Here is a 214,914-nt window from a genome sequence, read left to right on the forward strand (position 1 = left end):
TTCTCTGGTCCTCAGACAGTTGTGCCTGCCTAAGACTCTTCTATGTCATCCAAAGTCCCAGCTCATTGGATGAAACCTTGGCTAAAAGACAAGAGTACCCTAAAATCCCCTGCCAACTTGTCATTTCTTGTGTTTCTAGAAGCTAGAGTAGGATTCTTGTATAAAATATGTTAAAGTAGAAATTAGCCTTCCAAAAGTAATTAAACTTCTCTGAACTTCAACTCTTTTATCTGTAAAATGAGATACTAGGAATACCTTCATCATAAGCTTGTTGTGAAGATAAATAGATAAGATACAATGGAATACGGCCAGTGGCAACAAACATTAAGGAAGTATTTTGTGAGATTTGCTATTTTTGTTGTTGCTGTTCGGAGACAGGGTCTTACTATGTAGTTTAGGCTCGTCTTGAATTCATGGTGTAGTCCAGGCTGGCCTCAAACTCTCAGTGATCTTCTTGCCTTGTCTCCTGTGTGCTAAGATTATAGGTATGCACCACCATGGCTGGCTAATAAGCTAATTTTTAAAAAAGCAATGGAGCTTGGTGTGGTGGTGCATGCCTGTAATCTCAGCACTTGGCAGTCTGAGGCAGGAGGATTGCAAGTTCAATGCTAGCCTGTGAAATTTAGCAGGATCTTGTCTCAGAGTAAAATTTAAACGGCCTACAGATATAACTCAGTGTTAGAACACTTCCCTAGCTTGTGTGAGGACCTATAGGTCTAGTTCCCAGCACCACACACATACACACTAAGCAATGGAAGATGAAGGTCACTGTCTGGTTATCTAGAAAAAGTGCTCAAAATGGTAGCTATTACTATTTTCCAGATGCCAAGCTATGATATTTTATTATTAATTTCATTGATTCGCCACAAAAATCTGAGATAAGTACTCCATAGTCAGAATTTTAGAGAAGTTAAGGGAATTTCTAAAATCATACAATGTATAAATAGCAAAAACAGGATTCAAAGCCCTTCATCTTTATCAAACCATATACAGGGATGTCTTGGTTACTTGACTCATCCAACCTTTCAGGCTTACAGAGGTGGTGCCTAATTTGTGGCGAGACAGAATCTCTCCCTTTAAATAACTCTTAAGTATGGTAGAGAACGCATGATGTGTCAAAAGGATGTCTTTTGGTTTTTGTAAACAAGGACCAGTTAGAGATTCATTCGTTCAAACAACACATGCTGAGAATCTGCTATGTGTTGGGCCCCATGCCAAGCACTGGGAATAATTGGAATATGGTGAAGTCTAGTTCCAACCTAATGGTGAAACATGTAGGTACATAGATTATGACACGTATAAGGAATTAAGTTACAATAAAAATATGAAAAAAGTACACAGGATGAGAGATACTAAATATGTTGGAGATTGGGGTAGGGGTGGCAAATGTATCAACCTTGAGCTTCCAGAGTGGAAAAGAGCACAGAAAATGTGCGAGGGCAGTTTGGGAGGGGCGTGCCTTTTCTGGGGGATAAGGAAATGGAGGAGATGGCACGTGAGCCGCCACTTGGGGGCAAGTGGCAGGTAATTGGAGGTCGGAAGAGAGGGATGCTGGAGGCCTAGAAGCCATTTACAAGGGAGTGTGGGTCCAGTGAGGGGGCATAGGGGCAGTGCCGGAATAGGATGGAGTGGAGTGGGCAATGGCAGAGAGGACTGGAGGGTCAAAAGGGAAGCCAGGTGTGGTGAACCTGGCGGTTAGTAATAAGTTTAGCCGTTCTTCAAGTACCCTCCAAAGAGAACAGGGTGGTATACAGGTCATTTGAGTCTTGGTATTTGTGTGTGTGTGGTTTTGTGTTTTGGTTTTTCATCTTATTTTGTTTGTTTCTTTTTTAGAGACAGGGTCTTAAGTTGCTCAGGTTAGCTTTTTTTTTTTTTTTTGAATGAAAAAGTAAAAACGATGATATAGAATTTCAAAACAAAATAATAAGAGATTAACAATGGTTACTATATTGTGTATTATCATCAAAGTAGTTGCTTAGATTACAAGATATAGGCATGAGAAAACGATCAGTTAAGGCACAAACTATTTTTTTGATGAGCTAACAGAGATTAATAGTATAATTTTGTATAATATATATATAAAATCTTTTCCCCTTTTTTCTTTTCTCCCATCCCAGCTGTTTTTTTCTTTTGAGCAATTTCTTTCCCTTTCACAATATTTACTGTACATACATTTTGGATTTTATTTACTCTTTCAGTTTTTTTTACACTGGGGAAACAATACAATGTTTACACCTGTGGGTCTGATTTATTCCACTTGTAAGTATGGTCTCAAGTTGCATCCATTTACCTGTAAAAGCCTTGAGTTTATCCTTCTTTGTAGCTGAGTAGTATTCCCTTGTATACAAAATAGCACATCTTTTTTTTAATCTATTCTGCAGTTGATGGGCATTTGGGTTGTTTACAAGGTTTAGCTTTTATAAATTTTGCTGCTATAAACATGGATACACATGTACTGCTATGGTGTGATATTTTCAGTTCTTCTGGGAAAATACCCAAAAGGGGAATAGCTGGACCCTGGAGGTCAAATGAGACCTCCAATCCTAGTTTTTTGAGGAATCTCAAAAACATGCTCAGGCTAGCTTTGACTTTGTGTTCCTCTTGCCTCAGTCTCCCAAGTAGCTAGAATCACAGAAATGCATGATCATGCGCAAGCACATTGGTCCTTTGACATGGAGTGGTGGAGCTCTACTGTCTTTTCTGACCTAGAACACCTATGAAACTTGGAGTGGCCAAGTCATGTTGCTGGGCTTAAAATTCAGTGACCCTAGAATTGTCATTAAGAAATAAATGGTAGGGTACTTGGACCCCCAGCACCGAGACTTTTTGTTTCATTGGGTTGTTTGTTGTGATGTTAGAGCTCAAACCTTGACCTTTGCGCACATGCTAAGCAACTGCTCTTCTGCTTAGCTGCGTCCCCATCCCCAGAGCTGAATTTCTTGATATTCTTGGGAGGTTTTTTTGTTTTGTTTTGTTTTGTTTTGGTACCGGGGAGGTGCTTGTGCCGCTGAGCTAACCCAGCCCCAAAAAGGGGCACAGAGTTTCCAGGCACTTTCCAGGCATCTCACTCTTTAGGAGTCTTGACATTCTCATTCTTTTTAAAAATTTTCCCCACACCTTGAATTTCATATTCATTTGTCAGACACCCGCTGACATGTACTCTGCCTACTATGTCAAGAAACCAACCTTAGCATATGAACAGGATCTATTAGTTTGGCTCACAGGATCTCAGATTAGCAAGGAAAGCTGGGAACGTAGCTCAGTGGTGGTGAGTTTGCCTAGTATTTGTGAGGCCCTGGGGGCATGGAGATGGAGATTCACAAAGAAACTGTATCTGACTACTGTTTTTCCACTTTTTCCACTATCATTCTTCTTACAATGTGGCAAGTGTTGTAAGCAAATGTTTGAGAAGTCATTGGTGCCAACTGGGAATCGAGGAAGGCTTCCTGGAGGTGGTGGCTTTCCAGCTGAAAGTCTCAGGATGAGAATTTGCTCTCTCCTGAGCAGTGACAGGAGGCTAATTTTGTATGTGAGGGGGAAGCTTCTCCCATCATTTTGTAGTAAGTTGCCCGGAGGGGAATGAGGTGAAGGGTCCCAAAAGAAAAGAGACTTCAGTGCTTCAACAAGGTACTTGAAGAAACCTTTGAGTCCGGCTGGAGTTCAAACCTCTGAACTACCAAAGCATTGTGTGGGAAATCGCTTTTCCAGCCTCCTGCAGGGGCCGCTGCTGCCCCAGGCTGGGACTACTTACTGCATTTGGACTCAGCCAATCTGAGAAAATTGAGGACGTCTTTGATGGGTTAGTGGCAGCACACTCTAGGGTAGCAGTGCCCCAAAGCCTGAAGGAATCATCTGAGCTCAGCCAATGGCATTTGGGGCTGGGGGGAGTGGGCACTGATAGTCTTTCTGTCTCTGGGTCACCACAAGTTTATTAAAATAAAAGAAACTATGGGTAAATGCTGCCATCTGTGCCGCCTCTCCAACACACACACACACACACACACACACACACACACACACACCACCACCAACAACAAATCAGGTTTCAGACTAGACGCAGGGACTAAAACTGCTTTAGAGACACTCCAAGGACTTCACTGAAAACCCACACTCCCTGCACTTCTGCGGCTTCGGATCTCCGAGCTCAGTCCTCGGCATTGCTCTGCAGGATGGTGGGGTGGGCCGCTCTGCGAGGTGGAGGTGAAGACCCTTCAGTCTACTCCGGGGATTGGGAGGCCCCCTAAGCCTCGAGTCCCATTGCTCAGTGCCAAGAGCCCCCGTGAGCCGTGGCCTCCAAAGGGCAGCGGTGATTTTTTTCACATAAATATAACGTACTTAAATGAATTTAGACAGCATGACATCAGAGAGTAATTAAATTGGTTTGGGTTGGAATTCCGTTTCCAATTCCTGAGTTCAGGTTTGTAAAAGATTTTTCTGAGCACCTGCAGGCCGTGTGTGTGTGTGTGTGTGTGTGTGTGTGTGTGAAGTATTTTCACTGGAAAGGATTCAAAACTAGAGGGAAAAAAAACTGGAGCACACAGGCAGCATTACGCCATTCTTCCTTCTTGGAAAAATCTCTCAGCCTTATACAAGCCTCCTTCAAGCTCTCAGTCAGTTGTGCGGGAGAAAGGGGGCGGTCGGCTTTCTCCTTTCAAGAACGAGTTATTTTCAGCTGCTGACTGGAGACGGTGCACGTCTGGATACAGGAGCATTTCCACTATGGGACTGGATACAGACACACGCCCGGCGGACTTCAAGAGTCTCAGACTGAGGAGAAAGCCCTGCCTGCTGCTGCCACTGCTTCTGAAGATCCACTCCTTTCATGGTTTTTCCTGCCAAGCCAGAGGCACCTTCGCTGCTGCCACTGTTCTCTCTGGTGTCATTCAGCGGCTGGCCAGAGGATGAGACTCCCCAAACTCTTCACTTTCTTGCTGTGGCACCTGGCTTGGCTGGATCTGCAACTCATCTGCACTGTGTTGGGTGCCCCTGACTTGGGCCAGAGACCCCCGGGGACCAGGCCAGGACTGGCCAAAGCAGAGGCCAAGGAGAGGCCCTCTCTGGCCCGGAACATCTTTAGGCCAGGTGGTCACAGCTACGGTGGGGGGGCTGCCAATGCCAGGGCAAAGGGAGGCGCTGGGCAGACACAGGCCAAGAAAGATGAACCCAAAAAGCCGCCCCCCAGATCTGGTGGCCCTGAACCCAAGCCAGGATCCCCTCCTCAGATCAGGCAGACTGCATCACGGACTGTAACCCCAAAAGGACAGCTTCCTGGGGGCAAGGCACCTCCAAAAGCTGGATCTGTCCCCAGCTCTTTTCTGCTGAAGAAGTCCAGGGAGCCTGGGCCCCCTCAAGAGCCAAAGGAGCCGTTCCGCCCGCCCCCCATCACACCCCATGAGTACATGCTTTCGCTGTACAGGACGCTGTCCGATGCTGACAGAAAGGGAAGCAACAGCAGCGTGAAGTTGGAGGCTGGCCTGGCCAACACCATCACCAGCTTTATTGACAAAGGGCAAGGTGAGGGGGCAGGGTGGACGGGAGGGACATGTGCATGCACTGAGGGGCTTTCAGAGCTCCGAGGCTGCCACACAGGCCAGGGACGGTGCGTGCATCTGGCCTGGGGTGGGTGACTGGAACTTATGTCACACAGACAGGTCCAGGCTGCTGCTGTGCCAGTCCTAGAGGGCATCTAGGGTTCACCAAGTCCAGTTCCTGCAAGGTACAGAGGAGGGCACCAAAGCCTAGAAAGGAGATAAGACCTTCCATTTGGTGGCAGAATTGAAAACCCTTTAGTAGTAGGCCATGCTCTGTACCTATGTGGGGTCAAACTTTCCAAGCTGCAGGGTTTTCTCAGTGAAGAGGGAGATGATTTTTAGGTTGCCTTGGTTTTGTAACTTTGCCCCCAAGTTAGGGGACAGGTAAGGTATGATAGGTGAAAATAGTAAAGGGGGCATCTGGAGCTGTGAAAGGAGGCATCAGGCTTAGAATCTAACCGTGTGGAAGCCCCTTCCCACCTTGGAGTCTCAGTTTTCACCATCTGTGTACATATACAGGGGCTGGTCTGGGGGTTTTCAAGAGCCTCTCAAATGCGAAAACTTTGCGTCCTATCTTAAATGCAGATCATTCGCATCACCAGCCCAGGAGAACACCTGCTTTCCTCACTTCTCCCTTTCCCACCTTGTGTTGCTGCCTCAGTTTTTCTTCTGGATTTGCTGTGTGACCTCAATTTCTTCATAGTGTCAAGAGGGAGCTAGACCGCTGGCAGCTCAGGTCGCTTGAGGCTCCTGTGCTCTGGTTCTGATCTCGGGACTTTGGCTGGCAGGGTGGGGGCGGGGCAGAGTGGAAGAGGCTCCTCATTAGAGCTGGTCTGACACAGGGTGGAGGGGGAGGCACCGAGGCCACAGGTCTGCGAAGGTGGGGGAGGTGGCCTGGCTGCCTGCCCAGCCAGGGAAAGCTGTGACCCCTTGGGGGCTCATAAAGTAAGTCTTTGTGCCCCCCAGAACTAAGGGAGCTTGGGGAGGGGGTGATGGAGAGTTTAAAGGCCTAATTAGTTACCTTCTAAAGCAACATATGAATGTTCCCCCATGGCAATTTGGTATTTAGAAATGAGGGTTTACTGATTCGAGATACTACTGTCTCTCTCTCTCTCACCTCTTTTTACCTCTTCTCCTACATACACATGGAATCATATACATATATAATGCACACTCTTAAGATACTCATACAAGACCAAATATACACACATGTAGTGTGTCACCCACATTCATCTTACTTGCATATTCACAAATGAACTCAGTCACACATGCAGACATACATACACAAACTGTCATACATTCACACCTAGCAGGAAAAGATATATATATAGATATATATACATATATTAAAATTATTAGACTAGCTTTGTCATTAACTTGCTGTGTGGCATATGTTAAGTCACTCCTCATCTTTGTGTCTCATCTGAAAACAAGAACATCATCTCTTTTAAGGTATTATTGAAGCAGCTCAGGATGAGACATAAAAATTCTAAGCTAGAACTAATTTTTTCCTAGCTAGATGTCCTTGAACAATTCATCTAGCTTCTTTGAACTTTAGGTTCCTCCTTTGGTCAGAGGGTAATTTTTTTTTTTTTTGTCTTTTTCCTTTTTATCAGTACTGGGGATTGAACTCACGACTGCCTGCTTGCAAGGCAGGTGCTTATGCTGCTGAGATAAATCCCCAGCCCCTAGAGAGTAATTTTAATACATGTTCCATCTATCTCGCAAATGAGCTATCACATGTTAGAGAATGCGTGAGAGAGAGCTTCCTCATTTCGAAAAAGGCACTTAGTGGCTTGGGGTTTTGGCCTCTGCAACAGTAGGGAAGAGGTCAAAGAAAGCTCTCTTGAGGGGGAGAGAGCAGGAGCCCTCCCCTGAGGCCTGGAGGTGACTGGCTTTGCTGGTGAGGTTGCAGAAATTGACTTCTGACTTGACTTCTAACTGTTCTCTCTAGATGATCGAGGCCCTGTGGTTAGGAAGCAGAGATACATGTTTGACATTAGTGCCTTGGAGAAGGATGGGCTGCTGGGGGCCGAGCTGCGAATTTTGAGGAAGAAGCCCTCAGACACAGCCAAGCCAGTGGCCCCTGGTGGTGGGCGGGCTGCCCAGCTGAAGCTGTCCAGCTGCCCCAGCGGCCGGCAGCCGGCAGCCTTGCTAGATGTACGCTCTGTGCCAGGCCTGGACGGATCTAGCTGGGAGGTGTTTGACATCTGGAAGCTCTTCCGAAACTTTAAGAATTCAGCCCAGCTGTGCCTGGAGCTGGAGGCCTGGGAACGTGGCCGAGCTGTGGACCTCCGAGGCCTGGGCTTTGACCGGGCTGCCCGGCAGATCCACGAGAAGGCCCTGTTCCTGGTGTTTGGCCGCACCAAGAAACGGGACCTGTTCTTTAACGAAATTAAAGCCCGCTCTGGCCAGGACGATAAGACTGTGTATGAGTATCTGTTTAGCCAGCGGCGGAAACGACGGGCTCCACTAGCCACTCGCCAAGGCAAGCGACCCAGCAAGAACCTCAAGGCTCGCTGTAGTCGGAAGGCACTGCATGTCAACTTCAAGGACATGGGCTGGGATGACTGGATCATCGCGCCTCTTGAGTACGAGGCCTTCCATTGTGAAGGGCTGTGTGAATTCCCTTTGCGTTCCCATCTTGAGCCCACAAACCATGCGGTCATTCAGACCCTGATGAACTCTATGGATCCTGAGTCCACACCACCCACCTGCTGTGTGCCCACTCGGCTGAGTCCCATCAGCATCCTCTTCATTGACTCTGCCAACAATGTGGTGTATAAGCAGTACGAGGACATGGTCGTGGAGTCTTGTGGCTGTAGGTAGCAGCGCTGGCTCTCTGTCTTCTGTGGTAGCACCTTCTGAGAGTTCCTCTTCATACTCTTGGGATCCCAGCAAGGTTGGGAAGCGGCTGAAAGTATCTACACAGCCTGTACAAAAGGGGATTCCACCAGCCTTGCTCACTGGAGTGAACTTGGGCGAAAGCTCCCCTTTATTCCACAAGTCTTCCTGAGGATTTCTGCTCTTCTGCTGCTCTGACTGGCATGGACAGCCTCAGGGGATGGACGCTGAATGGGACTGAAACCCAGAAGACAAGTATTTTCCAATGAGATTCAGCCTGCCATCTTCCCTCACCTCTCCAAGGGATCAGGTGCTATTCTAAGCATCTCCAGGGAGAGCCACTGGTCCCACTTTTTTGAGTCACCTTTGTGCCTGGCAACTTTCTGCCCTTGGGGCAGATGAGATGCTGTTTAAGCTGGAGTGGGAGAGATGGGGAGAGGGGTTGGGCAGAGGTGAGATGCGTGAGGCCTTTAAACTGTTAGATTAAAATGTACATTGATGACATAAAAAGCAAAACTGTTCTGAAAACTGTGGTAGACTTCTTTTTTCTGGGGGGCCCATGACCTCTCTGAGAATTCCTAACCCACAGAGGGAAGGTGAGTTGCCTCATGGCAACAGTCAGGCCCCACCCCCACTCCTGGGAACTGGCGCAGAATGGAGCTCAGCGTACAGCTGGGCAGGGCCTGCGCTCACCTCTAACCTCATTCCGGTTCCTTCCAAAATCCCATGGTCCCAAACTATTTTTCTGCTCTTTTGGGGCCGGAAACAGAGTTAGATTTTTATATTCTTTAGTCAAGTTTGTTGTCTCCAAAATGGATCCTCAAATGAGAGGGATAATGTGGGTTTCGTTTCCTTTAAAACCATCCCCACTTCACTCACCAGCATCTATTCTGATCCCCTTGCCCTCCATACTCACAGAATTAAAGGATACATTTAAAGGGCCTTCTACTTCTCCACTGCAAAATATGGGCTGCCCGGGATGGGCTGCCAGTCTTCGCCTCCTTCCTATGGAAACATCTACGTTTTGCCTGACCTCCATTCCTCACAGGAGCTTGTCTGTGACCTGGCTGTCCTCCAGCTCCACACCCTCACTGCTCACCCTTCACCTCCCACAGCTCCAGAGTCAGAAATGGAGCCCTTTCCTTTCACATTTTACATCCTCCAAGCGGAAACTTACACATTAGATAATACGCTCCCCGCTGGCCTCTGACAGACAAATGCCAGGCACCTGCTGATAATGTTTCCTCTTGGGGCTTTCCCAGAGTAAATGTTCACTTCCTTTTATTGGCTAGACTCTAGGGAGAGGTGTGGGACTCAAATTTCTGGGGGAGGAACACATACTCCTAGTGGGGAAATTTAGAGATTTTGGTCTACAGGCTGAGTGAAGGCTGAGGGCCAGGCTCTACCCGGCTGAGGAGAGACCCGAGGAGGACCAGAAGTCCAAGCCTCTGGCTCCCATCCTTGGGGGCCTCAAAAATTTTCCCTACCTTTCTGCAGCTGGACCTTTGATACTCAAGGCTCCCAGCCAGAGCTGTCTCAATAGTAGGGGCTCCTGCCCAGCTTTGGGCAGATCTTGTGTCCTTTCCTTCCACTCCTAAAACTTGGATTGTCAGGACCTGAAGCCCAATTCATGGGACAGCCTGCCTTTGAGCTGCTTCCTTGGTTTGCAGACTTGTTCCAGAGGGGCCAATTTGAGCCTGGAGCTGAGCTCTCCCTGGCTGAGCTCTGTTGTGTTTGGCTAATGGTGACTCTGGGAACTTGCGATAAACACAGGAACTGCCATGGTAGAGAGATTCCTGGTGTATTTGACAGGAGAATAAGCCTGCAGAGAGAAATTAGGAAGCCAAGGGGAAGGCTATGGGTACAAGGAGAACAGTAGAGAAATCAGGTGCAGGAAACTCGAGAGCAGAGAGACTGAGAATAAATGGGTCACAGGTGGTACCAGATGCCACATGTTCTTATGTCCTGGATTTTGTGTCCCTGGTTTCTTGGCAATATCTGACAGAACTAGAGCTTCTCAACGCTGCAACCTCAGTGGAGCAACATCTTAGCTCTCATCAGTACACTTCTTGTTTGAAGGCCTCAGCTTTGAATGGACAGTAGTCAGTCTAGAGGGACAGCCTAGGCCATTGCTCTCTCACCTCAACCTGCCCTGGAACTGTCTTCCACAAATGAGCAATTAGACTGTTCATCCCCAACCCACTTTTCACTCTAGAGATCAGTATGAAAATGGGAATAGCCCTTTCACCTAACTTTGAGATCTGTGCAACCATCTTCTTGGAAAGGCTCTTTCTGAGCACCAACCTCCAGTCCCAATTACAAGAACCCCTGTGCAGTACATTGTGCGGTACATTCTTGCTGAAAGAGGTAAGGCTTATTTCATGCTTTATCATTCCTGTCCCTGGACTCTCAGCTTTAAAGGGCTCACAAGGCCACAGAGTTTCAAACTTCATATTGGTCAGTTGGAGTTAGAGGCCTTCAACAAGCAAAAATTCCTTGAGCATTGGTTTCCTTATTTATAAAAGAGGAAAATGTAGGGGTAAACATCATACTTATTTCATAGAGATAACTACAGGTATATGAAAGGCACTCAGGATAGTAGCTGGCACAAAGATAATTTTGAGTAAACGCTATCTATTGTCACTGTTGTCCTCATGCTAAACTAAGAAGTAGGCAGGATGATTATTGCCTCCGTGCCACTTTTACAGATAGGAAGCTGATACTCAGAGAGGCAGAGTGGCAACCACAGGTCTCCTCATTCTTTGTATCTGCTCTTCTGGGCCCCTGACTATACTGACCCTGGCCTTGGCAAGTGGTTGAATCACTTCCCTGAGTCTTGGCTTCTTGGCCTCCATAGCATCTCCTTGGGGACACTCAGCTGTTAGTTCCTTGAGAGAAATAGTGGAGCAGAGTTTAGGACAGGGAACATGAGAGGCCCAGGGAAGAGGAGAGTGGGGGCTTCGAGTTGTCTGCAACAAGTGCTTCCCATATCACAGTCTCCTCCGTATCTCTATGTCCCAGGGTCACAATGGGAAAATCACCTTCTCTGGGTTTGGGACACAAAACATTCTGAAGCCACTCAGACTTTATTTGGACTTCTCTACTAGTTCTGCTGATCTAAATGCAGATGTAAAGAAGCATAGTAGAGAAGGATTCTTTGAAATCAGGCAGCCCTGAGTTCCACTACTGATTCCTTTCCTTGTTCTCAGTCCTGATCCAGCTGAGTAAACTTTGGCAAATTATTTAGCCTCTCTGAGACTCAGTTTTCCTATCTGAGGAATATATAAAATTTACTGGGCCTGAGATTTTGAAGAGACAGTATTCATTCATTTTACCTATCCCTGATCCAACCATTCACTCATTAACCAGTGAATATTTATTGAGGATCTACAAAGGGCTAGGTCCTGTGCTGAGCACTGGGAAAATAACTACCACAATCGCTCATGTTCATCTCAGAATTATCATGTGCCCGCCATTTGTGCTTCACACTTTACAGGAATTAGCTTACATCATAGTGATTCTGTCCTCAAGACCCATGCATAAACAGAAGAGAAAATTCATATCCCAAAGGATGTCAGGATAATATAGTTTGAATCAGAGGAAATGAAATAAAACATGAAAAAAGTCAAATTATTATCTAAACTCATGAAATCAACTGTACACAGAGAATGGGAAAAAATTTCAAGAAACAGTTTTGAAGGTGGCTGTGAACTCAGTGGATTTAACTGAAGATAACGTGAACACTAATACAAGTGTATGCTTTAGGGTTGGGAGTACAGTTCAGCATCACTAATGCTAGGCAAGTACATGAGTGAAGCAGTGGGTTGGGTCCCAAGCACAGCAGGAAAAATGAAACAAAACCAAAGCTGTGGCTTCATTAATCAGTGTGTAGTGTACAAACCCAAGGAGACTATCATTCTTCTCTGTTCAGGGGTTTTCCAACTTCTTGGCCTATGACGTAGTGGGCAAGATGGAGGAAGATGTGATAGGATTATAGTGAGCTGTCTAGAAATGTCTTGTGAGATACAGCTGAAGAAACTAGAGGAAGAGGAAGAGGAATGGAGGGAGGAGGAGGAGAAAGAAAGCAGCAACAGCAGTTTAGAGGAAGCATGAGTATAGGCTTTAGGGATCGAAGGACTCCCGTGGGTGAAGGGGACAGGATCAATTTGTATGGTTACAGGGGAGAGACTTACGCACAAAGAGGCATATCACCATATGAGGTCATGCATTTAAATGTTTTTATGCTTATTTCATTAATTCCTGTACACATCCTAGGAGACAGCTGCTGTAAGTCCCATTATATAGATAAGCTATTAATACTATATTGTTCCTTAGGTACATTTCAGAAGAATTTAAAGCAGAGTTTTTAAAGTCTGAACATGGAATAGGCAAAATACTATGATCTTATTGTCAAAAAGAGCTTGGATGATTACTTGGGAAATTGGAGAAGGGATTAAGCATGTTTTAGGGGAAGAGAAAGTGGCAGGACAGTAGAGGGATGTTGACTAGAAAAATACCAGAGTTCCTGGCAATCATGCACACTGAATATAGGTCAGAGCTCTGGTGTCACACTGCCTGATATCAAATTTCAACCATACCCATGTGACCTTGAGCAAAGTCACCATATCTTTCTTTTCTTAAGTTTCCTCATATGTCAAGTAGGGATAAAACTAGTCCTTATGTTGTATAGCTGTTATGTACATGTTGGGAGAATTATATGTAATGTGTATACAAATCTTTTGAATAATGTCTGATTTTTAATAAGCACTCAATAAACCTTAACATAATTATTACTGTTATTTATGGTATTAGAGATTGAAACTAGAGCCTTGTTAGGGCTTTCCCCGCAAAGCCTCATGTGTTCATAGGTGGGGCTTTCCAGAGGTGTGTGATGGTGAGATTAAGTGTGTGATGCTGGGATTAATGGTGTGTGATTACTAAATTAGTCCACTGGTTGGTTTGGCATAGTTCTGGATGTGAATAATGGGAAGGCCCATCCTGCTTGTGGGTGGCACAATCCAAAGGGCAGGTAGTCTGGAAGGAACAAGAAGGAGAAGCAGGATGCTGCTGCTGCTTCTTCACTACTTGGCTGCTTTGGTGCCTTCTGCCTTGCTATTTCTCCCAAGATCCCCCTTGGCCATGTCATCCTATCAGAACCAGCCAACCATTAACTGAAACCTTTACAAACTGCAGGCTCCAATAAATGTTTCCCCTTTGAACTTTAGGTGTTGGGTATTTTGTCTTAGCAACAAGAAAAGTAACTACAATAGGGCTCACAGATGATAGGCAAGCACTCTACCACAGAGTTACACCTCAATTCCACACCACAATTGCTGGTAATGGGAGAGTCAAGGCCTACAAACATGAAATTTAATGATTAATGATATAAGAAGTAAAGAATGGCCTTTCCTTCGTGCACCCAGCACGGGAAGAGTGAACCAGAAGGCCTGCATCTACCTACTAGATGCCACTGCCAGAGCAGGCCGAAGAAGAGAGACAGATCCACCTCTGCCCACTGTGCACTGCCACCAAAAGGCCACGTCCCATAGGCGGCCAGTGTGGGCAGAGAGAACCAGAAGATTCACCTTCACCAGAAGGCTTCTTCCTGCAGGCAGCCAGCCGGATCAGGGACACACAGCCAAGTAAGCCCTGTGCATCCGTAGACCACCATTTGAGGTCCTTGGTTCCCTCAGACAGCCACCATCCACTAGCAGAATCAGACAAAACACATCCCTGTGTGTTTGGCACCATTGTGGGAGTGCCAGTGTAGACACACAGGTGGAGAGAACTAACCCCAACTACATGCACCCGATAGCAAAGCCCCAGTGTAGCTGCATAGCTCTGGAGAAGCCCGCTCCATACCCTACCACCTCTCTCTAAATCTGGAATTAGAGGAACCCAGGTACCTGTCCCATCCCCCTACACTGCTTAGGGGCAGCCAATGTGGGAAGTGCCTGGGACCCCACAACCAGCTTGTTGGGAGGAACTCAGGAGAATGTCAAGATGAAGGAGCAAAAAGGCAAACTCAGACTTCTAGCCAACACACAGTAAGTCTGGGAGATATGGTCATGGAAGAAAACAGAAGTCACACACCTGAAATCTCTGAGAGGATAGCAACTGAAATAAGGAAACAACTTCATGAGATTGTAAAAGCAGTCAAATCAGAAATAATGTCTCAGGTAAAAGAAGAAATCACAACGGGGCTGGGGGTTTAGCTCAGCAGCATAAGCGCCTGCCTTGCAAGCAGGTGGTTGTGAGTTCGATCCCTGGTACCGATAAAAACCGAAAAAGACAAAAACAAAAACAAAAAAATCACAAACATACTGAAAGAATTATTCAGCAGTTCTAAAGACATAGACAATAAACAGGAGCATAGGAAAATGATGGAAACCTTGAATGGATGTAGAAAGGAATTACAATGTACGAAACACATTCAAAAAGAGATGCAGGAAATTAAAAATTCAATCGAAAGCTAGCAAAACTGCTTGAAAGAGACTGAAGGTAGACTTTCAAATCTTGAAGACAGGATTGCAGCTAGTGATCATGAAAGGAAAGATCTCTTAAAAATAACATGGAATCAGGAAATAACAACTCAATGGTTTCAAGATGGTTCAAAGAAGCATAATTTAAGAGTGAAAGTATCAATGAAGCAGCAGGGATCAACAAAAATGAAATTAAAAGGGTATTCACAGAAATAATAGAAGAAAACTTCCCAAACATGGGAAATGGATCTGGCAGGCAGATATGTTACGCACATAGGACTGCAACTAGCCATAACCAAAGTAAATCTACATCAGACATATAATAATCAAGATCCCAGAAATTCAGCACAAGAACATAATATTAAAAGCTGTTAGAGAAAAGAGACCGATCACCTATAAAGGAAAACCAATCAGAATCACAGCACACTTGTCAACACAAACCATTCAGTCAAGAAGAGTTTGGAGTGAAGTGTTTTAAACCCTGAAAGAAAACAACTTTCAACCCAGATTATCTACTCAGTAAAACTATTTTTCAAAATTGATGGAAAAATAAGATACTTCCATGATAAAAAAACAACTGAAGAATTCATGACCACCAAACCAACCCTACAGAGAGTGCTAAAGAATATTCTAGAGGGGCTGGGGATTTAGCTCAGCAGCACAAGCATCTGCCTTGCAAGCAGGCAGTCGTGAGTTCAATCCCCGGTACTGATAAAAATGAAAAAGACAAAAAAAAAAAAAATTCTAGAGAGAGATAAAGATGACCATGGTTCAGAGGAACAACAGCAGAGGAGGATCACCAAACAAGACAGGCAACTGAATAAAGGGGAAAAGTGGAGGGCCAACACAGGAGGATAGCGGGGCAGAGACAAACCAATGCTGGTTTTAACCATTAATGTAGATGGCCTCAGGTCAGCAGTAAAAAGAAACACAGAGAGAATGGATCAAGAAACAAGATCGATCAGTATACTGTATACAAGAAACACTAACTGGAAAGGAAATTCATGGACTGAAAATCAAATGAGAGAAAACAGCTGTTCCATGTGACAGGAGACCAAAAAACAAAACAAGAATAACTTGCCTATCAACTGCAGAATGGATAAGAAAGACATGGTAGGGGGCTGGGGATTTAGCTCAGTGGCATGAGTGTCTGCCTGGCAAACGTGAGGTCATCAGTTCGATCCCTGGTGCCAAAAAAAAAAAAAAAAAAAAAAAGAAAGAAAGAAAGAAAGATATGGTATTTTCATGCAGTGGAAAGCTACCCAGCTATAAAGTAGAATAATCTCCAGGCTCCTACAGGTAAATAGACGTAACTGGAGACCATGTTCATGGCTGAAACAGTTTGACCTTATATGCATGTACCCTAGCAAAAGAAACAGAGGGAATTAACGGAACCCAAAAGCAAAATAGTTAATATAAAAGCAAAGGAGAGGAAACACTTAGGAGGGAACAGTGGAAACTTCTGTCAGTTTCTTATTGTCTTATCTTAAAACTTCTGCAACATTTACATAATTTTTTAAAAAATTTTATTTAAAAGGAAAAAGAGAAAAAACAAAACAAAGCGGTGTAAGGGTACAAGTAATACAAGACTACAAAAAAAAAAAACAGTAAGAAATCACCAGTTGATAGATTACACATTATCATCTTAGAGATAGTTGCTCAAGTCACAGTATCAAAGCATACAAAGTGAACATTCAAACAGAGAGACTGCAAACAGTTGTGTTCAATGATCCAACCAAAAACATTAATATGGTCAGCTATTTAACACCCCTAACCACACTTGCAGTTGTATCCTTTAGCACACTTTTTTTCCCTCTCTTTTTTACAACAAAATTTACACATTTTGGGTTTATTACTCCTTAGTTCTTATTACTTTTTTTTTTGGAAGAGAATAGAGTCAAATATGGCAAAACAAAGCTGTCAGTCAAAACCAAGGATAGACATAGTACATGATGTAAAAACAGAGTACAAGGTTATCAACAATGGTTACCATAATGTCTCTTGTATCCTTAAAAAGAATTGTCTATCTCATTAGGTATTATAAAGTTGAACTAAACAGTAGAGAACAAGACCAATGAAACTTAAACATTATAAACATTACAGGACTTCCAAAGGAGATAATAGTCAAACCAGAATGGGCATCTTAGTGAATCTTATTGCCTTCAAAGTAGTTGCCTCTACCCCCAAACTTGATACTATCATACAGAATGGAACAGTCTAATCAGTCAAAACAAGATAGTGGGAGTATCACAAGACTTCAAAATAAGTTAATAGGAAATCAAAAAAAGTTACTATAATATATCCTGCTAATTTTTTAAAATTTTTCCCCTTAATAAAAAAAACCATAACAGATAACTAAATAATTTTTTTTTAGTGAATAAGGGAGAGATTGAGATAAAAGAGGACATAACAACATAACAATACAGGTCAAAGCATGACTGTTTCAGCAACCTAGTGGTTCACCACCAAATAACCCGATTTAATAGTAGTTACCATAGTGTCTGTCTTTTTCCTTGAAATATTTGAATATAACTTCATATACTGTAACTTCAAATATTTACATATCAAGAAGCCCAGAATAAAGCCTTTCCAATTAATAAGTGAAAACTTTATAAGGCTTCAAGGCCACATAATGGGAAATCATGGTTACCACACACTTTTATATATTTGAATCATTACTTACATTAGGGAAACTATTTGGTATTCACACATGCGAGATTGATTTATTTCACTTATGAGTATGGTCTCAAGCTGCGCCCATTTATTGATAAATATCTCAATGTGATCCTTCTTTATAGCTGAGTGGTACTCCCTTGTATAGAAATACCACAGCTTTTTTATCAATTCCTCAGTTGATGGACACTTGGGTTGTTTCCAAGATCTGGCGATTACAAATTGTGCTGCTATAAACATAGGTGCACATATATCACTGTGGTATGATGCTTTCAGTTCTGGGAATATGCCTAGAAGAAGTGGAATAGCTGGAATAAGTGGGACTTCCAATCCCAGCTTTTTGAGAAATCTCCAGACTGACCTCCACAAAGGCTGCACCAGTCTACACTCCCACCAACAGTGTAGGAGAGTTCCTTTTTCCCCACAGCCTCTCTAGCATTTGTTGTTGTTGGTTTTCTTGATCCTGGCCATTCTTTCAGGAGTGAGGTGGAATCTCAGTGTGGTTTTAATTTGCATTTCTCTAATGACCAATGATGATGAACATTTTTTCATGTATTTATTTGCCATTTGTATTTCTTCATCTGAGAATTGCGTATTCATCTCAGATGCCCATTTTTGGATTGGATCTTTGAATTTTGGGGGTCTGAGTTTTTTTTAATTCTTTATATGTTTTAGACAAGAGTCCCTTGTCTGAGAGAGAGTTCACTAAAATCTTTTCCCAGTTTGTAGGTTTTCTTTTCACTGTGCTGGAGATTTCTTTTGACATGAGAAACTTTTTAATAAGAAGTGGTCCCAGTTATTGATTCTGGGAAGTATTTTCCGTGCGATTTGAGTTCTGTTCATGAATTCTCCACCTACTCCTATGTCCCCAAGGCTTCTACCCAATTTGTCTTCCAATAGATTTAGGGTTTCTGTTTTAATATTCAGATCTTTGACCCATTTAGATTTTAATTTAGTACATGGTGATAGACATGGGTCTAGCTTTAGTTTTCGGCAAATGGAGAGCCAGTTTTTCCAGGACCATTTATTAAAGAGACTGTCATTGTTCCAGTGAACCTACTTGGCTCCTTTATTGAAGATAAGGTGGTTGAGTGTGTTTGTAGTTGTGGTTGTATCTTCTAATCTATTCCATTGATCCTCTGCTCTGTTTTGATTCCAGTACCATGTTGATTTTACTACTGTTGCTTTGTAGTATAACTTCAAGTCAGGGATTGTGATGCCTCCTGCCTTGCCTTTGCTGCTTAGAATTGCCTTTACTATTCTAGGTCTCTTCTGGTTCCAGATGAATTTTAGGAGTGATTTCTCTAGATCTACAAGGTATGTTGATGGTATTTTTATTGGGATTGCTTTGAATCTGTATAACAGTTTTGGGAGAATGGCCATTTTCACAATGTTTGTTCTTCCTATCCATGAACAAGGTATGTCTTTCCATTTTCTGAGATCATCTTCAATTTCTTTTTCAGTGTATTGTAATTTTCCCTGTATAGGCCTTTCACTTCTTTCATAAGAGTAATTCCTAAATATTTCATTTTTTTTGCCTGCTAATGTGAAGTGTGTGGTTTCTCTTATTTACCTCTCTGTGATTTTGTTGTTAGTGTATAGGAATGCTATTGATTTCTGAGTACTGATTTTGTATCCAGCTACATTACAGAATTTATTTATTATATCTAAGAGTCTTTCAATGGAGTTTAGGGGGTCTTCTATGTAGAGTATCATGTCATCTGCAAACAATGATAATTTAACTTCTTTCCTATCTTTACCCCTTTTGTTTCTCTCTCTTACCTAATTACTCTGGCTAGTACTTCCAGTACTATATTAAATAGGAGTGGTGATAAAGGACATCCTTGTCTTGTGCCTGATTTTAAAGTAAAGGCTTTCAATTTTTGGCCATTTAGTATGATGCTGGCTGTTGATTTGTCATAAATGGCCTTTATCATATTGAGGTAAAGACCATTTATTCCAATTTTCTGTAAAGTTCTTATCATGAATAAGTGTTGGACCTTATCGAAGGCTTTTTCTGCATCTATAGAAATGATCATGTGATTCTTACTTTTGGCTTTATTGATATGGTGGATTACATTTATTGATTTACATATGTTGAACCATCCTTGCATTCCTGGGATGAATCCCACTTGGTCATGGTGTATAATCTTCTTGATGATTTGCTGCATCCTATTTGCCAATATTTTATTGAGGATTTTTGCATCTGTGTTCATTAGGGAGATCGGTCTATAGTTCTCTTTTTTAGTTGGGTCTTTCTCAGGTTTTGGTACTAGAGTAATATTTGCTTCCAGGAATGACTTAGGAAGAATTGCTTCCCTTTGAATTTCATTGAATAGTTTGAGGAGTGTCGGCATTAGGTCTTCTTTGTATTTCTTGTAGAATTCTGCAGTGAATCCATCTGGGCCTGGGCTCTTTTTGTAGGTAAGGACTTAATTACATTTTCAATTTCATTAACAGAGATTGGGTTATTCAACAGTTTTACATCCTCTTGATCTAACTTTGGTACTTCATATGTTTCTAAGAATCTGTCTATTTCTTCTGTGTTATCAAACCTTTGAGAGTAGAAGTTTTCGAAATAGGTCTTGATGATCTTCTGTATTTCTATTGGGTCTGTAGTGATTTCACCTTTTTCATTTCTTATTGCATGAATTTGAGCTTTTTCTTCCCTTTTTTTAATAAGGTTGGCTAGGGGCTTATCGATTTTATTTATTCTTTCAAAGAACCAACTCTTTGATTTGTTGATTCTTTGGATTGTTTTCTTAGTCTCTATTGCATTGATTTCTGCTCTGATTTTTATAATTTCCTCTCTTCTTTTTGGCTTTGGGCTTGACTTGCTCTTTTTCTAGCTGTTTGAAGTGTAGCATCAAGTTATTTATTTGTATTCGTTCTGTTTTCCTGATGTGGGAACTCAGTGCCATAAATGTTCCTCTGAGGATGGCTTTCATTGCATGCCACAAATTTCAGTAAGTTGTATCTGCATTTTCATTTTCTTTTAGGTATTGTTTAATTTCTTCTGTGACCCACTGATTACTCAAGAGTGTGTTATTCAGCTTCCAGGTATTTGTGGGATTTTTGCAGTATCTTTTATCATTAATTTCTAATTTCAGAGTGCTATGATCCGATAACATGCAAGGGATGATTTCAACTCTTTTGCATTTGTTTAAATATGTTCTGTGAGCTAATGTATGGTCTATTTTAGAGAATGATCCATGTACTGCTGAGAAGAATGTGTATTCTGATGTTGTTGGGTGGAACATTCTGTACATGTCTATCAAATCCATTTGTTCACAGGTGTGATTCAGTTCTGTTATTTCTTTGCTCATTTTCTGTCTGGTTGATTTGTCCCTTGGTGTCAATGGCATATTAGGGTCTGTTACAAGTGTGTTACTGATAATTTGAGTTTCCACTTCTGTTAATAGTTGTTTTATATAACTGGGTGCTCTGGAGTTTGGTGCATATATATTTAAGATAGTTATCTCTTCCTCTTGGAGTTTTCCCCTAATGAGTATGTAGTGACCTTCTTTGTCCTTTATGGTCATTGTTGGTTTAAAGTTCACGTTGTCTGCAAACAGAATGGCTACTCCTACTTTTTTTTGGATTCCTGCTGCATGAAGTATTGTTTTCCATCCTTTGACTTTCAGTCTGTGAGTATCCTTCTGGGTTAGATGGGTTTCCTGTAAACAGCATATGGTTGGATTTTGTTTCTTGATCCATTCTGCTAGTCTGTTTCTTTTGATTGGTGCATTGAGACCATTTACATTAATGGTTATTACTGTTAAATGCTGGTTTATTGTTGACATGTTATCTCTCTGCTGTTGCATCTTTATCTTTCTGTTCTGTTTAATTATCTGCTTTGCTTAGTGGTTTTTTCCTTTGTGTATCTAAACTGTCTTTCAATATTTTTTGCAGGGTTGGTTTGGTGTTCATGAAGTTCTTCAGTTGTTCTTTGTCATGGAAGAATCATATTTCACCATCAATTTTGAATGATAGTTTCTCAGGATACATCAGTCTAGGTTGGAAATCATTTTGCTTTAGGATCTGGAATACTTCACTCCATGCTCTTCTTGACTTTATTGTTTGAGCTGAGAAGTCTGCTGTGATTCTGATAGGTTTTCCTTTATAAGTGATCTGTCTTTTTTCTCTTACAGCTTTTAATAATCTATTCTTGTGTTGGATTTCTGGGATGGTGATTATTATATGTCTGGGTGTAGTTTTATTTTGGTTATGACTATTTGGAGTTCTATATGCTTCACTGATCCTGATGTCGGTTTCTGATCTCATGCTTGGGAAATTTTCAGCTATTACTTCTCTAAATATCCTCTTGACATCCTTTATGTTGTCTCCTTCTTTTTCATTAATCCCTATCATTCTTATGTTGTTTTTCTTTGCATCGTCTTGCAGTTGTTGAATTGTTGTTTCCTGATTCCTTGTTATTTTTAAAAGATCTTTCCTTTCCTGTTCACTAGCTGCAATCCTGTCTTCAAGGTCTGAAATTCTATCTTCACTTTCATTGAGGTGGTTTTTACAACTTTCAGTAGAGTTTTTTATTTCCTGTATATCTCTGTGCATCTGCATTATGTATTCTGTTTGTTTCTTATATTGATCATCTAGGGATTCTATCTTTTTGTTTAGTCCCTCCAATTTTTTAAGTGTGTTTTATTTAGATATATTCAGAAGCTCTTTCATTTCTTTTATCATTTCTTCTTTTACCTGGGAGATTATTTCAAGTTTGAATTGCTTTAAAGCTTCCTGGAGTTGTTAATTTCAGTTGCTATTATGTCCGATATTTGAGGTGAATGGCATATATTTTCTTCTATATACATCGCTCCTAGGATTTCTTGAGATGGGCTGGAGGTTTGAGGTTGTAATTTGGTCTTTCGTTTTGTCATTTTCCTATATTTCTGTTTTTCAAGTGTTATTTGAAAGCTTCCTCAGGGTCTGTTGGAAACCCCCTTCTATATTCACAGCTCCTGAGACTCAGGCACCCAGTTACCCCAAGCCACTGTGCCTGTAGAACCAATGGCCCTCTTCTGCCTGTTTAGAACTCCGTAGTTCCAGATAAGCTGGGCTTCAGGGACACTGTGCGCCCACCTGCTTGTTGGAAGCTCCTCAGTTCTCCAAGTGGATGTAGATGCCTCAAACCCACTTATCCACTTCACTGCACCCAGAAGTCTGGAGGGTCCCGACCAGTCTGGGCTTTGGGCAGAGTGCACTGAGCACTTACCGCAGGCCACGGGGCCTCTGGAACCTGCGATGCTCCCCTGCTTGCTGAGATATCCACAGTCCTCCAGACACGCGGGGAGGTGGATGCAGGCACCCCAGATCTGTCCCAGCCCTTCCTCTGCACCCATTTACATAATTTTAAGGTTTGGCTTTGTTCTTTTGTTAGATTTTATGCTGTCAGATGGTAGGAGCAGCTATTTTGAATATAATGGGATATTTTATGATATTCATGGTTTCCTATTATATTGCTTTGAAGTCTTGTGCTTTCATTCATTGGTTTGATGGGTTTTAATCTGTTTTGTTTGATTTTATTATGTGTGATGGTATCAATAGCTATTTTGAAGAAAATAAGACAATGTGGCAGCCATTGATGATTTATTATCATCTTGTTTTGAAATCCCACCATGCTTTTGTTCTTCTGTTTTAATTGGTTCTGTTGTGTTTGATTTGATTTTATTATGAGAGATGGTACAACACAAATATTTTGAGGAAAATGAGATGTTACAATAGCCATTGTTCATTTCCTGTTATTTGGTTTTGAAGTCCTGTAATGCTTTCATTCTTTTGAATGATTTTATAGTATTTTGTTATGTTTGATATTATTGTGTGTGAAGGTATGCTCAACTGTGTCGAAGAAAAGAGACATTATGGTAGCTACTGTTGATGACCAGTTGTCTTGTTGTGAAGTGCCGTGTTGCTTGCATTGTTCAGATTTGCTTTGTTCTGTTCTCTTTTGTTTTATTCTCTTTAAAAAAAAACAGAGAAAAATTGGTCAAGTTAGAAGTGAATCCAGACTAGTAGGAAAATTTCATGAGGGATAAGAGACTCGACTGAGTCCTGAATGTGGAAAGAAATTCAGATGGAGTTGAAGGTAGATATTTTCAACAGAGGGACCATATAGGCAAATGCATAACCATGAGCTTACAAAGTGGGGAGGGCACATCCTCACAATCCTAAAATCACACATTGGGGATTGGTTCCACTGACTGTGAGGGATGGCTCCAGCTGAGAACTGCCAAGTCCCTTAGGTACGGGCACTTGATGATTTCCACATAACTTCTGAGAGGTGTGGAGTTGGAAAAGAGAGAAAACTATCAAGAGCCTCAAAGGGCAAATATACCATAGAAGAGACAGTAAGAAAAGAGAACAGTAAAAATTGGTTCCCTGGATCTCCATGATAGACATTAAATATTTGGATATTTAGGTTACATTCACAGATGGTCTAGTTACTTTTCTCATCCTGAGACAAAATACCCACCACCCACGGGTAAAGGAGGAAAGGTTTATTTCAGCATACAGTTTGAGCAGTTTCAGTCCATAGTCAGCTGGGACACGGCAGAGAGGCCTGCAGAGGAGAACTTGTCCGTGGTAAGCAGGCATGAGACAGCAAAGCAGAAAACAGCAAAGTAGCAGAGCAGCTTTTTTTGTCTCTTTGTATTCCATCCAAACTACTCACCTTCGAGAGGTGCCACCCACAAACCCAGGACGGGGCCCTCTTACTCCCAGCATCACCCTTCCTAATCCAGCCTTCTTTGAAACTCTTCACCTATGACCACATGAGGCTTTGAAGGGACATCTAGATACAAACCATAACATAGACTAAAAAATATTTTTTTTGTAGGGGTACCATGGATCAAACTCAGCAGCTTGTGCTTGCCAGACAGGCACTTGTGCCCTGAGCTATACCCCCAGTCTCTTCTTTCTTTTTTTGACAAATTCAATATGACCCCTTTTTCCTTTCAATATCAGAATAGTTTCTTTGATTTGAGTTCACACAAGTATTTGGCTTGGATGTAAGATCCATGTCTTAAGAAAAAAAAATTTTTTTTATTGGTATCAGGGATTGAACTCGCGACCCTGGGCTTGCAAGGCAGCCACTTATTCAGCTGAGCTAACTCCCTGGCCCCCTAAGAAAACTATTTATCTTTAAACTGTAGAATCATATTCAACCTGGGAGACAGATGCACACAGTATAATAGTGGAAGGAACAAAGACCAGATGTAGGAACAGCAAATTTATGCTTCCATCTCAAGGATATATAATAAAATCTACCATTTTAAGCCTTTGAAAGTGTACAGTTCACACTGTTGACTAAATTCACATTGTTGTGCAATGCATTTCTAGAACTTTTTCTTCTGACAAAAGTGAATATGTATTCCCTTGAACAATAACTCTCCATTTTCCCTCACTTACCACCTTGCAATTGATTTCCTGTCTCTGTTTGGTGACTCTAGTTACCTCCCATAACTGAAGCATACTCTATTTCTTTTTCTTCTTCTTTTCATGGTTTCCTTAAGAAGTCAGTTAAATAGGTGCATAATACAATTTCATTGTATTTGTTGATAGAACAATACTGTCTTTAAAAGATTACGGTCTAGTTGTACATAATGCAAATAAATACTTTCCATTTTGAGTGCTACCATCTGGGCACTATGGCATGGGCATGTAGTACTGGATACTCAAAAGACTGAGACAGAAGGACCACTCAAGCCCATGAGTTCAAGGTCAGCCTGGGAAAAACAGTGAGATTCTGTTAGTCAGGTAGAGTGGTACATGCTTGCTATCCCTGCTACTCAGGAACCTGAGCCAGGAAGACTGTAAATTTAAGGTCAGCTTTGGGAAGCTAATGAGAGCCTGTCTCAAGATAAAAAGGGCTAAGGATGTAGCTCAGTGCTGGAGAGACTGACTAGCACATTTGAGGACCTGGGTTTAGTCTCCTATACCCTCCACCCACACAATGCATGAGAGGGGTTAGTGTGTAGCTTGGTGGTAGAGCACTTGCCCAGCATACAGAGACTTGAGTTTCATCTGCAGCATTGCAAACAATAAGAACAAAACTGCTACACCAACAAAATGGTATCTTGTTTAACAGAAACAAACATGTACGTGTAAATAATGAATTTAAAAAAGACCTGGAAGAAAATTCAATTTTAAAGAGGCTGGAATGCACTGAGATTCAAAGTGGTGGTAAAACACAACAGTACCAGTTTTTAAAAAAGAGCATGTAACCACATAACACCTACTAATTTAAAATAAATTAACCTGTAATTCCAGCACACTAGGAGTCTGAGGCAAGAAGATCAAGCCCAGCCTGGGCAACTTAGCAAGACCCTGTCTTGAAATTTAAAAAAGGGCTAGAGATCCAGTTTAGTGTAAAAGCTCTGGGTTCAATCTCCAATATAGAAAAAATAAAACTGAAAAGCACAGGGGAAGTAAAAAGGATTAAGATGCAACATGTATATGTACCAGCCTCCCAAAATGAATGAATTCAACATGTATCACCAATGTGCCAACAAAAATTTTAAAGGGAAGAGTATCCAACTTTAGCTAGGTTATCTTTATTTCCCTGGGCTCTTTTCTTTCACTGTTAAACTGTAAACTTTTTCCTCTCTTCTAATGTACATCACATAACACTAGCATTCCTCTGAGTAGATTCTTCACAAATAGGTCATTCTCGAGTAAATGGCATATCAATTTTCTCCTGAAATATTTTCTCGTCACTAGCATTTTAATACATCATCTTGTATTTCTTAATTGCATATGCTCTTTTTGGGTGTGCCACAAAATTTCATGTGCTGGAAGCTTGGTCCCCAGGGCAACATTATTGGCAGATGATATACAATCTTTTAAGATGTGAGGTTCAGGTTAGCTCAGTGGCATAAGTGATGTGTCTATCTGGCAAGCATGAGGTGGTGAGTTCGATCCCCAGTACCAAAAAAAAAAAAAAAAAAAGTGAGGTGGGGTTTAGTGGAAGGTCCTTGGGTCAGTCAAGGGTGGCATCGTTAGAGATTAAGGTAGTTCTCACAAGAGTGTTATTAAAAAGCTTGAGCCTGGCTTCACTTCCTTCTCTGGTTTCTTTCTGGCAATATGATTGCTGGCACCCACACACGCTCCTTGCATATGCTCCCATTACTTCCATCTGCTATGATGTGACGAAACCAAGTGGGCCCTCACTAGAAGAGTAGATTCCAGTGCCGTGCCCTTCAGCTCCAAAATGACGAGATAAATAAACTTACTTTGCAAAGTTAAGACTGCCTTCAGGTATTTCATTACAGCAATGAAAATCTAAGATTATAGTTCTGTGTTACATTTGCTTTTTAAATTTAACCAGAACATTTCTTTATTCCCATTTTAATATATGATAAAATTCATCCTAATTTACATGCAGAAGCACTTCACCACTGGTTTCCAATATGCAGATATAAGCTACCCAATTGTGTGTACAATGTCTTCACTTAGGCTTGTGAAAGCTTTCAAATGGAAGCTGAATGAGGGAACATCTTTACATTCTGTATACAAACAAGAAGCCAGTCAATAAGCGATGATGGAGCAACTGATATCTACATGTGTTGTAGATTAAAAACTGGTGGTCAACTTAACGCCAGATGAATTAAATCACGATGGTACTGAGCATAGATGTTCCACCTGAGGAAAGTTGTTAGCATAAACAGATATGGAGAAGAGAGGCATTGAGGTATTTGTTGTGGGCTCCTATGTGTTGTTTGAGCCATTGGTTCTCCTGGAGGAGCTCACCATGACTAGCTTTCCCAGTATGAGTTCGACCATTGTGATCAGAGAAGCTCAGGGCCTTGTTGGTGAGAGTGGCTGTGGTTCACTTTGGGGGTTACTTCAAGCATCACCTCCTGGCTCCAGAGGGGAGGACGTGTGCCATTAATCTCCAGGACAAACTCTTCACACTGGCTTCCTGGCATGTATTAAGACTGTTCTTATCGTAGGAGGAGCTTGGGGCCTCCATGTTGCTGAGGATGGCTGTGGTGTTTTTTAGGATCGCCCTGGTCTTTGTTTTGAGCACGGCTTCTTGGCTCCAGCGTAAAACCGTCAACCTGCCAGCACAGCTCCTTCACTCCGACAGAATAGACTTTCTAGCTTCCACTGCTGATCTTTAGGTCTTCCTAGCACAGATCCGTAAAAGAAACTGGCATGAGTCCCTCTTGTGGGGTCTATACCTCCAGTTGAACTGGTGGGAGGCAATGTCATGGGCTCTAGGTTTTCATCTGGACTCATGTAGAACATTGTTCTGAGATCCAGGCCCTTGGCTAAATATTTTATGTCTAAATATTTAAGTGCTATAGATAGATTCCCTGAACTTTCTTGTGTTAACTCTGGGTGACCATCATAAATAATATAAATTCCATGTCCTGATTCTAATTGTTCTCCTCATAACCCCAGATTAAAAACATGCATATATACAACACCATGCATATATAAATGTCAATTTCACATTAAAATGCCAATCTTGGGCAGGGGGTTTAGCTCAGTGGCATAAGCACCTGCCTTGCAAGCAGGTGGTTGTGAGTTTGATCTCCAGTACCGATAAAAAGAAAATGCCAATCTCATATATAGAAGTCAATTCAAAATATATTAAATGATGGCATTGTGGTATATGTTGTAATCCCACCACTCGAGAGGCTAAGGCAGAAGGATCACTGTGAGTTTGAGGCCACCTTGGTCTACATAATGAGTTTAAGGTCAGCCTGTAACCTGGTGAGAGCCTGTCTCAAAAAAAAATAAAATGTAAGTAACTTAAATATCACATCAGAAACTTTAAAACTACTAGGTTAAAAATTAGGGGGAGAGATCCATGACATCAGTCTGGGCAAAAATTTTTCTAGATATGACTCTAAAAGCATAGAGAACTAAAGCAAAAACAGACACACAGGATTACATCACACTAAAAAAGCTTCTGCACCGCAAAGGAAACAGTCAACAGAGTGAAGAGACCAGCTGTGGGATAGGAGAAAATATCTGTAAATCATACATCTGATAAATGGTTAATATACTAATTACATTAGGATCTGAAATAACTCAATAACAAGAAAATTAATGTGATTTAATAATGGTCAAAAAGCTATGTATGGTGGTGCATGGCTATAATTCTAACACTTTGGGAGACTGAGGCAGGAGGACTGCAAGTTTTAATGCAGCCTGGACAATTTAGCAATGCCCTGTTCCAATGTAAAAAATAAGAAAAAGGGACTAGGGATGTATATGAGTGTGAAAGCCCTAGGTTCATTCCTCAGTACCACCACCACCATCTAAAAATAAAAAGGCCAAGGTGGCTGGGGATGTAGCTCAGCAGCAGTGTTTGCCTACCATGTGTGAGGCCCTGTATCCAAGCCCCAATATCACAAAACAAAACAGAAGCAAACATAAATGGAAACAACATCTTCAAAAATAGACATTTCTCCAGAGAAGACATACAAATGGCCAATAGGCATATAGAAATACTTATCATTAATCATAAAGGAAATGCAAATTAAAACCATAATGAACAGTACAACTGTTAGAACAGTTATTACAAGTGTTGATCGGGATGGAAAAAACGAGATCATTTGCATTCTGTGGGTAAGAATGTAAATTGGTAGAGCCATTATGGAAAGCTATATGGAAGTTTCTCAAAAAGAGAATTATCACATAATGTAGCTATCCCACTACTGGATATGTATCTACAAGAGATAAAATCAGTATATTGAAAAGACAGCTGTTTTCCCGTATCTGTTGCATCATTTCACAATAGCCAAGAAATAAAAATTAAAGAAAATGTGGGTTACACATACACTAAAATACTACTCAGCCTGAAAAAGAGGAAATTGTGTCATTTGTGACAACATGGATGAACCTGGAGGATGTTATGCCAAGTGAAATAAGCTGGCATAAGAGAGAGATACTGTACCACTTCACCTGTATGTGAAATCCAGAAAAGTTAAACTTTCAGAAGTTGAGAGTGGAGGGTTTAGCTCAGTAGCATAAGTGCTTGCCTAGCAAGCACGAGGTTGTGAGTTCAATCCCTGGCACCAAAATAAATAAATAATTGGGAAGTGAAATAGTGATTACCAGGAGATTGAAAGGAGTCTAGTGAGACGTTAAAGGATACAAAATTTCAATTAGGTGACTAGAGGTAATACCTGTAGACTGAACACTTGAAAATCAGCAAGTAGATTTTAAGTGTTTCATCACAAAAAAAAGTAATGTATACATTAGCTGGATTTAGCTATTCTGCAATGTATGCACATTTCTTCTTTCCTTTCTAGAGACAAGGGTTTGCTGTGTAGTTCAGGCTAGCCTTGAACTCACTATGTAGCCCAGCCCAGTCTCAAATTTGCAACAATTCTGCCTTAGCCTCCTGAGTGCGGGGATTACAAGTGTGAGCCACAGCCCGATTTGCTTTTCAACCTTTAGATCTCATCGTACATGTCACCTCACACAGTCTTGACTTGGCTACACAGTCCAAAAAAGTCCTACACTTTATTCTCTACATTAGCTGTTTCTTTCGTAACACTTAACAGAGTTTTTAGTTTTTCACTGGTTGAGTTTCCTCTACCAGTCCATGAAGCCAGTATTTACATCTGTCTTGTATTTAGTACCTATGGAATACTGGATGGATCTTTGTTGACGCAATTGAAACAGCCTGGGCTTCAGCTCCCCATCAATCCGCGAGACATTCATATCCTCTGTCTTCTACTTCTAGGATACAAAGAAGGGTTCTCTAGCCAAGGCCATTCTCAGAAAATGCCGCTTCCTTGGGAAACTCCTGGCATCTTTCTATTAGCCTCAATTTTGCTGAATGCTTTCCCAACAATATTCAAAGAAGTTTCCATTAACCAAACAATTTCCCAACCACAAACCCCGAGTTCCTTCTTCTTTCAAGCTTTAAATCAGCACGTGCTTGCTTTCTTCCCTTAACTCTCAGCAATCTGCTTACATTTTTATCTCAAATTCCTTCTTAGGCTCTTTTTAAATATTGGGATTCGCCTGGAAAGGACTGACCCCAGCAAAAGGTTGCTGAGAAGTCAGGACAGGTAGGGAAACGATAAAGACAGGATACGAGACTCTCGGGGAAGAGCCGCAGTCAGTGGACGTTTTAAGCTACTGTGACGCGCAGCGGGGAAAACAGCAGGTAGAACGGCTGTGCGGCTTGACCTGCGCACGCGCACAGACGCAGAGACGCGCGAGCGCAGGCGTACAGGGGTGTCTGTGCGCCTGCGCCGGGGTTGCTAGGCTCCACACGATTAAAGCACTGTATAGTGAAGGAGTAGTGGACGCGGGGATTCCGGAAGCTCACTCTTCACCCGGAAATGGTTGTTGAGAAACATGGCGTTGCTGATACGAGTCCTTGTGAGTGTAGGAGTAATTTTCTATGGTCTCCTGCCTAGTGACGGGGTTGGAATTGTAGAAGGCAGGGCGGGAGAAGCTGGAAGAAGATGCAAAAGGGTCGCCTGTGGGGTCGCTTGGCTGCGTGGCCGCCTTTCCGCGGGGAAACTAAGGCAGCTTCCCTCTTCTTGCTCCTGGTTTGGCTTGGCTTCTCCCTCTTTATAGGAGAGAGGGATATTGGACCCTTATTGGAAGACGCTTGCCATTTCTCTATCGCCATCTGTAACCCCTTCTTCTCAGGGAGAAGAAGCATGTGGGACACTGACGGAGTTGCGGGATATGCGGGTTACAGTCTCTGTCACTATTGCATGGTGTGACCTTGAGTAAGACACTTTGGGGCTTTCTTGTCCCCATGTGAAAAATGAGGATGTTTATCTTCTTGCAGTCCCTTTGGTTTCTGAGCCTGAGTTGTTGTAGAGACCGCACATCAAATCTTTACGGTTATGTGGAACGTAGACAGCAGTATTAGATTGAAAGAAAAGTGCACACTGATTGGGGTTATATGGATGGTTTTGATTTTGCTCGGCACGATGTCCGGCGCATTCTAGTCAATACTTATTGAATGAATGAATGAACTAAAGAGTGCTAGATTCTTAGCAAACATATGTGAAAGTCACTGTACCGTTTGAATTTTGGGTCCAATCGTGTGAGACTCCACTAACTTACTCAGACGTCAACGAATTAAGAAAGAAAGTAGCAGTAGGAAAAAAAAAAAAAGTAGCAGTAGGAAAAAAAAAAAAAAAAAAGGTTAGAGGCCGAAGATTTAGCTCAGCCACACAGCCTGGCACACGCAAGGTACTGAGTTCTATTCTAGGTACCAAAAAAAAAAAAAAAAAAAAAAAAAAAATTTAAGTGGACAAGGATCTTAGTTTCTAATTATGGAGGAATTGGGCATTTTAAAATTTTGCAGGTCTTTAACAAACTGATTGAAGAACAGTTTTTCATAGCAGATAGTGTATATCCCTGCCAGACTGTCTGAGTTGTTTTACTACTCGTGATTTTAGCCTCTTTCTATATGACTTACAAACACTACAATTTTAGTTCTTGTATTCCTTGCCAGCTCAGCAAAATGCAGTATGCTGCTCAGTAAAGATTTGAGAAATAGTTTCTAAAACCTACAAGATTCACTTGAAGTAACTGTTGACACCAAATCAGAAACTAAGACCTTTTTTAAAAAACTAATTGAGATTTGAGGGCATCTGGGGAAATGACAGCTCCTATGTTCTAAATTTGTTTTGTTTCATGCTGGAGATGGATGGAACCCAAGATCTCTGGCATGGTCTTAGGCAGGTGCTCTCCCACTGAGCCCTAAATTACTTTGCCTTTAGGATAGAATAGATGTGAGTGACTGTGTGTATGGGTGTGTGAAAAATTTATTGGGATTGGGCTGGAGAATTGAAATGAACACTTTGATTTGTCTTGGAAGTTAATAGCTGCTCCAACTATCTGATTCTTGAGCCCGAGTATGTGGACTGTTGCTGATTCATTTCTTCTTAGGTGGTAACATTCATAAAAGAAACTTCTTCTGCCCTCTATTCTTTCTTCTGTTCATTTCTGTTTCTTTTTTTGGAGACTTAATGGAGATTGAAATAAGGAAAATCCTTCACTATATTTTGCTTTACTGAAGTCTTTTTAGAATATGTTAAAATATAGTGTGTGATAAAGCAGTGAAAACTTCTTAAGGACTCTTTGAAGTGGCAGTAAACCGGAATGGAGCAGATATTTATTTATTTATTTATTTATGTTAGTACTAGGAGTTGAAGTCAGGACCTTGCACTTGCCAGGCAAGTGCTTGTGCTGCTGAGCTATATCCCCTCCCCCTGGAGCAGGTGTGTATTCACCACCACTCTGCAAAGGGGTTTAGACTAGGTATTGTGATATGTATAAAGATGTGTGTAAAGATTTCCTTCTTTTTAATTCAGTAACTGTTGAGTGTTTGCCACATTCTAAGAAATATGCAAGGCACTGCATGAAAAACATAAAACTTTACTTAAGTTTATAACCTAATAGAAATTTTAAAAAACTGCGAAAACTTGGAAAGCTATGATAGAAGTCTGTAAAGGGTACAGATAAAGGTATGAAGATAAAGCAGAGTAAAGAAAAACTTGAAGACAAAGAAATTGTACAAGGTGAGAATATTAGAGGATGAAGAAAGAATATAGAAGAGGCTATTTGTGGGAAATGGCATGATTCCTTGGTGTCACGGTTAGGAGTTTGAGGTTTATCTTGGAGGCAGAGAGGGAGCCTTTGAAGTATTTTAAGCAAGAGTAGATTTATTTCTAGTTTTCCACTTACTGTTCTGTAATTTAATTTTTTTCATTAAATTGAGGAATAACTGATATATAATAAATTGTAACATTTAATTATATAATTAGATAAGGCTTGCTATACAACTGGAAAGTGTTTTCTTTTTACACCTACCACTTGATCAGAGGAAGACTTGTGTTTCTTCATTTTGTAATTAAAAATTTCAAAGAACATTTTGAAAGTAAAATTCATGTAGTAAATACTTGTATTTTCACTGCTAGATTTTTGTTTTTAATTGATCTCTGTTTTAGTTACTTTTCTCGTTGCTGGGACAAAGTCCAACACCCAGTTACAGAAGCAAAGGCTTACTTAGCTACTAGTTTGTAGAGGTTAAGTCAATAATTGGATGTCTTCAAGGCAGGGTGACATGACAGAGGAGAAATAGTCCATGGCAGACAGAAGGTAGCAAAGCAAGCAAGGGAAGATCACAACATATTCTATCCCTTATATCTTACCTAGGATAGTTAGAATGGATAGTGCTTGTACCTTTAATCCGCGTGCTTTTGATCCTAGCATTGCACCATGAATCAATCCCAGAGTCACACACTCTAGATCCAGGTACCTCTGAAAAAGCCCCACTTATGACTGCATGAGACTTTGGTGGGACATCTAGACAAGCCATATACTCTTCATATCAGTTGTGAGTAGATCAGACAGAGGGGACAGAGATTAGAGTTCTCAAGGTCAGGAGCTACGTAGGGAATCCTAGAGAAAGTGATAAAGATCTGGACTAAGGTAAGGGTGATACAAGCAGAAGGGATATTTAAGCCGATCACACAATGCTAAGGCTCTGAGGAGCCAACTGTTCCTCAAAGAAGGCTAGTTGCTTCTAGTGGATATTGCTATTTAAAAAACAAATCTGGGAGCTACATATGCTTGTTGCTACTGAGGTGTCATTGTTTCCAGTTCCTACTAGAACCTGCATAGGAAATGTGTTATATGTGTATGACGGTACATGTATGTCTTTCTGTATCTGTATATATCAAACCAATTACTCTAATCCAATCTAATATCATAAGGTTTATCTTCTCCCTTGCCATGTTTGTAAACTCCTTTTTCTGATAGAAACTGGACATCTCACCCTTAATTTATTTACAAATTTGCTCAAATCCTTCTGTCTATAGTCAGTCTTTTGAAAGCTCAGATTAGATACCTTCAATACTTCAATAAAGGAAGAATATTCAATAATTTAAAAATTTCCAGTTTTTGTGCTAGGGATCAAGGGCCCTGTATATGCTAAGCATGCGCTCTACCACTGAGTTATACCTGCAGCCTTAATATTTTTTGAAAGAATAGTTGAATATTTTCTGCTTCCCCTGACTGGAAGTATTCTTTTGGAGTTCACTCAGAGGACACCATAGAGACAGAGGACAAACCTCTGGGCCTCAACCTGTTATTTATTAAGAGAATGATTTGTGTTTTTGTCTGAGGCAGGTAGGGACTTAAAAGCAGTTTTTGGAGCTGGGCAAGGTAGTGCTCGCTTGTAATACTGGCACTCTGGAAATCTGAGGCAGGAGGATCGCAAGTTCAAGCTCAGCCTGAGCACTTAGCAATTTAGTGAGACTTTGTCTAAAAAATAAAAAATGGAGCGAAAATAAAGGACACATCAGCAAGCAAGCAAACCCAGTCAGGGAAGCAGTGCTACAAAGGCACCCCTGCTGGACTGGTACAGCCAGACCCCAGCCCCTTCTGATGAGTAGGCTGGCCAACAAGAAGTAGCATAACCCTCCCCCTGCCCCAGAGACCATCTTATCAGGAGAAGCACAGGCTGTGATGATAGCTGTGGAGGTGAAATGCAGTTGGATGCCTGGGGTGCTTTGGTGTTTCAATGACATTGGAGGGGTCTGATCATAGGTTCAAAGGATAGTGGTAGGCAGAGTGGCATCTAGTGGGGATCTCCTTCGAGGGTTGCAGCCATTGTTGGTTCCCTATCTTGTTTTGGAAGTCCTGTGTCTTTTCCATTGTTTTGTTTGGTTGGGTCTTATGCTTTTGTTTTGTTTGATTAGTACGTTAAATCTAATTGCAGGAGCAACTATTTCAAAGATAACAAGATACATTATGGTAGCAATTTTGGAGTTACTGTAGGCTTGTTTTGAAGTCCTTTATTGCATTCATTGCTTTGTTTCTATTCTGTTTGTTTGATTTTTTTTTTTTTTTTTTTTTGTCTTTTTGAGACAGGGTCTCACTGTGCAGTGCAGGCTGGCCTTGAGCTCACTTTGTAGCCCAGTCTGGCCTCAAACTCACAACGATCCTCCTGCCTCAGCTGGGATTACAGGCCTGAGCCACCAGGCCCGGCTTGTTTGTTTGACTTTTACTATGTCCGAAGTTATCTGTAGCTATTTTGAAGACTTTAAAAGACATTATGGTAACTATTGTCGATTTTTATAATGTTTTTAACTGTGTACCTCTTTTACTGGTTTGCTTTGATTGGTTTTATTCTGTTTCATCCTCTTTTAAATAAAAAAAATTTTTTTAAATGGCTGGGGATGTTGCTCCATGGGTACAATCCCCAGAAGCACAAAACAAAAACTAGTTTTGCTAAGACATAGGCCTGTAGATGCCCAATAGTTTACTAAATTAGAACAAAGCTTTCTTCTTCATTTATTACCTTATGACCTTGGGTCAGTTCCTTGCTTAGCTCTGCATATAGGCATGCTGATAATTTATGGAGTATTTGTCTAAAAGTTGGCAAAACAAAGTTGATTGCCCCTAAAATTTACAAAACTATCTTATTCTCCTTCAAGAACCATAGATAGAGGGTTTACTGGGACATTCACTTACCAATGATGCACAGTATTCTCTGGTCATTGCTCTACACCATAGGTGGGGAACCTATGGCGTGTGTGCCCCAGTGGGCTGTTTCTTATCATTGAAAGCTCTAAACCTGTGATCATCTTAGGAGGTTGACTTCTACAAAACTGAGGCAGCCCCCAACAGGAATAATCATCTTCTGGAGACAAAATTGTACCCTCAAGACTCAGCCCACTCCAGTAAATTCATACATCTAGGTCTTGTTCTTTTGTTAATAGGCCAGTCTGATCTTCATCAGAGCTGTGCCCCCTCTAGCTTGTCAGGCTGAAGTTCCTTCTCTGTTTTCATTTTGTTTCTTTGTTTACTTTTGTTTTTTTTGTGACAGGGACTACTCTGTAGTTCAGACTGGGCTGGCCTTGAACTTACTGTCTAGCCCAGGCTGTCCTCAAACTTGTGGTAATCCTCCTGCCTTAGCCTCCTGAGTGCTGGCCTTACAGGCGTCAGCCACCATGGCTGGCTGTTTTTTATCTCTGCCCAGTAAGTCAGCCTATGTCACTGACACATCCTGAAATATGATGATATTTCTATGATGAGAGTCAAATCAACTTCAAAGGTTGAGTTGAGGTCTCTGTCCCCTCTTTAAGGGACCTTCTGAGACCCATCTGGTGACACTGCACATCGCAGTATAACTTGTGGGAGACTTGTTACAATAGTATCTGTCTCTGTCTCTGGACTGGAATTGAATTAGACACCGTGGGATTCAGAATATAGGTACCACAGAGGAATTACAGATTTGGTGACTGTAGTTAGTGCCAGGTAGGCACTTCATGTATTCTGTATTTGTGAATTTACCTAGTTGCTGGAATTTATTTGTAACCCCAACTCAGTAGCTCACAGTACTTTCAGTCATTTGTAGACTTGTATAGATGACTGAGAAATCTGACTCACCAATTTACGCGTGCCCAGTGGAGGCCAAATGAGGCACCTCTGACTTCTTATTTCAGATTTCATGTTGTAAATATCTTTTTTATGATCTATTTAGTGCCATACTTTTCATATTTTTGTGCTTGCTTTGGTCACTTCTTTGTGTAAAGTGGCCCCCAAAAGTAATGCTCAAGTTTTGGCCAGTGTTAAGTGCAAGAAGCAGTGATGTGCTTTATGAACGTTAAGTTAGTTTTTTTTTTTTTTCGGTCTTTTTCCTTTTTTTATCGGTACCGGGGATCGAACTCGTGACCGCCTGCTTGCAAGGCAGGTGCTTATGCGGCTGAGCTAAATCCCCAGCCCACGTTCAGTTAGTTTTGTTGAGGAATGAATTTCTATGCTATTGGCTGTGAGTTCAGTGTAAATAACTATAAATAAACACACACAAAACAAGATTAGCTATTGATTGGTTGACAAAAATGTTGCACCAGTGACTTTCAGAAATCTAATACTGTCTTTCCCCCAACACCAGTGGTTCAATGTGCCAGGTTAAAAATAATTTTTTTAAAAAAAACTGGGAATTGAACGTATGACCTTCACATGGAACTATATTCCCAGTCCTTTTTGAGACAGAGTTTCTCTGATTCATTAAATTAGCACCGAGTAGGCTCAAACTTGCAATCTTCCTGCTTCAGCCTGCTAGAATGGTGGAATTTCAGGCATGGGCCACCATACTGGGTTAAAAAAAACAAATTATTGCTAGGTGTGGTGAGTTCATGGCTACAGAGGACTATTACGTGAGACCTTATCTCAAAAGACAAAACAAAACAAAAAGCAAAAACAAAAACACAAAAAACAACGAATTAAGAAGATGGTTTTTTTTTTTTTTTTTTTTGGTACCAGAGGTTGAACTCACGACCTCCTACTTGCCAGGTAGGCACTTACACTGTTGAGCTAAATCCCCAGCCCAAGAAGATGGTTTTGCTGCTTTGACAGTTTGCTGGGGAAAGAGGAGTGTATATAATTTAGTAAAAATTATTCATAGTGATAATGATGTCATTATATGTATTTTCTATTATCAGGGTGCCTTTACACATGTTCCTTGGAAAGTTCCTGTGAGGTAGTTTTGTTATTCCCATTTGTCATAAGGGAAAGCAGAGGCCCAGATTGTTGAGTGTTTTGAGGTCACACAGCAGTTTAATGGGAGGCTTGGGATTCATCCATCTTTTCTCTGTACCTTAGCACTTTGAATTAAGGATTTGTACAAGAATTGCAGGAATGAAGAAGGAAAGGACAGAGCTAATTTCTCCTCCTAAGAACTGATTTAAAGTATTGACCTAAGACCAAGTAGAATCCAAATTACAAGGAAAAGTTTTGTTGATATTGGAAATAACATGATGAAATTGTTTAGAAAATTTTCTTTTTAACTTTTTTCAGAGAATTTTCTAAAGTTTGCATCATTTCTAGTTGTAATATCCTCTTGAGTCTTCCTCCTTTCGTTGGCCCTGACTGTAGTTTTATTTAACCTATGTTTACATTTTTCGAAGAGAGCACCTGACATCATTCTGGTAAATCTGTCAGTATTAACAAAACAATACAGCAGGGACTGTCATTTGGAAACCATTCCAATAGTTCAAACTTTATCTGAAATAAAATATATTTAACCACGTTTGATTTATATTAATATAAGGTGCTGTGAGTAGCCTATTAGAAACAGTTGTACAGTATTAGGACATGAAACTGTGTTTTAAATATCTGTAAGTTTAAAATTCTAATGCCTTTCCCTATTCCACCCTTATTCTTCTTTCCTACTCATAAGGAAGTAGAGAGTAGATTACTCTTAATACTAAGCTAGACATATTGCAAGGTATGTTTGTTTATTGTCTTCATTTATAAGAAGTAGGTATTTATGTAAGAGGTGACAAAGCCCCATTGAGATTTTACCTGACATGTAGGTTATAAACACAGGAACCAGGAGCTAATTCCAAGTACTTGTTTCTGCAGTATGTTGTTTTATTTTATTTATAGATATAGTGGCATTGGAGAGTAAATGCATGGTGTTGCACTGAACTACCTCCCCAGTCATTTAAAAAAATTTTATTTTAGGGCATAATCTTGCTAAATTACTCTTTGGCTGAACCTCATCTTCCCAAATAGCTGGGCTTATAGGGTTGCTAGCTAATATACTGTTTTAATTGGTTCAGGACTCTACCATTGGTTATACTTCTAGTATTAGAGCTAGAAGGGATCTTGGAGATAATCCCTCAGCCTTTCATCCCATTAATGAACATGGATTCTGGAGTTGGGCTTCCGGGGGCCCAATCCTAAACCTGCTGTTTATTAACTGTGGTTTTGGAAAGTTGTTTATACTAAGCATAGCTCAGTTTCTTATCTGTGTAAGTAAGGTAATAATAATATATGTATACACTGGTGATTGTAAGCTTTAAGTATTGAAGTGAAAGCTCCGAACCGGTACTTATTTGTTTAGTTCCTCTGGAAACCAGTCCACTCCCTCCTCTAGTCAGAGGTACCTCATAAGCATAAACTGTAGTAAGGTTGAGAGGGGCTTATTATGAATAATGAAATACTCCAGTCACTCAGAAATTCTAAGGATTCTTGGAGCTAGGAAAAAAGACCAAATACATACTTCTTATATCACAGTGTCACAGATACACTGTACTGCCCTCTACATAATGGAGTCTGATAGAGATTCCTGACATGGTTTTTTAAAAATTTTCTTTCTAGGGGAGGCAGACTAGCACCTCTCAGTGGATTCCAGTATGCAGCAGATTGGTACCATTGTCTCCTACAAAAGTACCATGGGGCAGGACTCTGTGTGGCACTTCCCAGGTAAGATTTGTTCTTCATTGGCTTAGTTTGAAAATGTTAATGTTTATGTGCAAATATATATTCATAGGTTAGTCAACCAAATTGTGCGGTGGAAAACCTCATGAGACCACTGTAGGTCTCTGTGGTGTCAGCTCAGGACTGATTCCTACAATATGGTGTCCAGGGTGTTGCTTCTAAATACCCTAGCAGTGGAACTTAGCCCAGGATACCATGTTACAGTCTGATGATTTTTACTGTTAGGGAATTTTTCCAGACATTCATTTCAGAATTAACTTCTTTGTTTTCTTTTTGAAACTACTTTGTGCAGCTTTTATTTGGGGTGAAAAATGTTTCTTTTTCTTTTTATGAATATAAAATCCAAGAAACAATTATTTGAATCTTAGGTTGCCTAATGTTGGATTCATTGTAGTGTAATTAACCTTGGAATTCCTTTGTGAGGGGTTTTTATTTTTCCTGATTTTTGTTATATCTTTAATACTTTAATAAAGGAAATAAAAAGGATCTTTGACTTCAAATCTGAAATAATATTTTCATCTCTGCTGGTTCTTTTGTAGCTCTGTGCATGTATGTATACTAATTATTTTTCCTTAAGTAACTTTAATACACTTACATTTTTATGTTGGTGCTTTTTCACTTTTATTTTTTTTTTCTTTTCTTTTTTTTGTCTTTTTCCTTTTTATCGGTACCAGGGATCGAACTCACGACTGCCTGCTTGCAAGGCAGGTGCTTACGCCGCTGAGCTAAACCCCCAGCCCCCTTTTTCACTTTTATTAAAGGAGATATATTTGTGTTGTAGATAGCTTTTGTTATTTATATTATCCCTTTCCTGTCACTATAGGCTTTTTCTTAGTATAAATTTTTGTATTTTTAGTTTTAGTTTTTGAGACAGTTTAGGCTGGCTTTGAACTCACCACGGAGCCCAGGCTGACCTCCAACTCACAGTGATCCTCCTGCCTCGGGCTCCTGAGTGCTGGAATAATAGGCATGTACCACCATACCTGGCTTCTTATTTCTAGTAGAGTACTTGATTACTATGGATACCTCATCTAAGTGGAATCAAAGAGTATTTGACTTCTTGTGACCCACTTATTTCTCCATTATGTTTTCAAGGTTCATCTATGTTATAAGACAATTTTCTTTTTAAAGTCTGTATAATATTCATATATGTAATATATAAAAATATATTGATATAGAAATACATATCACATTTTCTTTATCCATTTGGATCAGTGGACTTTGGATTCCTTCTACTTCTTGGCTATTATGTATAATTGTGCAGTGAACATGAGTGTGCAAATGCTAGTTTGAGAAACTACTTTGAACTCTTGTGTGTATACTCAGCATTGGATTGCTGGATTATATGATGATTCTATTGTTCTTGGCTGCAACTGTGGTGTTTGCTTAGTAGTGATTTTCTGTTTTCACTATTCCTCGTATTTACTAATTGGAGTTCTTCTGAAAGGAGGAGCTGTCATTTTTTTTCCCCTTTGTTTTCCCAGTTATTTATCAATATGAGTTCATGAATGTTTATTTTCTTCCATGAGTAATAATCCATTTTCAAATTAGTTGTTTTCTTCATCAAATAAATTGTCCCAGTTTTGGCTCTTAGAAACTTCTTTAAGTTCCTTTTTACATGTCCTCATCATTTTTAAATACTCTCTTATTTCCTGGCACCGCAAGATGTTTCAGTTTCACGTTGTATTTTCTTTGCTCTTGTCCTAGATTCAATCATTTCTCCAAGGAGCTCTGGTTCCTTTTACTGGAAAATGGTATTTAGAAATAAAGATGTCTGAAAAAGAAAAAAAAAAGAAAGGAAGAAAGAATTAAAGATGTCTTGAGCCTATGTTGTTGAACTAGGTTTTTGAAGGCCACTTAGTAAACCATAGTTTTGAATGTTTTACTTTTTGAATTTTCTTTGAGCCTTAGCAGTCTAATTTCTAGAGTGGGAAAGAAACAGTATCTGCTTTACAAGGTTGTTGTGAGATAATATAAGTAAAACATAAAAAATATACCAGGAATATAGAGAATGCTGAGTGAGTTGTAACTGCTATTTTGTTGTTATTTGTGTTCATGCTAGTTGGCTGAATTTACCCCTCACTGTATAAAGTGAAACTTAAAAGAAAAAGAAAAGAAAAAAGTCCTAACCATGTTGCAACCTCTTCCTTAATTTTAGTTTCCTCATCTGTGAAGTGAAAATTTTGGACTAGAAGACCTCTGAGCTCTCTTCCAACTCAAGTGTTGTTATTCTAAGCTTAATTCTTAAGTTGCCTTTTCTCCAAACTAAACACTTCAATTCATTTTAACCTTTCCACTAGGACCTTTTATTCATCCCTTTGATCATTCCTGTGGTTCTTTTTTTGGACCTTCTCCAAATTGTCTTACTCTTTGAAATCAGTTAAAAAAAAATATCTACCTAGTTTTTACTGAAGTACCAACACCATGCCCAGAATGGTGTTGAGCACTGGGAAGCAAATTAAAAAAAACCAAGATGGTCTGGGCCCTGGTGGAACTTACAGTTTTGGGAGACTCTAACACTCACCCCTTCACACACACCATGACATTTGAGAATTACTTGATTCTCTGACTTCTGTCACCTTCTCTTTTTCTCTTTCAGAATCTTTAAGAAACAAAAAATAAAGATAAAATCTTACATATTCCTGTTAATGAGAGGCTATCTGAAAGAATTTCTCACTGCAGTTATCTGGAACGGTCTTTATATCTATATTATACATTGTAGTTTACATTTATTACTTTATTTGGTCCTCAAAACATTTATAAGACAGCAGACTAGAGCTTCAACCCAAATCTCTCAATTTTGTGTTTGTATTTTTTTCCCTACATCATGCTTCCTCACCTGCTTCTTATTTTACCTTTTCTATCTTCTCTTTCTTTTTTGTTGAGACAGGGTCTCTATGTAGGCCATGCTGGCTTTGTTCAGCATGTAGCCAGGGCTGGCCTTAAACTCATGGCGATCTTCCTGCCTTGGCCTCCCATGGGCTGGGGTTACAGGTATGTGCAAACACACCCAGCTATCCTGCCCTTTTCTACAAGTATTTTCTAATGACTCTAGGTTGTTCTTTTCCAGTTCCACATTTCTTTTGTTTATACTGCCTACTCCACATCTTTGAGCATTTTTGTACATTTTATTGAGGTACAATAAAAGTGCCAAAAAGGCATTGTAAGTGTACAACTAAATGAATTATTATAATATATATTATTATAATTACTATTATCCTATCTAGTGTCCATATCAAGAAGTAGAAAGCAGGACTGCAGAAGCTTCACAGATACCCTGCTAGTCATTATCCTGAACCAAGGTTGATTGTGAATGCCACAGATTAGTTTGCCTTTGAAACACAGAATATGAAGAGTTTGGGGATGTAGTGCAGTGGTGGAGGACTTGCCCAGTGTGTGCAAGGCCCTGGGTTCCACCTCCTTCATAAATAAATACATAAATAAGCATATATGTATGTATGTATGTATGTGTAAGGCCTAGGGCCAGCAGTGTGAGCATCTCTCTGGAGGATGACAACATGTGATATATAGCAAATATGGAGGATTTCCTTCTGTCGTGTCTTTGGAGTCCAATACTGTTTTGTTTTGTTCTGATTGTTTTGCTTTATTCAATATTCTGTTTTGACTGGTTTTATTGTGTTTTGTTTTTGGTTTGATTTTGCTCTACCTGATGAAATGCACAACTATTGTGAAGATAACAAGATAAACTATGGTAGCTACTATTGTTTTCCCAGTGTCCTGCTCTGAAGTTCTGTACCAGTTTTGCTGCATTGTCTTGACTGGCTTTGTTCTGTCTTGCTTTGTCGTATTTTACTATTTTTAAAATTAAAAAAAAAAAAAAAGGTTACACAGGTGGTAGCATTTGTTCATTCATTAAATATTTGAGTTTCATATGTGTAGCTGTACTTGATTCTGGTAGTATACCTAGTTCTTATCCTGTGTGTTTTAGGACTGATGATAGAAAATGACTATTGTAGTCAGGGGTTGCTAGGAGAACAATTACATACAGGACACAGAATTTGTAATATTATATAATGATGGTCACCCAGAGTTAAATACAAGAAAGTACAGGACATCTGTCCACAACACTTAAAGACCTAGAAAATCCAGCCACGAGCCTAGATCCCACAGCAGTGTCCTGCATAAGTCCAGCTGAAGAGCTAGAGTCCATGACCATGCCTCCCAGAAGTCCAACTGGAGGCGTAGAGCCCACAACAATGACTTATGCAAGTCTGTTTTATGTATCTGCACTGGGAAGGCCCAAAGGTCAGTGGTAGAAGCTAGAAAGTCTGTGCCAGCGAGGTGAGTGCTAGCAGGCTGAGGGCTCTATACTAGAACCAATAAGTGATGCTCAAAATAAGACTAGAGTTCCCCCCAAAAGTACCACAGCCATCCTCAGTGACAATGAAGTCCTGAGCTCCTCCGACAATGAGAACAGTTGAGTACATATCAGGAAGCCAGTGTGACAACTTTGCCTGGAGATTAAACAGCATACATCTTCCCCTCTGGAGCCAGGAAGAGTGCTCAAAGTAAGGACTAAAGCTGCTCCAAAGTGAACCATAGCCACCCTGAGTGAGAAGGTCTCGAACTTCTCCGGTGATAATGGCTGAGTTCATATTAGGGAAGCCAGCCATGACAAGCTCCTCCAGGAGAACCAGTGGGTCCAAACCGCAACATTTAGGAGAAGCCACAGTGCTCTTCCTCTCCACGTCTCTTTTCTGTGCTGGCAGCTTTCCTCATGTGGGCCATTTACACTCGGCACCATGCTGATTTAATTCAGTTGGTGTTAAGTTGACCACCAGTTTTTAATCTATAACAATGAATAAATATATAAATAAAGCATATAATTTTATATGTTATACAAAACACTTTAAAAGATATAAACAGGCTACGACTATGGTAGAGAATAAGGGGGTGAAAAACTATTTAGATAAGGTGGTCAGAAAAGCTGTTTTGAAACAGTGACTTGAGTATTTCAGGGTATTTTTTCTCTTTGTGAAGAATTATTTATTGATGTCTTTTCAATTTAAGTAGATAAAAATTTAAGTCTTTAAGGGTTCATTCTTTTGGGTGGGGAATGACAAGAGTATGTGTTATGGGTAAACATAAAAGTATGGGAAAACTTGATGGTGTCTTTGGTACTAGATACATAGGTACTTTAGTAGTTCCATATAATATGAAATGTGAATGTCATGAATAATGACTGGACAGAAATACAGCAGGTGATGGAGCATTCACAGAAGGAATACATTGATTTCTCCTGGAGCTGTGGGAAACGAGAAAGGTCATATATTCTCAGGGAAGAGAACTCAAGCTTAAAAGCACAGCCTACTCAATCTGCAGTTGGTTGTGTTCTTTGAACCAGTTTCAGTGTTCAATGTCCTACATGGACCATTGCATTGACATACATGTTGGCATGAGAGGTGTTTTCTGTTTAGTTTGTGTTTTATAAAGCATGCTTGTTACTTTTAAATTAAAGTGTAAATGTCCCTGGGGTTGACCAGAAGAACCTGCTAATCTTTCAGTACTCTTGTTAAGGAAAGAAATATACATAGTTATGTTCTACAGTAGGAATTGTGTTTTTTCATTTTCATTCTTTGTGTCCCTTCTCTTTTGAAATAAACCAGAATTGGAAGATTAACCTTCTTCCTCTTTCCTCCCTTGTCTTTTATTGTCAAGGTAATAGAACTTCACCGGGAGTTGAGAAACTAGATTCCTAAACTTACCCATAGTTCCATTCCTTTCCTCTCCTCTCCTCTCATTGTACCAGAGATTGAGTCTAGGGCCTCACATATAGCGCAAGTGTTATGCTGAGCTATAAGCATCCCCAGCCACGTATGTGCAGACAGACAGACAGACAGACAGACAGACAGATATAATGGAGATTGAACTAAGGGGCTTTGTATTGAGCTACATCCCTAGCCCTTTGTAAAATTTCTAAAATTTTGCAATAGGGTCTTACTAAGTCATTAAGTTCCCCACCCAGGGTTTGGATTACTGATCTGCCTGCCCCAGCCTGTTTCCTGGAGTGCTGGGATTATAAGTGTGCACTATCATGTCTGCCTGTTATGTGTAATTATGATGTAACAAAGTAACTCTTCATTTCAGTGTGAGACTTTCTTGGCTTACCCATGTACATTCATGTTTTTAGTTATAATTTTACCCATGTTTTAGATATGTTTCATATGAAAATAATTTGTAATGTGAACAGTGGACTAGAATGTTGACAGTTGGGAGGTTGTGCGTTGTGTGTGGGAGAGGATATATTGAAATTCTGTATTTTCTGCTCTGTTTTGCTGCAACCCTGAAACGGCTTTTGAAAAGTCTAGTAAAAATCTATTTAAAAAGCTATCAATGATTATTTGATTCTCCATTAGGTGATTCTCCTTATTGAACTTTTCCTTTGGTTTCATTCTTGTGATTAATGCCACAGTGAAGATCTCTTGCATGTAGGTTTCTCTTTAGGAATTTATTTTCAAAACTGTGTGTTTTGTTCTTGATTATGAAGAAAAATACCAATCTAGCCAGGCATGGTGGCATATGTCTATAATCCCAGGATGCTGGAGACTGAGGCAGGAAAATGACCACAAGTTCGAGGCCAGCCTGGACTACATAGTGAAAACCTGTCTCCAAATTAAGTAAATATACAAATAAATAAGGAAAATCAATCTAATGTGATATGATGAAGATTAAAGAAGAAAATAATGTAGCCACACGTGGTGCTGCACGGCACCAAATGATAGGATTATTTCCAAAAGATGAAAGTATTTCCAAAAGATGAGAAGTATAAAACAAAAAGAGGCATTTATTCTGAGAGCATGGAGAGAGATGACTGGCACCCCACACTGCTGGAGTCCAGCGATCTCTCCAGCGGACATGTGGTGTTGGGGGTATGTAAGTAGCCTCGGTTTGGGGTGGAAACTAAGGGGGCATCAGGGATGCACGGGTAGCCCATTGGTCCTAGGTTTTGCGCCATAGGTAAATTCCTAGGGGCGGGGGAGATAGGAGCTTCCTGGTTCCAGTTGAGGTTTTCCTGGCTACAGTGTCCTGTCTGGGCCAAAACCCTTTCAGGTGCACTGCTGTAATCCCAGCACTCTGGGAGGCTAAGGCAGGGAAATAGCAAGTTTAAGCCCAGCCCAGGCAATTTAGTGACCTAGCAAGACCCTGTCATAAATTAAAAGTTATGAAAAGGGCCGGGATATACCTCAGTGCAGAGGCCCTGGGTTCAGTCTCTAGTATTGCCAGAGAGAGAGAGGGAAAGAGAGAGAGAGAGAGAGAGAGAGAGAGAGAGAGAGAGAGAGAGATGAGAAAAGACAAAAGAGGAAATACATAAAGAACTTAGCATAGTACCCAGCACATTAGAATTATAAATAGGGGCTTCTGTATTGCCAGGATAATTTTTTGTTTGTTTGTTTTTGTTTTTGTTTCTTTAGACACAGGGTCTTACAGTGCATTTCAGGCTGGCCTTCAACTCATTATGTAGCCCAGGCTGGCCTTTAACTCATGAAAATCCTCCTGCCTTGGCCTCCTGAGTGCTGGGATTACAGGTGTGAGCTACCATGCCTGGCACCAAGTTTTTTTTAAATGCAGTGTGAACATAGAATGGCAGTTATACTCTAAGCAATGATGTTGATGATGGTAGTAGTGATGGTGGAAACTTACACAGTTGTACCTATTTTGAGTACCTGTTTTGTGAGAGGCCCTTTACGTGGTTGTCTCCTTTAATCCTCACTATAACTGAGGCTCAATAAGTTGCTCATCACTCCAAGTTGTAGGTGACAGAAGCAGGTTTTAAACTTAAAAATTGGCATCTTTTTTCTGCCTTTGTATTGCAGTCCTGCCAGTATTCAATGAGTGAATGTTCATTGTTGCTAACATTTTTTTTTTTTTTTTTAATTCTCTAGTGGCTCCAGATTAGCCAGTCCCTAAGCTGTGGAAGGTCAGAACAGATTCCTGGAGTAGACATGCAGCAGAGAAGAAAATATCACATCACAAATAAGGTGAGAATTAACAAAGCTTTCTGTTATAAAGTGCTTTCTGATAGATGTTCTTATTTGAATTCCAACAGAAGTGTTAGCTAGATGAGGCATGGATTTTAAGCAGATGTGGAAGGTCAGAGTCTCAAAGTGACTTGTCCAAGGTCACAGAGGGTCATAAGTAAGTCTTCCGAGCTTATATCATCTGTTTCTTTCAGTGTATTTTTTTGGAAAACATTATAAAGGAAAAATGTTGATGATTTCTTTTTCTTTTGGTACTGGAAATCAAACTCACAACCTTGTACTTGCCAGGTAGGTACTGTGCCACTAAGTCATATCCCTGGCCCAAAAGTCTATGAATTTTGTACAAGTTAAAAATAAAGATGAGGAACCCAAAATGTAAGTAAAGAGCAAAATAAAAGATAGGTAATAGAGGAAAAAAGAGAGGAGGGAGTGGAGGGAAAATACAGCTGGAGGGGGGGAATGGAAGCAGATATAAATAGAATTAAAATGTGTTAGGTACATACACCAACTCCTTGAGACAAATGTAATTGTTATGTCTGCAAAATGTACTAAAAAAGTTGAAAAAGTGAAAAAAAGTAACTTTTTGAGAAGTTTTTATTGGTTATTCTTTTAGAGAGACTTAACATTGAGACAGGTTTCCTTAGTTTGTTTTCAAACTGCAAGAACTATATGTTCTATATTCATTAATAAAATTTGCTATACTAAAGAATATGAGTTTTAAAATGTTTATTGCATGCTTGTTTTGGTTGATTGTGACTTTAGATGACCTTTGTCTGCTTTCAGATAGTGTTTTTCTCTTCCTTTTCTACCCATAGAAAACATTCCTCTTCTTAGAATTGTGTGTATTCTTCTTTGGGAAATAGGGATCAAGATATCCTTTTATTTTGTGATTTGTTTTGTTTTGCGTTTTTGCAATACTAGAAATCAAACCCAAGTTGTTTGTTTGTTTTTTTGAGACAGGGTCTCTCTGTAGTCCAGGCTGACCTTGAACTTGCAGGGAGCCTCATGCCTCAGCCTCTGAAGTGCTGGAATTACAAGTGTGTGCTACCATGCCTAGCCCTAACCTTTAAAAAATTTTTTTGTTTGTGGAACTGGGACTCCTCGAATTTGTAATACTTTTATCTGAGGCTTTCAAGTAACTGGGATTACAGGCATGTAGCACCATGCCCAGCAAAACTTCCTTTTAAGAGTACTTACTTTTTCTTTCTTTCTTTTTCCCCCTTTTTGAGACAGGGTTCCACTATGCAGTTCAGGATGGCCTTGAATTGACTTTGTAGCCTAGGCTGGCATTGAACCCTCAGCCATCCTCCTGTTTCAGCCTCTTAATTGCTGGGATAACAGGCGTGGCCCATCATGCCCAGCAAGAGTACTCTTTCTAGTAGAACCTTTATTCTGATACTTGAAGTATACAATTTTATAGACATTGGTTCAGAAGCTCATGGTCACTGAAATAGGTATATCTTATTCTGTAATTTGGGGAATATGTATTAGATACCATTCCAAATGTGTTTGCATTTAGTGATATGATGCCTAAAAACTTGAAAATTAAAAATTCTAGAGGAATAAAAAACTAAACATTATAAATACTCTCACACAAGGATGAAAGGATTCCTACTAAAATTTTTTTTTGTAATTAATTTTGATTGCCTTCTTTTTGGTTAAATAGCTTCCAACCACCAAAGATTCCCCACAGCCAGTTGAGGAGAAGGTTGGTCCCTTCACGAAGATAATAGAAGCCATGGGATTCACAGGACCTTTGAAATACAGTAAATGGGTAAAGTCTTTCTTATTTTTCCTTTTTTTTTTTTTTTATTTCTCACAGACTTTTTCTTTTCTTACTAGTAGAGATCAAACTCGGGACTTTGCACTGAGCTGTATCCCTAACCCTTTATATGTTTTGAGACGGGTTTTGCTAATTTGCTAATTTCAGATGAATGAATGAATTCACTTTTAGTAATGACTTTTTATTTTTTGAGGCAGTGTAGTTCAGGCTGGCTTTGAACTCACTATGTAATTAGGCTGCCTTTGCACTCACAGCAATCCTCCTGTCTCAGCTTTCTGAGTGCTGGGACTGCAGGCATATGCCACCATGCCAAGCTCATTACTGATTTTCACTAGGTCATTGTTGTGACTTTAAACCTTTACAGGTAACTAACTTTATTAAAATTGATCCTGTGACTTACTCTAACTTTATTATACAGAGATATTTGCTACTTGTACCACTCCTAGTTAACTCTTCACCTAGCACATACATGTTAACATAGTAGTAACATGTTAACAATGAATATCCCCTCTACATCAGGTGCATATTATTGTTAGACTTATTAAGTAATACCTGTAATGAATTGAAGTAATAAAGCAGTAGTGGTTCGGTTCTTTGCAGCCTATTTATTACCTGTTACTACTATTTCTGTCTTATTATTATAGCTCAGCATCCTTTATACTATTTCAAGTTGCTAGCATATTGGATAAACTTAAGTTTATTTGTAAGTTATACCTCAAAGCAACCCAACACGAAGCAGTAGGGAAGACTTTCCTGGAAAATATCATAATTTTTCTCAAAACAACCAAGTTATGCCAGTTGACTATTTTATTTATTTTTTTTCCGGTTGTACTATTTTAATAAGTGGATTCAAATTAGAATTTCAGGTTATTGTGGACTGTACTTTTGGTTTCTTCTTTGTCATCGTCGTCTTCTTCCTTTTCTTCTTCTTCCTCCTCCTCCCCACTTCCTCTTCCTCCTCGTCTTCGTCTTCATTTTATCTTTATCTTTGTCTTTGTCTTTGTCTTCTTTTTCTTTTTCGTTAGTACTGGGAATTTAACTTGCTAGGCAGGTGTTGTGTCGCAGAGCTACATCCCTGGCCCTCAGTTTCTTCTTACAGTGGTTTCTCTTGCTAACCAGTCTCACTGCAGCAAATACAGTAGAGACTACTGTCTGTAATCTCTCGTTGACCTGAATTGTGAAAAGGCAACAGAGGTTCCACTCGCATTTATTTGTGAGGAGCTTTGAAATGTATAAAGAAAACACAAATCCTAAGAAATAATGATATTCTTTTTCTTTTTTATCGGTACCGGGGATCGAACTCACGACTGCCTGCTTGCAAGGCAGGCACTTATGCCGCTGAGCTAAATCCCCAGCCCCTAATAATGATATTCTTGAGACCCTAATGTTGTGAAGTGCCTTCTAAATCATTAAGGAAACATTAGTTATGTTCATTAAATTTTTATTTTTTAAAATTCTTTGATAATTAAGAAGTTGTTGATGTATGTGGTAATATGATTAATGACAGTCTTTTCCTCTATAATAAAAAAAGGTGATTAAGACATTTGGATTTAAAAATTTAAAATGTGTTTTGTTTAAAAAATAGAAATTAAAAGAAGTGAAAGCAGAAAGAAAAAAGAAATATTTATTGTTTTATTAATGTCTTGGTGATTGGGCTTTAGTTGGTTGCTACCATATGATTTGTTTGTTGTTTTTGTATAATTTCAAAGAGAAAATTGGCTGCCGCTTGGAAGATTACTAAATTATCCAGAAAAGTTTTCACTCTTTTAGCTTAGGTTAGCTGATTTTTCTTGGTTCTCTTTGTGACCTAATATTTGCATTTAAAAAAATCTTTTGTATGTGGCAGAATCTTCTACTTTCTATAATTTCATTTTTAATTATCAAAGTATATCATTCTAATATGCTTTTGGTATAAAATATATAACTTTCTATTTAAAAATAGAAAACCCTTTGCAGCAATGTTGATATCTGTGGCTTGACACTTCTCTTGGACTGCATTGGCAGAATTCTTTATCTTGTGTTTTCAACATGTATTTGATTAGGGAATAAAATGCCTGTTTGTGTGTCCATGTCAGTAATATCAACTGTATTTTCTCTATATTTATCCTTAATGTTTTCCTTTTTTTCTTTTTCTTTAATGTTTTCATATATATTTCTCTCTCTCTCTCTTTTTTTTTTTATCAGCACCAGGGATTGAACTCACGACTGCCTACTTACAAGGCGGGCGCTTATGCCGCTGAGCTAAATCCCCAGCCCCCCTTTTTTATTCTTTTATTTCTCATTTTTTTAAAAGCAGGATCTTACTTAGAATTTTTTTTAATTCTAAAGAAAAAATTTCAAAACAAGATAATAGGTGGGTCGTTGAAATAAAATGGATTTGGAAAAGAAAATAAAATGTAAAAAAGAAAATAAAAAGATAGTAGAAGGTAACAATGAAAAATAGGAGGATAGCAATGGTTAACCCATTATATATTGTTATCTCTAAATTCATTACCCAGAGTACAAGATACTGGCATTTAATAACAGTATTAGCACAAACTTTTTTTTTTCAATGAACTAACAGAAATTAGTAGTATAACTTACCTTAACTGTGTTTTATATATATCTATATTTTTGTTTTTGTTTTTTGCTTTTCTCTTCCTTCTTTTTTTCATTCCCTCATCCCAGTTTCTCTTTCCTTTTTACTTAAGATTTTCAGTGTAACTTTTCCTTACCTGTTTGGGTGTCTTAAATAATTCTTTTTCATCGTATTTGTTTTTGTTTGCTGTTTTTTTGAGAGGTGTTCCTTTATCGTTCAGTCTGGCCTTGAAATCACAATGGAGCGGGTTAGCTCCTGAGGGTTAGCTGTGTACAGTACATTCCTGGCTCTGTTTTTCATCATATTTGTATGGCAGTATCATGTAAGAAAAGGACAGGGCTAGGGATTTAGCTCAGTGGCGTAAGCACCTGCCTGGCAAGCTCAAGGCCATGAATTCAATACTCAATACCAAAGAAAAGAAAACAAAAGGAAAGGACAGCACTTATCAGACTTAGCCACATACCGTAAACAGTTTTTGTTTTATTATTAAGGTAAAATTTTATTCCTGTTCTGAAGGACACTGTCAACCTGGAATATATTCAGAGGTAGGCACTACACCTTGTAAAAGCTTCAGAAACTGTTTTGAATGAATAATGGTTGCAGGAAATAAGGATGGTTGGCCTGTAAAATAGAAGATAGGATGACTCTTCTCAGTATTTCAGGGGCAAATATAAAAGATAAAAAGAGAGCAAAATACTTAATTTAAGGTACTCCAGTGGTCATGATAATGTCTAGTGAATGTTACAAAAAAACACTAAAGTTCAGTAAAACAAAGATCTCACCAGAATTGACTTCCAGTAGGATAGCCTTACAAGGTCATTTATCTTATTTGAGCCAGGAACCCAGATCATTGACCATGAGTCAGAAATACCACAGAAGGAATTCCAGTACAGAATAGAAGCTTCAAGCGACTAAAAGGCCCCTTCCAACTCTCACACAACTTTAGTGCCAGCCTTTTACTACATTCATTTTTCATCTTGTAGGAAGACACAGAATGTACCAGTTAGTAGGAGAGCAGATTTTCATTCCTAGTTATTCTAGGTACTTCTGTTTTAGTCAAGTAGCCTGATAAAGGCTTCCAAAGTTAGAATGAAATAAACATAAAGTGATCTAAGGACCAGAACAACTTGTGTTGCTGGGTAGAAAGTTAGTCCACCTACCTCCTTAACTTACATTAATGCATTATTCTTCAAGAGGCTCTTTCCAGTTGCTATTTCCAGTCCCTGTGTGATGGTCCTCAGGGACTTGCTTTAGAGATTTGTCCAGGAAAATGGCTTACCTACGTATAAAGGCTTGGCTTTGCTGCTGGAAAAGTGAACTATAAAATGCTTCTAATTCTACAGTATGAGCACTGTATAAATATATCAGCCAGTCTGGTGAGGTCAGTATTATTTGTAATGAATGATTTTTCATAAACATGTTGTGAAGGGAAAGCTTCTTCTTTAAGCAAAAACTTCATTCAGCCTTTCCAAAGGCATGGTAATCAATTGTGAGCCTAGAGGTCTTTATATAAAGGAACCTGAAGGCAACTACAGGATTTAAGGAAAAAAATCAAGAAATGAGCAATTAGGAATTTCAGTTAAAATTGTCTGTCTGTAGTTGGACTGGGCCTTTAGCTTTGTGAGGGAAGGAATTTTTGTTCACTTGGTTTAACCTCTGTATTGTTAGCAGCCAGACCAGTGCCATAATCTGAGTTTGGTACTCAGTAAGTTATTTCCCTAAGAGAGTGAAGAGGTAAGGGGTATCCTAAGTTTTTTGTCTCAAGAATAGAAATAAAGGTCCAGGCATTGTTGGTACGTACCCATAATCCCAGCACTCAGGAAGCTGAGGCAGGAGAATTTGTGTGAGTTCAGAGCCAGCCTTAATAACAAGACCCTGCCTTAGAAAGACAAAAAAAAAGAATGAAAATAAGATTGGGTGTGGAGGCACACACCTGTAACCCTAGCAGTTGAGAAGCTGAGACAGAAGTGCCCTGAGCTGGAGGCTACCCTGGGTTACATAAGCAAATTGAAGGTCAGCCTGCATTGCGTAGTGAGACACTTTTTCCAAAAAAATAAATAAGGTTAAAAAAAAAAGAATAGAAATAAGGCTGACTGTGGGCCAGGAATATAGCTCAATGCATAGCACCTGTCTGGCAAAGCAGAAGCTCCTGAGTTCAATTTCTGGTACCAAAAAAAAGAAACGGGACCTACAAGGCCAAAGTGCTAAGCCAATAATATTAGAATATTATTAGATTGATAATGTATGGATCTGTGCTTTCTGAACTGCATATGTTAACAAAGTTAAACTGGTGGTGGTGCCTGCTGCTGCTGCTTTTTTTATATTGATATGGTAAATTATACTGATTGATTTGCCAGTGTTGAATCAGCTTTACATTTCTGGGTACCTTCTACCTGATCATGATACATTGTCCTTTTTACACATTGTTGATTTGTTTATTTACACCCCCCACACACACACACACTTTTTTTTTTTTTTTTTTTTTTCTTTTTGAGACAGGGTCCTGCTATGTAGTCCAGGATGATGGCCTTGAACTGACTGCGTAGCCCACACTGGCCTCAAACTTGTGGGGGATCCTCCTGCTTCAGCCTCCTGAGTGCTGGGATTACAGGCATGTGCCACTATGCCCAGCTGATTACATGTTTTTAAGAAATTTTGTGTCTGTTTTAATGTAGGCTAAAGTTTTGAAGTTTTACTTCTATTGACTTTGGTTTTGGTATCCAGAGGACACTGGCCTCATACAATGAATGAGGTGTGAAGTGTTCTTTATTCTTGTTTGTGGAAGTGTTGTATAGATTTGGTGTCAGTACAGGACTTTAAATGTTTGAGAGAGTTCTCTAGTGATGCCAGTTAGACCTCTAGTTTTCTTTGTGGGAAAGTTTTTAACCACAAATGCAGTTTCTTTGATACAGGATTATTTGTGTTGTTTATTTACCTTAGTGTGTAGTTTGTGTCTTTTGAATCTGCCTCATTGGCCAAAGTTGTATTTTTTCTTTTTTCTTTTTTGATATTGGGGATCGAATTCGAGATCTTGTGCTTGCCAGCCAGGCACTTATGCTGCTGAGCTAAATCCCTGGCCCTGGCCAAAGTTGTTGATAATAATATTTTACTGTCCTATTTGTATCTTTTGAATATATAACAATCTCCTCGCTTGGATTTTTTTTTTTTTTTTTTTTTTTTTTTTTGGTACCAGGGAGTGAACTCAGGACCTTATGCTTATCAAGCAGGCACTTGTGCCGCTGAGCTAATCCCCCTGCCCTTCTCTTTCTGATTGATTCATTACTTTTTGATACAGGGTCTCACTATGCAATTTAAACTGGCCTTCATCTCATTTTGGAACCCAGGTTGGTTTTGAATTTGCAGTTGATTCTCCTGCCCCAGTTTCTCTGGGATTATACACAGCTATCCCCACACCCAACATCTCTGTCTAGTTCTCTCTCTTTTTCTTTCTTTCTTCCTTTTTTTTTTTTTGGTACCTGGGATCAATTCATAACCCCACGATTGCCAGGCAGGCACTGTGCCACTGAGCTATACCCCTGGTCCCTCAGATTTTTTTTTTTTTTTTTTTTTGTCTTTTTGAGAAAGGATATTGCTATGCCATTCAGGCTAGTCTTGAGCTCACTTTGTATTCCAGGCTGGTCTCCAACTTGCAGCAATTCCCCGTGCTTCAGCCTCCCAGAGTGCTGACATTATAGGTATGCTCTACCATGGCTCGCTAATTCTTTTCTTTTGTTTTTGTGATACTGAGAATTGAATGTAGGTCCTTGTGCTAGGCAAGCACTCTACTACTGAGGTCTTTATTTATTTTTTAAAACTGGGCCTTGAACTTCTTTTGTTGTTGTTTGAGACAGGGTCTGATATATCGAGTAGGCTGGCCTTGATCTCACTTATGTAGCCCAGGCTGGTATCAAACTCATGGTAATCCTCCTGCCTCAGCCTCCCAGTGCTAGGATTACAGAGGTGTGCTACCATGGCTGACTGGGCCTTGAATTTCTGATCCTCCTACCCCAGTCACCTGAGTAGTTGGGGCTATGAGTTTGGGCCAATGGGTTTGACTGTATTGATTTTTTTCCCTTGTGTTTTGAGACAGGTTATGTAACAGGCTGGTTTCAAACTCACTATGTGCACCACCATGCGTGGCAATTTATATTTCAAAGAACTAGCTTCTTTGATTTTCTATATTTTTCTTTCAGGTTTTTCTGGGGTGTCCTGGGGATCGAACTCATGATCTGGCACTTGCCAGGCAAGCGCTTGTGCCACTGAGCTAAATCCCCGGCTTCTCTTTCAGGTTTATTGATTTATGGTATTTCTGTTTGCTTTTAAGGTTGATTTGTTCTTCTTTTCTAATGTTTACTTTGGATTTTGTTTAAAAATGGGCTTCTAAATGCTAGCTTACTTCCCAAATAGATATATCTGAATTCAATTTGTTACATATATCTATTCATTTTTTCCTGATTTTTATTTTTATTTATTATTATTACTATTTTCCTCTTTTTGAGACAGGGTCTCATTATGCAGTTCAGGCTGGCCTTAAACTCAATTTGTTGGCCAGGCAGGCCTTGAATTTGCAGTGATCCTCCTACATCAGCCTCCTGCATGCTGGAATTACAGGTGTGTACCACCATGCCTGACTCCTATCTGATTTTTAGATCAAAAGCTTTAATGATATGATAGCAGAGCAAATCTTAATTATGACCAGAGTTATATGTCTTTCTTAATTTATTATGGATATTTCTGTTCATCAGAGACACAGTTAATTGAACACTAGAAAATATGAATGTTATATGGTATTAGGTATAGTTTTTTATTTTTTATTTTTGTATCTGGGATCGAACTCATGACCTCACACTTGCCAGGAGGGCACTGTGCCATTGAGCTGTATCCCTGTTCCTAGGTGTAATTTTTTATTGGTGAATCTTTGTAACAGCTCTGTTAATTTCTACCTTGCTTTTCTTTAATTGCTGTGCCATTCTTAATTTGTGCATCTTTGTTTTTAGTATACATACTTGAGTTTATAATTTTCCTTGTCATGTTAAGAGAATAAACAAGCTAACTTCTAAAAGCCTTTTGTTGATGTGCTAATGTGTTTTACTGCATCCTTAATGATCTTGTTTGTTGGTTGGTTTGTTTTTGTGGTACTGGGAGTCAAACTCCTTTGCACAGAGTTAGATCTTTTAATTTTTTATCCTGAGATGATCCCGCTGTTTCTAAGTTCCCAGGCTGGACTCCAACTTGTGGTTCTTCTGCTTAGCTTCCCAGAGTGCTGGGATTACAGGTGTGCACTGTGACATGCAGCTTCTTACTGAAACATGGGGAAAGTCCTTGAAATACCTGCTTCCTGTAGCTCTGAGCTGTTTTTCAATTTAATTATTACTTAATTTTTATTTTTAGATTTATTTTTATTAAGGCGTAATTTATATACAGTAAAATAGACAAGTATACTGTTAAGTGAATAAAGTAAAATGGCTACTCAATCAAAAATCTGAGACAATTCTTAGTACTTTGGGAAATACACTATCTAATCTGGTGAAGAAGGAGGTTGCTCCTCTTACTGTATTTTATATTCATTAGCAACCTTTGTTTGAATATGCAGTATTATATATTTAAAACACAAACTATCAACACTAAAGACTAGAAAAAGATGCCACCCTTAAAAAGCAACAACATTTTAAAACTAATTAGTGCCTCTGAAGAAAGATTAAAGGCTTGAAGGTTTTTATTTGGTTTTGGACAGACGTATGGGCAGTTATTTAATAAAAGGGACTTCAGAATACACACAGTTAACATGGATAATGCTGGGCAAATGTGGTGAAGTGATTTGTAATTAAAGACAGATTTTATTTAAATATTGGAAAAACTTCAACATTTTCATATAAAGCCCTAAGTTGCGAACATTGCATGAAGTCCATAATGAATGACGAGCTTTAAGAAAAGAAAAAATTCCTATATAAGTTTAAATTGCCTAGAGACAAAAACACATTTGGATCCTCCTAGTTGGAGAAATGTAAGATTCTATAACTCATATCTAATGACACTAGAATATCCAGTTGGTCATTTCTTGAGTTTGTTTTTATTTTCTTTGTCTAGAAGATTAAGATTGCAGCCTTGCGCATGTACACTAACTGTGTGGAGAAAACTGACTTCGAGGAATTCTTTCTAAGTAAGTTACTATTTGATAGTTTTGAAAAAGACAACTATCTACTTTTCATCTTTATGGTAATATTTTAATAAGATAAATTACTTTTGCTTTGTTTTTGGGGTGTTTTTTTTTTTTTTTTTTTTTGTCTTTTTTTCCTTTTTATCGGTACCGGAGATCGAACTCACGACTGCCTGCTTACAAGGCAGGTGCTTATGCCGCTGAGCTAAATCCCCAGCCCCTTGCTTTGTTTTTGAAGCAAGGTCTCCTGTGTAGTCTAGACTGGCCTTGAACTCAAGATTTTCCTCCCTCAGTCTTCTGAAGGCACGAAGTGTAGGCATGCACCACTCACCTCGCTTTAAACATTTTTTTTTAAGTCACGAGTCACAGTTTTTCCTGTACAAAGTATATAAAGTATGTTTTTCTTCTTTAATACAAAAACAAAAGGAATCTAGAAATAAAACATTTTAGCCTGGTGTGGTGGCACACACCTGTAATCATAGCACTCAAGAGGCGGAGGCAAGGGGATCACCATGAATTTGAGGCCAGTCTGAGCTACATAGCAAGTCCCTCCCTAAAAAAAAAAAGAAAACCAACAATTTTAACAAGTTTGAAAACATTTGTGTAGTACTTTGACATTTTCTTTGGCCTTATGCACATCTATCTTTTATGTGAAAGAACTTGGATATGTATCTGTTTTACTTAGCATTTTTACCTAGTCTTTTTGCCAATCAGTCCTCCTTTGTTTTTGGTTCTTAATTGCTTAGTTAATCTTGAAATAAGCTTCATGATTTTTCTTCTTTCTATTAGGGTCAATGATTAAAGGCTTGTGTAATTTTACTATTTGTAGCCCATTGATAAATTGCCTTTCAGAAGGTTTTGTTGGGTTAGATCATCACTAGCAGTAAACTATCAATATAATATTCATTTTGATGTAATTATTAACAAAGTGAATTAAAGCAAGTACATGTAAAACTATTGAGAAAATTTAAACCATTTTCAGTGACACAGTTTATTAGGTATGATTGAAAAAATACAGTGAATGTTTAAATTTTAAAAAATTTTTATAATGACAAAAGACATATTGCCATTAATCACCCTCAAAATACTTCCCTCATTTTGAGTGCACATATCCCATCATTCTTTCCCTTTCTAAGGCAGTTCTGAAAGTCTTCTTTCCTGAATGTCTTTAGGTGCATTGTTGTGGGTACCTTGATGACTAAATCTATTCAAAACAATAACCTTTCATGGCCACTTTGCCTTTGGGGAAGAGTCAGAAGTCTTACAGTATCAGATCCAGTTAGTAAGTTGAATGAGGATATGCTGTAATGTTTTATAAGCCTAACTTTTAGTTGCATGGCTCTTAACAGCAGTATTGACCATATTTTTTTTATCACTCATGAAAGAGGACTTCCAGAATTGCTTCACAGAGAGGCAAGAATGATGGGATCAGTGTGTTCAAAGTAAGGCAAAGTATTTTGGTACCAGGGATCGAACTCATGATTTGGTGCTTGCCAGGCAGGTGCGTATGCTGCTGAGCTATATTCCTGGCTAGAGGAAGTATTTTGAAGATTAGTGGTAATATGTCTTCTACTATAATAAATTTTAAGTATTTACCATAAATTATGATAACACTTTGTAGTAGGAAATAGATGCTGTATACTTCTGTGGTATCAGTCGTATCCTCAAAGCAACAAACATAGAACGAGTATATGCACCTGAATTTTTTCTCCAACAACAAATATTTACACATAATTATGTTAATAGTGAAGAAAGAAATTCAGTTTACTTAATAACTTTTTGTTTTTAAGAATAAAATACAGAGCCAGGGGTTTAGCTCAGTGGCTTAGGTGCCTGCCTGGCAAGTACAGGGTTGTGAGTTCAACCCTCAGTATCAAAAGACAAAAGAAAGAATAAAATACAAGTGTTTTTGCTCATTTCACTGTTTTGGAAAGTTGATATTAGAAATTTTAACTTATTGCTCATTTTCTATTGTTTATAAGCAGGAAAGAAAATTTTTCTGTTTTTGTAAACTCTAGCAATTACTTATTTTAGGAGAAACTAATCTACAGGAAGAAAATATACTTCTGTACATGATTCAGAAATTATTAATATTAAAAGCTATATTTAAGTGACTTTTTGGACTCGTGTATTTATACGATTTTTTTTTAATCAGTACTGGGGATCAAAGGTGCTTGTGTTCACTCTCAGATATCCTTTTAGTATTTGATTCAACAAATAATTCAGAAATGTATTATAATTACTTTTAAATTTTTTATTTGTACATAATAAAATGTTTACCCTACTTACATTTATTATAATTATTTTGAAAGAATTTTTAGTAGCTATCCTTGTCTTAGCCAGCTCCTGATTATTGAAAGTTTTTGGGTTAATATTATAGTGTCAAATTGTAAGACTGTTATTACATATTTAATATGTCATGTTTTAATTCATAGCCTCTTGCAAACTACAAAGTTAAAAGTTTATGAAAGTTGTACTCATTATATACTAATGACTCACATTTATATGCAGTAGTATGCTTTTACATTTATTTCATTTAGGAATTTAAAATCTTGGGGTATGCCTGAAAGAGCTTGTATTGTTTATTCTTGTTTTGTTTTCAGAAACAGTTGAGACTTAAAGAAGCTAAGTCACTTGCCTAAGATTGCTTAGCCAAGCCTTGCACCTGTGTTGTCTGGCTTAAAATTCGGGGGTTTTCCCATTTAAACATACTGCTTGTGTGAATGAAAATAACTGTGAAGTAAACATTTTAATTTATCTTAGTATTTTTGTGCTTTATTATGTTTAAATGAAAACTACCTCTGTGAGATGTCATATTAGTATCATAAACTGATGTTTGTACGTAGTGTGTGTCTCAGTAAACTTTGTCCTAGTTTTGTCTTTCAATATATATATACCTTAAGGTAGAAGTAGATTTTTTAGTGTTATCATGCTTTAGATATTCTAAGAAATAGACAATTGCCTAATAAATTGACCTGTCCCATATTCAGTTACATTATGTTCCCTTATGGTTCATCTTTGTCATTTGTGGGTGGAATAAATTTTAAAATCAAACCAGAGTCGTTCCAAAGTGTGCCTTGTGAATAAAAAGGGATAAAATTTGGAAAGTACTGTGTGGAGGCAAAATATTTTAAAAACCTATTAAAATAGTGAAACTAATTTTCTTCTGGCTTAGAATCTAATTGAATAGGTCAGATAGGTTTGGAATAAGAGAAGCAAATGTATATTCCTTCCCAAGACCACACCTTTAAAAGTGGCCATTGCTCACTTGGGTATTCGATATTGTAGGGCTTTTAGAGTCCTGAGGATAGAGAGCCTTTGAGGCTGTCCAGTGTCATCCTTCCCCAGCAAAACTGAAGCTGGTGCCATTTCTTGAAGATTGAATGTGAGTTGTTTATGCATAGTGTATTGGGCCTACTAAGCTTTTCAACAGTCTCCCATAAAATGCCATAATTATAGACTCTGTCATCTCAGAGCCAAAGTGTTTCAAGATTTAGATCTAGAGGGCTACATATCGGGGGTTTGGAGTGGTAAGAAACGTCAATTGCTACTGCTGTTTCTACTATATGCTGACGATGTCCCTCATCTGTGGTAACAAGTGTGCTGCTGAGTGTGATACGGATTCTTGACAGCTCTTTTGGAGATCAGTTCTATGAAGAGTGCTTAGAGCAGAGGTGGCCAGTCAGTAGAGCTTGCATTTAATTCCAGACTATTTGGTAGCCTATTTTGTTTTTGGCCTCTAAGGAACTAATTACTTACCTTGGAGAAGAAGATCCTTAATAAGTAAATTCTGCATCAAGTGGGTTGAAGTTCACCTCAGTTGCTTTACTGATACAGTCTTAAATAGAAAAGTTTTGTTTGTTTGTTTTTTGTTTCGAGATAGGGTTTTGCTTTGTAGTTTAAGCTGCCCTGGAATTCATTATGTGGCCTAGGCTAGTCTTGAACTTGTGGCAATTCTCTTGCCTCAGTTTCCTGAGGATTGGATTATAGGTGTGCACTGCTACATCTGGCCAATTAGTGAGTTTTTAAAAAATCCTTTAAACCCTAATATTTAAATAATTCACTGAAAGACAATTATGAGTACTTGTTCAGTACCTATTAAATACTAGCCATTTTGCTAAACATTTTCTAGGCCTTATCTTGTTGAATCTTCACAGAAATTATGTAAGGCAGATTATCTTGTTCTCCCCATTTATACAGAGAAGAATACCAAGGCACTGAGAGAGGCTTAGTGACTGTGCTCAGTCACATAGCAAGTAAGGGTAGAGTAAGGGCTTTGAATCAGGCAACCAAGCCCTGTGTTAAAATATGCTCATCAGCCATGATCAAGGCAAAGACTGTTACAGGTTTTAACTCTCAAGGATGTAAACACATTTCATTGAGTTAAAGATGCTATATTTTTATGTTGCTTATAGTCAACATTCATGGCTTTTATTTTTTAGAGCTTTACTCTGTGGGTTTCTGTTTTAACCCCAATGGTACAGAGACTCAGGCATATGCCAGCTTTTTTCTCGTTCTCAGCCCTGAGCTGACCCCTCGAAGGGAAAATTGTGACCCAGGGCCAACTACTGGCCTGTCTGTCTGTCTGTGCTCTCCAGCCCAAGAACTGATTCCCACTCTGAGAAAACTGGACAGGCTTCTGGAGGCTGCTGAGAAGCTTTGATGTAGAGGTAGCAGTTGAACAGATTGTCCTTTAGAAGTAGCCAAATTTCATTTTCCAGATTGAAAGACAGACTTCCAAGAAAACTTTTCTTTTTAATGTTTTGTTCTAGCATCCAATAAAAGACCCAACTTCAGATCCAGGTTTTGGAGTTTCTCAAGGCTATTCTTGTTCTAGGTGGAGGGCAGTTGGCCCTCTGTCAGATGGCGTGTGTCTTAATAGCTCTATGGCTGTCCTGGCCAACCTTCACTCCCTCCTGCTGGATTTGGAGCAGAAGTCCACTTGACAGCTGCTGGGCACCTCCCAGTAGGCTCACTAGAGTACTTTACTGTCACTTTGTAACAGATCTGGATTCAGCCCAAGCTTTGCCACTAGCTTATTAATATTGTGACTGCTCACAGGTTACTTAGCCCTTTCCCCTACTCTCTGCTCAGTATTGAGGGGTGCAGCCTTCCTCATGCATGCTAGGAAGTGCTCTAGTGCTAAGCTATGTCCCCAGCCCTCTTTTTTATTTTACTTTAAGACAGAATCTTGTTAAATTACCCAGGTTGGTTTCAAACTTGCCATCATCTTGTCTCTACTTCTCAGTTACTTGGGATTGTAGGCATACACCACAACACTTGGCTAGAATTTGTGAGTGCATTTCCTTATTTCTAAAATGAGGCTTATAACCAGGTTTGAGTGGTGCACGTCTGTAATCCTAGGACTCGGGAGGCTGAGGTAAGAGAAGGTTGGAGAATCACTTCAAGTTTGAGGCCAGCCTAGGCTGCATAGTTCAGGACAGCCTGAATTACATAGTGAGACCCTGTCTCAAAAAACCAACAGCAAAAAAATTAAAATGAAGGTTTTGTTTCCCTCAGGGTTAAAATGAAGGTTAAATGAAAAGATGTATTAACATTGTACTGTGAGTCCTTCTGAGTGTTGGTTTCCAGTCTCAGTATTAATGAAGTAGTTAGGGTAGTGATTAAGAAGATAGTGTTTGGAATCAAACAGATCAGAATGTGATACTAAGTATCTTGTTTCATGGCTATATGATCTTCAGCAAAAGTCTTGATCTTTGTAAGAGTCAATTTTCTCACCTGTCAAATGGAGATAATATCAATACTGTATCAGTTTGTTATAAGGATTGATTGAAATAATGCATGTGAAACTCCTATTGTAAAGTCTAGGTAAATAACCCACAATGAATTACAGCTCCCTGTTAGTATTGGTGATTGTTAGTATGCCTCACAATGTCCTGCCTTACATTTCATCTCCTAGTGACCCCTCTTTGTTATTACCTACTAACTGTGTAACTCACCAACTGCTGAAAGGCAGAAGATGTCACCTCTTCCTAGAGTCGTTGCCCCACAGGACAAATTTTACCATAAAAGCCCAACTTTCCCATGGATTTGGTTTTGTCATCATCCTTTTGCTCTAACTTTCTCCTTGTCCATATGTGTTCAGTGGGGGTTCCCTTATCCAAGCAGAGGCATTTCTTAAGAGTTCTGAAAATTAAGAGGCACAGACCTGATTTGTGGAATCTGAAACCAAGGAGAAAGAAGCCCTGCAAAATTTCATCACCGTGAGCAGTCTTCATTAATATAATCTGCTTTCTTACTCAGTGGCAGCTTACAGGAGCCCCATTTATTTCTCCAGCTCATTTGAACAAATTGTTCAACATATCTCTGACCATACCACATTGAATTATCTCAAAGGAAGAAGTAGGAAAAGAAGACTAGAAAAACTAGAACTAGAACCCTGCAAATCGTCTAGGCTGCATTATGCATAATGAGGAAACTGAGATTCAGAGGGAAAAGCGATTGGCCGCACAGCAAGGTGCTGACAGGATAGAAACCAGAAGGCTGATTGTTTGACTGTGTTCAGTTTTGTTTCATTCCATGGGCTTCTATATGTTTCCATTGTTCTTCTCTGTGAAAGCATAATAAATGTGATATTGCCATGTTTTTTAGTTGGACACATTCTTATCAGTATTTAAAATATAGTCAGTAGGCTTCCTCTAAATTTCACTTATTTATATTTTATTGTTATTTTTTAGGGTGTCAAATGCCAGATACATTCAATTCATGGTTTCTTATAACCCTACTTCACGTCTGGTAAGTAATTTAAGTGAAATCACTACTGTTTTTGTTTTATTTTGTTTTGTTTAGTCCTGTTGACTTTTATGGTATAGCCTTCTGCAGAGCTGATCATATGAAATGGCAGTTGTTCAGGTATAAAAAACTGCTCCTTTCATGTTAGTAACTGGTGTCTTGAAGCACATTTTTATTAAAGGTCAAAACACAGGCCCAGAAAGAAACTAATATTTGTAGGGGGTTTTTCAAAGGACATCTGACCCTGTGAACAATGCTATCAGTATCTCTCAGAGACTCTGAGCTTGGATGGAAAGTTCTGTCCCTTGGCTGTTTTAGGAAAGTTCACATTTACGTAAAAGTGGTTTGAATTGTGAGAATCTGTGGTCATTTTCATTGCTGGTCATCAGAAACCTATAACAAATTATAGCACTGACATTTACGTCCTTACCTCTAAAATGTGTGTGCAGGTTAGATTGATGCCAGTTTCCTGCATGTAAAAATATTTAACACCTTAAACAGTATATTTTTCTTCAGCTGTGAAATAAGTAGCCAAAAAAAATCAATTTTTCATCTACTGTTATGCAGCATTAAAGGTCAGAGGGATATAGGAGTCGTTGAAGTAGGGGCTGGGGAACGTATTTTTTTGAGTTGACAGATCTGGAAAGTAAATTCTGGAGAATTGAGTTTACTACTTTGACCATAGTGACTATCTGAGGAACGTAGGGAATGACCATTCTATCAAAAGGACTCTTGTTTGAGAGCTTTCAGCTGAGCCTTGCATCACAGGACTACTATATAAAGACCTTATGGTTTTGACCACCCTGAAGTGTTTCTTCTAAACTTACATCGTCACCGAGTTTGGTGAAGGAGCCTAAGGTGGCAGTTTATTTTATGTTTTTTGTTTTTTTTTTTTCCCTAAGCTGGTAGTTTTTTGAGTGTACACTTGGCTGTGAGCTAGGAATAGTTCTCTGTGTAGTGGGGGAGATAAGACTCATAAAATAATCAGTTATAAAGAGGGATGGCTAAGTTCTATACTAAATGTAAGGGATGCTTAATATGATCACAGAGCAAGGCAACAGACTTCTTAGTTCCACCTCTTAGCTCTTTGAAACATGCCATGGCTGTTAGGCAGTTGAGAAGGCAGGCAGTGTGCTTTTGGTCTTTGTGGTGAGAGCTAAGGAGAGGGTGAGGGGAGAGAAGCTGGGTCTAATGAAGGGAAAACTACTTTTTCAAAAGCTGAGTACTGCAGAGGTGGCACTGGAGAATTACTTACTGGAAAGGTGGGAGGGTGAGAGAAGGCTAAGCTGTTCCCAGAGGAGCTCAAAGATAATATTCAGAGCCTGAATGAAAGACTCTTTATTGCCTATATAGCTAGAAGTATCAGAGTGGTAGAGGGAGTGGATGGCAAAATAAAATATATAATCCCTGTGACCACATCCCAAGGTCAACACCTGACTAGTAGCAGCTGGGAGAACCTTGAAACTAGTTATAGTTTTTTAAAGTTTCCAAACTATGCCTACTGAGCTTTCCTTGCTGAGGTTGGTTAAATTTCTCAGAGGGGTAGGGTGTACAACTACCATTAAGATACGGGAGACAGAGGCTGTCTGCTGCAAATGTATACTTGCTGTCTCTCCATCTTCTTTCTTGCTCTTAGTATTATTTCTTCTGGTTTAGGTGGAATGAATCAGTAGCTTTTTGATTAGAATTAGCAAGCTGGGGATATAGCTCAGAAACATAAGCGCCTGACTGGCAAGCACAAGATCCTGAGTTCAATTCCTGGTGCGCACGCACGCACACGCGCACACACACACACATACACACATACACATACTAAATTCAATAAAGTGGATTAGAATTAACTAACTATGATTGGTGATAATCTATATGTTCAGGACCATAATTTGTTGAAAAGAAGGCTATAGCATGGTCTGTCCCTTAAAGGAACTTTAGTGAAAAATGAGTATAAGGTACAATTGCCTGTAATGGATGATAATGTAATACTATGCACAGGACACAAGAAGATGCTATACAAATACAAGGAGGTGTGACTAAATCCAGATTTGGTGGCAGTGAGTGAGGGGTACATTAGATAAAGAATGACTGAGGACTGGGGTACAGCTCAGTGGTAGAGTGTTTGCTCAGCACGCATGCTGCTCTGGGTTTAAACCCTGGCATCAAGAGAAAGCGATTGTGGTAAAGGTAACATGAAGGTTAAATAGAATTTCTGTTAGAGAAAAGGAGAGCATTTTAATTTAGAGAACCAGGGATACAGCTCATCACTTGCTTGGCAAGCCCATCCTGAGTTCAATTCCCGGTAAGAGGGAAAGGGAGAGAGGGAGAATGAATACCAGAAGCAAAGGAGTGTTTGAGGGAAGCCACTTGTCTGAAGAGTCTGGGGCAGGTCTGCTAAGGAATATAGTAGAAGGGTCATCAGAAGAGTAGTTCAGTAGTTTAGAGCCCAATTGTGTTGTTCCAAGAACTGAAGACAACTTTCTTCTAAAGGACAGGAGATAGGAGACTTGATGGAGCCACCCCAAGTCTGTGAGAAGTTACATTCTTCTAGCCCTGTTCTCTTAACCTGGAGCTCCAGGAGAGTAACTGAGGGAAAGGCAGATTGGAAATTGTAGCACTTGACACTGATTGTCTAGAAATAATAGGAACTGAAGTATCTTTTGGAGGTGGACAGTGAGGGAAAAGTGGAGAGGCTTAGAAATCAGTAATGAAAATAGAAAGACTCCCCTGAAACAAAACCAAAATGCCTAAATAAAGATACTCTGGTGGCAAGTTTTCTAGAATGCTTGCAGATTCTCAAGGGTGATGGTTCTGTGTTCTCTCTTTAGATTTTTTTTTTTTTTAAATCGGTACCAGGGATTAAACTCATGACCACACACTTGCAAGGCAGACGTGTATGCTGCTGAGCTAAATCCCCAGCCCCGTGGTTCTTACAATAGGGAGAGGATTCCTCATATCTTGTTAGTTCCCTAGAGGAAATGTTGTTTCACTTATCCTGTCTGCTTGTTCTGGTTTCATAGTTTTTTGTGAATTGAGATTTAGGACTAGGACCCCCTCACGTTCCTATAAGATCCTTATCAGTTATCTGTTCATGTGAGCTTGCAGCTGCAGTGACTATGTGTCCATTGTCTTTGCCGAATAATATTGACTGTGACTGCTGAAAAAATGCTGAGAGAGCCTGCTGTCTGACTTATCCGACATCCCTACATAGACTTGATAAAAGTAGCTATCTTCTTCTTCTTTTCTTTATCTTGGCCATTGACATGGTGAATGCATTCAGCCCTTCACACCAGAAAGCTGAAAGTTCTCCTTTAGTCACCAGTCACATAGTGAAAGTCTTTGACCATCAGCTGTAATAACAAATGCACTTTACTTCATGACCCAGAAACACACACATATGTTTGATTCAAAAGTTTTATAAAAAATTATCTTCACATTTTTATAGTGTCAGATAATCTCTAACATTTTCTATTCTGTTTGAATTCATTTTAAGTAGGAATTCATGATGTCAGCACTAAACTGATTTCACTGGGTTACAACCACCAGTACCTGAAAACTAGTCTTTGGCCTCTGGCCTCCCCCTCCCTTTTCCTTCAGTTTTCTCAGTACAAATTGGGTCCCTCTTCCCTATCAGGTTTCTTAGCATGATGTTTGTATCTTACTATATATTACCTGTGCTGCCTATACTAGTTTTTTCTGCACAAATTCTCTTTTGTATAGAATGCTATTTTTCCTTTGACTCCACTTGACAAAATCTCAATTAACAGGGAAGTCATCCCTTCCCTGTGAACACAGCTCCTTTAATATTTTTCCTTTTTTAAAATTATTTTTAAAGGGGCTGGGGATTTAGCTCAAAGGCATAAGCACCTGCCTTGCAAGCAGGCGGTCGTGAGTTCGATCCCTGGTACCGATAAAAAGTTAAAAAAAAAAAAAGCAAAATTATTTTTAAGAGCAGAATATATTTATTTTTAAGAGCAAAATATATTTAAAGAAAGCTTCTATCTCAGAGAAAGACAGAAGGAGTCCTGAGTGAGTTGCCAAGGTCTTCTATTTTGCCATTTTTAAAAGTTTAACTGATTCATAAAATCATAAAATTGTACATATTAGTGGACTGCCATGTAGTGGTTTGATATTTGCATGTATACACACATATATACATATATCCACATACAGATATCCACACATGTAAAAATACAGGTACTTTTTTTTTTTTTTCTTTTGAGACAGGGTCACACTATGTAGTTCAGGCTGGCATGGTATCTCAAGTAGCCCTGGTGGGCCTTGAACTCTCTGATCCTCATGCCTTGGCCTCCCAAGTGCCACCATACCTGGCTCTTCCTTTTTTCCCTTCCCCTCCTTCTCCCTCTCCTCTTCCTATTTTTGTGGTGGATTGTTTAAAACCAGAGCTTCACGTATTTTAGGCAGGCACTCTATCACTAAGGTAGATACATTGCCAGCCTTCTAGTTTTTTGAAGTGTAAGTACTTCATCATTAGCTGTACTCACCTGCTCTGCAGTAGTGCACCAGAAGACTTCCTGCTTCTGACTGTAACTTAGTACCCACTGATCAACTTTTCCTTCCTCTCCCCCTCCCCACCCTCTGGTAACCACCATTCTGCTCTCAAACTTCTATGAGATCAACGTTTTAGAGCTCATGTATGAATATGACTAGCATGTGTGTCTTCCTGTGCCTGGCTTATTTCACTTAACGTTACAATTTCCAATTCCCATCCACATTGTCACAAATGATAGGTCCCTTAGTGTTTTGCGCGCTCTACTATGGCATTCATCATAATAATTTTTTTTCTTTTATTAGAGATTGAACCCAGGAATGCTTTACTATTGAGTGATATATCAGTCCTTTATTTTTTATCTTGAAACAGGGTCTCACTAAGTTGCCTAAATGGGCCTTGGACTTGTGGTTCTCCTGCCTCAGCCTTCCTCAGTGAGGGATTACAGGTGTACACCACTATGTTTGGCTCATCATCATGTAACACTTTGATATTATACTAAATCTTCTTCGTGATGGTGAATTTATTAAAAGCAAGAGTTACTTTTGTTGTATTTGTATCTGATTTCTTTTCCTCAAGTCCCATTATTCTTACTGTGATAGATTAAAAGCTGGTGGTCAATTTAAACACCAGCTGAACTGAATCAGTGTGGTCCAGAGTGTAAATGGCTCACCTGAGGACTGACTGTTGCCAGCATAAAAAGGAGACCTGGAGGGGAAAGAGAAGCGTTGTGGGTTTTCCTAAGTGGGTGTTGTTGTTTGGAGCTGCTTAATCTCCAAGAGAAGCTTGTCATGCTGGCTTCCTGATAGGAATTTGACTGTTCTCGTTGTTGGAGAAGCTGGGACCTCGTTGAGGATGGCTGTGATCCTTTTCAGGGAAGGCCTGGTCCTTATTTTGAGTGTGGTTTCTTGGCTCCAGTGCAGAACCCTCAACCTATTGGCACAAATCAATCACCTCATTGGCATAGACTTTCTAGCTTCTACTGTTGACCTTTGGGCCTTCCCAGCACAGATCCATGAAACAGACTTATATGAGTCATTGTTGTGGGCTCTGGGCATCCAGCTGCACTCTTTGGGGATCTAGGTCTTCACACAGGGCATTGCTGTAGGATCCAGAGCCTCAGCTGGATTTCCTTGGGTCTTTAGTACATGGACAGATTTACTGCAATTTCTTTGTATTTGACTGTGGTGGCTATCATAAATAATACTATGAATTATGTGTCCTGTATTGTCTTGCTCTCCTTGCAACCCCTGACTACAGCACTTACTTTGCATCAGTAATTTTTTCAGTGAAAAATAACTTTTAGAAATTTTAGTAAGAATTTAAATCCAACAGATGAGGAGGGGAAAAAAAGAATTTAAACCCCAACAAACATTTTATTTTTATTTTATTTAAAAATATTTAGTTGATAAAAATTGCATACATCTAAGTTATACAAAGTAATGATTTGATGTATATCAGCAAATGCTTATTAAATAACTGATGGCTGGTTCCCATGGCAACCGAAAGGGTTCTGGCCTCTGCCATAGATGAGAATGGTACAGATCTGTTCCTACTTAAGCTGCCCTTTGGAGAAATACTAATGTAGCTTGAGTTTATTTTATTTTTTATTTTAAAGAGAATAAAACCAAAATAAAACAGAATAAAGCCAATCAAAACAAACCAGTATAAGTGACATAGAACTTCAAAAGAGTTCAAAATCAACAGTAGTTATCATAATTCCTCTTGTCTTCAAATAGCTGCAGATACCTTCAGACAGAGTAAAAATCAAACAAAACAGAATAGAACCAGTAAAAATAAGACAATGAATGCAATAAAGGACTTCAAAACAAAACAATAGTAGGATCAAAATTGCTACCATAATATATTTTGCTGTCTTTGAAATAGCTGCCCATGCCACAGAATATAACAAAATCAAACAAAGCAAAATAGAATAAAACCCAACCCAACAAAACAATGAAAATAATACAGGACTTCAAAACAAGATAATAGTGAATTAAAAATGGCTACCATGTTCAGAAGGAGATCCCCAATAGATGCCACACTGCATATTGTTATCCTCTGAATAAATGATCAGACTACCAACCCTAGACCTGCAGTCAGTGAAACACCAAACATCAGAAGCTTCAAATTGCACTTCACCTTAATAGCTATTGTCACAGCCTGTGTTTCTCCAGATCAGCAGGTTGCTTAGGGGATGGGGTTGGGGGTTGACTCTTCTTGTTGCCCAGCCCATGCACTGGGAGGGGTTTGGGTCTGGCTGTCCCCTCAGCGACAATGGCCTGCACGTGGTGCTGGTTTGCAGGGAGGCTTGCTTCTTGGTAAATTCTTGTTCTCTTTTTCCACAATCCATGAATGGCACTGACTTACTGGAAAAGGCTGGGGTCTGGCTGTCCCTCTGGTGGCAGCAGCCCATGCATGGCACTGGTTTGCAAGGACGGCTTGCTTCTTGGTTTGTAGCTTGAGTTTATATTGCCATTGTGTCAGTAGATTTGTAGATTGCTGCTTAAAATTGTCATGGATCACTGGTATCTCCTTTATGCATTAATTAATTTTGGGAAATAGAATGGACAAATAAAATTAAAACATACCTGTGATGAAAGTGGGTTAGAGAGGGAGTAAAATGCACTTTGTAGCTTTAAAAAGTGTTTAAGGTATATCATAAATATAGCTACTACTGGATGTTTTGCATGCATTATCATTTACTTACATGTATTATCTCATAAATCCTCATAACTACTTTATTCTCACTTTGTGTAACAGTGGTCAGAGGCTTAGAACAGTTCTAACTTGCCTAAAGAACTGGTTAGTATGCAGTGAAGGAGAAATTCAAGTGTGAATCTGCTAAATTTAAGTATTAAGTTACTTCCCTTATTAGGTAATCATAACCACCAAAGTAACAAATTAGAAGTACCTACCTATTCTAGGGCCAGGGATTTAGCTCTGCAGCATAATTGCCTGCTTTCGATCCCTGGTACCAAAAAAAAAGCAGAAAATTAGAAGTACCTACCTATTCTTAAATACAGATTCATAAACCAGACATGTTGGCAGCCCAGTAATCCCAGCACTCTGAGAGACTAAGACAGCAGGATTCCAAGTTGAGCCAAACCTGTGTAATTCAGTGAGACCCTGTATCAGAGTAAAAAGGGATGGGCAAGTAGCTCAGTGCAAAGATCCTGGGTTCAATCCGCAAGACTGAAAACAAAAATTAATAAAATTAGAGCATTTATTCTCCAGTTGGACTTACTGTGCAACTAACACGTCTACTCCCTGACCCCATAGAACTTAGAGAGACATTAATAAAATACAACTGTGATAGGTCCTATGCGAGGAATTGGTAAGTCTCTGTGGAAGAATACCTAACAGTATCAGCCACGGAGGGCTTCACTGCCGAGGCAACGTTTACGTTGGCAAGTGAAGAATGAGAAAAGAGTATGAAAAAGCATTCTATGTAGAGGGATCGAGTGCTATTCAAACTTTGTACCAGCAGAATTTTTTTTTAAAATGAAATCTAATGCTCAGCCACAATTATATAAATGTATAAAAGGATTGCTACTTGGATTGAAGGAGATGGGAATGATCTCCCTTTACATCTCTACAACGTGGCAGCTGAAAAGGGACCCTTAGGTAGTTCCATAGAACAGATCTAGTCAGTTCTACTGTTTTACAAGTGGAGAAACAGTTTGGCAGGTTTATAGCATTTGTCACTGGCCACTTAGTTAGCAGTGGAGGGCTGAAGACAAATCCACAGCTGACTGTGAACTGCTCCTTCTACAATGCTTTGCTTCTTGCCTGAAAGTGCCCTTTGGATTGTCAGGGAACCAAAGATCTCTTCCCTTAAACATGAATAGCAGTGTAAGCATTCATTGATTATAAGCTATATAGTGGGCACTGTATTTCATAGTTGGGACTCACAAACTGTATCCTGGTAAACTTTGAACATAGAATAAGGAGGATGAGGTACAGATCAGATGGAAACACATGAGAAGCAGATTGCCTTGGATGGTCAAGGAGAAGTTATTGGCCTTCTGAAGGCTCGAGTCAGAAGGTATGGGCTTGAAGAATTATTAGGGGACAAAGTCATTGTAAATTATTTTTTAACAAATTTCAAGTCACAAGGAAAAATGAGAGGATGAGAGAGAAACAAGAAAGTGGGGGAGAATTTTGTTGCTTTCTTTACTTATTGTACTGTTACAGGTTGAACCCTGGACCTTCACACTGAACTACATCCCCAGCCCTTTTATATTTTATATTGTGAGTCAAGGTCTTGCTTCATTTTTAAGTTGCCCAGGCTAGGCTCAGATCTGTGATCCTCCTGCCATAGGTTTCTGGAGAACTGGGATTACAGCCATGGGCTGTCATCTCTGGGTTGTTTTTGTTGTTGTTGTTGTTTGCTTGTTTGTTTTTTGAGACAAGGTCTTGCTTTGTATTTTAGGATGGCTTTGAACTCACTATGTAGTCCAGGCTGACCTTGAACTCACAGCAATTCTCCTGTCTCAGCCTGTCTAGTGCTGGGATTACAGGCATATGCCACCATGCCTGGCTTTTGGTTTGTTGTTTTTTAAATGAGAAAATCACTGAAATGTGTTTATAAACTGAGGGGAAGAAGCCTCTGGGAAAGAAAAGAAGAGAGTAAAGAATTAGGAGTGGAGGGGTTGGAAAGCAGACAAGTGCCAGTCTCAATCCAGCCAGATATCTGCCCTGCAGACACTGGCAGTTTCTTTTGCAAGGGCCTCTTGAAAACCACCAGGGCAGCTTTGATGCAGCTGTAAAGCTTTAAAGTTTCTGCCTGGTTCCAGCAACTCCAGACCTGCTATATATGGTGTCTCCTGGCCATGTACACATTCTCTTTCACCTTCCCCCAGCCAGAGTTGCTCTGTTCAAACACCTAGACATGTAGATTTTTTTCCCCCTCCAAACCAAAGGTTATTCATGTTGCATAACCTGAGTGCACAGATACCAGCTACCCAGGAGCCTTTTGTTTATAGTGGACCTGACAAGTAGCCCACCAGCCAGATACAGCTTTTGGAGGTGTCTCTTTGTCAGGGAAGGTGGCTTCAGGAAGTGCCTTACCCACTTTTCTGTTTGCCCACAAACTGTCAGTGGCCTCCATAATCTCCCCTGAAGGGTTAGGCTTCATGGAGAGGGAGTTTAGGAAACCAGGTAGAGATAGCCATGTACATAGCCCTGGGAAAGGGTCAGTGTGCCAGCTCACAAATAAATGAACCATTCATTAGCATTCTGATGGGGCTTGAGTGTGACCATGTAAGCTCAACTTTCTTGGCCTCAGCCAGTGACAGAGTAAGGGAAACAAACTTCGTGAATGTCCCCTTTGGGATTCCTTCATAGCAGCCAGTGTGACAAACTTGCCCAGGTGCCCACTAGTCTTCATTGAGTTAAAAATCAGATCCTTATGAAGCAGCTTATAAACAGCACATAGGCAAAACCAGGCCAAAACACAACTGGCATTGTCAGAGACCCAAACAGCCCACTGAGACAGGATGTTTAGAATTGCCAGTAGGTGGCAAGAGGTCAGAATTGGGAATAACAAGAATTCTTCCCTTGCAGATTGAGACCAAGAGGAGGAAGTTGTGGCTAGGAAACTTTCCTGTTCTTTTTGATTCTGCAGATACTGTTGTTGTCTTCCCATTAGTCTTATTTAGCTGCAGGAGGCTCTTGGTGCTATGCTGTTACCTCTTAGAGAAAATAGAGACACTGTGGCTTGGGGGACGATAGAGCCTGCAGGCTTCATTTCAGCTCCTCTTCACTGTGAAGCTTTGTTACTTAAGCTCGTTGGCTTTCTTTTCTGTGAAATGGGCACAAGTTATGATGGCTACATTATTATGTAGATTGAGGGAGATAATGAATGCAAATGCATCAAGTCTTACGTTAGAGGACTTAATAAAATGGTGGTATTCATTACCATATCCTTAGCCCTTTATTTATTAGTGTCTCCTGATCAGAGAGTTTTTCTTTTTTTTGCCTCTTGTATCTGTACTTGCCCTTTAGAAAGATTAGGGAGCTGTTAGAGAAGGCTTGAACATTCTTTTTTTTTTTTTTTTTTTTTCTTCTTTACTAGCTGGGTTATTTGCCTTCCTTATATGTAAAAGAGATCAGTATTATTTATGAGCCATTGGACTCACTGAGAGACAAGGATAGTACTGTGACGCTTAAAACCTCAATAATAAATTGTGGGTTTAAGAACATCATCAGACTTGGGAGAGGCAGTTGAAAATGCTCCTAAGCAGAGAATAGTTTATGCACAGAATTAAGTCTATGAGTAGGTGCTTAGTAAATACTTTTTAGACGAATGATTAAATTAATTATTTAATGTAAGGTTGTTAATCTTTTTAATATTTATTTTGCATTCTTAACGGCAGTTTTTTATGTTTTAGCATGGAACTCCTCCCCCCAAAAGCTCTGAAATTATGAAGTTGAATCAGTGACAAAATATGGCTTGACCTCAACAGTTAGTAGAAGCATTTATTATGAGGAATGCAGTATATGCGTGTGAATTCAGTGTGAGGTAGAGCCCTTCTGTTCTTTAGTGTAAACTTAGTATTGTTGGTTGTGGACTATGTTAACTCACAACTCAAACTTGATTATTGTATGTTTCACAGAGTGAAACAAGTGTTGGCTTTGTTTTGCAGTGGGTACTGGGATCACTGAAGTTTTGTTTGGGTTAACTGTTTTGAATTTATTTTATTCATTCCTTTCACCTTCCCGTATGCTTGAACCATTCTTAGATGGCTCACGCTGTCCTTTAACTCTTAACTGTATTTTGCCACACTTGTTTTTGAGCTGCATTGGGTAGATTTACCTATGCTGTTGAATCTCAGTTGCTCTGTTGGGTGTGTATGTGTGTGTGTGTGTGTGAAATAAAAATTTAGTTTTCTTCTTTCTTGATAGATTGTCAGCAGTTACTTTTTGTTGTAGGTATGTTCGCCTCAAGTTAACCATCTTTCCTTTCTGGTCATCATCTTCTAATATGATCTGAATTTTGTAACTTGTGTAAAACAGTATCATGGTGAAAAAAGGAAAAGAAGATATTGTTTATGTAAAAAGAATATATGTGAATTAGTGCTATGTAGATTACCTGTGGAAGGATTCCTAAGAAACTAGTAACCACAGCTTCCTTAGAGAGAGGAATTGGTTTGGCTAGAGGATAAAGGTAGAAAGGAAACTTAACTTGATTACCATGTGGGTATACTACCCATTCAAAACAGAAAAAAATAGACTGAATGTGGGAAGTAAACTTCAGTCAAGGTCAGGTGGTCTAGGAATGTCTAGCCCTTCAGCAAGGGCTCTGGACATTCCAGGGAGCTGACTGTCTAAGATGTGGGCCAAGCCATTAACTCTGCTTCTCCTTTGAAGAGGTGAAAACAAAAGGTCTTTACAGCAGGATTGTTCTTAACTATGTAGAGAATTTGATTCACAAATTTAGGGCAAAAATTGGTTGAAACTGAGTATGGTGGTACTCAGATCTCAACACTCTGGGAAGTTGGGGCAGGAGATTGAAAGTTCCAACCCAATTTGGGCAATTTAGCAATGTAAAGAGACTATCTCAGAAGGTAAGGAAAGGAAAAGCAAGCAAAAATTAGGTGAGCTTTTCACTAGATGAATATAGTGTTGGTGATCTGATAGCCCTGAGGGACAGATTTTTTTTTTTTTTTTCCTTGTCTTTTGGCAACAGTTTGCTATGCAGTTCAGTTCAGGCTGGCCTTAAACTGACTTTGTAGCCCAGTCTGGTCTTGAAGTCTCAGCAGTCCTCCTGTCTCAGCCTCCCAAGTGCTGGAATTACAAACGTATACTGCCATACCCAACTTGAGGGTCAGAATCTTAGTTTCCTAGTAAAACTCATGGGAATTCTTCAACACACTTGCTGTTGAAAGGAAAACTGATTCTTGGTTTGGGTTTATAACTTTAGCCAAAAGTGATAAAATTTGCTGTAGAGCCTTAATTTTGTAAGTATTTTGCATCAACAAGTATGTATTGAACTAATTAGGTGCAATATTTTAGAAGCAATCTCTCCTTTCATTTATGGGCTTTAATCCATACTTTTGTTAATATCACTAAAGTTAGGTTTAGGCCATTACAAACTTTGGGATTGTGTGCCTCAAAGGCAGTACAATTTTGAGTGTGTATTTCTGGACCAGACAAGTTTGATTATCATCGTTCTACTAAGTGATGCTGTTATTTTCCAGTCCTGATGATAATAGTGTTTAATTCAGGATTAAGAGTGGAGTTCGTCTGTTCTGAATGCTGAGGTGCTGAACTTGTCTTATTTCTTCTTCCCCAGTGGCTCACCTTTGTCATCATCACCTTCCCCTCCTCCTTTTTTTTTTTTGTGGTAGTACTAGAGATTAAACTCAGGGCCTTGTACAACCATTGTTCAAAAAAGTCCATGATTTTTTTTTTTTTTTTTAGTGTGACATTCCTGGCTTTAATTCATGTTTTGTTTCTGTTTGCTTGTTTGGTTTTGAGGCAAGGTCTCACTATGTTGTTTAGGCTGGCCTAGAACTTACTATGTAGTCCAGGTTGGCTTCGAACTTGCTGTGATCCTCTTGCCTCAGCCTCCCCATGCTGGGATCACAGGGGTATACCACCACGCCCGACTAGCCTCATTTCCTATGTCCTGTCCTCCCACAAATCTAGGTATTCATTGTTCCCTTAACATGTACTAACTGTTTCCCTTCCCTGTCTTTGCTTTTCAATGTTCTGTCTACTAGAAAATCCGCTTATCTTTCATCTCCATGTGTTCAGCTTCAGCTGATCTTTCCAAACCTCAGGTATAATGTTTCCCTTTCCATGAAACCTTCTCTGATCCTTCGCAGCTGTAAGTAGCCCCCAAACCCTATTGCACTTTTCTCTTGGGATACATGATGCATTTTGTTTTAAGATTTTTGTATGTGGTGAATTTTACCTCCTTGGGGAGACAAACCGCTCCTTGAAGGCTGGGTTCTAGTATTAGACATCACTGTAACATGTACACATCTAACTGTATACCTTCATACAATAGTAGGAGCTTATTTTATGTCCACTGAATGAATTGTTCATCACTTTCTTGAGAGTGACTTTGTGTTATCTTTGCAAACGAAATAACCACTTGAGCTGAGTGTTATCTGTAAGAGCTATGGAATAATTATACTGTGAAACCAAAAACCCTCTACCCCATTATATATTTAGAAAGTTATGGCCAGAGAAAAATCTGTGCCTTTTAAACCTCATAGGGCAGGTGTATTAACAAACTACAGAATTTTCAAATAAATGAAGTATTCCATTACCTCACTATTACTGTTGGTGACTTGGCCTCTGATGACACTTAAGCATCAAAACACAGTGTCTTTTCAGAGGAAAGACTGATGAATGATTTGATTAACTTAGAAAAGTATTACAAAAATGAACTGCTGAACTTTCCCAGTTTGTTTTTGCCTTGGATTATGCTCTGTATCAGTGTGGTGAACCCATAACATGTGCGCTACAGGAGGCTGTATCATTGCCTGTATCTCATAAAATAGCCCAGTCTTTTTGCATAGCCTATCTCATTGTTGTATCAAAGTGCCATTTCTTAGACACACACTGGCTCAAAGGTAACATACTGAGAATCACAATAATGAATCCCACCAGATATTTGGTAGTCAGCCTTATGTCAGATGGCCGTACTCCGCCAGGCGTCCTCCTGTGACCTCAGTCACTCCTGTTAGGAATTTTTTGTTTTTGTTGTTCAGTTTTGAGTAAATCTTTCTCCTATGGTTCAGTCTTTGGTTTTGATTTTAATTCCATGATATATTTTGCTATCATTTTTCTATAATTGTTTATCTTCTGGTTATTTTCTATCTTCCCCTTCTCTTGTTTTTTAAACTTTATCAGTTGACACGTGCAAAGTATGCATATTTATGGGATAGAATGTGATATTTTGATTAAAAAGTATACATTATATAATGATCAAATTAGTAATTAACATATCTTGCCATATATATATATATATATATATTTTTTTTTTTTTTTTTGTACTAGAGATCAAACTTGTGACTTCATGCTTGCCAGGCAGGCGCTGTGCTGCTGAGCTATGTCCCTGACCCACCGGATATTATTTTTTGGCATGAGAAAATCCAGACTCCTCTCTTCTAGCTTTTTTTTTTTCTTTATTCTTTTCTCTTTTTTCTTTTTGAGACAGGGTTTCACTGTGTAGTTCAGTTCAGGCTGGCCTTGCACTCATTTTGTAGCCCAAGCTGGTCTCCAACTTGCCGTAGCAGTCCTCTTGCCCCAGTTTCCCACATGCTGAGATTACAGATATGCACCACTGCTTGTGGCTTTCTTCTGGCTGTTTTGAAATATATGCATATAGTTAATTCTAATCACCCTACTATGTAGAACACCAGAACTTATTCTTCTATCTAACTGTAATCTATTGCCTCTTAAAATATAATGTCCAAAACTATGGTCAGTAGATTCTATTCTAAGTAAATTCTGATGTATGCTGAATAGAAAAGAAGTCTCACTTTGCACATGGAGAATATATTCCATTGATGTTACTAAAATCACATTAATTTTTTGGGCATCACCACTGTCCTCTTGACTCCTATTGAACATATATACCACTTAAACCTTTTTAAGGCTTTTTCACGTATAAGTAGATATCACTTAGCTGTCCTATACCTCTACAGTTGTGCTTTTGTTCCCAAGTATAGGACCTTAAGTTTGTCTGTGTTCAGATTCCTTTTGTTGGAGTCAGCCCATTAAAACTACCTTGTTGAAATGTTTGGGTCATTTAGCATTCATTCCTTCTTCCTTAACCTAAGAGCTGGGGTCACCTGTGAGCCACTACACCAGCAAAAATAAGAGTTTGAGAGAAGGAAAATAGTTTGCCCAACATCAAAGACTAGTCTGTAAAGCTAAGTATACACTATGCTGTCCAAAATAGTGACACTATCCACCTGTGATTATTGTGCACCATTGAACTAGTCCAAAGATCTCAAAGACTGGCTTCAAGAATATAAAACATCGCATTTTTACAATGCAAAATACTGAAATAATATTTCAGGTCTAATGAGTTAAATGAAATTACAAAATTAAGCTCCTTTAAAGAAGTAAGATCACTTCCAGTTTTTCAATTTAATGTCCTTTGCTGAAATCATTCCTTCGTGAAAATATATGATACAAAAAATATGAGTGGTAACTATCTTTTTCCCATCCAGGATGTGTCTAGTCCGAATGAAGCAGGAAGGCCGGAGTGGGAAATATATGTGTCAAATCATAGTTCATTTTATGTGGGAAGATGTTGAGCAGCGTGGCAGAATCATGGGGGTAAGTGCTTCTTTATTTTTTATTTTTTGGAACAAGGTTTTGCTGTGTAGTTCAGATTGATCTTGAACTCATTGTGTGGCCAACACTGGCCTCCGACTCATGATGATTCTCTTGCCCTCCTGCCTCGGCCTCCTAAATACTGGGATTACAGGCATGGACCACCATACACAATTTGCTGTCAGATACTTGATCTAGACAGTTCTGATAACAGATCACTTGATTTGAGTTTGGAAGTTTTCTTCTTTAGAATAGCCTTGTCTTTGGATTTCTGTAAAATGCTGCCTAATGTCAAAATGCAATTTAACGGTAGTCACTTTTTGTACCTTTGTGGAGAGTGGCACACCATAGATACTTTGTATGTTTTTACAAATTATTGTGATTTGTCAATGTGAGGATATACTGTGTGCAGAACTAGTAGTCAGGAGTGGAATTGGTAAATAGAGGGAATCAAGTATTAATCCAGCTTAAGGACACTTTTTTCTTGCACTAATTTAGTATTAGTCCTCCTTAGTTCTGATGGAAAGATCCTGGTATTGGGCCTACACTGTCTTTAGGAACTGAAAAAGTAGGCTTCTTGATCACTAGAAAACTTTGGCAAAACACTCACTGAAAATGTACATTTAACAGTCTGAGGAAGGAGAATACTCGTATGTCACATGAAATGTGATGACAACAGAAAAATGAAACCAAAACGTTGAAAGTAGGTTATATAAACAGTAATCTCTTTTGTGTATTTTGAGTGTCTGGCCCATGTTTTAGTAACTTGTAGTTCCTTTTGTTTCTCATATTGCCTCCAGCTTGTGAGCATCCAAAATAGAACCATCTGGGTCATGAAGTGGGTTAATTTGGTTTCTTTCATATTAGAGCAAAGTTCTTCTATGGACTGAGAGGTAAAAAATGTTTATAAATGTGTTATAAAGTCGCGTGTGTCAGAATAAAAACCAAACAGTGAAAAGCATTTACTGTGAAAAAAAAGTGTCTTTCCTAGCCTAACTCCTAGAAATAACCATTGTTTGTACTTGATGTATATCTTTCTAGTGTTTTTCTATACAAATATATAAATGTATATTCTTAAAAACATAGATGGAGTTACGCCATTCACACTATTCTGTGTCTTGGCTTTTTTCACTTAATATATATTAAATATGTTTTAACATTATTTTTTGAACTCAAAATATTTTAATTAAAGTTGAAATCCTTTAATCATCCATCTCAATTCCGGGCATTTTCCCCTTTCAAAAAATAACCACTGTTTCCACTTGTGTGTATCTTTTACAACTCTTCTAGGCTATCTGTAGAAAACAGATGATAATGGATTTTGTGTGTTTTATTATACACATAGTGTTCATTGTCTATATTCACAACTTCCTTTTCACTCAATAATGTCTTGGGAGGTCTTTCTGTGCTGCACAGGAATTCTTCAATCATGTTTTACTTTTAGTATAAATATTTTCACATGCTTCTGTGCTATTGGCTATTGTTATTGGTCACTATATGCAAAGTTACAATCTTTGAGAGTACATCATGAAGTTGATGGTTGCCTCTTGGGAACCTGGGTTGAGGGTTTTTCAGATTCTGTCTTTGAAGAACTGCATGTATAGGCTTTAGGTATTTTCACAGACATTTACATGCCATTCTCTGGGACAACAGACCATTGGAATTTCCTTTTTTTTTTTTTTTTTTTTTGTCTTTTTGTCTTTTTTGAGATAGGGTCTCGCTATGCAGTTCAGGCTGGCCTTGAGTTCACTTTGTAGCCCAGGCCAGTCTTGAACTCTATGATCCTCCCACCTCAGCCTCCCGAGTGCTGGGATTACAGGTGTGAGCCACCGCGCCCGGCTGACCATTGGAATTTCTATTCATTATAGGAAAATTATAGTAAATACAAAAGTTTTAGCTGTTATCATCACCACCACTAACACCGTCATTGTTACCCATTTTGGAGTCAGTATTGAACTCTTTTTAATTTGGTTCATTTAACTTTTCTTACTGTCATGCTTGCCATTTGTCTTAGCTACCCAGAGTAAGATCAGCAATCCTTAAGTTATTCATTCAGCTGGGTGTTCCATATATCCTTAGTACTTATGACCCAATTCTGTGGCAGCACATAGTGGACACAGAGTCATGTTGGACTTCTTAAATCATCCCATTTTATGGTGACCAGTGATATCCTTTGCCCAGTGAAAGGCTTGACTGACTATTTTTCTTATCACTATTTGCTAAAGTCTGCTGGAAGTTGGGCCACTAGAGCCATGTGGGCCACAGCTGTCTCATCCTGAATAGCTTAATAAACCATAAATTGCTGACTCCTAGACCACAGAAGTCTTATAATTGTCCCTCTGCCTCACTCTGTGAATTTCCTTCTAGGACCTCTGTATACCTTTCTATGCAACATTCAACACTTTGGGCCTTCTGTATTACTTTGTATTTATGTCCTTTCTACTTAACTGGAAGCTTTATATAAAGAGGATACTGTGTTAATTAGTTTTTTATTTATGTCATAAACATTGAATAAATAAATGCTTGTCAACAGGGTGAATAAACTGAACTTCAGCCTCTGAAATTCTTTGGGGTTTTTTTGGCGGGGGGGGGGGTACCAGGAATTAAACTAAGAACCTTGCACTTGCTGGTCAGGTGCTGTTCTGCTGAGAAATATCCCCAGCCTTTAAAATTCTTTTTAAAATTTAGTTTATTTGGATTGGGGGTTTAGCTGAGCTGCATAAGTGCCTGCTTGGCAAACATGAGATCATAAGTTCGATCCCTGGCACCCCCCAAAAAAATATTAGCTTATTTATCAGATAAATCATGCTTGATTAGTCTGTGGTCCAAGTGTACATCAGTGGAACATTGCAGGAATTAATTCTCCCATTTTATCCAGCCTTTTTTTTCTGTTTGGATTATTGTATTTTAAGTTAGTATTTCTCAGATTTCAATGTGCATAAGTTTCACCTTTGTTCAAGTTCTTCTTCAGTAGGCTTTAGGAATGGGGCTAGAAGCTACAGTTCTAAAAAGTTTTCAGGTAATACCAGTGTTTCTAGTACAGGGGAAGGACAGACTCCTTTCCCCACCCTCCACAGTGCTGGATACTCAACCCAGGACCTTGTGCATGCTCAAAAGGTGCTGTCATGGGGCTATGCTCCCAGCCTGCAACTCTGTTTGAATAGCAAGATTTTAGTAATTCCTCTGGTACAGGATCTAAATTTTCCCTCATGAAGAGAAATGCCCAGGGTCTGGTTTACTTATAAAGACTACAATAAAGATAATGACTTTAAAATAATAGAAGTTTAGAAGAGTTGGGGAATTACTATTATTTTTCTGTTATAATAGACTTAATCTTCCCTTTCAGCCTTGTAGTATAACCATAGACACTGTATAGGAGTATTAACCACTTTTAAGTTGTGTGTGTGTGTGTGTGTGTGTGTGTGTGTGTGCATGCTTGTGTCTATGGAGGGTATCTTAGTCTTTTGTGAGTGTACAACCTGAAGAAATGGGACATGTAGCTGGACAAAAATGGGCAGTGTGGAGCAGTTTCTTTATTAAAACAAAACAAAAACAGGTGGTGTATGAGGGCCTAACTACATGATTTCCAAGTTTCTTCTCAGCTATGAAACCTATGATTTGAAGGTGGTAATTTGCAAATCTGTCTCTGTGTTATTTGGCATCCCAGGTGTACTTTTGTAAGAAAATGCATATAAAAAGTAAAATTTATGAAGTCAATTAATGTAGTGGTGATTTTTCTTATGCCAAAGGGTTCTTATGGGCCATTACTTTGAGTGAATTGGTGAGGGGAAGATGAAAACCAAGAGTGCCACTTGGGAATTGATAATAAATCAGAAATTTGAATCAAGAATGCCTTTGGAATTAGAATTCCAGTCAAGAACTATTTTGACATGAGTGTTCTAGTCTATAGGTGCGAAAAGTTTCATTTTATGAAAGTTTGCTTTTTATCAGCTTTTTAGGAGTCCAGCTATTATGAAAAATGGGGCAGACCAGTATATCATCAGTGAAGCTGGAACAAAAAGCAAGCGTTATATTTGAAGCTACAAAAGTCACATCAATAATTTAGAGGGTTCTGACTTTAAAAAATATTATTTGGGATTTAAATCTATAAAGTAGCTGTAGAAATAAAGTTCATTATATCACCTCATCTGGTCTTGTTTTATTTCATTAGCTAGTTCTTAAAAAACCTTTGTGAGCTGAGTTGCAGCTGAAGAGGTTGGAGACCATTTTTCCTTGGGCCCTTGCCGCACTCCTGAGTGTTGGTAAGAGTAAGAACTAAGACTTGACACAGCTGTAAAAACAGACAGCGCCTTTGGCCTCAGCACTTTCTCCTGGTGCAGGCAGATTTCAGATGTAAATTTCACTCTCTGCCTCTCCTAATGAAGTAAGTTTCTTTTGCTGGGTTTGCAGCCAGGTGTGTCTAGTCTTATGGCTAACTGGGTGCTTTACTTAATTTTTCCATTTGTGACATTTCAACCAAACTTAAAAAACAAACATAAAAATTAGCTCAAGGCAGTGGCTCAAAGTGTTAATGGTAACCTTAGATTGGCTAAGCGACTTCCTCTCAGTTCTGCTCTGCCAGACATCTCCACCTTGTGGCTTACAATGAGCAGGTTTAAACTTTCCAGGCTGTGGAGACAGAGATGGGAAGCGGTGGGGGTGGCTAGAGTTAAGAAATTGCAGTCCATCCTTATCAGTGGTACCTGGCATACCTGATGCCTCAGCAAAACTTCAGATGATTTCTTGCTAGTAGTATTCCAGAATAAGAATGGTCCTCCTGGGCCAGGGATTTAGCTCAGTGGCATAAGCACCTGCTTGGCAAATGCGAAGTCATGAGTTCAATCCCCAGTACCAAAAAAAAAAAGAATGGTCCTCCTGTTACCTCCTGGTTGCTTGCTTTCTGTTCCAGAGCTGCTTGATGGGATGGTGCAGGGGGAAGAAGTGGTAGAACTGTGGGCCCAAATGTTTGGTGAACTACTTTGCTTTTCAGAACTATTTTTTTGCATTGCAAGGTCCTATGTGATCATATTCCAGACACCTTTCCAAATTCATTTCCCCTCATTCTTGAACGTTAAATATGTGAAATCTTCTAGCATGTGTGTGTGGCATTTAGTAAGCATTCAGTGAACATCACATTCCATCCTTCTTTCATATACTGTTCCCTTCGGCCAAGCTGAATCCCTTATTGTTCCTGTCTTGTGTCTTTCTTCATCTGTGGATACAGCTAGATTGCTGTAACACTCCAGCTCGAGAGCCTTTATCACAGATGGAAAGCCAATCCCAGTTTCCCTAGGTGAAGAATTATAACATATGTGTACCCTTCTTTGGGCCCTTTACTCTTTCTGCTTTCTGTAATGGTTACTCATTATGTTGACTGTCTTCCAGGTAAATTCCTAGAGGAAAGGATCCTACTTGTATCCTCCTTTGTATTTTCCAAAGTACTGGTAATTGTCCCTTGGCTCACTAGGTGCCCAGTATATATCTAAAGAATGAAAGAAGACAGAATAAAATGGAGCAGGGACATGGCTTTTTTTTTTTAATTGAGAATGTTTGTTTACTGTGTTAGTTTTAAATATTGGAAGAAAAAGAAATGAGAAATCATTTCCTCTACTGTCAGTTTTTGTGTTTCTTATTTTATGCTTTCCCGTTTTCTAATGGTGTTATTTTATTAAAAAACAATTTATACATGAGAGAGTATTTTATGTTTCTAAACAAAAAGGCTTTAAATCTTAGCAAAGGCATTAGCTTTCAGGAAATTTTTTTCTAAGCCTCAAAAATTTCCTTCTATCTCCTCCTCCTCCATAAAAATCTTCACACAGGGTTAGGTATACAGCTTAGTGGTAGAGCACTTGCCTACCTTGCCTAGACCCTGGGTTCCAACCCAACCACCATAAAAACAAACAAAAACAAAAACAAAAAACTCCTATTTTACTATGAGGTCAGAATTTTGCTATGCTTTCCATCTCAGATCAGAACTGAAATTCAGTGTCAAAGATTTTGTTTTTAAAGACAGCCATGTTAAAAATACAGTTTTTGTGGTCATAGATATGAATGGTGTGAGTGTAAATAAAGAGCAGTCCCTTGGGCTGGAGGCCTTAGAAATAAGAATATGTATTTGTTCTCATATATCAATAGTTCTTTTGAAAGTAGTTCAATGACCTGAGAGGTTGGAGTAGCTACTGTTATTAGGTGAAAAAAGGCTCACTTCTTAGAAGGCAGAGTAATTCCATTTTGGGATTGGCTAAGGAATTTAAACTGAGTCCAACCGAAGATGTACTTCTAGTGGAGGCATTCCTGTTTCCTCTGCACTAAGAAGTGACAGAGAACACAGAGTTAGTGTCTAGGCAGTTTTCCAGTTGACCAGGTGCCCGTCTATACAGCCAGAACACTAGTCTGGTGGCTCAATTGTGTATTCTTCTGAGTGCCTCACAGTATGCACTCCATTTCAGGAGGTGTCACTGAAAGAGAAGTGATACACCTTTCTGTGTTTGAAATGAATCATAGCATGAAACCCTCTATGCACTTGATCACTTACTTCTCAGGACTGTTTTTACCTTCAGTTACAGATTCTGCGTTTTCTGAGACCTAATTTGTCTTTGTATTCCCACTGCCCCTGAAATAAAGCTTTACATGTAAGAGGGTTTCAGTCAGTTTCTTGACTGAATGAGTAAATGAGTGACTGAGCCCTTTCTGATGTCTTTAGTTGATTCAGTGTAGAGAAAGACAGTGGCTTGATTGCATTTTTCAAAGCCCTGGCTACCTTAGGGCATACTTGCTGTCTTGTCTTTCCATAATGCCCTAGCTTAAGTACCCCTCCTAACAAATGCTCCAGTTCATCTCATCCAGGTGTCCTTTTCAACCCCTCCATTTCTTTTGCCTCTAGTATCTCTGCTACCCTATTCCATTTGATACTGTTTGTTCCTTAGCCACGGCAGAACTTATAGTTGAATGCACAGAAGACTGGACACAGCCAAAGTCATTTTCCAACTTACCTTTCAGGGGTCACTCTTGTTTCTCACTCAGGAGGCAGGAGACAGACAGCTCCATAAAACTCTTCCTGCCTTGCTTCTGATGTCACCATCAGTCCAACCCCCACAAGCTGGAATTCCTAGAGCCATTCTCCACCTTTCCCTCATTTGCATTCAGCGTATGTCCAAGGGTTATCCTCTTGTGTTCCATGGCCATTTTAATCATCTCTCTTCTAGTATGAGTAGTTTCTAAAGGAACTCCTAGCTATTCCTTACTCTAGGGAACTAGATACCTGCCAGAGGCTTTCTAACCCCACATCCAAGCATATTCCTCTAAGTTAGAAACCCCTGAGGATTCTCATCACATAAAGAACACATTTAAACTTCATGGCAATGTGTACAGAACCCTTTATAGATGTATAGAATATGTGTGTTCTTAGACGATACATGCTGAAGTATTCAGAGACCCAGTGTTTTGATGCCTGAAATTTCAAATGATTTTGCAAAGAAGAGAGAAATATATGGACATATAGTGATAAAGTGAATATCATAAAATACTATTTTAACATTTGTGGAGGTAAAGGTTAGACAAATTTTTGTTGTATTACTATTACAACTTTTTTTAAAAACCAGAAGGCAAAAATAGTCACATGCTGGCTATAGGTCTCCTTTCTGGTCTAATCAACCAACTGTTACTGCCTCCTACACACACACACACACACCTTGGAAAAAATGTTTGCATGCACACACACCTGTTGAACTCATGCCAAACTTGTACTAGAGCTGGGTATGCTCTGGTGGGTGTGCCATGTTCTTTTATGCTTCTAGACTCTTATGCTGATCCCTCTGGTTAAATGGGTCTTACCCCCATCTCCTCTGCTTGTGGTACTATACAACACAGCTGGATACTACTACTAGATATTTTTCCCAGCACTTACATGTAATGTTAGTATATTTGGCCATCTCTCCTCTGTACTGCTGCATCATTATGTACAAACTTCTGAGATAGAACTTACCATGGTGTGCTGTAATCGTTGGTTTATGTGGCTCATTTACATTGGATGAGATAAGAATCTTGGGTTCCTTGGTGTTTTATACTGTGTGCCTAATGTAATCATTACATAAATTCTTGCCGGGTGAACATAGGAACTTCATTGTTAGCATCTGGCTAGCTTTATCTCCCAAATACCGAATTCATGATCTTCTCTGATCATACCTGAGTTTAATTTCTCTGGCCCTTTCTCCCTACAGAAATCTTTATTTTTCTCTCACTGTCCTGCCTCATGGATTCCCAGTACTTTTAAGCTTTGCAATAGTAGATTGGAAGCCTGTGTGTGTGTATGTATATTTTCTAGTACTGGTGGTTGAGTGTATGCCCTTCACATAGAGCTACGTATTTCTCTCTCTCTCTCTCTCTCTCTCTCTCTCTCTCTCTCTCTCTCTCTCTCTCTTGCTTTATTGTCTTTTTGAGACAATATCTCACTATGCAGTTCAGGCTGGCCTTGGGCTCACTTTGTAGCCCAGGCTGGTCTCAAACTTACAATGATCCTTCTGCCTCAGCCTCCCGAGTGCTGGAATTACAGGAGTGTACCACTATGCCCAGCTATATACCCCTTTTTAATTTTTTTTTCTTGAGACAAGGTCTTGCTAAATTGTCCAGACTGGATTTGAATTTATCTTCCTGCCTTAGTTTCACAGAGTGCTGGGATTTCAGCATGTACCACCATTTCTGGTGGCGAGGGATTGTTTAACTTTGGGATTCTCAATCTATGGAAAGATCTTGCAGGTATGTGCAGTTTGAAACATGCCTCATGGAGGACCTTGCTCTACAAGTCCGGTCCCATTGATATTTCCGCGATAAAGAGGAGGAGACCCAGGAAAGCTCATTAGTTTGCCCCCAGTCATCCAGCTAGAAAACAGAATAAATATAATTTGAGCATGTGGATTCCAAGTTCTCCACAATGCCATCCCAAAATTAACCTCTTTTCCTGTTACCAAAGACCAAAAGCACAGCTTTTCTTGAATCTGGAGGCTTTCCATTTCTAAAGTCCATTCCCAGGTGTGAGACTTCCCTTACTTGGAATTTCTAATCTAATATGACAGGGGTTTCCTACTCCACAGGGCTAATACAGGTTAAAAGAAGAAAAAGGACAGATAAGAATGTTAGCTATGCTCTGAATTTATTTCTTTTTCTAGCATTTAAAATCTGTCTCCACATCATCTGAATTTGCCTTTGTTGATTTTACAATTATTTTTCAGAGACTTCTTGGTTGTGTTTTTTTAAGACCAAAAGAACACCGAGACTGAACACCGGAGCTCGGAGGGGCTGGGCCAGGAGACTAACAAAGGCGACATTATACAGAGCACAGTGAAGCCAATAAATGAATTCAGGAGACACCTAGATGTGTTTCTAGAGAAGGGCCTTAGGGGGAGGGGTCTGTAAAAAGTCAGAAGGGTGGAATTTAGATAAAGTGGGGCTGTCATGTTGGATAAGGGAACAGCCTCTTTCTGTTTCTACTGTTGCCTCAGATTTCTCATTCTAGTTCATTCAAAAGTTAAAAACAATCTTTATCATGTACCCCACAGTAACCCTCCATCCCTCCCACTCTTACTTAGGAAAAAAAGTCTTACGGCTATTTTAACATGGTATAATAGTGTTTGTTACCTTCATGCATCTGTTGGATGTTCCTAGGGAATGTTAGAGTTAAAACTGGAAAGGAATTGTGGAATAATGGTCTAGAGATTCCCAAATTATGGCCCCAGCTTTAGTACCATTTGGAAATTTGTTAAGAGTGCAAGTTCCAGGATTGTACCCTGGATCTGCTGAGACAGAAACTTTGGAGGTGAGACTCAACAGTATTTTTGTAATAGACTTTCAGTTTAAGAACCACTCTTTCTAGTCTGACTTTTTCTTTTAACTAATGGAGAAACTGGGAGAGCAGCATACAAGTTAGAAACCCACAAATGAGGAGGCTCATTTCTTTTGATTGCCAGTTATTACAGCTCTCTTGGTAAGAGGAACAGAGTACGCACATGTGCTAATGCCATGTTGAGAAATGTTGAGAATGTCAACCTAATGCAGAACAGAGGTCCCCAGTACTAACATTTATTGTGTCTGCTGTCTTTGTCATGCACTCTACAAACACTATTTGAACTTTACATCTTACAACAGTCTTACCTATGAGATACAGTATATCTATCCCCATTTTATAGCTGAAGAAATTAAGGCTCAGATTAGTATGTTAATTTCCTATATAGGTATAACAAATTCACTGACTTAAAACAACAGAAATGTATTCTGTCTTAATTGATTTTGTGGATCCAAAATCAATTTTACTGGGCCAAAATTAGTTGTTGGCAGGGGTGTGCTCCTGGAGAGAATGTGTTCCTTCCTCTTTCCAGTTTATGGTGGCTGCTGACATTCCTTGACTTGAGAGTGCATCATGGTAATCTCTCCAGGGTTTTCTCTTCTGTCTTGGTCATGTTTTCTTCCACTTCTCTGTCTCCTAAGGATATATGTGATGCCTACCCAGAAAATTAAAGTTAATCTCTCCATCTGAAGAGTTTTAATTTAGGCTGGGCATGATACCCATAAATCCCAGCATTAGGAAGGCTGAGGCAGGAGGATCACTGTGAGTTTGAGGCAAACCTGGGCTACAAAGTGAGTTTACAGCATGCCTGAACTGCACAGCAAAATCTTATCTCAAAAAAGACCAAAAAAATCTAAATTTAATCAAAGCTGCAAAGTTCTTTTTTGCCATATAAAAGTAATATTTACAGGGCCAAGATAGCAGCATAAGTGCCTGCCTGGCAAGCGTGAGGTCATGAGTTTGATCTCTGGCACCAGAAAGAAAGATAGATAGATTGATTTAAAGATTCCAGGAATTATGGCATGGGTAGCTTTTGGGATACCATTATTTATTTTAGCCTACCATGGCTATGTAACTTATCCAGGCTTACAGAGTTAGTATGTTAACCTGGGAGGGAACTCAAACATGTTGGACTCCAGACTTTAGTTCCTACTCTTGATCAGTATGTGCTGCCTGAAAAGGTCATTACTGAAACTATGACTTTAAACTGGGTGTGGTTGGTGCAAGTTTGTAATCCCAGCATTCAGGAAGCTGAAGCAGGAGGATCGCTTTGAGGGAAACCAGCCTGAACTGCATAGTGAGACTATGTCTCAAATCAATCAAACAAAACAAAATAAAACTGGCTCTAGTGTTAGAATCAAGATTAACAAATATAACTGTGTTCTCTTATTTCTGTAATAATTAATAATGTAGTACTGAACCTGTGGATCCTTAAGTCTCTCATTTTGCTGGTCCTGATTTCTGCAGTTAGATTATTAGCTTCTAGAGGATAAACACATATTTATTACATTACACTATATAGCATACATAAATTATATACAGTATAATATGTAAATATTAAAGATACAATTCATATAATATTTCTTGGGCCCACATTCCCAAGCTTGGATGTGCAGAAAGAAAAGTACAATTTTAAATGTACTTTTTAGTAAATTTACAATATGGTACTCTACCACCACTGTCTAATCCAGAACATTTTTATCACCTTAGAAAGAAACCTTGTGCCCATTAGTAGCACTCCCCAGTCTCTCTTTCCCTAGCACCTGCTAAATACTACTTTATTTTCTGTGTGGATTTATTTACTTGGGATTTCATATAAGTGCAATATGTAATATGCAGCATTTTATTTTGTCTCCTTTTCCTTAGCATGATGTTTTCAAGGTTCATTTATATTTTAGCATGTTTAAATATTTCATTCTTTTTTACTGATAGTCTTTTGTATGAATACATCACATTTTGTTAAATATTAACATTTGGGTTGTTGCCACTTTTTGTCTTTTATGAATAATGATGTGCATATTTCTGTAACGGTTTTTGTCTGAACATATGTTTCCAGATCCCTTGGGGATTTCTGGGTCCTGTGGTGACTACGTTACTCATGTTACTGCATGAGGTGCTCTCATACTATATCTTCTATCAAGTGATTTGAATTCCCAGCATTATATTCTTCCCTTATTTGTTCATTATGAAATAGCATTCTCACAGTATGTAGTTTTAATCACATCCGCATCCTGCCACCAAGTAAACATTTATACACACCATTGCAGACAGTTCTAAGGAGAGACCATGTAGTATAATGGGAGGAGTTCTGGCCAGCCTAGCCACTTTCTGGGTGAGCTTGAGTAAGTCAGATCACCTCACCTCTCTGGGGAGGTGAGTTAGATGATTTCTACATTCTCTTCCAGACTTAACATTCAGCAACTCTGTGAAAGTCTGAAAAGCTAGCCTTGTGTTAAATCCCAGAGCTTGTGTTCTGTTTTTTTAGCAGTTCATCATTCTCTGTCTGATTTCTGTTTCCAGACACAAACAAAGTTTTACCCATCTATTCATCCATTTTATTGTGGCCTGCTAGCTTCCAGGTACCGTGCTAAGCACTGAAGAATGATTGAGACATTGTCCATAATTCCCTAGACTAATAGGAGAAGACAAATATATAAACAAATAATTGCAGTAGTAAGAAATTTCCATGTTTTGAATTTGCTGAGACTGCTCAGAGAGGAGCTCTGGGTAGATGACATTTGATTTGCATCTTTCTGGATAGTTGGGTATTTACTCTCGGAGAAGAGCATTCCAGGTAAAGGACCAGTGTGGATAATGTCAGAGAGTGTTGTGCAAAGCAGGAGGACATTTGACATTTTTTGGCCTTTTTTTTTTTTTTTTGGTTTTGTTTGTTCTTTTGAGATAGTGTCTTCCTAAGTTACCCAGGTTGGCCTTGAACTTGGAATTCTCCTGCCTCATTTTTTCCTATTTTTTTAAGGGTGTTTTACACTCAAATTTCTGAGTAAGGGCATTCATTGAGCAGTTAAGGAGACTTGGTCAAGATTTGGGTTTTCTTCATAGCATTGGCTCCATTTGGACTCTCGCAAATGCCGTCTTGTCCCTCTAAGGATTTTAGTTACATAAAATACAAGTATTCCGAATGTAAAGTTTTACCATATGATTAGCACAGCCCAAATTAAATTTCTAACGTTTGACTAGAAACATACATGGAAGGCTTTGTGTGTTTTCAACTGCCCCTTCCCAGCCCCCCAGACTTCATGAGGAGTCATTGTACAGCTCTTTTCCATGGTCACTGTTCTCTTCCCTTTTACTGGAGGGCAAAACTAGGGCAGAGAAATAATTTTTACTCACTTCTGAAAGGTTACAGTAATAAAGAAACTCTTGTTAACATCAGAGGACATTGCAGCCAAGAGTTTTCACAGTCTGGCATTGTTTATTTTACATGTAATTTGGAACCTTCTGCACTCTTAAAATATTGGCACAAAAATGTTTTAACTCTTGCAGTACCTCACTGTAGGCAGCAACAGGGTGATGTCAGTGGAGCAACAGGGCTCTGGAGGGCTGATTTCCTTTTCCTGTTGGAAAAAGATGGTATAAGTCATTTGAGTGTGGATGTGGGCATATACACCTTTCTGCATTGAGAATTAAGAACTTTCTCTGTCCTGATGAGCGGCTTCATCCAGCAGTAAGAAGAGTATAACAATCCTGCTTTCTTTTTTGCCATGGCTGCCAGAAAGTACAGAGCTTCCTTATTTAGCTAATTTTGATAGAATTATTTATTTTCCCCTTCCTCTGTCACACATACTTTATTATTTTACTCTTTCCTTTGACTTTTGTTTTGTTTGAGATGCATCCTGTCTATCGACCAAACCCTGTGCCAGGTGTTTTGCAGACATCATCTCATTTAGTCTTTGCAAATTACACTGACATAGAGCTGAATGCCAGGGGACAAGAAAATTAAAGCACTTGCCTGTAGCCACTATAGTAAATCACAAGACCAGATCTGACTGATTTTCAAACCTTTGCTTTTTTGCCTATAACATAAACTTCTTACTTTAAGCCAATTTGAACCTTTTTTTGAAAGTAGATAGAGTCTAATAGAGTGAACAAATGAATGAACTAGCCTCTTAGTTTATAGAAACACAAGTCATTTATCTTAAAGGAAACAATTAGTAGCTGACCCAGTCAAAGGGTTTTTGTTGTTATCAGGTTGAAATGAAGACTGATAGACAATCACAGAGAATGCTGTAAGTTAAACAGGAAGAATACCAGACTGAGGATTAGGCTTCCTTAGTTCTAGGCTCAACTTTGCTCCTGAAGTTCTTTTTCCATCTCAGATCCTGTGGGCTTAAATAGATTTATTAACCTGGCCCTTAATAAGACCCAGGCATTCCCCACTGCTGGCGATGTTCTCTGCAACCTGTCTGACCTGAGGACTGTGGCCTGCTTTCCCATAAGCTCTCCTTCCTCTGTCTGACTCTTCCTTAGCCTTTAAAATGGAGTTTTGGCAAAACAGGTGGAGCTTACCACCACCAGGTGAGTTTTGCAGGGTTGTTACCCAGCTGTGCCCTTCTTCAGGGATCTCCAGCAGGGGACTCCTTCCCCTGCAGGATTTTGGCTCTGAGCAAACAATATGGTGCTGCATATACACAGTGGCCACCATGCCTGCTCATGCAAGCTGAAGGACCATCTGTCAAAGCCAAAGAGGATCCTGTACCTTCAAGTGCTGATCCATTTTCAGAGCCCACCAAAGAAACAAGAAAGACTCAGGATTCAGCTCTTTTTTGCTCAGACAGAGCTCTGTTCCTTTTTAGAACAAACACCTGCCCTGTGCTTCTTAATCTGCAGGATTTGTCTCTGTGGTGGATCCAGATTAGTACATGAATACACAATTCTGGGTCAGAGAAACAGGCCGTTCTCCCCCAAATCTAGTGAAGACTCCTGTGAGTTTTTGTATTCTGCCTCTAAGATGTGGACATTTAGGGCTAAAAAGTCCAGGGGCCAGCTACCTGTTTAAATAGCAGTCCTGGGCTGAGGATTATCTCAGTGGCATAAATGTGTGCTTGGCAAGTGTGAGATCATACATTCAGTCCCTAATACCAATAATAAATAAATAAAAATAAAAAATAAAAAACAGTCGCTTTCTATCTTAAACACACAGACCTGGGGTCTTATCCTGCCTCTGCCACACTGTGGCCTTGAGGCTCTGGGAAAATGTCTTTACTTCTTCCTGTTCCACTTTTTATATGACTTGGTACATATTGGGCACTGATAAATAGGAGCTCTTAGGGCCCATACGTGAACTTTTTCAGTAGCAGGTCATAAGCATAAAGGAGGTATCTGTATCTATATCTGTATCTACATATCTTTCATGCTTCCCTGGACTCTGATATTCTGCAGGACAGAGATCTTATCTTTTATCTTTCTATCTCCTGATCAGCCTGGGTTAGGCCAGGCACACAGAAGGCATGCAGCTGATGACTGGCTCAGTCTAACAGAGCAGGGCAGAGCAGCCTGGCCATGCATGCCCTAGTTTCTCTGTGTGTACTTGGGGAAAAAGTAACCCCTTATTTTGGAGGCTTTGAGGACACTTTAAAATATGTTTGAAGTGTTTAAAGCTCTTTGAAAGGAAGGTACTGGGGAAATTAATGATGTTTTTGCTGTTCTTGGGAAAGCCCTTTTTGGTTCCCAGTGAGTTTTCTAACACCTCCTACTCAACTCTCTTCCACTGTCAGTTTTTTTTTTTTTTAAATAACTGCTTGGTGTAATACTTCTTTGCTTATGACTTATAAAGATAATATTTTTGGTGTTGGGCGTTTGACTCCTTCCCAGGAGAAAAGTTTATATCAGAATAATTAAAGGTAAACTGTGTTGCTCTTTTCCAGGCCTTCGGCAGCTGAGCTGCTGGGTTTAAGAATCAGCAGTCTTACGATATGTACATGGCTTTGAGGAACTGAAAGATGATTCCCATTTAGCACTCAGTGGCCTTTTAGGCATCTCCCATTCTACTACTTTTCAGCCCAGTTCTATCTATTTTGAGTTTCATATGAACTCTGTTGTCTTTGGCATCTTGAGTATAGATATTGAAGGCTATTTCCCCTCTTTCAAAGACAGAAAGTATTTATCTTCTGCTGTGCTTTAAAAATCCAAGATGAGTTACCTGCCAAAGAAAGGCTTTCTTTTGAGAAAGGATGGTTCACCTTCTCCCTTTCTCATGCAGCACAGTGGTTCAGAGCAGTGATACACATATGAAGTTTTTCATTCTCCTTCCCCCATGAGCCCAGATGCTCTACACTGTCATAAAGAACTCATTCAGTGTCTGTTGTATAGGGCATTGCCTGCAGATGCGGAATAGACCAAAATATGGTCTCATCCTCCAGAAATTTATGGTGAAGCCTCCAGTAAGCATCCCTGGTTCTGTCCCTGAGCAGTGTCATCTTCTTTCACATCAGTGCTTCCCAGCTTTTAGCAGCAGCAATCTGCCAACCTGCCCCCACATTTATATATCACACACAGCACGATATATAAATTGTTCATTTTAGGGACCTTGAATGACAGGATTAGGGTAATATCACCAAATTACCATCTGTCAGTCTGAATATTTTTTATTTGGCTTCTAATATCCCCTCCTCCCTTTTCTAGAACTGTCTCTTGTTTATACCTGTAGCCTCAGCAATTAGAACAGTGGTCACTGCACGGTTAGCATTGAATATACATTTGATGAAGGTATTATAGAACATTTTCCTCTAGTTCCAATGGCATTATTAATTTGTGTGAGTCTATTAAGGATTGCCTCATTTACTTAAGCAACTTTCTTGTCCTTACCACATGCTAATTTCTAAATGCTGTTTATAGAGAAAGTATATCTGAAGGAAGTGATTTTATAAGGCTTACAGTCTAGCTTATGACAGGAGAAAAAAGTCAAATCTTTCCTAGGTTCAGTACCAAACTAACTAGATAAACAAGTATGATGTTTACCTGCTGTTTTGTTTTTACTTTTGTTGTTGGCTATAGCAGTGCTGAGTGTGAAGAGAGGACGGGGCTAGAAAACAAGTAAGATCCAAGTGCCAAGGAGAGGGATTGAGACCTTGTGCCTGCTCCCCATGTGAGGAGTTGGGGTTAGGGGTGGGTTTGTAAACTTTCCAAGGCACTGTCACAAAGAAGTTGAGGGAGCTTGGGCACAAAAGCCAGACTGTTTGGATGCAGATCTCACCCTAGCCATGCGACCTTGAGTAAGATAGTTACCCAATCTCTGTGCCTCAGATTCCTCTATATAAAGCAGAGTAACTGTAATTCCCGTCTTTCATTCTGCAGTATTGTGAGGGTTAATTGAATTATAGTATGTGAGGCTCTTCAAGCAGAGCCTGAGTTAGATAAATATCCATCACAATTCTATTATTAAGCATTTTCTTCTCACATTAATGTAAAAAGAAGAAGGAAAGATAGACTTGCATAGTTTTGAGGAAAAACTGAGGGTTAGAATAATTTGACTTCAGAGTCACAAAATGGGGAGATGGTACCTAGGGCCTAAAGCTATACTTAAAACTCCAGGAGATTTCCAAGCCCTGAGTTGGAACTTGAATACACACTACCAAAGAAATATATATAATGGATGCAGGATTCTAACAGAATTTTCTCTTTCCTTTGAATAAAATGCCCTTTTAAGAATGTTTTATTGAAGAAAAGGACAAAAAAGGAGAATCATCCTTAGAAATGAGGCATTCTCAGTGCTCACAATGACAAGTGTCAGTTGCATGATAGGGGCATGAACAGTACCGCTTGGCTCCCTACCATCCTTTGCCAAATAATCTTAGCTGTGCTACTTAGTCTCCAGTTCAACCATTTTCAGGCCCTTTTCTTTTCTCTTCTCTTGTCTTCTCTAGTCTTGTCGTGTCTTTTCTTTTCTTTTCTTTTCTTTTCTTTGTCTTTTCGAGACAAGATCTCTCTGTGCAGTTCAGGCTGCCGTTGAGCTCACTTTGTAGCCCCGGCTGGTCTCGAACATGATGATCCTCCTACCTCAGCTTCTGAGTGCTGGAATTACAAGCATGTGCCACCATGCCCGGCTCTCAGGACATTTTTACAAGATTCTAGAAGCTATCAATTGAATGCAAAGTCTGTTTGAGCTTTAAAAGAATGTTGTCCCAGCATTCAGAAGACTGAGGTAGGAAATACATTGAAACCTGAGAGTTTCAGACCAGCAGTTTAAAACCAGTTTAAACAAGACAGCAGGATTCCATCTCGGGCAAACAATCAAAAAAGAATATTGAAGTAAGTCAAAAACTTTTCTGGGCATTTACTAGCTCACTGATAATTAGGCAAGCCATGTGACTTTTTTTTTAATGTGACTTTTCTGAGCCTTTGTTTCCTCATCTTTACAGAGGGAACTACCACTGGCTCAGTATTTTGGAAGCTGTACAGCTCTCAAAGTAAGCAGTGAGACTACCACAGTGAAAGACAAGCATGGGAAGCAATGGCAATGTCCACCTTACTGATTTACTTTGCCTGGGTGGAGTCATTAATTCACTGGGGTGATTTGGTTCATTGTCTTGGTTCTGTGTCTTTCATTCCCATTGCTGAAGAAGAAAGCAGAGTGGGTAGATAAAGGGACTAGGAACCTCAGTATGGGGAGGAGCTAGATTTTTGGGTCCTCTGAGAAAATGTTGCCATCCAGGTGGCATGTATCTTCTTTAGGATCTCTGCAGATAGGACACTAGAGCCAGCAATCTCAGTATTGCCTTTAGGTTTTCTAGGTTGATTAGGTCCTTAGCATCCATAACAAGTGGCATTGCCTCAGCTCCATTAGCAGAGAATTCGATAACTTGTTGTTTATTTAACTTATATATCTATGTGTTTGCGGTGGCTGGTAGGGATGGAGAACAGACATCCTGTAGTTTTCTACTGTATTCAGTCTACCTACATTTAACAGAAAATCATTAAAAGAAGAAAAATTATACCTGTAGTTTTTCTGCACTTACAAATGCAGTCAGAGACTCAAAGTGCAATTAGGACTCTGCTAATGTCTGGGAATCCTAGTGTGCCAGCATCTTCTCCCCAGCAGGAATCAGACCTCATTGGTGCAGTAGAAAACACAGAGGACTGAGAGAATGACATACTGACATGGAGTGAAGAAATTACTGAAAAGGAGGCTCAGATTCCTAGGTTCTTGTGTGCTACATCCCTGCTCCCCTGGAGACACCTGCTGGGCTCAAGCTAAATACACATTCTTGTTCATATTACATCTTATCCAAGTAAGATTTTCCATTACTACACAACACAGGAGACTTTAAGGGCACAGTGTTTGCTAAAACCTTCAAGACTGATTGTCTACACTCGTGCTGTTAGGGTCAGGAAGTCTTCACTGTATGATTGCATGCAAACGTTGCATTTTTCCTTCACCTTCTCTCTTTGCTGTCTTCAGTGAAATCTGATTATGTGCAAGTCACAGCCTCACCTTTCTCCTCCATGTCCATGTGATAAGCCGATCCTCTTGTTCCTGGTGTAGACATTTCCTTTGAAGAAATTTCCTCTTTCTTCTTTATTTCTGTGGCCACTTGGGTTGACTCAGTTTCTTAATGACTCTCATCTAGACAATTGCACAATCTCCGCTGGGGTTTTGCTTCTGTTCTTTCCCTCTAGGACCTGAACTTGTAGGGTTACTTTTTGCAAGTAAATCTGTGCATGTAACTTCCCTGTTCTTAGAACCCTTCCTTGTCTTCCTCATGTGGCATTTAGAGCCATTTATAGATAGCACAAACTGCCTTTTGGACTCTGCCTTCTGCTTCTGTCCACCATAAAATCTTTAGGACAGACTTTCTTCTGAAAATGCTGTACCTGTTCCCCTTTCTGTGGCTTTGCATGTAGCACTGCTTTTTTCCACTCTCAAGCACATATTGCAATACCTAAAATAAATAGGCACTCAATGCTTATCAAACATGTACCAGACTATGCTGGATTCTGCACCCCAGACAAGCTGGCGGTGGTTTAACAAGGACATTAAGTTACTTCATGGTACTACTGTGCAGACTCAGTGTCCTAAGATAGGCTCTAATATGTGCATGATTTAATTGCAGCTTGAAATAGCTGTTGGGGAAGAATCATTTGTAATAGAAATTTTCTTATTGTGGTAAAGTGTACAGTAAATTATTTATTATTTTAACCATTTGTAAATATACAATTCAATGGCATTAAGTACATTCACAGTGTTGCATATCCATCATCACTATCTATGCCTAACACTTTTTTCTCATTCCCATTAAATAATAGCTCCCCCACTTCGCCCTCTCCTCATCCCTGGGAGCTGCTCTTCTGCTTTCTGTCTCTGTGAATTTGCGTATTCTAAGTACCTTATAACTATAAGTGGAATTACACAATATTTGGCCTCCACTGACCTGTTTCACTAGGTATAAGGTTGTCAAGTCCCATCTATTTTATAATACACAGTATATCAAACTGCATACCTTTTCATGCTGAATGCTATGTACTACATGTCGTTTATCCATTCTTCTGTTAATGGACATTTGGGTTATTTCGAGCTTTTAGCTATTGTGAATGATACTGCTGGGAATATTGGTATATGACAATTCTCTTCCAATCTCTGCTTGCATTCTTCTTGGATCTATAACTTAGGAGTAGTATTGCCAGGTCATATGGTAGTTCTGTGTTTAGCCTTTTGAGAAACTACGAGACTGTTTTTCATGGCAGCTGCACCATTTTACATTCCCTCCAGCAACACATGAGGCTTCCAACTTTTCTGCTGCCTTGCCAACACTTATTTTTCCTTTTGTTTTGTTTGTTTTTGTCTTTTTGAGACAGGATCTCACTGTGCAGTTCAGGCTGACCTTGAGCTCACTTTGTAGCTCAGGCTGATCTTGAACTTGCGGTGATCCTCCTGCCTCAGCCTCCCCAGTACTGGGATTACAGGCATGCACCATCTCCTTTTGTTTGTATCTTAAATTACAGCCATCTTTGTAGGTATCAGTGAAATTATCTTGTTATACTTTAAGTAACTGTCCTGCTAGTTCACCTTGACTATTGACAATTGGTGATCCCCAATAAATTGTTCTCACTTTCCAATTCTTGTATTTCACAGCAGAAAACTAAAACCTAACCAAAACTTTCACATACAATTACTTATCAAGGCATAAGCCATTTTTAAAAACTTAGATGAATAAAAAGATATTGATTAGGAAAGCTTTCTATTATTTTTCCATTGTACTTATTATAAAACAGGTAGGGATAAAAGGTAGGCTAATTTTAATCTGCTTACCATATCTCCTACTAGAGTTTGTTGGCTGTTATCTTGTTAGGGTGACAACTACAGAGTTTTGTTTAATTTGTTTTGTTTTGAGACAGGGTCTTGCTAAATAATCTGGACTGGCCTCAAACTCATTACAATCTTCCTGCGTCAGCCTCCCAAGTGCTGGGATTAACCTAATTGGGTTTGGTTTGGTTTTAGGGATTTTTGTCTGTTTATTTATTTATTTTTTTTGTTTTATTTTGTTTTGGTTCATTGGTTTTGCGATACAGAATTAAACCCAATGCCTTATAATTGCTTAGCAAGCACTCTACAACTGAATTAAACCCCCAGCCCTTTTTATTTATTTATTCATTCATTCATTCATTCATTCACCCATTTTTAAGGTACTAAGCATTGAACTCAGAGCCTTTGCACTGAGCTATATTCCCCCGCCCTTTTTTATTTTTATTTTTTTAATTTTAAGACAGTCTCACTAAATTGCCCTGCCTGGGTTTGGATTTGTGAACCTCTTGCTTCAGCCTACTGAATAGCTGCAATTACAAACATGTACCATCATACCCAGTGCAAAATTGTTTTTATGTGTAGTCTAAAGTGTGTTCCTCTTTACTTTAAACTTGGTATAAGTGTGTTGACTCCAAGTCTGGAACTCCTACAAGGAACTGGAAGTGGTCTAAAGACTTGTTTCATATTGATTTGAGAGGGGTGTGGGGTTTCAGAGGCCACTTGAGGACAGATAAAAATGACAGGAGTTGTGCCTTCTCAGCTAGAACGAAGTTGTGTTTGACAAACATTAAAACAGCAGCAGCATGTTCAAACTTGCTTATACCCAGGGAGCTTTCAAGTACTGTATGTAGCCATCCATACTGTATTTATAGCAAAAACATTCTAAACAAAACAAAACATGACTCATTCCAGTGATATGTGCTGAGCAATGTACCACCTTTGCCCTCGAGGAGCTCATAGTCTAATACAGTTTGTGTGTGTCTGTCTGTCTGTCTTTAAACAGATCATTAAAGTAGTACCATAGTGCTCCTGCTGGAAGTATTAAAACACATGTAAGGGAAAAACCAACAAGCTTCACAGAAAAAAATCATGAAAAAATGAGGTGATGCTTTTTCTATAGTGAGGGCAGTAACAACTCCTTAAAGAATCACTGGGAAGATTAAAAGAGATAGCACATAAAAAAACTTAACAGTACAATGTCTGACACATGGCAAACATTCAATGAATGTTAGTTAGCTGGTTTTAGTTTTTAATGAATTGATAATGATGTTATAATCATTGTTGTGAGCAACAGAGGCTGACCTAGGGGAATTTAAGCAAAAGAAATTTACTAGAAGGTCCCAAAGAAGGGAAAGGAGAGAGCTAAGGAGCTTAATACTAGTAACTTATGAACCCTTAGCTTTGTGGGATGGCCCAACATCAGCTGCCTTTTATCTTTGGTTGTCTCTGCTAAGACAGAATGTAAGTAATCAGTTTGTGGTGTGCACGTCTCTATGAGAGGAAGGGGTTTCTTTCCAACTCATGTGAAGAGAAAAGTGGGTCACTGACCTACAGAAAGGCAGAGGGCGGGGCTGAGGAGAAGAGGAGAGAAGTGAGAAGAGAGAAGGGAATCATGTCACACAGCATCAGGGCACTTCTAAGGGCTACTGATCCATAAGGCTAGAGATGGAAGCAACCAAGCCAGCCTGCAGAGCAGTCTCTGGATGTTTCAGTTGGCTATAGAATACCTGTGCCAACTCTGGTATTCTTCACTGAAATGTCTCCATGTTTTTTGATGTTCTTCTTCTTCTTTTTTTTTTTTTTTTCTTTTCTCTTTTTGGTTGTTTGGTTTGGTTGTTTGATTGTTTGTTTGTTGAGACAGGGTCTCCCCATGTAGTTCAGGCTCGCCTCAAACTCACTATGTAGCCCGGGGCTGGCCTCAAATATGAGGGGATCCTCCTGCCTCGCCTCTTGAGTGCTAGAATTGCAGGGGCGCTACCATACCTGGCTTCATGGTTCATTCTTAAGTATAGTAGCTAAAAGAACAACTTTTGACATTACTGTAATAGCTACCTTTATATGTAGCTTTTCTCTTAAACCCATTCCTACTAGTTTATATTCAGAAATTTGCTTTGGATATCCTAGTATGTCTACATGGTCAAACCTTTTACCCCTCCTGTTACTTATTTTTGTTGAAACAGATTATTCTGTACTTTACCTTGTTAACTGTCCTGTTTTGTTTTGTTTTGTGACAAGGTCTCACTGTATAGTTCAGACTAGTCTTGAGTTCACTATGTATAGCCTTGAACATGCGGTGATCCTCATGCCTTAGCCTCCCCAGTGCTGGGATTTCAGCCATGCACCACTATGCTTGGCCTCCTGTAGTTTTTAAGATAATTTTTTTCTAACAATTCAGAGGCATTTCTGTTTTACTTTGGTTTTCTAAAGTACAAAAATTCGTGATTTTAGCTTTGTGTTTATGTGATTCTTCATTTCTGATATAACTCATCCGAAACAGAAACTATGATAGTTTTAAAAGACATTGGGTTTAGGGACTGAGCCTCTGAGTTGAAAGCCTCAGCACTGGCACTACATGTTGGGCATGATTTGAGGGTAGGTTGCTTGACAGTTTTCAGCCTCTGCATCCTTGTTTACGGAGTCAGTAGTAGCATTTAAACTGAGCTACTGGAAGGCAGGCTGATAGGTGTGAGGCACAAATAAGATCATAAATATGAAAACTGTCAAATCAATTGCAGTGTTTGTTCATCATTACCACCACTGTCATACTCAGTAGTAGTACAGGTTTGAATGGAAAACTCCAGGATTGTTTCATTTAGAACACTGTACCATCAGTGACTTCCAAGCCAAATGGTGACCTCTCTACCTAGAATAAGCATGAGACTTGCCACACAGGATATAGTCAGAAGTTTCCAGAAATCAAAGTAGGTTATAACTATTGTGTTGCCTATGTTCCACATAGAAGATTAAATTGATAGGATAGTCTGGTCTTCCCAAGAGTGGTGCTCATCGGCTGCTTTCCAAAGTAATAATGGATTTATAGGTGGGTTTGAATGCTTTGCCAATTAGACAATGACTGCAGTTTCCAAAGGCAGCTAACTTTTTTTGTTGTTGTTTACTTGCTTGCTTAATTTGCTATTTAATGAATCTGGAAAGGACTGTAGTTTGTGATCATTCAGAAATTAAGGCCGCTGGTTTTGGAATGCTGCCTGCCAGCCATTTAACTTGTTACTCAGGACATTATCAGGCAATGTAGATTTTGAATATGTACTGGTAGAACACAAGCAGCAAAGCTGGAATTTTCAAAATAAGTAAGAAGGGTTTTTTTGTTTCTTTTGTTTGTATGTTTTATTTTTGTTTTGTTTTGTTGAGATAGGGACTCACTACATAGCCCAGGCTGGCCTTGAACTTGCAGAAAACCTCCTGCCTTGCTTGGCCTGATGAGTGCTAGGATTACAGGCATGCCCTATCACACCCAGAAATTTTTATTACAGCCTCTCTTCATATACCAAGCTTCTCTGGTGCACTAAAAATTTAAGATGATTTTTTAAACTGGATTTTTAAAAAGATCATCTCATGCCTTGTTTAGATTGGCCTTTCATCACAGTTAGAGCATGCTTTACTGAAATGTTCAGATCATTTTCTAAAAAGGGAAGAAGAAATCGTGCATCTGTCATGTTTTATTATTTTTCCTTTTCTTCTTGGCATTAATAGTTTTCTCTGGAACTGCACACTGTGTGCACAGCCACATACAAGCACGTACATACACATACAGAGTTTTGTTTGTATTTTTGATCATTGCTGAAAGATCTTCAATAAATATTTTAGTCAGAATCCAAATAATTAAAAATCCTAGTATGTATTTTTGTAAATGGTCTCTCCGTGTCCCCATTGTCACTGTTCTACCTGCTCTCCATTTTTATGTATTCTGTAATATTCCACTGTGGGTTACCATGACATTTATAGTAGTGCACATTAGCCTAGAGTCCTGTGATGGCAAACCTTTTAGAACCTTCAGTGATAGAAGTAGCCTGCTGTGGCATGTGTGTCATAGGCTCACCACCACTGGCTATAGCACATGCTATTTCTCAGACAGACTGTTGGTGATGGCATTACTGGCTACTAAAATTGACCAAAAACATGGTCTGCTATGTCTTGGGTTGTTTTGTTGCCTTGTGATGAATTTGACATAGTCCTCAGGCCTCAGTGAGCAACTCCAGCCACCCTTTGTCGTTAACTCCTTCCCACAGATTCTTAGCCTGCTGCTGTTAATCACTTTGTGCCATGCCAGTAACCTTAACACTTATTCTTACCTTAGTGCTCCTTGGTTTCAGTCTTTCATATCAACCTTTTTTCTTCCCCATCCCCTCACATTATTATACTTTCCTGACCCTCACCTCATTTTCCTAGGAGCATTCCTGGGTTATATTAGAGGTCTATGGTGAGATAGTAGACCCACATTTGGAACCCCAAGACCGCATTAGCACTTTTTCTCGTGTGTGTGTGTGTGGAGGGGGGTGATGGTGGGGACTGAACCAGGCCCTGTACCTTCTAAGCAAGTGCTCTACCACTGTGTGTTAAATCCCCAGCTCACAGTATCACTTTTTAGTTCTACCTGTATGGATAATCTCAGACTTGGGGCATGTGAAAGAGCAGCCACATTATTTATGGAGTTGTGCCAGCATAATCATTGGAGTTGGGTTGCTTTATGCTATAATCCTCCCCCCCCCACACACACACACAGGGCCTTGGTATATATAGTTCAGGCCAACCTTGAACTGACTGTGTAAGCTAAGCTGTCCTCAAACTCATGGCAGTCCTCCTGCTTCAGCCACCTGGGTGTTGGGATTACAGGCGTGCTCGATCACATCTAGCTATGCTATAATCTTGACTTCAATAGTTTAGCCATATAGTTTCAAGTTTTCCACACATCAGTTTCCTCTTTAAAGTGGAGATTGTTACAGTACCTATCTCACAGATTCATCAGAATGGATTAAGTGGGCTAATCAGTAGAAAGCTGTTAGCACAGTTCTTGGTGCTTTGTAAACAGTGAATTATGGGACCTGTTTCTAGATTGAATCACTTTTGTGGTACCTTTAGACTACAGAGGAGACAGACTTTGTAGGGAATATAATTTGTGAGCTAGCTCTTAGAAATAAGAAAGAGTCAACATCAGTAAATCAAGAGAGAATTCCCAGCAGCACTGTGGCTGAGAGACATGAGCTAGTGTGACATAGCTGGACAGTGCACAGGGCTAACTGTGACTCGGCGACCAGTGAAGGTGGGGAGGTGCAAGGAAATGAAGCAGGAACGATGACCAGGGGCAGCTCACGGAGAGGTGAAAGCTTGATTCCCCCTTTAGCTCCTATGTCTGCATAGTCTGGTTCCTCTGTTACACAGTCACATAAATGTCTTTAACAGCCACAATAGTGAAAAAGGAAAGAGAGCAGTGATTTGGCCTCAAATGAACTGGCATCTCTTTAAAGCTAATATTCCTCCTTGTGAATACTATGTTAATTAAACATGCGCCTTGCAAGATTTGTTATTGCTTGTGCTCCCCGTTGGTTGCCTCATTCATTAATCTGCTGATTAGTAACCTCAAACTTTTGCATCCCCCACTTTTTTGCATTCCCTTTTTAATATACTGTGCTGTTCCCCCGGGACATAAACTCCAGGACCTGTCCCTGGCCTGCTTATGTTTGTTTTCTTTGCCCCTTATGCCTGCCTCTGCTATAACATTTGTAGTACGTGTTAAGTAATCCTTAAGGTAACATTTTTATTATGTCATAAAAAGTGCATGGCAAATATATTATAACTCATGGACTTTGTTTAAAAATGAACGGATAATTTATTGAGTGTGTTCCATGAGCCTTGCTTCCCCTCCCCCTTTCAGCAGAGACCTGCTGCTCACTTCACCGCGTCTCCTGTTGAGCACTCCCACCCTGTGACACGCTGTGAAAGTAGAGCCATGGTTGGCTAGAAATGACATCATAGTTTATGTACTCAATAAAAATTTAATTAAGTCATTACAGGAATTGCAGTCATCATTTAACCCTCTGATTTCTTCTGTTTAGCTTATTATTAAACATTCAGTAATACCGGTCACGAATCCTGGTGGCTTATAAAATATCTGCATGAATTTTAATAGCTTAAATAAATGGGAAAATATGAGTAACTGATATAAAAGGAACTTTTCCCATGTGGTGATATAGTATGTATGAGTTTTTATAAAAGCAAAGCATTATGGAAAGGATAAGACTTTAATAAGCAAATGGCCCAACTCTACCTTGGAGGAGTTTCTCTTCCATTGGGGGCATCTGTGTATTCATGGGTGCTCCATCTTGGCTGGCCTGGCTTTGGGGAAATGGGAAACCTGCACACCAGTTCACAAACTTACGGAAGGGACTACAGCCCTGCAGGGGCTCACCAGAAAGAATATCCAGCTCCTCTTGGCTGGTAGGACCTGGTGGGTGAGTCCAGTAGTGGAGGAGCTGCTGTCACTTACCCTCACCTGTTGCCTGCAGATCATGTGTCTGCACTGATTGAGCTTCCATCTTCTTCCAGGAAGGGCCCTTTTCATGAGCTAATCCAGCATGGGTGATGATATCTGAAAACCATTCCTGGCTGAGGTCGCTTGCCATCTCTCAACTAGAGGTGAGAGGGACAGGCAGCTTATGGGTCACAGGAGGCAGAGGAGCCTTGCTGATAAGGAGCTGCACTCTTGTGCTTTATTCTACCTGGGCAGCAGCCAGGATGCAAGGGTATCCAAGAGGACAAAATGAATTTGTTCATACTTGGGCCTTGCTGGAAAGCAAGAACTGATTATAAATTAATGTGCTAATAGTGATCTCTGTGGCTCCAGTCCTTCTTAAAGTTAGAGAATAGCTGGTGTGGGAGTAGAGAAACCCTCAAAATGGTTACCAACAGGTCTGTGTTGAAGTCTCACATGACAGAAGTAATAAACTTCCTTTGGCTTATTTGACAGGTGGTGTCATTGGACATGTGCTATGAATGGTGCCCTTGGAAGGATCCAGTTAGAATGCCTGTCCTAACCCCTGCCTTAGGCCAGGCCCTGGCTCAGGTGTTGGAGTGCTGAGATTAATCAGCCATAGTTCCTGTGACCCTTGATTAGCTCTCAGATGGGTGGGAGGGCCAGGTCCGTAGCTCTTGTCAGCCATGTTTTGTACCTGGGGGAGATGTGAAAGCATGGAGAGAGAAGGCTCATGTGGTCCAGGTTGAAGTTGGGTAGGTAAGGTCATGGTTTGCCCTCCCAGCTACCACCAATTTCATATTTTCCAGACTTGAGCTTCACAATTCTGTCTTCATTTTTGAAAATTATCCATGACTATAAAGTATTGGAACTGGTTTTAGTTTTATATAAACAAACCAAAAGGTATTACTCATAATTCCTTGCATTTGCAGAGCCCTGTGCAGTTTAGCAAGGCTTCAGCCTATGTTGTTAAATTAATGAGAGAGTACATACTCGCTTACTGGCTCTTGAAGACAGCTTTTATGTTTGAGGTCTTTAAAAGCCAGCAAAATAGACTCAAAGAGGGGATTTGCTTGATAACATCTCGATCTACCTAGAAGAACTGTGACTTGAACTCTAAATCCTTTTCCTATTTCTGTTCTTCTTCAGAAATCACAAGATAAAGTTGCTTAGTCTTTAAGTTATAATCTCAGGTAAAATTATCCTGTGTCGTGCAGGAACCTGTGGTATGTAAGGAACATGGACTTTGGGTTCAGAATGACCTGGATGCTCATTTCAGCTTATCACTATTTTGCTGTGTGATTGAGGGTAAATCACTTCACCTCTCGAGTCTCTCAGTCAGCTGACTGTAATGTGTCCCTCTCTGAGTTCTGCTGTGGGTTAGAGAAAATGATGTTCATAAAGCACCTGACCTATTGCAGGTGCTCAGTAAATGTAAATGATGGTGGGTGTGGTTTTCGAGAGGGATGTTAAACATGAATCTTATTCTCCATAGAAACTTCCTGTTAATGTAGGGCAGTTTCTAAAACCTGTCAGGTTAAATAATTGTCAGTGAGTCCTTACTTACTCTGTGCTATGTACTGCCCTGGGCTTTCAGCTGGGATCCCAGAGAAGACTAAACCATGGATCATGCCCTCAAGTCTATGGTACTATGCTGCAGGGCAGATTTTCACCCTGTTGAAGATATCCAGTGGACCATACTTCAGGCTCTGAAGGTGTTCCTGGCCGTTCTCTAAGACGGGTCTACCAGGGTTTCCAGTTCTCACAGGAACCCAGTTTCTAAGGTCACCTCGGCATGCAGTCTGCCTCCCTCCCTCTGAGTTGCCCCTCTCATTCTTCCCTGCTCTCCACAGCTTCAGAGGCCCGCCCTTCTCTTCAGCGTCTCACTGTCCTGCCCTTCTCCCTTGTCTTCTCACTTCTGACAGCTTCCTTCTTTTTTTCTTTCAGTGTGACAAGCTCTTTGGAGCCGCCCTTGAGACCTTTGCCAACCTGATGTCCACATACCTTCCCAGTGGTCCTGGGCTTTCACACCCCCAGCATTCCCCAAACATCCTTTTCCAGCCCCACCTCCGCCCCCCTCCTTCCCTCAGCCTCAGATGCTCTCTCCTCAGCTTCTCCTCCTCTGGAGTGTTTGCTTGTTTAATGTAGTCCTGGGGATTGAATATAGGGCCTTCTCATTGAGCTATATCCTCACAGCCTCTGTTTTTCTTTATTTGAGACAAGGTCTCACTAAGTCACCACATTGCCACAGGCTGGGCTTGAATTCGGGATCTTTCTGCCTCAGCCTCCCAGACTGCTGGGATTGCAGGCATCCACCACCATGCCCAGCCTGCAGCAATTTGTTTAAAAGCCTATTTTCCCATACTAGACTGTGGACTCCTTTGACCAAGATACTGTTTATTATGCTTTGTGTTCATGGCATCCGGCACAAAACCAGACATGTAGCTGGAGATCAGTTTATTAAACTGACGGCTTTGTGTAGTTTGGGACAGAAACCTAAAAGAAGTTGGCAAATCAGTAAGAATCTTGACAGATGTGGGAACTGGGAATGGACTGGCAGTTTGACTTGTAAGAGTTTTTTGCTTTGTTCTTTTAACAATCTGTGACAGCTCAGAGCCAAACAGCATAGTTTTTTGGTTTTTCCTTCCTTTAATACTTTTGTTTTTGCAGGTTAATCCCTACATCCTGAAGAAGAACATGATCCTCATGACAAACAGTTTCTATGCAGCAATCTTGGGATATGATGAGGTAAGATCGTTTGCCAAGCCTCAGCCATAACAGTGGCCTCTTCCAAGAAAGGCTTTTGATGACAACATCTAAAAGAAGCTTCCATGACCATCTTTACTGTACATGATATACATTATAGCTCAATGTCTACTTCTCAATTTTCACTGACTGGTTCGCTAGTATTTGGAAAAGAGAGCACCACATAAGATCACTCAACAAGTCGGCATTTGTTGGGTGGCTGTCAGGTACAGGGTGGAAGGACAAAGGTGAATCACTGTCCCAGCCCCAGCTGCTCCCAGAAAGACTTTCATGTGTAAATACCAGAATCTGCCAAACAAATTATACATATTTTTGGCTTTAATTATAAAATCAATACATACTCATTTTAAAATTTCATGAAACTATACAAACAGTCGCAATAGAAAATAGAAGGCCCAGGGCTGGGGTATAGCTGACTAGTAGAATGCTTGCTTAGCTCGTGTGAGGTGCTGATCTGCAGCACTGAAAAGAAAGAACGAAGGGTTGGGGAAAGGAGAGAGAGGAGAGCGGGGAATAGAGGGAGGGGAGGGGAGGAGAAAAATAGAAGGCCCATTTTCTTTTCTGCTCTATTTCCTGCCCCAGAAGACAACTTAATTCGTAGTTCATTGGATGTCCTTCCAGATGTTATCTGCGCATAGACATGTATCTGAGTTTTTTCCCCCATTATGCAAATGGGAGTTGTGCTATAGATACACCTTTCTTTGACTTGCTTTTTGTTCACTGAACGGTGTGTGCTAGGAATTCTTCCACTTCGGAACATATAGGTTATCTCACCTTTTGTATTGTAAAGCAAGTATATAACAGCTGGGTATGGTGGCACACACCTGTGATCTCAGCACTTGGGAGGCTGAGGCAAAAGGATTGCAGTGAGTTCGAGGCAACCCAGGCTATATAGAGATTTCAAGACCAGTCTGATCTATATAGCAAGACCCTGTCTCCAAAATAAAAACAAAAATAACACAATGAAAAACAGTTAAACTGATTAATTTTATGTATGTATATATTATTTATATAAAATTATATATATGTGTATATATATATACATACACACTTTTTTTTTGAGTCAGGGTCTTATTATGTACTTCATTCTAGGCTTGAAATTCCTATGAAGCCCAGGCTGGCCTCAAACTCATGGCAATCCCGCTGCCTCAGCCCCTTGAGTGCTAGGATCACAGGTGTATATCTAGCTCTAGTTTTAACTATTTTTAGGTATACAGCTCATTAAATATATTCCTGTTGTAGGTATGTGCCACCATGCCTGACCTTACATGTTTTATATGTTCTTTGGCTATTAGTCTGGTTTTCAATATGTACATATGATAATTAACTTTATATGGTCTTATAAGTAAATGAGACCAATGCTAGAAAAATAAAAGAAGGTAGAGGAGGAAAAAGAAGAAAATTGAAATGTGTTATTGTACATGTACCAGTCTTCTACAGTGAAATAAATCTCTGTGTACTACAAGTAGGTATTTTAAAAAGTCATATATATATATACACATATACATATGTGTGTGTATATAGTTATACAACTATTTATACCATCCATCTTAGAACTTTTACATCTTCCCAAACTGAAATTTGTGCCCCTTGAACATTAACTCCCCATGCCCTCCTTTCCCCAGCCCCTGACAACCATCATTTTACTCTGAGTCTCTATAAATTTGCCTACCCTAGGAACCTCATATAAGTAGAATGGTATGGTATTTGTTCTTTTGTGACTGGCATGATCTCATCAGGGTTTATCCATGTTATGGTCTTTACATTGGGAATATATCAATGAATCTGACAGGTTTACTGATTACATTCTGATTTTAGAAACCTTACAGTATATAAAAGAATGAAGCTTAGCACTAAAAAAAATACAACTCTCTGCTAGCATTTGTGGTCTCCATTGCAAGTGACTGGGCTCAGTTGACTCTTTCATGAGGATTGATAATGAGGTACTGAATTGTGTCTGCTCCCTGACCCCCATCCTGGTCTGTACTGGCAGAGCCATTTGACCTGAGTGTTGCCCATCACAAGAGTCACTTGGAGTGCTTTTCATTTACTCCCCGAGCACCTCTGAAATTCCCCATTCAGCAGCAGTTCTGCCTGATGCTTCAGTAAGCACCCCAGGTAACCCTCCAGTGAGGGAAGTTTGGGGAATATGCTATTTGCATGGGACAGTTTTTAGAAATACCACTACTTTGGTCCTGTGCCCCAAAAATTCTGATTGAATTGGTGTGGGTAGGCATCTGTAATTTAAAAGATCCCAGAGAATTTAAATATATATTTCCAGAACAATTTTTCTTAAATTTTAAGGAAACCAACAGGTCTGATTCTGTATTCTGCAGACCGCTTTTGGAATTACAAGGTTCTCGAGGTATCCATTACTAGCTACATGCAGTTATTTTTACTTCAATTAGGTAAAATTTAAAAATCAGTTTCCCATTTCTGGTGATCACAATTCAGGTACTCAGTCACTGCATGTGGCAGAGGCCTCTGTGTTGGACTGCACAAACACAGAACATCCTCCTATCACAGGAAGTCAGGAAGTTCTCGAAGGAAGCACCCTTCTGTTACACTCTTGCTTGGATTGTTTTCCCTTCCTGGACACTTTTGGAGCCTTCCAGTTTTTCTGTTTCATGAGGTTCAAATTGCTCCATGGAATTTGGGGTCTTCTGCGAGCTGTTGCCATCTTTACATGTCCTCTTCATCTTCATCTCCTGTTGCCTGTGGGAGAATTGTTGTGCAGCCTCATGTTTGGCTTCCATGTAACCCCTTTCTTTTTCTACCTTCTTACTTTGAAATTTGCATCCTTAGACCAGCCTCCCATTAGTTTCCACTGAGTTAGCAGCAGTCTGGTAGAAAGAAGGCTGCCACTGGATTTGGTCATTTTCAGTGTACTCACCTAGTGAGCCAGGGAGTGCATTGTATCCATGGAGGCTAGGCACTTGCCACCCTCTGACCTCAGCGGTACAGACTGGTCTTCCTTCTGTTACAGTTGGCACGCTAACCTCTGAACCTCCTTACTTGTCTTTCAGACACAGTTAATATCTGTGCTGTATGCAGTCCTTGAGAGCCAACTGTGTGAGCAGGCAGTCATTAGCACTGTTGGATCAGACTGTTCTGGAGCTCCTGCTTATGGTTTATCCCATCTCAGCCATCTCACCCACCACTGAGGCTACTTGTTTAGAGAAGGCTTTTTTATCTTTGGCTCTGCTCATTCTTTAGGTCCCCTTGGTACCCATTACCACTTCTGGTGCTTCTCATTTCCCACATGTGGGTTGTTCCCAGCAGCATCCAGCCTGCGCCCAGGGCACTTCAGACCCTGGCAGGTTCTTGTGTTAGAGTGGAGAATGGTGACATGCCTGAGCTTGTCCTTGGCCCTTGCCATCTGTCAGGAGAGGCAGTGTTTTCCTGACTCAGCCATGATGCAGGACAGTCTTCAGCTGTAGGACTGTGCAAGTATTTAGCAGAGGACATCCGGAGCAAGTGGAATGCTTTCCTGCCAAACTGTCAGCTCCCACCCTGTTATGGCCCTTCCTGGCAGCAGGCCTTAGCGGTCGGTCACAGAACCCAAGAGCCCGGACCACGACATGTGCAGGATAAATACTCCTGTATCTTCGTAGCATTGAAGGAGCCTTGCATAACCATTATCTTTTAACAACCCTGTGGAGTGGGATTATTTTGTTTGTTAAACTGATGAAAAACAAGCGCTGGAAGGCTAGTGGCTTTTCAAAGACCATATAACATTAAGTGATAGAGCTGGCATTTGAACTCAAGCTGTCTGGCTCCAGATACCACTCTCGTGTCTTTCTGTATCTATAGCTGCCTGCCAAGGTATGCTCCAAGTCCTTGTAGCCAAGATATTACATTTTAAAGCACCTTCATACCTTTTTTTTTTTTTTTTTGGTGGTAGGAGGGATAAACATAGGGCCTTGCTTGTACTAGGCAAACTTTCTACCACTCACCTCACCCCCAGCTCACATTGTCTTATTTTCATAATTCAAGGATGCTGTAGGTAAACAAGTACTTTCATCTCTTTCTAATAGCTAAGATGTCTGAGACTCAGGTTTCGCCACTGCGATTAAATGTGGCAATGACAGTACCAGGACTTGATCCAACCTTCTGAGTTCCCCAGTCAGCACGTTGGTTCCACACACTACCTTGGCGCCCAGACAGAGCAGATTCTTGAGGCCTTTCCCTTCAGTTGCTCCCATTCCTCCCTCCCCTACTGGCCTGAGCTAGAAGATGGCTCTAATTAGTCTCTGTGATGTTCCGACTTCCCAGAAGTGTTACCTATGTCAGGAGAGGCTGTGTCAGGCAGGTGCATGTGTAAGCTCTGAACACTGTCCTGTGTGGCCTTCTGTGGCCCTTGCTGATCCTGCTGAGCAGCGTGTTACCTTTATGATTGGCCAGACTGCCAATGGTGAAAGAAAAGCAACTGATTCCCCTTCCCAAGGAGCCTGCTGCCTTGCAGATAGGTGCCTGTGAACCAGGTGAGAGGGAGCAGTCCACACCCAGCTCCATTGCTGGGAAAGCATACACTCGGGGTACTGCCACGCCCTGTGGACAGCAGCAGAGGCACTGCTATTCCAATGCTTTTCCTTGCCCCTCAGACATTGCCTGGGCCAGGTGCAGTGCAGTAGAGAAGAGGAAACCCCATGCCTTAGTCCCAGCTTCTGCATCACCTCAGCCGTGACTTGGCCCTTCTGGGTCCATGTTCTCTTCTCTGAATAAAGTAAAGGTGTCAGCCAGGCACGGTGACCCATGCCTGTAATCCCAGCATTCTGGAAGCTGAGGCAAGAGAACTGCCATAAGTTCAAGTCCAACCTGGGCTATAAAGCATGACCTTATCTCTATACTCTCCCCGACAAAAAACAAAGGAATTGGATCACACATTCCTGGAAAACCCCTTCCAGCTGTACATGTAACTGTCTTAGTACCTTTGAGGTCCTTCTAAGCTGGGTTTTTTGTGTTTGGGGGATTTTTTTGTTTTGTCTGTCTGTTTGTTTAACAGTACTATAGATTGACTTGAGGCCACCACACTAAGCTACATTCCCAGCTTGTGTTTATTTATTATTATTATTGCTATTATTATTATTTGAAACAGTCTGAGTCACTAAGTTGTCAAGATTAGGGGGATCAAGGTTGGGGGGAAAAAGGATTAGATTTGAACTTGTGATCATCCTACCTCAGCCTGGGGTATTGGAATACAGGCAGTTTTAGCCAGTTCTTTCCTCTCATGACCACATTTTCGCTGTTTGTCTCATGCCTTGATGATATTCCCTGGTAGACCAGTTTTTATACTTTATGTTCCAGGGGATCCTTTCAGATGATCACGGGCTGGCTGCTGCCCTCTGGAGGACCTTCTTCAACCAGAAATGTGAAGACCCTCGACAGCTTGAGTTGCTGGTAGAATATGTGAGGAAACAGGTAAGAGGCCCCCCGGCTCACACACAAAGTCTTATGGAAAGCAGATCTCCCAAGCACTGTGTGGGCTGGACTTCCGGGGCTGTAGGAAGTCAAGTTAGCAGAGGCCAGGCTGAGGGAATGCTGACCACTTCCATTAGTGGCTGGTACCAGTGAAGAATGCGTCCTTCTGTGTGTCCAGCTATGAACCAGACCGGGTTCCAGCACATGGGGATAGGAGAGGGCACCAAGTAGCCTCTGGCTTTCAGAAAGTCCTAGCCATTCTTTACCACACATTTCATTATCTACTGTGTGACCTTGGAGTGCTGGAAGATGGGCATAGTCAGCCCTTCTGTACCCACTTAGAGTCCCAGGACTTACTCCGTGTTCCTGACATCTAGTAGGACGGGGCTGCAGCAGCACTGAACAGACACACTCAGCCTCTACCCACCGGCCACTCTCCACAGTCAAGTGGCACCTACTCAGGTCCTTACCCCTTTACGTGTACCCCAGGGCTCCCTGATGCTAAGGCTTCTAGGAGGAGCTCTCCTTCATGGACTGCTTATCCACAGAGCTTTCTCAAACCCATGGAGAATTAACTCCTGGATCTCCCTGTCCCGAGATCCTATGTGAATAGGAAACTCATACTTTCTAGATGGCTGGGCTGAGGAGCAGGGAAAAGAAATACAGACCCTTTTCCAGGGTCTCCCAGTGAGTCAGCCTCCACTACTGGCCTTGGACCCCAAGCTGGGTGATTCATGTAACACTAGAGACCTCAGCTGCTGCAGACTAGCTCACCAGCTGGGGCTGTCTGTGAGTCACACCTTCACTTCCTAGGTCTGGCCTGTAGGGCAGAAGGGCCCTCACTCCACAGTTAAGTCTCTTGTTCACCTGTATCAATGACCTTCAAGCCTCCAAAAAGTAGAAAAAAAGCCAGACCCCAGATCTTGAGCAGCCAGGGCCAATAGGACTGACTAATTCATTGCTGCAGATTTGTCCAGTTGAGGCTCTTTAGATCTAGTCGGTAGAAAGGCCCAGAAGCCAGGACTTCTGTTTGACCATTCTTCAAATCTGTCAAGAGCCAGGAGAAGTTACTGCAGCCAGAGAGCCCCACCCACAGAGAATTCTGAGACTCACACTGTTGACAGGACTCGCCCTCAGACAGAGTAGCAGTTGGCAAATCAAATACTGTTTTCTCAAAGACCTGCCCAACTTTTCCATCTGCTATAGTGGCCTTGTGCCAGAGGCCACAACAGGACACAGCGGGGTACCCTCCAGGGTCTCAAAAGGAAGAACTTGCCATAATTAATGTCTCTATAAGACTCATATGACAGTGGTGAAAGCCAAGCAAACAATGGTGAAGCTTTTAGGAAAGCAGGGAGCTTTACTGGGCACCCAGTGCCATCAGCAGACCTGCTCTACCCAGCCCTGTGCTGGGAGAGCAGAGATCGATGCAGCCCTGGAAGTCTTGCATCAAGGAAGCAGTTGGCGCATAGCCAGCCTCAGAGGAAGGTAGACACTGGGCAAAGCTGGGAGAATTGGGTCCCGCTGAGTGGATCAGGGAAGATCCTATGCTTAGTGCTGCATGATAACCACTCCCAGGCTGAGTCGAGGTTTGCAGTCAAGGAATTGGGCAGAATGGTGGTGTTAGGGTAAGTTGCTGGGGAGGGAGATGGGTTTCTGTGTTCTTGCCCTGAAGAGATGCGAGACATGGGATTCTAGATCTGTCTGTGTGAGACCCTGGGATTGATTTCAGGGGCCAGCAGTCTGAAGATGGAGCAATAAGTGTGATTAGTTCTTAGAGGAAGGGGCTGACCCAAGACCTAAGGTGAAGCCCTTGGTCTGCCTTCCATCTTCCCTGAGGGAGCCTCATCTTCTGAGGTCCAGTGCCACCTCCTGCTCTGGTCTAGTTTTCACTGGAAATGTGACCTGTGCACTTGAAAGCCTTTCTCACCTCCTGTCCACCATACGAGCAGGTGGCCTGGGAAATCCTCCCAAAACTACTGCCTTCATCTCCTGAGACCCCCTTCTCTATCTTTTTTTATATTTTATTTTATTTTATTTTATCTTTTTGAGAGAAGGTTTCACTATGCAGTTCAGGCTGGCCTTGAACTCACTTTGTAGCCCAGGCTGGTCTCAAACTTGCAGTGATTCTTCTGCTTAAGCCTCCTGAGTGCTGGGATTACAGGCATGCACCACCACACCTGGCTTTAAATGCTTTCTGGGGGACCTCCTCCCATTTGTCTCTATTCACAGTGTCCCCTCTCCACAGGGAGGGCTGTGCACTTAGATTTCTGGGCAGGCCTGAGCGGTCAGAGGCCTACCACTGCCCTGGGTAGTGGAATCTGGAGCTCACCATCTCCGTGCTGAACTGATTGGGGGCAGAAATGGTAGAAGGCCCGGAAGGAATATGATTGTTCTCAGCTGTGGTGAGCAGCAGTATGTGGCTATTGTCCTTCTGGTTCCAGTGGGAACACCAAGGCTGGTGACAGTCATAGGCGAATGGCAGGGGCATCTCTAGGATGATGACCACCTCAACAACAGAGTTGTCCTAGAGCAGGGAGGCTGGACCCACTGGCCAGCATCAGGGCCTCCTGAAGGACAGTGGATATCCATGTTAGGGAAAACTCATTTGGGTGACACCCACCACGGTACATGTGCCTTGTTTAATCTTTTTCTGAGTTCCATGAGGCACATATTTCAATCCTATCAGGTGAAGGAGTCTAGATCTCAGTGAAGGAAGTGGTCACCTGGGATAACTAGGAAGGGACAGAGTTGGGATTCTTTCTCCCAGCAGCATTGGATGGGGGTGGACAGGATGACTTCTGTAAGTCACCAGCTCTGACTTTCTGGCCTGCAGGAACTCTGTAGGAAGGACGTAACCAGAGGAGAGAGACTGACCTTGAGTGTGTATCACCGTTCAGATGTGTCCCAGGGAATTCCCTAAAACCTTCCCAGTGAACCTCCTTAGTGACTGTTCCCCTAGATCTCCTGAATAAAATGACCTGGAGATCAGAGCTAAATGGTCAGAAGCTCTGCAGCTCCCTTTTACTTCCTCTTTCTGGGGAAGCTGGTTCTTTTTGTCACCTAGAATGTTTGTTACCCCTTCCTTTTCGTGATTCCTGCAGATGCAGTACCTGGACTCCATGAATGGCGAGGATCTGCTTCTGACAGGAGAAGTGAGCTGGCGCCCTCTGGTGGAGAAGAATCCTCAGAGCATCTTGAAGCCCAATACTCCAACTTACAATGATGAAGGTCTTTGAAGGACTGACTGGTCCCTCCAGGCTTTGAGGAACTACAGCAAAAGAAGTGCTTGTTTGGCCCAGGACCCCCACAGAAAGTGGCCCAAACTGACCTGTGAACAGCATCTGTCAAATACCTGGCCCATTTGTTGATTTTCCTCTTAACGTGCCCAGGAGTCTGATCTGGTGGGGGTATAATGCTGGCAAAACCTTTAGCTCTTCTGAGATGTTGTCTCCCTCAAAAGGAGCCCCCAAAGCTGGTCGTGGGGATGCACACTGTATTCCCAGCACTCTGGGAGGCTGAGGCAAGAAGATTGCAAGTTCCAGCCCAGTCAGTGAGACCCTGTCTCAAAATAAAAAACAGGAAAAGGGCTGGGGATATAGCTTAGTGCAAAAGCCCATGCCCTTTGCACTAAGCCATGGTTCATCCCCCAGTCCTACAAAAACAGTAACAACAAAAACAACAAAGGAGCCCCAAGTAAAAGCTCCCTAACACATGCTCCCTAAATCCCTGTAGCAGCCTTTCCTACAGGAAAGGATGGAGGGGTAGAAAGGGGACACACCCTCCCCCAAGGGCCTGCTGTGGTCTAGGAGCTGTTTGTAATGCTGCCAAGTCAAGATGGGTAGCCTCACTCTGTCCCCTGGCTTTGAGCCGTGGGGTTGAATTGGCCATTAAAAGAAGCAGATTTCTGTCTACCATGGTTTTTTCTTTATTCTAGTCTTTTAAGAAATCTATGTGAGATCATGACTGCCATAAATTAAGGGGTACTTCCCAGCTCAGAGACAGAGAAAGGGGAAAGCTCAGGGTCTCTGCTGCTGCTTTTGCCTTCAGTTTATGAGATTTGTCGATGTCTGGCAAAGGCATGGCCTGCCAGGCCCACCCTCTGGTACCCAGGAGGCCTCTGATGTCCAAAGGGCTTGTGGTATCCTAATCACTTAGAACCCTCAAGAACAAAGGTCGTTTTGTTACTCCCCAGTGAATTGGGTGAGGAACATGCTACCTTTTCTTTCTTGGCCTCCCCTTACATGAGGTGCTGGGGCAAAAACAGCATTCCTCCCTGCCTAGTTACACTGTCCCAGGTCCTAGCCCCATGTCCACTTCCCAGCTTCCGGAGAACATGCTGCAGAGCCACCTGGTTGAAGCACTGGAGGACCAGTTCCCTCCTTCCTTGGAGTGTGGGTTGTCTCTTAGGGGGTTTTCTTAAATTGAAATAAGGGGGGCAGGGAACCACTTTGCCCCTCCCTCCCCTATCAGACTTCCTTCATTGAACTCACTATAAAATGAGTCATATAAAGAAACTCCATACGGGTGAGGTATATCCCACTTCTGTGAAAACATTACAAATCAAACCACCTTCTCTCAGTTTATTTAAGATGCTTTTGTTGCAAGCAGAGCTCTAGAGTGAAGCCTCCTCTGTGTATGTGAGATAATAACACCTTGTAACTCATTACAGCTGGGCACTATTTACATAAACCAGAGCCAAGCCAGGCAGGAATTTGCTGATTAATTTATTTTTAATGGAGTGAAGTATACCATGCACCAAAATAAACTTTACTGTGTGTACCTAACTGCTCCTGGAATGGATGGAAAAATTAATGGAACAGATTTTGGCTCCCAGCTCTGCACATTAATTCATATATAAAAGTTATGTGAGCATTAACCCATTTGCTGCCCAGGGCAGCTCCCCAGTCACGGATCCTAGGCCAGAGCGCCAGTTTAGTTACCAGGCTTGCTTTTAGAATCCTGGAACTTCAGATTTGCAAGGAATGTTCAAAATCATCTGGGCCAGCCCTGGTCCAAAACTTCACTGCTCTGCTTAACTTCCACATTGGCCTGTGTTCAGGCAGGCCCTGGATGGATTCCCCCAGCAGCAGATAGATGGTCCCTGCCTGCAGAGGATTCAGCAATCATCAAATACAGCAACTTGTAGAGCTGAATTTGAATCAGCCAAATGGGATCTGCTACATCTGTGACGTCTCAAAGCCTTCACTTCCTGGCTGTCAGCATCCTTCCCTGGCCCCACAAATCCCTGTCCCTTTTAAGATAAAACCTGGGGTCCTTGGTCTATAGGCTCTTCTCTCTTGTTTCTATCTCAACTTTTTTTTTTTTTTTTGTACCTAGGATGGAACAGCCTTGCACTTGCCAGCCGCAGTTGCCGCTTATGCCGCTGATATCCCAGCCTATTTTTATGGCGCTCTAACCCACTTCTTCCCCAATCAAACTGAAGCCCCATAGGGTTACCTGAAGGGATCACACTGCTTGTCCTTTACGTGGACTGCATGCCTTGTGCTGCTGACTAAAGAAATCCCATGCTTCCTCCAGACACTCCTTTGTCCCCATCTTAGGCCACGCTGTCCATGGTACTCCTTACAGTGCACTACTCTGGTCACTCTGCACTCCTTGCCACGTTTCCACATGCCTACCTCCTATACTGTACCTTGGACTGCTGCCCGCAGAGCAAATACCATGTGGGTCAGCTTTATTTTTCCAGTGTCTAGCAGAGTGCTTGGCTCACAGTCAGCATCTGTGTCTACTTTGTTAAATGAGAGAAAATTATCACTGGTTATCAGGATAAACCCAACAGAAAAGGCTTTTGGCTTTCTCCAACTGACCTACAATTCAGCTTATTTTTGCAATACTAAGTCGGGTATAGTGGCACATGCCTAAAATCCTAGCTATGCAGGAGGCTGAGGCATAAAGATCACAAGTTTGGGCAATTTAAGGAGACCCTGTCTCATAAATAGACTTGACAACACTCATATGCAAGCCCCAGCATCCCGAAAGAAAAAAGTAATGCTAAAGTATTAAGCTCCTCCTTTGACCTCTGTATGGGGCCCAAAGCCAAAGCTCCAGCTAAATATCTTTCTAAAGTAAACTGTTTCACAAAACAGGTAAAGGGCATGGTATCTTGTTCCCAAGGACACTTCTCTTTACAAATCATTTTGTCAAGCATTTAACCTCTAAACTTCAGAAAAGATCACAGCAAATAACACAGAAGGAAACTAGTAAAACAAAATTGGAAGCCAGGCATGATGGTGCATGCCTGTAATCCCAGCACTCAGGAGGCTGAGGCAGGAGGATTACTGAGACTTTAAGGCCAGTTTGGGCTACATAGTGAGACCCTGTCTTAAGAAACAAAACAAAAAACTTTTTAAAAGATAAGATACAAGGGGCTGGGGATTTAGCTCAGCGGCATAAGTTCAATCCTCAGTACTGATAAAAAAGAAAAAGACAAAAAAAAAAAAGATACAAATATTGTGAGGGAAAATAATTACATCAGAAAACCTAGACTGCTGATCACCAACTGAAAGATGGCTTTTTTTTTTTTTGTAATTTACAAATATTTTAAATGTGTTTTCTCACCACAGCCCTATAAAATAGGTGTTATCATCACCTCTACCACAAGTGAGGAAAAAAAAGGGCCAGAGAGGCCTAGCAAATTATTAGAGAGTGCTGCCACCCTACATTGTGTGACCCCAGAACCCCTGCTTGTTCCCTAAATCATACTGCCTCCTGCAAGTCAGCAGGGAGCTCTACCCATCACGCCATAAGGAAACAGGTGCGCTGAGAAGATACTGCTTGCTGCTACAGGTGACCCTGAGCAGAAGCAAGTCTGAGGACCCCACTGCTTTGGATACACCTCAAGCTTCTGTGTGAGGAGCCAGGCTGGGAGAAGGTGGACTTTGGGCAGTGGAGATGTCTTGGGAGAGCAAGGGCATGGGGTAATTGGGACTGGGATGAGGACACTGGCTCTGCTTGAGTATCAGAAGGACACATGCAATCCTGAGGCTGGATGATTTCCCAGAGGCCAGGCGAGGTCAGCAACAGGGCTCAGAAGCAAGAGCACTGACAGGAGGTGGTAGGAAGAGCAGAAGCCACGCAAAAGGTGGAATCTGGAGAGGAGACCAGGAATGAAGAATGGGGTCAGGGAGAGCTTCCAGAAGAACCCTGAGATTTGGTCTTAGGGATAGGACAGGCCTCAGGCTCCTGGCTGAGACTCTGTCTCCCTACTCACTGCTGCCCTGGTGCTAACCTCCTACCACAGGCTTTCTGTGGCTTCTGGAGACCTCTCAGGCACCATGTTGCTGAGTCTGGAACCCAGACTCTGCCCAGATGACAACGTGCAAACCCTGATGGAGCATCTCAAGGAATAGTGTCCAAGCACCGACCTGTTATGGCAGCAGTGACAGACTACAGTGTTAGTGCCAAAAGGCACTTGGAAACCTGCCTGGTCATCCTCATATGGTGGCAAACTGACCCCAGAGAGGCCCTGGTCCTGGTTCCATTATCCTAGCCTATCAGCCAACCAGCTTCCCTTTCTCTCTTTTCCTCTTCCTGCATCCAGAAAAGCTCTTTCACCTCAGGCCCCCGCTGAGAGCCTTCCAAGGGCTGTACTCCTTTGAGGGGTCTGGGTGGAGACATGGTTCCTCTAAGGTTCTAGAATGGGTCATGAGCTCTACACTCCAAGCACTTAGTTTATACTTTGGTTCGTGGTTTGTAATTATTTATGAGTCTGTCTTCACAGCCTAAACTGAGTTCCTCCAGGGCAGAGATGAACTCTTACTCATCTTTGAGCTCAGTGCTGGGGTAAAGTGGGCATTAAATCTATGTTGGGTGGGTGGGCTGGTTAGATGGAGGGGGAACAAGATGGGCAAGGAGAGTTAGCTATAAAAATAAGGGTTCAGGGGCTGGGGATTTAGCTCAGCGGCATAAGTGCCTGCCTTGCAAGCAGGCAGTCATGAGTTCGATCCCTGGTACTGGTAAAAATACAAAAAAAAAGGGGGGGGTTCGGGGTCAGTGGATAATATCTCTTATGTTCCCCTCTCAAGTTGAGAACAGACTGAAAACACGAGAGACAGATGGACATCAAAAGCAGCAGCTTTGGGCTGGGGACATAGCTGAGTGGTAGAGTGCTTGCTTAGCATGCACAAAATCCTGGGTACAATTCCTAGCACCACAATGACAGAACAGTGAATGTGATGGCTTTGCCAATATTACTGACAAAGCTATCTGAAGAACACAGCTTCCACTCACTGACCAAGTGAACTTGCTGTTCTCCTTTCAGAACCAAACATCCTGCCCTGCCATGCAAGGACAGACCTCTGGTTTACAAATGCAGGATCCTCTCTTCAAGTTTACCACATAGATGTGGATGGAGAATGTGCTGTCCTTGCATATAGCAGAATCAGTGACAGAGAGAGCAAGTGAGCTCAGCCTGCTTCTTCCCTAATCCACCAATCAGACAAATCATCAATCATTCCCCTTCCCTTGGTAATGGAGATGGAGGATGAGGATGCAGAAGAGGGACTGTCCCTTTCATGAGTCCCATCCTGGAGAGTAGAGTGGGGTTTTCTCCTATTATGGAAACAAGTCTTCTGCCATTAGATCGGATGGGATGAAGTGGATGGTGGTGGGAAGGATACAGGTGGGTCGTGCCATTACCCAGTCACAGCTGCCTCTCTCAGACTAGAGAGGGATACACAGAGGGAGACAGAGTCATGCTTCCTGTGAGCTGGGTAGAATAAGTGACAAGATCCCAGAGGCAGTTGGGGGATGACCAGCTGCTCTCCATTGACATGGCCCAATGGGTGCCTTGGCCTTCAGGGCCAGCCATGGTCTGGCAGGAGCAAGGGACTGAGCAGCAGGAGCTCTTGTGGTTCCTGCTTCATCTGTATTCAGGCCTTCACTGAGCCCTTGTCTTTCACATCTGAAAAGCTCTGCAGTTCAGCATGAACCGAGCTGCTCAGCTGCCCTCAGTCAGCATTTGACGCACATTAGTGCATTTCTCAAGACAGCCAGTGAAGGAGGTGCTGTTGGCCCCATTCTATGGATTAAGCCCTTGTAACTCAGAGCAGTCTGGCTCACCATTGTCTAACCAGGTGTCTCAGGTCAGTGGCAAACTATAGCCCTGGGTGGGCCCAGCCTTGGGGAAATCAGGGGAAACCAACTCAGAATTCATGGGTGAGTGACCTATAGGGGACATGTGTGGTGCTCGGGACAGTGAGCTGCCCCATTGGTTGCTCCTGGGAAGCCAAGACTATACTTTGGGCCATTCTCTCCAAGAGCTGCATCCTAAGTATATCCTAAAGTTGTGTTCTGGAATCTTCCCAACCTCTGTGCTGTCATCTGTAGCAAGGCCCTCAGGGCTCCTCAGAGGGTGGCAGCGGCTTCCAGGCCACCTTGGCCCTCCTCCAGCCTAACACCACACTTGCCAGCTAGCTCTGGTTGGAACTGTCCTCGGCCTTACTACCTCATTCAAGCCAGTCACTGGGACAGCTCCTCACTTACTCTCTTATCAACCCAGTTCCTAGGTGGCTTTGACTTGCTTCAAGGCATTTGGGCACATACTGGTGGCCCTTCCACTAGAACTCTGTTCCCCCTGACCTAGAGGTGCCACAGCGAAAGTGTGGCATTAGAGCAGCCTGCCACTGGCAGCTGCAGCCAGCCTCTGCTTCCACCGCCCCCACACAAATCAGCTGTCCAGACGCCACTTGGCTCAGAGAGACAACAGACAAGGTAAGTGGCCCCCAGGAAGGCTGAGCAATGGCAGGCAGGCGCCCGACACCCTGAACAGGAAAATATTTTCCTTCCTCTTAATAACAGTCATTAAGGGGCCTGTGCACCACATGCTGCAGCCAGGGGCTGGGCTTGGGTCTGCCTGTGTGGCTTCTATTCCCTTGGGCCAGTACCCCAAGGCCAGGATTCACCTATCTTCCTTCTCCTGACCCTTTACGCACCCAGCCCATGGGCAGGGGGGCTGGATCTGAGGTCCATGCTATTATTGACATGCTGCCAGGGATTCCTGGGACCCTTCTCTTCGACCCAGCCCTCCCATTTCTGTCTCTTTCAATTCAGCTCCCTGTACTGGCTCCCAGTACCAAAGCCCAGGCTTAGAGTCAAGGACAACCTCTGACATACACTGGCATGTGGCCAGATATCAAAGACAGCAAACAGGCACAAAGTCACAGATAGTACATACATATATGTACATGCACAAGTAGATATGTGTAGATGTATATTTTGTTAAACCATAAGAAATTGCCAATATTCAGTGATGTTTTACTTACAAACAAAATGGATTTTTTTTTGCTTTTGTTTTTTGAGATGGTTTCATTATATAGTTCAGGCTGAACTCAGCTTGAACTTACTGTGTAGTCCAGACTAGCCCCAAACTTGCAGGAACCCTCCTGCCTCAGCCTCCTAAGTGCTAGGGTTATAGGCATGCACCACCATGCCTGGCTGCTGAAAAATATCCAGATTTGTTATTTGACACAGGGTCTCGCTATGTGGTTCAGGCTGGCCTTGAACTCACTATGTAACCCAGTGTGGCCTCAAACCCGCAGCAATCCTCCTGACTCAGCCTCTGAGTACTAGGATTACAGGCATGTGCCACCATGCCTGGCTTGGAATTTTGTACTTACAAAAATGGAATTTAGTACAAACGTGGGCATGGAAGAAAGTATACAAAAATAGAGGGAAAAAAAGCCAGGAAAAAAATATAGACCCAAATTTGCTCAGAGAGCATTCAACTAACCTACATTCAACTAACGTTATTTGCAGTAGCCAAAAGGTGAAAATAGCTCAAGTCCCTAAGTGAATGGGTGGATATGCAGGATGTAGTACAGACAAGGCTGGGGCTATGGCTGTAGTACCCACAAGTGAGAGGGCACTTGTCTAGAGCACATCAGACCCCAGTACTTCACACAAACTGTACCCAAACACATGGAATGTTAGCTGCAGAACACACAACATGAATGAGACCACATGAAATAAGCCAGACATGAAAAGAAAAGTGCTGTATGATTCCATTTACAGGAGGTTCCTAGAGAAACCAAATTCATAGGGGCAGGGAGTGGAATGATGGTTGCCAGATTCCAGGGAGGGAAAATCGGTGAGTTGTTTCATGGTGTAACGTTTCAGCTTTACAAGATGAAAAAAGAGTCCTGGAACTGAAGAATGTACTGAATGACACCAAAGGATGCCTAAAAATGGTTAAAATGCTATATAATGAACAAGATACAGAGCCAAAAATAGATACCATGAGATAGAAATATATACAATAGAAATAAACAGACACACACACAAACATGCCTCCTTCCCTCTTTCTCTAACCCAGATAAGGTCCTGGTTCTCCCCTTTTCCCCTCCAAGCAAATCCGGAGATAAGGGCCTAATGAGGGCCCTGCCAGCTCTGCTGCTCCACAGCTCAGCGCCCTCCCACAGGCTGGCTTTGTTTACCCAACTCCCTGCTACTCACACAGCCTCTCTGCCCCCAGGGAAGGGCCTCCTGAGAGGGCCTGGTGCTCCAGTTTCTGCCCCTGGGATGGGATGGGATGGGGTGGGGGCCTTTAGCTCCTGGTTCATAGCTCTCCCATGTCTCCAGTCCCCCATCATGGTAAAGCCGGGTTCTCACAGAAGAGACTGTGCTGTGGACCTTGTCACAGACCAGATAAACCACCAAGCACAGTCAGGGCTGAACACGGTGTGAGACTTGGTTTTAGGGCCTCAGCCCTCCCTAGCACCCTCATCTAACCTCATCCCTCCTGTAAAAAGACAATGAGCACTTGCGCCTGGCTGGGGCCACCATCTGTAGCTGCCACTTGCTGACTCCTTCCCTGCACAAAGCCTCTCCCTGTCCTGAGGACAGACACGCACCGTCTGGGACTCTGGCCCTTGTTGGGGCAGATATGTATGCCCTGCTTGCCTCCTGATATATCTGAAACCCTTGGCACTCTAACCTGTTCAGCCCTAGAGGAGGGAAGGTAGGCCAAGGACCGGCTCCTACCAGGCCAAGAGTCCCCCTGGAATCAAAGTGCTGCACATGTGGCTTCTAGCACAGGCGACTCAGGTGGGCCTCAACCCACTGCCCCCAGCTTGCTGGGGCACTTGTTCAATGGCAAACCTCAGCCCTCAGCCTTGTCAGAGCCTCTTGCTCAGAATGTTAGGCTGTGTGGAGTCTGGGAGGTGTGCGTTTTAACTCTTCCAGGCCAGTGTTGGGACCAGGGTGAGGGCTCCTATTTCAGGTCTGTGGAAGATGGATGGGCTCTGAGTCTGGAGGCGGGGTGGGAGCGAGGGGGGCAAAAGCCTGTGGGCTCCAAGACTATGGTGGTAAAGAGTAGCAAGGCAATGGTGGGAGAAGGCCTGGGCAGCGGGACAGGTCAGTGTTGTCCTTGACAGTTTTGTGTGACACTCTATTCAGTTATTTTGGAGCCTGTGTACATGTGGGCCAAGATATGCAGTACTCATAGTGCTGTGTTTCAGGTTATAGCCAGTGTCTAGATTGGTGGTTTGGGTCAGTTCATGTAAGGGGGTTTGGGCAAAATGTGTGGTCTCAACCTGAATGTGGTGATACATGCCTGTAATCCCAGCACTTAGGAGGCCAAAATAGCAGGATTGCTATTTGAGGCTAGCTTGGCTACACAATAAGTTCAAGTCCAGCCTCAACTACACAGTGAGACCTTGTTTCAAAAAACAAACAAAACCAAAAACAAACTGTGTGACCTGACCAAGAAAAGGAAGGAGCAGGTAAGGGAGGGGAAGGGGAAGTAAAAAGAATTAAAATATATTATATACACATACCACCTCTCCATAATGAATATAATCATTACGTACCACAAACATGTACTAATAAAATTAAAAAATAAAAATAAGATTACTATTTTTTTTTGTCTTTTTCGTTTTTATCGGTACCAGGGATCGAACTCACGACTGCCTGCTTGCAAGGCAGGCGCTTATGCTGCTGAGCTAAATCCCCAGCCCCAAGATTACTATTTTTAAAAAAAATGTGTGGTCCAAATGTGTCAGCCTGTGGTCTATGTCTGCACATATGTCAGTCAGTGAGTATATCAACTGGTGTGTTTATGTCTTTTCTCTGGGTGTCCTGAGTCATTCACCACATAGAGTATATGCATACTTGTGCGTCCCTGGCAGGCTTAGCCCCTCTGGACTATCTCCAACCTCCATGGGTCCCTAGAAGATCAGGTTTGGAGGCTTGCTAGGAGCCTGGTAGGAGGGGATGGTGTGGCTGGGATGGGGAGGGGAGGGAGGCAGCAGTGTGCACTGAAAGCCTGGCACTGACGCTTCCCAGGCAGGCGAGTCCCAACACAGGCAGACAGGTGGGGCTGACCTGACAGGTTCCGGAAGCCGGGGGCAATGGGGCGGAGCATAGGTCTGACTTTAGGGTGGCAACAGGTTGGGGGCCCTGCCTCACACTGGGAGGGCCAGCAAGAGGCGTGTTGCTGGTATCTTCTTCCTGCTACAGCCAACTGGGGTGCAGGCAATGGAGCCTGCCGGCAGGTGAGACAACCAGGAAGCCAGGCATGTTCAGAAGCCTCGGGCCTGGGGGCACCCAGGGAATGGCAGGACCCCTGCGGAGCCGGGTGGAGGAACTGAAGCGGCCCTGGTGGCGGGAGAGCTCACCACTGGTGCTGCAGCACAGTGAGGCAGCTAGGCTGGCAGCTGATGCCCTCCTGGAGCGGGGTGAGGCTGCTTACCTGCAGGTCATCTCTGAGGAGCGGGAGCTGCCCTTCCTGAGCGCCCTGGACATAGACTACATGACCAGCCATGCACGCACAGGTCCTGAGCTCAGCGAGCCCCAGGGCCCAGAGGCTTCAGGGCCTGACCGCCTCAGCCTGCTCTCTGAAGTCACCTCAGGCACCTACTTTCCCATGGCCTCTGATGTAGACCCTCCAGACCTGGACCTGGGCTGGCCTGAGGTTCCACAGGCCACGGGCTTTAGCCCTACCCAGGCTGTGGTCCACTTCCAGAGGGACAAGACCAAGAACATCAAGGACTTGCTGCGTTTTCTCTTCAGTCAGGCCCGAAAGGTAAGCGGTTCATCTCTGCAGGCATTTACTTCAGAGGTATCCAGTGAGGGAGGGGGACCTGATCAAGGCTACACAGCAACTAAGATGCAGAATTGGATTAGAACTTTCCTATGGGATAGCAAGCTGAGAGAGGATAGGCATGTTTTTTATTTCCCTTGGTTAGCCCCTTGGCATTCAACAACATTATGTATAAGTGTAGAAAGGGCACAGACTTCTAGAACTCCACAATACCCCTGAAAGTAAAAGTGACGCTGTATATATGGCAAGGAGCCATATTCCTTGGGAAAAAGTTCGTAGCTTTCATCATATCCTCAAACTCTTATGACCCCCAAACTAAGAACCCAAACTTGCAGAACACTGGAGCCACTCCTTTGACTCAGAGGAAGAAACTGAGGCCAGGGAGGTGCTGGGCCTTGGTCATAGAGGTACTCGGGGTGCAGGAGGAAAGGGTCCCTGATTAAAGTTCTTGCTCCTCGCTGCAGCCCTGCTGTGTTTCCTGCTAGGCCTGAAGAGGGGAGGGGACATTGGTTTGTGAGGTTTATCTTGGTTTTAAGGCCTAGGCCTTTAGCTCTGCCCCAAAGAGGGAGGAGGGGAAGTTGCTGAGCTCAAGGCAAAGAGAATCAGGACAGCAGGTAGGGGTGGTCATGTGTGGAAAGACTGCAGTCACATAGCAACATGGCCTCACTCCTTGAGCCCCAGTTCTGCTCAGAGGACAGGGAATAGACACAATGGCTCCCAGCACGAGTGGAGGTATGGTAAGGCTCCAGAGCCTCGATGGCAAGCTTGCCTGTGCCCCAGGCAGGAGAGGGCCAGGCCCGATTGGCATCAGGAACAGGGTTATTAGGCTGTTGCTGTTGTCACCACCAGCCCCCTTTGATCTTTCCTGACTATTCTTGTTCCCCTCACTCCTGACGGGGCCTCTGCCACAGACTACAGCACCCCACAATGCCTTTTCTGCTTGCCCCCATTTAGACCCCACCAGCCCTGGGCTAGGAACTAACCTACTGGGTTGGGTTATCCCTAACTCCTTGAGTGACCTTGGGAAGTACTCCCTTCCCTGTGGCCCAATGTCCTCATTTTGTTATGAAGGCAGCAGGAAAGCCACATTTATTGAGCTTCTGTTGTGTCCAGAATTTTCACATTTAATTCCTGTAACTCAGAGATGCAGCTATCATTATCTCCATCTAGCACTGAGGAAGCTGAGGTTCTGGAGGTGACCTGTCCAGGAAGTGACAGAGTCTGGGTTTGAACCCAGGTCTGTGTCGCTCCAGAGCTGTAATGCTTTGTACCTTCTGATTCTTGCCCTGGCCCAGAACAGGATTATCTTAGCAGATACATGAAGTGGGAAGAAGGGGCAGATGGAGGATTGGGGGTGCCAGGAGCTACTCTGAGGTAATTTATATGGGAGGTACAAGCCCCAGTTCTCAATGGAGTGCAAAACACGGTTCCATGAGTATAAGATGTCACATCAAGCCTTTGCAGGAAAACTGAGGCAGGCTCGGCAAAGGTACTGAATATCCAATGACTGGCTTTTAGCTCTCACCCTTGAGAGAGGGCCTCAGACAGCTAGTCCCTAGGCCAGAGCCTGGGAGGGAGCTAGCAGGAGACTAGCCTGGGAAAGACAGCCTGGGTCTCGACATAGAGTGGGACTTTGGACTAGCACAGCTGATCCACAGGTATTTTTGAGGATCTGATGACAAATACTCCATCCACAGAAAAATGCACACAAAAACTTTCAAACAAGGGGCTCAAAACAGCCAAATCTCCCCATGCCCAGGTTAAGAATTCTGAGGTAGGCATCACTCAAATCCTGTTGATTCTCTCTTGTTCAGATTCTCTGGACTCCTGGTTTTCAGGCTTGCACTTTTCTTGGGAATTCAGGCTGGCCTGGATGTGAACAGAGCTCCAGGCAGGCTTAGCTTCCTCTCCTCTTCCAGGTGGTAGCTGTGGTGATGGATGTATTTACCGACATGGAGCTTCTATGTGACCTCATGGAGACCTCAAGCAGGCGTGGTGTCCCTGTATACCTCCTCCTGGCTCAGGAGCACCTGAGGCACTTCCTGGAGATGTGCTACAAGATGGACCTCAATGGGGGTCACCTGCCGGTTAGTGTGGGCTAAAGGCAGCAACCCAGGGTGGGAAGTCAGGAGGGCAGGAGAGCCATTTGGTAGCCAGAGAGCACTGAGGGAGACACTGGGCACAGGGTACCAAGTTCCTGTAGCTGGGGTCAGAGACATTGCTAGGATGGACATGGCTTCAGCTCTACTCTCTGAAGGCCAACCCTATAATGTCCTTCTACCCTTGGGCCAGAACATGCGTGTGCGGAGCACATGTGGGGACACGTACTGCAGCAAGGCAGGTCGCCGCTTCACTGGGCAGGCCCTGGAGAAGTTCATCATCATCGACTGTGAGCAGGTGATCACAGGCAGCTACAGGTGAGCAGGGGAAAGGAAGAGGAGTCTGGGGTTGTGCCATGGGCTGATGAGGGCATCCTGAAGTTTCTTCCATCTACATATCCATTTATCCCTTCAAACATGTTCTGAGCACCTGCCATGTGCCAGTTCCCCTGCAGGGCTCAGGCTAACGTGGGAGGAAGTCAGCAGAGGAACAGCCCACTCTAGTGGAATGACTACTTGAATGCCCTTGGCACAGAAAATTATATTGCACATGACAAATAGAAGGACTATAGGACCCTGGTTCCTGGTCCATTTTACACATGGGCCATTTAAGGCCTCGAGAGGGCAGCCATGTAAGCAAGTCCTCTAGGCAGGACTAGGGCGAGCACAGATTCTGGATTTGGAGCTCTGTGCTTTCAACCAAAGCTTCATGGGGACAGTCTTGGTCCACCTCCCAGCATGCTTCTCTGGTTATGATTCCTGTTGAGCCCCTGGCCTTGCACTTTTCATTCCTGACCCAGATCCTCTGCTCCCAGCTTCACTTGGCTTTGCAGCCAGGCCCACACTAGCATGGTGCTGCAGCTGAGGGGCCGCATTGTGGAAGACTTTGACCGGGAGTTCCGCTGTCTGTATGCTGAGTCACGGCCTGTGGAAGGCTTTTGTGGCAATGAAGATTCACTGTCTCCCCAAGTACCGCCTCCTCCCCCAGTTGCCCTTGCCTTTGGGCCTGGCATCCCAAGCCCTACATCCTCGCCCTCTAGCACCAGTCTCAGCAGTGTCAAGCGCTCACCTCTCAGGGGCCACCCTTCCTACCTTGCTCTACCAGGAGGTGGTGGCTGTAGTGACACAGCTATGGAGTCCTCACCCCCAGGCCCTTCTCACCGTGAAGGTGGTGACCAGCCTTTCCTACATCGACAGCTGTCAGACCCTAACCATAGCTCCCCTCACGTGCCGTATAGGGCTAACCTGGGCAAGCTGGGGGCATTCCCATGGTCCCAATCCTCCCCTGCCCTCAACCACAGTAGCCCCAGTCCTTTGACCCAGGCAGTGAGGTCACCTCTGCTCCCTCGACCTCGTCCTGTCCTCCACTTTCCCCGGGGATTCCCAGTTCTGTCCCGGCTCCCAGAGAATGGGCTTCCAGGAAGCCAGGAGCCTAGTGCCCCAAGAGGTCAGCGGATACTTGGCGCAGCCTTGGAGATGACAGAGGAGCAGAAGGCGTCTCTGAGCCAGAGCCATGGCCAGCTGGACCTTCTAGTCCCATTCCCTAGAGCCCGAGAGGGAAGTTTTGACCCCGAGGTTACTCCCAACTCAGGCTCCCATCGGTCAGATGAGCAGGCTCCAGAGGAAAGGCGGCTGTCCCTGAGCCACAGCTACAGTCAGCTGGATCTCCTGCCCCAGCCCCAGGGTACCAGAGGTGCCCCTGAGTCAGGTGGCCTCAGACATGGTGATGTTACCCTAGAGGACAGGAAGCTGTCTCCAAATCACAGCCATGGCCAACTGGACCTCCTGATACATGACTCCAAGCCCAAGGGCTCCAGAGGGCCTGCTGAAGCCAACTCCTCAGCTAGAGCTGGCAAGCAGGGTCTAGATGAGCAAAGAGAGACCCTGGGCCACAGACCGATGGACTTCATCACCAAGTTTGGTCCATTCCAGAGTGAAGGGCCTGGGTCCAATGGTCTCCCAGGACCAAGCCCTCCTCGAATTCCTGGAGTAAGCCCTGGAGATGAAAAACGGCTGACTCTGGGTCACAGCAAACTGGACCTCATCACCAAGTACCATCAGCTTCAGGGAGCCAGGCAGGAATCTGGGCCTGTCCTCTCTGGGGGCCTCACGGGTGGCCATCAGAACAGCAGTGGCAATGACCTGTCTGAGAATGAGAAACGGCTGACTTTGGGCCACAGCAAACTGGACCTTATCACCAAGTACCATCAGCTTCAGGGTGCCAGGCAGGAACCTAAGCCTGTCCTCTCTGGGGGCCTCACAGGTGGCCATCAGAATGGCAGTGGCAATGACCTGTCTGAGAATGAGAAACGGCTGACTTTGGGCCACAGCAAACTGGACCTCATCACTAAGCACAACAAGTCCAAGTTCAAGCTGCTCCGAAGTCGCTTTGAATCCTAGTCCTGCTTTCTCCATTCCAAGATTCAACTTGCTCAGGTTGCGGACTCCGGAGTGGGAGTATAAAAATGGGGATTCACAGTGAGGGGAGGCATCTAAAAGTCCAGGTTAGACACTTTCTGGACTCAAGATTCTCAAAATACACAGATACACATTCACACGCATGCACACACACAGAGTAAAGGGAAATCAGAATTACTGAGTACCTATTGTATGTCTCTGTGCCACACTTCAGACTAATTACTCTTCTCTTCCATCATACACACAACATCCTAAAAGACGGATTTCCTTTGGTACATAGTTACAGGGTGACAGATAATATCTTCTCTTTTTACAAATGTGTAAGCTGAGGCCCAGGTAGTTTGGATGGCCTAATTGGATGTGGGTCAAAATAAATGATGAAGTAAAAACGTCTGCCAGACCTGTGTCCACTGGTTTGGTTTTAAAGACTGTGATTTTCATACACGTGGCACATAGTATCTATAGTTCATATGTCTCATTCACACAAAATACAAACAGGACAGAAGTCCCCAAATGCCCACACACAGTATACTGACGGAGTATGGTGAACACTCGTATATTGTACACCCAGCAGCATACAGTAAGTACACATAGGTCACTGTGATAAGTCTAAACACTTGATAATTTAGTTGAGTTTACTGAATAAATGTCATTCAGAAAAATGATTACACAAAATACACGCCGGTAGTGTACACTACAGATCCCCTCACTATACACAAACTGCAAACATTAACATGACTCAAAACATAAACACACACACACACCCTAACTACTATCTGCTTATACTTAAACTGTGCCACCAGTCTTTTACCGTACATGCCCTGGGTTGACAGATAAATCAAACCCAGACTCTGGAGAATGAGGATTAAATGTGTATGCCACAGGGAGGAAGATACGGCTGTGTCAAATGAAAAGCTAATCAGAGGATAAGTCATGGAGACGCTGGAGAAGATTCCTTAGAAAAGTCAGGCCTTAAATGGCAGCGAGGTTTCAGAAACACGGAGGAGAAAAATTCTTAATAGAGCAAGTCACATGAAGGAGGACCAAGAAAGGAATGACAGGTCTGAGAACAAATAGAGCCTGTAGATATTCAGATACATGCATACATACATCGTGTTGCCCAGGGCCTCTTACAGCAGGCTGGAATAAATTGTGTACCACCTGTTTGGAAGGCAGCATGTGATACAAATGAATAAAGACAGACATGGCTAGAACCAGATATGACAGTTTGTTGTGTCTTAAAAAATACCAGGTTATGGTCCTGAGCTCAATTCCCCGTACAAAAATAAATGAAGTTAGGGGCTGGGGATTTAGCTCAGTGGCATAAGCGTCTGCCTTGCAAGCAGGCAGTTGTGAGTTAGATCCCTGGTACCGGTAAAAAGGAAAAAGACAAAATAAATAAATAAATAAATGAAGTTATAAACAGAAAGCAAAACAAAAAACAACAGAGAACATTCCAGAGAACCTTCAGAGATCAGTAAGTTGGGTAGTGGGCCTGTACTGCACGTGACACACGCACACATCAATACCATCATCCATCATCATTTTGCTAAGGGGAGCTTCAAACAGCCAGTAACAAATTGTGGGTCTTTTTCCTGTGCTCCTCATAGTCATGGGCAGATCAAGCAGCAGCCTGGCATGTCCTAAGAAACACTTTATGGAAACGCGAGTTAGGGATGGGAAAAGGACATCATTCAGGCTGATTTTGGGGGCAGAGGGTCCACTGCAGGAGAGTGGATGCTCCAAAGAGGGTTTTAGGCAGGGGGCGCCAAAGCCCTCACTGTGCCATTCTGAGATTCTGGGACTTTTCTAGATTCTACCTACCAAATGCAGGCTAAGTTCATCCTGTCCAGGAGAGCAAGGTCTCTGGCCAACACCACCCTCTCCAGGAAGAAGGTGGCTGCTGAGTGAGTGATAGAACATGCGTGAAAGGCATACGGGGAAGCATGCCGGCCCCCCACATCCTCGCCCAACCTGGACCCCTGCCTCTTCAATCTGAACCTAATCCATTCATCCTCAGTCTTCAGCCTGTTTTCCTGTGCTAGTACCTACAGCCAAGCATCCTGCAGTCTGTGATTGGTCTCAATTCTCCCTACTGGACACCTTCCCCCGCTTAACGTCAGCCACCCCAGCTTTAGCTCCAGATCTCACTCCTCAGCCCTTCCCTGTCGCCAGGACCGCGCACCGGGACCTCACAGCGCAGAGCAAAGCGGAGTCCATTCCCCTCTAAACCAGCCCTACCACCCCCTGCTTTATTTCAGTAAATATCCAGCAGCCCACCTTCTGGGAGGCGGCTCCGGCTCCTCCTCTCCCTCTACCTGGTGTCACACCCGCCAGCCACAGGTCTTAGTCACCTGAACCTCCCAAAAAGCTCCAGGGAGCACGAACGAACGAGCCAATGAGCGCAGGCGAGCTTGCGGGGAGCGAGGCCAGGCGGGGCGCGGCGCAGAGCTTTTGCAGCCATAGAGTCCTCCCCCTGGGAGGAGCTAGAGGGGCCGCATCAGTGGCTGGGGCGCAGGCTTCTCCCGGAAGTCTCTTAGGGCCGGGGCGGAAACGGAGAGCTGTTTGCGAGGGGGGTAGTGGAGTGTGGATTTCTGTGTAGCCAGGTGAGCTGGTGTGAAGGGAGACCGTTGGGGTCAGCTTCGGGGCCCTGGTGGGAAAGAGGAGCCTGACGACTTGGGTCCGAGTTCGACGGGCTCAGTGGGCGGGGCCCGAAATCTGACTTCTTAGAAGGGCAGGTTCGCGACGATCCTGAGGGGAGGGGTCCCCCGAGACGTAGGACTTCTGGTATCTGGTCCGTGGAGCTGAACTCGCGGCGGGGGACCCTCCAGGCCTCCCTCATGGCGGTGCGAGCGTCTTTCGAGAACAACTGTGAGATCGGTTGCTTTGCCAAACTCACCAACACCTACTGCCTGGTGGCCATCGGGGGATCCGAGAACTTCTACAGGTGCAGCGGAGCGGGAGGGTTTCGGGAGTGGGGAGCTCCGGCTGAGTGTGTCCGGGCTGGTGACCTCCGAGTCTGTGTCCCTGCAGCGTGTTCGAGGGCGAGCTCGCCGATACCATCCCCGTGGTGCACGCGTCCATCGCCGGCTGCCGCATCATCGGGCGCATGTGTGTGGGTAAGGCATGTGGAGGGCGCCTTGCGAGAGTAGAGTCTCCAAGCACCATGAATTATTAGTCATATCGCTGGAGAGAATTCGGAGTGACCTAGGAATTTCAAAGTCTTCGTTCGTTATCTCCCTGGAGTATGGTGTATCAGGCCGGAGTGGGACCCAGTACAATGGGCAACAGATCAAGGACAACTTCTGAAAAAAACTTCTGGAGAATAGTCAGATAACATTAACTGCATTTGGTCGTTCTCATTTCCTCTTCACGACACTGAGAGGTAGGAATTATACTAAGTGGACTGATAGGAAGCTGAGACTCAGAAATCTATGTGACTCACCGTGTAGCACACCTAATGTGGAAGAGGATTTTAATTGGATCTCTTCCTTGTCACTTACTATGGACATGCTTCTTTCTGGTTTTGAGCATCCACTTCTGAGTCTATGAAATGACTTTAAGAGTGTGGGTCATCCTATTCAGTTCTACTCAAATCTTCAGTTCCCTTTTCCACATCTCTGAATGGCTTCTCTAGTCTCTAACCCCTCAACATTGTTAACTCTGGTCCTTTTTTTAAGCCCCCCCCCCCTGACTCATTACTGCTTTGTTTTGTCCCTTAGTTTTGTACACTGGAATAATGTAGATGTCTCGTCTCACCTTTTTTCTTTTACTTTAAAAAGTGTTAAACATGATAATCTTTAAGTGTTTTCTGATGTATTTAAAACACCTGATCTTAAACCAGGCCTTTGGGAGTTGAAGCAATGTTTGACAAAATAAGGAAGAATATACTTTGGTTCTTTGTGTATTATAAAGAGAGAAGCTCAGAATTTTAGACAGTGAAGAATTGGGGCCTTCTGTGGGTAGAAGTTTAGCCAATAATTGTCTTAGTGTAATTTGTTCTTTCTTGTTCCTATGCGATCTGTTTTAGGTAAGTATCCTGGGGTGTATTCATACATTCTGATGATAAGTATTTAGGCAGTTTTGTATTTGGTCTGGTAGGAATAATATGTTTATGTAAGTATGATGTGTACATATTTCTGTGGGATATATATAATACAGGACTTAGGAAGGGAATGGAAGAATCACAGGTGGTTTTACTGTTGTGAGGAAGATGATGTCGGTAATTTATCTGAAGTGATTGATCAATCTGAAGTGATTCTCCCTAGCTTGTTAAAGTTTCATTTGTTCTACGTGTCTCTGCTGACACATGGTATTGACAGTCATTTTAAAATTTTGCCATTTTGGTGGCTTATGTTAGCTAAGTTTTTGTTTCTCTTATTTTGCTGGGGAATGAGTTCAGTCCATAGCTCAACTCATGGCAGTGGAGACTCAGTGAAGTGCTGTATCCATAGATTATATCTACAGTCCAGCTGAATTTATAAGCAGCAAAACATACAGCTCATACCAAAGGCCATTTCTGTTTGTCTTTTCCCCTCCATTTGATGATGAGGAAATGAGTAAGTCTTGTTGAGATAGATTCCTGAATCATCTTGGGCCCGCTCAGGGTACCTGGTCCTTTTTTTTTTTTGTTACCTGGAATCGAACTCCGAACCTCACACCTGACAGGGGCAGGTGCTGCACTGCTCAATTACATATATGGATCAGTGGACCAGAGGGCTGGGGTCTGAAACTAAAGCCATCCTGGAGAAGCTCATTGGCCTGGGCGCGGCTGGCTGTATCTTGATCCCTGAGGTCCCAGAAACATGTCCTTATTCATGGTCTGTGTTCTCCCCACCCTCCCATTTGGGTCTCCCCAGGGAACAGGCACGGGCTCCTGCTGCCCAACAACACCACTGACCAGGAGCTGCAGCACATTCGCAACTGCCTCCCAGACTCAGTGCAGATCCGGCGGGTGGAGGAGCGGCTCTCAGCTCTGGGCAACGTTACCACCTGCAATGACTACGTGGCCTTGGTCCATCCAGACCTGGACAGGGTGAGGTAGCCTGACTTGGCCAGGAGCCACAGGACCAGCATCAGCTGCGATTAGCTACCATTTTTACCCCATAGGCAGAAATTAGCCTCATCTCTGTGGTTTCTGTGTATAGCAGGCTATCAGTAAGAACAGGCCTCGGTGGTATGGTCAGTGTCGGAAGCTAGGAGACCATTAATTCTTCAGGGTTAGGAGATTTGGGGGGAGAGACCAAGTATAGGCCGAGACGGATGACTGACGGTTGAATTGGAGGGTGTGTTAGCGAGAGAGGGTGACATGGAGGCCAGCCCGTGTTCAGGGTATGCATGGGTCTCAGGCTTGAGAGCTGGCCCAGACTCTGTGCTAAGCTGTAACGTACCCTTTGCCCAAGTGAGGTTTCCACGTGCAGCTATATAGTAGAGAAATGAGGGGCCCCAGGTTCCGGCGTGAAGGGCGCCAGTTTCTTGGCCTATCTGTCTTGAGCCCTGAGCAGCGGACTCTTTGACTGACAGGAGACAGAAGAAATCCTGGCTGATGTGCTCAAGGTGGAAGTCTTCAGACAGACAGTGGCTGAACAGGTGCTAGTGGGAAGCTACTGTGTCTTCAGCAATCAGGGCGGGCTGGTGCATCCCAAGACTTCAATCGAAGATCAGGATGAGCTGTCTTCTCTTCTCCAGGTCCCCCTTGTGGTAAGTCTTCCTACACCCTGGCCCCTGTCTCTTGTTAAGACAGATGCCTTTGCCCAGATTCTGGAATCTATGTCCTCAACCACCCTAGTTTGGGATCAGGGTCCAGGTTCTGGGCACAGGCTTTGGGAAGAGTCCTCATTGGGGTGGGCAGAGACTTTGGCCGCTGTGCTGTGCTGTGCCCCATGTTAGGCCCAATTTTGGCAGGCGGGCACTGTGAACCGAGGCAGTGAGGTGATCGCTGCGGGGATGGTGGTGAACGACTGGTGTGCCTTCTGTGGGCTGGACACAACCAGCACAGAGCTGTCAGTGGTGGAAAGCGTCTTCAAGCTGAATGAAGCCCAGCCTAGCACTGTCGCCACCCGCATGCGTGATTCTCTCATCGACAGGTATGTGGGTTAGGGTGTGGGCTTACTTTTCCTTTGAGAGTAGGGAACTAGATTCCTCGTAGCATGGGAACTAAGTTATGTTTCTCTTGGTATGTGGTCTTCAAAGGTAAGCGTGCATCTGCAGAAACTGAGCAATCATAGGACACAGCCAGCAAACATTTCTTGAGCATGTGCTCATCCTTACCTTTAAGGATTCAGCTCTTGAGACAGAACTTTCTGCTGGTCCTTGTAACTATATTCTTCTTTTCTGTATTACTACAAATGGAACCCTGAACTTACACTGAGCTGTATTTCCAGCTTTCTTTTTTTTTTTTAAATAATGACACAGAACTTCACTTAGTTGCTGAGTTGCCCAGGCAGGGCTCAAACTTGTACCCTCTTCCCTCAGCCTTAAAGAGTCTTAGGATTACAAACATGGACTATCCTGCTTGGCTTGTCCTTATTTGATTTCTGGCCATGTTTTGCAATTTTTTTTTTTTTTAATTGGTAATGGGGATTGAACTCATGGCCGGGCACTTGTAAGGCAGGCACTTATGCTACTGAGCTAAATTGCCAGCCCTGTTTTGCAAGTTGAATTTGTGCTGTATTGGTATCTCCAACCAGTAACACAGGATCTCAAGACAGGACAGAGCTGTTATGGCTAGGAAAGGTGGGGAGACTAGTATAAAATGCTGTGGAGGCATGGGGATTTGGGTACGTACCTGTAACCCAAACTTCCAGGAGGATCACAGAGGGCTAGGGTGCCAGGTCTGCATTGTGAGTTCAGGTCCTGCATGAGTCAGGCCCTAGGTTCCTTCCTGAGTGCCTCAGGAGAAAAACCCAGAACCTTTACTTGTTCACCAGTGGTGATGACAGAGGCAGTGTGGGTCCCAAAATGCACATCAGAATCACCCAGGGTAGCTTATTTTTTAAAACTAATACAACACGAAAACAAGGCATGGTGGCACACATGAGTACTTAGTACTCTCCTTAGTACTCTGGGAGGGCTGAAACAGGAAAATCTCAAGTTTGAGCCCAACCTGGGCAACTTGCCAACTTAGTGAGACCCTTTCAAAATAAGAAATGGGTTAGCTCACCAGCACCACCACCAAAAAACAAAAGCCCAACTTGGGTCCCACCTAAGCTATATAACATGGCCCAAGGAGATCCCTGATGGATATATGTGAGCTACATCCCTACCAGGCAATAGTGATGTGGTGATGAGTAGTAATATTTCCTGTTCTTTTGCAACATTGAATCTTATAAGGAAGAAAGTACTTACACAATTTATCATTTAATTAAACAACAAAACTCCTTTCAATAGAAAAATTTCAGTGAAGTGATGGTTGATACCTATCAAAAATTAAAGGAAATGTTTCATGTAATGGCAGAAGTTAGAAACTGCCACTGAAGCTGGGCAGAATCACTGCATTCCTTAGGAGGGGTCAGCCTTTTTCTAGTATTGTGCTCTCCTTCCTTGTACAGAAATGGGTATTGGAACAGAAACAAGAACACTCACTAGTGTCTTTATTTGTGGGCATGTTTTGTTTGAGGTATGCATGATTCCTCAGGATGAAGATGGTCAGGGTTTCTAAAATATGTACTTCAGGGCTGGGGATTTAGCTCAGTGGTACAGTGCCTGCCTGGCAAGCGTGAGGTCCTGAGTTTGATTTCCAGTGCCCAAAAAAAAAAAAGAGTATGTACTTCAGTTCTGTAATCATCCATATGATTTTCATTTTCGATGAGAATGTTTTCAACTGGGTGCAGTGACATAGGCTTGTGTAATTCCCGAAGTCCTAAGAGGCTGAGGCAGGAGAATCACAAGATCAAGCCCAGCTTGGGCAACTACTTAGAGACTGTGTGTCACAATAAAAATATTAAAAGAAAGAAGTTGTCAATTGTAACTCAGAACAGGTTTGTTTTTCAATCTAGTTTTCATAGATTTTTGTTTGGCTAGCACTAAAAAGGAGCATTTGGAAATGAAGCCAAAGTCCTGGCCCCAGCCCTGCCATAGGGACTTATGTTCTAGGTACAGCCTTTCCTTGGAGCAAGCTCCCTTTTCTAAAATTGTGAGGCTCTATGCTTAGTAAACAAATAATTAGTTAAGCAACTTGCTGCAATATAAGCAGCAGGAATCCATCTTAGTTTTTAAACACTGAGAACTCCAGACTAGACTGGGTAACATAGGAAGCAGTCAAACCCAGAATCGGGGTGGGTTTAGCCGGGTCTATGAGAGGCTCTTCAGGGCGAGCTAGAACAAAGGTCCAGGGTGGGGTGAGGTGTGCCCTGTGAGGCGGCTCCTGACTGTGCTCCTCCTTCTCTCTGCAGCCTCACCTGAGTCACCTTCCATGGTGCACCCAGCCTCTGGACCTTGGCTCCTTCCCCCATGCCTCACCTAGCCTGTACTTGCTGCTGCCAGGAAGGTGTGGCAGAGGGATCAGTGAAACTGAGTGGCTGGATGCCCAGCCCTGCACCAGTGCCATCTTCTGAATCTGTTGTTCCTGAAAAACCCTCCTGTCATTCTGGCTGTCAGTGCTCTGGCTCCTGAATGAGGACTCTGCTGTTCTGGGGTACCCCATTAAAGGGCGCCTGCCTCTGGCCACTCTGAATGTGCTGTTTGTGGGTGTCAGCTGTGCCATACCCTCTCCCATTGTTAAGGACTTCGGGAAGGCTGTCAGAGAGAGACGTACACACAGCCTTCTCTGTCATCCATAGGAGGCTTCATCCCAGGCCAAGAGGAAGAAGCAGTCTCACTTTTTTCTACCTAACTGAGAATCTGATCTGTCTGGGCATTCTTGCTCTTCTTGACCTAAGGAGGATGGAGATATCTGGCCTGGCTTCTGGGTCTCTTGTCACCAGAGCTTAAGCTGGTAGTGAGCTCTCATGGGAAAGTGGAGGCAGTGCCATGAGTCTCTCGATTGTACTGGGATAGAATCTACAGGTCTCTGCCCTGGGGTTCTGGGACAGGATTGGCTGATTTCTTTATTTGGATCTTGCCCTTGGAGAAAAAAATCACTGGTTTCTATCTTTGTGGCCTGAGGACTAGATCGCTGCAGCATTTATCACACCCAGCACAGTAATCTCACTTGATTAGCCTGGTCCTACCTACAGGTGGCTCAGCTGACTGAAATGAAGTTGGAGCAAGGTGTGGACCTGGCAAGCAGCAGGGTCTAGATGAGTGAAGACAGGCCTTGGGCCACAGCCAGCTGGCATGCATCAAGTTTGGCCCATACCCAAGTGAGCCTGGGCCCAGGGGTCTCCCAGAACAAATTCTGCTCTCAGTGTTGGAGTACGCTCTGGGGATAAGAAAGGGTTGACCCTGAGCCATAGCAAACGACTGCATCCCCAGTTATCAACTGCAGGGGGCTAGGCAGAGAGCTAAACCTCCCAAGGGTCTCACTGTTGGCCATCAGAGTGGTAGCACTGATCTGTATGGGAATAAGAAATGGCTGATCCTGGGCCACAGCAAAAACCTCATCATTAAGTTCAAGACGCTCTGAAATCACTAAGGGTCCTAAGCCTGCTCCCAGTAGAGACAGATCATTCTGAGACTTGACTTGTACAGGTCCAGACCTTAGGATTCGACCTTGAGAGATTGGAGATACATAGGGAGGGGTGGCATCAAGAAGCCAGGTCAGATACACATTTGCCTCGAGATCCTTACACAAAATGGAACACTGAATTATTGAGTGCCTGCTTTATGCCACTACTGGGCACTTCACACCAGTTGTTCTCACTACAAGGTAGACCTGTTGGTGTAGAGTTTACGGGATAAGTTTTATTTTTTGGTACTGGAAATTCAACGGGGACCTTGTGCTTGCCAGGCAGGCACTGTGCTGCTGAGCTATATTCCTAGTGCTAGATAAGTATTATAATCCCCTACTTCATAAACAAATGTGGAAGTTGAAGTCCAGGGGATTTGGCTGACATAGTTGGAAGCAGGTGTAAATAAAAGGCAGAATACTGACCTTGCCAGACCTGTGTTCTCTGGTTCTAAAGATTATGGCTTTTGGGGCTGGAGATTTAGCTCAATGGCATAAGCGTCTGCCCTGCAAGCAGGCAGTCGTGAGTTTGATCCCTGGTACCGATAAAAAGGAAAAAGACAAAAAAAAAAAATTTATGGTTTTTATACAGACATGGCGCCATACATTGATATGTCCACATTAATGCAAGATACACTACAGAAATGCCCCTAATACTCATACCATATACATGCCACATTGATAGGGTAGGGTACACAGCCACAAACTAACTGCACATGTAAGTACACACAGATCCCTGTGCTAACCCCAGACATCCAGGACTTGAAAATTTAATGGAATGTACTAAATATAAAGTGCCATTTACCTAAATGATTACTTAAACACCTGCTTTTCAGTGCATACCATGAACCCCCTTAGGAGGTAAAAACCACACAACCCAGCTGTGTCATACACTGTATTCCCACACTGGGAGGCCACAGCAGGACGCTCATGAGTTCCAGCCCAGCCTGGCCAACCTAGACCTCATCTCAAAAAAGGTGCCTGAGGGATGTACCTCACTATGAAACTCCTGGGTTTAATCTCCACTATGAGAAAGTATCCTTAATGTATTGTTTCTCTTGTATGAGAAGCCAAAGGATAAGTAAGGAGCATAATGGAGGATAGATACTTGGAAGTAGGAAGAACATGTTAAAACTGGTAAGGGAGGTGCCCGGGATTAGCTCAAGGGCAGGGCTCTTGTCTGGTAAGCCATAGATCCTGAGTCCAACATCCGGTTCCCGAAAGGGTGGGAGGAACAAAGGAAGTGGGCGGGGGAAAGGAAGTAAAGGGGGAAAAAATGGCAACGGTTTTATTTTTTGGAACCAGGGATCAAACTCATGACCTCACGCTTGCCACTCCACAACAGCTTTTACACATGGGAAGAAGGGGGATGGAGAAGAATTAAGATGTTTAGGTACAGATTATCTATGATGAATGTGATCAACATGGATGACAAATTTTTTTTTTGGCAAATTTGTACTAATAAAAAATAAACTTATGAGGGCAGGGATGTAGTTCAGTGGCAGAAGTGCCTGCCTGGCAAGCACAAGGTTCTGAATTCAATTCAGGTACCCCAAAAAAAAAAAAAAAAAAAAGTTATAAAAAGAAAACAAACACTAAACAAAAACCCTCCAGAGATTACTAAGTTGGGCAGTGGGTCTGTACTGCACGTGGACACATGGCACACACCAACACCATCATCATCTTGCTCAGGGTTTCTTAAAACAGCCAGTAACAAATTGTGGGTCTTTTTCCTGTGCTCCTCATAGTCCTGTGCTGGCACTGTACACATGATACAAATCAATAAAGGAAGCCATGGGCAGATCAAGCGGCAGCCTGGCATGTCCTAAGAAACACTTTATGGAAACGCAAGTTGGGGATGGGAAAAGGACACCATTCAGGCTGATTATGGGGGCAGAGGGTCCACTGCAGGAGAGTGGATGCTCCAAAGAGGGTTTTAGGCAGGGGGCGCCAAAGCCCTCACTGTGCCATTCTGAGATTCTGGGACTTTTCTAGATTCTACCTACCAAATGCAGGCTAAGTTCATCTTGTCCAGGAGAGCAAGGCCCCTGGCCAATACCACCCTCTCCAGGAAGAAGGTGGCTGCTGAGTGAGTGATACAGCATGCCTGAGAGGCACACGAGGAAGCATGCCGGCCCCCAGCATCCTCGCCCAACCTGGACCCCTGCCTCTTCAATCTGAACCTGATCCATTCATCCTCAGTCTTCAGCCTGTTTTCCTGTGCTAGTACCTACAGCCAAGCATCCTGCAGTCTGTGATTGGTCTTATTTCTCCCTACTGGACACCTTCCCCCGCTTAACGTCAGCCACCCCAGCTTTAGCTCCAGATCTCACTCCTCAGCCCTTCCCTGTCGCCAGGGCCGCGCACCGGGACCTCACAGCGCAGAGCAAAGCGGAGTCCATTCCCCTCTAAACCAGCCCTACCACCCCCTGCTTTATTTCAGTAAATATCCAGCAGCCCACCTTCTGGGAGGCGGCTCCGGCTCCTCCTCTCCCTCTACCTGGTGTCACACCCGCCAGCCACAGGTCTTAGTCACCTGAACCTCCCAAAAAGCTCCAGGGAGCACGAACGAACGAGCCAATGAGCGCAGGCGAGCTTGCGGGGAGCGAGGCCAGGCGGGGCGCGGCGCAGAGCTTTTGCAGCCATAGAGTCCTCCCCCTGGGAGGAGCTAGAGGGGCCGCATCCGTGGCTGGGGCGCAGGCTTCTCCCGGAAGTCTCTTAGGGCCGGGGCGGAAACGGAGAGCTGTTTGCGAGGGGGGTAGTGGAGTGTGGATTTCTGTGTAGCCAGGTGAGCTGGTGTGAAGGGAGACCGTTGGGGTCAGCTTCGGGGCCCTGGTGGGAAAGAGGAGCCTGACGACTTGGGTCCGAGTTCGACGGGCTCAGTGGGCGGGGCCCGAAATCTGACTTCTTAGAAGGGCAGGTTCGCGACGATCCTGAGGGGAGGGGTCCCCCGAGACGTAGGACTTCTGGTATCTGGTCCGTGGAGCTGAACTCGCGGCGGGGGACCCTCCAGGCCTCCCTCATGGCGGTGCGAGCGTCTTTCGAGAACAACTGTGAGATCGGTTGCTTTGCCAAACTCACCAACACCTACTGCCTGGTGGCCATCGGGGGATCCGAGAACTTCTACAGGTGCAGCGGAGCGGGAGGGTTTCGGGAGTGGGGAGCTCCGGCTGAGTGTGTCCGGGCTGGTGACCTCCGAGTCTGTGTCCCTGCAGCGTGTTCGAGGGCGAGCTCGCCGATACCATCCCCGTGGTGCACGCGTCCATCGCCGGCTGCCGCATCATCGGGCGCATGTGTGTGGGTAAGGCATGTGGAGGGCGCCTTGCGAGAGTAGAGTCTCCAAGCACCATGAATTATTAGTCATATCGCTGGAGAGAATTCGGAGTGACCTAGGAGTTTCAAAGTCTTCGTTCGTTATATCCTTGGAGTATGGTGGCCCTCAGCACTGAGTGGGACCCAGTTTGAGTGTAAACAGAACAGTGACAAGCTCTGCCAAAGATAAGTTGAGAATAATAGATACAAATGATAGCCAGAATAAATAGCATAGGTTCAGTATAGCACATCTGTATCCCAGCTATTTACTTAGAATATGGGGCAGAAGGATGAAGAGCTGGTTCCCAGCACATGTTTCTTAGGGAGACACCGTCTAAATGTGCAAAGGGTAGGGTCAGTCAGAATTAGAGGCTTCCCTAGTATATACTATCCCCTGGGTCATTTTGTAGGAGCACCACAAAAATATAAAAAGAAGAAAAAAGAAGTACTTTTATTTTGGTTCTCAAGAAGTAGGAATTAGTGTGTTAATGTAACTCATGATGAAAGGAGGTTAGAGAATCTAGGTGACTCACAAAGTACCACTCCTAATGTGGAGGATTTTAATTTTATCTTTACCACCACTATCAACAAGCTCCTTCCTGGTTCTGAGCATCCAGTTCTGCCTCTGCGAAATTATATGCCCAGAGTCTGGGTTATCTTATTCTACATTTAAATCCTTAGACCCCTTTTCCATGTTTTTAGTGGCATTTCTGCTCTCTCATCTCTTAGTATTGTTCACTGTTTCCATTCCTCCTTGCTTTAAGGTGGCTTTCTGTCCTGTTACTGCCTATCCTTATTTCTTAGTTCTGCAGATTGAGGTCACAGGAGTCTTATTTTTTTACTTTTAATTTGAAAAATCTTAACATACTTGATTTCTATTCTTTGATTCACTTCAAACACTTTGATCACAGAATCAACAGAAAAACACCCTAATCTCTAACCATCCTCATTGGATTTGAAGTAAATTCAAAGAGCAAAGATGAATTTCACCTAGCCTTTATTGTATTATAAGAGAGCAACTCTTAAGTTCAGAGTGGTGTCCTTAAAAAGGATACACAGAATTTTAGCCATAGTTTTCATAAGGTAATTGAATTTTGCTCCTTTTTGCTGCAGTATGGTAGGTATAGTTGGTGGATATTTCAGAGTGGACTTCATTCTGTTGGTTCTTAGCTGGTCTTTTAGCAGTAGTGTGCCACTGTATAAATATGAACATATAGGTATCTCTCTCTTGGATCTATAATATCTACAAATTAGTCTACATAGGTATTCTCCATTCTATAGTATAAAAGTTAGGCAGAGTCAAAATTTAAAGTGACTGGTGTAGTAGATAATACTACAAGATTATCTAAAGTGATTGACCAGTTCATTCTATCAGTGTATGAGTTTCATTTGGTCCACATTTTGACAGCATTTGATATTCACATGCAATTTAAGTTTTAGCTACTCTTGTAAGTATATAGCAATAGCTACACGTAGGTTTGTTTTTGTTTTTTTTTTGTACCAGGGATTGAATTTAAAACCTAATGCTTGCCAGGCAGATGCTTATGCTGATGAGCTAAATCCCCAGCGTAAGTGGAAAAATATACAACTCATGCCCAAGGTCATTTCCACTAGTCTTTTTCTCTCTTGTTGATGGGAAATGAGTAAGGCTTATTCAGATAGATTCCTGCCATCTTGGGCATGCCCACGGGGCTTGGTACTCTTGTGTGATGTATGGATCAGTGGACCAGAGGGCTGGGGTCTGAAACTAAAGCCATCCTGGAGAAGCTCATTGGCCTGGGCGCGGCTGGCTGTATCTTGATCCCTGAGGTCCCAGAAACATGTCCTTATTCATGGTCTGTGTTCTCCCCACCCTCCCATTTGGGTCTCCCCAGGGAACAGGCACGGGCTCCTGCTGCCCAACAACACCACTGACCAGGAGCTGCAGCACATTCGCAACTGCCTCCCAGACTCAGTGCAGATCCGGCGGGTGGAGGAGCGGCTCTCAGCTCTGGGCAACGTTACCACCTGCAATGACTACGTGGCCTTGGTCCATCCAGACCTGGACAGGGTGAGGTAGCCTGACTTGGCCAGGAGCCACAGGACCAGCATCAGCTGCAATTAGCTACCATTTTTACCCCATAGGCAGAAATTAGCCTCATCTCTGTGGTTTCTGTGTATAGCAGGCTGTCAGTAAGAACAGGCCTCAGTGGTATGGTCAGTGTAGGAAGCTAGGAGACCATTAATTCTTCAGGGTTAGGAGATTTGGGGGGAGAGACCAAGTATAGGCCGAGACGGATGACTGACGGTTGAACTGGAGGGTGTGTTAGCGGGAGAGGGTGACATGGAGGCCAGCCCGTGTTCAGGGTATGCATGGGTCTCAGGCTTGAGAGCTGGCCTAGACTCTGTGCTAAGCTGTAACGTACCCTTTGCCCAAGTGAGGTTTCCACGTGCAGCTATATAGTAGAGAAATGAGGGGCCCCAGGTTCCGGCGTGAAGGGCGCCAGTTTCTTGGCCTACCTGTCTTGAGCCCTGAGCAGCGGACTCTTTGACTGACAGGAGACAGAAGAAATCCTGGCTGATGTGCTCAAGGTGGAAGTCTTCAGACAGACAGTGGCTGAACAGGTGCTAGTGGGAAGCTACTGTGTCTTCAGCAATCAGGGCGGGCTGGTGCATCCCAAGACTTCAATCGAAGATCAGGATGAGCTGTCTTCTCTTCTCCAGGTCCCCCTTGTGGTAAGTCTTCCTACACCCTGGCCCCTGTCTCTTGTGCCTCAGATGCCTTTGCCCAGATTCTGGAATCTAGGTCCTCACCCACCGTAGTTTGGGATCAGGGTCCAGGTTCTGGGCACAGGCTTTGGGAAGAGACCTCATTGGGGTGGGCAGAGACTTTGGCCGCTGTGTTGTGCTGTGCCCCATGCCAGGCCCAATTTTGGCAGGCGGGCACTGTGAACCGAGGCAGTGAAGTGATCGCTGCGGGGATGGTGGTGAACGACTGGTGTGCCTTCTGTGGGCTGGACACAACCAGCACAGAGCTGTCAGTGGTGGAAAGCGTCTTCAAGCTGAATGAAGCCCAGCCTAGCACTATCGCCACCCGCATGCGGGATTCTCTCATCGACAGGTATGTGGGTTAGGGTGTGGGCTTACTTTTCCTTTGAGAGTACGGAACTAGATTCCTCGTAGCATGGGAGCTAAGTTATGTTCCTCCTGGTATGTGGTCTTCAAAGGTAAGCGTGCATCTGCAGATACTGAGCAATCATAGGACACAGCCAGCAAACATTTCTTGAGCCTTACCTTTAAGGATTCAGCTCTCAAGGCAGAACTTTCTGCTGGTCCTTTTTATTTGATCACTGACTGTGTTTTGCAGTTTGTATTTGCACGTGTGTTGCTATCTCAACCATTGCCCAAGACCTGAGACAGAAGACAGATGCTGTTGGCTAGGGAAGTTTAGAAGGTACTCCAAAATGCTGAGGAAGCTGGCACACACCTGTAGTCCCAGCACATGGAAGGCTGAGGCAGAAGTATCACTGCCAGTTCGAAGCCAGTCTGGACTACACAGTTACTTCAAGGCTAGCCTGAGCTGCATAGCAAGGCCTTGTCTCAAAAACTAAACAAGGAAAACATTGGGGAGACTTCTGATACCTAAGGAGTTCTTGAACAAATTGGGGTGGAGCTTGCCTCAGACTCAGAGTCTAGTTATTTGTGGGTTACAAAAACAAAGACAGGATCCTTACCCTGGAGATTCAAAGGTGTTAGATTTAGAATCTTTTTCGAAGAGCAGGTGGTTGGTAGTTCCACCTTCTCTCACATACTCCTATGAGGACTTTAGTTGTACCTGTCTAGTCCTGAGCAGAGACTCTCGAGAAATCATGGCGAACCTTTTAGAATTTTCAGTGATAACAAACAACTGGCTGTTGCACGAGTGCCCTGGGGTCACTGCTACTCTTCTAAGAAGCTAAAACTCGAGACAGAGCAAGTGCCAACCAAGTAACAAGTGCCAACCCTGTTCCCTTTCCTTCCTTTGTCTTTCATTTGTTTCTCCGATAGCTTTGATCCTTATAGGCAGTGCTCCATGGGCCATGGCCCAGGGAAAAATGATGTAATAACCACATACAACTTTTAGCTTTCTTCAAGGAAAATTAAAAGTATAGTAAGTCCCTGATTTATAAATGGGTTCTGTTCTAGAAGAATGTTTGAAAGTTGGATTCATTTGTGAGTCTGACAGTGAATCTTACACACGTTTGACACATACACAATTCAAAGCATAAAAATACCAAACACAAAAATACTGTAAATAAACCATTTTTACTTTATAGTTATTTTAAAATGGTGGTACAGGATTAACGTTAAGTGAGCTACTTCTGTAATTTATTTACATCTACAAATGTTCATCATGAGAGGTCGATTTGTATCTGTAAAAGTTTGCAACTCAGATGTTCATATATTGGGAATTTACTGTACCCTAATTGTCCTTGGGAACCCTGGTGGAAGACCTTCTGGGATAATGTAAGTTTTCTAAGGGATGAATCATTTAGTCTTCCTTCTGGAAATGAGTAGGTACTTGACCATAGGGAGACAGGCAGATACCTAGACGGGAAAATATGAATTGTGTGAAGGAGAAAGGTAGTATTCCCAGAGTGCCCAGGACTTTGAATGCCCTTTGAGGAAGGTGTTGTTTTTGGTTTCTGGGGAGTTTTTTTGGTTCTGGGAATCAAACTCAGGACCATGTGCTTATCAGCAGATGCTGTGCCGCTGAACTATCCTCTGCTCAGGAAGTCCTGCAGTTTGGGGTTTCATCTATTTTGGGATTCTTATTTATAAACCTGCTGGTGTCAGCCCTCAGATTCTGATCCTGTGTGTCTGGGTTGGGGCCCATCTCTTATGCTTTTTTAAAAAATAAGTTACGTTGGGTGATTCTGATTGGGTATCGGGTTTTCTGTTTTTGTTTTTTCCTCTGGCACAGGGGATGGTACCCAGGGCCTACTGTCTACGTGGCAAGTGTGATACCAGTAAGCTACATCTCTAGTCTGAAAAGTGTTTTTCAATAACTTTATATGAAAGGCAGTAGTAACACAGTGATAAGTAAACTAAATTTCCTGTCCTTTGGACGATTGTACAGCAGACAGTATTGACACAGTTATTTATTTGATTAAACAACAATGGATTGCTTAGTAACCTGAGGATAAATTTTAGTGATGTAATAGTTGACACATATCAAAAAAGTCCAGCAAGTGCTACATTTAATAGTAAAACTGTAGAAACTGTCACTAATCATCAACCAGGATTATTAATTCCAATAGGAATGTTTTTCAATTAATCCTTACACAGAAGATCTGTGTTTCAGCCTAATGCTTGTGATCCTTGTGTGTAGTAGCACCAATAAAGGTGAATTCTGGAAAAGGAGCCATATATTTGGGTGACTTGTAGTCTAAGCAGATCATTTCTTCTGACTGAGTTCCTTGCTCCCTTCTGTAATATTCTTAGGTTATAGTTTATGATCAGTATAATTCAACATGATAGACCAACCTGAGTGGGAAAGAAATCCTTGGTGTTTTAAACACTGAGAACTCCAAACTAGACTGAGTAACCTAGTATACACTCAACCTAGAATCCGGGTGGGTTCAGCTGGGTCCATGAGTGGCTCTTCAGGGCGAGCTAGAACAAAGTTCCAGGGTGGGGTGAGGTGTGCCCCGTGAGGCGGCTCCTGACTGTGCTCCTCCTTCTCTCTGCAGCCTCACCTGAGTCACCTTCCATGGTGCACCCAGGCTCCTGCCTCTGGACCTTGGCTCCTTCCCCCATGCCTTATCTAGCCTGTACTTGCTGCTGCCAGGAAGGTGTGGCAGAGGGATCAGTGAAACTGAGTGGCTGGATGCCCAGCCCTGCACCAGTGCCATCTTCTGAATCTGTTGTTCCTGAAAAACCCTCCTGTCATTCTGGCTGTCAGTGCTCTGGCTCCTGAATGAGGACTCTGCTGTTCTGGGGTACCCCATTAAAGGGCGCCTGCCTCTGGCCACTCTGAATGTGCTGTTTGTGGGTGTCAGCTGTGCCATACCCTCTCCCATTGTTAAGGACTTTGGGAAGGCTGTCAGAGAGAGACATACACACAGCCTTCTCTGTCATCCATAGGAGGCTTCATCCCTGCCCAAAAGAAGCATTACCCTGGGGCTGGGGATTTAGCTCAGAGGCATAAGCTCCTGCCTTGGAAGCAGGCAGTCACGAGTTTGATCCCTGGTACTGATTAAAAAAAAAAAAAATCAAAAAAAAAAGAAGCACTCCCCTCTGTTCTCACAGATTCCACTGATCTTGTTTTGATCATCTGTGCTCTCCATGAGAGACGTGGTCCACCTTTTACATCCCACCTCGAAATGCGCCTGTCCTTTTTGACCTATGTTGGATGGAGGTGGCTGCCCTTGCCCCCAAGCCCCTTGCCTAGGTAGCTAAGCGCAGGGGAAGCCTTTGGCAGGTCGAAGCTGTTGAGCAAGCTGCAGGCTGGATAAGGCGGAGCCTCGGCCGTAGGGGCGGGGCCGAGTGCTGTGCTTGTGGCCCCACCCGGCGCTGAGCTGTTTCCACCCTGGAGGAGGTCGATGACGTGAGTACGTCGTGACGTTGCTACGCAGGGACCGCTAGGCAGCGCCAGTTCCTGCTGAGTGGTGGGGTTCGGCTGCTCGTCCTAGCTGCGTGAGGAGAGGTTGTAGTTGGATGTACGGGAAGCTGTGAGCAGGTGCTGGCGGCGCGAACCTGACGACCTTGTTACGCAGACCATGGGCGCTCAGTTGAGTGGCAGTCCGGGTACCCCCGAACCGGCGCAGCCAGATCCCTCGGAACCAGCCCCTCCTGACCAGCCCCAGCCTGGGCAGGAGCCTGATCCCGACCCTTGGGGGCCACTGGACGACGTGCGCTTCCTCATCGCCTGCACTTCCTGGTACTGACACTGACACTGCCACTTGGGAGACTGCCGAGCTGCCTCTCCGTCCTTGCATCGTTGGGCTGGTCAGCCTCTTCCTGCAAACCCGTGTCTCTTCCCGAACCTCGCAGACAGGCAGAGAACCCGAAGAGATCGGCCAGGCCAGCAACCAAAGCCAGCTCTGACCGTGTTCAACCCCAGTCCTCTCTTGAGGGCAGCCTTCCCTGAACCAGAACCAGGCCAGGCCTTGTGGTAAGACCCTATGGCTGCTGACCTCCCGGCCTGTCGGACCCTTATTGCTAGAACTGAGCCCCTTCCTGCGACCCAGGTTATGGCATTGTGTGTTCTGAGCTCAGAAAAATATTTGCCTGTGAGATTTCCTGTATTTTTTTTTTTGCATTATCAATTCTTTTATTGAACCACTGATATTTGCAGCGTTACAGTGCATACTAAAGTGGTATCTGCAGGAGACTAACCAGCTGAAAACAAGGACCCAGACTCTTCATAAGGGAGTTTGTCCCCACCGTTTTTGGAAAGGGAGGATGTCTGATCGCTAATCTAGCAGACTATGTTTGGGGCAGTTCTGAAATGCCACAGAGACCCTGAAGCTTTGTAAGGCCACTTCTTAGAAGCTAATCTTTTCCCCAAGCCCCAGAAAATTGACACGCTCTGTCTTTCTGTTTTATTTAGAAATGATTTAAAAAACATTATACAAAGGCTGATCAGTTTAAAATGTGACCGACACTGAAATGCTGTGATATCCCCCAGGCTGAGGGAAAGCTGGGCTCTCAGGCCACCAGTGCTTTGTCCCTCTGTCTGACTGCCCTGTCCTGGGGTGATGAACATGACCAGAAGCAGGAGAATCCAAGAATGGAAGCCTCCAGGCTGAGCCCTCTCTGGGCCTGGCCTGGCATGCCTCACATCTGCAGTCTGGCTGCCTGCCTCCACTGTCTGCTCTTTCTCAGCTGGCCTTGTAGTACCAGGAGCCAATAGGAGCCTGGGAGGTGGGAGCCTAGAGCTTTCAGGAAGTGAGAGCACCAACCTGAGGAGTGGAGAAGGGCCAGGTAGGGGTTGGGGAAGGGAAGCCAGGAAGAGATAGATAGAGCTCAGACCTCACAGGGGTCCACAGATGGAGACACAAGACCCAGCCAACCCTGTGGATGGCCCTGGCAAGTAACAGAACCTCTCCACGCTTCATCTGAGGGAATGATGAGTGTAGCCCTCAACCTCCCAGGGCCTACATGATTTTCATATGAGTTGGACAGGTGTGAGCTAATAAAGTGCTTTGCAAAGTATAAAACACTGTACAAACCTATGAATCACTAATATCTCCGCAGTTGTTCCCAGCCTGCCCCAGGGAGCCTGCCCTTGGCCAAAAAAGAAAAAACAAGATGATGATGACAGGGTACACAGTGGACCCACATAGGTGCCTCTGGCACCATAGATTTAACTTAGGACAGTTCACAGGGTAGCAAGAGTCTCTGTTTGTGCTACAGGGTAAGTCAACCCAAAGCCCAGAGGCCACAGGGTGGGAGCAAGGCCCATGTGGGCTCAGTGGGCAGGAATGGCATCTGAGACCCTGCCAGCACCCAAAAGACTGTTCGACACTGCTTTTTGGTGGAGAGCCAGTGAATGTCCCTGCAACCCTTGGTCTTCCCTAGAGCTCCTTAATGACAAGCTACTGTCTGCTGAGCTGAAGCAATGAAAGCTGAGCCCTGTGAACTCCTGGCAGAAGTGAACAATTGGCCCGAGAAAGGGAGGCCTCTAGGCTTGGAGCTGCTACCAGTTGGAGATGCCCTTTTCCTAAGAGCAGTACAGAAAGGGGCCAGTGAGCTGGGTTGCCAGGGCTAAGCTCATGGCATAACATTGCTTCCAGGCTGAGACTGAGATGCCTCAGGGTAGCTGGGGGTGTGGATATGAAGACTGCTCTGGGCCCTTTACTCCAAGGCCATGACAGTTGTGCCCCTGAAGCCATTCTGCTTTACCTGACTACTCCACAAGTAATAGGCAAGAGCAGGGCTGGGGACCAGCTTAATGGGGCATTGGAGGGCACTCACAAACTTGGATTGGCCTCCAGAATGGGGTCAACTCTTGCCCCAGCTCTTAAGCAGGGCCACAACTAGTGTTAGATGGCTAGTGTGGCCTTAGGAGCACCTTGGTCCTTACCATCTAGGAGAGGTCCACCATACTGGCCTCATCACCAAGACAGTCATTGCTAACTCACTTAATACCTCAAGCAGCCTTTGCAAAATGGGACTTTAAACAGTAGTGACAAGACATTAAAATATTCACGACGTGACAGCTGAGTCTTTGACAGATCCAGCTGGGCCACAGCCCTGCCTGCAGCATGTGACCCTAAATCCTGGGTCTCAGAGGAGACCTGATAAGTACAGCAGGTTTCTTGAGGGACCTGCTGTGGCCAGCAGGGAGACCCCAGGCTTGTTGTCCACTGTTGGCAGCAGGGATCCTGTAGCCTTGGAGGACAGGACAGGAGGGATGGTGTGGATAGGGGGACATCTGACCAGCAGGTGTTGGCAGAAGGGGACTGGGTCTGGTAGCATCTCCCAGATGGGGGATGAGAGCTAGTGCTGGCTTCCCATGGAGAGTGCTGGGTCCCAGCCAGGACTGGAGCTGTGGTATCATAGATACCACAGGATTCAGTGACCACAGGGACTCCTGGCATAGCCCCTGCCTCCTGGTGTGGCTTAGTATATTCTCTTATGTAGAGAGTATTTTTCCCAGGATAGAAGACTGGCACCTGGGTGCCAGATGCCCTGCTGGGGCCCAGCCCTCACTGTTCCCTGCCCTCAGCCTAGACCAACACACCTACCACTTCGGCTGTATGATCCTGGCCTAAGGCCCTGCTGGCCCCCGTGGGCAGTGGCCAGAGCTGCCCCTCAGACCCTGGTGAGGAAGGGCCTGGCTGGCCAGACCGAGTGGACAGAGAGGGCTCTGGGCTGCTCATACCCACTCCTGGACTGGCCGCTTATAGTAGGTGACAGGCTGAGGGCCTGCTTTGTTCTTGAACTGGAAGATGGTATAGACCAGCACCAGGATGCAGAGGGATAGGATGCAGGGGATAACCACGGCCACAGCATTTACAGAGCCTGGCACGTCATTGATGGTCACCATGATATCCACATCATCCTGGGGCAACCGCCGCTCCTTACGCCGTTCTACCTCCTTCTGGTTGCAGCCCATCCAGTCTCGCAAGATGTTGCGTGGGTACCCTGGCTCCACGCTCAGTTTCTGGTTGTCAAACTTCCAGTAGTCCCGGCCCTTGTAGAAGTAGGTGTAATCTGCAGAAATAAGGTCCACATCACCACTCTCAGACATGTCTCAGCACCCACCCAGGGCCAGTGTGAGGCACAGGGTACTGTGGCCGTGTGCAGGAGGGAGGGTGCAGGGAGCCGCCTGTTGGAATCTTGGAGGTGGGGTGAGTACAGTGCTTGGTTGGATTGCAGAATAAACACACAGCTGTAAAAAGGGACCCTGAGGTCCTGGAGCCACCCACCCATTAGCTCAAAACTGCTGTGAAACCACTGAGAGCTGAAGATGAATCGAGACACAGTTCCTAGCAAGAAAGGACCATTCTCAGGGCAGATGCAGCTCTATCACATTGTGCCCACAGGCTCCCATGTCAGGCCATGCCCCATTTTAAGGGTTGGACAGCACTATTTCCTGCCTGGGCCAACGGGCACAGAGCAGGATTTCTCCTTTTGACAGCAGATAATACCTCTGCAAATCATGGATTTTTTTTTTTTTTTTTTTTTTTTTTTTGCTACCCACGTATCACTTCACAACACAGATTGGGTCTTTGGGACCCTTCTCAGGAAAGGCTGGAAGGAAACAAGTGGGTGAGCGGGCTGGAAAGCTCTGCTAGTCACTCCCTGGAACCCAGCAACAGTCCTAGCAGCAGCTCAGCCAGTCCACAGACAGCAGAGCAACTCACTCAGACACTCATCATTGGCTAGCTCTCCACCCTGGCTGGGACTTTCATTGGTGAAGATCCTTGATGTCACCTGTTTCTGAGGCTTTCCAGAAAGGGGGACCACGTGTGTAAAGCATCTGGCATACAAGACAGTCAACAAATAGCAGCTCCGCCTGTGTTATTCCTGGCTTTTGAAATGGTGATGCCTCCCCAGAGAGCCCTTCCTCACCATGGCCTCTAGTATGGTGTCTTCTGCCTAGTTGCTGTCTCACAGAGTTTATTTCCCTGCTAGCTTTTGTTGCCACCTTACTTGTATTCTGCCACTAGACTGAGAGCTATGCAAGTCTTGTTCGATGCTATATTCCCAGCCTCTCCTATGCAAACTGGTTTCATGGGACAAATCCTACCTTTCAACTGAAACACAGCAACAAGATGATGGTAGCAGCTAAAACTTATATACTGTAGACCGTGTGGAAGGCATTATGCTAAATGCTGTGTGTAATTAATCCTTTTAAAGTCATTATTTTAAAATGCCATTATTATCCCCATTTTATAGATAAGACTCAGAAGCTTCTCTCTCCAGCTCCCTGCCCTCAAACCCTATGTAAGGGCACGTCTGGATCGTTCCTGTCCTTCACTGTTTTTCAGACTTGACTACCTGAGGGACCCTTAAATGACATCTAAAGACCAGTGAGAAATGCTATCTGAAGGAAGGAATTCTTAGGAAAATCTCTCAGCTGTGAGTCATTTCTATAGATGAAACTTGTGACCAGCTAGCTGGTAAGCAAGTTAATGTACTGTGTGAACACGGTCACAGCGGGCAATTTCCTGCTACCAGCTGGTGTTTCTCAAACTTGGATATCTGACAATGTGTTCAGGGCCCTGAGAAACACATAAAATCATCCCCTAAAAGACAAAAAAAAAAAAAAAAAAACCTCGGGAAGGGGCTGGGGATTTAGCTCAGCAGCATAAGCACCTGCCTTGCAAGCAGGCAGTCGTGAGTTTGATCCCCGGTACCAATAAAAAAGGAAAAAGACAAAAAAAAAAAAAAATCATCCCCTACCCCTGCCAGGGTCCAGCCCCTTACGTACACCCTTCCTTGCTGATGAAGGCCCCTTGGGGAGCTTGTGGGATGCCCTTCCACACAGTGATGGGCTTGGGATAGCCAGGATCTGTGGCCCGCCGCTCCTCGCTGTAGCGCCAGTACCGCTCGCCTTTGAAAAAGTAGGTCTTGCCCACGGGCTCCCAGCGCAGAGCTGTGTCGATGCCTTCGCGGGGCAAGCAGCTGCCCAGCTCCCCCAGGCTATGGGGGTACCCGGGTTCTACTGTCACCTCCTTAAACACCCAGTACTTGTCACCTGTGGACAAGAAGAGCCCAGAGTCAGTTTTCCATAGCCATTCAGTGCCAGTGGTTGTGGCTAGAGTCACTGGCCCATCTTTATTCATAAAGCCAGAGTGTCAGCCCCCTTAGCCCGTTGGCTCTGGCAGATCTTGGGGGCAAGAAGCCAGAAGCTAGAAGCCAATCACAGGTCCTGGCAGTAAGCCACCTCTTGACTTTCCTCTGTGATGATCTTAGCCATTCCTGTGATGTCACACACTACCTCCTGCCCCCAACCTGTTACTGGTGTCCAGACACTGATAGCCAGTGGCCCTGGCAGCTCCAAGTAGGCTTCCCAGAACTCACCTGAACCACAGAGGAACTTCCTTCTCATCACCTCTCTGCCTCCTTGGGTCCCAAAGAAAACGATCTAGCACACCGCCACCACCACTACCACACTCATGCTAGGCACACACCCTACCACAGAGCTGCATCCCCAGCCCTTTTTATTTTGTCTGTGGTGCTGGAGCTTAAACCCAGGACCTCCTGCATACTAGGCTGTTCCACCACTGAGTCATATCCCCACCCCCTTTTTATTATTTTATTTTGTCTTGCAAAGTTGATGAAACTGGGTTCGGATTTGTGGTCCTCTTGTCTCAGCCTCTGGAGTTGCTGGGATTATAGGCAAGTGCCACTATATCCAGCCTGGCATCAGTTTTGACCAGTGCTTCATTCCTATCTTAGTATTTGGCCACTCACAAGTTCTTTTAAGTATCCTCACAGCTGTCCCCTGTCCTCTGACTGCACAGCTCTTTTCTGGTTTGGGCTTCAGGATAGTGCTCTCCTTGAATCCAGCAGTTGCCTCCAAAACAACCTCCCCACCTTTGTGCTACTGTATCACCACCTATCCCATGGCTCTGTGCTGTTCAGAAACATGCAGTGGATTTCCAGTGTCAGCCTAATGGGTCCAGATCATAGTCCACCTGGCAACCCAGGCTTTTCAGGATTTGCCTCTGCACACTCCACCACTGCCTTACCTATGTCATTCCATCCTCTACTCTCCTCATCTTTTACTGTCTGTAGCTTACCCCTCTTGGGCCTGGCTATATCAAGATAATCAGCATGAAATAACCTGGCAACCTGGCACAGCGCTGGACCCTGCTAACATGGTGGGCCTGTTAGCTCCCTCTCCTCTCCTTGACCTCCATATGCGACCTCCTCCTTCTGGGCTTTTCCAGAACTTAGGGAACAGCCTTCCCTTGAGTGTTGAGTAGTCTTCCATTGACTGTCCCACCCTTTACTTCATGTGAGTGAAATCTGTCACCCTGCAACCTTCATAAGTACATCCTTTCACCAGTCACTTCCCGACTGCATGCCCACAGCACCCCTTCCAGTTTCGATGGGAAAAGCAGGGTCTCAAAAGGGGCAAGGAAATGCTCCAGGCCTCATGGCACAAGCTGTGTTACCTTTGAAGAAGACAAATCTTCCATCAGCTCTTTCATAGGCTGCATCTATGCGGGCAGGCAGGCCCTTCCAGAACTGTTCAATCTGCATGGGGTAGCCTTCCTGCACCCGGTTATTGCGCAGGCGCCAGAACCAGCGATCCTGGGAAAAAGAGGAGAAAGAGACATGGCAGGCACTGCCTCTGAACCCAGTGATCTCAGCCCTGGGCTCAGGCTCAAACCCAACACCATCCCCTGGGCCCAGCCTTGCAGTCCTTCATGGAGTGTGTCCATCTGCTGCTTCCAACTCTCAGAGGAGGACAGAATGTTTGTGTGAGGCTTCATTTAAGCCTCCTGATGGCTCTCATTGTCTCAGGGATCATAGGACAGCAGATAGTCCTGGTGTGGGAGGTGTGGAAAAACTGGAAAGGAGACTGCCGGGCCCTTGAGTTGCCACAAGAGGGCATCAGAGAGCCAGGCCTCGGGCTGATAAGACGAGTTTCAGAAATGGGAATGAGAAAAATACAGATTTGCCAGGCGAACAGTTCATTTGGGAGGATTCAAAAACATAACAGGGCTGGGGATGCAGCTCAGCAGTGCAGTGCCTGCCTGGTAACTGTGATGTCCTGACTTTGATTTCTGGTACCCCCAAAACAAACAAAAACAACAACAATAAACAAGAAAACTGCAGAAGACAGAACATGAGTCATGAAAAATGGTACAAAAGTGGACGCTTTTTAAGCTGTTTTGCCAGGTACCTCCAGGTCCAGCTTTCTGACCTTGTTTTGACTTTCATGACTCTATTAAATCAATATGAGATGTCCAGAGTCTAAAAACGGGCCAAGTGACATATCTAGAGCCATTCAGTGAAAGGCAGGGCTGAGGCTGATCCACATCACCTGATGTCCAGCACTCGAAGCTTGCTGGAGAGACCTCTACAGTGGAATGGGACAGCCCCTCCTCGCCACCCAGTGTGATGGACACTCTCCCCAGATCCCTTTTGGTGAGGCTATTCCTCTAGTGGCTGAGTGTGTAGCAGCAAGCAGTTTTCAGTTGTTGGCTCCTCTGGGAATGGCCTCAGTTTCAAAGAGATTCTCTCAGAGAATGAAACAAGGAGTATGAAATTCCTGCCATTTGGCGTCCACTATACAATGACCAGTGGGCTAGTCTAGGCCCAGAGCGTCCTGTAGGGTGGCCAGCTCTGCAACAGGCTTATGTTGCTACTCAGCTTCTCCCTCTGCCCTGTCCTGCGTCCTTCCTCCTGTCCATGGTTGTTGATCTCAAAGGTACTCCCTCATCAGAGCCCTTCATTCCAAACTTTCAGTCTGCTCTGAGGACCCAGCCTCCAACAGATGATGCAGGCTGCAACAAATGATCCGGGCAGCCCTTGATTAAAGTGACAGGCACAGGACAGGTGATAAGATATAACCTGATTCATGGTGGTTTCTCAGGCCCCAGCAGGATCTGCTGACCCAGTTCCCCCCAAGCCTGCTATCTTCATGGCCAGCACAAAATTTATTCTTCACATATCCTTTGTTAAAGGAATGACATTCCAGGTTTTAAATGAAAAATTCATGTCCAGATAAAGGCAGTGACTTGCTGGAAGTCACAGACCAGAAGCCATTGCCAGCATTTTCCCCAGCACTAACCCCTGGGTAGGTGTGGCATCACTGTCTTCCCCCTTTGTCTCTTGGAAACAATTTACCCAGCAGCACTAGAAAGAGACCCTGGATCCTGGCCACTGGCCAGCGTCTGTCAAGGCACCTGGGCAGCTTATTTCACAGTAGTTGGAGGAGGAGTGGATGGGAGCCATCTGGGTGGCACCAGTCTGCCAGCCCTACCTTAAACACAAACATCTCGCCTCGGAAGAGGGCCACCGTGTTGAAGTTGCCATCACAGATGTTGGGTTTGGCACCTGGTGCGGATGGCCGGTCCCCCAGGGGGGGCCGAGGGGGCCTGGGTTGGCGTTCGTGCTTCCTTTCAGACGGTGAGTGGATCCTGCGGACTGGGAGCGTGGGGAGGGGTCTCGTGGGCTCCAGAGGCTCAGCTGGGGGTCCTGGGGAGAGGGCTGCATCTCAGAGAAGTGGCCAGCTGTTCCTTACCACCCTTTGCCATTGCCTTGTCATCACCCAGGCAACTCGGGGTCAAGTCTGTCACCCTCCAGTCTCCTTCCCCTCTCCCTGACTTAGCTCCCCCAGTTTTTGAGAAAATAAATGAAAACAGCCACTAAATGGAGATGGTCATCTTTCCACCCCCAAATCTAGTACTTTCTCTTCCACTGCAAGAAGCTGTCCTTTCATATCGTTAGCAACCCACGCCCTCCTTCTCTATGCTCGCCCCACTTTCCCACTCCCCTTCACTTTTCAGCACACTCCAGTACACTTTCTGTCTTATTCCCCACCCAAGCCATTTGCCAAGGTCACCAGCGACCACCATGTTGTAGAATCTGACAGTGATTCAAACTTTCTTTGAGCATATGAATAGGGATTTTTTTTTTGGAGACGGGTCTCACTGCATTTCAGGCTGGCCTGAACTCCCAATGATCCTTCTGCCTCAGCCTCCCAAATGCTGGAATTGCAGGCATGCACCACTACACCTGGCTGGGGTTCTGGATAAGGTGCAAATTATGACTCAGAGGCCTGGGGTGAAGCTAGAGATCTTGCTTGTCTTTGAGGTCATAAGTGATGATAATATTATTAGTCTGAGGCCCCTGTGTTAAGTAGCAAGATCCCAGAAACTTGTCATAAACACAGTCCTCTTTCCAGAGCACAACACTCTCTTGGTTTTCCTTTCTCCTCTAGAACTGTTCCCTCTCAGTCTCCTTGGTGAGGGGTCTGTCTCACCCTACCCTAAAGGTTGGAGTGTCCTAGGGCCTCTTCTCTTCAATCGTTTTTTTGTTTTGTTTTTGAGACAAGGTTTCACCATGAAGCCCAGGTTGGCCACGAACTCAGTGATCCTCCAGCCTCAGCTTTCCTAGTGCTGGAATTACATACACCCTAGTGCTAGGAATGCACCACTGTAATCCGCCTCTCTTCAATCTTAAAATTTTCTCTCATCACTATATTGGTGCCTGTTAAGTTGGACTGCATACTTGGAATTCCTGGGGAGCTTCTAAAACTCTAGGCGCTCAGGAATCACTCCAGACCAACCAAGTCAAATCTCTGATATGAGAGCTAAATATCAGTGTTTTGTGTTTGAATCCCAAGGTGATTCCAAGAGCGGTCAGGTTAAGAGTCCCTACTATGAGTGGCTCATCCCTGCTCATGGCTTTACAAACCCAGTACATCAGAGCTGTCCAATAGGCTGATCCACAGGATGAAAATGTCCTGTGTCTGCAGTGTCCAGTGCAGTAGCCTCCAGCCACATGCATGTGTGGCTATGGTGCTTAAAGTAAATGACTAGTTCTTAATGTGACTAAGGAGCTGAAACTTTAGTTTAAATAATATGCAATTCAATTTCAATAGTCATTTGTGGCTGGTGCCTATTATACTGAAGACTAAAGATCCTAAGTCAGATAGGTAAATTCCATTGGCCCTCCATTACAAAAGCAAGAACCGCTGGTATATTCCTTGACTCTCCTCTCCTTCCCCTCACCCTACATTTGATCAGTCATCAGAGAGTGTCCATTCTGCCTTTGAAATACTGTCTCGTACTTGCCGTCTCCAGCAGCCCCTGCTGCTTCTCCTGTGGAGGTCCAGGGTTCTGAATGAAGCACCTCCTCCAGAGGGAGCCCTGATTCTGTGCTTTAGTGCCTGGGCCTATGCTATGTTGATGAGCATTTATTCAAATAAATGGGTCTTCCCATTTGTACTGATCGACTAGAACAAGAGCTTCACAGGCTAGTGTGGCCTGACCTGGGTGAGAGGCATGGTGCAAGGCCTTTCATATCTTATCAAGATAGCAGTCTCGATTCTCATTTTTTTCTTTTTAAGAATCAATTCTCTGGCTATGATACCTATCACATCATTACTCAGGCATATGTGTGGCTATCCTTGGCTAGTGGGGGTACCCAGGAGAGAGCCCAAGCACCACCCGGCAGAGGGAGAGGATGGAGCATAGGAGGTGAGAGGGGCTCTGAAAGGGAGAAGGTAGAGAAAAGAGAATGATCAGCCTCTCCTCACCTTCGTCCTTCCCAGCTCCTCCCCTAGGTTTCTCAGGTGTGCCAGTAGAAGCCTAGTGAAGGTTGGCACATAGTCACAAACACAACAGCAATGCTGATGGGTGTCAAGGCTTCCACCCCACAGCTACTCTTGACAGGAAGGCAGCTACAACCCAGCCCTGAGGAAGGAGCAGTGGCCCCGCTTCCCCATCACACACCATAGATCTTCTGGATGCCCTGGAGATCATCCTGGGGAAGCTTGAAGTTGTGTGTCTCCATGTACTGGTAGAAGGGTGCCATGATGGCACTGGGATCATTGGAGTGCTCCAGTCCCAGTGCGTGGCCCAGCTCATGCACAGCCACCAGGAAGAGGTCGTTCCCTGTGGAGAGGGACATAGAAGGTATCAGTCAGTCAGTCCACTACTTGGGAAAATACTGAGCATATGCCTTTTGTGCAGAACCCTAGGGATGTATAAAGAAATCAGATACAATCCTTGCTTTCAAGACCCCTTGGTAGGGTGGAGAGAAACAACATGAGTGACATAGCATTCCAGGTGCTTTATTAGATGTCTGTAAGGGTTAAGGGGATTCTGAGGAGAAACCCAGGTTGGCCACGTTTAAATGAAGGTGGAAACTTGGAAGAAGATGCTTAGCAAAAATTCATAAAGGTGAAGTTGAAGTTGAGATTTGAAAGGTAAGAAGTTGGTCAGGAGAGAGGTGGGAGTAGTATTCCTGGCAGAGGAATGTTATAAACAGGTCTAAGGACAAGCAGTTTCATTCCACTTGGCTCTGGAACAAAGCATGAGGGGAGGGCCTGAGGGGGATGAGGTCAGCCAGGCTGGCAAACAGGGCTCCATGATGCCCTGCGAAGGAATTTGGATCGGCTCCGTGGCCAGCTGGGGGTGTAAGCAGGAGTGGAGGTGGAGCGGGGATGAAATCACCCTGCTTGCAGTTGGAGGAAGGATTAGAGGGGGGGCCACTGGGATCATATCTGAAGCCTGTACCAGGGTCCAGGTAGGAAAAGAAAAGGGCCTGAGCCAAGGTAGCAGTGGTGAGGACAACTAGAGAAAGTCCTGCAGGTAGCTGACTGGCATTTAGCTTCAGGAGACCCAGGGCAAGGAGTGCAGGGAAGCTCTCAGTTACCAGCACTACAGCCTTGGAAAAACTGCAGCCACAGGCCAAGTTCAAGGCTAGATTCATTGTGAATGGAAACACAATGCAAGTGCTGGGTGTGAAGCTGAGGTGGTGGCATGACATGGTGGTTATGAGCATCCCTGGAGCGGGCAAGGGCACCTTCATTTCCAGCTCTACCAGCTTTGTGAGCATGGTCAGTGTGTCTGCCCCTTGAGCTTCAGGGTCCCCATTTATAAGACAGGAATTGTCCTTATCTCTAAGATGGCAATGATAAAGTAGTGTGGCCCTGAGTGGCTGCTACTGCTGTTATTCTATAGAGGCTTGGTTTGTGGTACGAGCTCATTGACCGGAAGGAAGCAGAAGACGAGTGGTTCCAGCAACCAGATCTTACAGCCAGCTCTCCTGAGACTCTGTCTTAGGCCTGGGACACAGCAAGGACTGAAGTTGGGGGATTAAGTAATCTCAGTTTTGCTGGGCAGTGCATTGTACAGAGAGTCCTGGGTCCTGCTTGCCCAGCTAGAAACCCCTGTGTGCCCCTTGAACCTGGCCTCTGATCTCCCAGCCCTAGGCGTGTCTCAGCCCCTTTCTACCACATGTAAATCCAGGGAGGCTTTCGTGATCTATCCTGGCCCCAGCATCCTGGCAAAAGTTGCCCCTCCTCTAACCCAGCCAGTGCCCATGAAAATTTGATGGGGGTGGGAGTTGTTTGACCTTTCTGGCTAAGGTCTTGGGAAAAGAGAGCCCTATGGAGCTGGGCATGGTGGTGCATGCCTGTAATCCCAGCACTTGGAAGGCTAAGGCAGGAGGATTGTAGCATGTTCCAGGCCAGCTTGGGCTACAAAGTAAATTCAAGACCATCCTGAACTGCACAGTGAGAATCTGTCTGAAAAAGTAAAAGAAAAAAAAATAGCCCCTCGGGAAGTTTGAGCCTGCCACTCCAATGACATCACCAGTATCTTCAGCAAAGCTGCCTGTGAGCATCAGAAAGGAGGGAGGATGGGCAAAATAAGCATGAGGTTGGCCAAAAGCCTGGGGCTGGCCTTCTGCTAGGAAGGGCAGGCTGGCAGGAGAAGGCCTGGCCGCCTCCAGCTTCTTCCTCAGCTCCTGGTCCGTGTGGCAGTGGGGAAGCGTGAGCTCATCTCTGAGCTCCATCCCAAACAAAGGTGGCTGCTAGAGGCAGCGGAAGGCAGTTCTGTTTCCTGGGGTCTTCCTGGCTCTGTTTCTGGCCTGTTCCTCGACCAGGGACAAGCTATTCAGGGCTTCTGTCTCCTGGCCAGCCTCCTCCCTGAAGGCCATCCACAGGGATCTTAGGGACACAGGGAGCAGGTCTCTTGAGAGCTAGGTAGACCTTCGACCGTTACGCAGCCTGGGCCTGAGTCTGCAGAGAACAGCGGTAGCCTCTGAAAGAAGCGGCTACAAGTTTGGACAAGGGATAAAAGGGAGAGAAGAGCTGGGGAGCTGGCACCCTACTGCACAGAAACCCAAGAAAGCTTTGGGAAGGAAAGGGAAAGTGAGAGGCAGGAGAAATCTTTGAGCTTGCGAGGAGAAAGCAGAGGTACAAAGAAGAATCCAGTTATAAAGACCCCAGTGCCTCATGTGTAGGAGATTCTTAGGGTCTCATTCCCTAAGAAGGCAAGAGGCAGGAAGCAGAGGCAGGATCCAGAGTGGTCAGGCCTGTGTTCTCTGGCAGCCAGACAGCTTGGCTTTAAATCCCAGCTCTGTCGTGTCCTGGCAGTCTGACATTTTAAGTCTCTTCCTCTGGAGAATGAAGGGGATGATAGTGCCTTCTTTATAAGAATTGGGGTGAAGGTTAACAGCACAAGCTACGGAACGCTCCTGGTATAAAAGCAGCACTATTAATTAGCAGGGTCATGGTGAGCTGTGTCAGGACCCGCGTTCCCAGGAGGGGTGCTCTGGGAGTCCCGGGCCATCTTAGTGCGGTCTGCTTAGCTACCAGAGAGCCCCTTGTCTCTGCTTCATTTTTTCTTAGGACCTCTTTATTTGGTAAGTGCTGTCTCCTTCATTCCCCTAACCCCCAAAAGGCATTTCCCTTCACCTCTCTTCTCTTGCCAGTGCTGCCCGTCACACGGACACCCTTGCTTCCTTCGAAGTCGAATCCCATGCCTCTCTCCCGGGAAGCCTGCCTGGAGTCCCTAGCTGGCCCAAGGGCTGCTTCTTGCACACTGCCGGCATTTCCTCCAGAGCGTCTTTAGGCGTTGGCCATTTTCCAGCCTGCATTGCTAGAGCACACTCAGGATTGTGAGCATCCTGGGGGCAAACTCTGAGTTTGATGCACCCAGGATGGAACAACTCAGTGTTTTTCTAAATGTGGTTCTTGGGCCACCGCAACAAAATCCCCTCCTCAGGGCAGGGCACTATTAAAGATAGTTTTAGAGACCTCCCATGTTTACCAGCTACATGAATTTCTTAACCCTTGGCAGAACTTCACTTTCCTTATCTGTAAAATGGAGCTTACAATCCCTGCCTCCCAGGTGCAGGCAGAGTTGGTGACATAAGTGGGGAAGGGCTCTGTCCTGTGAAGCAGAGGATGGGCAGGACAGTTCCGGACCTGTCGCCTTTCCCTATGCAGGAGCAGCGGCGGGCTGGGCTCCCTCACCAGCACAGTGCTAACTTCACCAGTTGACTCATTTGAAAGAAATGAGAGCAGAAGTTTCTGGAGGCAGCCCCAGAAAGAGACTCAAAAGGTGTAGCGAGCCGGCCAGCTCCTCCACAGACCCCACCATGAGAACCACCTTGCCACCCAGTGCTCTTCCAGGGGAGGATTCTGATTTAGGAGGTTTGGGTTGGGATGTCAACAACTCTTTCTCCCCACTTCCTCCTCCTCTTCCTTCTCCTTGTTCCACAGGTTATATAATAGCAGGGTCAGCCTGACACAAGTACACAAGTATTGGACCTTAACATCGCTAAAAGTAGGACAGTGTGTACATTCTATGTACATACGGTAAGTGGAAGTACCAGAACCACTGAGGAAAGAGTCCTCCTGAAAAGATGAACCTGATCTAGTCATGCTGTGGATCTGATTACTAGTATTTAAGCATTGTGGGGATCAGGCACAGATTTAAAAAGCCTGGGGCCATTCAAGGCCCTCAGCTCCATCCATTCCCCTCCCCAAAGCAAACCTACACCCAGTCAAGCCAAATGATTACACTCAGGACACATGGCCCAGTTTCTCCAATACAAGAGGAAATGCATATAGATGCCTGTGACTGTTAAGTTGCAAAAGCTTTAAGTTAGTCCTATGTGATATGTGTATCTTGTTTAGATCCTGATTAAATCAAACAACTGTAAAATACATGTTGAAGTAATTTGGGAAAGGGAACACAAAGTGGATTCAATTTTAAGAGCTGTTAGTTTTGTTGGTTTGAAAATGGTTTTGTGGTTATGTTAAAAACAGGTCTTTATCTGAGAAGTATATACCAAGGTATTTACAGGTGTAGTGATATCACATATGAGATTTCCTTTAAAATACATCAGCGGGGGCTGGGGATTTAGCGTAGTGGTGTAAGCACCTACCTGGCAAGCACTAGGTTGTGAGTTCCCAGCACAAAAAAAAAAAAGAAAAAAGAAAATCCAAAAAACCAAAACCAACCAACCAAACACATCAGTAGGGGCTGGGGATTTAGCTGAGCAGCATAAGCACCTGCCTTGCAAGCATGCAGTTGTGAGTTCCATCCCTGGTACCGATAAAAAAGAAAAAAACAAACACATCAGTAAAAAAATAAAAGTGGAAGGGGATAAATGAAATAGGAGTGACACAGTGTTAATCACTGAAGCAGGTAATCAGTACCTGGGGATCATAATCATTCTCCCTCCTTTGTGAGTTTGAAATTTCCCATAATGAAAGCTTAGAAAAAAGAAGGAAGCCAGCAACCAAAAGGTTCCCAGGAGAACCTACTTCCTCTCTTGCTGAGTTGGTGTGGAAATTAAACTAGATAATATATCGATGCTCAGTAAACCTTGGTTCCTTTCCTCTCTCCAAAACTCATCCTGGGCGTGTTTACCAGCTCACTAGCCAGGCGTCTGTTGCAGTTGTCATGAGGTGTAGCTGGTTTGTTGTGCCTGGTTTTCCAAAGCAAACGCCTAACTCCTGTCCAAAGAAGACATTAGCTATCGTGGGATTTCTGTCAGAATGGGGAGTTTTTCATCTCAGATGGGATGGCGCGGGTGGGAGGTGTGCTGGGATGATGCCCATCACAGGCCTGGGTTCTGCTCATGCACACCACCAGTTCTTAGGATTTGGGGGCTGAACCCAACAAGTTCAAGCAGAAGTTAGTGTGGGAGCGCAACCCCCAGTGCTGGGCAGAAGGGGTGCAGAAGACAGGAATGTCTCTCCAGCACCTTCTTTGGAAAGAAGCTTTTGAAAACCTACTTGTCTCTGTCAGGGCTACAACTGAATCCTTATCGGCTAAAAGTTCCTGGCACAAAATGTTGGTTCTCTCCTCATCACGTCTTATCAGTTCGCACAGACAACCATTTGTTGACACCAATCAAAACATAAATATGAGATAAAGAATCGGTAAACACAAAGGCAGGAAACATGTCCAGGACCTAGGGGACATATATCAGGGCAGAGGAAATGGAGCTGCCTAGGGAAGTGGGCAAGTACGTTTCACAGTTTTGTAGGTCTGCTAGGCTGAGGTATGGCCGAACTATCCCCTGAACCAACCTTTCACAGAAAAGCCGAGGCGTACCAGCCCTTGGCCAGCACTGTGATTTGGAGTGTTCTCAAGGACTGATCCCTCACCTGCAGGCAGCAGACGTGGCCTCTAAGGAAACGAGCCTGGAAGAGTTTGCTAACATCCTAAAGCAGCAGAAAAAGATGCCTACTGTTTCCCAAACTTGCTTAAGCTTAAGAATCAGGCTCCCCAGGGCCAGGGCCTGGACCCCATGTTTCTAACAAAACCCTCAGTTGGTTCTTATGCTCAGGCATATTAGGGTGACCCCAGGAATGAAGACAGTGGGTACAAGGTGACAGAACACCTGCATCATATGCACCACGGGAATGCCACATGCGGCCTCCAGACCCAGAGAATCACAATAGCAAGAGGGTAGGAGCCTGGATCCTGGAATCTGTGTTCTTGAAAACAGTTTCTAGGCAATTCTACAGTTTGCAATCCCTAAAAGCTTAACATGATGGCGAAGAGTGTGGGCTCTAGGCTCATAATACTCAGATTCAAATTATTTTACCATTCACTAATTATGGAACCTTAGATAGGTTAATGGTGCTTGATGCCTCAGTATACCTATCTGTGAAGTGGGGAAATAATATTTATCTCTGACATAATGTGTAGAAACCACTTGGTATAGCCTTAGAACATTAACATACCCATTAACTGTTATCTGTTATAAGCTAAAAAGTCAAACTCTCTGTCCCTCTTTCCTCCAGACCACCACTGCCTTGTCTTGGGATCTCTGCTGCAGCCTTCAGTAGAGTCTACCATATGGCAGGCCCACTCTTGTCCACATCTGTCTCTGGACCTCTGGAGGGCAGAGACCATGTCTTTTTTTTTCTCTCTCTTTTCCCTTTTAACATTTCCATCCCTGACCCTCTATGTTTTAATAGGGTTTTTTTTTTTTGTTTGTTTGTTTTTTTTTTTTTTTTTGGTATCAGGGATCCAACTCTCGACCTCATGCTTACAAGGCAGGTGCTTATGCCGCTGAGCTAAATTCCTGGCCCACCTGCCCCTCTATCTTTGTAGGACTTTGTATGATGCCACCTTAGAGTTGGAGAGGACTTTGGAGGTCACCTAAAACAGCTCCTGTGTTACACACTAAGAGGTTGAAGGGGAGTTGTACCTAGTCACATAGTTAAACAGCTGAACTAGAGTTTGGACCTTGGTGATGCCACCTACGAGCTATGCCTTTTGGGTGCTGACATCTGTCTTATAAGTGGACGTAATGACTGTATCCTTGCATACTTACTAAGCAAGTACATCGTGAGTAAAACATGTGTGAGGAGCCCTGTGGAACCTGAAGGGTATTGTTACTATGACTGTACGATATTGACTCCGGCTCCATGTATATTCAGTGAATCTTAGTGATACAGGACAAGTTATGCAAGGATACTAAAGTACTTATGGCTTCTGTTAAGATTGACCGTGTAGCCAGAGCCTATCACTTTCAGAGCCCATGACTGATTCAGCTTCGATGCCTTTTTACCTTTTCTCAGTTCTGACACATCATTTACCTTCTTGTTCACAGCCTAACCCTACCTCAGCACAGTTAGATCCTCTCCTAAGGGATCCGGCTGGTATGGTCCTGGCCTTGGCATGTCAAGTGTTGACTGCTGTCAGAGACCACAGTTCCCATCCTCTTAGGTTCCTTAGTTCTTGGACCAGAAGCTTCACAAGGCAGGGAACTCATCGTGGTGTTCTCCAAGCTCTTCCTCAAGGTTCTTTCCCTGATAACTGAGCAACCCAGGACTGACCCCCTCCATCCCCTCATGGCCTTACCATCATGGTTGGCGTTTCCTAGTGTCCATGGCTCATCTGAGTCAAAGTGAGTATCTCCTCCAATTCCTGGGCCAGGGAAGTAGGCATGGGCCAGGAATCCCCCTTCCCCATCAAATGGGGAGCTGTCACCATGAAAACCAGAAGCAAAGAAGATCATGATGTCTGCCTCCTTCCGGTCACTTTTGATTTCATGGTATGGGACGTCTTCAAAGGTCAGGGGGGTCACCTTCTGCCATACATCAAAAGCCTGGCGAATAGCTTTCCGTGTGTCGAGCTCACCCACCTTTGGGGTGTAGTTGTGAATGCTGGCGAGAGAGGGGAGGATAATTAGGGAGGAACAGAAAGCCAGAGACTAGCAAAGCTAAGAGGGACATCAGAGATGATATGGCCCAGTGGACCCCCCATTTTGAGGTCTAGGATTCTGCCAAGTTGCCCCAGCAGTGACAGAAGGGGCTGAGTAGGCAGGCAGCCCTTTGGATTCCATCCTTGCCTCATCAAAATGGCTTTGTTTTAATCAGTGTTTTTATCTCTCACAAAGTTTGTGTTGAATAAAGGATTCTACCCCAATGTATATTAAAAATGTATTGGTAGACAGCATCTTCTGCATTTAAAGTTTTTCTCCCAATACATAGAATATATACATTTATAAAAGTTAGGCGCTGGGGATTTAGCTCAGCGGCATAAGCACCTGCCTTGCAAGCAGGCAGCCGTGAGTTCAATCCCTGGTACCGGAAAAAGACAAAAAAAAAAAAAAAAAAAAAAAAAAAAACTATAAAAGTTATAAAAATAAATTTGGTAGAGTGCTTACCTAGAATGTTTGATTCCCAGCACTGAAAAAAGAATTGGGGAGTGTTGGCACACACCTATAATCCCAGCACTTGGCTTAGGCCTTGGAATGTCCATTCCTCCCCATCAAGCGTCCCTGACTCACTGGAGTGAGGGAGGGGTTTGGAGGTCAGAGGCTATCACAGGTTACTGATGGTGCAGGGCACCAAGGCCTACGGCTAAGGCATGAAGATTGCAAGTTTGAGTCCTGCTTGGACAACTTAGTGAGACCCTGTCTCAAAATGAAAAAGAGTGCTGGGAATATAACTTAGTGAAAAAGTACTGGATTCAATCCCTCATACCTCAAAAAACTATTCAAACAGCAGAGGTGAGTTTAAGTGAAAAGTCCTTAAATTTTTTGGGGGGTACAAACTATTGTTTGTCTACCTAGAAGCTGATATAGGGCAGTATCTGATTTAATCCATCATGAGTTTAGCTCTTTAAGGTTATCATATCCACACCACATTGTTCTCCCCAAAAGCACATCAGTACCTGTGGCTGCTCTGCCCTATGAATGTCTGGGGCATGAATTTTTCCACCCATTCCACAAGCAAGGAGGGGGAGCCCCAGAGAAGTTGAGCAATAGATATTAAGGTCAGAGTTGGCCTAGAAAGCAGTTATTTTTCTTGATTTACTCTGTTGTTTCAGGAGACCCAGGTCTGGGCAGTTTCTAAGTCAGCTTCCTTTTAAGTTTGGACTGCTGGAAAAAAATCTTGTTCTGATCTCTATAGCTTGTCAGTAGACAGTCCTTTGTTTAACTCCAATAACTCCTGGCTTAGGTCTTACCCCTGCACCTAGCAACTCTACCTGAGATGAAATTAGGGCTTTGAGAGGTGCCAGCCAGGGCCCACCTAAACCTGCCCTATGCTAGGGCCTTGCCCCATTTGAGTTCTTGTGTCTGAGTCTGCTTTGATAAATTCCATCACCCATGCTCTCAGTCTGTTAGTCAGACTTAGAGACTCTACCTTGAGTCCCCCAGATAGTCAAGGAATAACAGTGTTATAATTCAGCTCCCTGTTCTTTACACTTCTTAAGAAACAACTTGACTGGTGTGGTGGTGCATACTTATAATTCCAGTACTGAGGGAGGCTGAGGCAGGAGAATCACATGTTCAAGTTTAGCCTGGGAAACTTAGGGAGAAAATGAAAAATACAAAGCACTTGGAATGTAGGTTAACGGTAGAGTAACCCTAGGTTCCCTAGTCCTAAAAGAGAATAAAAAAAAAGAAAGAAAGAAAGAAAGAAAAGAAAAAAGAGAGCAAGGCCAAATAAGCTAGAATTCTGTTAAAAATCTTGGGTGAGATCTATCAGGGTGATTTTGGTGAGGAGGGGCCCCAGATCAGGGGCAGTGGGGTTCAGCCAGCACTGATTGGGAGAATGAGTCCTGTCCTGGGCCTTTACCACAGCTGGAAGTTACTCAACTGTCTCAAACTCCATTTGCTTAACAAAACCATAAGCATCCATCTGGGCGGAACACAACTAAAAGGTCCTGATCAACCTGATGCGGGAGCCATCCTTTATGGGAGCCACGAGGAAGACCCAGGCACAGACTCCCGGTGCTGGCCCTCATCCTGACCTCCAAACCCACCTGCTGTGGAGCCTCTGAGGTCGGACAGGAAAACAGAGTGAGTGTGGGGCAAAGCCAGGTGGGGAGAAAGGAGTCAGAGCACCTGTAGGTGATGTGTTTTTGCCTCCACTTCTGTCCAGTCAGGGCATAGCGCTTGTTCCTCCGCCTTCGGCTCAAGTGGGGGTGATCAGGGACACCACATCGGGGTTTCTTCATCCACCTGGGCAGAGAGAGGATGCACACAAACACACACGGATATGTATTGTGGTCCCTGAACACACGAGGAAGGCATCACATAGTGCCCAGTCCACGTCCGAATGGCAGCGTGCATTTTCAGCATAGACACTGGGGCCTCCTGGCTTTGATGGCTCCTAACAGGAACTTGAACGACTGGCTCATTCATTCATTCATTTGCAATCAAATATGAAGAAACATTGTTGAATCAGGTAGGGGAATCAGCTGGGCGTGGTGATGTATGTCTGTGATCCCAGCTCTGGGAAGGCTGAGGCAAGAGGATCACCAGGAGTTCGAGGGCAGCTTAGGCTACATAGTGAGTTCAAGGCTTTTCTGAACTGTATACCCTGAGAGACCCTGCAGAGAGAGAGAGACAGATGGAGAAAGAGAGAGAGAGAGACAAAGAGAGACACAGACAGACAGACAGAGAGACAGAGACAGAGAGAGACAGAGACAGAGACACAGAGAGAGACAGACAGAGAGACAGACAGAGAGAGAGACAGACAGACAGAGAGAGACAGAGAGACAGAGACAGAGAGAGAGACAGAGAGGAGACAGAGACAGAGACAGAGAGGAGACAGAGGACAGAGGAATCAGGAGACCTGGCTTGTTAAGTTCCAGCTTTACACCAATCTAGGACCCCGTGTAAGTGACAGAATGAACATGGACCTCGGGTCCCTCATCTGCAGCATGAGAATTAGAGTTCCTGCTGCTCTTGGACTGCAGAGACTCTCAGGGAGGAGTATATGTGAGCGTGCTCTGTAACTGCTAAGAGCCTGCAGCACTTCGTGGTGAGTTCTCAAACACCTAGAGTAAAATCCCAACTCCTCACTGGGCCTTCAAGACCCTGCCTGACCTAGCCCCTGGCTACCTGTCCAAAGCTTATCACCCTTCTAAATACTATGCTTCCTACTGTTCCTTTAATGTTCTGAGCCCCTTCTCATTCTTTTTTTTAGGCTTATTTTTGAGACAGGGTCTCTCTAGGTGGTACATGGTGGCCTTGAGCTCACTGTGCAGTCTAGGCTGGCTTTGAGCTTGAGGTGATCCTCCTGCCTCAGCCTCCTGAGTGCTGGAATTACAGTTGTGCTCCTGCACACCCAGCTTCACTCAAAGGTTTTTGTGTTTTCTGCCCCTCTTATTTACTTCCCCGCTCTGTGATTTTTCTCCTTTATATCATTAAGGTGTCTGCCCTGAGAGGACTTGCCCGTCTATCCTGTTCCTTTAATGTTCTGAGCCCCCTGTCCCACTGTTGTCTGCTTGTTTTAGTTAATTTATGTGCATAGCATTCCTCATTCTCTGTCACTATAGGTCTGTTGATTATTTGTCTCTCTCACCAAATCTGAGCTCCATTAAGATAGGAGCATAGCCTGTATCCCAAGGACTGGCTCAGTGTCTATCACAAAATGGGTTCAATAATGATTTGTTGACTGATTAATGAATGACTCAGATTCTCCGATGGTAGAATGGAAGATAGAAGATTCCCTTTCACTGTGTGTTCAAGAAATGGCTAAACAATAGGACCTGCAACATAATTATTTGCAGCAAAGTATGTTGTACTTTGATTTTAATCTGTTGCTTCTAATAAATGGTGACTTTAAGGGCGGAGATTTAGCTCAGTGGCAAAAGTGCCTGCCTGGCAAGTGCAAGGTCATGAGTTTGATCTCCAGTACCAAAATAGGTAAACAAAATAAAAGGTGACTTCTTTGAGGACAGGAACCATGCTCATACTCATTGTTTTATCTCTGGAAGCTTCCCCAGTGCATGCAAGTGAATCCTGGTAACGGTGACCAGGTGGGGTTATATGAGGCGGCAGTAAGCCTGTAACATCACTGAGATTTTTTTTGTTTGTTTGTTTTTGTTTTGTCTTTTTGAGACAGGGTCTTGCTATGCAGTTCAGGCTGGCCTTGGGCTTACTTTGTAGCACAGGCTGGTCTTGAACTTGCAATGATCCTCCTGCCTCAGCCTCCTCAGGTACCATCATTGGGTTTTAAGAAAAAGGTGCTAGTGTAGGAGAATTACAAGGTCATGCCTGACTGGGGCCTAGGCCGTTCTGCATTTTCTGTTTCCGTGCAGGTCTGATGACCAGCCCATGAAACCATAGCTCAGTGTGGCTAGGACGGAAAACAGTCTGACCTCATTTGCAGCTGTTAAAAGCAGTGTGGAGAAAAGAAGGAAGTTATTTTAACCAAATATTAAGTCTCTTGAGGGAATTAGCTGAGTCTTATTCATCTTTGTGTGCTCCATGTTGCCTTGAGAATGACCCCTAACTACAAACCAATAATAAATGACACAATAGCAATGCCTCAATTGAGTCATTTATCATTTTCACAGTGAGCATAATCTTTTTTTTTTTTTTTTTTTTTGTCTTTTTTCCTTTTTATCGGTACTGGGGATCAAACTCACGACTGCCTGCTTGCAAGAAAGGCGCTTATGCCGCTGAGCTAAATCCCCAGCCCCAGTGTGTATAATCTTTTAGAATATTTGATTCTTAAAACAGCCCTGTGAGGAAATCGGAAATTATTATTCCCATTTTCTTGACGAAGGAAAAGATATATAAATCCAGTCATTTACAAAGTGGAAAAGACAGTGAGGGGAGTGGAACTGAGCTGAGTTAATAAGTAAACTACGGAACAATGCAATGTAACCAGTGAAGGCTGGAGCTTCTATTTTTCTCACAGTGCTTATCACAAGGCTGAATTAGTGGACAAATGGATGTGTCACATTTCCCAAGGCAGACATTAAAAAAATAGTACTTGAAATTGTAACTCCAGCTTTCCTTCACTAAAAATTCCTGGGAAGACAACCAAGAGCTGTCTCTGCTATTGCTAAGTTTGACCTGGACCAGCACTCGGGAGGCTGAGGCAGGAGGATCATTGCAAGTTCAAGACCAGCCTGGGCTACAAAGTAAGCTCAAGGCCAGCCTGAACTGCATAGCGAGACTCTGTCCCAAAAACACAAAAAAGGGAAAAAAAGTTTAATTTGGGAGGACCACCAGGGAAGAGACAGGCCCAGAGAAGGGCAACAATGGCCCTCGGTCAGAGTTAGAACAGGAACTCAGGTCTCTGAATTCCCCACTCAGGTCTTGGACTAAGCGTGAGCAGCTCCCTCCTTCCTGTATTTCCAAAACCCTGCTCCCCCACCTTCCTACATGTCGTTACAGGCAGACCTGCAAGCGGGAAATGCCAGCCTGTGCCCTCAGATTCTTCCCCCTGCCTCCCTTTCTCCTCCACCTGCCATGCTCTGAACTTTGTCCAGCAGTCCTGGGGTGTCGGGAATGAAGTAAAAGCCAGGGCCAGGTGGTGCCTCACATCAGGGCTCCTGGCCCAGCGTATGCTGCCAAGAGGGCTGCGCCGTGGTCACGCCCTTAACGGCCAGCTACTCAGCTCAGGAGGGCGGCCACAGCGCGGCCAGTCCACTCATGACACTGAATGCACTATCTCAGGATTTCACAGTCCAGAAATCCTAGGATGCGAGAGGTTTGGGCAGATTTTTACAATCGTAAAACCCCAAGTTTTAAAAGCTTAGAAACTTAGAATAACAGCAACCAAATTTGAAAGCCAAATTCCAATGTGCAATGGATGTGCTGAGACCCAGAGATGATTCTGTCATGGAGCGATTTACCCACGGGCTGAACTGGAGCTTAAGCCACAGTTGGGTGCATCTCCTCTTCTGTCTCTGCCAACCCCCTGCATGTGTACCCAGCCCTGCCACCTGCTCTCTGCTGAGCTCAGGCTGCCACCCCTTTGCACAGCCTTCGGAACCCACTTCAGATCGTTTCCATGCCCTCATAGCTATTTCTTTCCTTTCTTTTTGAAAGTGTGTGGTGCTGGGGATTGAACCTAGGGCTTTGTGCATGCTAAGTAGGCGGAAGCCCTCCTTGGTATTCCTTAAGTCGATTGAAGCATGCTCAGCTGTCTCCCATCTTAAACAAACAACCAACAATCAAAGCTTTATCTCTGGGCCGGGGATGTAGCTCAGTGGCATAAGCACCTGCCTGGTGAGCACAGGGTCACCCCGAGTTTGATCCATGGTGCTAAAAAAAACCCAACAACTTCATTTTGAACACCATTCTGAGGTGTTATTTTTAGGAGGGGTTGTTTGGTTTTTTGAGACAGGGTATCACTGTGTTATGTTGTTTAGTCTGGCCTTGTACTCACTATGTATCTCAGGCTGGCCTTGAACTGGCAGTGATCCTCCTGCCTCAGGCTTGGGGCAGCTGGGTTTACAGATGCGGACCACCATGCCCAGCTCTACTGGGACTGTTGACAACCTCTGTGTTACTGAACCCACAAGATGGCTTCCCGTCACTGTCCTATTAGACCACTCTGTAGCAGTCAGGGCTCCCTCCACCTCTCCTGTCACTCCTAGGCCAGCTTTGTGCGGCTCTGTCCCTAAACCTCTTCTCTGCCTTCTCTTTATGCTTTCTCTGTGTGATTGCAGCCAACCTCATGGATTGATGTGCTCACTTCTGCCTCCAAAGTAGCTCCCTGAAGCTCCGTTTGCTTCTATGTTTTAGGCTGGTCAGATGTGTGGCCAGATGACTGTGTTTTTTATTAAACAGTGTGAGCTTCCAGAGGTCAAGATGCCAGGGTAAGCAGCATTCCTGGAGCATGCAGGCAGTCAGCAGGTATTTTGTTTTATTTTTGTGGTGCTAGGGATTGAATCTAGGGCTTTGTGCTTTGCAAGGCAAGAGTTCTACCACCGAACCACATCCCCAGCCTGTCGCAGGTATTTGGTACATGGGAAAAGTGGAAAGAAAGTTGCCAGTCCAGTATCTTTCAAGAGTTCTCTGAATCAAGTGAGACTTGTATATCTCAGGGAACTTTAGAGGGTGACTCAGAACCATAAAGCTAGAACCAGAGAAGATTTAAGGTATTTAAGATACCTCTTAATTCAACTGGACTCATGAAGGAAAAAAAAATACCTCTTAAAACGCAGCCCCTCTTTTGTTTATTGGTCTTTTTGAGACAAGGTCTTGCTGTGAAGTTCAGGCTGGCCTTGAACTCATTTTGTAACCCAGGCTGGCCTCAAACTCACAGCAATCCCCCTGCCTCAGCCTCCTGAGTGCTGGGATTACAGGCATGTGTTAAGTGGCTTGGCTTCATGATCATATATCAAGTTAATGGCAGAGGTGGGACTCCTATCCCAGCACACCCCCAGCTCAAACAGCAAAGTGTGCTTTGTGCTGTTTCCTCCAGGGTGGCATTGTCGGAATAAAGCATGGGGAAGTAGAATGGGCATGGTGCACACACACTGTCATAGCACACACATGATGCTATGACAGATATAAACACGAAGTTCCAAAGCACAGGGTCCTATGCAAATCTTACTCGATCGTTGTCTGATCCAACACACCGGTGACTGGGATCCCGTAAAACTGCTGCATGGTGGAGACCGCTGACTGTAAGGCCTTCCCTGAGTGCAGCGCAGATGCCCGGGAATCATAGGGAAGCAGATAGCCATATGACTTTAACCAGTTCTGAAAGACATGGGAAAGAATAGGGTGCATTATGCTGGAGAAGGCTCCAGTGTACCTGCGTAGCCTTGTCCTTCTAACTACGGAGCATTTCATTGACATGGTTTACAGACCCATGCTTTTTATTCCTCCTTCACTCCATCCTGCAGACACTGCCAGCTAATCACCAGCTAATCACCAGAAAACACCGCTGATTGGCTCACTCCCTTGCTGCCAACCTTCCCCTGGATCCCTACTGGCTACAGAATAAAGATACATTTTCATTCAAAGGTTTCCCCTGCTTCTTTATTCATTGATTCAGTACTTCCTGCTGATATAAAAGCAACAGGCCCGAAGGAGAGTGGTCTTTGGAAACGTGTCCACCAGAAATTCAGAGTGTCTAAAGTCAGAGTATGACAAAGCATGACATTTTAGAATATCTGTTGGTGGGAGACTGTATACAATTTTTATTGCTAAACCATTTCCCCTCAAAAGAAAGTCATGATAATAAATATAAACAAAACAATGCATTTTTTTGAGACAGGGTCTCATTATGTAGTGCAGGATGGCACTTTGAACTTGCTTATGTAGCCCGGGCTGGCCTCAAACTTATGGCAATCCTCCTGCCTCAGCCTTCCTAGTGCTGGGATTACAGGTAAGAACCACCACCCACCAATACTTTCTTTTCTTTTCTTTTTTTGGGGGGTGGTACAGGAAATCAAACTCATGATGTTGTACTTGCCAGGCAAGTGCTTATGCTGCTGAGTTAAATCCCTTGGCAGCAATTCATTCTTAATTTTTCTTTTTCTTTTTTTTTTTTTTGGTGCTGGGGATTAACTCACAACCTTAATGTTTACCAAGCAGGCACTTACACCGCTGAGCTAAACCACCCCACCCCTTGGTCTTAATTTTAAATATAAATAAATAATAAATGTGTAGAAAAAAATACCTGTTATGTAAGAAAATTCCCTGTTTTTAGAAAATACACAGTGGTCTTAAATGAGGGTGCATCATGTTTGCAACTTATTCTCAAATGAGTTCAGAAATAAACACATAAATACATTTAGGGAGAGAAAACATAGCTAGAGAAAGCAAATGTAGTAAATGTGCACTCCTGTAATCTCAGTACTTGGAAAACTGAGGCAGGAGGATTGCTGTGAGTTTGAGGCCAGCCTAGGTCACATAATGAGTTCAAGGACAGCCTGAACTGCATAGTGAGACCCTGTGTCAAAAACAAACAGTAACAACAAGAAGAAATAGTTAGGGAAGGGGGCTGGGGATTTAGCTCAGCGGCATAAGCGCCTGCCTTGCAGGGCAGGCAGTCGTGAGTTCAATCCCTGGTACCGATAAAAACGAAAAAGACCAAAAAAAAAAAAAAAGAAAAGAAATAGGGAATCCAGGTAAAAGATATTCAGTCCTTTTTTTGTCCTAGTCTTAAAAACTTTTTTGAAGGTTTGAAAGTTCAGCACTCACCTATATAAGCGTGTATGTATGTATGAACATATGTGTGTATGCATGAGCTGAGGCTGGAACCCAGGGCCTCGCACATGTTATCTGTATAGTTCTGCCATTGAACTACCTCTCCAGATCCTTTGATTGCTTTTCTTTTTAGCCTGTGGGCTGGAGTATCACAGGGGACTTTGTTTTGTGCTATTCTGATTTCTATGTTTTAAAACAGGAAAAACTTTAGGAGGAAAAGAGAATCTAAAAAGGAGTTTGAATGAAGAAGTTACAACAAGTAATGTGTCTGGAGGATCACGAAATAAAGATGGTTATTCCCACTCAAAAGTATGCCAGGATGGAAACCCAAAGAAAAGAAAGTACCAGGAAATATTTGTGGCATCCACTGGGAAATAGGGAAAGTATCTGGGTGGTCACTGAATCTGCAAGCATTTTATTTTCTTTTCTGTTTTGAGACAGGGTCTTGCTATGCAGTTCAGGTTGGCCTTGAACTCACTAAGTAGCCCAGGCTGGTCTCGAAGTCATGATGATCCTCCTGCCTCAGCCTCACAAATGCTGGGATTATAGGTGTGCACTACCACACCTGGCTACAAGCATTTTCAAGCCACTCCTAATGCCAGGCTGGAAACTCTGCTCACCCTCATCCTGAACACCTGAACACCAAGTGAGCAAAAGAAGGACAAAGCACCTGAGGAATGGCGTTCTTCTTTTCCTATCTATAGGTTTTGTTTCTTGTTTCTATATGAACAGCATTCCTATGGATGTGTCTTTTATTACAAGTCAAGTTAAACCATTTTTGGAAGGAGGCAGACCAAAAACTATAAATAAGAAAGTGACTATATTATGTGTATTGCCTTGCAGTAAAATCCATCTGACTGATTAAAAACAAAATTGTCAGAATAACAGTCTTAAAACATCCACAACAGAGTGACAATTTTACCTCTCGCATTTGGTTTATAAAACCTGTTTTCATTCTGAATGATGAGACAGAATATTAATACTTCTTCCATTTCCCCAAGCATTGCTTCTTTTTAATGCTTTTGTACATGTTTTTCTCTCTGCCTAGTATTCTTAGTTTGGGTAAAATTCTTTTATATTTTAATATTCAGCCCAAGTCCATAAATTACTACCTCTGAAAGACTTCCTAGGCTAAGTTATTTTCTCACTCCTCCGTGCTCCCCAAGCCCTTTATAATATCTTAATAAGATACTGTGGATCTTACAAAGTTGGGTTTCAATCATTACGTGTCAGTCACCTCCATTTTCAAACTCAGGTTCTCAAGGGGAGGATCTGTGTCTCCCTCATATCTGTATATCCAGTGCCCAGGACAGTGCTGGACACACAGTAGCTGTTTATTGCGTCCATTCAACAAACGTTACTGAGCACTACTACATCCAAGGCCCTGTGCATGTCCCTAGGGGACATGGATGCATAAGGAACTCAGACTGACAAGTAAACCAGGATGAGAAAAACCCCTTCAGGTTTTTAAATTTTCCTTTTGTACTGGGGTTGAATCCCAGGGGCTTGTATGTGCTAGCCTAGCTCTCTTCCACTGAGCTGCATTTCTCAGGCCTGGTTATCGTTCAGATGGTGTTTCTGTCACCTTTTGTAAAATCAAGTGGCAAACATGGTTTAGAGTCTTACTGCTTTTTGAAATCAAGTTACTCAGCTCTCCCATATTGTACCTGGACCAAGAGCCAGGCACTGTGGATCTGACGGGGGTCAAACATCTATCACTATTTTCTGCTGAGTGACGTGTGAACACAGTCATCTCTCACAGGAGAGTGGGACCATTGCAGGAGTCCAGTTGTCAGTAGGTACAATAATAGCTAAATTGGATTACATACTCTTGACTCTGTCACTGGACTTTCCTAAGCCCAATCTTTAGCATGAGGAAAATGTCTTCTGAAAGGAGATTATGTAAGCTTTAAGGTAGAAGAAGAAAAGAACTGAGTAACCCAATGGGCTCCCTGGTCTTTCTACCAGGAACCTTTCAGGCAACTATGTCGAAGCTTAGATGCTGAACATGGTAATGACTAGGAGTAGAGATTCCTTTTCCTCATCCTTCAGGCCACTTTAAAACTCTTACTTAAAATATATATTTAATCTGTAAGCTGCCCCAAACAATTCCAAAAAGAGATATGGTACCAATCTAAAATATATCCAGTTCCTCCCGGCTACTGGACCTTATTAGTTTTCTAAACATTAAATTAAAACATTTGAGAAATGGTTCCAGGTCTCTAGGCAGCACTGACACACAGGTCAGGTCATCTGACAGGATATTTTAATGCCCAGCTCTAAGCGAGCATAGATTTTAAGAATCCTCTCCCCTCCTGACTTCACTGCTGCCTATAATAGGAAATACGGAATAGGGAACCTTTGATATAAACCCACATCAGCCTTTTACGGCTTGGGGAAATTTATATATATAGTCTTTTTTCATTTTTATCGGTACCGGGGATCAAACTCCTGACCGCCTGCTTGCAAGGCAGGTGCTTATGCCACTGAGCTAAACTCCCAGCCCCCCAGCTTGGGGAAATTAAAATTAGCCCCTCCTCAGTAAAGGGATGGCAACATGGTTCACCCAGTTCTTCTGTGGGGAGACCTGAGCCAGGAGCACCTCAAAGCAATCAAGACCCCTATGAAGGGCAGTCAGCTGCTAGGATCTGGGAATAGGTAAATGTCTGAGTCAGGACCAAATATTCCACAGGCTGAGACACACGGTGACTGAGGGGGCAGACTGTACTAGTGCCTTCTCTGGGCTTTGCTTCCCTGCCAGGGTCACTGTGACAGTTCTCACAGAGCAGGGAAGACATCAAAGAGGAGCATGGCAGGGGAAGGGACTGGTCAAGTGATAGCATCTCAGAGGGGTCAGGACATTGAGACAGGGCCTGGCAGAGTATGTGTGAAAATGTGTGCACCTGTGCTTGCATGCAAACTAGAGGGTAGGAAGGAAGGGGATGTTTGGGGGCCAGACAGTGCCACTTTCCTCTGCTAACCCCTGTCTCTGTCACTCCCTTGCTCTTGGCCCAGGAATCCTCTAACTTCTCTGGCAGAAGGCCCTCAGGCTGGAGCAAGCCTTCTGCACTCCCGTGATACCAGTTTCCAAACAGGTCCTGCCCCTGACCTTCTGCTCTTCCCGCTGTACACTGCTATTCATCCTTCAAGGGCTGACTCAAATGTCGACTCTTTTGTTTAATCTTTCTTAACTCTCCCTGGCAGACTTCCTGGGTAGCCCTCTCTATGCCTGAGGTACTTTGTACACCCTACCACAAACACAGCTTCCACAGTACATTGTACCTGTTCATTGCTATGTCTGTTTCTCCCCAGTAGATTGAGTTCCTGGGGAACAAAGGCTGTCATAATTTTTTTTTTTTTTTTTTGTATCTGCTACAAAGCACTTATCAGAGTGTCTGGCATAATAAATAATCACCGAGTTTATGAATGAATAAAGAATGAATGAACAGTTGGTCTGGGAGGCACTGTCTGGGTACCAAGAAAGGGATTTCATCTTGGGAAGCTAATGAGTAATACACATGAAAGCGCTACGCATGATTCCTGGGATCTATCAGAGGTTGAACAAAGTATTTGATGAAATTCAATCAAATGTGGTTTGACTTCGCTACTTGATGAGGTGATAGGCTTCTTTGTCTCATTTGAAAAAAGGATGAAAATCCACTAAAGGAAGAAAGTCTCATTCAGTTTTAAGCAGAATGACCTACCTTTTATCTTTTACACCTGGATCCATTAATCAATCACCAGCCCAGTCAAAAGTCCAACTTTTACAGTTCAGTTAACCAACTCTAAGACGTCTGTCACCCTCTAGGTGTGGAAAGAGGTGTGAATCCACAGGAAAGTGAGAAGAGTCTCAGAGTGCAAGCAGGGACCAAAATAGCTGAGTTGAACCAAAGAGGTAGAGATCATAGAAGAAAGGGTGTAATTGGTCTGCTGGCCAGAAGGCGGGATTTGGGCCCTTGAGCAGCCAATCACGGGCGGTGCGTGGAAACAGATGGGGGGAGAGGAGCGAAGCTTGGTCATTTGGAAAAGGCAGCGTCACATCTTAAAAGGATGTGTAGCCCAGAGGAGTGGGAGAATGACTGGGATCCGGGGTTTGTTCAGAAATGAAGTGGCCCGCTGAAGTTGATACGCAAAGGGCAGCCAATAAGCTGTCCGATTGAAGCATGGACTGAAATGAGGAAGAAACATTTTTTTAAAAATTAAAAAAACAGCTGGGGATTTAGCTCAGTGCCATAAGCGCCAGCTTGGCAAGCTCAAGTTGTGAGTTTGATCCGTGATACAAAAAAATAAAATAAAATAATCAAAACAACTCTTATCTAAGAGTTTAGGCAACAAAGGTCACAAGCGGACAAAGCATTAGTTCCAATATGCATGGGAGTTTCAAGTTCTATTCTAGAGTTTTTTTTCCTGTTGTTGGTGATCGTACCCAGGGTCTTATACATGGGGGGCAAGCACTCTACCACCGAACTATATCCCAGCCTTCTAGATATTTATTTGAGAAAGGATGGTGATTGCCTCAAGCTTGACTAAGAGAGGGACTGAGGAAGCGTGGCCTGCAGAACTCAGGATCCAGGAGACCGGGCTGGAGAGAGAGGACTGTGCAAAGCAGAACACAAATGGGAAGGAGGTCTACTGGCACTGAGGGCAAAACTCAGACCAGAATGAGAGATCGCAGGACAGGTCTTGACTCAGTGTAAGAAACTTTTTAGCAGTCAGATGTTTTCAGTGTATTAACAATGACAAATTTACTATATTAGTGCACCTACTGTATACCGGGTATTGCACAAGGGATTCGAGAATGTAGCAACTCTACAAGGTAGGAATGATAATCCCCAATTTTCAGATAAGGAAACTGAGGTGAGGTCAAAGTATGGGATTACTAGGGGTTGGGGATTTAGCTCAGCGACATAAGTGCCTGCCTTGCAAGCGTGAGTTCGATCCCCGGTACCAGTACCGATAAAAAGAAAAAGACAAAAAAAAAAAGTATGGGATTACTCAGACCACAAAGCTAGTAAATACAGTAGCGGGATTCAGGCATTCTACACTGTGAGATTACTGGATAGGCAGCCCTTTCCCTTCCTCAGGCTCCTGTTTTGCACACTCCTAAATGCAATGTTGTAGATCACAGTGATGCTAATACTCTTGTGGTTCTTACATGACGGTATGGCATCGCCTACCCTGTCCTCCAAATGAGAAGCCTCCATAAGACCTGTGACTCATCTCTGCCTATATCCAGGGTTTCACCAAAATGTTTTGGTTCTGTCTCCTAAACAAAAAAAAAAAATTTTTTTTTGTCTTTTTCCTTTTTATTGGTACCGGGGATCAAACTCACGACTGCCTGCTTGCAAGGCAGGCGCTTATGCCACTGAGCTAAATCCCCAGCCCCATAAACAAAAAATTTGCTTGTTTCTGTTAATTCATCCATTTAGTAAATACCGTATTTATTGAGGAACTACTATATGCCAAGCACTGTGTTAGGTTTATACCAAAGAACAAAACATTCTTCTCTCTCTCTGTCTCTGTCTCTCTGTCTGTCTGTCTGTCTGTCTGTCTCTCTCTCTCTCTCTGAGACAGTGTCTCACTGTGTAGGTCAGGCTGACCTTGAACTATGTAACTCATGGTGACCCTCCAGCCTCAGCCTCCCAAGTACTGAGACTACACGTGTGTCCCATCATGCCTGGCCTCTTGATCTTTTTAGTTGCAGTCTGGTAGAAGAACCATGAGGTAATTAGTGCTATGAATAAACAGGCTACAGAGGAAGAATAGAGTGAGGCTGGGAAGGTAGCTCAGTGGTGCAGTACCTGCTCAGCGAGATAAGGTTCTGGGTTTAATTCCCGGTAACAACAACAAAAAAAAGTGAACCAACAGTTGATTTATGGAGGGTGTCAAGGAAAATCTCTTTGACATCTGAGCAAGAGACCTGAAGGAGGTGAGAGAGCGGGCTGTGTGGCTGGTAGCCAGGAAGAGGGAACAATGCGGACACACCCAGGGAATTCAGGGTATCAGAGCTTTCCATTTCTTTAACCCAGAGCCTTCGTGATCCGGCCCCTAACCGCCTCGCAGCCTCTTTTACCTTTCCTTACCTAGTGTTCTGTAAGCCAGGCTCTTCTAGTTCTCTCTGGACAGATCACAGTCAGGGAGGTCACTCGCTGTCTCTGGAGGAGACCCCTAGACCCCCTTAAATCTGCATCCGGAGTTTCTCCTGCATCTAGGTAGGGTGCTGCCCTTCTTACCACAGCTCTCACCACACTGCATCTTATCTGTAGGAACTACTTCCTCCTCCTCTTGACTATAAAAGTGCCAGGGCAGGGATCATAGTCGACCTTTCCCTGACTGCAACCCCTAGCACAGAACCAGGCAGAGTCATGGCGAAATGGAAATGTTACTTGGTGTCACTTGTACGTTACTAATGAGTGTATTAATCATGTAGAGAAACTTTCTGCTAACATGAGTTCGATGTCCAGCTCCTACCCTTCGTGACTCAGGTCTGCAGTCAGCTCTTGATCCCTTGCTGTCCATTCCCTAATGTTGGCAAACAATGCATCAGCAGCTTTAAGCTCAACACTGAGATGTCACTGTGTTGCTGTGCACAAGCGTGAAGAATGACCAAGACCCCTGTTCCCCTTCCACTGCCACATAGATTAGTCCTTACAATGTGCTTGTTTCTTTCTCTGGCTTCAAGTTCTACACTGAGATCACTATGATTTGAATCCCTTCTTCAGGGCCTTAGTTTGCCTGCCTGCTTCTCAGAGAGACTCCCCCTGAGGGTTAAATTGAATTCCCTGTATACACTACCTGGGAGCCAGATGAGGTCCTATCTGCAAAGATGGGTCATTTGGGACCAAGATCCTGCTACATAGCAAATACTGCCTAACTTATCTTTCTAGCGGAGAGCCCTTGGGCAAATGACCTGACTTCTCACTGTAGCACCTTGCCCAACTGTTACATAGGATGACAACAGGAAGGCAGTTAGGAGGACTCAGTGAGATGCACTGTGGCAGGTAAGTCAATGGCCCTTCAAAGATGTTCAAGTCCAGTGCCCAGACCTGTGGCTGTTACTTTACATGGCAGCAAGGAATTTATTAGATCTGATTAAGGATGAAGGGTCTTCAGGTGGGGAGATTATCCTAAGTTAAAGGTGGGCCTAGAGATGTCCAGAGTCCTTGTGAAGGAGGCAGGAGGTTCCCAGTCAGTGAAGGAAATGTGATGACAAGCAGACACTGGCATAATGCCATGGATGGGAGGGCTCCAAGCCAAGGAACGTGGATGGGCTCTAAAAAAAACCAAGGCAAAGATTTTTACCTAGATCCTCCAGAAAGAAGGATCCCTGTGAACACCTTGATTCTGCTCCCTTAAGTACCATTTTGGACTTCTGACCTTCCAAAAGATAAGATAAATTTGTGTTTTGTTGTTTGTAGTGTCAGAAATTGGACCTAGGGCCTTGTGCACACTAGGCAGGTAATACCCTGAGCTGTGTTGTCTTAAAATACTGTTCGTGATAATTTGTTACAGCAACAATAAGAAACTAATACATACACATAAAGCAGTTAGCTAGTTTTGGCACATAGAAAGTATTCTCACCATGTTCCTTTTTCTATATTCCTTGCAATAGATTGACCACTCCCTGTGGTCATTGCTACCACACCAAATCACTGGGTTTTTCTGTTGATTCCCCAGAGAGTGAGTGGCTGGTCACTGGATCAGTTTCCTCCATTTCTTGTCCCACTAAAACCCTACTTTCCCCTCTATTCCTACCACCGAAGTCCTAGTCTTGCTTCGGGGAGCACAGCTGAGTTATGACTATTTTTAAAAATTTCATGCTAAAGGCATAATCAGGAAATGCTCTGGTCAATAACACTTAGAGATCATGCAATTTAACATGCTTGTTTCACAGAAGAGACAAATAAAACTCGGGGAGGAGAAATGACTTAGTCAAAATCACAGAGCAAGTTGGTAGGGGAGCCAGAAATGGAGCCCAGCACCCCGTCTCCCAGGGAGGGTTCTTTCTATCCGGCTACGCTTCCCCTCCCACTAGCTCTGGTTTGCTTCCAAATACTGTTTCTTTTCTTTTCTTTCTTCTTCATTTCCAGCCAGTCTAAAAAGGGCCTTCAGGATCGCCCACAACGCCCAGCATAGCTTCTTGACAAACACCTTAATGGCACAGCAGCGCCTGTTGGCTGCCATCGCTGCCTGAGTGGGTGGTAAGTGCGCTAGCGGGAATTCCCTGGCACTCTGCATGATGTCCTTGGCCCTCACCCAGGAGGCCACTACAAGCCAACAATCACCAGGCCTGGGGAGGTGGCAGGTTTGGGGTTTTGGTTCAGCACTGGGATGCCCATGTTTTCCAGGTCTGGGGCGGCCCCTGCCCAAGCCCAAGAGTGTGGTGGTGCTCTTATGTGCTGAGACAGGAGGAACCTTGGTCTCCCTCACCCTTCCTGTCCCCAGGGGCTCAACTCACTTATGAGTTATGAAACAAGAAGAGGAAAAACAGAGACCAGAGGTCAGGACTCAGATTCTTAACTATAGTGGGAAGAGAGGTGAACTAGATGATCTCTAAGTAATTATATCAGTTTCCATTATTTTAGCTTAGGAGAACCGAGGTGAGCTGAGCTTGTAGCTCCTCATTGCCAGGTGTAAAGTCCACACTGCTTAACACGGCCCCCAACAAACTTCCAGCCCTGTCTTGCCCACCCCAAGTTCCCTGTACCCCAGCTCTACTGACTGTGTTGCTTCAACATGTCCTGCACATTCTACCTCTGCCTCTTTATTTATTCTCTCCTAAATGCCCTTTCACAGGTATTCTGGCCATGGCTTGATGAACTATTAGATGTCCGTTAAATGTAGCGGACTGTTCCTCCAAGGGGGGCCTCTCCCTCCCAGGCTGAATGAACTTCCCCTGCACTCTCAATGGCACTAGCGCCTCCCTCACTACCAGATATTTCATATGACATTGTAAATAACGCTTCCCATGCCTGTTGGCTCCGTTGAACTTCCCCTCATGGACCTCACAGCCCGGTGGAGGAGACAGCGAAACAGTAAACATTTCATTGCAGCTATGATCAGCGAGATGAAAGAAAAGGGCAAGCACAGGGAATGCACGTGACAGCAGATACAGGCTGGGTGTCAGGGACCGTCCCTGACATCCCAGCTGAGACCTGTGAATGAATAAAAGAGGCCAGGTGAAAGTCTAAGAACGAACATTGCAGAAAAAAAAATGTCGAATTTCTGAAGGGAAGGAGCCTGTCTAACAGAAGGAGAGAGAAGGCCGGGCGCCTGGAGCCCCGTGAGCAGTGGGAGAGAGAGTGGGATAAAAGGCAGTTGAAGAGTGGGAAGGACTCAGCCATGCACGGCCTCGTATGCTGTGTGGAGCAGCCTGCTGGGGCTGGTTTCCAAGGCGCTCACCATACAGTTCTTTCTGCGTTTGCGTGCATTTGAAATTTTCTCATAATTAAAATTAGTAGTAAATTAGTAATAGCAATTTAGCCTTTGTCCTAAAAGCCATGTTAAACAAGACAAGGGTGAGAGTGACATGATCAGATTCTTGGTATGTTTTAAAATTTGGTATTTAAATATTTCACGCACTCAGAAAGATGTAATAAGCCTGCAGTGGTACACTCAAGCACTCAGGAGGTTGAGGCAGGAGGACAGGACCACTGTGAGTTTGAGGTCAGCCTGGGCTACACAGTGAATTCAAGGCCCACCTGAACTACATAGTGAGGCCCTGTCTGAAAAAGGAAATTTACAGAAAGTTATAATGAAACAAACATCAGATAATTACCAATCAGCTTTGTCAAATCTTGGTGTTTTTTTTTTCTTTCTTTCTTTTTTTCTGGTACCGGGGACCGAACTCACGACTACCTGCTTGCAAGGCAGGTGCTTATGCCGCTGAGCTAAATCCCCAGCCCCCAAATCTTAGGTTTTGATGTACTGGCTTCAGATATAAGTGACCCCGTGTGAATTTATTTTTATGTTTCCCTGGGATGGTACATAAAGGATTAGAGGCAGGTGAGAGAGCTGATCAGATGGGAAGTTTGTGATGAGAGATGACAGAAGTTTAGTCTAAGACGGAGGCTGTGGAACTGGAAAGAAGTGGAGGCAGTAAGGGTCTATTCATTAAGTGGAATTGCTGGGTTTGGGCAATGATTCTGAGGCAGTGATAAGAGAAAGAGGAGGAAGACAACTTCTTTTGGCAGCAGCTAAGTATTTATGGCATCAAATTGAATTTTAAAATTATTATTGATGCTGGGCATGGTGGTGTATGCCCGCAATTCCAGTCCTTGGGAGGCTGAGGCAGGAGAATCACTGCAAGTTCGGGGCCAGCCTGGGCTACAAAATGAGTTCAAGACCAACCTAAACTTTAGAGTGAGACCCTGTCTGAAAAAAAATTATTATTGCTGGCAAAGGTTTAATAATACCTTGCTTTTCTCTATTCACATTTTTATAACATATATAATCTTTGAAAATTTACATATATAATTATATACACATAGTCATGTGTATATATATATATATTTACACACACACCACTTTGCTATTATCCTATCACTAAAACATAAATTAAAGTTGTGTTTGAGGGGCTGGGGATTTAGCTCAGTGGCATATGCACCTGCCTTGCAAGTGTGCAGGCATGAGTTTGATCCCTGGTACCGATAAAAACGAAAAAGACCAATAAATAAATAAATAAATAAAATTGTGTTTGAAAATTAACTTCCTTTGAAAACAAGCACATGTGAAAGTGATCTAAAGGATATAACTGCATGTATATTTAAGTGTGTAGGATAGAAAACCATATTACTGAGTTTTTGTTGGATCATTGAATAGAACTGTCTGCAATCTCACTGTATGAATGTCTACTTTGTATGCTTTAATTTTGTAATTTGGACAACTGTTTCTAAGATGACAATATGTAATCTATCAACTAGTGATTCCTTACTGTATATTTTTTTCTTGAAATTCTGTATTACTTGTACCCTTTTACTGCTTTGTTTTGTTTTGTTTTTTTCTCTTTAAATAAAAATAAAAAATAAAAGAAAACAAGCACATGTTATAATGATGAAGTAAAACTAGCAAAGGACTGGGATGCCTAAACCCCAGTTACTCAGGAAACTGAAACAGGAGGATTGGAAGTTCAAGGCCAGTCTGGGTAACTTAGTGAGATCCTATCTTGAAATAAAAAATAAAAAGGCTAGAGGTGTAGTTCAGTGGAAAAACACCCCGAGTTCTCTCCCTAACACTACAAAGTCAGCCAAAATAAAGGACTTGAATAGAATGAACCCTGAAGTCCAAACACAGATGAACAAAACCTCTTAGCAGTGACGGGAAGTACAGCTCAGTGGTAGAGTACCTGCCTCGCACGCACAAGTCTGATGCTCAGCACTGCAGAACAAAACCAAACCAAGCCTCTCACTGAGAACGGGCCAGAGCCAGACTCACCTCTATCCACAAACCATCCCCTAAGGTGGGTACTCAGGCCTAAACTGTGCTTAGAGAGGGTCCAGCACCTAGAATAACGGGAAAAGCCCAGTCCCTCCGCCTCCTCAACACAGCTCTCTGAGCAGGTCACGTCTCACTCAGAAACCTTCAATGACTCCCCTCAGCCTTTGGACAAAAGCCAATTTCACAATCTGCTCTCAGCCTCCTTTTCCAGCCTCCTCTCCTTATATACTCTTCCTAAAAAGAGCAAGAAACTCAGTGCTCTGGGCGCATCTAGTTATCCACTGTCTCCTAAACATCGTGGACTGGTACAGCAGTGTGGTTCAGTCTTTCTTCTGTCTGCACCACTCACTTGCCGTTTTCTGTATCTCTCCCTCAAAGGTTCATCAAAGGTACCACCTTCTTCTGGAAGGTGGCTGAACCTTCTGGCCCAACCTCAGCTGAGTCTTTCCATCCTCTTCTGCACTTACCCAGTTTATACCTCTAGCACGCGTTACTTTATCCTTCCAAAAAGCTACTGAGTTGTGTGTGCCAAGTTTTAAAGAAGTTGATGATGTACACAGACAGTACAACTGATTTTAAAACATTTATTGCAAGTCTAGAAGGTATTAGGCATTGTCCTAGGTGCTGAGGAGACATTGGCTTTATTTATTTATTTATTTTTTTTTGTACCAGGAATCAAACTCATAACCTCCTACTTTCCAGGCAGGCGCTGTGCCACTGAGCTATATCCCTGGCCTACCGTGGCTTTTTATGTTCTTCTTTTTGAGGTTCATATAATGCCACATTATAAGGCCAACCACTTCCTAAGATTGGTTTCTTTGGTATCATTATAATTTGTATCTGCTAGTTCTAAAGCTACCTCTTCCAGGGCCTGGAGTGGACATAGTTCAAAGTGGGAGCAAATGGCTAACTAGCTATTCTAATAATCCAGAATATGACAGTTTTATGCAGAGGAAAAACCACCCAGCCCAAGGACAGGAAATGCAGCTTCTTGACTTGTTTTTACTGCTTATTAGCGGTATGTGGGTCCCTGACAAGCTGATGAGTGAGTTATATCATCTCTCTCTGTCTCGGTTTACTCACCTATAAAATGAGGATATCTTCCCTGTTATCTTCACAAGGTTGTTTCCAGGACACCACACACACACACACACAGACACACACACACACGCATACACACAAAGTACAAAGCACCTTAGATACAAAGGAGTATTAAAATAATAGGCAAATCCACAGCAATAGTAAGAGAAAATAAATTTTTAAATGTAGCAGAAAAATATGAGACAAGAAGTTAAAAATGGAGGGGCCAGGGGTTTAGTTCAGTGGTTTACGCGCCTGCCTGGCAAGTATGAGATCATGAGTTCAATCCCTGGTACCAAAAAAAAAAAAAAAAAAAAAAAGGGTAAAAGGTTTTGTAAATGAGGAGGGCAGGAGGGGCAAAGGGAGGGTAAGGGAATGGGAAAGAAAGAAACAAGTTATATCATGTACGGGTATAAATCCTCTATGATGAAAGTGATCATTATATATACCTAAAATGTACCAATAAAATCTGATTAGAAACTGTCAAAAATAATAAAAAATAAAAACACAGCAGAGTAGATTCAGCTTACGCGAAAGATAAACTTCCTAACAGTGAGAACTGTTTTTTTCTCTAACATAAATGAAGATATACTGGAGACTGCAATCACATTGAAAGAATTTTTAGACTAAGGACTATGTTAGTTGCTTCTTAATTAGGTCTACTCACTCCAGACTTGTTTGGGGGTGTAACCCTTCTTGTACAGGTGCAAACCAAACAGCATTCTCCATCTTCCCAGAATAAATTACTTAAAACAAGTCTTAAAGGCTGGAATCCATTACTCTCTGAGTCTACAAGCCATATACTGTGTGGTGTGAGTTATTGGTGGTCTCTTTCTACCCATTTTGACTTCCTTCAGAATCAGATTGGAACTTAAGAAGGCATAAATAAATAATTTTTTAAAACTGAGGGACATAGCCAGGCATGGTAGCACATCCCTGTAATCCCAGCACTTGGGAGGCTGAGGCAAGAGGATCATTTTGAGTTCAAGACCAGCCTGGGCTGCAAAGTGAGCTCAAGGTCAGCATGAATTGCACAGTGAGACCCTAAAAAAGACAAATAAAAACCAAAACAAAACAAAGAAAAAAAACCTGAGGGACATTTCTTACCAGCTAATAATAAGCAATAGAGGAAAAGAAATAAATAAAAGGAAGGAATTTTTTTTTTTTTTTTTTTTTTTGGTACCAGGGATCAGAGATTGAACTCACAACTGCATGCTTGCAAGGCAGGCACTTATGCCACTGAGCTAAATCCCCAGCCCTGAAGGGATGCTTTAAATAAACCAAAGTCAGGAAGCCAATTAGCAAACAGACAGAACCCTCTGATGCTCAAAATATAAAAGAAACACTCAAGAAGAAAAAAAAAGAGAAAACAGACTGAATCAACTTTTTTTTTGTGTGTGTGTGTGGGGGGGTGCTTGATAATGAAAGATCAGAGACATGAAATCAAAAGCCAAAGACACTGAAAAGTGCTTTCCATTTAGAAGCCGGAAGGGTAGGGAAAAGTTTTGGTTTTGAATCAGCTACATCAAGGTTTGTGCCCTTAGGCTCCTCATTTAAGGCAATTTAAGGAAATATCTATTAAATGCTACTGTGTGCTTACTGGGTGATCTCTAAGGTAATGGCTACCTTTTGATTCCTCTCAGTTGCATGCCACTATCATTAGATGACATCCTACTTAAAGAGTTATGATAGAACTCAAAGGTGAATTTGTGGATCCATGGCCTAAAGACATAACCTCTATTTCCCTTCAAAGAAAGAAAGGCAATGAGTCTCATCCCTAAGAAGGGTTTTAGAAAGGACTTCAAGACTTGTATACCTATGAGCACCTATTTCAGATTCATGTAACCTGTTTTTTTTTTTTTTTTTTGTCTTTTTCTTTTTTATCGGTACCGGGGATCGAACTCACGACCACCTGCTTGCAAGGCAGGCGCTTATGCCGCTGAGCTAAACCCCCTGAGGTACCAATAAAAAAGAAAAAGACAAAAAAAAAAAAAAAAAAAAAGAATAAAATCATTGAATGCTCACTGAATACCCAAAAGTGGATATTAAGGTTGTGAATTGTGTTAGATCTAAAAACATAATTTGGTTGGGAAAGGCCTTGCCTATGTACCATAACCTTACCAAATAATATTTACTATTATTATTATTATCTTATATTATTATTATTATTATTATTAGCTTGTCTTTTTGAGACAGGGTTTCACTATACAGTTCAGGCTGGCCTTGAACTCATTTTGTAGCCCAGGCTGGCCTTGAGCTCAGAGAGATCCTCCTGTGTTAGCCTCCCAAGTGCTGGGATTACAGGTGTATGCCACCAAGCCTGACTAGTATTTTTAAAAATTAAATGACGGGGGCTGGGGATTTAGCTCAGGTGCATAAGCGCCTGCCTTGCAAGCACGGGGTCATGAGTTCGATCTCTGGTACCGATAAAAAAAAAAAAATTAAATGACACACTAGTTGGGCTGCCCCAAAGTAATCCTCCAAGGTCAGAGAAGTAATGATGCCTAAAGAAGTGAGGGAGGGTTTCCTGTAAAATCAGCTGAAACTTTAGGGAATGTTTTGGGATGAATGGAGGGGGTGGATGACAGTGAACAACACATGACCATATCCGGAGAAATGCGGGCAGCCTGTGTTAGGAAAAGGGAGAGACAGGCTTGTGTGGAATAAGGATGCATTATCTGTGCACACTGGGAGAGACGGCCTGCTAATGGGGTGGCAGGGTGGAGTCAGACTCCAGGGGCCTTACAGACAGAACACAGAGTAAGCAACATTATCAGCTTGCTGAAAAGCAACAATACGCTCTCAGGTTTCAATCGTGTGATCCACTACTGTTCAGTGAAGAGATTAGGCACAAATTTTTGATAATAGCAGTGGATGTAATTTGGCTATCTTGTAGAAAGTTTTGAACAATATATTAGACATTTAAAATGGAATGGAATCAAGGGTAGTGTCAGGCCCTGAGAACTCACTTAGAGCTAGGAGAGAGCAGATGGAAAGGAATGGGAGGGGGTTAAGAGTTCAGGGGCCTCCAAGAGACTATGCTGGGACTTGTCTGACTTAAATGTTTTATAAGTGATCCAGAAGAAGTAGAGCAAAGTAAAATTTCAGCACTGCAGATCATATAGACTGCTTTCAGGTAGGAAAATCCTAAGCTGAGGGAAAGGAGTGGAGAAGAGAGACAGAGACAGAGAGAGTGAGAGAAAGAGAGAGAGAGAGAGAGAGAGAGAGAGAGAGAGAGAGAGAGAGAAAGAGAGAGAGATGCAAAATGGCAGCTGAACATCAACACAGGGAAATGTAAGGCAATGCATGCTGATAAAAATAATCCCCATACTGATACGGTGTTGGGTTCCAGGCTATCAGTTCTGACCCAGGAAAGGGATCAGGGAGCTATGCGGACAGGTTCCTAGGCTGCCTAGGGTGCTGAGGATAGCTGACATGGAGATGGGCAGATGCAAGAATGGGACCTAGAAATCAACGAAAAAAAAATCACCCTTTCTTTATGCAAAATCATAGGGTTCCACAGTTGGGGACAGTGGTCAGCTTGAAAATGTGGGCTCAGATATATCCAAGAAGGACATCTAAAATGATCCAGAGGATAAATGTGCTTATTCTGAGGCTGGCTGTCATGTTGGGGGAGCTTAAGTTTGTAAATAAAAAAGCTAAGAGCAGTGGAATATAATCAAAGCCTGTAAAATTGGTAAGGATAAAGACTGGGTAAATGTAACCTTCTCTCTGAATCCTGACATATTTATTTAAATCACCTCCTCTTAATGCTCGAAATGCCACAGAATAAAAAAGCATCACAGTTGACATTTCCCAGCCCTGTCTCTGTAAGGTTCAAACCTACAGAGGGCAAGGAAATGCCTTCAGGTCACAGAAAACACCAGGGGCCAAAGTCAGATTAGACTCCAGGTCCCCTAAATCCCAGATCAGTGTCTTTCCATCTCATCGTGTACACTCAGGAAGTCTAAGCACATCCTACTTCTTCTAGGGTGTAAACTCATGAAACACATTACTTTGACATGAGCTAAAGCTAAAAACACAAACAAGCTAGGAAAAGTTTTCACTAAAACTCAACTGGCAATTATAAGATCATTGGAGACAACTATTAACTAGGGCTAAAGATTCTTCTACACACCCTAATTTTGGAAGGAACATGTAACCCTTTGTAAATCTGAAGAAATGTAGGGATTCTCTCCTAGAAAAATATGCATTTGTATATGCAAACACAAATCTACAGAAAATTTCAGGGAATTTATGGCCTCTGGCGTCCCATGCCCAGTTAAAAATTGCTGTTCTGGCAGAGTCTTCTGAACAGACTGCCTGCTTCAACAAGTACACTCCTTCTTAGGATAATTCAGGAAATCGCTCTGAATTTTCCAAGCACAATACCATAGTCTCAATATTGTTAGACGCACAGACCTCTAGATTGGAAGAGACCAGAGCAATTACATAGTTCAACTGCCCCCTCCCCATATGATGCAGAATAATGACATGGTTAAATGTGAGGAAAGCAGAGTTAGTCTGCCTGGGTTAAAACCCCAGCTTCTTCACTCACTAGCTGTGTGACCTTGGGCAAGTTACTTATGTGGTTTGAGTCAATAAGGTCTGTAAAATGGGGATAACAATCACAACTATCTCCTAGAGTACTTATGAAGATTAAGTGAGCTAATGCATATAATGTATAAAGCACCAGGCCTGGCCTCTAACGCGTTCAGTAAATGCTCGTTGGCATTACTGTTATTATTATGCATGTATCCATGCAAGTATTATGCACGCATCCATCCAATCGTGTCCTGGAGCTTTTGCTAGCACATGCCAGTGATGAGCAGCTCACTGTCTTCTAAACTGGCTGAGCAGCTCCAATCGTTACAAACTTCTTTTTATATTAAGCTGAAATCTGCCTTCTTGCAACCCCTTCCCCCCACCCTTAGTTGGCCTTAGTGCTGCCCTGTAGGGCAACACCGAGCAAGTCTATTTTGTCTCCACCTCTGGATACGAACAGAGGGATCCAGTCCTTCCTCCGCCCTCCCCTCCCCCTTCTCCAGCTTGAACATCCTCGGCTTCTTCTCCCACAACAGACTGGCTGCGCTTACTATTTACTCCGAGGCGTTGTACGGTTTCCCTCACACATAGTCATGCAGGCCACACACCTCACCGCCACCACAACAATCCCGACCCCGCCGCTCCCGCCCCCGCCGCTGCCCTGTCCGCGGTGCTGAACGGCTCCGGCCGCGGCGGCCCCGGCGCAGCCCTCCCCGCTCCCGCGGCCGCGGCCCGGACCTGAGCGCGGACCCCGCGCGTCGCCCCGCCGCCCCCCACAGTGGGCGCGGCGCGGCCCAGGCCCTGCCGGTGCCGCCCCCCGCCCCGCCCGCAGGCCCGCGCCCCACCTGCCCGGCGAAGGGCGCCTCCGCCGCGGCCGCCCGGTCCCCGGCGCCCGCCGCCCGCGCGGCGCCCGGCAGGCAGCAGAGCGCGGGCAGCAGCAGTAGCAGCGGCAGCGGCAGCAGCCGCCGCCCCGGGGCCCGCCAGCGGCTCCGGCGTGCGGCCCGGCCCGGCGCGGCGCGGCCGCCCCGGGTCCTCGGCATCCCGGCGGCGGGGCCCGGCCGCCCGGCTGCGATGGCGGCGGCGGGGGCGGCGGCTCCGGCCGGGTCCTCCCGCTGCAGCCGCTGCGGAGCCGCCGAGTCACGGCGCCGCGGACACGCGCCCGGCCCGCCTGCCTCCGCCGCCGCCGCCGCCGCCGCCGCCGCCACCGCCGCCTCGGCCGCCCGCGCGCCCCCGCCTCCGCGCGCCCCGCCCCGGCAGGGGGCGGCCAGGGCGCGGGGGCAGCACCCAGCCCGGCCTGCGGGGCGGCGGCTCCGGGCGGCGCGGCTGGGGCTGGGGCTGGGGCTGGGGCTGGGGCTGGGGTGGAGGCGCGGGGGGAGCATGGGCGGTCGCCCAGGCGGAAAGAACAGCGTCCGGGCAGGTGGGTAGGTGGGTGGCTGTGTGGTTGGGGTGGGTGGAGGAGGGCGTCGGGCGGTAGCCCCGAGGGCGAGCGAAGAGGCGAAATAATCCTGGCTCTGGGGAGGAAAGTCGGGGTTAGAGGCCTGAAGGCCAAGGCGAGCGGTGGGTGGGTGGGGGTGTCCCTGGAAGAGGTGGGATTCCGGGAGACAGCCTAGAGGAGGGGACTGAGGAGTGCCCTGGGGCAGGGCTGGGAATGAGAGGGTGACCCTGGAGAGGAGCAGCGTGCAGGGGCCAGCAGGTGGAGAAGGTACAAAGAAACCCAAGGCCCTTAACGTGGGCAGCTCTGGGAAGCTTTAGGTGAAGTTAAGGCAAAGCTCACGCCTCCCATATTCCAGGAGGCAAAGAGATCTCCCAGCTAGGGGGCTCATCTTTCATTCCAAAGAGCCTGTATTTACTGGGGATTTTCTATACGTAAGACTCTGGTCTGCTTGGGATACTAACAAGCAAACAAGGCCCATTCCTGAAATGCAAAGGTTTACACCTTACTGAGAAAGTTGAAGCTCAAAGAAATATAGGACAGCAAGCACCAAATGTCAAAAAACATTCAAGCAAATGCTCCAGGAGCCGAAGGAGAAGAGGGCCTGGAGCGGTTGGGAAAGGTATCAGGAGGAGTAGGACCCTCGGTAGGCTCTTAAACAAAGGAAAGGCAGTGGCAGAGGACGTTGAGGGTGTTCATGCTGTGGCTGGGGTGGCAGGTCAGTTTCTCTGGAGCACAGAAGATGCTGGGGAATGTGGGAAATAGTACAGGTTGGTGAATGGTAGGGTAATGAATTCGGGTTGTACTCTGAATCGAGTGGTGATAAGATTTTCTTCAACAGGAGAATGTACAAAAAATGGTATTTTGTCGGTTTTAGAATCAAAAATATGTTCAAATCCTGGCTTATTACACTTTTATAAGATGATACCAGTAATTACTGTATGAGGGAGCTGTAAGGATGAAGCACTTGGAACTTAATAGAGGTTGCTTGTGAGTTTCCTTCAGAAGGTAGAGAATAATGACCAGAAGAGGCAGAGATGAGTTGGGAGACTATTGCAATACGTCACTTCAAGAAAATAATGAGTGCAATAATAGTTAACACTTATGGAATGCCTGCTACACGGACCAGCCATGGGCTAAGCACTTTACCTGAATTCTGTCTCATTTAATCCTGATCGAAAAACCCTACAGAACAGTTACAGTTATTTCAATTTAGGAAAAGGAGGTGACAGTTCTGAGGAAGGGTATGGCTGATAAGTGGCATGCCTAGAACAATATGGCCTCAGAACCCATTTTTTTTTTTTTTTTTTAAGATGACCTGAAAGGTAAGAGACAGTGGTATCAAAGAAGGAGGAAAGGCCAACTCAGAAAGAGGAATGGCTGTCTTCACAGAACCGGAGTCATCAGGAAAAGGAAGTGGCTTGGGGGAGATGACAGAAGTTGAGTTTGGGGCTTGCTGAGGTTGGAAGTGACCACCAGTCACTGAGATGGGTACAGAAATGAGTTCGGAAGAGGGTGAAGCAAGGATATGCTGGAACTCTTCAGGTCAAGTACAATATTTGAATCTGAAAGGGAAGAATAAAAAAGAACAAAAGACAACAGGCCCCATCTTGGGGCATCTGTGAAGAGCAATTACAGGAGTCTGAAGAAGAGTCTAGAAGACTGAAGAGCCAGGATAGAGGAGTGCCAGGTGAAGGGTTGGAGAGCCCCTGAGAGATGGGAGGGGTCGGCAGTCTCAGGAGATCAAAGGGGCTAAAGACTGGCAAACACCACTGAATGGCTCACAGTCCAGCAGGATGGGAGAGATAGGTCATCGTGGTTACAGAAGTTATGACACAGATGAGGACAAGGCCTTGTTCTCACTGAAGAAAGACAATGAACAGCCCAATTTTGGAAGATTTGGGAGTGGATATTTTCCAGTGTGTATTGGGGAGGGAAATGAAGCGGACGGGCCTGGGCTTTTCTTTGTTTTTTTGAGGCAGGGTCTTGTTATGTAGTTGTCTGGCCTTGAACTCACTGTGTAGGCCCTGCTGGCCTGGAACTTGTAGTGAGCCTCTTGCCTCAGCCTCCTGAGTGCTGGGATACGTGTGCCCACTACCTGGCCTAGCAAACTCATGTCCTCTACCTAATGCCAAATGCTCTTGACCAGCAAATGATGTTACAGAGCTAGAGCAGTCCGCCATGAGCCAGCTACCAGGGAGGGGTACTAGATGTGGATTGGCAGTAGGTAACTGCAAACAAGAAAAAGAACAGGCTGACAAGAGTGAATGGGTACTTATCAAATGAGTTCCTAAGGTAGTTCTTAGTAAGAGGAAGGTCCACAAACCATTGTGAAGTCACTTCAAAAATTAACAACAGTTTAGGCTTTAGAATAATACCAGACAATGGAGTCACCAGAGCTGACTTCTGGGCCTTCAATGATCATGATAAGTATGAGATAAAAGAGAAAAAAGGCTGAGTGTGGTGGTACATGCTTTGTAACCCCAGCAACACTCAGGAGGTTGAGGCAGGAGGATCACCATGAGTTTAAGGCCAGCCTGGACTACACATGAGACCTTGTCTCAAAAACCAAACCAAAACCAACACAAAACAGAACAACCAAAGCAGAAGAGAGCCCATGATTTAAAGCCTGGAAATCACTAACTTCCGTGTGCTTTCATCAAGTCAGTCTCTTTGAGTCTTTGTTTCCTCTTGTGTAAAATGAAACTGATATCCCCTGTCTTCTTCAACTCATAGAGACCCAAGAATGGTTAGGACTCACTTTTTAAAATGATATGGTCAAGTGACCAAATGTCAAGGAAAACTTATATATTGAGGACTTACAAATTCCCAGCTTGACCCTCATTTTGTATTGTTTCTCTCTGTGAATCTTGGGTCAGATCTCTTCTCAACTGTGCATATCAACTGATCATTTTGGAGGTGTCTATCTAGAGGCTGGCTGAACTGTTGATTTGCCCTGGAATTTACACGATTTCATCCCCCTTCAAGATTAGGGGAACCAAAAGAAGAGGTTTACAGGGATATTCAGCTATACCCAGAAGCCTTGAATCACGGTTCTAATCCTGTGATCACCTGAATTCCAAGAAAGGAGGAGCCAGGGCCTCCACCACAGAGACCATCGTGTTCTATGGACACAACCATCCCTCAACGGAGAAGATTCCAGAGCCATGGTACCAGAGCTGAGACCAAGTGGAGTCCAGCCCACTTCCTAATCTTTGAAAACTGGCCTGCTCCCTTTGTGGATGAGCCAGTCTGAATCCCAGTGAGAGTGTGCCCCCTCCAGCTACTTATGCTGGAGGCCTTTCCTCTAACTTTCCAATTAATTTTTTTATCTGTTAAAAAAAACAAAAACCGGGTCAATCCCCGGTACCGATAAAAAGGAAGAAGATGGGGATTTAGCTCAGTGGCACAAGCGCCTGCTTTGCAAGCACATGGTCATGAGTTTGATCCCCAGTACCGATTAAAAAAACAAAAACAAAAACCTATGATATTGATAATCTTATCAAGTAATATTATATCACTGCCAGAGCTTACTGTTTCCTCCACTTCTTATTTATTTATTGAGTACACATTTATTGTGTATCTCCTGAGTGCTTTTTTTTTTCTTTTTAAAGTAGAAAGAATTTATTTATTTATTTATTTTTGTCTTTTTCATTTTTATCGGTACCAGGGATCGAACTCATTACCACCTGCTTGCAAGGCAGGTACTTATGCCGCTGAGGTAAATCCCCAGCCCCGAAAGAATTTATTGAGAGAAAGAAAATTTCTAAGAGGAACAGAAAGAGCCCCAGAAGTGAGTTTGCCTATGTTTTCCTTTTTTGAGACAGGGCCTTGCTATATAGTTCAAGCTGCCTTGTACTCACTATGTAGTCCAGGCTGTTGGGATCACTGAACTCACAGTGATCCCCCTGTCTCAGCCTTCTGAGTGCTAGGATTACATGCCACTATGCCCAGTTTTGAAAGCTAAATATTGCAAGAGATGCTGGGGATATGAAGAAGATTCATGCAGAGTTTCTGCTTGTAGAGGTCAGTTGGGAGATAGACAATTAGAAGTTAACACAAATATGTGCTGAGAGAGAAAACAGTGAATTATGGGAGCAGAGAAGAGGAAACTACAGATTGTCTAGAGATGGCAGGAGGTAAGAGGAGCCGTAACTGACCAGCAGGCATTTGCCATATAGAGCGGGAGGAGCTGTTTGCACAAAGGAACAGATATGAAGGGATAACAAAAGACTGGTAGTAACACCAAGACATTATTGTCTTTTTTAATTCCTCTCATGAGAATACTGTGGTTTCCAGAGGTTTTGTGATTCATCGCCACAGATTCAATACAGAAGCAGATACAAGAATACAATTTTAGGCTGGGGATATAGCTCAGTGGCACAGTGCCTGCCTGGCAAGCACAAGGTTGTGAGTTTGATCCTGGCAAGCACAACCGCAGATTTTCAAAAATATGGAATAATACCATTCTTCTCATTAAGCTTTTTTCTTTGTTTTGGAAGATATGGATATTTTCCATAACAATGTTTTAAATGTTAACAGGCCTATTTGTTAATTAATTAATATGTAAATGTTTTTAAATTTCTCAGTTTTGATTCCTAGGATAATTACTGATAAATAATTCACATAAACATAAGCTCGAGTCCTCAATAATTTTTGAGAGTGTAAAGAGGGTCCTGAAACTCAAAGTTTTTGTTTTTTGGGGTACTGGGAATCAAACTCAGGATGTCACATTTGCCAGGCAGGCACTGTGCTATTGAGCTAAATCCCCAACCTGAAACCCAGAATTTTGATAATTCTGTTCCAGGCAGTGGGGCATTACCTACCTCTGTCTGTCTGTCTGTCTGTCTGTCTGTCTTTGTTGGGGATGGAACCCAGGGCCTCGTGTATGCTAGGCAAGTGCTCTACCACAGAGCTATACCTGCAGCCCATGGAAAGGATTTTAATAGAGGAATGACGTGACAGCATTTGACTTCATTCGATAAATAAATTCAACAAATATTTGAATTTGCCTTAGCCTCCGGAGTATGGGATCAGAGGTATGTGGGACCACATCCAGCCTTCAACAAATATTTATTAAATGGGTGCTTTGTGTTGAATACTATCCTACTGCTGGCATAGAGCAGTAAACATCAGATAAAACTCCCTGTTTTTACATAACTGAAATCCTGATAGGGGTGACAGACCACAAACAAAATAATTTAAAAATATGTTTAGATAGTGACTGTGGAGAAAACCAGGGAACCAGGACATGAAATGTGAGGTGTGTGTGTGTATGTGAGAGAGAGAAAGAGAGAGAGAGAGAGAGAGAGAGAGAGAGAGAGAGAGAGAGAGAGAGAGAAAGAGAGAGAGAGAGTGTCTGTCTGTCTGTGAAATTTAGGATCAAGTGGCTGGGAAGACCTCAGTTAAGAAAGTGAACGTTTTGCAAAGAATGGAAGGAGTAAGGCAGTGGATCATGCAGCTTTCAAGAGAAAAATGTTTAGGAAGAGGAAATAGCAAGTATGAAATTCTGGAGACGAGCATGTCTGGCAGGTTTGGAGGACAACTCGGAGCCCGGCGTGGCCAGCATGGAAGAGGAGGCGTAGGAGAAGAGGAAGGTTACAGAGGTGGAAGGTTCTGAGACATCTGCTTTGCAGCAGCAGCCTCGCTGTGGTTGCTGGGCAGGGGAAGGTTGAGGCCATGGTAGCTGGGAGGTGCTGCCTTCCTCCAGGCGCAAGATAAATGACCTGGGCCCGCGAACAAGGGGATATAGTGAGGGTCTAGCTGGATTCTTGGTACAGTCTGAAGGTAGAACTAACAAAATTTGGCAATGGGTTTAATATGAAGTATGAAGAAGAGAGGAAAACCAAATGATGCCAAACTTCTTACCTGAGCAACTAGAAGAAGAGTTGCCTTTATCAGACACAAGATGAGAAAGGTGGGTTTGCATAAAAATATCAAGAGCTCAGTTTGGACCTCCCTCCACCCCCAGTTAGAGACACATTAAGTAGGAGACGTCTATCAAACACCCAAGTGGACAGGGCAAGCGGGCCATGTGATATGTGGCCTGAGTCCAAGACAGAGGTCAAATGGAATGGAATTGGGAGGTTCTCAGAATAAAGACAATATTTAAAAGTTCAGGGACCAGAAGAAATGACTTGGGAAATAAGTGAATGTAAAAAAGAGCTCTAATGACTGGGTCCAAGGAAAGCTGTAATATTTAGAGATTAGAAAAATGAAGGGGAATCAGCAAAAGATGTGGAGAAGGAACAGTCAAAATGAAGAAAACTCAGGGAGAAATCCTGGAAGCCAAGTGAAGAAAGTGTTTTAAGAAAAGGAGGAGTAATTGGGGGCTGGGGATTTAGCTCAGCGGCATAAGCACCTGCCTTGCAAGCAGGCGGTCGTGAGTTTGATCCCTGATGCCGATTAAAAAAAAAAAGGGAAAAGGAGGAGTAATTAACCGTGTCATGAAGATCAACTAATAGGAAGATCAAGAAAAGCTTATTAAGCTGTGCATGATGGAGGACACTTGTCATCCTCGCACCCAGGAGGCTGAGGCAGGGATATCACTGCAAGCAGACTACAGCAATAACAAAAGGTATTGCAAGAATCCTATAAACGTTATGAATCAGCTGCTCTGTGGAAGGTTCTGTGCTGAATGAGACAGTCTTCAAGTAAAAAAGCTATGACTGAGCACACTTAAGATGTGACAAATAACCACAACTTGTCACACCGGGCTGTAGGGTTGTGGAGGGAGTGAGGTCACTCTGCCTGGGGAGCTCAGGGAGATGAAGGAAGGCTCCTAAGGGATGTCACTTTTGAGATATGCTGTTTTATATGTATTGTACTACTAGCATTACTATACTGTACTTAAAAACTAGAAACAACAGAAGACTATCGTAAAATTTTAACTGGTAGAGAACGCAGGGTAAACTGGGAGTGGTAACCCCCACCTGTAATTTGAACACTCTAGGAGGTTGAGGCAAGAGAGTCATAAATTGAAACCCAATTTAGCAATTTAGCAAAACACTGTCTCAAAATAGAAAATAAAATAAAAAGGACTGGGGGTATAGCTCAGTATAAAAGCTCTGGGTTGTTCAATACCCAGTGTGGGGGGGAAAAAAAAAAGGACAGTAAAGGCACTGGTGGAAGGGTCTGAATGTTCATGTTCAGGATCCAGTAAAGTCTCAATTATAGCTCAATACCTCATGCTGGTCTCAGGATCCAGCCCCAAATGACCTGCGGGACCTGCCAATTGTGTTTTTCCCATGAGAGATATGCAAAGCCGTGCATCTACAATGGAGCACTGTGCACTTATTTTAAAAAATGAGGAAGTACTTTATGACTTAGGAAATTATTTCCAAATTGTAACGTAAAATGGAAGAAAATCAAGGTGCAGAATTCTGTACTTGGTATGCCACTATTGATATGATACTGGGAAAAAAGAATGAATGTGTATGTCCAATTGCTTGTTTACAAGAAGCAGATACAGCAATTAATTGTCCCCTGGAGGGGAGTTATGTGGCTTCTGGACAAGGTGGGAGGGAGAGTTTCACTGTATATCTTTTTTCATCGTTTCAGGTTATTTGTTGTTGTTTGGCTTTTTTTGTCTTTTTGAGACAGGGTCTTGCTATGCAGTTCAGGCTGGGCTTGAGCTCACTTTGTAGCCCGTGCTGGTCTCGAACTGGCAATGATTCCCCGGTCTCAGCCTCCCAAGTGCTGGGATTACAGGAGTGAGCCACCACACCCAGCCTTTCAGTTTTTAATCATGAGACATTTTTAAAAGTAAGTATTGTAAGGTATGATGGTGCACACCTGTGATTCCTGCACTCGAGGCTGAGGCAGAAGAACCACTACAAGTTTGAGGCCGTCCTGGATGACACAGTGAGTTCAAGGCAGGTCTGAACTTCATAATGAGACCCTGTCTCAAAACAAAAACAAAAACCAGAATAACAACCTAAAAATAAAAGCCTAAAATAATTAAATAAATGGATGAATGAATTTAACTGTAATCATGTCTAAAGACCATAGAAAAGAGGCCAGAATGTATTCAAATATAGCATAAGCTATGGCAGTTTATTTAGGTGGCAGTTTAAAAAAATCCAGACCTTCATCTTGACAGCAAAGAAATGGAGTTATTAGAAATAAAGTTATAAGAAACTTCCCAAAAATTAATTTAAATGTTTGCTTTCAATTTTTTAAAACTTAAAAACAGCTCTAATCAATAAGAAAAAGACCTGTAACTCAATTCAAAATGGCAAATAGATAAATTGGGCTTTATGTAAATAGAAATATAAGTGGGTTTTATAGTGATCTTTTAAATAACTATCCTCATTTGTTAAGAAAGAAAAGCGAATTAAAACAGTGGGCTGCTGACTGTGATGGTGCACACCTGTAATCCCAGCACTTGGGAGGCTGAGGCAGGAGATCACTGCAAATTTGAGGCCAGTCTGAGCTCACAGTGGGCTCAAGGCCACTTGAACTAAATAGTGAGACCCTGCTCAAAAACTGAACAAAACAATGAGCTGCTTCTTTTTCACCAAACTGCAAATACCAATTACTAAAAGTCAGTTGTGACTGAGTGTTCAAGAGAGCGTGGTAGAACACTTGTCCCAGGGGCTGTGGTACTGTCGTACAATGACCACTCTGGAGCATGGCGGAGCAGTCCCTGGCTACGTTGCAGATGGGCATCCTTCAACCCATAATTCTGACTTGGAGAATTTGTCTGACATGGAGACCTTGCATGTGTACAGAGACAAGTACAGTCTGTACAATCATTTGTCGCAGTATTCTTCGTCATTACAAAAGATGGAAACCTAGCTATTTTCCAGCTGAGAAAGTGCTACATCAAATAGGAACCCAAAGGAGCTGTGGTGAAGAATGATGTGGCTCCGTGTTTTCTTCTGATAGACCTCAGCATAGGCCTTTCTTCATCTCTGACTTGGACTACAGCAGGAGCTCCCGCCATCTCCTCGCCTTCCCTGTGCCCTCTTCTAGGACCTGCTAGGTAATTTATAAGGCCCAGTGCAAAACAGAAATGCAGGAACCTTTGTTAAAAATAGTGAGGGTATCAATACGGTGGTGGCAGAGCATTAAGACAAGTGTGGGGGTGGCTGGGGGTTTAGCTCAGCGGCATAAGCGCCTGCCTTGCAAGCAGGCAGTCCCGGTACCGATAAAAAGGAAAAACACACACAAAAAAAAAAAAAAAAAAAAAAAAGACAAGTGTGGGGCCTTGTGTGACTACAAAGGTCACAAGCGCATGAAGCTGGCCCTGCCCCTTGAATGACGCTCAGACACCACCATCCCTTTTTCTGTATTGTGTGATACCTGCTTGTCAAGAAACAACTTCAGAGTGACCTGCGTTACCAAACTCTCCTTGAACCCTTTCAAGTCATTCTTTATCAGCTTCTCGGCTCTTCCACAGCTTTTTTTTTTTTTTTTTTTCTGAGACAGTATCTCATGTAATTTAGACAGGCCCTGTACTCACTGTGAGCCTCCTGCCTCGGCTTCCTGAGTGCTGGAATTACAGGTGTTTGTCATCCTGCCCAGCTCTCTTTATCATATTTTCCTCTCTCTCTGGTCCCTCACTCTAGGTCCATTGCTAGTTCAGACAGGGTCGAGGCTGACCTTGAACTCACTATGTAGCCCAGGCTGACCTAAAACTTGTGATGATCCTCTTGCCTCAGCCTCTAGTGCTGGGACCATAGATGTATGTCAACATGTTTGGCTCAACTGATCTTTTACATATAGAAGTTTCTCAGGGCAGCTACCAGCCTCTTCTCTCTCTCTATTCTTTTCACACTAAGAGGTTTCATCCATTGCTACAGTTTCAAATACTATCTGTGGCTCAACAACCCCCCAGTTTTTATTTCTAACCTGGGTCTTGATCCCACACTCCTAGATCAGACTGTTTCCTCCACACCTATCCTTGGCTCTCCTGGGATTCCTAACTGGCAAGGGAACAAAGCCAAGCTCATGATGCTCCCTCTCATGCTCTTGTCTTCCCACAGTTTAGGGGTAGGTCTCCGTCTCCCCGGTACTCATCCCAGAGCTCCAGGAGCATCTCTGGTAACTCTGTTTCCCCCTTGGGGGCCACTCAATAGTTTATCCTTACCGATTCTGCCTCATGCAAGATTCCCCCAGGCCTCCAGGCGAGGCTACACGCACCAACCTCTCCCTTCACACAGCACCTGGTACCTCACAGTACCTCTCTACATGTTTATGTTGTACTTAATTTGTGTAGTCCCATCTCCCCCTCTACATGACAGACTCTATCAGTACAAGGGTCACGTCTGACTTGCTTCTGCCATATAGTAGGTGCTCAACATATATATACATGTATATAATAAAGTACATATAAACTGTATATAATATATAATACATAATATATGTGTATATATGTATTAGTCCTATATACATATATTATTCCTATATTTTCTAGGCTGGCCTTGAACTCACTATATAGTCCAGACTGGCCTCGAAGTTTCGGGGATCCTCTTGCCTCAGCCTCCTGAGTGCGGAGATTACGGGTTTGCGCTATCACGCCCAACTCAACAAAGAGCAAATGTGTTTATGGCAGGATTTATGTAACGCCTGTGCTGTGTGCACAGTAGGGGGCAGCAGAGTATAGGTGATGGAAAGAGTCCAGTCCTCAGGTTTTGGTTTGTTTTTTGGTTTTTTGTTTTGTTTCTCCGGTTTGGTTTTTTGGATTTGAATGGAACTCTAGACCACGCGTTTGCCAGGCAGGCGCTGTGCTCAGGCTTAAATTTAAGGATAACTTTAGACAAGTCACTTAACCTTCCGGAGACCCTATTTCCTTCCCTGGAAGTCAGAGCCAGTTCTCCTTCCCTTTGATCAGAGGAGGTAATTAGATGCAGAAGGGCTGCACACAGGCCGGAGAGTTTTATCCCAGCTAAGATAAATATTTGTTGCTCGCACGGAGACAGACGAAGAGGACCCAGGTTTTGTGACTTTGGAACAGATTTGCGTAAAGGCTCGACCCATTCCGAGAGCGAGACCGCCCAAAGTCCAGAGCCAGCCTGAGGCTCGGCTGTGGGGTCAGCGCCCTGCGGGTGGGCCGGCAGCTCTGCCCCCTCCCTGCCCGCGGCGTCCCTGCGCTGCCCCCAGGGCGCTCTCCTTTGCCTCCCCCAGGCGTAGAGGGTGCTCGCTGCCTGCCCTCACAGCTCTCTCCCTTTCCTCCCCGGCATAGACGCTGCTCCCTGCAGTCCGCATACAACCAGGTTGAAGGTTCCCAGTCACAGGAGCAGGCCTTCCGGAGACAGAGGAAATAGCCGGCTCAAGAGGAGAAAATTCCAGGTGATCAAGGTTTTAGTTTCGGTGGAATGAGAGGAAATGGAAAATTAACAAGGATTAAGGTAGTCCCAATTTTGGGCTAAAAGAAATTATACGAACAGAGTCTGTGAGATATGACTTTGTAGTAAAAAGAGGAAAATTCTTTAAAAGCCCTTTTCACATGTGTACACATATGAGATGTGTATATACAAATAATGTAATTATACTTTAAGTAAAATTCTTTTTCATGCACAGTTCTGGAAGTTTTAACAAATGCACATAATCAGTCGTATAACCATTACCACAAGCCAAACATAGAACAATTAATCAACCCTGCTTCATTCTCACGTGTTATTTTTTTGTAGTCAAAACTTGCCCCTAGCCAGGTGCCCTGGTACATGCCTGTAATCTCAGCACTTGGGAGGCTAAAGCAGGAGGTTCACTACGGGTTCAAAATCAGCCTGGACTGCATAGAGAGAACCTGGCTCGGGGGAAAAAAAAGTTTCTATGAACATTCTCATTCAGATATTTGCATGGACATAAAATTTCATTTTAGTTGGGCAAAACTGTAGGAAGGATTGTTGGGTCGTGTGTTAAATGTATGTTTACAAGAAATCAAGAGAGGGCTGAATCATTGTGCACTCCTGCCAGCAGCATGAGAGCTCCAGCTGCTCAGCATCCTCATCAGTGACTGCTGCTGCCAGAAAGGTTAGCAACTTGTGAGGTGCTTGGACATGGCACATTGTAGTTTTCATTTACATTTTCCTCACCACTAATGCTGTTGTGTGTCTTTCCATGGGCTTATTTGCCCTGATATACCTTCTGGGCTGAAGTGTTTGTTCAAATCTTCACATAGTCTCCAGCTTTTTTGGGGGGAGGAGGGGAGGTAAATTCTGGATTCATTTGTTATAAGTATAATTTGCAAATATTTTCTCCCAACTTGTTGCTTTTCATTGCCTTAATAATATTTTTTCTTTGAGTATTGGGATTTTTTTTTTTTTTTTTTTTTTTTTTTTTTTGGTACCAGGGATCAAACTCACAATCTTGTACTTGCCAAGCAGGCGCTTATGCTACTGAGCTAAATCCCCAGCTCCGAGTATGGGGCATTGAACTCAGTCCTCTTTATTTTGACACAGGATCTCAGCAAGTTGCCCATGTTTGACAAAGGTGCCAAACACATTCACTGGAAGAAAGATAGCCTCTTTAATAAATGGTGCTGGAAAAGCTGGCTCTACACACATGGAAGATTAAAACTGAACCCATATAAAATCCGAATGGATCAAAGATCTAAATATTAAGACAGAAATATTAAATGTGCTGGAAGAGAGAGTTAGGTAAAGCTCTTGAAGACATTGGTGTAAACAAAGACTATGAACAAAACTCCGATTGCACAGGAACTATTATGAAGAATCAACAACTGAGATCTCACCTTACTAAAAAGCTTTTGCACAGCAAGAGAAACCACCAATAGAGTGAAGAGACAACCCACAATGTGGGAGAAAAGTTTGCCAGCTGTTCCTCAGACAAAGCATTACTATTGAGAACATATAAAGAACTCAAAACAATCAGTCCTCCCAGATTTAAAGACCCAATCCAAAAATGGGCATCTGAGATGAATACACACTTCTCAGATAAAGAAATACAGACAGCAAATAAATATGTGAAAAAATGTTAAATATCATTGGTCACTTGAGAGATGCAAATTAAAGCAACACAGATTCCCTTCACCCCAGAAAGAATGGCTATTATCAAGAAATCAACCAATAACAAATGCTGGAGGGCTTGTGAGGAAAAAGGAACCCTTCACTGTTGGTGAGAGTGTAGACTGGTGCAACCACTGTGGACATCAGTGTGGAGATTCCTCAGAAAACTAGGACTAGAGGTCCCATTCAACCCAGTTATTCCCTTTCTGGATATCTTCCCAAAAGAATTTAAAACATCATACCACAGTGATACACGTGCACCCATGCTTATAGCAGCACAATTTGTAATAGCCAGATCCAGACAACCCAAATGCCCACTGACTGAAGAATGGATAAAAAAGAAATGGTCTTTTTATATGATAGAGTACTTCTTGGTCTTAAAGAAGGATAAAATGGAGTCTTTTATAGGTAAATGGATGCAACTTGAGACCATGCTCATTAGTAAATAAGGGAACACATATGTAAACAATGATAGTCATGTTAAGTC

General features: G+C 43.3%; 7 protein-coding genes and 1 long non-coding RNA gene across 9 annotated transcripts; 7 read left to right on the top strand and 1 right to left on the bottom strand.

Annotated features, from left to right (window-relative positions):
• Positions 1 to 4,523: 4,523 nt before the first annotated feature.
• Positions 4,524 to 8,360, top strand: Gdf5 (growth differentiation factor 5). Its single transcript, XM_003467779.4, has 2 exons — positions 4,524 to 5,514; positions 7,486 to 8,360. The coding sequence occupies exons 1-2, from the start codon at positions 4,902 to 4,904 to the stop codon at positions 8,358 to 8,360; spliced, it is 1,488 nt and encodes a 495-aa protein (XP_003467827.2). The 5' UTR covers positions 4,524 to 4,901.
• A 22,342-nt stretch (positions 8,361 to 30,702) lies between these two features.
• LOC100722249 (ubiquinol-cytochrome c reductase complex assembly factor 1) lies at positions 30,703 to 120,537 on the top strand. Its single transcript, XM_003467773.5, has 10 exons — positions 30,703 to 30,892; positions 39,653 to 39,757; positions 47,677 to 47,772; positions 49,439 to 49,546; positions 58,221 to 58,293; positions 64,989 to 65,046; positions 80,746 to 80,854; positions 111,107 to 111,184; positions 116,510 to 116,623; positions 119,728 to 120,537. Exons 1-10 carry the CDS (start codon positions 30,869 to 30,871, stop codon positions 119,860 to 119,862), a joined length of 900 nt encoding a protein of 299 aa, XP_003467821.1. The 5' UTR covers positions 30,703 to 30,868; the 3' UTR covers positions 119,863 to 120,537.
• Positions 120,538 to 129,893: 9,356 nt separating this feature from the next.
• Positions 129,894 to 137,233, top strand: Fam83c (family with sequence similarity 83 member C). The gene is made up of 4 exons (XM_003467767.4): positions 129,894 to 130,667; positions 132,605 to 132,772; positions 132,978 to 133,102; positions 133,600 to 137,233. Exons 1-4 carry the CDS (start codon positions 130,161 to 130,163, stop codon positions 135,182 to 135,184), a joined length of 2,385 nt encoding a protein of 794 aa, XP_003467815.2. The 5' UTR covers positions 129,894 to 130,160; the 3' UTR covers positions 135,185 to 137,233.
• Positions 137,234 to 137,729: 496 nt separating this feature from the next.
• On the top strand, positions 137,730 to 143,876 carry LOC100732654 (eukaryotic translation initiation factor 6). The gene is made up of 6 exons (XM_005002730.4): positions 137,730 to 138,149; positions 138,236 to 138,321; positions 140,062 to 140,237; positions 140,726 to 140,902; positions 141,107 to 141,288; positions 143,596 to 143,876. The coding sequence occupies exons 1-6, from the start codon at positions 138,043 to 138,045 to the stop codon at positions 143,603 to 143,605; spliced, it is 738 nt and encodes a 245-aa protein (XP_005002787.2). The 5' UTR covers positions 137,730 to 138,042; the 3' UTR covers positions 143,606 to 143,876.
• Positions 143,877 to 147,510: 3,634 nt separating this feature from the next.
• Positions 147,511 to 154,120, top strand: Eif6 (eukaryotic translation initiation factor 6). Of its 2 annotated transcripts, XM_003467737.5 has the most exons (7): positions 147,511 to 147,938; positions 148,025 to 148,110; positions 149,996 to 150,171; positions 150,660 to 150,836; positions 151,040 to 151,221; positions 153,064 to 153,109; positions 153,833 to 154,120. In XM_003467737.5, the coding sequence occupies exons 1-7, from the start codon at positions 147,832 to 147,834 to the stop codon at positions 153,908 to 153,910; spliced, it is 852 nt and encodes a 283-aa protein (XP_003467785.2). In that variant the 5' UTR covers positions 147,511 to 147,831; the 3' UTR covers positions 153,911 to 154,120. The 2 variants fall into 2 exon arrangements, with proteins under 2 accessions (XP_003467785.2, XP_005002786.1); XM_005002729.4 differs by lacking the exon at positions 153,064 to 153,109 and having other exon boundaries at positions 147,520 to 147,938.
• Positions 154,121 to 154,313: 193 nt separating this feature from the next.
• Mmp24os (MMP24 opposite strand) lies at positions 154,314 to 156,304 on the top strand. The gene has a single exon (XM_063248464.1). It carries the CDS (start codon positions 154,862 to 154,864, stop codon positions 155,027 to 155,029), a length of 168 nt encoding a protein of 55 aa, XP_063104534.1. The 5' UTR covers positions 154,314 to 154,861; the 3' UTR covers positions 155,030 to 156,304.
• Positions 155,675 to 201,100, bottom strand: Mmp24 (matrix metallopeptidase 24). The gene is made up of 9 exons (XM_063248462.1): positions 200,867 to 201,100; positions 181,357 to 181,505; positions 175,896 to 176,012; positions 173,402 to 173,706; positions 166,013 to 166,174; positions 163,537 to 163,751; positions 161,720 to 161,858; positions 160,027 to 160,293; positions 155,675 to 158,303 (listed from the first exon to the last, which is right to left on the bottom strand). Exons 1-9 carry the CDS (start codon positions 201,059 to 201,061, stop codon positions 157,966 to 157,968), a joined length of 1,887 nt encoding a protein of 628 aa, XP_063104532.1. The 5' UTR covers positions 201,062 to 201,100; the 3' UTR covers positions 155,675 to 157,965.
• A 544-nt stretch (positions 201,101 to 201,644) lies between these two features.
• Positions 201,645 to 214,519, top strand: LOC134476011 (uncharacterized). The gene is made up of 2 exons (XR_010047403.1): positions 201,645 to 212,748; positions 213,861 to 214,519. It is a non-coding gene; the product is annotated as an uncharacterized LOC134476011 (long non-coding RNA).
• The last annotated feature ends 395 nt before the right edge of the window (positions 214,520 to 214,914 follow it).

This window comes from Cavia porcellus, unplaced genomic scaffold (assembly GCF_034190915.1).
Source record: "Cavia porcellus strain 051 isolate PalLab524CR breed Dunkin Hartley unplaced genomic scaffold, mCavPor4.1 scaffold_5, whole genome shotgun sequence".
Lineage (NCBI taxonomy): Eukaryota > Metazoa > Chordata > Mammalia > Rodentia > Caviidae > Cavia > Cavia porcellus.

Excerpts from the sequence above, each read along its gene's own strand:
- Fam83c (XM_003467767.4), top strand. The coding sequence starts at position 130,161 with ATGTTCAGAAGCCTCGGGCCTGGGGGCACCCAGGGAATGGCAGGACCC. Across the intron at positions 130,668-132,604 it reads TCTTCAGTCAGGCCCGAAAG|GTGGTAGCTGTGGTGATGGA; the intron begins GTAAGCGGTTCA and ends CTCCTCTTCCAG. Across the intron at positions 132,773-132,977 it reads TCAATGGGGGTCACCTGCCG|AACATGCGTGTGCGGAGCAC; the intron begins GTTAGTGTGGGC and ends CCCTTGGGCCAG.
- Mmp24os (XM_063248464.1), top strand. The coding sequence starts at position 154,862 with ATGGGCGCTCAGTTGAGTGGCAGTCCGGGTACCCCCGAACCGGCGCAG.
- Gdf5 (XM_003467779.4), top strand. The coding sequence starts at position 4,902 with ATGAGACTCCCCAAACTCTTCACTTTCTTGCTGTGGCACCTGGCTTGG. Across the intron at positions 5,515-7,485 it reads CTTTATTGACAAAGGGCAAG|ATGATCGAGGCCCTGTGGTT; the intron begins GTGAGGGGGCAG and ends TGTTCTCTCTAG.
- LOC100732654 (XM_005002730.4), top strand. The coding sequence starts at position 138,043 with ATGGCGGTGCGAGCGTCTTTCGAGAACAACTGTGAGATCGGTTGCTTT. Across the intron at positions 138,322-140,061 it reads CATCGGGCGCATGTGTGTGG|GGAACAGGCACGGGCTCCTG; the intron begins GTAAGGCATGTG and ends GGGTCTCCCCAG. Across the intron at positions 140,903-141,106 it reads TTCTCCAGGTCCCCCTTGTG|GCGGGCACTGTGAACCGAGG; the intron begins GTAAGTCTTCCT and ends CAATTTTGGCAG.
- Eif6 (XM_003467737.5), top strand. The coding sequence starts at position 147,832 with ATGGCGGTGCGAGCGTCTTTCGAGAACAACTGTGAGATCGGTTGCTTT. Across the intron at positions 147,939-148,024 it reads GGATCCGAGAACTTCTACAG|CGTGTTCGAGGGCGAGCTCG; the intron begins GTGCAGCGGAGC and ends GTGTCCCTGCAG. Across the intron at positions 151,222-153,063 it reads CGGGATTCTCTCATCGACAG|GGGATGGTACCCAGGGCCTA; the intron begins GTATGTGGGTTA and ends CCTCTGGCACAG.
- LOC100722249 (XM_003467773.5), top strand. The coding sequence starts at position 30,869 with ATGGCGTTGCTGATACGAGTCCTT. Across the intron at positions 49,547-58,220 it reads CTTTGAAATACAGTAAATGG|AAGATTAAGATTGCAGCCTT; the intron begins GTAAAGTCTTTC and ends TTCTTTGTCTAG. Across the intron at positions 58,294-64,988 it reads CTTCGAGGAATTCTTTCTAA|GGTGTCAAATGCCAGATACA; the intron begins GTAAGTTACTAT and ends GTTATTTTTTAG.
- Mmp24 (XM_063248462.1), bottom strand. The coding sequence starts at position 201,061 with ATGCCGAGGACCCGGGGCGGCCGCGCCGCGCCGGGCCGGGCCGCACGC. Across the intron at positions 176,013-181,356 it reads TTGGATCAGACAACGATCGA|GTGGATGAAGAAACCCCGAT; the intron begins GTAAGATTTGCA and ends CTCTCTGCCCAG. Across the intron at positions 158,304-160,026 it reads CTTCATCAGCAAGGAAGGGT|ATTACACCTACTTCTACAAG; the intron begins GTACGTAAGGGG and ends TTATTTCTGCAG.